The sequence below is a fragment of the Podarcis gaigeae genome (genome assembly GCF_964106915.1).
Source record: "Podarcis gaigeae genome assembly, chromosome: 14".
Lineage (NCBI taxonomy): Eukaryota > Metazoa > Chordata > Lepidosauria > Squamata > Lacertidae > Podarcis > Podarcis gaigeae.
This window is the reverse complement of record NC_139690.1, coordinates 52,052,799-52,307,407: the sequence shown is the minus strand read 5'-3', so window position 1 is coordinate 52,307,407 and position 254,609 is coordinate 52,052,799. Positions and strand designations below refer to the sequence as shown.

At 48.2% G+C, this 254,609-nt stretch overlaps 4 protein-coding genes across 9 annotated transcripts; 2 read left to right on the top strand and 2 right to left on the bottom strand.

Moving 5' to 3' along the window:
* Window positions 1–1,314: 1,314 nt before the first annotated feature.
* On the bottom strand, window positions 1,315–31,313 carry SLC29A4 (solute carrier family 29 member 4). The gene is made up of 11 exons (XM_083711610.1): window positions 31,147–31,313; window positions 21,778–21,952; window positions 18,644–18,775; window positions 17,537–17,650; window positions 15,661–15,789; window positions 13,571–13,645; window positions 8,169–8,437; window positions 7,067–7,205; window positions 6,260–6,447; window positions 4,805–5,045; window positions 1,315–3,733 (listed from the first exon to the last, which is right to left on the bottom strand). The coding sequence occupies exons 2-11, from the start codon at window positions 21,938–21,940 to the stop codon at window positions 3,591–3,593; spliced, it is 1,593 nt and encodes a 530-aa protein (XP_083567736.1). The 5' UTR covers window positions 21,941–21,952; window positions 31,147–31,313; the 3' UTR covers window positions 1,315–3,590.
* Window positions 31,314–80,517: 49,204 nt separating this feature from the next.
* WIPI2 (WD repeat domain, phosphoinositide interacting 2) lies at window positions 80,518–104,328 on the bottom strand. 2 transcript variants are annotated; one of them, XM_083711667.1, is made up of 12 exons: window positions 103,993–104,328; window positions 96,290–96,372; window positions 92,520–92,689; window positions 91,088–91,184; window positions 90,518–90,615; window positions 90,315–90,407; window positions 88,873–88,943; window positions 88,433–88,540; window positions 86,308–86,472; window positions 85,374–85,481; window positions 83,979–84,109; window positions 80,518–82,848 (listed from the first exon to the last, which is right to left on the bottom strand). In XM_083711667.1, the coding sequence occupies exons 1-12, from the start codon at window positions 104,064–104,066 to the stop codon at window positions 82,736–82,738; spliced, it is 1,311 nt and encodes a 436-aa protein (XP_083567793.1). In that variant the 5' UTR covers window positions 104,067–104,328; the 3' UTR covers window positions 80,518–82,735. The 2 variants fall into 2 exon arrangements, with proteins under 2 accessions (XP_083567793.1, XP_083567794.1); XM_083711668.1 differs by having other exon boundaries at window positions 84,012–84,109; window positions 103,993–104,314.
* Window positions 104,329–127,550: 23,222 nt separating this feature from the next.
* On the top strand, window positions 127,551–167,903 carry MMD2 (monocyte to macrophage differentiation associated 2). Of its 2 annotated transcripts, none has more exons than XM_083711830.1 (7): window positions 127,551–128,417; window positions 157,696–157,777; window positions 158,651–158,811; window positions 160,586–160,660; window positions 161,700–161,801; window positions 164,410–164,479; window positions 166,489–167,903. In XM_083711830.1, exons 1-7 carry the CDS (start codon window positions 128,371–128,373, stop codon window positions 166,690–166,692), a joined length of 741 nt encoding a protein of 246 aa, XP_083567956.1. In that variant the 5' UTR covers window positions 127,551–128,370; the 3' UTR covers window positions 166,693–167,903. The 2 variants fall into 2 exon arrangements, with proteins under 2 accessions (XP_083567956.1, XP_083567955.1); XM_083711829.1 differs by lacking the exon at window positions 127,551–128,417 and adding an exon at window positions 132,561–132,701.
* Window positions 167,904–177,251: 9,348 nt separating this feature from the next.
* RADIL (Rap associating with DIL domain) lies at window positions 177,252–253,765 on the top strand. 4 transcript variants are annotated; one of them, XM_083711334.1, is made up of 15 exons: window positions 177,252–177,454; window positions 199,668–200,226; window positions 225,468–225,802; window positions 226,829–227,512; window positions 228,704–228,741; window positions 231,417–231,577; window positions 232,562–232,674; window positions 236,725–236,962; window positions 238,285–238,457; window positions 239,851–240,001; window positions 242,530–242,720; window positions 247,392–247,806; window positions 250,369–250,508; window positions 251,509–251,648; window positions 251,812–253,765. In XM_083711334.1, exons 2-15 carry the CDS (start codon window positions 199,677–199,679, stop codon window positions 251,918–251,920), a joined length of 3,438 nt encoding a protein of 1,145 aa, XP_083567460.1. In that variant the 5' UTR covers window positions 177,252–177,454; window positions 199,668–199,676; the 3' UTR covers window positions 251,921–253,765. The 4 variants fall into 4 exon arrangements, with proteins under 4 accessions (XP_083567460.1, XP_083567463.1, XP_083567462.1 ...); XM_083711336.1 differs by lacking the exons at window positions 177,252–177,454; window positions 199,668–200,226 and adding exons at window positions 218,276–218,593; window positions 219,003–219,120; XM_083711337.1 differs by lacking the exons at window positions 177,252–177,454; window positions 199,668–200,226 and adding an exon at window positions 218,101–218,593.
* The last annotated feature ends 844 nt before the right edge of the window (window positions 253,766–254,609 follow it).

Below are 254,609 nucleotides of genomic sequence, written 5' to 3'. Positions count from 1 at the left end.
AAGGAAGAGGTGGAGCAAGGCTAGAGTCTTAAACTGGTGTGGAAGGGGAGGAGATTCAGACGGAGCTTCGCCGGTCTAGGGTTTAAGACGTAGAGCTGCACGCTGTGGCTTTGAAATGGAAACTGAACGTCAATAAAGACTTTTGTATATAACTACAGCCGGGCGTTGGTCCTCTGTGAGCTGGGACATAGGGGCGGCTCTGACAACATGTATTTTTTTGTTTCTCTGCACTGCATCCACCTGCATGCATACTTGGGGCTGCATATTCAGAGGCAGGCCAAGTGGTTCATCGGAACATAGAAAGCTTTATACAGAACCCCCGGGTCCATCGAGCTCAGCATTGCCTGCACTGCAGGATTTCAGGTACAGTATAGGTCTCTCCCAACCCTACCTGCGACCTGCTTGCAAGTAAGACCCTCTGCCGCTGAGCTGCAGGCCTTTCTGTTCGATCCCAAACTGCCGTCTCCCACAGGGACAGGGAACCTGCAGACGTCCCAATGTCGTGGGAGTCCCGCCAGGCCCCCTCAGCATGGCTGGCTGGATCTGGAAGGCCACAAGGTCCCTGCCCCCCAGCCCCTTGGCATCAACATGACCTGTCCAACATCCAGCCAACTTACAAAATCCACTTTAGGGGCCGAGTCAGGCTACTGCCCCATGGTGCTCAGAATCGCTTTTTGGTTGACGGCTCTCCGATTATCCTGCCTCGCTCCCTTAAAAACCCAACGCCTGTGCTGACAAGGGGCAGCTGTGGGCCCTTTGCTGCGCCCAGAGCAGGTGTCTTGCCCCTTGTCCCTCGCCAGAATCCTAAAAGGAGCAACTGGGACGCTTCTTTCTGGCAGAGGTCTTTGGCAGTCCCATCTGTTCTACCACTGTGCGATGACCTTTCACCACGAAAACGAAAACACCCAGATCAGACCAGAAGTCCTGTAAGCAATGCCTGGGTCCTCCTCCTTTCCGTTTATTTCTTTCAAGTGCTGCAGTGGGGCTGGTTGGGGGAATCGACAAAACACACAGGTTTCTGGTTGCAGAAAAGAAACATGGCTGGAGATTAATCTTCGGTGGTGGAGAAAATCAACAGAAGCCTTTGAAATGCACAGGGATCGTTGGTCCAGATGGGCAGGATATAAATAATAAAATAGTCATTGTTGTTTGCACAGAGAGGGGTAGTGCTTAGTGTCAGATGTGGGCGACACCAGGGTTCAAATCCCCACTTTGCACATGTTGAGGGCACCTCTGCAGGAAGAACGAAGTCTGCGCACCCCCAGTTTGATGCTCCACCAACCCTCCTTGAGACAGAAAAACAACTACAAGTGTGTTTTCTTTAGGGGGGACATACCCAACCCAACAGTTTTATTTTTCAGCAAAGACACATGCACACGCCACACGCACACAAGACTTCACAACGCCCTGCCCTCCTTGAAGAACCTGTTCCGTGGCCCGGCCCGTGGCTCTCGTGGGCGCAGGCCACAGAGGGCTGGCTGTGTTGAACAAGAGACACACATAGCTGGGTGCGAGGGGGGAGCTGGCAACGGTGTCCGGGCTGCAGCGCTTCAGTGAGGGTGTGTCACGCTAACCGGATTGGCAAAACCGGTGCCACGCCGAGTGCAGAAATGAGGCCGAGAGCGAGACTTTGGGGGCTGGGGAGGGGGAGGATTTGCACATATGGGAGAAAGAGACAAAAACAGACCTTTGGCAGAAGACACAGAGCTGTGGGAGCCAAGTGGGCGAAACGGCCGCAAAACAGCCGAGGGGAGGATACAGCTTGAGGGCGGGAGGGAAGGGGTGCTTCCCCTCCGGCACCCTTCCCCATCCGCCAGTTTCCTCTCCACATCATATCCGAGCAACCCTCCCCGTGTGCACACACACCCCTTTTTCCGTCTGCAGCTACTGGGAGAGTTTCCCCCAGATGTCCAAGACAATTGCTGAAGGCAATCTGAATATTGGACATTCTCGGTGCGAAAAGGAAGCCACTATTAGCAGCTAGCCGGCTTCAGAGAGGCTGTCCGCCATCACGACGGCGCTGCACCCAGAGATACAAGTTTGGTGCTTCTACAAAGCAAGGAGATCTGTCCCGACTTGTACAGAGATACATCTCGTGCACCTCTGCTTTCGGAAAGCTCATTTTGGAGACAGCCCTATGGAGAGGGGTCTGCAACTAGGACAGAAGAGGCCTTGGGAATGAAACTGTCCACCTGGGTGCAGGATCAGAAGGTTTTTGGGGTGTAGCTTGTTCGCTTCCTCAATAAAAAGGCATGGGGGAGATACAGACCCACTAACTTGCTTCTCCCATCCCTTAATACTTTGGAGTAAAGATTCCTAAAACTCTTAGGACCAGATAATTTATCCATGCGACCACCGAGAGATGACAGCCAATTTATACACCCGGCAGGGCAGTCTCTGCTTTAGAAACTTGCGGAGGTGGGAAATCTCCTGTTAGAATTCTCAGTATAACTGCCCTGCACTTAGAAAGGTAGCAAGTAAGGCCTTTTTTCATCCAGAACTCCCTGGAACTCAGTTCCAGCCCCTCTCGGGTTGGCACCATTGCCATTCTAAGAGAACAAGGGTGAGTTCCAGCACCTCTTTTTCTAGAAAAATTGCACTGGTAGCAAGTCAGGGAGAAGACCCAACTAGGCCCTTCAACATGCTAGCTTTCTATGTGAAGGGAGTTGTTGATTCTGAACTGAATATTTTTCAAATTAAAAAAAACACTCCCCTGCAGCCTTGCGCAGTGTGATCCAGACAAAGCCAAACTACACACTTACTTTCCTCTGCAGCGTAAAAGCAGTGCACCTATTTTAATTTCAATTGGACAAGTCTCACGACAGGACAAAATTTACCATGGCGGGACCGATCAGCTTCAGGGAGGAAAGGCTGGTGTGTGAACAAGCTGCCTCAGGGTTCCTGCCTCCACCCCGGTCAAAGCCCCCTCCAATGTCAGGGGGAGACAAAGCCATACCCCTCCCCACTTTGGGGCAAAGCCGAACCCTTTCTGAATCCCCTTCCCCACAAACTCACAGAAGCCGGGCCGCCCCCATGCCCAGCGAGCGACACCACTTGCGAGGGGTCCTACCTCGCAAGGGTGGCGGGAGAACTTGCATCGGGGTGGGAGGTGTTCCTCCTACCCCCGAGGAAAGGGGTCAGATGGGAGCAGGGATCCGGCCCCTGGGGGAATTATCCTGCACCGAACAGTAAGAGCTGATTGACACTGGAATGGAGTTCCTCAGAAGGCAGTGGACTCTGTTTCTGTGGAGGTTTTCTTTTGGATGGCTGCTTGTCAGGGGCTCTTCAGTTCCAGCTCCTGCAATGTAGGGGGTTGGGATGGATGACCCCTGAGGGTCCCCTCCCAATTCCAACAAGCCTTGCGCAGGAGAGCTTCCCTGCTGCTGGTCCTTCCCCTTCTCAGCCGGAGCGAGGAGGATGGTCGCTTGCGTTTCCCAACACAGTCCGGCAGCTGCTCCTGCAGAACGGCAGCCTCGCGGGAGACCCCTCCTCTCTCTCTCTCTCTCTCTCTCTCTCTCTCCCTCCCCATCTCGCCTGGGACCCTGCTGGTCAGAGGAAGAAGCGGAGGCGGCCCTGGGGGGAACCTCCGCTCAGTACCCTGGCGTGATGGAGCTGTTGTAGGTCTCAGTGCGGAAGCAGGTGCTGTGGGACAGGCTCGTGAGGCTGTAAGCGAAATAGGCCACGGCCGAGCCCAGAGTCAAGCCCGACATGTAGGAGACGGTCATGGTGTTACCTGGGAGGGAGGGAAAGGAGACAAGGAGGGCAAAGGGTTAAACAAGGCGGCACCCCAAGAGTCATCTAGTCCAGCCCTGGGCAATGCAGGTGCCACAGCTAAAACCTCACTGTTGGGTGGCCAGCCCAAAAAACGTTAACAATTATTATTACAGTGGTACCTTGGTTCTTGGGAGAAAAGCAATGACAAACCTAGACAGTATCTTAAAAAGCAGAGACATCACCTTGCTGACAAAGGTCCATATAGTTAAAGCCATGGTTTTCCCAGTAGTGATGTATGGAAGTGAAAGCTGGACCATAAAGAAGGCTGATCGCCAAAGAATGGATGCTTTTGAATTCTGGTGCTGGAGGAGACTCTTGAGAATCCCATGGACTGCAAGAAGATCAAACCTCTCCATTCTGAAGGAAATCAGCCCTGAGTGCTCACTGGAAGGACAGATCCTGAAGCTGAGGCTCTGATACTTTGGCCACCTCATGAGAAGAGAAGACTCCCTGGAAAAGACCCTGATGTTGGGAAAGATGGAGGGCACAAGGAGAAGGGGACGACAGAGGACGAGATGGCTGGATAGTGTTCTCGAAGCTACCAGCATGAGTCTGACCAAACTGCGGGAGGCAGTGGAAGACAGGGGGGCCTGGCATGCTCTGGTCCATGGGGTCACGAAGAGTTGGACACAACTAAATGACTAAACAACAACAACCTTGGTTCTCAAACTCCGCACACCCGGAAGCAAGTGGAAGAAGACAGGGAAACATCAAACATTAAAAACACCCCTTTACAGGGCTGCCTTCAGATGTCTTCTAAAAGCACTCGATTTCTGTAAGAACTTCCCGAGAATTGGTGTCATTCTCTAATGAAAAAATGGCTCTGGAGTGATCTGGAAGCAAATGCCGTCGAGTAACAGCCGAAATGGATGAACCCTCGCCCCATGGCGATCCCTGCCACCTACGAGCCCCCTCTCGGTGCAATGGGACCCAGGTGCGAATCTTCCCTTTGTGGATACTCTGCCAGCCCCTTCCTCCACGACGACCCCCCTGCAGGGCAGGGCAGCCGGCTCCCCACCTGCCCGCTTACCTGCCAGCTCCCGCTGCTCAGGGCTCACTTTGCCCGCCGCGAGGATCATGGGCACGCTGCCAAAGTAGCCGTTGGTGATGCCCATCAGGAGGGAGAAGATGCAAGGCCAGGCCGGGTGGCCGAAGGTGGGCTTCCCGTTGGGGTAGACGCACATGATGAAGAGCGGGATGAAGACGACCCTCAGGCAGGAATAGATGAGGAGGTGTGTGCCCCTCCAGTCGTAAGGCAAGGCAGCCAGGATCTGGAAGGGCAAAGAGGAAGGCGCTGGGTTAAGCAGTTGGTCCCTTACCTCTCTCGCCCTGATCCGGCCACAGTGATCCACACGACGGTCACCTCCAGGCTTAATTATGTTGGCTATTTGCAGATTAGTTGCGCTGCAGAAGGCGTGCTGGGGAGACCACACATTCAAGAAACGCAAAATAACTTTTGCTAGGTTTTAATAACAAAAACAAAAACTCCTTTTACACTAAATTACAATATATCAATAAACATGACCCGTCCACCAGCATACTGAGAGAGCTACATGCTGTTCTTTATATACCATACCCGACAGCTTAATTACCACAACTTAACAGCACCTGCTATACTGCTTCACAGCTGTAAAACCAGGTCATGTTATTTGCTCTGGCCTTTAAAGAAATACACATCATGTGGAACAATAATGAACCTTCAAATTTAAAGAGTTCAGAATGCTGCGGTGAGACTCCTGACGGGGTCCTTGCCGTGGCATCACATTCATCCAGTGCTTTACCAACTGCACTGGCTCCCGGTGAGGTACAGGGTCAGGTTTAAGTTGCTGGTTTTGACCTTTAAAGCCCTATGCGGCCTAGGACCCACGTACCTACGGGACCGCCTCTCCTGGTATGCCCCACTTTAGGTCCACAAATGACAACACTTTGGAGGTCCCAAGTCGCAAGGTGGTTAGATTGCTCTCAACTAGGGCCAGGGGCTTTTCAGCACTGGCTCTGACTTGGTGGAACGCTCTGTCCCAAGAGACCAGGGCCCTGTGGGACTTGACATCTTTCCACAGGGCCTGCAAGACAGCTGTTCTGCCTGGCCTTTGGTTTGGACTCAGTCTGACCCTTATGTTTCCCTCCCCTTATGGTTTTGATCTATGGGCTACTTTTAAAATGAGGCTGCATTTTAAATTGCATTTTAACCTGTATTTTAAATTGGTGTTTTTTTTCCTATTATGTTTTTACTTGGAGAAAAAGGTAGCGCGTGAATGGAGTAAATAAATCAGGCCTAGGCAAACTCCAGCCCTCCAGATGTTTGGGACTACAATTCCCATCATCCCTAGTTAAAAGGATCAGTGGTCAGGGATGATGGGAACTGTAGTCTCAAACATCTGGAGGGCCAGAGTTTGCCTATGTCTGAAATAAATTAACTCAAAATCCCTCTTCTCAGTGGGGCGCTGGGTGCCTACTTTGGATGGGGGGGGCAGCCAGTTCCTACCTTGCCCACAAAGTCCGAAAGATTGAAGATGGCCATGATGAGAATGGGAAGCCACTCCCCGAGGGTGCAGTTCCGGATTTCCGACTCCAGTCCGGGGAAGAGGCACAGCGTGATGAAGTACGTCATCGCGATGGAGAGCATGTACGCCCAGATGACTCTCGAGACGATGTATCGGTGGAGCATCATGTCTGCAAAGGAGGGGCGGCAAAGGAGGTGGGGGTCGCGGTGTAACTGGCACCGGGGAGTTTGCACCCTTTTTACAAAGGGGCAGAGAGGGGTTTCCACAGCAGGAAACAACATCACGGGGAACGGCCGGGCAGCAGCTGAACCCACAAAAGTCTTGGGCAACTTTCTCCCCAGGAGGGATCAGAGGCGTAGCAAGGTCAAGTGGTACCTGGTGCAATTTTTTTTGTCACCCCCCCACCATTGCAATTTTTGAGAACGTTGCCCAGAGTTGGTGAGCTATTTTCAGTTGAGCTTTTTTTGGGGAAGGTTGCCCAAAGGTTACCCAGCGCCGCCAGCCAAGCACGAAAATCTGACCGCCGATCGCATAAAACTGCCCGATGGGGATGCAAGCACCTCCCACTGGGGGGGGGGGGATGAATGCTGTCTGCTGGGGGGGTGCCAGACTGATCGCTGGGCGTATTTGCGCGATCAGCGGGCGTATTTTCGTGCCAAGGAGCGCACCAATTGCAAAAATCTGCGCACCAGGAGTGTGAGTGCCACCAAGCCGATCCACCCGGGGAGATTTTGACACACCCCCTCGCACCCCTTGTGATGCCCCTGGGAGGGACCCCTCGCCCTTACCTCTGAAGCTCGGCCAGCTCCTCTGGAATTTGGCCCGAGGGACGTCAAATCTGACGTAAGTGCCTCCACCGCCGGCCAACTCCCCCTCCTGCCCAAAGGCTTCTGCGGGGGAGGCGTCTTGCCCGCCCGGCCGGTTCTCCTGAGAGAGCAAAAGGGGAGGAAACAACCAGCCTCAGCACAGGTCAGGCTGCAGGGAATCTGACCCCCCTCCCTCACGGCAGTCTGCCAGTAGCGGAAAGGCAAGAATGTGATGGCCTGGGAATCCGATTCAGAGGCTGAACCAGAGGAATCCCAGCCTGCACAGGAGTCCCCGCCTCCAGGGCCGGCTGAGCTGAGCCTTGATTCTGAAGCGCTTACACCTGTGCCGGATCCTCAGGAGCAGGCACCTGGTGAATCCACTCTGGCTCCAGAGGTGGTTGAGGACTCAGTGCCTACAGGTGAGTCTCCCCCTGGGCCCAGTAACCCTTTAGCCTCTCCAGAACTGCAGAGGCGAAGGGCAGAGAGGCGAAGGGAACTGGTTTCTCCCAGGAGGAGTGCTCGCCTTAAGGCCAGGAGAGGCGGGTCTCCTGGGGGCCGGGACCACCCCTGGCTTCAGAGAAGATAAAAGCCAATCAGCCCGGTCCCAGGTTGCGGGAGCAACGTCGTTGAAGAGCTGTTTCGGCCAGCATCCAGTCCTGTTCCCCCAGAGTTCCTGTCCTTGCCCGGCTTCTTGCTGTGGACCCCGCTTCACCCGTGGAGGACTGTCTGTCGACCCTCAACTCAGGTCCCGGACCTCGGCCCACGGTAACCTCCCCCCTGGACCAGCACAAAGAAGCTCTTACCAAGGTCTTTGATTCAGTAGTCACAGAGAGAGAGACATAGAAATGACTAGGTGGAAAATAATCATACCATGGACAAAATTTCCTTATTGTGGCCGGATTATTCTGTTGCTCGATATCATATAGGCACTGTCTATTTAAATTATTTGCTCAAGACACGTCTGTTTTTAAATTAAAAACAAGAATGATCCGAATTTTCAAGTGCAATAGAGAAAAAGTGGTTCGAGCCTGACACCCCCTGCCCAACTCGTGGGCTCACTTTGCACGGGGAAGGGGTCACTTACAAATCGGATGTCTTCGGCCGTGACATCGTGGTGGACCCTGTATCCGGAGCCGTGGCCCCCGGCCCCCCTGCACTCGGGGGCCCCCCTGTCCCTAGAGCGGGCCGTGTAGTACTTCACAAAGTGTGTCCGCTTCACCAGGAGGTGGAGGATGAAGCAGAGGAGCTCGAGGGTGATGGAGATGAAGAAGAAGATGATGGTGTTCTCCTTCTCGTCCGACAGGAGGAGTTTGGTGAAGATGCGGCTCAGCGAAATGATAACCCCGGCCGTGCCTGAGGAAGCGAGAGCAGAAAAGCGGGCGGTTATGATTATTGCTGTTACTAAATTTATATACCGCCCTATACCCTCAGGTCTCACAGGATAAAATTACGATAAAGGTAAAGGTAGGTAAAGGGACCCCTGACCATTAGGTCCAGTCGTGGCCGACTCTGGGGTTGCGGCGCTCATCTCGCTTTACTGGCTGAGGGAGCCGGCGTACAGCTTCCGGGTCATGTGGCCAGCAGGACTAAGCCGCTTCTGGCGAACCAGAGCAACACACGGAAATGCCGTTTACCTTCCCACCGGAGCGGTACCTATTTATCTACTTGCACTTTGAGGTCCTTTCGAACTGTTATGTTGGCAGGAGCAGGGACTGGGCAATGGGCACTCACCCCATCGCGGGGATTTGAACCGCCAACCTTCTGATCAGCAAGCCCTAGGCTCTGTGGTTTATAAAAACACAAATACAGTGGTACCTCTGTTTGCAAATGGGATCCGTTCCGGAGGCCCGTTCGCAACCTGAAAAGAACGCAACCCATGTCTGCGTGTCTGCGCATGTGCGGGTCACAATTTGCCACTTCTGCGCATGTGCGTGATATTTTGCGCATGCGCAAGTGGCAAAACCCAGAAGTAACCCTTTCCGGTACTTCCTGGTCGCCGCAGGACACAACCTGAAAATGCGCAACCTGAAGCAAATGTAACATGAGGTACGACTGTACAGTAAACCCTCGGCTTACGTTTCACAACTTCGGGTTGCGAAAGCGGCAAACCCGGAAGTATTTTTCCGGGTTTCGCCGCTCACATGTGCGCAGAAGTGGCACCTCTGGATACAGATTTTTCAGGGTGCGCACAGACCCCCGGAACAAATTAAATTCGTATCCAGAAGGTCCACTGTACACAATGAAAATAAAAATAGAAACAACCGAACAACACCCAGACCCCAATTACTGCAAAGCAGGGGGTTGGACTAGACCCTCAGGGTACCTTCCAACTCCACAGGGTGGGACGTAATCTGCTGGTGCAGTCAAATGCAACATTCCTCATTTCCCTAGAGCGGGCACAGGCAGGGGGACATCCAGTCAGTGTAACTTCCTGGAGCATCTCCCCCGTACATGTGACCTGGGAGATGGACATGCCTCTGGTGACTCCTTAAAGAGCCAAGTCATGCAGCCAGCTTCTCAGTCTGTTTTATCTTTCTATTGTCTTGCTCTGTCTTTTGCTGCCATGCTGCTCTCCTGCAGCCATTTTGTTATTTCAACATAATTTTGCTGTCTGCTGGCTCTCAGCCAGCAGCACCTGAGCTCAGTCTCCATATGAGACAAACTCACAGTTTCTTTGTGTAACTACCAAGTAAATTCTGCCTTTCAGGGATCAAATCATGAACTGAAATGTGAGTAAACTTTTGTGACTTTACAGTGGGGCCTCCAGTTATGAACTTAATCTGTTCCAGAGGTCCATTCTTAAGCCAAAAACGGTCGTGACAGGAGGCGCGCTTTCGCTAATGGCACCTCCCGCTGCCACCACATGACTTCCGCTCGCATCCCGGGGCAAAGTTCGCAGCTGGGAGCATCTACTTCCGGGTTAGCGGAGCTCCTAACCCGCAGCGTTCGCAAGGAGGACGGTACGTAACACGAGGTTCCACCGTACTCAGAAAGACTATCATGTCCTTATTCTTTTAAGTGGGATTAAAGGGGACACCAGGAAATAATCTTAACTAAGAGATTCAAACAAATCTGCACACTAGCTTCCAGCTATATTGAGGGGAATCTGCTCTGCTACATCATTTTCTAGTGTGAGTGAAGGAAGCATAATACTTATTCAATATAGCCTTTTTTACTATCCTCAACATTCCCACACACAGCTCTATGAAGAAGGGGGAAGGAGGTAAGGAATACAGCAAGGGGACCCTGGCAAGCGAGATGCAACCCTGAGCCTCATCTGTGCTGCAGAAACCTCTGACTGTAAGACTTCAATATGGTCCCATCTTGCACAGGGGTTACATTCCAAAAACATTCTTCTTCTTCTTCTTCTTCTTCTTCTTCTTCTTCTTCTTCTTCTTCTTCTTCTTCTTCTTCTTCTGTTGTTGTTTAGTCGTGTCCGCCTCTTCGTGACCCCCTGGACCAGAGCATGTCAGGCACTCCTGTCTTCCACTGCCGCCCACAGTTTGGTCAGACTCATGTTTGTAGCTTCGAGAACACTGTCCAACCATCTCGTCCTCTGTCGTCCCCTTCTCCTTGTGCCCTCCATCTTTCCCAGCATCAGGGTCTTTTCCAGGGAGTCTTCTCATGAGGTGGCCAAAGTCTTGGAGCCTCAGCTTCACGATCTGTCCTTCCAGTGAGCACTCAGGGCTGATTTCCTTCAGAATGGAGAGGTTTGATCTTCTTGTAATCCATGCGCAAAAACACTTGTATTTGGCCTCTCGGACACGGGTGGCACTGTGAGTTAAACCATAGAGCCTAGGGCTTGCTAATCAGAAGGTTGGTGGTTTGAATCCCCACGACGGGGTGAGCTCCCGTTGCTCAGTCCCTGCTTCTGCCAACCTAGCAGTTCAAAAGCATGTCAAAGTGCAAGTAGATAAATAGGTACCGCTCCGGCAGGAAGGTAAACAGTGTTTCCGTGCGCAGCTCTGGTTCGCCAGAAGCGGATCAGTCATGCCGGCCACATGACCCGGAAGCTGTATGCCGGCTCCCTCGGCTAATAAAGCGAGATGAGCGCCGCAACCCCAGAGTCAGCCAAGACTGGACCTAATGGTCAGGCGTCCCTTTACCTTTACTAGCATCCTTTCCTTTAATAATAATAATACCGCACCTTTTTCCCTGGCAGGGACTCAAAGCAGCTCAAAGATAAGACAAAAACAGCCAAAAACATGGGGGGGACAAGACCCGCAATCATTTAAAATAATTAAACATTAATACAGTCTCTCAGTGTCTGAACTGATCTATTAAAATAGCACAGCACCAGGGCTTTCATGAAAGCAGTCAGTTCCCCAAAGCCAGTTGGAACAATATGGTCTTCACCTGCTGGCAGAAGGATGGCAAGAGCCAGGTTGGCTTCCCTAGGCAGGGAGTTCCAAAGTTGCCTGGGAGGAGCCACCATCAAGGAGGCCCTCTCCCACCACCCCACCAAGTGGCGGGTGCATGAGGGAATATAGTCCTTCTCAGGGTTTCTCAAACTTGGGTCTCCAGTTGATTTGGGACTACAACTCCCATCATCCCTGACCCCTGGTCCCGCTAGCTAGGAATGATGGGAGTTGTAGTCCAAAAACAGCTGGAGGGTCAAGTTTGGGGAACCCTGCTCTTTCTGATAGCCTGGACATAAGCAGCACAGGGCTTTATAGACCACAGCCAGCATATAGAATTGTGCCTGGAAACAGACCAGTAGCCATTTATTCTATTCCATTTACAAATTACAAAATGCCTCAAAGCCAGGAACGTCCTCTTCCCGATCTGCTTGGTTTGCCTTATTTAAGCACAGCCCCAGAATCTAGATTTCCTTGGGGCCAAAATTTGGGTCAGCTGGGCTCAGAGGTTGAGTCTTCTGCCGCAGGGCTGTGACGCTGTCAAGAACCAGCCCCGTAAGACGACCTCCCTCGTGAGACAGAGAAATGGCAGGCTTCCTAGCAGCCTGCTGCAGAAATCTAACAACCTTCCCCTCTTCTCCAGAGTTTCAGTTGATTAATCTTCCAGCTCAAGCTCATTATTAGTCAGATTAATACTGCACTACTGAGGAGCGTTTACTGCCCACGGAAATCAATGGCAGCTCCAGCAGCAGCTTCTCTGTAGGAAAGAAATCCAGGAATCTACAGTCACGAACCTACAGGAGTGCAGCGGAGGAAAATACCGATTCCTTCTCCTCTAGTCACTCATTGTTCATGGTAAGAAGAGCACTTACCATTCTAGTTCCTCCCTGGGGGAAGGCATTTGCCCCCCACAAAAAGCAGGGAAGTTTTTAGGGTGCAAAATTGTATTGTGTTTTTTATTTTTTGTTGTCGTCGTTGGGAGCCGCCCAGAGTGGCTGGGGAAACCCAGTTGAATGGGTGGCATATAAATAAAGTATTATTATTATTATTATTATTATTAGGATTGAGGGGAGCGAGGAAGAGTGATTTTGATCAGGGAAGGATTTCACCTGCACACACACACCTGGGCTGTTTTCCATGGACAAATTAGCAGCCCTCCCTGCACAATCGTTTAAGTTCTCGACCTGTGGGTCCCCAGATGTTGTTGGACTACAACTCCCGTCATCCCTGAGCTCTGGCCTTGCTAGCTAGGGGTGATGGGAGTTGGGGACATCTGGGGACCCACAGGCTGAGAACCGCTGGTTTAAGAAAAGCGTCATCAGGAGATCTTGATATCCAGACACATCTAGTCCCGGCTCATCTAGTCCAGCATCTTGATTTCACAGTGGCTGAACAGATCCCATGATCAGGGATGGTGGGCAACTGGAGGGCACTGTGCTGGCAGTTTCTCCCCTGGAGTAGCCATGTATTTACATTCACACACACTATTGAAATAAGTACTTCAAATGATTGCTTGTCATCTCCAACGGTCATCTATTCCAACCCCCTTGCGATGCAGGAATCATAGATAAACAGTCCCTGACAGATGGATTGTTGAATATTGATTCTTGCTTCTTATATACTGTATTGGCCTGGATATAAGCTGCACCGCAAATAAGCCGCACCTTTAAAATTCAAGGTGGGGGGAGACAATACCCGAATACAAGCTGCTCCCTTAAAATTGGGTTACAGGCCAAGAATCGCTGCGGTTGGTAGAATTGTAACTCCAAGTCAATTTAAGCCTTTGATCTTGCAAGCCCGCAAGAGTTGCTGTACAATCGCTAACATCGCAAATCGCTCTTCAGTTGCTACAATTCCGCAGGCACCCACACCCGCAGAGGAACAGTCTCGAGGTCGCAAAACAGCAACAAAACATTTTTCTGTTCTGTTTTACCGCACGTCTGTTTCAGCAGTGATGTCGTAAAAGCCCATTTTTGTAAGGTCGTGAATTTAAACCGCATTTTAACTTTGCACGGTCAGAATTAGGTGTGTGGGGGGGAGAACAGTGCGGCTTATAGTCGGGCCAATACGGTAAATAAGTAAAAACAATCTTAAAAAAATGGGGGCTTGGATTTTGGGCAATACTCACTCTCGCCGGTCATCACCCCCTGGGTGTAGCGCTTTGGTAACATCCCGGTGTAGCCATAAAAGCTGGATTGCTGCACTTAAGAGGAGAGAGACAGACAGACAGATAGAAGAAAGGATTAGGATATGATTACCAGATTTTTTCCCAATGAATCCGGGAACACTTTTTTTTTTTTTTTTTTTTTGAAGCTGAGTAGCAACAGGGAGTCAGTAATGCGGACTGTGAAACATAAATGCGCAGAGTTTTTTTTTTAAACTGGGCAACAGCCGGCCACCCACAACTCCTGAGCCTCCCCTAATCAGTCAAAACAAAGGGGGAAGGGGGCAAGAGATCTGTACCACCAGATGTCCCCGGTTCCCCTTCAGCAGCGGCAGTCAGCAGCCCGGAGCCAGCCTGGTAGCACAGTTGGCTCTGTCTGGCTTCAGGATCTGCTTGCTGCTCGCTGCCGTGGCAACCGCCAGTTTGCCTCCCAGAAGTCCCCATATGATGTGTCTTGTACGCAACACCTCATATGGGGACTTTCGGCAAAGAAAAATGGCGGGCTCCGTGGCAGCGGGCAGCTCCTGAAGCCAGCCGGAGCCAACTGCACTACCAGACTGGCTCCGGGCTGCTGAGGCTGCCGCTGCAACGTTTTCTGGGGACAGATTTGCAAATCTGGGGACATTCCGGGGGTGGAATTTGTCCGGGGACTGATTTGCAAATCCGGGGACTGACCCCAGGAACAGGGGCGTCTGGTAACCCCTAGATTAGGAGCATGGCTATTCTGTCAGCCTTCCCAGCCTAGTGGCTTCCAGCTGTTTTGGGCAGCAATGGCTTGGCCACCTGGGACTGATGGGAACAGAAGTCCACAAATCTGGAGGGAACTGAGTTGGAGAAAGCTGCCAGCAAGATCAAGCTTGATTCCAGACTTATTCCAGAAATGGCTTTCTGGATTTGTTTTGTGACACTTAAGTCTTGCCTTTGATCTGGGCTGTGCCTACAGGGAGCAGCGGAATTCAGGGAGGAAAATGGCAGAACTGTGGAATCGTAGATTTGGGAGAGACCCCGAGGGTCATCTAGTCCAGTGTTTCCCAACCTTAGGCCTCCAGCTGTTTTTGGACTACAACTCCCATGATCCCTAGCTAGCAAGATCAATGGTCAGGGATGATGGGAATTGTAGTCTGAAAACAGCTGGAGACCAAAGGTTGGGAAACACTGATCTAGCCCAACCCTCTGCAATGGAGGAATCTCAGCTGAAGCAATTAAAGGGGAGGGGAAACAGCCTCAGTCCAGTATACCCGAAGGTGTCAGGATTCTTGCTTCGTGTTTGCAGTCATGGGATTGTTGTCTATCACATGACGGTATAAGTTTTCATTCCACAGAGTGGGAAGTGATGCAGGGAGGATGTTTTGGTATTACTGTGTTCTGTGAAGTGGGACTATTGTCCATTTTTCTCTCTCTTTGCTGTCTGATGAGAAAGAGGAAGGAGCTGAGTCTGAATGCTCCAAGTGTATTATATGTAAATTAAGTAGATTAGCCAAAATGCTGAGCTACTGAGTTCTGTTACGCAAACTGCAAATACTCTGCAGGATCGTAAGTGTACTGATGCCTTTTGGCATCAGTCGCTGTGATGCTCAGGCTGAAGAAAGCTTTTGAAGCTCCTGAACGACTGACCAGCAGGGAGAGAACATGCTAGTCAGGCATGTGTCTCTACCAGGGTCCTACACGAGAGTAGGACGATCCTAACAGTTTCCACCCCCATCGTTCAGCCCGGACACTGAGGTCCAGCTCCAAGGGCCTTCTGGCGGTTCCCTCCCTGCGAGAAGCGAGGTTACAGGGAACTAGGCGGAAGGCCTTCTCGGTGGTGGCACTCGCCCTGTGGAACACCCTCCCATCAGATGTCAAGGAAATAAACAACTATCCAACTTTTAGAAGACATCTGAAAGCAGCCCTGTTTAGGGAAGTTTTTAATGTTCGATGTTTTATGCTGTTTTTAATCTGTTGGGAGGCACCCAGAGTGTCTGGGGAAACCCAGCCGGATGGGCAGGGCAGAAATAATAATAATTATTGTGTCCGTTGTGAGGCTGGCTGCCCCCTGCCTGCCCTCCGCCTACCTGTGCAACCAAAGGCCACCACGCCCACGGCAATGAGGTTGATGGCGTAAGCTTGCGCCTGGGTGAAGAGGTCCAGCCAGACGTCACAGATGCTGACGAAGAGGAGGGGGCCCAAGGCAAAGAGGTACCCTGGAACAGAGAAGGGGGGTGGGAATCATTTCTCAGCAGGAAGTGCCCGGAGCGTCAAGCTGCAAGCCAACCACATTCACTGATGTGGACAAACCACATTCGCTGAAACCCTACAAACTGACCCAGACACTGCGTCCATCATCTGAGGCCCTTCTTCGTTCCCTGGGTGAGGTTCGGCGGGTGGAAACATGAGAACGGGGTGGCAGCTCCCAGCTTGCGGAATATGCTCTCCCCAGAGAGGCTGGCCTGGGACCATTGTTACATTTATTTAGGTGCCGGGGGGGGGGGGGAATCCTTTTTTTGCAAGGCTTTTGGCTCTTCACTAACTGTTGCTCACTTGAGTAGGTGGCATGCTTGATTTGGTTTTAATATATGTTTGTTTCTTATAGTAAATCGCTTTGAGTTTTTGTAAGATAAGCAAAATAATGATGGTGATGGTGATGGTGAAGATGTAGAATTGGGATTATGGGATGGAAATCCCTCCCACTTAGCAGCTGCCTCGCCTCTTTCATTCTCCCCCTAAAATTTTGGCAACAGTGCGCTCTCCCAAGTCCACATTCCCAGCATGTTTGCATCCCTGTCTCAGCGACATCTACGCTTGCTTGGTCTGGTCCACAGAATGGAAGGACATCTGAACAAGAACGTCTGAAGGCAGCACTGCTGGAATAGGTTCTTCATGGGACTATCAGCAGAAAATGTTCTTTTTACTAAAAGTTGTGCTTTTAATACTGTTCTGTTGTGAGCTGCTTTGGGCATATTTATATGGAACAGCAGCATATAAATTTAAATAATAAAGGGGGCAGGATCCCCAAGGACACGCTCCATGGGGAGCTGGCTTCCGGCACCAGGCCTGTTGCCAGACCAACTCTGTGTTACAAAGTTATCTACAAACATGACATGAAGGCCGGCGACATCAACCCTGCTGTGTGGGATTCCCTTGCAGACAACCACAGCGCCTGAATACCAGACAGTCAGATTGTGCATCCACAGAAGTGACCAGGGGAGGAATGACCGCTGGGAGGAGCACAGAGAGAAGAAACACCTTGGCGCATCTGCAGCAGCACAACCGGGCACTTACATCTGCCCCTGCTGCAACAAAACATGTCTCTCCCCTATCGGTCTCTACAGCCACAGCAGGTGCTGCAACTGTCCAACAGCTTGACTTCACCCCCAAAGGCACACTCCTCCATTGTCTCCTGAGGCAGGTGGATGTCAACCAGATTATATTTTGATGGAAGCTGTTCTGAGTGGCTGGGGAAATCCAGTCAGATGGGCAGCATATAAATTTAAAAAAATTATTATTTTTTACTTATCATCATCAACATCTGCATTATCATCTAGGAGGCCGCATGCATTCTCCCTAACCTGGTGCCCCCAGATGTTCTGGACTACAAAACATCTGGTTGGGACTGATGTGATTTGTAGTACAAAACACTTGGGGTGGATCTACACACTGGGGGGAAAGCGCTATAAATGTCAGAAATTAAATCGTTATAACAACATAAAATTGCAAATAATCCTTTTTTTTTGGCCATCTGGTGTTGCATGTTTATAACACATTCAAAACGCTGCTTTTTAACTAATGTAGCTGAGTCCTCGGAGCGCTCGAGGTTGGTGAAACGTGGCCTACATCGTTCCCGAGATCTGTGCTTTTAAAGGAAGATGTTGACAAATGGAAGAAAGCTGCGCACAGAGGTTCGCTGCATTAGCGGTGAGCCTATCATGAGCTTTAAATGGCCAGACTTACCCACCGCGATCCTGGTGTGGAGGCTCAACATTTCCACCAGCGCGTTGTTGAGGATGACGGCTGCCAAGGCGACCAAGATGTAGGTAAGGCTCATATCAAACACGATAGAGGTCCCTGCAGAAGGAGAGGAAGGCAGCAAGGAGAGCAAAATAAGCTTTCAGGATACAGACCCCGGGTGCACGAGATTTGCTTTCTCTGGCCGCCAGCTCTGCCTTCAAACCAGAAGCAAGACGGGAGCAACTCCATCATAGCTGTCAATGCTCCCCTTTTTAAAAGGGAAATTCCCTTATTGCGAATAGGATTCCTTGCAAGAAAAGGGAAAAGTTGACAGCTATGAACTCCATCCATCAGCTGGACCTCCTAATGGCGCTTTGAGTGTTTTCGCACCTGGTGATTTCAGCTTCAATACATTGATACCACTGCAAGGTTTTTGGAATTTCGTTTTTAAAGAAACAATAAATATTACGATAGAAACTAATAATACTATCGATTTTCCTTGCTTACATCATCCAAACTGAAATCCTACATCCCATAAACCCTTTTGTCTCTGCCCACTAACACACAGCTCGAGGAGGGGCATATTTCCTCTGGCATATTTCTCGGGACGGTTGCTTTATTATTAGGCTGCCTATCAGTATGGTGTTTTTTTACTATGTTTCTTATTACGCTTTTATCATTGATGTTCTGTGATGTGTTTTTAATGTTGTACACTGCCCTGGGATCTTTGGATAAAGGGCGGTATATAAATTGAATAAACAAGAATAAATAATAATATTGTCGCTGCATCGTCTCCATGATACCAATAGTCAAAAGAACTCGTCTCATATACGATCTTAGCAGCTTTAGAACTTCTTTTTGTAAATGTTAACATCCCACACAAGTCTGGAACGATTCAGTTTAGTTTTTACATGTTTGTCTCATGTTTTGTTATTTGGATAGTATGGATAGAATTAAATAAAAATACTTAAGAAGGAAAGGAGGGAGGGGGGCTATATCTGAAGGAGTGTTGAATGCCTGGGGATGGAATGACTGGCTCTGGGAAAACAGCCTAAACCTGAATTTTTGGACCTTCCAGAATGTTCTTCTGAAATATTGAGGAAACAGTACCTGGGTATTTGTGATGGAGATAGTCCACGTCTGTGATAAAGCTATTGTAAGGCAAGAGGAAACCGACCCCGGCTAGCAGCATGGCAAAGTAAATCCCATGGTAGCGGTCTTGGGGCTCAGGGTCTTCGCAGACTATAGCCAGGAAAGAAGAGAGAAAATGAGAGGGACAGGATTGCGGGAGACCGAGAAAAGGTCGCTTCACCTCAAAAAGGAACTTGCAGAGTTGGAAAAAGGGGTTAAGAAAAGGGCACCCAATATTATCAAAAGGATGGAGCGATAATGAGAAAATGTTGCAACGTCTGGAGCTTTTTTTTAGTTTGGAGAAATGGTTAGGAAGAGGCTACATTTATTTATTTTGTGGCGTTTATAGTGAAGAAAACCTCAAAGCAGCTCACAAAGAGAATAGGGCAATTAAATGATTCGTAAAAACAATGCATTCAAAAATTGAAAGCCAGCAATAAACAAAAAAACACACCAGCACTCTGGATATCTGGGTGGGCTTGCCCAAGCAGCGATGTTTTTTGCAGGTGCTGAAAAGAGTATAGTGGTTTTTTGAACGTAATCCACTCTGAAAGAGCGCTCGACTTCCAAAACATTCGAAAAGTGAGGTGCAAAGGTCTGGCTGCAAGTTCAGTTGGAAAAATTGAAAAACACACAGCGGAGGCCCTTCGACTTCCGAGGCGCGTTTGAAAACAGAAGCAATTACCATATTTTTCGCTCCATAGGACGCACTTTTTCCCTCTTAAAAATGAAGGGGGAAAGTCTGTGCATCCTATGGAGCGAATGTAGGGGGGAGGCAGGCAGGAAAAGCCCCCAAGAGCCACACACAAGCTTCGCGTGGCTCTTGCGGGCTTTTCCCCAGGAGGGAGAAGGGACTGACGCGGCCACTCAGTCCCTTCTCCCTCCTCCTAGAAAAGCCCGCAGGAGCCGCATGCTCCTTAAAGGGTGCGCGGCTCCTGCGGGCTTTTGCGGCAGGTGGGGGAATTGCCATAGCCGCCCACAGCCTCTCCAGCCGGGGGAGGCTGCACAAGGCTAAAGAGGAGGCCAAGGCAGTGAGCGGGATGGATCGCACTCGCTGCTTTGGCTTCTTTAGCCACACTGGAGAGGTTTAGCTCCCGGCTGGAGAGGTTGCATGGTCTTGGCTTCTTTGCTTTTTGGGGCTGGGGGAGGGGAAACCCGGGCTTCCTCCGCAGCCCTGAGAAGCTCTGGGAGAAGCAGACAGGCTGTGCACAGCCTGTCCGCTGCTCTTTGGGGCTGGGGGGGGGGAGGAATAATATTTTTTTCATTGATTTCTGCCTCTAAAAACTAGGTGCGTCTTGTGGTCCGGTGTGTCCTATAGAGCAAAAAACACGGTACTTCCGGGTTTTTGGCATTCAGGTTCCGAAACATTCAGCTTGTGAGATGCTTGAAAACCAGGGTACCACTGTACACTGTGCAGGTGACGTCACAATAAAATATTTAATTCATTCAGCCAACTAAACATTGCAACCCTGCTGACAAATAATGCCTACTCTGCTCACTGGGCCTTCTCCTGAGTAAGCGTGTACAGGATTGGAGCTGTTATGAAGAAGGCTGGGGCATAAATCTCTGTTTGTGGGCTCCCAGAGGATAAAAACGGAAGATGTTTCAGAGCAGAAAACTCATTCCAGCTTGGAAAAGGGATTTAACCACCCCTCTCTGCTTTTAATTTTTAAGATGCTGGCATTAATGTTCGAAAGCGGCAGGCTCTTGCGGGGTATCTAGCGCCTGAGGGGATGATGCACGCTCAAGACGATAAATACCAGTCTGATTAAATTCCATTCAGCAAATTGCAACCTTTCGGCGGATACTCAGGAGGTGCTCAAATACCAGATCTTAGCTGTGCAACGTCTCCAAATCACATATCACGGAGTGTGGAAAGACCAGCGTATATGCAAAGAGATTAACAGAGTCTAACAAACAGAGGAAACGCAAAATCCGTCGGTCACGCTGTACCGGAGTTATGTGGTTTAGCATCGCCCAGAAGAAGCAAATCACAATCCCTGGCTAAGTTTTCTACAACCAAACCAAGGTTTGTGCTTCGTTTTGCTCCAAGAAACCACCATCAGTAAACCAAGAACAAATCTGGGCTGCAGGTCACAGTTTCCTGGGAGAAAACAAACCACTATCCTGCGCTTGGCTCTAAGGATGAGCTGGGGAGGGTGGTTTCCTTCATCCCGGCCTGAGAGGAGCAAAGTGGTCTTGATCCACAGCAAAACAGGACGTTTACTGTGCCAGGCAAGGGAGACCCACATCTCCTTTTGGGAAATATAGAAAGGTGGAAAATTTCTCATTACAAGTCTTGGGACAACCCTGCTATAGTGGGGGAGGAACTCTCTCAGGCACCTGTGGCGGGATGCCGAGGGGTGGGGCAAACCGCCCGGTGACGCACGCGCAACATCCGTATGGACTGCGCATGTGCGGCGACCGTATGGCCCTCCAAATGTTTTGATCGCACTACAGTGGTACCTCTGGATACAAACGGGATCCATTCCGGAGCGCCGTTCGCATCCTGAAGCGAACGCAACCCGCGTCTGTGGGTTGTGATTCGCCACTTCTGTGCATGCGCATGGCGTCATTTTAACAGTCTGCTCATGTGTGAGCTGTGAAACCCAGAAGTAACGCCGCGGAGTGCAAACCGAAAATGCTCAACCTGAAGCAACTTCAACCCGAGTTATGACTGTATTATTATTATTATTATTATTATTATTAATAATAATAATAATATTCTGTTGGGAGCCAACCAGAGTGGCTGGGGAAACCCAACCAGATGGGAGGGATATAAATTAATTTATTTGTTGTTGTTAATAATAATAATAATAATAATTATTATTATTATTATTATTATTTTATAATTTATACCCCGCCCATCTGGCTGGGCTTCCCCAGCCACTCTGGGCGGCTTCCAAAAAAATATTAAAATACTATAATACATCAAACATTAAAAGCTTCCCTAAACAGGGCTCTTGTTGTTACAGGGCCCCCCTTGTGTGGTCCAAAGCGTCTGGAGTCTGCAAAAGTGGACATTATTGAGGAAGCAAAGGCAGCTGCATAAGGTGACGAGTTTGATCACGACCCACGACACCCTGCGTGGAAACGACATCCGGGGCCCTTACCTGGCTCCATGAAGGTGAGGACTCCTTTGGCCTGGCAGCCTTTGGCCTGAAGTTCCTCCTCCTCCAGCTGGTAACTGTCGAAGCTGAAGCTCATCACCACATTCCCCTCGGGAGTCACCACGGGGCTGAGGTCCTTGAAGTGCTCGCCCCCCACGGAACCCATGGCTGGTTGGCCCTATGCGTGGGGAGAGAGAATATGAGAGCAGAAGTAGAGACAGCTAGGCGGGCAATGTGCCCCCAACACACCTTGCAAATCACTGAGCTGCTCAGTTGCACTTGGGGCAGCAATTGACAGCCCACGGACTGTCTCGCCAGAGTGGTGCATGCGCTGGTTTTCTCCCGCTTGGACTACTGCAGTGCACTCTACGTGGGGCTACCTTTGAAGGTGACCCGGAAACTACAACTAATCCAGAATGCGGCAGCTAGACTGGGGACTGGGAGTGGCTGCTGAGACCATAGAACACCAGTTCTTTAAAGACCTACATTGGCTCCCAGTACATTTCTGAGCACAATTCAAAGTGTTGGTGCTGACCTTCAAAGCCCTAAATGGCCTCAGCCCAGTAGATGCGGCCCAATTGCATTCTCAACCCAGCCTGCGGACGGTCCAGGAATCAGCATGCTTTTACATGAGTAGAATGTGTCCTTTTATTTAAAATGCATCTCTGGGTTATTTGTGGGGCACAGGAATTCGTTCATTATTATTTTTTCAAAATATAGTCCGGCCCCCACAAGGTCTGAGGGACAGTGGACCAGCCCCTGCTGAAAAAGTTTGCTGACCCGTGGTTAAGAGCATCCATACATAGTTCCTTGGCTCTCTCCAAGGCCAGCGCGAACAGGCCTGTTATGCAGACCATAGGTGCAAAAACTGCACCATTTACACAACTATAAATGCAAATAGCGTCTTGGCGTGAGATTTGCATCGCTTTCCTGCAGTCTTTTAAATATCGACGTGCGGGAGTGAGTGCAAAGTGCGTGGACCAGCGGACAGAGAAAAGCTTTCCTCCCTCGAACTTGTGGGCATGGAGCTGAATGCTGGGAGATTCAGGAGAGATAAAAGAAAGTCTAAGCGGAACTATGGAGACTGTGGAACTCCCTGCCACAGGAGCGATGGCCACCAACTTGGATGGCTTTACAAGATGACTGGGCAAATTCATGGAGGAGGAGAGGGCTATGAAAGGCTCCTTACCTCAAAGCTTTTTAAAAATCTGTATTAGGTAACAAATTTATTTCATCTATCAGGGAGCATCAGGCAAACCTCTTTCTCTACCTTATCTAGCACGCTTTGCTGGTCTCTACCAGAAAAGCAGCCTTGGTTTTTTTTTTAATAGCCTCAGCTGTCTCTAGGAAGGAGTACAGATGTTCTCTGCGCTTTTTCCTGGGTGTGCTTAATTAACCCCACGTTAACTCCCTTCAGCTGAAGAATAAAAGCACACAAACAGCCAGTATTAAGAGAGGCGGGGGGGGGGGGGGGGAGAGAGAGAGAGATTGCTGCCTGCAAATCCTCGATAGGAAAATAAAAAGAAAAGTCTCGTCCAAGATAAGGCCAGACAGGAAATGATTTCCATACACAGCAACCGCAAAAGAGGTGTGGGGCTGTTTGCTTTTTATATTGCAACCCTATTTTAAAACCTGTTATCTAACGCTCGTTGTCAATATTCAGCCGAGGTGGGATGTGTTTTAACAAACTCCCTTTGGTTATCCTCGATTCCAATCTGAGGCTGGAGCCGATTCTCCGCTGCCCAGTTTGAGATCAGACGCAGCCAGAATAATGGTTGGGAGGGTGGCAGACACACAGATATCGCAGGCATGAACCAGACGCATTTCATGGGCACAGCCCTGGAAATAGGTATGGTGGATGGGATTGTCAACCTCTGGTTGCCGTGAGAAATCTGGCATGTCTTATCACACCTGTTCTGCGCTGATATTTCAGCCAAGCTGTCCTGGGAGGACAAAATGTACCTGTCCCCAAACGTTTGAGTTTTGGAGAAAGCAAAAAGGTTCTGGTAGTCTGAAGCAGAAGCCAGCTGTCTATGCTACCTATTTGTTATTTGTTATTAAATTTATTTATTTATTAAATTTGTATCCCACCCTGGGCCCGTAGATCTCAGGAATGGTTCACACAACATCTCAGGGTGGTTCAGAACCGATTGGCTGGCTCCCCTGTCATGTCATCAAGCAGCCGCCGCCCCGTTCCTCCCCGCTGCAGTTTTGCACTTTCAAAAAGAGTCGTTTTACCAAATGGGTTTAAAAAATAATAATAATCCAGAGGGGTAGCCATGTTAATCTCTTGTGACAAGAAGACTGCAGTTCCTTGGCACATTAAAGACCAACACGTTTATGGAGGCATCAAGTCTTAAGCCTGTCCTGTTGGGCTCCAAGCCCGTCAGAGCTTATGCCAGGGGTCAGCAATCTAGGGCCCATGGGCCACAACTGGCCTACGGGGGTCGTTTAACCGGCCCACGAGCCACCCCCAAACCGAGCTGCCCGCTTGGTGAGTCCCCGCACGCTGTGCTAAACTGGAGCCACGCAGACTCACTTCCATGGCGCCGGAAATCACAACTATGCAGATGCCGGAAATTGCGTCTGTGCAGACGCAGACACCAGAAATTGCGGGCATGGGTGTGATCCAGCCCATGGAAGGATCTCCGCTGGAGTGAACCAGCCCATGCCATGACAAATGTGTTAAGTCTTTAAGGTGCCACAGGACTTTTCTGCTTATTTGTTAAGTAATAAGGTGGGCAGATGCATAAGCTATTTGTGCTTTTCAGGCACTGATTTTTTAAAATCCCCCTTCACGGGTAGTCTAGACCGGGGCATCATGCAGAAAGCATGAATGAATGCATGAATCAACTCCTTGTGAAATAGAAGGTGCAAACAATAGGATTTGTGCAATAAGCAAAAGGCATGTGAAATGGAATGAGTAAACTATTTTTTAATTTTCATGCACCTCTTTTAAAAATTCACAGAGCCGGTTTATGTGACCTTTTGCTTAGGGTGTGGCTGTTTGCTTGTGTTCTGATCTCAAAAGGCATCAGTGGAGAAATGGTTGTGCAAATGCTTCGCCCCAAACATGAGACTCAGTTTGTTCATCAGCCTCTTTCCGTCTAGTGCCATTGCAAAGCAACCCAGTGGAGCCTGGCTTGAGGCCCAAGCGTGGCCTTCAGAGTAGTTCCACCATCCCTTCATATTCATTGATGCCTTCTCTAGAATTCAGCCCATCAAAAGTGATTCCCGGGTGGAATACACAGCGACATAGATAATAAATTAGGAAGAACAATGCAGCAAAACACTCACATCAGCAACCGTAATAAAAGGCAGCAGACAAAAAAAATAATATTACAAATTGGAGACAGATTAAAATGTCTGGGTAAATAAAACATCTTAACCTGGTGTCAGAAAAGAAGTCTAGTTTCCAGATCAAGGGAAGTGATAGCACCACTCTATTCTGCCCTGGCTGGACCCCACCTGGAATACTCTGTCCAGTTCTGGGCACCCCAGTTGAAGAAGGATAATGACAAGCTGGAAGGGGTGCAGGAAGGGAACAAGGATAATAAAGGGTCTGGATAATAATAATAATAATAATAATAATAATAATAATAATACCCCACCCATCTGTCTGGGTTTCCCCAGCCACTCTGGACGGCTTCCAACAAAAGATTAAAAACACATTAAAACATCAGTCATTAAAATACATTAAAACATCAGTCATTAAAAACGTTTAGCTTCCCTAAACAGGGCTGCCTTCAGATGTCTTTTAAACATCAGATAGTTATTTATTTATTTCCTTGACATCTGATGGGAGGGTGTTCCACAGGGTGGGTGCCACCACCAAGAAGGCCCTCTGCCTGGTTCCCTGTAACTTGGCTTCTCACAGGGAGGGATCTGCCAGAAGGCCCTTGGATCTGGACCTCAGTGTCCAGGCTGAATGATGGGGGTGGAGACGCTCCTTCAGGCTGAGGCCATTTAGGGCTTTAAAGGTCAGCACCAACATTTTGATTTGTGCTTGGAAACGTACTTAGGGCAAGTCTTAGGAGGAACAGTGGAGACAGTTGGGTATGTTGAGCCTGGACAAAAGGAGACAGAGGTGGTATCAGAGCCGTCCTCAAATATCTGAAAGGCTGTTACATGGAAGATGTTGTTTTCTCCTGCTCCAGAGGGGAAGACCAATGGATTCAAGTCAGAAGAAAGGAGATTCCAGCTCAACATCAGGAAGAACTTTTAAAGCAGAGGTTGGATGGCCATCTGTCCCTGATGGTCTTGAGATGACTGTGCTGGGCCCAGGGGTAACCTGTGAAATGCGGTTCAGAACTGGTCCGGAATCTGAAGGTTCTGCTAGGAGTCAGTCCAACAGGGCCAAGGCAGGACACGAGGCAGGAAACCAGGCAAGGTCAAGTACAGGATCTCAGGCAGGATCTGGCAAACAGCAATGTTGCTCCTGCAACCTGGGGCAGGGTCCAACAGCCTTTTATCTCTGTCAGGGTAGCGGCCAGTTCTGATCCCCTGGTGACTCACCTCTCTGTCTCGCCTGAAGGTGAGCACTCCTCCTGCAAGAACTCAGGTCTCTGCTTCTCTCAGACCTGAGTCACTGCAGCTCAGGAGACTTCGGTGGGTTACTAGACCCAGAGGCCGCCTCAGCCTCCCCTGACCCAACCGGTAGTGGAGTAGCTGTAAGTGATGGCCTAGCTGAAGGCAATGAGGTGATCCCTGCATCTGGAGCCAGGGCAGGCTCAGCCCCTGACTTGGCCCAGCTGGTGTTTGTTGCAGGGGGACCTGTGCAGACTGGGGCTCTTCAGGATTAGGCCCCAGACTTGGTTCAGGTGATGCCTGAGGCAAAGGATCCGGTGCAGAATGAGACTCCTCTGGTTCCGAGTCTGAGCCGAGTCCCAGGCCACCACAATGACGCTCTGATGTTCTGCTCTTCCTCTTAGTTCTCACTGTGGGACCCAAGAGGTTTGTTGTTGCTTCCAAAATGTCACTTCTGTGATCTTAAAATACGCGTGGTTAGGAAGGGCAGTTTCCTCCACAGAAGAGCACAGCACTTAAGATCTGGCATCGATGCACATCTTGATACAGAAGGCAAAAAACACTGAAGCCACGATTCTTTACCCTGGTGCCCTCCAGGTGTTTCGGACAACAGTTCCCACTGGTCTTAGCTGACACATCTGGAGAGCATCTGGTCAGCGGATGCTGGTCCAGGGAGAGCATCCCACATACAGAAGCCACTAAGACAGCATCTCACAAACTAAAATTATCTCATGAATTAGAAGTATCAAAAGGGCAGAGCTCAAATGACCCTTTTTATATATATGACATGATTTTATTTCTTATAGAAATATTGCGGCACGTGGTATATGCAGATGTCTGGCTCATTTGAGACTATATAAAACCTTTATTCTCAAGAATGATGGAACAGCATTCTTGCATTGCAGGGGGCTGTTTCCACGTATCTTTTGTATTTGCAAAGGGGATATTCATATGAGTTAATACTTTTATTATCCATTTTGGAGCTGTGCTGAACCTTTGTACTTTTGTCCTTCTGGGTTGTGATGCTTTGTGGTTTAAATTCTTGAATGTTCATCCCTTTTGTTCTGTTTGCGCTCTCTCTCTTTTTGTTAACAAATCCATATTTATTTATTTTGAGAGTCAGCTAGGCAGGCAGTGGAATCTCTGACTGCACTGTCCACCATACAGTAGCTGGGGTTAGAGACCCATAGAGCAGACTGCTCTGTGCCCAGCACAGCCTATTGCTTGTGAACCTGTTGCTAGAGGCATATGCCTCATTCCGTCTAATGATAGGGCCGGCCGTGTTGAGGGATTGACACCAGACGCCCATTCTCCTTCAGAGCTAAGGCACCGCGCCATCCTTCCATTTTTCTGTGGGGCTATGAGACCTGCTCTATCAGGGGGGATCACTCCGCCTTTTGGGGGTCCTCCTTTTCAACTCAGAAGGGAGAGGTGGGGGAACCCAATTTCACCAAGGCCCTGAAGACATTATAGTTGCTCCAACACCCCTTGAACAGGTGAATCAGGGAGAGTGAAGGTGGGGCTCTCTAGCCTACAGTTCCTCTCATACCTGGCAGGGGATTAATGATGTTGGGAGTCCAGTGACATCTGTACGGCTGCAGACTCAACTTCCCCTTGGTGTAATGAGAGGGATTTCATTCTAAGATAGACAGTTGTGTAACAAGCCCATAGGAGGCCAATAGCTACCAGAAACCTACACAGAACCTTTGCTACATCCTATTTTGAGATTAGGCAATTCAAAGAATCGTAGAATTGTAAGGGACCCCCAAAGGTCATCCAGTCCGACCCCACTGCGATGCACCAGGAAAACCTATGGCTATACATGAGTAGATACAGGCAAGGGAGCATTCACAACCTTCCCCCCTTGCAGTGGGGAGAAGCCAAATAGGGACAAAGATGAAGCAAAGACCCTTCTATTTACTCAAAGTAAGCCTATCCTCTACACCAACCCAAGAAATCTGCAAGGCTCTCCTTGCGAATCGAGTGGAAGAGAAGCACCGCGAGGTTGCTGGGAATTTGCTATTTCTTCCTTGGCTGTATTTTGGAATTTATTAAGTATCAGTCACGCAAACATGGGAGGCAGATGGCCTAAGAACACCCCAAATAAATAAAAGGTGACGCTTCTGTTTGGGTGGTCACAAGAAAACAAAACGTTTACCCGAGACTGGAACGTGCGGGGAACAAAACCCCATACATTGTAAGGCCTCGGCACAGCCAGAAGACCCCTTGGTTTGCAAAATTGGCCATGGAGGTAATCTGTATTGGGAACCAGCAGGGCTGGATCCCGAGAAAGCGTGTGCAGGGATACCAGCTAAGCATTGTGTCATTTACTCTTTTGTCTGCACCCCTTCCTCCAAGGAGCTCACGATACTATACACCCCCCCCCCCACTTTATCCTTACGACAATCCAGAGAGGTCCATCAGGCTGAAAGGAAGCAGCTCGGCCACAGATACCCAGAGAGGATTTGCAATCAAAAGGTGCTCTCGGATGACACCCTCCATGCTGCCTAACTTTAAGCCAGCCGTCACTAACCAGCAGGCGCTTTGCACTACATTTCCCAAGGGCCTCGGCCAGCACAGCTGCACTGGAGGGGGGGCTGTAGTCCAAACCTTCTGTGGGGCACCATGTTAGCTGGAGAAGATAGCTAAGCACAAAACCAGTTGCATATATAACATGCCACAGAACGCGTGTTTCTCTCTTTTAGACTTTTCAGAGAACTGCGTAAATCGCAGGGAGGCAAGCTAACATAGCTAGAATCCATTCCCAGAGAAGTGCCCTAGGTTGCTCTGTTGCAACTAGAGAGTCCTGCGGCAACTTAAATGTTAATGCATTGGTTCCTGCACTTTGGAACTCCCTGCCTCATGATGCCTACATTCTTGTTTAGCAAAGCCTACTTAGAAAGTTAAGGACACTTTAGTCTGTTTTAGCATTTCAAACTTTTGCATGCTTTAAAGTATCATTGTACTTTTTTTAAAGAAAAAATATTTTGTTCCTTTTATCTTTCTGTAAACCACTCTGACCGTTGTTTGTATACAGCCCAGCAGTGTATAAATTTCATGGAATAAATAAATGAAAGCTGGCATTGCCAGATCAAGTTCATCCGTTTCGTGTGGAATGAACTAAACTAAATAGCTATAAGTGGATTTTTGAATAAAATTGGGGTGGTTTTGAATTTTGCTGCATTATTGTCTTCCTTGGTAGGTCCTGCAAACCACTACTCTGAGTAATGCTTTCCCTAGGGTGGGGGGGAGGCACCAGGGATGAGCTGATGAAACCAAGGGGGCAGTGCCCTCCCCCCAAAAAAGTTTGGGAATGACTGGATTAAAGCATTCATTGTGGCACAAACTTCGGTGGGTGAAATCCAAGCCACTTTACAAATGGCAACCATCTAAATAGCCACTTCCTTGTGAGTAGATGGCCTACTCACAATCAGCTTTTTTAAAGTAAGAAGGGGATCGGGTCCTCCTTCTATCTCCCCCTCTACCCACACTGAGCCTGCAAGTCCATGCGCCTGCCGCAAGCAACCAATATAAACCCACTTAAGGCAAACTGGCTAATAAAAATCTTTTTGTGCATGTGTGTGGGTTTGCAAACCTGATGTGAAGTCACCCCAAAACCCTTACGCACCTTAACTTGGGAATAGGCCCCATTGACTCCTGTGGGGGGCAGACTTCTGAGCGGCTGGTGGTGTGGCTCATCACATCCCCCCACTAATGCACCCACCGCACCCCAAGTATTTGAAAATGGATCTCCCTGCCAGTCCCCGACAGAGAGGGTGATGGGAGTGGTAGTCCAACACACCTGGAAGGCGCCAGGCCAGGTGAGATGGCTGGCTGAAATCCAAATTCAAATTCTCCTAGGACCAGTGCTTTTTTTTCTTTAAGAAAAATGTTTCGGGTACTCTCATTTTCCTACTCATATTGAAATACTGCCCCTCAATGGGGCCAAACTTAAGATTCACAAATGTTTAGGGGTATGCGTACCCCCAGAAAAAAGGCGCTAGGTAGCTGTGACGCTCCCTAGTGACCTTGGGGCCAGATTCTCTTTCTCTCTCTCTTTGACTAGCCTTCCTCACAGGGTTGGTTTGGGGGATGCAAGGGAGGCAGAATTTGCTGGACCGCTTCTCGGAGGAAGCTGAACAGCACCAAGGGCAGCACCAACAGAAGAAGAAGAAACAGGAGGCGGGGTGTCGGTTCCTGGGAACTCCATGGGACCTACTCGCGAGTAAGCAGGCTCCGGGGGCTCTTAGAGGTGTCTACTTGGAAGGAAGCCAACTCTTCGTCCACTGGGACATGGGGGGGGGTGGAGAAAGAGAGATACAATTCTCCCCTCCGCACCGTCCTGGCTCACTTTCTCCCCAAACCAAGCGCGCACGCCCTTATCCGAAAAAGCCAATTCGCTTTGCCCATTCCGAAAAACGAAGCGGGTCAAGGGGTTGGGGGGCGCAGGAGTCTGGCCAGCGCCCCCAACCTCTTTATCTCTTCGGGGGCGCCTAGGAGGGGAGGGGGGAGACGAGTCTTACAAGAGATGCTCACGGACACCCCCTCCTTTTTAAAAATGGCAAAGGATACTGCTGGCTCCCTCCTCCTTGGGGACCAGAAGGGGTCCCTCTGCTGCGCCCGCGGGGTCCCCTGGCAGGGGGGCTGCCTGCCACCCCTCCCTCCCTCCTCGAGGACTAGGGGGCGCCCCGGGGGGGGCTCATTGGGACGGAGAGAAGCAGCCGCGGCTTTCGGCGACCCCCCCCCCGGTTTGCAGCCCCCTTTGTCCGCCCCCCCTCAAAGGAAGACAAAAGAGCGGCGCCCGCTTGCCAGCCAACAGGTCCGCCGCCGCCGCCGCCGCCTCACCTCCAGCCGCCGCTGGGCTCGCCGGTCCCGCTCAGCGCCGCCAGGGCCAGTGCCGACGCCGCTGCTCCCGAGGACGCCGCTGCCCGGACCGAGCCGCCGGCCTCGCCCCGCCGCGCAGCCCCATCGCCCCGCCGACGCCGCCGACGCCGGTTCCGGGCAACCTCGGCGGATCGCGGGTCCGGGAGGGGAAGGGGAGGGCTCAGAGGAGGGGGGGAGCCTGGCCCGGAGACAGACCCCTCCCCTCCCCTCCCCTGCTCACCCCATCCCTGCCCTCCCCTTCTCACCACTCCCCTCCTCTCCCCCTTCCTTTACCCCTCCCCTCCCTCCCTTCTCCCCCCTTCCTTTACCCCTCCCCTCCCTCCCTTCTCCCCCCCTCCCTGCCCTCCCCTCCTCTCCCGTTCCTTTACCTCTCCCTTCTTCTCCCCCTCCCCTTCTCTCCCCTCCCTGCCCTCCCCTCCTTTCCCCCTCCACTTCTCTCCCCTCTTCTCACCCTCCCCTTCTCCCCTCTTCCTTTACCCTCCCCCTCCTCCCCTCTTTCCCCCCTCTCCCCTCGGAGCTGGACCTCAATGTCCGGGCAGGACGATGGGGGTGGAGACGCTCCTTTAGGGAGATTTATATGAGGACCCAGTTGGCTGAAGACCCACCTAGCTTCTGTCAAATCTTGTCCAAACCCACCCACTACCTTTGTTTGCAGCCACATAGAAGTAAAAAGAGGGGTCATAATCTGGGGCAGGAGACAGGCAGCTCCTTCCATTTGACATCCACCTTTCCATTAGAAATGTCCAAATGTGTGTACCAGGGAAACATAATCCCACCTAACCCTAATAATAATGATGATGATGATGATAATCCTCAAGCATCTTTAAGATGCTTATCTTAAGCACGATCCCACCTAACCCTACTACTACTACTACTTAGTCATTTAGTCGTGTCCGACTCTTCGTGACCCCCTGGACCAGAGCATGCCAGGCACTCCTGTCTTCCACTGCCTCCCCCAGTTTGGTCAGACTCATGCTGGTAGCTTCGCGAACACTGTCCAACCATCTTGTCCTCTGTCGTCCCCTTCTCCTTGTGCCCTCCATCTTTCCCAACATCAGGGTCTTTTCCAGGGAGTCTTCTCTTCTCATGAGGTGGTCCAAGTACTGGAGCCTCAGCTTCAGGATCTGTCCTTCCAGTGAGCACTCAGGGCTGATTTCCTTCAGAATGGAGAGGTCTGATCTTCTTGCAGTCCATGGGACTCTCAAGAGTCTCCTCCAGCACCAGAATTCAAAAGCATCTATTCTTTGGCGATCAGTCTTCTTTATGGTCCAGCTCTCACTTCACTACTACTACTACTACTACTACTACTATAGTAGTAGTACTAATCCTCAAGCATCTTTAAGATGCTCATCTTCATCACTTGAAAAATGGACTTGGTTCATCTCCAGGAAGGCTCTATCACAGACAAGGCCCCATCCTAAACTCCTCTAGATTTTACCTCATGAATTCAAGCGCCTGGAGCAAAGCTCCCCAAAAGCTTACAGAAGTGGAGAGAAAAGGCATCCCTTTGTGCATTGAGCTGGGCCTGTATTGAGGAGGTGAAGCTGGTCTTATGGAGAAAATGGCTGCCTTTGGCAGGGATCGGGCGAGGAGGGGACCCGAGGTGAAAGCAGAAGAGCAATGTGGGTGAACGACGCAAAGAACAGCCCCCCCCCCCGTCTCCTTCTTGCAAGCGCTGGCTGCAAACATGAGGGGCTGGTTTATGAATTGCAATCTTCTGGCAGTCAATAAATGCCCCCCTCCATCTATCAGCTTGCCGGTCCTGTGGGGGCGCAGTATTGCCTTTGGTGCCAAAAGAAATTAGGGAAACAGAGCACCTGCTTTCCCCTTTTGCAGAGAAACCTGGGCCGCAAGCTATTCCGCTTTATATGTCCAAGGAGACCTTTGTTTGTTTATTGGGGGGGCAAGGGGGGGAGAACGTGCAACGGGCCGCAATTTCATTGCATTACGTTAATCTTTGTTGGACCCTAAATGGAAGCGAACAAGGCTCCGTACAATACAAAACAGACTCAGAACAGAGCTTTTCTGTCTGCAAATGTAACACTATGTTTGCTTCCTTCTTCTCTAACCAGGGTAGCCAGGGAACCTACGTTGCAGAGGACAGTCCTCTATTTGATGTCTGGTCTGGATCTGGTCTAAAGCACTGAGTCTCTTGAGCTTGCTGATTGGAAGGTCGGCGGTTCAAATCCCCGCAACGGGGTGAGCTCCCATTGCTCTGTCCCAGCTCCTGCCAACCTATAAGAATAATAAATTTTATTTATACCCCGCCCTCCCCAGCCAAGGCCAGGCTCAGGGCGGCTAACACCAGGTATAAAAACAACTGATTAAAATACAACTTAAAAACAAGATTAAATACAACATTAAAATGCAGCCTCATTTCAGTAGAAACTCAAATCAAAAACTTTTTCGGGATGAAAATGTCACCAAGCCAAACTATCCAGACTGGTCCTATGTGGGCCAGAAGAAAAGCCAGGGAAGTCCCCAAATAGGAGTTCCATCACAGAAGCAGAAAGGAAAAAAGAAAGAGGGGAAGGGGATCAAGTTGATTCCAAGCCAAAGGCCAGGCGGAACAACTCTGTCTTACAGGCCCTGCGGAAAGAAATCGGATCCCGCAGGGCCCTGGTCTCAGGAGACAGAGCGTTCCACCAGGCCGGAGCCAGAGTTGAAAAGGCCCTGGCTCTGGTTGAGGCTAGTCTGACTTCCTTAGGGCCCGGGACCTCTAGGGTGTTGCTATTTCTGGACCTTAAGGTCCTCCGCGGAGCATACTGGGAGAGGCGGTCCCATAGCAGTTCAAAAGCATGCCAGTGCAAGTAGATAAATAGGTACTGCTGTGGTGAGAAGGTAAACAACGTTTCCGTGCACTCTGGCACTCGTCACTGTCCTCTGTGCACCAGAAGCGGTTTAGTCCTGCGGGCCACATGACTTGGAAAGCTGTCTGTGGACAAATGCCAGCTCCCTCAGCCTGAAAGCGAGATGAGCGCTGCAGCCCAGAGTCGCCTTTGACTGGACTTAACCGTCCAGGGGTCCGTTACCTTTACCTTTTACCTAAGCTAAAGAATCCTATAAGGGAGAAGGAGCAGGGCAGTTTTGAAATTGCCCTTAAAGTACAGCTGCCTCCTTGGACCTGGAAGGCCTTCTTAATTTTAGCCTGGCTGCAACTAAGGAGAGACAGTTCAAAACCAGCATCAATGTATTTGAATAAACATTCACAAACTTTTTATTGACAAAAATCAGTTAAACAATTTAAGGATCTATACAACTTTGTAACATGCAGAGAACAGCACTTACAGAGAAACCAAAGACTGGAACTGAGGGAAGTCGGGGGTGGGGAGGGGGTTTGTGTGGGGGGGGGGAGGAAAAATGGGGGGGATTAAGGATGGTATGTTTTTAGATAATAAGTTTTGTTTAAATTTTCAATAAAAACTATTTTTAAAAAAACCAGCATCAGTGTAAACGGCTGAACAGACACAAATTCAGCCCATCATCTCAACTAAATGCAGCTTGAAATAAATAGGTTTTGAAATCAGTGCTGAGCAGGTCAAATGAATATCTTTCAGGAAGGAATTCCACAAATATGGGGTCACCACCGAGAAGGCTCTGCTTGCCACCAGCATTTGCCAACCTCATACAGCTGCTGCTGGTGGTTATTCAAATAACCTGAGCCCAAACCTTTTCAGGGCCTTAAAATAGTAAATGCTGGCAGTGCCCACGCTACTTGTCTGCGGACTCCCCCCCCCCCCCGGATCCTGGAGCCATGCTGATTCCAGTTTGGGGGCCCATCGTAAAGTCCCCTATATCCAGAGGAATAGAGTTGGCTATATTTGCCCAGAATACATGATCTCTATTCTACTGACCGGCCACCATGACATCAATACCAGGAAAAGTCTGTCTGAAAGCACTTAGAAAGGGGTGCTGTGATAACTCACGACTCAGCATGGGTTTCTGAAAAACAAGTCTCATTTCTTCTTTGGATGGAATGACAAGCTTGGTGGATCAGGGGAATGCTGCGGACATAGTGTATCTTTATTTCAGGAAGGCTTTGACCAAGTCCCCCATGAAATCCTTGCAAAGAAGCTGGTCAAATACGGGCTGGACACGGAAACGGTTAGGTGGATTTGTAGCTGGTTGGCTGACCAAATCCCTTGGGGTCCCTTCCAACTAAAAGTCTATGATTCTATGATTTCTGGTTGGGAAAGAGCAGAGAGACCTAAAGCCAGAGCAGAGGCTGCTTAGTGACTTTTGCCAAAAGCCAGACCGCTGGAAGATTGCCCTCTCCTAAGCGATGGCCCCAGCGGGGCTCTCTCCTTCTTCCCATTAACCGCACACCCACTCACATCCACGAGAGTGAGGCAGAGAGATATGCTGCCTGCCAGGATAAAAAATTAAGCCAATTAGGGACTAGCAGGCTGCACAGGCCAACCAGCAGTTGCCCGGCTTGTGAGCAAGAGTGCCAGCCATTTATCCTACTCCTGGCTCTGCTGGCATTTCCCCTGCCCCTGTGGCACGGGGCCAGTTGGGCAACAGGCACAGCTGTGGTGTAACAAACAGAAGCTGTTGAGGCTGCAAAATAGCAGGCCGGGAAATTAATTATGGAACTGATCAGCACAGCTGCCTTCCTGTGCCAGCGAGGGTGACACAAGCTACTGCAATTTAGGGGGCAGGCAGGGGATAGCTGGCCTTTCCAATGTTGTTATTATTTTCTCACGTTTCTGTCTCACCTTTCTCCCAAGGAGCTCAAGCCGGTGCACCTAGCTCTTCCCCTCCCCACCCTATCCTCATGTTTAGGGAAGCTTTTGATGGATTGCTGTATTTTAATATTTTGTTGGAAGCTGCCCAAAGTGGCTGGGGAAGCCCAGCCAGATGGGTGGGGTATAAATAATATATTATTATTCATAGGCGCCGACTCCATGGGGCCTGAGGGGGCCCGAACCCCCTCAAAAATTCATTTGGGGGGCTCTGCCCCCCCAATAATTTAAGAAAATTATTAGTTATATTATGCTTTGTAAAATCACAAAATTATGTTGGTATTTTTTATTTTCCTGGTTTGACGATAGTTACCTTTTAAAATACATTCAGTAATGAGTTAAAACAAAGCCACTCCCGATCTAGAGAGGGGGTGGGGTTGCGGGCTCTCGACCCATCAACAATCTCGTGGGGCTGACGTCAGATTCCCCTAGCTCATTAATAAGCGGGGATTCCCCCTAGCTCATTAATATTCGCCGCCCACGGCGGCAGCCAATCGGCTGCCGCAAAGGGCGGGCCCTCACAGGTTCACTTAAGGTCGGGGCAGCCCGGGGCTCGCTCCTTTCGTTCCCCCAGCAGCAGCGGTTTGGAGGTCTTGGGCCCCCCCAATATTTTTTATAAGTCGGTATGGGCCCCCGCCCCCCCAATATTTTTTATAAGTCGGCGCCCCTGTTATTATTATTATTATTATTATTATTATTATTATTAACCCTGTGAGGTAGATTAGGCTGAGAGGCAGCGAGTGGCCCCCAAGGTCATGGCTGAGAGGCAATTCAAACCCTGGTTCCCCACAGTTGTAGTGCAATATCTTGTCTGTTAAATAATAATAATAATAATAATAATAATAATAATAATAATAATAATTTTATTTATATCCTGCCCTCCCCAGCCGAAGCTGGGCTCAGGGCGGCTAACAACAATAAAATAATACAACATTCAAAAATCATTTCATTATAAAATTAATTCAAATCAAATCAAATTGATGGCAACCATTGGGCTAGAGTTCTGTGAAGATTGCCAAAGGAAGGAGTCGGCCTGGTGGAACAGCTCTGTCTTGCAGGCCCTGCAGAAAGATGTCAAATCCCGCAGGGCCCTAGTCTCTTGGGACAGAGCGTTCCACCAGATTGGGGCCACAGCCGAAAAAGCCCTGGCTCTGGTTGAGGCCAGCCTAACCTCCCTGTGGCCCGGGACCTCCAAGATGTTTTTGTTTGCAGACCGTAAAATCACACTGAGGCCCCGTCCACACTATACACTATACCGTAGTTTGTCAAGGGTGCCAACAGTTGTTTGGAGACCCCTACTTCCCTCGCAATTCCAGTGTAGTTTAACAGCCAAGCCCTCTTCGCAGGCAACTCTGGCAATTGTAGCTCAGTGAGGGGAACAGGGGTCTCCTCCCTCAGCATGGGTTGCAAATGGAGCAACGTGACCTCCCCAAAATGTTTGCAGGTACAAGCAGCATAGAAACAGTCACTGTCCCGCCATCATAATGATGTAATAAATGAAAATCTGCCCTCATTCCCTTAATGGGGACACAAGAGTCCTTATAGAGTCCTTTATAAGTTCTCCATCGGTCGGAGAAAAGAACAGAGGCCAACCAGAGAATATTGAGAAGCAAAGCAGCTGGTAAGCCTGGTCTGTATTGAATTGTTGCAACAGGGTGCTCCCCTCACACACAGGAAAGGAGGAGGACCCCGAACCAAGGTGTGTCCGCCCTTATATAGACATTTTAAATTGCCCGCCCTGGAGTCCAAGACCACCCCCAGAAACATCATACATACATCACAGAAGGGGTGTAGCTCAAGACCACCACCCCCACATCATCACAGAAAGGGCCGTCTACAGCAGAAATCTGAGTGTCTTGTTTATTTCCTGTCATTGTTTATCTCCTGTCTGGCAGGTTACCTGTTAATGCTTACTTGATTGGATACCCTGGGGAGACTGGACGGTCTTTTGTAGTGACAAATACCCAGTTCCTGAGCCAGGCCACAGGCTCACCCCATTCATACACAGATATACCCTTAAGACAGGTTTTGTGAATGAAAAGACAATGGGGAGGCTTTTCCATTTTCCAATAATAATAATAATAATAATAATAATAATAATAATTTATTATTTGTACCCCGCCCATCTGGCTGGGTTTCCCCAGCCACTCTGGGCGGCTTCCAACAAAGATGAAAAATACACTAAAATGTCACATATTAAAAACTTCCCTGAACAGGGCTGCCTTCAGATGTCTTCTGAATGTCAGGTAGTTGTTTATTGCTTTGACATCTGATGGGAGGGCGTTCCACAGGGCGGGCGCCACTACTGAGAAGGCCCTCTGCCTGGTTCCCTGTAACTTGGCCTCTCGCAGTGAGGGAACCGCCAGAAGGCCCTCGGAGCTGGACCTCAGCGTCCGGGCAGAACGATGCGGGAGGAGACGCTCCTTCAGGTATACTGGACCGAGGCCATTTAGGGCTTTCAAGGTCAGCCCCAACACTTTGAATTGTGCTCGGAAACGTACTGGGAGCCAATGTAGGTCTTTCAAGACCGGTGTTATATGGTCTCGGCGGCCGCTCCCAGTCAGCAGTCTAGTTGCCGCATTCTGGATTAGTTGTAGTTTAGTTGTAGATTAGTTGACCTTGCAGAGAAAACATTTGCTCAGTTGGAGAGCCAAAATGGCTCCAGGGCTGCCCTCCTGCATTGCTTCAGACATGTGGCCCATACATTTATGTACGTGTTTGCTTGGTACATTTATGAACATTTATTTTATATAGAAGACCTTAATTTATTTATTTCAGTGGCACAAACAGCCAGGAATGTGCCATGAAAAGGATGTTTGCAGGGCCCATGCTGGTTCATGTTCAACTAGGGCACCTCCCATAACTCCCTACTGAAATCCTGTAACTAAATCCATCGTCAACACATCAAGAATATGTTCCCAAATATCCTGCAATAAAACTCTGGGTGCTGACTCTGTTGCGACTGCGGAACTCCCCGCCTCATGAGATTCACTTAGTGCCTTGCAAGTTGTTCTCACTATCATTTAAGTAAAACACAAGGTTTCACTGCGGGCCTCTATTGCTTAAAGTGATATCACGTCCCCCCCACTCTCTCTGCCATATTTTAGCTAATTGCTTGGAAAGTGATTGCATTTTCTATCTGGGCTGCCCTCCTTCCACGTTTCCAAGCAAGCAAGCGAACAAATAGCGTGCTATGAGTGTCTGTGCTGCATCTTTCTGGCCAAGCCAGAACTGGTTGCATCCTGAACCGCAATACACAACCTCAGATTTCTTCTTCAAATGCAAATGACGGGAGATGGTACAAAACATTCATTTCATTCCCTGGAGGATGGCACACTGTAGTTTGAGAATTCCCTTGTAAATAAGTCATGCCCGGCTCTGGCGGACTGCGCAGCCTCCCACCCCAGCGCCACTGTGCCATCTGGGCTGCTGTGTGGCGATAAAACCTTATTTATCCCTACGCTTATTAAGTTAAGATCTATTAGCCTCATTTACATCGGCCTCTGCCCAGGACAAAGACCTGCAACACACACACACACACACACACACACACACACACACACCCCTGAAAAAGCAGAGAGGAGACAGTTCGGAGGGGCAAGATGCAGTTGCCATGGTGATGCCTTCGCCACTATCCTGGCACATGTCTCCGTCAGGGACATGTGAGGAGGGCCTGGTTGCATAACCCAGATGCTTCCTGCCTTGGCGATGGCCCTTCTCCCGCACAAGGTCACGGGGACGGCAGAGACACAGATGACGCTGCCAGGTCCGAGGTGGCGAGGAGGCCTAGGCCGTTGCTAGGGGGAGCGGTTGCTAGGGGAGGCCTAGGCCACCAGCGACAGAGGGGGGTCCTTATGTGCTCCCCTCCAATGCGCTGAGGGTCTGCGCTCATTCGTTTGGTGTTCAGCAGAAATTTAGACAGACAAAAGTACTTTGGCTTACACCAAGTGCTAGCTTGGTGTAAGGCTCTCAGATTTCTTCTTCTTCTTCTTCTTCTTCTTCTTCTTCTTCTTCTTCTTCTTCTTCTTCTCCTCCTCCTCCTCCTCCTCCTCCTCCTCTTTTGGAACAAATTATATTAAGAACAGGAGAGTCAACACAACTATACAAATGAGAGAAGTTACATGAAAAAATAACACTCATTCCGCATTTAGTCCAAATTGAAACAGAGGCAGAATTCCTATAGCCTTCAAGTACAGTGGTACCTCAGGTTAAGAACTTAATTCCTTCCGGAGGTCCATTCTTAACCTGAAACTGTTCTTAACCTGAGGCGCCACTTTAGCTAATGGGGCCTCCTGCTGCCGCAGCACGATTTCTGTTCTCATCCTGAAGCAAAGTTCTTAACCCAAGGTACTATTTCTGGGTTAGCAGAGTCTGTAACCTGAAGTGTCTGTAACCTGAGGTACCACTGTACTTTTTCTTCTTCTTTTTTTAACCAATGTGAGCAAGAAAGCAGCCAGGCACAAAAAATCATAGACTTGTGGAATTGTAGAGTTGGAAAGTCTTGCCATAGATCCGGAATTTCCCAGACATATCTAGAATACTGCAGTCAGAAGCAGGGCGGAAATCTGGATGTGTCAGCAGTGTTGTTTCTTGCAATTTCCCTTAAAAATAGCTCAAAAACATTATTATTTCTGCTCCGGATTTTCACTTTTAGAAATATGGCAGCCCTAGAGTTAGAAGGGAACCCCAAGGGTCATCTAGCCCAACCCCCTGCAATGCAGGAATCTAAAGTAAAGCAGATGGCCACCCAACCCTTAAAACCTCCAGGGAAGAAGAGTGCGCCACCTTTCAAAGTCATCTGTTCCACTGTTGAACAGCCTTCACTGCTGGAAAGTTCTTCCTGATGCTTAGTCGCAATCTCCTTTCTTGTAACTTGAAGTCATGGGTTCGAGTCCTACCCTCCAGAGCAGCAGAAAACAAGCTTGCTCCCTCTTCCATGGGACAGCCCTTGAGATATTTGAAGATGGCTCTCATATCTCCTCTCAGTCTCCTCTTATGCAGGCTAAACATCCAGGCTACTCCTTCAACCATTCCTCATCAGGCTTGGTTTCCAGACCCTGGATCATATTGATATTTGAAGACGGCTCTCATATCTCCTCTCAGTCTCCTCTTCTCAGGCTAAACATCCCCAGCTCCTTCAACCATTCCTCATCAGGCTTGGTTTCCAGACCCTTCATCATCTTGGTTGCCCTCTTCTGCACACCTTCCAGCTGTTACGATATTGAAGCAATGCTGCTGCAAAGTCCTAGCTTGAAAAGTAAACATGATGGGAATGTTGGGACTGTCAGTATATGGAAACATCACCGCTTCAGACAGCCAGTTTGTTGACATCACATGATGCACTTATCTGTGGGAAAGAAGAATTTCCCAGGACGTTCACAGGCTGGATAAGTCTTTGTGAAGAGTGTAACTTGAAACCTTCTGACTGCGCATGTTCAGGAAGTTTGTTGGACTTGCTAGAAGAACTGAACTGAAAGGACGTGTTTTTCTCTAGTGCTGTAATGTCAGAAATAAACATCATGTAAATAGATTTCTGACTTGTTTTTCTTTCCCCTGCAGAAGCAGGAGGGAGGGGTTGTGCATTTTACCCACTCTTGGGAAAATGTCGCCTATCAAAATCTCCCTGGTCTGTCTGGATATCAGCCAGAGGAGGTTACCGGTAAGCAAGCTCCGAGTACAGTGAGAGGGGCCAGCCTCTATGGAGGGGGCTTGCAAACCAACAGGGACTATCCGTGGGAAACAGAGGGACAGTCAATTCACAGTGCGAAGCACCGGAATTAGCTCAGAGTGTAATATGAGCTCTTCCGTTTGTTCCTGTCCAGGAAGTACAGGAAGTGTTTGCTACTACACTGCTGGAGTTTGAAGAGAGCAGTCATGTTTTTTGTAACGCTGCAAAGACAGAAATAAAAGCATGTAAATACGTTTCTGTCTATCTCTTTCCCCTGCCGGGGGGGGGGGCAGGAAAGAGGGGGGGTGTTCTTCTCACGTTTGAGAAGAATCGCCGATCGCGACCTAGCCTGGATCTTGCTGGGGAATGCGGCCAGGGAGGTCAACAGGGAATCAAGCCGGGTGCCTGGGATTGTTGCCAGTTTCTCCTGATATGGGCTTGAATTCCCGACACCAGCTTCTCTACATCATCCTGAAATTGTGGTGCCCAGAAGTGGACACAGTATCCCAGGTGTGCTTTGACCAGGGCAGATTCGAGTAGTGCTCTGACTTCCCTTGACCTGGACACTAGACTTCTGTTGATGTCCAGTGTGGGTTCATGCACCCCCTAAGCCTGGAGGAAGAGAAATCCTGCCCCCCCTCCAGCACACTTCACAGGGACAGAAACCGAGTCCTTATCAGTCTTCTTCCATTTTCCCCTCTGCCTTTTCTTTTTTTTTTTTTTTAAGTTGGCAGCATCCTCCTTTTTGCTTTTAAATAAATTGGTCTGGCTGAAGGCACATTCCATTAACAGCCCAGCCGAGGCTGTCATTTCTAGAGCCTTGTAAATATTGATGGGGTCAACCGGGGCAAGCGCTTCAGCTGCTGGCAACACCGGGCTCATCGCTGGGAGGGTTATTCTGCAAAGGCAAAGCCTACAGGGTTAGGAGAGAGCTCTGTTTCATGATGGTCGACACCCAGGCCAGAGGCCAGGAGGCTCTGTGCAAATGTCTGAGGGCGCCATCGTTGCAGGGACCCTTGGTGGTGCTGCAGTGGGCTTCGCCTCCCACAAATGCATGTTCATCATTCTCTGTCTCAGTCTACCTCTGCATGGCAAAGTTACCCAGCTGCAGTCCAGCAACCCCTGGAGCCCCACAACTTAGCCACCTGCAGCTGCAGAGACCGATAATCTGAGTCAGCCTCAGGCTAATAATAATAATAATAATAATAATAATAATAATAATAATTTATTTATACCCCACCCATCTGTCTGGGTTTCCCCAGCTACTCTGGGCAGCTTCCAACAAAATATTCAAATACAATAGTACTTCAGATATTAAAAGCTTCCCTAAACAGGGCTGCCTTCAGATGTCTTCTAAAAGTCAGATGGTTGTTTATTTCCTTGACATACGATGGGAGGGTGTTCCACAGGGGGGGGGTGCCACCACCGAAAAGGCCCTCTGCCTGGTTCCCTGTAACTTTGCTTCTCACAGTGAGGGAACTGCCAGAAGGCCCTCAGTGCTGGACTTCAGTGTCTGGGCTGAACGATGGGGGTGGAGACTGTTAGGATCGTCCTACTCTCGTGTAGGACCCTGGCAGAGACACGTACCCAACTGGCATGTTCTCTCCCTCCTGGTCAGTCATTTGGGAGCTTCAAAAGCTTTCTTCAGCCTGAACATCACAGCAGCTGATACCAAAAGGCATCAGCACACTTACGATCCTGCAGAGTATTTGTGTAACAGAACTCAGTAGCTCAGCATTTTGGCTGATCTACTTTATTTACATATAATACACTTGGAGCATTCTGACTTAGCTCCTTCCTCTTTCTCATCAGACAGCAAAGAGAGAGAAAAATGGACAATAGTCCCACTTCACGGAACACAGTAATACCAAAACATCCTGTCTGCATCACTTCCCACTCTGTGGAATGAAAACATATACCGTCATGTGATAGACAACAATCCCATGACTGCAAACACGGAGCAAGAATCCTAACTCCTGTGGGTATACTGGACCAAGGCTGTTTAGGGCAGTGTTTCCCAACCTTGTGTCTCCAGCTGTTTTTGGACTACAATTCCCATCATCCCTTGCCACTGGTCTTGCTAGTCAGGGATGATGGGAGTTGTAGTTCAAAAACAGCTGGAGGCCCAAGGTTGGGAAACACTGGTTTAGGGCAGGCATAGGCAAACTCAGCCCTCCAGATGTTTTGGGACTACAACTCCCATCATCCCTAGGTAACAGGACCAGTGGTCAGGGATGATGGGAGTTGTAGTCCCAAAACTTCTGGAGGGCCAAGTCTGCCTGTGCCTGGTTTAGGGCTTTAAAGGTCAGCACCAACACTTTGAATTGTGCTCGGAAACATACCAATTCCTTCTTTGGTCATGTGGTGCCCAAGTTTTCAACTCCAGGCATGTGTGATGGCCTGGCCCAGCAGCCTCTTCTCACATTCTTACATTAAGAGGTGAGGGGGTCTTCACCAATCAGTAAAAACTGGACTGGACAGTTAAGTCCAGTCAAAGGTGACTATGGGGTGCAGTGCTCATCTCGCTTTCAGGTCAAGGGAGCCGTTGTTTCTTCACAGACAGCTTTGCAGGTCATGTGGCCAGCAGGACTATACCACTTCTGGCGCAACAGGACACCATGACGAAAGCCAGAGCACACGGAAACGGCATTTACCTTCCTGCCGCAGTGGTACCTATTTATCTACTCGCACTGGTGTGCTTTGGAACTGCTAGGTTGGCAGGAGCTGGGACAGAGCAACGGGAGCTCAACCTGTCACAGGGATTCGAACCACCAGCCTTCTGATCAGCATGCCCAAGAGCATGAGGAGGCAAACTAAGGCCCGGGGGCTAGATGAGGCCCAATCGCCTTCTCAATCTGGCCCGCGGATGGTCTGGGAATCAATGTGTTTTTACATGAGTAGAATGTGTGCTTTCCGCCAAGGGATGAGGGTAGGGAGAGCAAGGATTACACACCTCTGTCATTGGTGCTGTGCGATGCCAGGTCCATAGGCAACAAAACCGCCACCATGCGTGACTTTTTTGTCTCGCAGGGGATTGACCTGGCTTGCGTGACGGAGACCTGGGTACGGGAAGGCGAAGTAGTCTCCCTACATGAGATAACACCCCCAGGTTTCTCTGTCCTCCATCAATCGCGGACTGTGGGTCGGGGGGGAGGAGTAGAGTTGTTATTCCGGGAGGATTGCTCTTTCCATCACCGACGATCTCCGGCATTGAATGTGTTGGTCTCGTGTGGGGCACCAAGGAGAGCTTGGCTGTCTGGCTGGTGTACCGACCACCCAGCACACCTGCAGCCACCCTGTCAGACCTGCTGGAGGTGGTGGCGGGCTGGGCCTTGGAGTTCCCAAACCTACTGGTTTTGGGAGACTTCAATGTCCATGCCGATGCCGCTCCCTCCTCACAGGCTCTGGACCTAGTGACTTCCATGGCAACACTAGGGCTCTCCCAGGTTGTTTTGGGCCCCACTCATCAAGCAGGCCACACGCTGGATCTGATCTTTGGGGCTGGCATAGATGTGATCATGCTCCCTGCTGTGGAAGTGCCATGGTCTGATCACTACGCTCTGAAAGCCAAGATTGACTTCCCGCTCCTCCCCGGCTCGGGTGGCGAATCTATTTGGGCTCGTCCGGGAAAACTGATGGATCCTGATAGATTCCGACAAGCCTTGCGGAACCCTGCTCCTCCTGGCGACTCATTAGATGACCTTGTTGAGGACTGGAATAACCGGCTCTTGGCAGCCATTGATGAGATCGCGCCTAAGCGCCCTCTGCGACCCCGTCGAAACCGGGCCCCTTGGTTTACTGAGGAGCTCCGGAAAATGAAGCGGGATCTCAGACGGCTAGAGCGAGTATGGCGACGGACTCGTGACGGAGCCTCAAGAACATCTTATAGGACGCTTATGAAAGCCTATGAGATGGCTATGAAAGCTGCTAAGAAATCTTACTTTGCAGCTTCCATTGCATCTGCTAGCTCTCGCCCGGCACAACTTTTTAGAATAATTAGGTCAATAACGTCCTTAGGAGGACAACCAAATTTAAGCACAAATTCGACGCACAGCTGTGAGGCATTCGCGAGTTTTTGTGTGAAGAAAGTCCTGTTGCTCCGCCGTGACCTCCCTGCCAATTTAGATACAGTGACTGAACTGGAGGCCCCTCAACTGACTTCAGGTCCAGTGTTGGACCATTTCGATCGGATACTCCCTACTGATGTGGATAGATTCCTCCAAGTTGGTAGGCCCACCACCTGTCTCCTCGATCCGTGCCCGTCTTGGCTGATTAGGGAGTGTCCAGATGTTGTGCGGACCCCCCCTGGTTGAAATTATCAATTTGTCCCTTGACACGGGGACATTCCCAGGGGAACTGAAGGAAGCAGTGGTGTGTCCACTCTTAAAGAAAACTTCATTAGATCCCTTAGACCTATCCAATTACCGCCCAGTTTCAAATCTTCCATACCTGGGTAAGGTAATTGAGAGAGCGGTTGCTGAACAGCTTGGTAGGTTTCTGGAGGAAACATCGGCATTAGATCCATTTCAGTCCGGTTTCCGTCCTGGTTTTGGGACAGAGACGGCTCTGGTTGCCCTAACAGATGATCTCTGTAGACAACTGGATCGAGGCGGGTCAGGACTGCTGATCCTTTTAGATTTGTCAGCAGCCTTTGACATGGTCGATCATGATCTTCTGGACCACCGCCTTGCAGACGTGGGGATACAGGGCATAGCCCGTAACTGGTTGTGCTCTTTTATCTCTGGTCGGGGACAGAGGGTGGCACTAGGGAGGGAAATGTCGTCGCGCCACTCCTTGGTGTGTGGAGTGCCGCGGGGCGCAATTCTCTCCCCGATGCTTTTTAACATCTTTATGCGCCCCCTTGCCCAGATTATCCGGAGCTATGGGCTGGGCTGTCACCAATATGCTGATGACACTCAGCTCTATCTGCTGATGGATGGCCACACCGACTCGGCCCCGAACACACTGACCAGATGCTTGGAAGCTGTGGCTGGATGGTTTCGTGGGAGCCGATTGAAACTAAATCCTTTGAAGACAGAGGTCCTATGGCTAGGTCGGGATGGCATGGGGATGAGGGACCAAATCCCTTCTCTTGCGGGGGCCCAATTAGTGCCATTGCCTTCCGTTAAAAGTTTGGATGTAATCCTTGACGCCTCCCTTTCCATGGAGGCACAGGTTACAGCAATAGCCAAGGCGACATTTTTCCACCTTCGCTGCATCAAGCAGTTGGTCCCTTACCTTTCCCGCCCCAACTTGGCCACAGTGATCCATGCGACGGTCATCTCCAGGCTTGACTATTGTAATTCGCTCTATGCGGGGCTGCCCTTGAAGCTGTCCCAGAAACTCCAGCGGGTACAGAATGCTGCAGCGAGGCTCCTCACAGGGTCTCTGCCATGGGAGCATATTCACCCAGTACTTTTCAAGCTGCACTGGCTCCCGGTGGAGTACAGGGTCAGATTTAAGGTGCTGCTTTTGACCTTTAAAGCCCTTCACAGCCTAGGACCCTCGTACCTACGGGACCGCTTCTCCCGGTATGCCCCACGGAGAGCCTCAAGGTCCATAAATAGCAACACCCTAGTGGTCCCGGGCCCTAAGGAAGTTAGATTGGCTTCAACCAGAGCCAGGGCCTTTTCAACTCTGGCCCCGGCCTGGTGGAACGCTCTGTCTCCTGAGACCAGGGCCCTGCAGGATCTGATTTCTTTCCGCAGGGTCTGTAAGACAGAGTTGTTCCGCCTGGCCTTTGGCTTGGAGCCAATTTGATTCCCTCCCTCCCTGTCTCTCTCTCTCTCTCTTTTTTTTCTTTTCCTTCTCCTCCTGCGATGAGGTTACATTTTAATATTTTAATGTTCCATTATTTTAATGTTGTATTTTATTTTTGTTTTTAAGTTGTAATCATTCATCTTGTTTTTATTATTGTTTGTAAGCCACTCTGAGCCTTGCCTTTGCTGGGGAGGGCGGGGTATAAATAAAAAATTATTATTATTATTATTATTATTATTATTATTATTATTATTATTATTATTAAAAATGCATCTCTGGGTTATTTGTGGGGCATAGGAATTCGTTCATTCCCCCCCAAAAAAAAATAGTCCGGCCCCCCACAAGGTCTGAGGGACAGTGGACCAGCCCACTGCTGAAAAAGTTTGCTGACCCTTGCCCAAGAGGCTCAGTGGTTTAGACCACAGCGCCACCCGCGTCCCTTCACCTGTCAGTAGCCACCAGTCACTGATGCTAATTTAAACAAGCATCTTTTAATGTAGCCCATTAAGATGACCCTTTTTACAGAAGCCTAGACATCACTGTCTCTTCCCTTGGCACAACAGCACTGATGTTACCATACGTTTTTGTTCTCTCTACGCTCCATCGAGGTTTCTGGTTTAAAGTCTCATTGCTCGCTGACATGCAGCACAGACAGGTTTGTTAAAATAATCCCCGTCACTTTCTGTTCTTTCCATCTTATATCCACCGGGATCAAAAAGCTGCTTCTGAACTACGAGGAATTTGCAGCCCTGGTGATACCATGACAACTTCCTTATTATTCCGAAAGCCGTTCTTTCCACCGCCACATGCATCAGCTACGGGAGCTGTAGCAAGCACCCTCATTTGGTGCTCCTGCCTGCTTTTCTCTGTCAAGTGCACCTTTCTGAAGTCCGACCCAACTCCTCTCGGCAACATCTCAGGGAACATGGTTTTGACAGATCGGTTTGCAATCTGGAGCAACCCAATTATGGTGCGGAGGAAATTCTGAGTAGCGTGTGTCTGCGAGAGATCAGGGCGTGCACACAACCCCCACAAGCACACAATAAGCCTGTGCAAAAGAGCAACTTATTTATTGCAGCGTTCCTCAACAGACGGCTTGGGCAGTTGGGCAAGCAATAGCCCCGCGTGGCCTCTGAGAGTGGCTTAACCCAGGGATAGTCCTGCTGCTGTTGCGTCAGGTAACATGATGCGCTAGAAGTCTGGGTGAAACTCAGCTTGCAGAAGAGGAGTTTGCACGAGTCAATTTTCTCCAGTGAAAATTGTTGTTTTTGTTTAGTCGTGTCCAACTTTTTCGTGACCCCCTGGACCAGAGCACGCCAGGCACTCCTGTCACTCCCTGCCTCCCGCAGTTTGGTCAAACTCATGCTGGTAGCTTCGAGAACACTGTCCCACCATCTCATTCTCTGTCGTCCCCTTCTCCTTGTGCCCTCCATCTTTCCCAACATCAGGGTCTTTTCCAGGGAGTCTTCTTGTGAAGTCTTGGAGCCTCAGCTTCAGGATCTGTCCTTCCAGTGAGCACTCAGGGCTGATTTCCTTCAGAATGGAGAGGTTGGATCTTCTTGCAGTCCATGGGACTCTCCAGAGTCTCCTCCAGCACCAGAATTCAAAAGCATCAATTCTTCAGCGATCAGCCTTCTTTATGGTCCAGCTCTCACTTCCATACATCACTACTAGGGAAACCAGAGCTTTCCAGTGAAAATAGGGACATCCTATTAAACAGAATTAGGGGTCCCCAGATTCCCAGACTACCCCCGGTACCTCTTGAGCTGACCTCCCTAACTCTTTGGTGTCAGACCAAAGGTCCTCAGGTTGCACATTTTCCTCCTCCTCCCACTTCTCTCTTCGACCCCAAGATGAGAGGCCACCTTGGAGAGATCACCTGAGAGAGCAAAGGACCAAGTATGGCTGCCTCCTTCTTCTCCAAACTAGTTGGTTACACTAGAACTACCAACTTTTCTACCCAAGTTATGCACTTCCTACAATAAATTACTTTGTTGTTTGTCTCACACCACAAGCATCTCTTTCTCTGTGCAATTGCAACAAGTCTGCTCTCTAACCAAGATTCACCAGCCGAACCCTGCTCATTTTGCATGTGAAATGGTTTCCAATAGGTAATAGACCCAGTTGCGGTGCAAACGCAGGGCCCATCCAAACCTGCCCCCAAAATCCATATTTTCCATATTTGATTTGAGCCCTGGAGATCCATACCTGAGTGGCTTCTATTTGGATGTGATTTTAATCCAGAACTTTGCTGTCCATCCTCTACATTTCCCAGTATTTGCTGTTTCAAGCAACCTTTGCCTCTGCTCCACATTAAAAAAATAGCCACACTACCAAAGAGAGAGAGATAGAGAGAGAGAGAGGGAGAGTATCCACAGAAATCTGGTACGATCACTTTTGAAGTGGAGCAAACATCCAAGGATAGAGAAACTCTGGATTTAGCAAAGCGAAGGTCTGGGACAGCAGCTGTTTCTGTGAACACTGTACGGATGAGGGGGAGCTAAAGGAAGCACAAGGGGTGCTTATTCCACATTAAGCTGAGGTGCAGATTGGCCCCTGAGACTTCTGTCAGGAGAGATGGACAAACCTGCCAACTTTGTTTTCTATCCATTTCTATCCTCCCCCCCAGCCTTAAACTCAGTTTCCCAAATTTCCACTTTAGTTTATTTATTTATGTAGTCCTCGCAAAACTTCATTAGCACTTCAGTGTGCATTTATCCTGATAGGCTGATAATGTGCAATTTTCCCTAACAAAGCCTTCTGAATGCTATTTTCATGAATAGATGCATTTTCATCCACACTTTCCCCTCATCGACACATTTCAGTACACATTTTGTACACTCTATTTATTTTTCTATCATCTATCTATCATCTATCTATCATCTATCTATCTATCATCATCTCTGCCTATATACATAGAAATGTATATCTGTCATCACACTGGGGCTGCACCACACTCCTGGATTTGCATGAAGGAATGAGGTCGGGAGGGTGGAAAGCGAGCTTAGTGTAGTTGCATCGGGCAGGAAGGGGAAGCTCTAGGGGGGTTAATGTGTGGGGAGGAAGGCAGAGGGGTTGGTGGGCAGAGCAAACAGGAACATAGCCCATATATACCTGACTTCTTGATGGTCCTGATGCCAGCCCATTGCACTCCCCCCCACCTCCATTAGGGAAGGGCCATAGCTCAATGGTAGAGCACCTGCCTTGCAATTCCCCATGGCATCTCTAGGTAGGGCTGAGAGAGACTCGGTGCTGGAAATCTTAAGAGAGCCACTGGCAGGCAGTGCAGACAATATTGAGTCAGATGGACCAGGGGTGGAGAAAGCTGCTCTGGCACCTGGAGTGGCGGTGGTGGGGTGATCTAGTCATGGGGGCAGTGGGGCTATCCGCGTGGAGTCCGCCTGGTGGACACAAGCCACACGCTGCCGTTTCGAACAGCGTGGGACCCCGAGCCACTGTGTCACTCCCAGGAGAGATGCGTGGCTTGGCGTGCTGCAGGCCAGGCCCTCCAGTAAGTGCCTGTCATGGCTAAAAATTGGCCGCTGTTTCTTCGATGCTAAAAGAACTAAGTCAGCATGAGTCAGCTGCCTACAATGACTCATGCAACCTTTCATCAAATTGTACCTGTATATATGAGGGACGCGGGTGGTGCTGTGGGTGAAACCACAGAGCCTAGGATTTGCTGATCAGAAGGTCGGCAGTTCAAATCCCTGCAATGGAGTGAGCTCCCGTTGCTTGGTCCCTGCTCCTGCCAACCTAGCAGTTCAAAAGCACGTCAAAGAATAAGACTTTTTAAGAATAAAAACAGCAATACTCTGCAAGAATACTCTTTCTCAAAGACTCTTTTGTGCCAGCTAAGGTCTGAGGACTAGGCAAAGGAGTAAAAAGGAGGTCAGAACCTTTTCTTCTTCAAACACTGACAGTGCAGCCCCCCCCCCCCCACGGTGTGCTATTTTGTCACCCCCTTCCAGGATGACACCTGGGGCAGCCCTCACGCCCCACCCCTTCCTACCCCCCTGAGATGGACCAATGGTCCAACGTGGGATAAGTCATCTTTCTATGTTCCCAACGATCCATTCCGTTCTCTTGGCGCTTTTGGCAAACTTTCTTTTCGTGGCACCATCTGACTTTGCCCGAACATGAAATAGCAACTGTTTGGCCTCCTCCGCCTCCCTTCGCAGAAGCTGCTTCCCATTTATAGCAACATGTTCTGTTCCCCTTCAGACCAAATGTTTGTTCATTTCACAGGATCTCGGAGCTGAGATGATGTCAGCGAATGATTTTGGAGCAGAACGGGGGAGCTTCTCGCCCTGGCTGGCGATAAGCAGGGCGGGAGATATCATTGGGGGGTGGGAGGTGTGCAGGGATGTGCAACTCAAATTATGTGCCTTGGCCTTTAAGAGATTGCAGAGCAGAGCAATAAGGTTTGATTCCCCGCAAATGTCAGACTGGGGTGCAGTCATGTTAGCAATGAACCTCAAAGGTTCGTCGTTTGGATTTAATGATTAAGAGGAACAGTTATGCTGTGAGAGCCTGACGACACACACCTCGCTTTTCACCTCGATTTCTGGGTGTTAAAGATGGACTTAGCCAATTCCCTGTCCGTGTGAATGTTGCTTGTATTCATAAGTCTGCTCTGTCCCATTGCGACTTTCCTTTTTTAAAAAAGCCAACCCTCACGAACATTTGCAATTGCATATTTTAATAAAGCTTTTATTTTAATCTCAACGTATTCATTTCTAAATGTATTTCGTTCCTAAATATAAGGATTTTTGGTATGTTTTCTGAGATGAGTGTACTGCAAAATTAAGAGAGGTGCAAAATCTGGATACTTATGTTCCGATCCATACAGTACAAAAACATAATTGTGAGTTAGCTCTTGTTTTGCTTTGTTTTTATGTTACTTAAACCTAGATTATAACCTCTTTTTTTGCAATATTGATTTTATTCTGTGCTCGTTAAATTGTTGATTTTTGCCATGTTTGAATATACTAAAATTCTCTGTATTTCATGTGTTTGTTTTTGATTTTTTGAATGTTTGCTGCAAGCCTTTTTGTTCACAGGTCAGTGTGGAAAAGCGACATATAAGTGAAGTCAAACCACTCAATCAACCAATATATTAGCCTGGGAAGTTCAGATCAGGTCAATCCCCATCAGAATTAACAGACATGTCCCTGTCATCTTTAAGAGTACTTTAAGAGCCAAGAATGACACTGTGTACACACAGACACAGTCTGGAAGAGAGGTGCTGTTTTCTCACAGAGGTTTTGTACAGTGTTGTGTAGTGGTTAGAGTATTAGTCTAGGACCTGGAAGAGTCCACCCACATCCATGATGGCGCTCCCTGGCTGACCTTGGGACCAGCTGCTGCCTCTCGGTCTAAGCTACCTCACAGGGTTGTTGTGGGAAAGAATTGAGGGGTGGTGGTGAAGAACTATCTACCCCAACTATGTGCTCCGTGGGGAAAAAGGAGGGATATAAATGTCAGTTTACATTTCTTGGTGCAGAAAGTATTGATCTGATGTGTAGAGATCTTTCCTATTCTAATTAATTCAAGAGGGTTCTGGAAGCTTCTCTGTGTGAAAGAGACGAGCAGAAGGTTCCTGATGTTTGGGTTATTCCTTCCGAGAAGCTGAGCACAGTTGGCTTAAGCTGGTTCTGTTATCTCTTCTGTCAAGTCATGCTGACTATAAAAGTAAGGCCAGAAGGAGCCTGGGTTTCACTTTCTCTATATCTCTTCCTTTGGTTGTGGTGTTCTGTATATAGTGTTAAGGGTTAGATTCATTATAAGTTATTGTAAGTTTATGTTAAGTCTGCTGCAACTGGATTTCTTATGGACGGTGCCAATCCTGAAAGTATTGGATTTGTGACCATGATGCTCATTTGCCTTCAGTAGCAGTAAAGCTCTGCTGGATGAAATACAATCGCCTCTGGTCTGTATTTTGTGAACTCTGCAACGTGTTTAAGTTGTTACTCCGCTAACTATACATCGGGATCCACTCTGGATCAATATTGAGTAGAATTCCATGACAATAAATGCATTAAATAAGAAACACAAAGCACTTTGCAATTGTACACACCTTTGTGCAATAATCTTCTATAAACCAGCCACTACTGTCCGTGCTGTTTGTACACATAAGTGGGTGCATTTTACAACGAGCTCCCCTACTCCCCTGAATTCATACTTTCTCACACTCAAGCCCTGGCCATAGGCGCCGACTCCATGGGGCCTGAGGGGGCCCGAGCCTCCTCAAAAATTCGTTTGGGGGGCTCTGCCCCCCCAATAATTTAAGAAAATTATATTACTGCTGCGAAGAGGCGGGAGGGAGAGGAGGCCCCTTGGGAGGAGCGGGTAGGTGCTGGGGCGGCAGCGCCGGGCGGGGGCCGAGGGGTGGGCGTCCCCCTGCGCGGGCATCGCCTTGCCGCCGGCACGGGTTTGGCTGGGCCGCCGGCCGAGGGGAAGCGCCAAACAAGGCCAGTATCCAGGCCCGCCCCGCTCTCCTTATTTGGTGCCCGGTTCCGGCTCCCGGGTGGCCTCCTCCCACCCGCTCTCGCTACCAGTGGAAAGAGAGACGGAGGTGCAGCGGAACTCGCAGCCTTTGCAGGCGCCGCCCGGCCGGGGGAGGGGAGCGCGGAGGAGCCCCGCGGGCCTGGGCCCGGCCAGCCGAGCCCTCCCGAATTGCGCCCCGCAGCCAGGATCTTGTGGCGAGGACCCCGGTATGGGCCCCCCCAATATTTTTTATAAGTCGGCGCCCCTGGCCCTGGCAGAAGGGATGTAACAACTTGTTGCAGTTCCATAAACGCTTTCCCCCATGATTTTATTTTTCACATGTTTTTCAAAGGTCTCAGGTATCCAGAAAGAGAGGAACTGGAAACTGGTGTGTTGATGCATCTGTAAACAGGGGGTTCCCTGCTTTTCCAGCTGCACAAGCCTATATCTGGAAATCTTTAGGTTCCATTCTGCTTCCTATTGTTATAGGTTTTTTGGGAGAGGGGGTCAATTTGGATGACCCCCTGGGTCCCTTCCATGCCTGTGACCTGGTATCCAGTGATGTTTGCAATCTAGAATTTTGTTAAGGCAACAGCTTTGGCTGGCGGGTTCAGTGCTGCTATTTGCCACATCCCAACATGTTGCTCTGTCATCATATAGACAAATGGGAGTGCCTATTCCAATAGTTAAAGCCATGGTTTTCCCAGTAGTGATGTATGGAAGTGAGAGCTGGACCATAAAGAAGGCTGATCGCCGAAGAATTGATGCTTTTGAATTCTGGTGCTGGAGGAGACCCTTGAGAGTCCCATGGACTGCAAGAAGATCAAACCTCTCCATTCTGAAGGAAAGCAGCCCTGAGTGCTCACTGGAAGGACAGATCCTGAAGCTGAGGCTCCAAGATTTTGGCCACCTCATGAGAAGAGAAGACTCCCTGGAAAAGACCCTGATGTTGGGAAAGATGGCGGGCACAAGGAGAAGGGGACGGCAGAGGACGAGATGGTGGGACAGTGTTCTCGAAGCTACAAACATGAGTCTGACCAAACTGGGGGAGGCAGTGGAAGACAGGAGTGCCTGGTGTGCTCTGGTCCAGGGGGTCACGAAGAGGCGGACAACTAAACGACTAAACAACAACAATTGCAACCTCACCTGGAGAGCAAGGACAATTGGCCAAGGATGGGGGACACCATATTAAAATGTGCTATCGCTGGATATTTCTCCATTAAGCAATGCAAAACAGCAAACAAAACAAAAATCTTTCTCTTTCCTGCTTTTCTCTCTCTCTCTCTTTTTAAACTGACAGTCTGCCACGGCTGTCTCAAACGGCGGGTGGGGGGGAGGCCAGCGCTCTCCCCACGGAAAGCCTTGCCTTTGCTTCGTCTTCCACATGGGTTCACCTCCTGTAATGGGCTCCCCCAGCTACAGCCCAGCCATCCTGGCTCGGAAGATTCTGCTTCTTTAAATAAACACCCCGCGCCTTCAGACGCATCTCCAGGGGCACAGCTTCCTCCAGGGCAGCTCAGGAGAGCAAGCGAGAGCAGGAAGGCAGAAAAAAAAGGGAAAGAGGTTTTGCAACAAAGCCCCTTTTCGAGAGCGGAGCCTAAGACGGCGAAGAAGCAGCTCGTGCGCAGTGGTGCTCTGTTATTCATGAACCACCGAAGCTTGCAAGGAACACAAACGAGCCGCAGGATTTGACAAAACGCAGCTCGCTCGCTTCCAGTTCAGAAGAGTCTGAAAAACAGGTCTGACAAAGCCTCTCCTGCTCAGTGGTTTGGGCCCAACGCACATCAAAACCCACAACCAGCTCTTCCTGCCCCCCCCCCGTGCCCACTGAAATCCCTGAGGGTCGCCCGGGACCCCCTCTTAACATTGGCAGCTGTGTGCCAGGAACAAGCCACCGGCCTCCCTTGTGTGTGTCAGAACCTTCATACAGATCTGCCGCACGTGAGAATGTAACCTGCAATATCGCCTGACCCCATGCAGTGGTGTCCAACCTTTTTTCAAAGAGGGCCAGATTTGATGAAGTGAAGGGCCTTGAGGGCCAACCAAAGGGCCAACTTTTTTTTTTTTTTAGGATTGAAGTTGTTGAGGATTTTTACAAATAATAATAATAACAACATTTTATTTATATCCCACCCTCCCCAGCCAAAGCAGGGCTTTAAGATTTTAACCCAGGAAATAAACTGCCACAGGGGCTGCATTAAACTGACCAGTGGGCTGGATTAGGACCCTGAAACTGACTTTGGCCATGCCTCCAGGTACCACAGAATTGTAAGGCTGGGAGAGATCCCCAAGGGTGATCAAGTCCAATCCCTTGCAATGCAGGAATCACAACTAAGGCATCCGTATATGACTTCTCGACCACTTCGATCAGCCACACTGGTGCTGTTACAAGTGTCACATGATACCCATTTCACATTTGTGAGAAATTGATCTTTTCGTGTGGCAGCATTACACTCTGGAACTCCCTGCCTCTTGATATCAACCTTCACGGTACTGTTTTTTGGGCCTGCTAAAAACATCCTTACCTACCCAGATCTGTAGAAGTTGACGTATGTTTAAATCTGTTCAATCATTTATTGCTGATTGTATTTTTCGGATGTTTTTCCCCTCTTTGTAAACTGCATTGAGCTGTTGTCTTTTAACCATCAAGCTGTGTATCATTCTTATGAAATAAATAAACCTAAACAAATGTAATACTGACAGCTCCAAGCACGTAGCCACATTTGCCCCCAAACGGATAATAATATGGCATTATATGTCTGAGGCTCTGCTAACGCATGCAGACCCTTCACACTTCCCTTGCCACAAGCTACAATCAAACTGGGCAATCTTGAATGAAACATAGTTTCCCCGTTCCATCAAAACCAGAAAACTATGGTTCTCAGCTTTGGAACAAGGCTAAAATCTTAAACATTAAAGGCTTGAAGTTGGTCTAAGATTCTGACTTGTTCTGAAGCTGCTAACCAGAGTTTCCCAGTTTGGGAAAACTGTGGTGTATTACACCTCCCTGTTTAATTGCTGTCTGCAGAGAGGAGCTTATTAGGCGGAGATACGAGTCCAAATGCATGATTCTCTGAAGGAGCTTTTATGTTTCTCTCCTTGCTTCACTGACCACTCGGCTCATTTATAACTTTGTATTAAAAAACCCAGATATTTTTGTCCTCTTGTCTTATTGCTGGTAATTTCCATCTCTCTCTCTGACTGTGTCTTGCTCTGTTTCGCTACTCATAACCATTATGCATTCATTTAGCTTCGGGGAACAACAGGCACAGATGCTGCTGCTCCACCACACAAACCAGGTTTCCCAAACTCCCTGCCTGTATCAGATCTGCACATGGGATAGACACCGACTGATCCCAGTCTCAGATCTCTCTGGCAGAGCTGAAGCCTAACAGGAAGGCAGGATCTCCACGTTTCGTAAAACTGGGCCAAAGAAAACTGCTGCCCACAGACCAATTTAATCTCAGCAGCACGTTATAATAGTCTGCGGAGAGAGAAATTCACAAATTATTCATCCACACTGCGGATCTGAGAGTTTTGACCGTAAGGTTTCCACGCCTCCATAATTCCTGCGGCTTTTTTATATTCTGCGATGCCTGTTTTGTAATAAGTCAAAACATACAATAGGTAGGATCATAGAAATCTAGAGCTAGAAGGGACCCTGAGCATCATCTAGTCCACCCCCTGCAATGCAGGGATATTCAGCTATCCCTTATGGGGATCGAACCTGCAACCTTGGCGTTATCAGCACCACATGCTAACCAACTGAGCTATCCAGCTGATCATGAGGAAGGCCGGGTTTAGCTGTGGGACTGTGCTTCGTGAACAGACCACAAAGAGAGTGTTCTCTTTGACTGCAAGGCGCCACATGATCCCCATCCCATGTTTGTAAGCATTTGATTGTCTAGTGTGGCAACACCTACACTCCGGAACTCCCTGCCTATTGATATCAAGCACGGCCCTTCACTGTATCCCTTTTACCTGCCTAATCTATGGCTTGTTAAAGCTGGGGGATGGGACTGTTATGGCTATTTAATTTTTACTTTTGAAATAGTTTTTATTAAAGATTTCCTTGGATTACAAAAGAATGTGCAATCTCTCTTTCTCTCTAGATATTATTATGTTTTTGATATTATGCTTCATAAGGTGTGCTCTTAACGTATGCTTCATAAGGTGTGCTCTTAACCTCCCTAGGATCTTTTGATAAAGAGCGGGATATAATTGAATAAATAAAAAACAATAGTCATAAAAGCATTCTTGATTATGTAAGCTTCACCAAGGCGCTTAGAAAGCCAGTGCAAGTTTCAACCCATTTTAATATTTTAACTTTTTGTATATTTTAAAAAGTCTTGTAAGTTTTTCTCCATTTCATTGTTTTATGCTTTGGGGTTTTTTGTTTGAGGTTTTGCGATCGAGTGGTGTAGAAATCGTAGGGATGAAATAAATACCTCCATTTTGCCCAGGCCCCTCTTTGGGGCTCACCGTTTTCCCTTGGGGGGAGAGAGGGCCCTGCCTCCGAAGACATTCTTTCATGCCGTCTAGGCACACTCAGCGTGAAGCTTTTCTCCTGCCCTGACAGCTGACTGACCAACCAAGAAATCAACTTCGACAAGGCTGGCTCCAAACCCTCCATTCAAATTCCTTGATAAATCTGTAAGATTACGGTGTCGGAGAACTTTGCTGGCATTATGTCGTTATGTCAAAAAGAAAGCCGGTGACAGACAAGCTGGTAGGAGTGGAGGCAGCGGAGATTTTTGGGGAGGGAGGGCGCCCACCGATATCTCATCCTCAGGAACTCCAGCTCAACAGGATTTCTAGCAAAGGCTGTCAGGTCCAAGCCAGAGGTCTCTCTCCTTCTCCGTCTCACAAGACCGCCCTTTTCTCTGCCATTGCTAATCAGGGAAGACGTTTGTGGAAGCCTCCTTTCTGCAGCGTTCAGGACTCAGCCCTCCATGACAAACTCAGCCCCGTTAAACTGCATTACAGAGGATTTGCATAATCTCAAGTGAGGGAGGGAAGAGGCCTGGAGGAACGAAGGCCTTGACAATATAAAGAAGAAGGGGGGGGGACCCCAAATGCATTAAAAGGAGCTTAGCTGAGAAGTAGGGAGACGCAATCTGATAAAAGGAATAAACCCGGTAAGAGAATGTGTGCCTGAATGCACCAGTCTATTAAAACCCCAACTTAGGAAAAATCCTCTTAAGTCATCATCTGATCGCGTGTTCAAATTCCTAATTGAATAACACATTCATTGAGAATGTACACAGCAGTGTGGGTGTGCACACACACAAACACACAAACAAAGATTTAGGTGGAGGAGATGCAGAAGTAGCAGCTTGCGGAATATATGAGGGTCTTTAGGATCCTGGCTTCGCCGGCCTGGACCGTCACAGGGTAAACAAAAAGAGTTCAAAACTTCTCAGTCTATAATACCAGCAAAGGAAGAATGGCTGTTAAAAAACAGTGAATACCTAGAATTGGCTAAATTACAAGCTCAATAAGAAATCATTCAAAGGAGAGAATAAGGAGAGAATGGGATGTTTTTATAAAATATATGAAAAAAGGAGGTTCCCAGACCATCACTTGGCTTAGCGTAGATTAAAACCCCACTGGCAACCAGAACGTTTCTCCACAGACTTCCCAACTGAGTACAGATATTTAGGAAAAGGAATTATCAAGTAACGTTCATGGGTAGCGGGAAGGTCATCTTAGGAATCAAGGAGTCAAGCCAGAAGTTGCAAAAAGACGGCTTGTACTCTCTACGAAGATTTGCATTTGAAAATGCTTGTTTTTGAGGCTGTTTTTCATTTCTTTTTCCTTTTTTATTGCTGATATGCTTTTTCTTTCTTTTTCTTTTGTAATATTCTGATTATTTGATGTGTATGTATATGTAAAATCAAATCAAAACAAAACAAAACTTCTCAGTCTTCTCGGCATTTCTCAGTTATCTGCAGGACCAAAAAACAGTTACCTTTAAATATATAATTTTAGTCGTTCATTCATCTTAGTTTAAAACTTCTCTTCCGCCTGTATTGTTTGCAAAGGCTGCTTCCCCCCCCCCCCATATGACTGTGTCTATACTTAATGTGTAAGGCATTTTAAAAAACACACTTCCAGATATAGAATCATAGAATTGTAGAGCTGGAAGGAACCCCAAAGAATAATCTAATCTAACCCCCTGCCATGCAGGAATCACAGCTAAGGAATCCACGGCAGATGGCCATCCAATCTCTGCTTAAAAACTTCTGGTGGAGGAGAGGCTGACACCTTCCAAGAAAGTCCGTTCCACTGACAAAAAGCTCTTACCGACAAACTTCTCCCCAATGTTTATTTCGAAGCTCCTTTCTTTTCATTTGATTCCACTGAAATTCCACTGGATTTAACTGGTTCAGGGCCAACGCACTGGAGCAGAAGGAAACCAGCTTGCTCCAGCTTCAGATTGTTGTAGATAGTTCTCATCTCAGCTCTCAGGCTCCTCTTCTCCAGGCTAAACATACCTGTACAATTTTCCTCTGTATTCTGGAAGGATGCAATGAATCGCTAATAAAACCACATATCTGTTAAGCAATCCATGAAGTGAAGGACATGAGGCAGGAGTTGGTAATGCAGGTGAGCTGCGCACAGGTGAGCTGCAAGCGAGCTGCCGGCCAGCACTGTGGAGGCTCCTTTTATTGACACAATATGCAAACCCAGGCAGATACATTTTGGGCTGTGACCTTTACACATCTTCCAGTCCTGAGATCGTGGGGTGGTACAAAGCTATTTTGGCATCTGTTTCCACCACATCATTTTCCCCTTGCACAGTGTATGATGAAGGAGACAAAGGTCTCAGAGACAAAGGTCACAGACAGAACACCGCATACTACTGAGATGGCAAAAGGTTAGACAGAGGGCAATATGTTCAGACAGCGGTGGCTTTATCTGTGAGGGGGAGTGTGCTCCACACCCAGCGATCATTGCTACAAATCCACTTCCAAATGACTGAAGGAGAGAGAGAGAGAAAGAGAGGGGGGAAGGAGAGGGCGGGGAGAGGGAGAGGGAGAGAGACAAGTTTGGGGACCAACATTGCCCCATGAAGTCCAGTGGATAGCTTGGCTACAGGAATTATTTCTACATTTGCATCTATACAGTAGTGTTGTTGTTGTTTAGTTATTTAGTCATGTCCGACTCTTCGTGACCCCCTGGACCAGAGCACGCCAGGCACTCCTGTCTTCCACTGCCTCCCCAGTTTGGTCAGACTCATGTCTGTAGCTTCGAGAACACCATCCAACCATCTTGTCCTCTGTCGTCCCCTTCTCCTTGTGCCCTCCATCTTTCCCAACATCAGGGTCTTTTCCAGGGAGTCTTCTCTTCTCATGAGGTGGCCAAAGTATTGGAGTCTCAGCTACAGTGGTACCTCGGGTTAAGTACTTAATTCGTTCCGGAGGTCCGTTCTTAACCTGAAACTGTTCTTAACCTGAAGCACCACTTTAGCTAATGGAGCCTCCCACTGCCGCCGCGCCGCCAGAGCACGATTTCTGTTCTCATCCTGAAGCAAGGTTCTTAACCTGAAGCACTATTTCTGGGTTAGCGGAGTCTGTAACCTGAAGCGTCTGTAACCCGAGGTACAACTGTACATATGAATTAGCACCTGCAGATGTTGTGCAAGTTGGTGTCCTCTTCTGATCTCTCTCTCTCTCTCTCTCTCTCTCTCTCTCTCTCTCTCTCTCACACACACACACACAGCAGCAACCCTGTGCTACCCCCCAAATATGTGGAATCTATTTGCTTTGCAACAATCTGACAGTAAGTGCAACTAAACCTACTCGAGCTAAAACATTCTGTTGAATAATACAGATGTTCGCATGCTGGATTAGGGCCAGGAAGACCAAGATGAAAAATATACTCCACTCTGAAGTTTGCCGAGTGACCTTGGGACTGCCAGTCTCTCCCAGGCTAATCTACCTACCTCGCAGGGGTGTTGTGAGGGAAGAAAGATGCGGGGGAAATAACTGTGTGTTCTGCTGCTGCCGCTGCCTGGCTTTCCCTGCCGTAACTGAGCAGCTCCCGCCTTGTGCCATGAATGCAAACGAAACAGCTGCCTGCAAAAAGTACCCCCCCCCCCCATTTAGCAGAAACAAAGCACGGACTCGTCCGCTGAGTAGCAGGAGATCTGAATCAGACAGGTGCTCAAGCTTAAAAGCACAGGTGGCAACCTACAAAGGGGCAGGTGTTCCCAGGGAGAAGACTCGGCGCTGACTACTGCTGATAAGAGGCGCTGGGGAACAGAGCATCAGTCTTCTAATCTCTAGCAGCAATAAGGGCTGCCACGGCGATACATTATACCTTGAAAGCTGGGTCCCATTTGCCAGCAGACTGCTGCTAATACAGGCGAGAGGCGAGGAATTGACAAGTGTGGGGATAGGCGTGCACTCCCTTGGCTGCTCTACAGCTGGGGGGAAGCAGTGGGCCATCTTGTCACACTCCCCCCGAGTGGTACCTGGGGCGGCCCACCCCCTCCGTCCTGCCCCCTTCGTACACCCCTGCCCCTTTGATCTAAACAATCACTTCTGTGCCCCCAGTTCTCTGTACTGACAACGTATTTCATTTGCCACATTCCCCAGCACCTCTGGTCCTCTCACTGGAGTGTGTTTATTTAACGCAGGGGTCAGCAAACTTTTTCAGGAGGGGGCCGGTACACCATCTCTCAGACCTTGTGGGGGGCCGGACTATATTTTGGAAAGAAAAAAACATGAACGAATTCCTATGCCCCACAAATAACCCAGGGAAGCATTTTAAATAAAAGCACACACATTCGACTCATGTAAAAACACCAGGCAGGCCTCACGAATAACTCAGAGATGCATTTTAAATAAAAGCACACATTTGACTCATGTAAAAACACACTGATTCTCGGACCATCCGCGGGCCAGATTTAGAAGGTGATTGGGCCAGATCCAGCCCCCGGGCCTTGGTTTGCCTACGCATGATTTAACGCGTAAAGGTTTCTAAATGGTTTTCATATAAGTTTGAAAACTCCGAATCCTAGGGCAACGTGGCCTCCAGCCAGGTGAGGTGGTGACAGACCCCACTCAATTGCCTCTACATTAACGGAGACCCCTCTTTGGATATAGAAACAGAAAATCACAGAATATGTGCAGCTTGCATATAGAATAAGAAGAACATACGTTTAGAGAAGATTGGAAAACGCTTATTGAATATATGGGTAATAACTGTGTACGGCTGAAAACACTGGCAGCATTCAGATAAATTCAACAGTGTAAGTAGGTTATGATGGATGTAATAATGGAATATGGAATGATATAGTTTCTGTAAAATGTGGAAAGAGAAGAAGGGAAGTCATTGATATCTTAAGGATAAGGGGGGGGGGATTGAGAAGGTGACAATCAGCTATTTGTCCTGCTTATTCTGCTGCCCAGGTACCACCTGCTGACTTCAAGGTAACTTCAAGGCCTCCTCTGCCCACTTCCTTCCTGCAGGTTCTTTGTAATTAAATCAGACTTTGACCAAACAGCCCTGCAAGGGGAAAGTTATTATTTATCATCCTTGCTATAATTAATGACTCACCCTAAGATTCCAGGGCAGGTGACAACATCAGCCCCTGCAACTGTCCTGGAAAAAATGGGGCATCCCATTTTTTCTCACGAGAGAACAGTGGTCATTTGGGATGCTGCGATTTCGTGCTGTGATTTCCCCCCAAAAAAGGGTTTTAAGGGGGTTACGATCTCACATGGTGCCCCAAAATGTGTGCTTTTGAGTGCCGTGCTTTTTTGGGGAGAAATCACGCAAGATCTCACAGCATCCAAAACGGCCGCTGTTCTCTCGCGTGGAAGGGCACATGATGAGGGAACATGCCACCCCATCATGGCTAGTAAGGAAATTAATTAAAACAAGTGGGACAAAAACCAATCAGGCAGCCGTCCTCAGAAGCAGGGAGGCAACAAATGAACTTGACGATTCATCAAAGGGCTGAGAAAATGCTAATATTATTCACGAAGTCAAAAAGGCCCAGTGTGATTCCGCTGTGTTTGAGAGCCTTTGTAATTATTTTGCCATTTAAAACAGAGAAACTGTTTTTCCTCTCCCCGCACGCTTCCTTTTTTATCCCCAATCTCTGTCATGTACAAATGTTGCACGCAGAGAGCTCAGCAAAGAGCTACATGGAGCCACTTGGGGATTAGGTTCAGGGGAAGGCTGGCGTACTGGATGATACAGAATAACTTTGCTTCAATTTGGATGTGTTCCCTCCTCTTCCCTCCCCTTTTAGTGCACAGGTGAGGTCACTCGCAGGAGTGTCAGTGGTCTTTCCCCAAATTGGGGTGGCTCATTTGACAACAGTGAGAAACAGGGACTTTACTGTCATTGGCCAGGTCTTGCAGAACTCCCTGCCACTGGAGAGTCAGCAGGTGCCTTCTGCTTCAACTTTTGAATGCCTGCTGAAAACTTTTCTATTCTGCCAGGCCTATGCAGTTGAATACTTTCTCCTTCTTCTTCATCTTCGGTGATCCCTCGTAGCTGAGTAAGATTGTCTTTGATAAACACGGTTTTAACAATGAGTTCATAAGTGACTGTGGAGGCCAATTCTGGATCCCCACGTCCTTCCACAGTGGGGACAGAGGTTTCTGGGCAGGAGCTGATCCCGGTGAGGGTTTGCCAAGCATGCTTTCCTCTTAGCACGTTTCTCCCTTGTGCCCTGAGTTCGAGTGTCTTCAAAGCCCATGACACCTTTGGTAAAGGCTGTTCTCCAATTGGAGTGCTTGCAGGCTAGTGTTTCTCAATTGTTTGTGTTTATACCACATTTTTAAAGCAGACTCTTCTTAATCTTAACCCCAAATACTAAGCCTGAGTAGCACCCACCTTTCCAAATCGCTGGAGATTCTCTTTCACAACCTGGTAAAAAAATTATTTTAATCATTTGAGTGATTTCTGTAGGATTCAAAATCCCTAGATGGGCTATGACTTCTGGGCACAAATGACATTCCCAGTTTGTATGCAAAACAGGTGCTGTACACTTGTCCACTGGCATTAATTCAGAATTTGACCTATTAATCATACAGACTGAAACTCTAACAAATCCATTCATTAATCTGATTAATTCCAGTGTGCCCATTTCAAGGCCGCTAATAAACAGTAGCAAGCTATCTGCATACAGAGATAGCTGAAATCCCACCTTCTCAAAAGCGTAAATCTCCCTGCTCTGTCCAATACTGCAAGCTGGTGGTTCCAAACCGAAGCCTAATAAGTCTTGTCCCTCTCTTTAAACTGAATCGGAGGATAATGGAGCGTAGGGGTCCTGTTTCTGGCCCTGTCCCATGAATGGCAGGTGCAGAGGGGAAAATATGTGCAACATAAGCAAAACAGATGCAAATCTGCTCAATTTGCCTAATGCATACAGGTGGCAGGGAAGTCACACTTTCTGGGTGCAGAATTTACATTAAAAATCCCCCCAAAAAAGAGAGGATTACACACTCCACTGGCCTGTGGTCTCCATCACTGCCTGTGTGCCATCCTCCTAAGCTCATCTCTTGGCTGTAAATGCCACATCTCACCCGAAAGCGATCAGCAGACGAGCAAAGCCCTCTCCGAACAAACGCAAAGAGCTAAAAATAGCCAGGTTTTTCCTCCAAACACCCCTTCTCTGAAGATAACATGTTTGTGACGATTCGGGTGAGGTCAGACCCCTTCTTCCCTTCCTTCTCAGCCACACAGCACTGCAGGGGGACACTTATCTCCTGCCACCAGCCCCCCCCCCCATGAAAAAGCAAACCCAACCCTTTCCATGTTGGCAGCAGGGCCCTCACATTGCCTTTCCACAGTGCACAGCAGGCGCAAGGAAGCAGCTGCAGCCACGTCGGCTGATGCTTTGAGATCTGAGCCAAAATTGATCCAAAGACATTTCGGTTTTCGTTCTTCCTCCTGCCCCCAACCTAGAACAGGAAGACGACTTGGCAGACTACAAACACACGCACTCACAAGCCAACGCCTAGGGGCCGAAGTCCCTTAGCCCTCCCCCCCCCCAATATTTGAAGGGTCTGTCCGGCAAGTTGATAAATTCTTTCAGAATATAACACCGTCCTACAGATAAGTGATGAAATACCCAACCTGGAAGCTGGTGTTTAGGCAATACATACAAAATAACAATCAAATAGGCATTCCTGAATCCTCGTGGGATGAAACCCATGACTGGAATATAGGAACTGAGGGGTATATAACCTGTTCAATAGGAACAGACTCAGCAGGAATTTTATGCAATTTGTAGCAGCATTATGTGGGATGTGAAACACAGGAGCAGTCAAGTACCACATTCCTAGAGTGAACATGTTTACACATGAGGAGGAGTGTTTGTCCAGCCAGCAAGTAAACTTCCTGTTTCCTTCTGGGCTGGGACAGACTTCCTCTGCATGTGACTAGAGGTGGTCGGGGCCTCACCTGTGCAGGTAAGGACAAAAGCACAGGGCAGGGCAGCCATCTCTTTCTCTGTGACTACTTTCATCGAAAATGCAACATCTGCTTAGCCAAAGATGCTCTCCTGGCCTCCAGCCAAGAGACAACAAAGGGACTGTCTTCTTATGAGATAGTTTCCAGGTGTATGTTACTTTTCTAAGCTAAGTCTGGCTTCTGGGATCCAATTGTGAACAGAATGTGAGTGAGTAAACTCTTTTTATACTTTTATAGAAGACTGTGTCTTATCTTTTATGAGGGAATAAGGGGAAAATACCAGAACAATTATTATAGAGGCTTTAGCGAGCCTGAGCAAACGCATCCGCTGTGAGTTTAACAGGGGGGATGTTACTCTGCTAAATTGTGAACTTGTTAACACAAGTTGGAAAGGCTATAATCAAACAATATATCCTCTTCTGCATCCCTGAACATTCCCACACGTTTTAGGTAAAGTATGTGCACAGTTGTGAAGAGATTGAGGGCCTGGAGCATGGAAGGTAGATTGAGAATTTATGGGTACATTTTTATTTTAAAAAAATATCATAAAAATTGTTTCTTTGAACTGTCCAGCCAAAAGAACTGGCTTAGATGGTTCAGCAGCCTCTTCTGTTAGATCTGAAGCAGGCCCTGGAAGGGACCCACAGTATCATCTAGACGGACCCCCCCCCAAAAAAAACCCCTCATAAAAATATGCTTTGCTACTTCCTTGGAACTGCAGCCAACAGGGTGGCAGGATGTCAAAGTCCCAAGAGGGACTGCAGGGGGGGGGGGGCTGACCTCACAATATAGCATCTTTTGCACTGAGCCATCGTGAAGGGTGGCCACATGCCCAGTCACACAAGCACTTAAACACTATTTGTAAAACTGCTTTGCGAATTAGTGGGGTAGGTGGCTGTTGCTTTGGGTGCTGGCCACTAGGAGGTGGGCTACCCTAAGGCCAGTGGATGCTTATTCTTGTAGACACAAAATATGCCTCTCATTTTAATTCAGAAGAAAAACAATGCCATGCTTCATCTCGCTGCCAACAAATGAAAGACCACAGACAGTCAAATACAAATTGCATCCAAATCCAATTTATTTGCTAGCTTTTGCCGTCATGCATACACAAACGGCAGATCCAAACACATGTCGCCCGGTTCAAAATAAGATCAGAAATTACTTCATGCATATAAAATAAGATTACAAATTTGACTTTTCACTTTTGTGCAGCGTGTATTCTCTCCCAAAAATGAAAGAGAAAAGAATTCATTTAAGAGCACAAACGATGCCACTTGTTAATTTGGGAGCCAAACGGCTGAACTGAGCTCCTGGCTATGCAAACCACATATTTGCAAGTCATTTCAGGATTACTTGGAAGTCATTAGTAAATTTAAAACGTGTCAGCTGGGTCAGGAACAGAGTCTGCTGCCCTGCAGTCGAGGCAGAAAAAGCAAATTTCCCTAGCAGTGTCTCAGAGCAACAGGAATAGTTTGATAATCTGAGCTACATTGTTAAGATGAGAAATTCACTGACTGCTACATTTGGCCAGTGCCTTTTCAGTCTTGTCCCTTGTCCTGGGGTTTCAAGGAACCCCTTTGAACAAAGTTCCCCATCTCTTTCCAGATCCTCTGAGGAGTTTGTAGTCCAGTGATCTGAGTCCGGTGGCAGGATTGCCTCCCTGGGGTTCAGAGGGATAAATATAATCAATCAGTTAATTAATAAGGCTTCAGTGCCAGTGGACCCAAATCGGAAGGGCATGGAGAGTGGGTCTATCTCCTCAATTTTGGGGACCCTGCTGTAGGACTCCTGGAGGTTTATAAGCACACACACACACACACAAACACACATACATACAATTTTCTAATTTACAAAAAGGACTGGTTTTTTTTTTTGGAAAGGTACTTTTAAACATTTTTTTTCAATTCAAGAGGAGAGCGCAAAATATGGTCTGACGCTCAACATAAAAAAAACTAAGATCATGGCCACTAGTCCCATCACCTCCTGGCAAATAGAAGGGGAAGAAATGGAGGCAGTGAGAGATTTTACTTTCTTGGGCTCCATGATCACTGCAGACGGTGACAGCAGCCACGAAATTAAAAGACACCTGCTTCTTGGGAGAAAAGCAATGACAAACCTAGACAGCATCTTAAAAAGCAGAGACATCAACTTGCCAACAAAGGTCCGTGTAGTTAAAGCTATGGTTTTCCCAGTAGTGATGTATGGAAGTGAGAGCTGGACCATAAAGAAGTCTGATCGCCAAAGAATTGATGCTTTTGAATTCTGGTGCTGGAGGAGACTCTTGAGAGTCCCATGGACTGCAAGAAGATCAAACCTCTCCATTCTGAAGGAAATCAGCCCTGAGTGCTCACTGGAAGGACAGATCCTGAAGCTGAGGCTCCAATACTTTGGCCACCTCATGAGAAGAGAAGACTCCCTGGAAAAGACCCTGATGTTGGGAAAGATGGAGGGCACAAGGAGAAGGGGGCGACAGAGGAAGAGATGGTGGGACAGTGTTTTCGAAGCCACCAGCATGAGTTTGACCAAGCTGCGGGAGGCAGTGGAAGACAGAAGTGCCTGGCCTGCTCTGGTCCAGGGGGTCACGAAGAGTCGGACGTGACTAAACGACTAAACAACAACAAATATATCATTTCCCAATACAGTGGTACCTTGGGTTACAGACGCTTCAGGTTACAAACTCCGCTAACCAGGAAGTGGTTGCTCCAGGTTAAGAACTTTGCCCCAGGATAAGAACGGAAATCAAGTGCCTGCAGCGCAGCGGCAGCAGGAGGCCCCATTAGCAAAAGCACACTTTGGAGTTAAGAACCATTTCAGGTTAAGAACGGACCTCTGGAATGAATTAAGTTTTTAACCCGAGGTACCACTGTACTCTTTTACCTTTTTACAAGTCCAACACATATGATGAAACATACCCTCAACCTCATTCCATCTCCAGCACTTACCTGATTTGGACTTAAACATTTTTGCAAGTCTGCTTGGAGTTAAATACCATCTATAAATCATTTTCTCCTTCAAAGAAAAACAGGCAGTGAACTTCAAATCGCTCTTCCGAAGGGCCCCCCCCCCGAGATTCAAATCTATATTATGTCCTATATCTATTGCGACTCCTAGAGGTTCCTGACCATGACAACAAGCAGGGAGACAGCAGAGAAGACCTTTCAGGACCTCGGAGAGCTCCAAGCAAGACAACTTGCTCCACCCAGCAAAGCTCACCTAATTTGTTGTTGACAAAGGACAGCTGGACATACAAAAGGCCCCATTACCTTCAGTAGCTTAGGGCAGGCTTCCTCAACCTCGGCCCTCCAGATGTCTTGAGACCACAGGTCCCATCATCCTTGACCACTGGTCCTGCTAGCTAGGGATCATGGGAGTTGTAGGCCAAAAACATCTGGAGGGCCAAGGAAGCCTGGCTTAGGGCCTCATCAAACCTAAATCTGGCCCTGCTCTGAAGGCAGGCTTTGTCTTGCGGTTACAGTTACATTTGCACAGAAAAGAAGTCTGAGCTAGGTCTCAGACTTTCCACCCTGTAGCTTCCATCCTCTGTAAGGATGAGCCATGTGCTGCTGGCTAAGAGTCGGAAGAGAGGAATAATAATAATAATAATTTATTACTTATACCCCGCCCATCTGGCTGGGTTTCCATAGCCACTCTGGGTGGCTTCCAACAAAATATTAAAATACAGTGGTCTGTTAAACCTTAAAAGCTTCCCTAAACAGGGCTGCCTTCAGATGTCTTCTAAAAGTCAGATGGTTGTTTATTTCCTTTGACATCTGATGGGAGGGCGTTCCACAGGGCGGGAGCCACCACCAAGAAGGCCCTCTGCCTGGTTTTGTGTAACTTGGCTTCTCGCAGGGAGGGAACAGAAGGCCCTCGGAGCTGGACCTCAGTGTCTGGGCTGGACGATGGGGATGGAGACGCTCTTTCAGGTCTACTGGGCCAAGGCCATTTAGGGCTTTAAAGGTCAGCACCAACACTTTGAATTGTGCTCGGAAACGTACTGGGAGCCAATGTAGGTCTTGTAGGAATGTAGGAAGGTGGCAGAACCACCAAAAAGAGCCAAAGAGGAAGATGGCTGCGTGACTAGCCCTTTTGTAGGGTCTGCTAGGGTGACACCCATCTACCTGGTCACACACAGAGGGAGGATGCGCCAGAGCAGGTATGACAGGAAGTCCTCCCGGTCTGAGCAGCATTTCCCTGTGTGTCCACTCTAGGAAACAGGAAATATTGTATTTGACTGGTTCAGTGACAATGCATCCCACAAGATCAGCCTCAGAGGGTCTCCTTGTGGGACCACCTCCCCCCCAATATTTTTTATTATTTTTTTCCAAATATCTTAAACACAATACTGCTTAACAATATTATTCTCCTTTCAATTGTTACCGGAAAAATCTGAGGGCTCCCTTGGACAAAAAGTAAAGACACCAACCAGAGTAAATTGGAGCAAATCAGCAGCCTGTAGGCTTGGTCTTTATTGAAGAAAGACTGTCGTGACAGGGTGCTCCCCTCACTTGCAGGAGAGAGGAAAGACCCAGAAGAATAGTGTGCAAGGTCTTATAAAAACTTTTGAAATTCCCCTCCTCTAGGTCTAGCCCACCCCCAGAAACATCATGCATACATTACAGAAAGGAGGGGTTGAGGGAGGAGTTGTGGTGGTAACATCATGCATACATTACAGAAAGGAGGGGTTGAGGGAGGAGTTGGTGGTAACCTGAGTGTCTTGTCACCTGGCTGTTTCCCCCTTTCCCCCTCCCCATGAGTCACTTCCAGGAACTTCCAGGAGACAAAGGGGAGTTTGCAGTTTCCTGCCCCCTGAGGGAAGATCTGATCAGTGTCCTTTGTTTCAGTCCATGCTGAATCCACTCCCATATGCAAGTTCTTTGTGAACTTGATTGTCTTCTGTCTGGGACCATCAGGGTTGGCATAGCAACTGGGCAGGGCTCCTGTGTATGTGCTGGGATGCTGAAGGGATTATGGCTGCCCTGTATCAAACCTGCCCCATTTTGTAGTCCTTCCTTCATGGAGTAAAATAAAAGTGGAACAGTGCAAATCCAATGTATGGTTGATTTTCTATGAATTTATAACAGAAGCGTAGCGTATGTAGTGTGTGAGTGTGAGTGTGAGTGAAGTTTGTACAAACTGAATGATTGGGGTGGGGGGTTCCTGCTACACAATCTATATCTTATCTGAATTAACTTCCCTCCACCCCTCCTCTGGCTTCTCTACATTGCTCTTACTTAAGCATGATTACTATATATACATTCTATAAATGTCCATAATTCCTTAACAATTTTTTTTTATAAACTTTAGACGTACATTCCTTATTACATTACAGCATTACGTCTTGTGGTCTAAGCAAATGTTTACAATAAACATTATGAGTTTTATTTCAGTCCTGTGAGTGTCTTTTTTTTTGGGTACAGTTTTCTCTAAGTATACCATAAATTTGGACCATTATTTTTGTAATTTCTCATCATCCTGCTGTTGGATTCTTCCAGTTAGCCTTGCTATTATACTTTCTGTTGCCATTCTCCAGTTGTTGGAATATCCTGTTGTTTCCATCTCTGTGCGAGGAGCAGTCTTCCTGCTGTTGTGGCATACAGGAAGAATTTCTGATCTTCCTTTTTAATGTCCTCTCCAACCATTCCTAGGAAAAATACCTCCAGGTGTTTTTTTTTTATAAAAGGTGTACCTAAAGATCTTTTTAAAGTGTATCATTATACACACTATCCCCAAAAGTCTTCGCCTTGTCACACAACCACCACATGTGGAGAAAATTTCTGTCTTTTACACTGCATTTCCAACAGTTCTTATTTTTCATTTTGTTCATCTTTGCTAGTTTGGTGGGTGTTAAGTAGGATCAGTAGCTGACACAGGGCCTTTTCTGTGGTAGTCCCAGATTGGTGAGACTCGCTTCCCTATGGCTCCATTGGTCCTGCCTTGAAACAGCCCTTGAAACGCCATTTATTCTGAGTTGTTTTTAATGCAGATGCTGGGCTCCGTTTGTGATTTTTAAAAATGGATGCCACTAACCCTTTTCCTTTATTTTCTAATACTTCTGTGTAAGCGGGTGGCTGTCCAACGTAGCTGCTGTTCTAAATGACTGCGTTGTGGTTTGAAATAAGATACTGATGTTTGTTTCTGCAAGCTGCTTTGGAGAGTGACTTTTTTCTAAATGCAAATTGGAAAGAGGGGAAAAAACACACACTAGTGCCGTAGGATGTGACAAAAGTTTTAATTTTCCTTAAAAAGAATAAAGAATAAACCCCGAGTAATTTCCCAATTAGAAAAACAACAACATGGAACAGATAAAGAACACATGACAGGAGGTGGGGGGGGGCGATCATTTCCCTTTGCATATTTTAATGGCTTCAAAAGTTATTTTAATTTAGGCGTGTATATGAAAGCAAGCGTTCCATGTGGACCTCTTGATATGCAAATGACTGTTCAGCCGGGGCACATGAAAGAGTGCTTCTAATATGACATTTTTAAAAGTCATCTTCTCCTCTTTTATTTTAAAGAGTTTTTCCCAGAAAATAATGGGAGGCAAGAGCTCAGGGCTGCTCCCCTTTGTTGCTTGTCCAGCCCTTGCGGTCTTTGTTTGTCTGTCATGGTGGGGGGGGGGGTTGCCAAGTTTGTGTGTGCAAAGACTAGTACTATTAATAATAATAAATTTTATTTATACCCCGCCCTCCCTGGCCAGAGCCAGGCTCAGGGCAGCTAACACGAGTAAAACACAGTAAAAACATAATAGGGGAAAAACCAATTTAAAATGCAGGTTAAAATGCAATTTAAAATGCAGCCTCATTTTAAAAGTAGCCCGTAGATCAGAGCCATAAGGGCAGGGAAACATAAGGGTCAGACTGAGTCCAAACCAAAGGCCAGGCAGAACAGCTCTGTCTTGCAGGCCCTGTGGAAAGATGTCAAGTCCCGCAGGGCCCTAGTCTCTTGTGACAGTGCGTTCCACCATGTTGGGGCCAGTACTGAAAAGGCCCTGGCCCTAGTTGAGACCAATCTAACCAACTTGCGACTTGGGACCTCCAAAATGTTGTCATTTGTGGACCTTAAGGTCCTCTGTGGGGCATGCCAGGAGAGGTGGTCCCATAGGTACTTGTTATATGTACCAGGCCAGCTTCTCACCCAGGGCTCCGGGTTCCCCTTCGCAGCGTCTATCACTTGAGGCAAAACCAAAGAGTTTGGCACCTTGAGCGGCACTGCAGAGAACACCAAGGATGGATACAGAAAGGGAGATTCATAAGGACGTAAGGACAGCCTGCCAAATCAGCCCAGTGGCCTGTCTAGCCCAGCATCCTGTTCTCACAGTGGCCAGCAGGATTCGAATACAAGTTCAGCACTTTCCGGTCTTGCGGCTCCCAGGAACTGGTTTTCAGAAGCCTTGCGGCCTCCAACCGTTAAAGCAGAGCATAACCATTACAGCTAGTAGCCACTGACAGCCTTTTCCTGCAGGAATTTGTCCAATCCTCTTTTGAAGCCATCCAGATTGACAGGCATCACTTCCTCCTGGGGGAGGGAGTTCCATAGGTTAACTATTCCACAGGTGTGCAGAAAAGATTCTGAACTGACCCACAGAATTGTGAGCCAATGGCAGCATAGTGGTTACCGTTTAAGGTATTTTCCCCCTTATATTTTCTTGCACCCTGGGCTTTTATTTTTTAAGGGAAGTATATATTTTTAATACATAAATAATGCTGGGTCTGAAAGCCCCCTAGTGACTGCAATCAGCAGAATTAAGCGTGTCTTAAAGACTGCATCTTATATTTACTTCTGAGCAGGCATGTAGTAGGATCGCTCTGTAAATCTCTACCAAGATCAATGGGGCTGAAAAGTCCTCAATAGTCCTTAATAGGGTTGTGCCCTAAAATAAACAGATAGGTGCATAATGGGAATGAAATCACCAGTGCCCTTGGTTATCGCTTTTTCTTTCTTTTTTTGAGCTGTAGCTTTTAAACTTTTGTTCAGCCCCATTTGTGATTTGAATTTTAATCTTTCCCTGGCTCGAAGCTGATCTCATCCAAAGCTTACCTTAATTAGCTGGCAAGAGGGCTGGACTTCTTTTTGCAAAAGAATCTCTGCTGTTCCTGGAGCAACTTGGATCTTTCAGAGCGTGCTGGTAATTAACAGAAGCAAGATAGTGTAGGATTTGGGGGGGGCAGAGGGAGAAAGATACAGTGGTACTTCGGGTTACATACTGTCAGGGGCTCAGGAGCAGAGGCACAGGAGAGGGAGGAAATGGAGAGCGAGGGGGAGGAATCCGAGGGGAGCGTAGGCGGTGACAGTGATCAGAGGGATTCCATGAGCCTCTCCAGCGAATCGGAAGATTCACAGAAGGGAGCGCCGATGGCCAGGGGAAGGGGGGTGCCAAGGGGGAAACCCCAGAAGGAAGGGGCCAGCGGGGACTCCCAGAGCAGCAGTTGGAAATCAGGACCAGCTTCCCCACCAGAGTGCAGTGGGGGGGGGGGGGAGTCCCAGGCATCGGGACCAGTGTTCTCACCACCAGAAAGAGGAGATGAGTCAGGATTGACCACGCCTCCATCGGAGAGCGGGGAAACGGTCAAGAGGAAAGTTACCGGCTGGGCGCGCGCGCCAAGTTCAAATGTACAGGCGAGCGGCACAGCAGGTAGCCCGGATAGGGAGCCAGGTCCTAAAGCCCGCCGGAAGGAGGGGCAAGACTCAGGGGGGTCAGCGTCAGAAGAGTCCAGAAAGGAGGAAACCCCAGGGGGCAGAAGGACCCAGAGGAGGAAAGAACAACGGAAGAGGTGGAGTAAGGCTAGAGTCTTAAACTGGTGTCTAGGAGGCGGAGACTCAGATGGAGCTTCGCCGGTCTAGGTTCTAAGACGTAGAGTTGCACGCTGCAGTTTGGAAATGGAAACTAATCTTCAATAAAGACTTTTATACGTTATTACTGACTAGCGTTGGTCCTCTGTGAGCTGGGACCTGGAGGCAACTCTGACACATACGCTTCAGGTTACAGAAGAAGAAGAGTTTGGATTTGATATCCCGCCTTTCACTCCCTTTAAGGAGTCTCAAAGCGGCTCACATTTTCCTTTCCCTTCCTCCCCCACAACAAACACTCAGTGAGGTGAGTGAGGCTGAGAGACTTCAGAGAAGTGTGACTGGCCCAAAGTCACCCAGCAGCTGCAGGTGGAGGAGCGGAGACGCGAACCCGGTTCCCCAGATTACGAGACTACCGTTCTTAACCACTACACCACACTGGCTCTCAGACTCCGCTAACCCAGAAATAGTACCTCAGGTTAAGAACTTTGCTTCAGGATGAGAACAGAAATCGTGCTCCGGCGGCATGGTGGCAGCAGGTGGCCCCATTAGCTAAAATGGTACCTCAGGTTAAGAACAGTTCCAGGTTAAGAACAGACCTCCAGAACGAATTAAGTTCTTAACCCGAGGTACCACTGTATTGTTTCCTGCCACCCCAATCTCTGAACAGTGAAGAAACCCCAGGGATTGCAAGCACTCACCCCGGGTTTCACTTGTACTTGAGGGACAATTCCAAGAGATTCCACATGAAAAACGCTTTTGTCCCTGTGGAGATGGCAGTACCGAATCGGTGGCACATGTCCTTCTGGCCTGCACTCTTAATAAAGACTTGAGGAATGAGATTATCACCCCTCTTTTCATGGTCCATTCCGGGTTGTCCAGCACTGCCAACATGCCCTTTCTCTTGACAGATGAGCAGGTGACAGCAAAGTTTGCAAGGTTTTTAGCTGGGGCAATTAGAAGAAGACCCAATATCTGACTATTGATTCAAAACCCCAGAATGTTATTTTCTATAATTGACTTTTTATTTTATATTCTTTGTACATCGTATCATTGTATTATCGCTATAGCCGATGGCTGATGTAAATTAATTAATTAATTAATTAATTAATTAATTTCAGTTTACTTGGAACATCGGTCAGCGGAGCCTGCGGCGTCTTCAGGATATATGGTTTTATTTACATATCCATACAACCTGAGCAAAGGGACGTGGGTGGTGCTGTGGGTTACACCACAGAGCCTAGGACTTTCCCATCAGAAGGTCGGCGGTTCGAATCCCTGCAACGGGGTGAGCTCCCATTGCTCAGTCCCGGAGGAGCGGAGAGCCAGTGTGGTGTAGGGGTTAAGAGCGGTAGTCTCGTAATCTGGGGAACCGGGTTCGCGTCTCCGCTCCTCCACATGCAGCTGCTGGGTGACCTTGGGCCAGTCAGACTTCTCTGAAGTCTCTCAGCCCCACTCACCCCACAGAGTGTTTGTTGTGGGGGAGGAAGGGAAAGGAGAATGTGAGCCGCTTTGAGACTCCTGAAGTGGAGTGAAAGGCGGGATATCAAATCCAAACTCTTCTTCTTCTTCTCCTGCCAACCTAGCAGTTCGAAAGCACGTCAAAGTGCAAATAGATAAATAGCTACTGGCGGGAAGGTAAACGGCGTTTCCGTGCGCTGCTCTGGTTCGCTTAGTCATACTGGCCACATGACCCGGAAGCTGTAGGGCAGCTCCCTCAGCCAACAAAGTGAGATGAGCGCCGCAACCCAGAGTCGTCCGCGACTGGACCTAACGGTCAGGGATCCCTTTACCTTTACCTTACAACCTGAGCATACGATGGAGGGGCTCGCAGTATTGACACTCTGACAGATCTTGCTTCTCCATTTGTCTCAGCTTTGGATCCAGCGCAGAACAAGCAGGTCTCCGTGTCTCCAGCTTCCAGGCTGCTTTCACACCAGCTATTATTCTCTTACCTAGCAGCTAGGTGAGAGGCGGAAGGAAAGACCCACCCCATAGCCTTGAGGGTCCCATCGCTCAATTGCAGCTCTTGCAACCTGGATCATTCTTTGGGGTTGCTGGTGAGGACACAGTTAAGGTCCTACAAAGAATCTTGTTCGACATGTTCAGCAATAGGCTCTTCTATTAGATTCTAATCCTCACTGGGTACAGGAGCCCAAGAACTGGAAGGTGCTCAGGGCACCATCTAGACTACCCCCCCCCCAATAAAATACTTCACTTAATTTCCTCCAGCAATGAACCACGCTCATCAGCTAATGATCAGAGTTAAATCCTTTTGCGTTGGTGGGATGCTGGCAACCCAAGGGGTGGGGACTATGTAATCCGTCTTTGCTCCTTGCACAAAAGGAATATAAACGTAATAACTGATAATTAATGTATAAATATTGCGAGGAGCTGCAGTGGGGGGGGGGAGAAGGTGGGTGTTCAAACGCTGGCTTGAAAAAGATCCAGCCAAAGGTTTGGCCGCTGAAAACATTCTCATTTTTTTCATTAAAAGGTCATCCTGATCTCTTGGATATTTAACGCTAGCAGGAGTGACTTGAAGCTAACGGTGTTTATTTTCCGGCATGAATATTGAGTCAACAGAAATGAAGGCTGCAGATTCTTGCCTGCTTTCCCCAGCCCCGGTCTAATTTATTCCCTGCCTTCCACAAAAGCGTCATGTTCATTAACTTGTTTCAAAATCATGTCAGCTCTTACTGTAGAAAAAAAAACCAACAACCTACAATCTCGTCATCTACAAAAAGGGGCCCTTCCATTGCCTGAATCCCCATGTTAATACCTTTGATGTTCAATTACTCCTAATTAAGATTGCAAGGAGTTCAACGAGGACATCAAATGAGAACTGGGGTAATGGCGGAGGGAGGGAGAAGAGGCCCTTGCTTTTCAGCTTTCTTCCATATTTCAACTGCTTTGGGCAAGTTTTCCTTCAGACTGAACAACAGTTTTGTTTTTAAGGGGGTTGGATTCAAATGGAATTATCCTGCTCAAGATGTTCAACACAGCCAACGTCTTGAAGGCTTACGTTTAGCCATTTCCTCTGTCCAAATCCACCCCAGACATTTCAAGCAACTGTAGCTTCCCCTCCTAAATAATAATAATTTGTTATTTATACCCCCCCGCCGCCCTTCTGGCTGGGTTTCCCCAGTCGCTCTGGGTGGCTAAAGCATCCTGGGAACTGTAGTTTGCTGCGATTCCTGCATTGCAGGAGGTTGGACTAGATGCCTCTGGGGTTACTTGGACCCTACAATTCTACGATTCTACAAGTGCATAGTTAGTAGACCACTATTCCCCTTGCAGGGTGACTGTTCTTTGAATTCCCTGGGGAAAGGGACTGGCTGTTAAACCCTCCCTCCCCCCAAAATATTCCCTAGCGCTGACCCTGGGTCTGAAGGGTAGCCCCCTTTAACATGAGTAGGGAACTATTTTCATTCTGCGGGGCACATTTCCTTCTGAGCAACTCTGCAGGGCCAGAAGGGAAAGCAGGCGGAGCAATGAAAACTACCGTATATTTCGCTCTAAAAGACGCACCTGACCATAAGACGCACCTAGTTTTAGAGGAGAACAAGAAAAAAAATATTCTCTCCCTCTCTGCTCAGCGCCTCTCCAGCAAAGCGGGAGGAGAAACAGAGCCCCTTCCATTTCTCCTCCTGCTTCGCTGAAGGGGCGCTGCGCAGCTCTCCCTCTCTGCGCAGCGCCCCTTCAGTGAAACGGGAGGAGAAACGGAGCGGAAGCAACACGAGGCCTCCTGAGCACAGCGGGAGGCTCCCACTGTGCCCAGGAGGCTTCGGGCGGCTATCCCTGAAGCCAGGAGTGCAAGAGGGATCGGTGCGCAACGATCCCTCTTGCTCTCCTGGCTTCAGCGAAAGCTGCGCAGCCTGCATTCGTTCCATAAGACGCACACACAGTTCCCCTTACTTTTTAGGAGGGGGAAAGTGCGTCTTATAGAGCGAAAAATACGGTAATATTACTTTTATACTATAGGAGGCTATTCTCCTCCCCTCTGTGTATTCTCCCCCAGACAAGCAAGAGGCATCATCAGTTAGGACCATAGAACCGTAAAGCTGGAAGGGACCAGGAGAATCATCTAGTCCAACCCGTTGCAAGGCAGAAAACTTTGACCCAACGTGGGGCTCAAACCCAAGACTCTGAGATTAAGAGTCTCACACTGTATGTCTAAGGATATTTCTCAGCAGTGGGGTAGTATGGGCTTCAGGGATGGTTGCGCTGGATGCCAAATTCTTAGGGGTGCAAAATTTCAAAAGAGATAGCAATGATAAATAAAGAAGAGCACACCCTCTCCCTCACGGAAAATCTCCCAGTGTTTGTGTGGGAAGACTGCAGAGTGGATTTGGGCGACAACCGGTTGCTAGGGCGCACTCTGCACAGGCTTTTTAGAAACACACCCACTCCCAACCAATGCCACGTCCCACTCTCTGTTGTGCTTGGTGCCCATGGGTGCCCGCGCCACGCTGTGCCGGTTTAGCGTAGCGTGCAGGGAATCACTGAGTGGGCGGATCGGTTCAGGGGCAGCTTGTGGGCTGGTTAAACGGCCTCCATGGGCCGCTTCTGGCCCATGGGCCTTAGGTTGCCAACCCCTATTCCAGCCTATCAGCGAGCAGTGCCAAGGATACTTGCTTTGCCCCGGATGCTGGCAACCCACGCTTTGCCACTGCTTTCCAGGTAGACAAGACACCCGAGAAGCAAAGCCTGTGGGGCATCTGGCCTGGGAAGTGCTCCAAGGGTCACATGGAGAGGTCAGAAGAGGGAGCTTACAGCCCCCAGGCCTTGATCACACCCTGCATCTGCTGCTCACACAAGCATTGCCTTCCTCCCTGATCTTGGCAAACATCCTTCTGCAGAATAGCGCCACCGACTCGCTACCTGTCTTTCCATGGCTGCTGTATGAGCAACAAGGTTTTCCTCCCAATAATCTGTGGTGCAGTCATGACTTCGCATGATGTCTATAGCTGCATTCTGCCCCCCCCCCCAAAAAAAACCAGGAGAGGTTTACCATCTAGTGGCACAACGAGAAACTGCTAGATGCTGGGAGGTACAAAAGAACACTACTAAATGTTGCTAGATTTGAAGCATTCCCCACCCCCCATTAATCAAGCCACAATATATATATATATATTTAAAAAGGTCATTACAAAGCATTGTTTCATATTAGTTTCTGCTTAAGTATTGCTGGGTGGGATAAAGACCTGGGCAGCAAAATGCCCTGGGTGCTCTCTCGGTTTTACAAAGAGCATTCTTTCTTGCCTGAACTGAGCCTGGAATGCAGTTTGGGAGGGAAATGAGCCCCCATTGGAGGGAGAAACCCACAGGCATGTTTCCCCCCCCCCCCTTGAGGCAAACCCACTTTCCCTTCCTTGAGAGTGCCATCGTATTGGGTTTCACGATTCTTTCGTTGCCTGGAAGAGAACGCCACGAAAAAGGGAGAGTGAGTAATAATTTAATCGAAAAAGAAAAAAGAAAGCTGGCTGACAATCTAAGGAAAACAAGGTTCACACCCAAAGGGTTTGCACGCACACACCCACACACACATTGCTGCTCAATGAAAACAAACTGGAAGGTTAAGAACCAAAAAAGGCACATTACAGCTCTGTAAAAGAGGGCGGCAGTTTTGCCCAGCTTTGGTCACTTCCTCACGGGTCCCTGCAGTTCCACAAAAACCTGCCCCTCCTCCTGATGCCGAAACTGCTATTCCAGCGGCCGGGAGGTGGGAGATTACATAAAGAATTGGAGGTTGAGAGGTCTGGGATGAAGACTGAGACACAGGTGCAGGAGCTGTAGCTCAGGTGTGCAGCCACAGAGGGAGGTTTGGGGTCCTAGACTGGAATCACAACTACATGCTGGATCACAGGGCCAACCCTGGAAACAGAAAGAAGCACTCCCTTCTCCAGTGCTGCATGATAGAAGTTGCCCCGTATTTTGGAACCCCATGCTATCCATCTCCCAAGCCCCACTATGGGCTGCAGAGTGAGGCCACATTCACACCATGCATTTAGAGCGCTACAATACCACTCAGAACAGGCATGGCTTCCCTCAAAGCACTCTGGGAGCTGGGAGGAGACCACCCTCTCCCCTCGCAGACCTGTAATTCTCAGAGTGGTGCAACCATCGGAGAATTAGACCTCTGTAAGGGGGTTTCCTAACAACTCTCGGCCCCCTTAACAAACTATAGCTCCCTGGATTCTCCCTGGATTCTGTGGGGGGAAGCCCTGACTGACTGAAGTGGTACCACAGTGCAGGGTGTGAAGGCAGATGGAGAGTACCAGGAACAGGGCGGCGGATTTCGAGAGCGGCTCTGCATGTCACTTCGCCCTGGAAGAACTCGGGGAAAGCTCAAATAGTGGCCAGCTGAAGGTGGTGCGGGAGAGGGAGAAGTCATGAGAGCAGGGCTGACAGATTGTGAAGGAGGATGCAAGGCTTTGCAAGGATTGAAGCAAGATGAGCAGATGGACGTGAAGGACTGAAGGATGAAGATGCTTTCTGAGTTAACTGGCCAACACCTCTGAAACTGGAACACTCTGACCCTACTTTCGGACAAAGACAGAACAGAAGGGATAAGATTCCCCTGCTCCCAAAGAATGTCCAGCCTGCATTGGTCACTCTCTCCATTTCATGTCCCCAGAGAGAGAGAAAGAAGCGAGATCCAGAGCAGATGGTATGCCATCACCTCTGCGGAAGAGAACACAACAGTCCCACAAGCAAGGCAGCATTTAGAAGGAGTTTTTAATTAACAAAATGGTCCAGGGGAAAAGGAGGAGAGAAGGAGGTGGGGAAGAAAGGAGGGAATAAACTGTGAAGCTGGACAGGAGGGGGGAGGTTGTGTGATGGGAAGAACCCAAGAAAAGAAAAATAGAGAGAGATCGCTGCGCGTTTCTAGGAGTTGCAACCGAAAGCCCATGCGCAAGAAACTACCTGGAACCTTTGTCCGAGTAGAATAAGCCAATGTCCTTCAAATCCTTGGGCACCCAGATGTGGAGGGACTACAAGCCCCATCATCCATGACCATCGGGCCAAGCTGGCTGTGGACGATGGAAGTGGTAGTCCACCCACATCTGGGGATGGTAAGGCTGAAGAGCACTGGAAGAAGTCAAAGCACCCAGAAGCAAACTTTGCGGCTCCTCCCTTCACAGATGCCAAGTGTTATTTATGTACATGTATTTGTCTTCTAAAAAAAAAAAAAAAGAGAGAGAGAGAGAGAGAGAGAGAGAGAGAGAGAGAACCCCAGAACTCGGCAAACTTCTTCGTTATGAAGCGATCTGCTTGCTTGGCACAAGGCAGCATGCAAAGCTAGGAGGTGCCGAAGGCTGCACAGAGAGAGCAGGTTTTGGCAACAGGAACAACGACGAAAAATATATATGCATATATCCTCACAGCTAAAAGGTAAAGCAGGATTTAAAAGCCACTGAAGTGAAACCATATATTCCCCCCCCACCCTACCCCCCCCACCTCCATGGCATCAAATCAGCATTACGGCTACAATGGTTTGTGTGTGTGTTCGTTTTAAAATGACTTCAGAGTCGTCCGCCGTCCTCCCTCTTGCTCTCAGCCCGGGTCAAGGTTCATAGCAGCACAGACACAATAATCCTCCAGAGGGGTCAGGCCTGCGTCCTCGGCTTCAGGAGTGGAGTTCACAGGTCAAAGTTCAGTCCGTCCGAAGGATCATCGGGGGGTGCTCGCTGTCTTCGTCCAGCCGCAGGGTGCTGGCGTCCTCTTCCAGGCAAGCGCCACCAACCGCACCCAGGTCCTCGGTATAGGCTGGAAGATGAATGCAAAGCACAAGGTTTCAGGAGGCAGGGCACAGATACACATATGGACAGCCCACGCCAACCAGGCAGGCAGTAGGTTGGCAAAGACTACACTAGGAAATGACGCATCACATACCACAGCATTAACCCAAACACAGATACTTGAGGATCTCTTGCCATGCAGGCCTAAGCATGCTTGCAAAGAGGGAAATTCAATTTAATTCCTAGCAAATATGCTCAGGATGGCAGCCTCATGTGCTATCTCGGGAGACCCAGGTAATCAAAAAGGCTTGGCTGTCCACGGTGACACCGGGCAGTTTGGCCACAGTAGGGGTGGGTATGGCCAAGACGGAGGCTGAAGGCAGAACACAGGATGGGGCAGAGGTGGCTTCAGGGGTCAACAGCCTCTTCCCCTCCCTACCCAGAGACCCAAAGGGACTGAAGTACCCTTGGTGCAGCGCAACCCCAAGTTCCCGAAAGTGGCATTTGAACTGCTCAGCCTTTTGGGCCAAGCCACCCTGACATAGCAGCACTCTGGAATGCAGGTGGGGGAAATGAATGCTCTTTAAAATGGTCAGTTGGCTTGGGTATCCCTGTGCCCCATTTCATTTCATTTTAATACATTTATTACCATAACAATACAAGGCAGGAAGACAGGCAGGCAGGCAGGCAGGAAGGAAGCTGCCTTATACTAAGTCAGACAGTTTGTCCATCTAGCCCAGTGTAGTCCACACAGACTGGCAGCTGCTCTCCGAGGTTCCAGGCAGGGGGACCTTCTACATGCAAAGCAGCTGTCCTACCGCTAAATTACAGCCCATCCCCCAAAGACTGGATTACATAACATTCATAACATACATAACATACATTACATAACATACATAACATAACATACATAACATTCAAGCTTTGTCAACGCTTTATTCATAATAAAGGGGGATGCGATGTCTGACTTCTTGCCTCTGACAAGGAACAGAGCAACGAAAGGACCAGGCCGAGTGGCTCAAGCAGCCTTCTTGACCAGGGTGGTCTTCCTCTCCCAAGGGGCGAGTCATGCCCTATGGGGAAGGCCACGTGGAACTTGCCTCTTGTGGGCACCCCCTTTGCGGGCTCCTCACTCAGCCACCCCGGTCCCATCCTTACCGTGCCTTGTAGGCGAAGAAGGCACGTAAGTACCTTTAGTCACAGCAGTGCTGTACGTCTGTGCTACTAGCGGCCGGTCGTGCGATGCCGATTCTAGGATTTCATTGCCTGGCTCCATGCTGCCATCCAGCCTATGGGAAGAACCAGAGAGCGAACGGTGACCAATGCAATCCTTAGAAAGAAAGACTGTGTTTCTTTATGGTTTCATCTACACGTAAAATAATAAATTTTTATTTGTACCCCGCCCTCCCCATCCGGAGCTGGACTCATATAAATAATACAATATGCATAAAAACAAGTAATTGATCGATTCAAATGCAACCCAAAATTAATTCATATAAATTAAAATTAAAGTTAAAACTGGACAACTGACAATCCTCAGGTTAAATTTGAAAGCGGTTAATATTTGTCAGGTATTAACAACCTGTACAACATGAGCCTAAGGTGGAGGGGCTCACCGCACTAACGCCCCAATAGATCTGTCTCCTTCATCAGTCACGGTTTTGGATCCAGCACACAGCAAGTGGATCTCTGTGTGTCCAGCTTCCAGCCTGCTTCTGGCTCAGCTCACACACACCACTCTGGCTATGGCTCTCCTAGCAGTTGAAGGAGGGCAGGTGAAAGGCCCACCCATTTGCTCTATGGCACATTCTTTGGTTATGCAAATTATGTTTAACGGGTCAGCCAAAGCCATTGCTTAGAACAGGCATGTTCAAAGTCTGTTTTGAGGGCCTAATTCGGCCCACCGGTCAGTTTAATCTGCCCCCTGTGGCAGTCTTTTTCCTTTTAATGTTTAATAGGTTATTGTATTTTAGTGTTTTGTTGGAAGCTGCCCATAGTGGCTGGGGAAACCCAACCAGATGGGTGGGGTATACATAAAAAATTATTAAATGGTCAACAACTTTGGTTGGCCCTCACGGCCCTTCACTTCATCAAATCTGGCCCTCTTTGAAAAAAGTTTGGACACTACTGGCTTAGACAAAGGGACTGGTTTGGCAACCTTGCTCTCATGCCTTCTACCACCACAGATATAGGATCCCCTAAACTGGAAAGGATTCAGGGCATCATCCAGGCTGACCCCTCCCAACTCACGACAGTATATTTTGCTCAGCCTTGTGCTAACTTTTAAAAGTTGTTTGTAGGGCATTGGGCCTACTGTTCTGGATTATGGTTTTACATATGCTGTACACTGCCCCAACACCTTTCTTTGATGAAGGGTGGTGTACAAATATGTGACATAATTAAAACTACTATGGTAGCAAACTGTGCCTTAGAACTCACTACAGCTACCACAGCCACCTGTATGAAGGCAATGCTTCACCCTAGCTCTGAAACGGAACATCTCAAAAGAAAAAAATGGGAGCATCCCACAAGAAGGAAGGATAGGAGACTTACTTGTGCTGTTTCATCAGGGTGCATTCACCTCCCTCCTGGGGGTCCAGGTTGTACAGGTACAGGTACCCATCAGCAGCTCCTACCAGCAGCCGAGGGATCTTCTGGATTCTGCAAGTAAATCCTAGTCAAGTTTAAAAACCTTACTATGTAAGATTAAACTATGTGTGTGTGGTTTTTAAAGTTGCTGCTTTCCTCCCAGCAGCCAAGTTCACTTTACAAAGATCAGTGTAAGTCCAACTGCACAGAATGGGAGTTACTTCAGAGTAAACATGCACAGGACTTTGCTGTCAGCTGATCAATTACTGTATTTTTCGCTCCATAAGACAACTTTTTCCCTCCTAAAAAGTAAGGGGAAATGTGTGTGCGTCTTATAGAGCGAATGCAGGTGGGAGGGAGGCGGGGAAAGCCCGTCACTGACGGGCTGCCCTTCTCCCACCTCGTAGAAAAGCCAGCAAGAGCCACAACTAGCGTGTGTGTGGCTCTTGGGGGCTTTTCCCCAAGGAGGGAGAAGGGACTGATGTGGCCCGTCAGTCCCTTCTCCCTCCTTGGGGAAAAGCCCCCAAGAGCCGCAAATACGCTCCATGCAGCTCGTGAAAGGGAGTGCTGAGCAGAGTCTGGGATGCATACAGGCTCTGCTCAGCGCTCCCTTTAAATAATTTTTTTTTTTCTTGCATTCCCGTTCTTAAAACTAGGTGCGTCTTATGATCAAATGCGTCTTATGGAGCGAAAAATACAGTAAGCCTCACAGGCCTCACTATTGTGCACAAAGGAACCTGGGTTTTGTGCATTAGCCAAATACAGTATGATTGTTAAAAACAAACAAACACAGATATGTTCAGAGGTTCACGTTGCCTCCCTTTCCATCTCTACCTGTAGGGTGCTTGTGAAAGATGTGGGGAGAAGTCCCCTCCCCACCCAGCGCTCCCGTACTTACGTGGCCAATGCACAGATGTTTTTGTGCCCACAGAAAGGGAGGCGGACGGTGGCAAAGGCTCGGCCTTGGTTGAACATTTCTGTCACCTGGGCAGGCAGGTAGTTTGTGGAGACCATCAGGACTTTCCCAAAGTAACCCGTCCAAGTTGTGGGCTCTTCCTGAGGTCTGCAAGAAAGGAAGGAGAGTGGAAATTACACTTGCACCACTTAAAATATCACAAGAACAATTCTGCCATATTTGAGTATGTCTTGGCTTACAGCCACAGGCAGAAGCATAACTTCCTCTAAGCTTCAGCTGCTCTTTCAAGACATTAGCACAAGTCTTCCATTGCATTTGAGAAATAGACTGGCCTCTACAGAAAAGATGGGGCTTTCCCCGTTCTGCCTCTGGAGATGAAGATGGATCTAGCTTTACTTTATTTCCAAAGGCAGATTTATTTATTTATTTTAAAACCTTTTCTTTCATGTTCTCTCTCCACTATGTGGTTTACTAGAGCACTGCTTGCCTTGGGTTTTTGCTTCGAAACAATGTGGCCTTAAAAATTATCCTATATTTACATCAACAAGCAGCACAAATTTTAAAGAAACAGTATCATTGGTTGTTGTGTGTGCACACTGCCTTAACAGCCCAGTTCCACCCCAATTCTACGGCAAGAAAAATATTTATCAAAAGTGTTTATTATATCCTGCTTTGCTAACAAATATAGAACTTTGCTCACAACAGCTAGTAACGATTCTGAACAAGGAAGAAAAGTTCATCTATCCAGGACAATATATAAGCAAAAAGCAAGTTACCCTAGAGTCAGCATTTCAAAAGGTTGGGATTTTTTTAGCTTTAAACTGGCTCCTAAAAAGCTACCACTGTTATGACCTACTTACCACTCAGTCATGCTCAGAACAAACCCTGTGAAATCAATGAATGTGACAAAACTAAGACAACTGATTTAAATGGGTCTACAAAGCCTCAGTGACTTGCCGATCGAAAGGTCGGCGGTTCGAATCCCTGCAGCGGGGTGCGCTCCCGCTGCTCGGTCCCAGCGCCTGCCAACCTAGCAGTTCGAAAGCACCTCCGGGTGCAAGTAGATAAATAGGGACCGCTTACCAGCGGGAAGGTAAACGGCGTTTCCGTGTGCAGCTCTGGCTCGCCAGAGTAGCGATGTCACGCTGGCCACGTGACCCGGAAGTGTCTCCGGACAGCGCTGGCCCCTGGCCTCTTGAGTGAGATGGGCGCACAACCCCAGAGTCTGTCAAGACTGGCCCGTACGGGCAGGGGTACCTTTACCTTTACCTTACTCTTGGTACCCCCAACAAAAAATTAAAAATTTGGCTGTGTAATTTGGAACTAATGTGATTTGGAATTAATGTGATTTGATTGGCCTGTTAATAAAAATTATTTAAAAATAAAATAAAAAATGGGTCTACTCTTGGTATGGATTAGTTCAGGGGTGCCCAAACCTTTTTCAAAGAGGGCCAGATTTGATGAAGTGAACATGCGTGAGGACTGATGAAAGTCGATGAGCTTTTTTTTTTAGGGTTGAAGTTGTTGAGCTTCAGTCCTTGCCACGGAGGCCAGATTAAATTGACCGGTAGGCCAGTTGCGCAATTAGAGTCAGTCACGGATGACTCTGGGGTTGCAGCGCTCATCTCGCTTTACAGCTTCCGGGTCATGTGGTCAGCATGACTAAACCGCTTCTGGCGAACCAGAGCAGCACACGGAAACACCGCTTACCTTCCTGCCGGAGCAGTACCTATTTATCTACTTGCACTTTGACTTGCTTTGAACTGCTAGGTTGGCAGGAGCAGGGACCAAGCAACAGGAGCTCACCCGTCGCGGGGATTCGAACTTCTGATTGGCAAGCCCTAGGCTCAGTGGTTTAACCCATAGCACCACCCTGAAAAGGGCTTTGAACATGCCTACATTAGTTGGACACGAGCCCTATTTAACTTAGGGGCCTGATGAATAGTGGCTGAGGAGAATATTCCGAAACAAGAGAGGAACCCGGCAAATCCCCCCTTTCCAAGCCACACTGAAAGCCCTTAGCATGAGAGATAAGAGCTGGGTTGTAGCCCACCCTATGGCCACCCTGGATCTAAGTGGGCAGCTGTGGAAAGAAAGGTTTCCTTACTTCTCTTTCACAGTTTCTAATTTGAAAATGTGCACTGTCTCCGTGTTACTGGATGCGGACAGAAACATGCCGTCCATGCTGAAGGCCAAAGAGGAGATGCTCACACACCTGGAGGGAATAAGCAGAAAAGAAAACGGCCGGTCAGTTTCCACATCCCAACTGGAGGAAGAAGAGGTGGCAGCTAGACAGAGGCAACTGCTCCACATTCTACCGTGGCCTAGGTAGGGTCCCACCCATTTAACTGCTGGAGATTTCTGAGGCACCCGAAAGCTTGCTCACTGCTTCCTGCTGCAAAACAAAGGTTTTGCCCTTCTGCAAATTTTGGATTCCCTCCACCATGAAGAAACACAGCTACCTATGACACAGGTTGAACTGCTGAGGTGGGGGGAGGGACACCTCCTGCAAAGAGCAAGCTTCTGAGACTGAGCGTTTTACTTCACCTCTTCACACCCCTTCGGAATTCAAAGAGTTTCTGTCCCTCTGGAATGGAAAATACCCGGATCACCGTCCCCTGTTGGGAAAAAGGAGGTGAGAAACAAAGATTTCAATATTCAGTTTAAAATAGCTGCTGCAGAGTCCCAATATAGTTCGAGAGCAGAGGGGCTGAACCTATATAGCTCTGGCGGAGAGTTCTTTGGCTGTCTCCACCCTGTGGGCCAACTCTGATGGCAGGTCAACCTGCCTGCCTGTCAAAATTCTCTTGTGTGGGGTTCCCAAGCATGGAAATTGCAGTGGCAAGGGGTGGTAGGAGCCCTGGGCTCTGGAGGCCTCCCTAGGCTTCTCCTTTCCATCCCCAATGTTGGAGATGGAAATGGGAGAAGAGGCTGGGAAGGCTTCAAACAGCAGTTTCGATTTAATGGAAACAGTTTCCTCCTCCTTGAGCAAGGCCTGCTCCTGCCTTGTTCCAACAGAAGGAACAATCCGGAGCCCACTTCCAGCTCCTGGGTGTTCCCTTGAAGTCCCAGCCTCGCTGCTCCTGCACCATCACCTTTCACATCAGGTGCAGGGATGTGTGGCTTCTCCACAACAGCCAGTCAAGCAAAATGGGGAGGTCTGGTATGCCACCTTTGACTCACAGACCAAAGGTTCCCCACCCTGGTTATACAGGGAGGAACCAAAATGGCTGGGGTCGAAAGAGCAATTTTTAGATCCTTGGCTGTGTCCACTGGGGTTTAAAACCTTCATGCAGAACACATTCACACCATCTTTTATTTATAAGACTAAAGCTGTGCACAGCACAACGTAAGGATTGCCATAAAACCAACACCAATGGAATTAAAAACAAAACAGTAAATTAAAAGCAAACAGATTAAGAACAGACTGGTATTTATTGCCAGCAAAGACTTGGGACGACAAATGAGTTTTCAGGGGAATGATTTGTAAATCTGGGGACTGTCCCCGGGAAAGGACGTCTGGTAACCTTAATTTGAGAGGATGAGCAAGCTTGGAAAGTGTAGGACTGTCATCAACGTCACTACTGCATCGGAGAGTTTAATTCCAAGATACAGCACTGTACGTGCTGTGGGGTGGGACAGGGCAAACAGGAGGAAAGAATTCCTGCCAGGATCTGTGAGAATGCTCATCAGGAATAACATGGTGCCACTGCAGAAAAAGCCCTGACAATACAGCTATACTTTAAAAGGCGGACAGAACCCCACCTGATGAAAAGAACCAACGCACAGCTTAGCATGACAGGGTGTTCATAGCTGAAACAGCGGCTCAAGTTAGAGGGTGAGAGGTTTGTGCTGACATTCTGGATTATTCCCAAGCAGAAACACTTCAGGAAGCTTCTGGGCACTTCAACTCACTCTTTCAAAAAGCCCACACAGAAACGCTGCCTTTGTTCCCGTTCAAAACAGAAGTCAGTGTATCAGGCCCTCACCTTTTCCGACGCCGTGGCCAGTTTTGTGCCGCTCGCATCGAAAGCTAGCGCAGCCAAAGGACTGTCATGAGCAGGGATCATGTTAGCAGCTCTCTGCAGAAGAAGAAAAAAGGGGCACAAGAGCTTAGCACAGGCGCAGCCAGCACCAGACAGGGAAGATCTCCTTGGGCACAGGAGCAGGAAAGATGCTTGCGGAACCTCACCAGATTGATGGTGTCGAAGACCTGGACTTCCCCAATAGTGGCACTGCCTGGGTAGGCCAGGTAGCAGTTGTCGTTGTTTATGGACAGTGCACACAAGCCTAGGGACAGAGAGAAAAAGGGGGCATTGCCTTAGGCTACAAACACGTCAAGGAGGAACGGGAAGGGAAAGCAGCCGTCACCAAGGCTTGCAGGACAGGGTTTGGAGTTCCTGTGGGTGACAGGGAGCATTTTAAGGTGGCCTTGTGGTTGGGACTCAAGGCAGTTTGCACGGACAGCGCTGGTAAAATACAAAAAGCTAAAAACCACACAGCCTTTTCTTTTAAAAAGTCAGTTCCCCAAGGCCTGTTGGAGCAAACACTTGCCAGGAGAAGGACAACAGAGAGAGAACCAGCGCATTTATGTCTGTATTCATATGCTGCTGCCCCTTGAAGAATATGCAACCAGGAGGGTCGACTATACAAACACAAATTTAATTCTTGACTGAGCTACCCTCCTAGCAGAATTACAGCTGGGTGGTGCTTTCACTGTGTCAAAGATTATGTGTGGGAAATGGAGAATGGCCACCCTTACCTGCGGGGTTGGGGGGCGTCTCCCTGATGGTATGCAACACCTTCATGTCCCGGATGTTATGTATGTACAGAGACTCTTCTAAGCACACGATCAATCGCTGAGGAGGGAATTAAAAAAAGGAGAGGGAAGAGAATGAAGAGAAAATCCTGAAGCAGCGTAAAACCTTCGGAGTGAAGCTTCCTACAGAAGGAAGTTAGTGACTAGTGAAGGCAGTTTTAAAATCTGCCAGCCTGGATTATGTTGATTTAGAAGCGCAAGGCAAAGCCTCCTTTCCCACAACTTAGGCGAGGCAACTGTGAGCACCTGTTATTAGGAGGCCTCACCTGATCCTGACCTCAATTCAAGAATGATCCTGACTGTTCTTCGCCCTACAGGCAATGTGTGTTTGTGTTCTGGGTCAGAAGGAAGTGCAATTATCACCTTGCCCTGCACAACAAAAATATCTGTGCTCAAAATAAATAAGGGTTGATTAGAATTTCTTGCAGTCCATCAAGGGACAAAATACTAAGCAAGATTCCAAGAAAAATTCCATGATAATTATTTACTGGATTGGATCAAGTGACTGACTACTCACCAGTCACCCTGTTAAGCTAGAGCTAGTGGTGCTATGTTCTAGTCTGAGAATGGAGGCCTGGAAAACAGGCACTTGCCTGGTTGCTATCAGAAAGCAAAACCTGCCTCCAGGGAAATTTTACCAAAGTATCCCCTCTGCTTCCAATGCCTCTGATGCCACAAAAATCACTTAACGAAACGATGCATGGCCGGTGTGAGCATGTCACAGGGACAGGAGGAAATTCATCTGCATAAGTCTCTACCTGCAGCATCTGAGTCCAGAAACAGGGTCAACACCTATTTTGCTGTCTTCACTGTACATAGAAAACTAGCATATAATATTGCTCTTATAGGTTAGCTTTCTATGAGATATATAGTTTTTTGTTTGTTTGGTGCAAGGAGAAGCGTTCAAGTCACAAGAGGCCCCTGTCAGCAGCATAGGTGTGTCCAGAAAAAGAAGTTTTACTGTCCCTTCTACTGTTAGAAAGAACCAGTGCCACAAAACCCACCCACTTGTGACCACAGTTTCAAACTTATTCCTAGACACTGGACTGACCACAAATAAATAGGCCTTTTGTCCTTTATGCTTTAAATTTCTGATTCTTTGTTTTCTTTCTTTTTGTTACGGTTGCTCTTTTCTGTTGTTGCTGTGGTTTGTATCCCGCCTTTCCTCCAAGGAGTTCAAGGTGCCTGACATAGTTCTCCTCCCTATTTTATCTATACAACAACCCTGCGAGGTAGGGTAGACTGAGACCAAGGTCACCCAGTGAGCTTCTTGACCAAGTGGGGATCTGAACTCTGGTTAACCAAATCAATAAAATACTAAATATGAATGAAAAACAAAAGAAGCCTGAGATGACACAAAAGCATCACAACTCACCTGCCTGTTAAGCTTGACAGCCAGGATTGTATTGGAATAGCTGTAGTTGCAAATCTCTGTCCCCTTCTTGAAGTGGCAAACTTTCAGCTTGCGGGGGGCTTTGAGGCTCACTATGGCCACCAAGCTACTGGAAAAGAGCCTCTCCACAATGCACACATCTTCTGTGTCAGCTGCAGGGGTGGAAAGGAGAGATGTAGCAAAAAGTTGACAAAATGAAGGATGAAGGTGTGCAAAGGAGCTGTTCACACAGCAAATCAGAATTTCAAGTCACTCCTCTTGCTGCTGACCTGCCCTGTTCTCCTGCCTCATCTGCCTGCACCGCCCACCCCAGAACCAGCAAAAGCAACGACGCAACACGATTCAAAAAACAGTAATTAAGAGTCATACCCCCTTCTTAATGTGTCTGGAGACGCTGCGGTTTCAAAACTGTATTCAGGTGAACCTTAGGGTTCCCTGGAACCTTTTGAGGGTATAGAGTGGTACCTCAGGTTACATACACTTCAGGTTACAGACTCCGCTAACCCAGAAATAGTACCTCAGGTTAAGAACTTTGCTTCAGGATAAGAACAGAAATCGTGCTCTGGTGGCGCGGCGGCAGCAGGAGGCCCCATTAGCTAAAGTGGTGCTTCAGGTTAAGAACAGTTTCAGGTTAAGAAGGGAGCTCCGGAACGAATTAAGTACTTAACCCGAGGTACCACTGTAGTCATTTTTGACAAGCTTTGCTGAAAGAACTTTGCAATTTGCAGTTGCTGAGCATGTTCTGTGTCACCCTATCCATTCACAATGGAGACGCCCCGTAAGCCTGGCTGTGGCCCGACATCCTCCAGAGTCATCCCCTCCCCCTGCAAAAAAAATGTCAGGTGGCCTGTAAGGCATCTCATCCTGATGCAGAACTCCAAAGCTTGAGCATCCCCAGGATATGGCTCTCCAGGAAAGAGAAGCCTCCCCACTGCTTTAAGAAATTGGTTCCACTGTTCAACTACTCTCACCATCAAGAAGAGTCTCCTAATATTCAACCGAAATCCAGCCTCCTGTCACTTAAACCCATTAGACTCCTCTGTGGCATGGACAGTGGCTGATCAGATGGCAAGTCTATATGCAAAGGACTCCCTGAGGGAAGGGAAATCTGAAAACCATTTGCTGACAAATGGGGGCTAACCGTAAAATGCTCATATCAGATTGCTAGTGTGTACACTTACAAAGAAACTCCATGGAAATCAAATGGGACATACCGTATTTTTCGCTCTATAAGACGCACCAGACCACAAGACGCACCTAGTTTTTGGAGGAGGAAAACAAGAAAAAAAAATTCTGAATCTCAGAAGCCAGAACAGCAAAAGGGATAGCTGCGCAATGAAAGCAGCAATCCCTCTTGCTGTTCTGGCTTCTGGGATAGCTACGCAGCCTGCATTCGCTCCATAAGACGCACACACATTTCCCCTTACTTTTTAGGAGGGAAAAAGTGAGTCTTATAGAGCAAAAAATACGGTACTCTCAAGAAAGTGTGCCTAGGATCAAGGTGTTAAGATTGCTCCTAAAGGTCTCCCATCCAAAACTTTAGGCACGTCTGGTAACAATTACCTTATTTTTCTATTTAAAGAGGCACAGGGTTTGAGGGAGAGAGACTGAACTGGGTGAGAACATGCAGGTGCTTGACTAAACTACAGCTGGCTAGAGCTTCGCTCTTCCCTGAGGATCAATAGATTGACACATCCGAGGCTAGGCTGGCTGTAAATAGACCTTAATATTACAGCAGGAAGAGCAAAGCTGCTAAGTGGGGGAAGACAACAGAACGGGAGGGAGCCCAACCTTCTGCTTGCTGAAGATGAGCAAGCTGTAAATAAAGAGCCTGCTAAAAGCATGTGCCATGGAACAGATTTCAAGCAGCTACGGAGGCTTCCTGGCCAGAACCATTAGTATAAATCTTAACTGTATCAAGCGGTGCAACGGTTGACATTTGCCAACTAGGAAAACTGCCAGAAGTTAAAGCCTGAAGGGGTTCTGGTTCATCTACTGGGTCTATCAAGCAAGCGGCGCCATTTCCATTACCAAGGGCAATTCACTCCTTTCAGACTCTCTGCTCCAAAAGCTGAGCGAAAATGAAAAAAAGACGACAAACTGTACTTGTGTGATTTAGTGGGTGGATTTCCCCACACTAAGCAGAGGTGTGAGTTGGGGGGCGGCGGCTCATCAATTCCTAATCAATGCCTGCCCATCAAATGAGGCAAAACACACCCAATTTACCCAGCAGAGTGAAACACAAACAACGGCACCATGCAGGGATTTTGTCCTTTAGGACAGTACCACACTTTTGTGTGACAAGTTTGTTTTCTGCACAAAACACACGTTGCAGGGTGTGGTACAACCATGTCTCTTAGGTACATGTATATGCCCGTATGTTGTCACGGTTTGCGCTTGCTCTGGGAAAACATCTGTGTACAAACGGCAAACGTGTTTTCCCATGTAAATTACAAAGCCATCCTTGAACTTGGGTACCTTTGCACCAATGTTCAAAGAGCTGAGCGCGATTCATCTCGTATTCCTGCACAACTACATAAAATGCTTGGTAATGTGAGAAGATACCAATGCTCCAGCCAAGGCCACACCGTGCAGCCAGATGTCCTTTGTGCTGAAAATGGGTGGGGTAATGTCAAAAACACATTGGGGGAGCAAACAGCATAAGACACCCAAAAGGTGGCAAGAGGGGACAGAGGGGAACAGAAACTGTTTTTAATATTCAGTTGGAAGCCGCCCAGAGTGGCTGGAGAAACCCAGTCAGATGGGCGGGGTATAAATAAATTAATAATAATAATAATAATAATTATACTCCCCTCCACCCTCTGTTCAGAATCAAAGCTTCCAAGTCAGGAAGAACTCAAGACACACATCACAAATAACTTGAGAGTCACATTTCTTCTGGTTTGATGCAAAGCATGACGTGAGTTGTGAAAAGGCAAATGAGACCTCCCAGTTGGAGAAAGGCTGGGTCTGGTGGTTGAGCCACATGGACACAAGCTAGGAACACATTTGTGCCAGAAAAGGGGGAGTTAGGACCCAGGGATGTTGAGCTGTTCACATGGGGCTAGGGCAGCATGTAAATGGACTAATTGCAGATCATGGGAATGCAGAATGAAGAATCTGCTGAACCCATGCTGAGGCCAAGTCATTTTTATTTTTTTTAATGAAGGTGCAGAGTTGGGCAGAAGCAAGCCACCGTTGACCCCCATTAATCACAGATGCATCGTCTTCTTGGAAGTGGCAGAGCTGCCACAGGGACCCCAATATACCACTTGTGGTTTATTATCTCTCACTGAAGTCATGAACCACAACCCTGTAGGACAGGTTCGCTGCTTGCCAGAAGTGCAACAGCAGCTGCCCCCAGCAGCCGGCACCAATTGGAATTCTGCCTGCAGTCAGCAATGCAATGTTGAAGATCTTGCATGTGCTGGGGCTAGAGACTACCATTTTAGGTGGCCCAAACATCTCTCTCTCCCTCTTTTGCTTTGGAGGCTTCTGGAATAAGAGATGCAAAGAGAATACAAGCTCGGATGTTTGGGGTCAAGGAGCTGGCTGCTGTCCTTGCAGCTAGGAGGGCAAGCCCAGGGATCAAGTCAATTAGGTAAGTAAGGCTACTAGAGCAGGGGGCAGTCAATTGGAGGAGGAGATGGATTCTTCCCAGAAACTATCTGCTCAGTCCAAAATGTGACCACAACATAAAGATGGAAGAGGGCATGGGGTGGGGTAGAAGGGGAATTAAAATATACACTTACTGCATTCATAGATCTGCTCCAGTTTATCCACAGAAGAAAGGGAGAAGAATTTGTAACCTGATTTGCTGCCAACAGCTAAGGACCTGCAAAGCAAGACATGAGGTCAATGAAACATGGGAACGGAACAAACTCGCCGTTTCACACAGAAAACCAAGCAGCAACCTCCACCAACCTGATGCCCTCCCGGAAGTATTGGACTATATCAGCCCCAGTGAAAGTGGCTGTGCTCACTGGGGCCGGTGAGAGTCATGCCCAAATTATCCAGAGGGCACCAGGTTGGCAAAGATTGCAACAGAGCACCCCAAGCTCTCTCACAAGCACGTTCAACTTCACAGTTTGTCCGGGATCATCACGTGCTCACCAATTTCATCATCCAAGTACGTGGCTGCTTGCAAAACCAAAATAGCAGCCCCCTTCTTTTCTTTATTTGCCTTACTGCAGAAATAAATGCAGACCAAGGTTCAAAAAGAGCATGCTGCAAGAAGCAGTAAGAGCTGAACACAGAACTATGTGCATATTGATAATGGCTGTGTGATTTGTTTGCACCCGTAAGATAGTGCTTTCTTTGCATACTGGATTCCTGGCTTGGGGCAAATTGTTTCTCTTTGAGTGGCCTGGGGAGGGGGAGAAACTTAAGTGCTTGCTTTTTCCAAAGTTATTGCTAAGGCATGTCCTCAAGAGAGTTATGAGATTGACCAGACCAAATAACTGACACATGAACACAAATCACATGACAATTCATTTCCCCTTAAGAGACACAACTCTTTGGGGAAGCTGAAATGCTTAGTTGTAATGTGCGCCACGTAGCGAAAGCCTTTATTTTTAAGGCATTTGTTGTTCTGAGGTTTGTGCAACTTGCACTGCCCATTGTCAATTGTATCAGACGCTAAATCAAATGACCAAACCCCACAACAAGCTGTTGCGCTGATGACCTAGCAAAAAGGCCTGATTTTTGGAGAGCCAAGTGGATCAGCGATAATCCTGTCATTTAGAAGCTGGGGATAGCAAGCAGAGAAGCACTGTGTCATTTTTATTACCTGCCGGGGAAATCACTCACTTCAACTTGGCGTGCCTGTGCATTTTCTTGCACTGGAGGTCACATAAAAGAGCTGCATGTTGTTTTGACAGGCAATTCAAATAGACATAGTGTTTTCTGCAGCAAAAAAAGGGGAATGGAAGGTGGAATCCAGAAGGTGTTGTGTACACAATGTGACAAAAGCACAACTGCCTCAATCCATATATAGCCCTCTTGTTCACACAACAAAATGTGGAGGGAATTTTTTTTTTTTTGGGGGGGGAGGACAGAACCCCGGCCTTGCCCCTGTTTCCTAACAGAAGGCTGAACCTATCAGTGAAAGCTGCTTCACACTATGTCAGACCTTTGGGTCTGTCTCGCTCAGTACTGTCTCCACTGACTGGCAAGAGGACGCACGTTCAACCCAGTCTGTAGCTCACGTTGGCACGCCCTGTTCCCTGTCCTGTTAGGGATGTGAACTTCCCTCTACAAGTATGTACCTAGGGGGATCGAGGCAAACATCTTGCTATGGCCTTCTCCTAAAGCAGGCACATCCAACGTCCAAGAGACTGCGATCTACTCCCATTATAAAAAACTGGCAGTGATCTACCGTTGGATTGACCAGAGTTGTTGAGGTTCAATCGACCAGGGACACCCCATGATCGACCAGTAGATCGCGATCGACCAGTAAGACATCCCTGTCCTAAAGGACTAGGGATTCTGGTGTTCATGCTATAATTCTGCCCACTTTCCATCTCTCCCCGCCCCTCCTTAGGATCTCTGAGCTAGCAATGACATCGTGCTGCCTCTGAGAACAGCAGCTACGAAGAGAAAATGAAACAGGGGGAGGGGGGAATTGTTCATGCAACACCCAGCCCCCATTTTGAGGTCTGATTGGAAGAACTGACTTGAAAGATAAACAGCCTCTTCCTGTGCCATTATCCTTCCAAACAGCACCAAAGATCGATTACTAACATGCTGTGATATGTGGTTGTAAATAATTAAGACTACACTTGTCAGAAGACAAAACACACACTGTGGTTGTAAAACACTTCCTTTGAGCATCTTCCACAAGTCTCTCAACAGCAGGTACTCTGCGCATGAGGAGGAGGCTCAGGATCTGCTGGCAGATCTCTGGGTAATTTGTCACAGGTGGGCAAGACTCCAAATGTTTTAAACGACAGCAACTTTCCCCACCAAATTAGGCTGCTGACCTGAAGAAAGCAAACCATGAGTAGACTTATAGGTGAAAGGACTGAGTTTGGTCCAGTTCAGTTCTGGTACTAAATACAAATTCCTGGGCTCAGAAAATGCTCAGAAGTATCCTGTTCTAACTGAACATCCTTTGCACCTAGCTCTGGTTGGTAAATATTGAGGTTCTCGTTTTAAAAAACATACACTAAGCATATCTGACAAGCCTCAAATAAAGGTAAAGGTAAAGGGACCCCTGATCATTAGGTCCAGTCGTGGCCGACTCTGGGGTTGCGGCGTTCATCCCACTTTATTGGCCGAGGGAGCCGGCGTACAGCTTCCGGGTCATGTGGCCAGCATGACTAAGCCACTTCTGGAGAACCAGGGCAGCGCACGGAAACGCTGTTTACCTTCCCGACGGAGCAGTACCTATTTATCTACTTGCACTTTGACGTGCTTCCAAATTGCTAGGTTGGCAGGAGCAGGGACCGAGCAACGGGAGCTCACCCCGTTGCGGGGATTCGAACTGCCGACCTTCTGATCAGCAAGTCCTATGCTCTGTGGTTTAACCCACATCGCCACCCGTGTCCCACTAAGCCTCAAATATATTATTATTATTATTATTAATGTGATAAGTGGGACTGTGGCATTCTGCATACAAGACCAGAGTACAATGTAAGAACAAGAGACCACAACATTTCTTTCAAGATAACCCCTACATCCACCTGAAACAGAACACTGTTCTTCATATCAAAACCCTTCTTTTTATTGTTGCTCAAGATGTACTCAGTGATGGGGAATTTATCAACAATAATCACAGAAATCAATTCTTTCACTCCACACACTTTTATTTCAGTGTGAACATACAGCAAATGATATCCACAAACCTCTGTACCACAACAGGAAGGTCTCGTTTCACATTCCTGCAATGAAAGGGGGGGGGGGCAGAGCTCTGCCTAATCATAAATTCAGTGCTTTTATTTAAATAAGTCCACACCATAGTGCTAAAATTCCCAAGTTTTGTCACTTACATTTTCTGTCATTTAGTTTTATCTACAGTACTAGTGTGTTTTGTGCAGGGGTTAAGATGGTGCAACTATGCAAAAACACATATACCAGAACCCATGTGTGCAATTTATCTGCAAGATCTCAACCAGCTGGCTTTCAGTCACGCAAGGTTGAAATCACACAAGTTAATTGCGTGCAATGTGCGATCATAGTATATTTAATATCAGTGTACTGGGCCGCAGAATTTACTTCTCTCTAGGGATATGAACTCGGATCACTTTCTTTCACAGGGAGAGCGGTTTTCTATTACACACACTGACTAAAGAATTTCATACACTGGCCAGACTATGCAAGCCTATTTGTGAAAAGGTTGTGGTGGGAAGGAGTCAAGAGAGCCAAGCTTTTGAGGAAACGATCAGGCTACTAGACCTTTGGGCCCTTCGATCTCAGCGAGCCACCCAGCATCAAGGAAAGGAATTTTGTGTGGCTTCCCTTGTACACAAAGGAAGCAGTCATTCCAAAAACAGCCTAACGACACAGCTCTCCTGATCATTTCCTCTTATTCACTTCCCACGGGTGATGCTCCTCCCTGCAAAATGGCCTATTTATCACTGCCCCATCAATTGCCTCTTAAGCATTTCAAAACCCTCGCACTACATACTCAGACTTCTTTCCCATGCACTTCAGTGTGAGCCCTACTTTGAATTCAAGAGGCAAGAACTCTGCAGTGCTTCAGCTTGCTTCTGCTCCCATTATAGGAAGTCCCACACCCCCACACCAACACCAGGCCCAGAAAGCCACAAATTTGGGGACAAGGAGAAGGAAAGGGGAGACCCGGGGATACACACACACACCGTCTTTGATTTGGGGGTGGTTATGCCAAATTTATATATACAAAGAATAAGAGCTTGATTACAGCAGGGATGTGGCCCTCCAGATGTTGCTGCATTCAGACTCCCATCAGCCCTAGGTAGCATGGCCAATGGGAGCTGTGGACCAGCAACACCTGGAAAGCCACAGATGTCCCATTCCTGACTTACTCCAAAGCTAGTTGCTTAGAATTACAGGGTAAGGTTCGTTAACAAAGCAGGGCTGACTTCTGAGTAAACATTAGGGCCCTCTCTCCCCCCTGAAGGCTAACTGCATCAGGGCAGTGGGTGTCTTCCAGGAAAAACTACTGGGTGTCCACTGACTTCAATGCACCTAATGTTTGAGCACTGTCCACACAAGAGAGGTGTGATAACTCTACTGCAGTCCAAAAACATCTGGAGGGCCCCAGGTTGGCAAAGGTTGCCTTGAAATGGACAGAGCATCTCTTACACTCTTCATACCAAAGGCCTTCATACTATGTTCCAGGAAACCCTGAGGTTCTTGGGAAGCTCAATGTAAGTTTCTCAGTGAGTGGATCAGAGAGGCTGCTCTGAAACAGAAAAGGCTTGCCCCCTACGACACCCACCCCCACATCCCTTACCCGGTGCAGCAGCAGGAGTGCAGGGCATATTCTAGGCCACACACTCATGGGACTTGTGGGGAAGTCTAACAAGCCTGGGACCCCACCCCCAGGCCTTAACACAAGACTGCAAAGAGTAGACAAGTCAGGGCTAAATGGATCAAACCTCTGACTCAGTATAAAAAGCAGTTTCATATCCCCAAGAAAGGTTGCTTTGGGGATTGCAGCTGAATCCAAACTGGGATTACTCAGAACTGTACCTGAAGTGCTTGCCAAGGACTTCAAACCCCTCCTCAAAGCCTTCCCAGTGAAGTTTTCATACTGCAATTAAACTGAACCTAGGTATGCGTAAGTGCAACATGGCATATTCTGCCTACCCTTCCTCTGGGAATTATTAGTTTACGAACCAACTTTTCTCCAAGGAGCACAAGGCAGCATACACAGTTTGCCCCCCCTCCCCCTGCGCACACTTTTATCCTTACAACAATCCTGTGAGATAAGACTGAGAGGTAGTGACTGACTTGATGCCACCTGGTAAGCTCTATAGACAAGTGGGGCTTTAAACTTGGTCTCCCCAGTCCTTCCCAGCCCAAAATTTTAACCACTACACCACAGTGGCCCTTGTGTTATCCTCTATATTGTAAACTCGAGGCACAGACCCATCCTTTCATTCTTTTTGAAGTGCTAGAACCCACTGGGTTCTATGGGATCTGCTCTCATTGCAGGCATCAAGAAAGAGTTCCACTTCACCACCACCAATCCCTCATTCTCCACCTGCCCAGACCATGAGTCGTGATCTTTTCTCCACCAGCACCTTTCCAAAGCAGTCTTCAGTGAGACACACTGAAGATTTAGCAGTCTCCCTCTTATGATCCCCAGCAACTTGCTTCTAAGCAAGCGTGCCTAGAACTGCAGATATGGTGTATGCTTACTCAGCAGTAAGTCCCACTGAAATCCTGAACTGGCAAGTACACACAACTGTATGTGTGTGCGCGTGCAAACACACACACACACACACACACACCCCAACACATGGTTGGGAAAGGTAGTTAAGTGAGTTCAGAGGGAAATGAAATGAAAAAAGGACATACAGGGACAATTACAACATAGCTACAGTGACCAATTAACAAGGCAGGTTTGGCAACAGCATGAACAGCTTGGCAGTGGTTATCTCTCACCCACCTGAGATCCCTAAATAAAACAGTGGCCATCTGAATAACTTGGTAAACTCCCAGTCACTCACAGAATTGGCCAGATTCAGATTTATTTGCGTTCAGTCATCAGAATGTTACTAAGCAAAAGTTAACAAAGGGAGCAATATACTTTTATGAAAGTAGCACAGCAACATGTATAAAAAAAATAAAAAGGACAGAGTAAGAGACACAAACCTAATAACATACCTTATGAACATTAAAATTGTTAACCTCCATGGCAAACCACAACATTTATCTGTAAGGCTAGGATTAACACACATTAAAAAGGATAATCTGAATCTTTCAGGAAAGACACAGCAACCTCCTTTAAAAGAAAAGAAAGGAATTATCCAGAACTCTTCATTATGCTAGATCAACCTTCCCCTCTACCTGGTGCTCTCGAGATGTTGGCCGATGGGACTTGCAGTCCAAAACATCTGGAGAGAATCAAGTAGGGTAAGCTAGCTGGTAAATATGGCACCAGCAGCAGCCAACTTTGAAGGCAATGATTACAAAATCCAATATACCATGTGAATTCTTACTTCACTCAAAATATGAACACTGCATAGCAACACTGGTGCAATGGTTGAGCACTGGACCAGGACATGGGAGAAACTGGGGCTCGACTCCCCAGTCAAGAATCTGGCTGGGTGTGACAATGGAAGCCAGTCAACTGTCTCTCAGCCTGAACTACCTCACAGGGCTGTTGTGGGGATTAAATGGGAAGAGGCAGAACTACGAATGTTGCCACCTTGAGCTCCATGGAGAAAAAGGTGGGATATAGATTAAATGAATAAATAATAATAATAATACAGGATCAGACCAGAACCTGGGAAAGAGTGGGTTCGAATCTTCATTCAGCCATGAAGCTCACTGGGAGCGACCTTGGAAGCCAGCCAACTGTCGTCCCCCCTTTGTCTAACCTACTCACAACTAGATAGCTCAGTTGGTTAGAGCCTGGTGCTGATAACAACAAGGTCGCAGGTTCAATCCCCACAAAGCCCCTGCGAATACCTGCATTGCAGTGGGTTAAACTAGATGATCCTCAGCGTCCCTACAATTCTACTTCCCAGGGGTGTTGTGAGGATAAAAAGGAAAGGCAGTGGGAACCATAATACACCTGGCTTGATCTCCTTGGATTTGTTTAAAAAGAAAGAAAACAATAAAAATAAACTAAGAAACAAATAAATCCTGGGTGTGCATGCCTTCTCTTCCTCCCACCACGGCCTCATTTAGGGACATTTCTTCTCCAAACTCTCCCTCTTTCAAAGGAATATACACTGCACATTTAAAACAGCATAATTAACAAGATATAACATATTACCATAAGCATAGGACATATCTGCTGTCACTGCCAACCCACGTCTGTGGAATGCTCTCCCCAGGGAAGTCTGCCTGGCGCCTTCATCATGCACCTTTAGGCGCCGGGCAAAAACGTTTCTTTTTAACCAGGCCTTTGGTTGACCTGACTGACATCCTATACTTTTTAAAAATGTGGCTCTTTCTGGGGGGAGGGGGTGTTATTGGGTTATTGTTTTTCTTTTGATTTTATATACTGTATTGCCATCTTTCTTTGTGAACCGCCCAGAAACCTATAGGTATAAGGCGGTATATAAATTCAAACAACAACAACAACAATAATAATAGCAATAAAAATAATAATAATGCGTGCAGGATCTCAGGTATAGCCACTCAGGAACGCGCACGCGCAATACCGGGGCTCCAGGTGGGGGATCCTCCCCCGCCCCCGCCCCCCCCCCCGTTTTCGAACCTTCGCCTCCCCCCTCCTTCCTCTCCCCCCCCCCGCGTTCTCTCTCGGCCACGCCCCCTCCCCCTCTGGCCTTACGTGTTGTCCTGGTTGAAGTTGGCGAAGAGCAGTTGGCCGGCGCCGGCCTCGCCGCTCTGACTGGCCAAGTTCATGGCTCTCCCTGGCGGCGGCGGCGCCCCCCCCCCCGTCCCCGGCCGGCGGGAGGGCAGCGGAAAGAGGCCTGTCAGCCTCGACGGCTCGCGGCCCCGCTCGGCTCCGGCCGCCTCCTCATCCCTCTCAGCGGCGCCTTGTTTACGCTCCGGTAGTGGCCGGAGCCTTCAGCGCGCCTGCGCCAACCCGCCTACTTCCCTCCTCGCCGCGGCGAAAGCGGGCCGCCATTGGCGGCGCTTCCCGACCGGCCACCGTAGCGCCCGTGCGCCTGCGCCATTTCCCGGAGAGAGGCGGGGGACGGGACGGGACGAGGGCTCGCGCGTGCGCCGTACGGTGCGGGAGGTCTTTCTGCGCGCGCGCAGTGCAGCTTCCCGCGACTGTTGGGTTTTGGCGCGAAAGGGTTTCTCTCTCTCGAGGCGCCTGAGGGGAATTTTTAGAAACACACAAAACGAGGCAAAAAAGGCAGAAGTTTGAGAAAGAAGCCAGCTTAGGGAGCCCCACATAATCAAATAAGGACATTTCAAATCAGCAACTATTTATTACTCAGTATTTCTTTAAAAAGCACTGCTTTTTAAAAATAATAATAAAGAGACAAAAGTAATAATAATAATAATAATTTTTTATTTATACCCCTGGTTCAGAAAACCGGGCTCAGGGCAGCTAACAACAAATTTAAAACACTTAATTGATGCAACAAACAACAGCATAAAATACAATATGAAATGTGAATAACAATAAATTCAGAATTCAAAAATCAATTCAGGGGGAAATCCATCCAATAAACATTAGATTATCACCAGGGCGAGCTGGCTAAATTAATCCTATTTGGGCCAGCGAGGAATATATACGTAACCACAAACATTTCATTGAACCAACAGGGTATTCCTTTTATTTATTTCAGAAATAAATAGGCACCAGGCAATTTCATAAAATACCATATTTTTTGCCTGACGTTTGAATGTAGTAAGCAAACTGCTTAATGGATTTCCCCCCCTTAAAAGTTTGGAGCAGTATAGAAGTGCAATGGATAACAACAACAAAAAGCACAGTATTCCTTTTTTTAAATGAATCAGTAATGAGTATATAACTGTAAACATTTACTAAAACCAACACTTTTGATTTTGCTGTTTTTATATTGATACATCAGGACTGAATAGACCCCCATTAACATTTAACAAAACACTGATTTTAGAGACCCAAGGGACTCTGGGGGGTCTCCATGTACTTTTCTTTTTTATGCTTTTACAGTAAATTGGTACATCCATTTCACAATATTCTACATTATTGACTTCCCCTCGCCTCCCTCTTTTTTACTCTTATTTGTGCTGCTTATCTTTCTACACCTAATTAATTTAGCTGCTGTTCATATATCTAGTCCTGCTTGGAGATTTATGCAACTGTTATAATCCTTTAACTATTCTCCAAAGTTTTCCCATTCTTCTCTTACAGTTATGTTCGTCCTGGTTTCTTACCTTTGCAGTCAGCACCACTAACTCCACGTATTCTATTAACTTATTCTGCCAATCCTCTTTTTGGGAACCTTTTTTTTTTGTCCTTCTGAATTTGTTCATAGGCTATTCTGGCTGCAGCAGTTGCATAAAGAAAAAGATTTAATGCATTCTTAGGTATCTCACCCTCTATTATACCCAAAAGGCACATCTCTGTTTTGGGGGGAATTGTCAACCTTAGCACTCCGTGTGCTTTCCAAGGGTTTGGGTCCTTGGAGTGAATTATTATTATTATTATTATTATTATTATTATTATTATTATTATTATTACCCCATCCATCTGACTGGGTTTCCCAGTCTAGGCGGCTCCCAACAGAATTAAAAGCACAATAAAACATCAGACTTTTTTTTTTTAATGCAGACCCTGCACGTTTGGCCCGAAATTACCGTACTTTTCCTGTATAGGGTTTTTTTTTTTACTTTAAAATAAAGTCCTATACACAGATAGTGCATATGCCCATTTTCTAAATTTGGGGTCCCTAAAAGTAGGGAGCATCTTATACATGGGGGCATCTTACACACGGAAAAATACGGTATATGCAATTTGCAAACAAACACAGTCGACTCTCTGTTCACGTAGGGGCTAACCTCTGTGGAATAGTGCAAGGGCTCCTTAAGATTTGGATAGGATATAATCCATTTCTTGCTGATGCTGTACTGTTTTTAATATTCGGTTGGAAGCCACCCAGAGTGGCTGGAGAAACCCAGCCAGATGGGCGGGGTATAAATTATTTATTTATTTATTTATTATTATTATTATTATTATTATTATTATTATTATTATTATTATATTCTTTCTCACCCTTTTCCCTCAGCTTACTCTGATGCAGAAAATATACCTTCCAACAATTCTCCGTTGAAAATTGGGGCGTCCTAAGGAAAAGCGGGACATTCCGGGATCAAATCAGAAACCGGGACGGCTTCCGTAAATTCGGGAGTGTCCCTGGAAAATAGGGACGCTTGTTCAGAGAGGCTTATTCAAGAAAAGGAAAGGCAGCCACATTGGGTTGGTTCACAAAAACTCCCCAAATCCTTATTAGGGCAATGCAGAAGACTACAGCAGTGCATCTGGCACTTGGTGTTTACAACCCTCTTTTTTTAAGATGTAAATCCTCCATGGCAAAGGGGTTCCTGGACAAGAAGTGCTGTCTTTAGCATATGAACTGCCAGAGTGCAAAGATCCGTCCAGTGCCCCCAAATTTAGTTTAGCCCCCCAATTAACTTTTATTATGCTTATGTCAGGCACCACGCTTACGCCTTATCTCTTGTTTACGAAAGAAGGGAGGAAAAAGAAACAACCTTTTTTATTTGCTCATTTATTTACAATACACTTATACTTAAGTATACAGCACCATCACACTTAAACTTATAAGTATTGTTTAGGCACCTGCTTAGGAGAAACATCAGTCGTGTCAAAGGTGCCGCTGACCCCGCTGCTTCATAGCAGCTCAATACAATACGTAACATAAAATTTTGATGTAAGAGTTAATTTTGCATGCATGGCGCCATTGTGAATGACAAGCACCGTCGCTGAGTTGGCCACCATTGTGAATGACAAGTGGCACTGCTGGTCCGGTGTGTCTTTGGTAAATGAATGCACAAAGTCGAAAGTCCTTTAGTGAAACAGTAGGCATACATTTTGGTAATACCTAGGTATATGTGTACAGTGGTCCCTCGGGATGCGAACAGAATCCGTTCCGGAGCCCCATTCGCATATTGAATAGAACGTAAGATGCGACTGCACATGCGGGGGTCACGTTTTGCCACTTCTGCGCATGCGTGTGATGTCATTTTGAGCATTGCGCATGCGCAAGCGGCGAAACCCAGAAGTGCTCCGTTACTTCCGGGTAGCCATGGAGCGCAACCCGAAAGCGCTCAACCTGAAGCACATTCAACCCGAGGTATGACTGTATTTTGTTTTTCTGGCTTGATCAAAATTATTTATAATTTCACAACAGGTAGATAGTTAAAAGCTTAGGCAGCTTCGGCGGCAGGCGCCTGGCGCACCCCAGAATTTGGCGCCTGGGTGCCCCGCACCCCTTGCACTCCTGGGTAAAGACGGCCCTTTGGACAAAATTAAATGTTCATGTAACTCTCCCCAAAAACCCCCACAAAGGGTAGGAGGAAGCTGTTTTGTTCCTTGGGGCCATTTCTGACTTCATCAATTGTTGAGGCAAATTGGATTATCCAGGAGACAGAGGAGGAGAAGATGAGGCAAGGGGAAGGCGGAGTGATGGAAAACAGCCTCTCATCTCGGCCTTGGGAAGGGTGGCCTCCATGGACTTCTTCATTAGCTGCTAAGGAGAGCGGTCTGCTGGCCCGAGAGCCTCTTCCGAGGATGCCAGGATTGGTTTGCATGAAGAACAACAGATGGCAGCGGTGGGGAAGAGTGGCTATTAAAGAGCCGCAAAATTTAATTGAGAGCCTCGCTAGAGGAATAGCGTCGCTCAGGGCCTTTTAATTTCCCAAGCTCCTGGTTGGACATCAGCGGCTGGGCTTGATTTCGCTGTTCACCAAAGTTGTGTCTGAAAGCTCTGGCTCTAAACACACTCCTCCTGAGTAAGCCTCATTGAGCACCATGGGACTTGCTTCCCAGTAAATGTGCACATTAAGTATGAGCTGCACTTCTGTGCTAAAAAAAAAGAAAAAGGTAAATCAGAATATCACAAGTCAAACAGCACTGATGCTCAACTCCTGCTACAAGACCACCCTGATTACAGAGTAAGGGAGACACACGGCAGCTCAGTGGTAGAACACATGGGGAAGGTCCTGGGTTCTAATTTTGGCATCTCCAGTTAAATAGGATCAAATAGCATTGGAAAAGTCAGCTGTGTGAGACCATGGAGAGCTACTGCCAATTAAAGCAGACGGTACTGGACATCACCTTGCCAACAAAGGGCTGTATAGTAAAAGCTATGGTTTTCCCAGTAGTGATGTATAGAATGAGAGCTGGACCATAAAGAAGGCTGATCGCCGAAGAATTGATGCTTTTGAATTATGGTGCTGGAGGAGACTCTTGAGAGTCCCATGGACTGCAAGAAGATCAAACCTATCAATTCTGAAGGAAATCAGCCCTGAGTGCTCACTGGAAGGACAGATCCTGAAGCTGAGGCTCCAAGACTTTGGCCACCTCATGAGAAGAGAAGACTCCCTGGAAAAGACCCTGATGTTGGGAAAGATGGAGGGCGCAAGGAGAAGGGGACGACAGATGGTGGGACAGTGTTCTCGAAGCTACCAGCATGAGTTTGACCAAACTGCGGGAGGCAGTGGAAGACAGGAGGGCCTGGCGTGCTCTGGTCCAGGGGCTCACGAAGAGTCAGACACGACTAAACGACTAAACAACAACAACACTGGAGTACTTGGTCAAATAGGCTGAACTGATTATAAGGCAATTTCTTACTTCAAAGGTCCTCAGGTACTGAAACAGAAACCATTTAGGGGTGAGATATTTGGGGAGTAACCACACTAATGGCATGTTTGGAGGGGAGTGATAGACCTGTGACAGATCATGAGGTAACTATGTCCCTTTCTGATCAGATGAGTACAAGAGCCATGACTACTTTTTGAGAAGCCATTGGAGGACATTGGTAAAAAAAGAAAAACCTTTTAACCAGCTTCATGTTGCACAGACTCCATTCCTTTCTCTGTCTTATTTTTTTTAAATTAAATTTTCCAACAAAAGTAGCAAAAAAAACAGAAAAATAAATAAAAAAATACACAATAACAAATACAACTTGGAAAAAAATACACAAAAACAATATCAAATCCATAAAATGGGATTCTTTGAATCCCGTGACTTCCCTCCCCACCCCATTCCTTAAGTTTTCTTTTCAACTGCATATTATTTCTACTCCAAAATATTTTTAACCTCAAATTTCCTGTACTATCTCTTAAAATTACAAGTGTTCTTAAAATTCTGCCAGTGTATTAACCTGTTTGCAGTATTTTTGTAAATACATAATAAACATTTCCCATTCTTTTTAAAATTTCTTGTCATCTTGATTTCTGAGCTTTCCAGTTAGTTTCGCCATTTCAGCATAGTCCATTAACTTGGTTTGCCAGTCTTCTTTAGTCGGGACTAATAGTATTTAGCCTTTGGGCTAATAGTACATGAGCCATTCCCTTCTCGGGCAGGTGCTCTTATTTATTAAGAAACATTCTCCACTGCTTTATAATTAAAAAGATATATTCTAACTTCTAGGCTTGCTTCATGTAGTACTACCCTTGAACATAACTCAGAGCAAAGCGCAGCTGCCCACATTTTCGGCAGATGTATACAGGATGTGCTGCTATCCCTTTTGCACTGGCTGCTTCTATGCTTCCAAGCCTAATTCTAGGTCTTCTTTTGACATCTAAAGACATGACGCCCCACTAGGGCTGCCATACGTCCGGATTTTCCCGGACATTAACGGGATTTCAAAGGCAGAATAAACGCCCAGGGGGAATTTCCGAAAGGCAGCGTTTTGTCCTGGATCTTTGGGGTTTGTCTAAAAAAGAAAGCTCAACAATTAAAAAGCTCAACAACTTTTGGGGTGTCCTGGTTTTTACTTTTTGAAATATGGCAACCCTAGACCCCACAAACCTAAGAAACTGCCTCTCTCCCTATCAGGTATATGCCCATGGATGCCATGCATCATATATAACACACAATTCTTGGGTACAATTCCAGACATCTTTGCTCTTAGGCAGGTAAAGGTAAAGGGACCCCTGACCATTAGGTCCAGTCGTGGACGACTCTGGGGTTGCAGCGCTCATCTCGCTTTATTAGCCGAGGGAGCCGGTGTACAACTTCCAGGTCATGTGGCCAGCATGACTAAGCCGCTTCTGGCAAACCAGAGCAGCGCATGGAAATGCTGTTTACCTTCCCGTCGGAGCAGTACCTATTTATCTACTTGCCGGAGCAGTATCTATTTATCTATTTGCACTTTGACGTGCTTTCGAACTGCTAGGTTGGCAGGAGCAGGGACTGAGCAACGGGATTCGAATCGCCGACCTTCTGATCAGCAAGTGGTTTAACCCACAGCCCCACCCGCGTCCCTCTTAGGCAGGTACCCTCCCCATATTTGTTCATACTTGTCCTGTGTTAGGATTTTGTACTCCAATTGGCACCACTGGAGGGCACTAAAATGTAACAAAAAAATTAACAAATAAAAAGTTGCAACCAGGAGCCCCAAAGCCTATCCTTTATGGATGGACTCTTTACCTGCCTTAGGGCAGATATTCTCAGACCATAGTCTGGGGGTCAGCAACCTTTTTCAGCCATGAGCCAGTCCACTGTCCCTCAGACTATGTCGTGGGCTGGACTATATTTTGAAGAAAAAAATAATGAACGAATTCCTATGCCCCACAAATAACCCAGAGGTGCATTTTAAATAAAAGGACACATTCTACTCATGTAAAAACACGCTGATTCCCAGACCGTCTGTGGGCTGGATTTAGAAGGCGAATGGGCCGGATCCAGCCCCCGAGCCTTAGGTTGCTTACCCCTACTGTAGTCCATGGCCACTGGTGGACTGCAAGTGCCATTCAGGTAGTTTCACAGCTCTGAAAACGCAGTGAGTGCACAGCCAACGGGAGTGTGAACACAGCTCAACTGACCTAGGGGCCTGCTCAGTCTGCTGTCCTGGTACTTACTGTGGACGGCCACTTCCAAGGCAGCTCTCCTGAGAGTTCCTTATCTTTAAAAGGGACTTAGACTAGATATACCAGATGCTTTGCAGGACACCTTTGGGAGAAGAAAAGCCTCAGGAGGTAATCCTTCACAAATCTGCAGTGGAGTCCCTAAGACGTTGGGATGGGTTCTGGTACACCTCCGTCCTGCAACTCCTGCAGCCATGCTGGTGCGAAACATATCACTCGGCTTTCTTTTGGACCACATCAGCAAAACTAAGAGTGGGGTCTTGTCATCTGGGCAGCTCGGGACCTCCAGAAGCACTGCCCAGGCTTGCACCCCGCAAAGGGCACGTCAGTGTGCTGTTAACACAGCAAAAACAAAGCGGGAGTTACAAATTGCCAATCTCTGCAGCCGCAGCAGGCGCTGTGATTCTCCAACAGTTTGGCGTCATCCCCGGAGATGCATTCCATTGTCTCTTGAGACAGAAGGATGCCAGCAGACTGGAGAATGCTTCAAATAGACTACTGTCATTGGCAAAGTACAAGGGTACCCTAAAATATGGAAGTAAGTGAGTGGGAAGTTAGGAAACAGTCCCTGGTGCAAGAATAAGAATTGTTGCATGTTCCCCAATCTCTGAGCAGCAAGAGACTCCAGGGATGCCTGTGCTTTCCAAGGGCCAGGTTTCCTTCGAATGAAGGCTGACGGAGACTGTGATACCTTTAGGATGTCTTCTTCTTCTTTCTTCCTTGGTGATCACTCGTAGCTGAGTAAGATTGTCTTCCATAAACACGGTTTTAGCAAAGCGTCCGTAAGTGACTGTAGAGGCCAATTCTGGATCCACATGTCCTTCCACAGTGGGGACATGGGTTTCTGTGTGGGAGTTGATAATGGTGAGGGCCAAGTGTGCCTTCCTCTTAGCATGTTTCTCCACTTGCATCCTGAGTTCGAGTGTCTTCAAAGCCCATGACACCTTTGGCAAAGGCTGTTCTCCAACTGGAGTGCTCGCAGGCCAGTGTTTCCCAATTGTTGGTGTTTATACTACATTTTTTTAGATTTGCCTTGAGACAGTCTTTAAACCTCTTTTGTTGACCACCAGCATTACACTTTCCATTTTTAAGTTTGGAATAGAGTAGTTGCTTTGGAAGACGATAATCAGGCATCCGTACAACATGACCAGTCCAGTGAAGTTGATGTTGAAGAATCACTGTTTCAACACAGGTGATCTTTGCTTCTTCCAGTACTCTGGTATTACTGGTAGTTCGCCTGTCTTCCCAAGTGATGTGTAAAAATTTTTTGGAGACACCGTTGATGGAATCTTTCAAGGAGTTGGAGAAGGCATTTACAAGTGGTCCATGTTTCACAAGCATACAGTAAGGTTGGTAGTACAATAGCTTTGTAAACAAGCATTTTGGTTTCCCTGCAAATGTCCCGGTCCTCAAACACTCCGCACTTCAATCGGGAGAAAGCCGCACGTGCAGAGCTCGGGCAATGCTGGATTTCAGCATAAGTGTTGGCCCTTGTGGAAAGATAACTGCCCAGGTAGGAGAAGTGATTGACATTTTCCAACGTTACAGCATCACTCATGATGCACAGAGTTCCTTTAAAGCCACAAAGACCATCTATGGGCCAATAAACCATGGCATATGCCTCCTATGCTCAGCAGACGGTACCACACTTCTAAAAGATAAAGAAGCTATTGCACTGCGCTGGAAAGAGCATTACCAACATCTCCTTAACCGCAACTCCCCTGTAGCCTTTAGGATATATGGTTTTATTTACATATATATTCAATCTGAGCATAGGGTGGAGGGGCTTACAGCATTAATACTCCCATAGAGCTTCTGTCCCCTTTAGGTTTCCATGAAAGCCCCAAAACACAGCTTTGGGCCCAGCACAGAGCAGAGATGTCTCCCAGGTTCCAGCAACAGTCCAACTTGCACATGCAACTCTCACATGCTCAGCCCCACATCATCATGATAATAATAATAATATTTATTTATTTATTTATTTATATCCCGCCCTCCCCAGTCGAAGCTGGGCTCAGAGTGGCTAACAACAGTAAAATAATACAGCATTCTAAAATCAATTCATTATAAAATCAGTTCAAATCAAATTGATGGCAACCATTGGGCTAGAGTTCTGTGAAGAAATTACCAAAGGAGGGGGTCAGGCTGTGCCTTGGCCAAAGGCCTGGTGGAACAGCTCCGTCTTGCAGGCCCTGCGGAAAGATGTCAAGTCCCACAGGGCCCTAGTCTCTTGGCACAGAGCGTTCCACCAGATTGGGGCCACAGCCGAAAAAGCCCTGGCTCTGGTTGAGGCCAGCCTAACCTCTCTGTGGCCTGGGACCTCCAAGATGTTTTTGTTTGCAGACTGTAAGGTCCTCCATGGGACATACCAGGAGAGGCGGTCCCGTAGGTACGTGGGTCCTAGACTGCATAGGACTTTAAAACCAGCACCTTAAACCTGATCCTGTGCTCCGCCAGGAGCCAGTGCAGCTGGTATAGCACTGGGTGAATGTGATCCCGCAGCGAGGACCCCGTAAGGAGTCTCGCTGCGGCATTCTGCACCCGCATTCTGCACGTAGCCTGTTGTTTCCAGTCAGTTGAGTTGGGAAAGGTCCCATCAATCTGCCTCTATGGCAGCCTTATTTGTGCTTGTAAATAGCAGTACTCAGCTGCCCAGCTAAGGCCAAAGGAACTCTTTGACTAGTTGACTAGGTTCCCTTTTACACGTTCTACCTTGACAGATATAGGATTGCAGGTTTGGAAGGGGCCCGGGATTATCATCCAGACTGACCTTACCCCCCCCCCAAAAAAAACCCTATAGCAGAATATTAAAAGCACAGGAATTCCACATTTCACCCATAAAATTGCCTTTGTGAATGGCTGGAAGAAGCTGGGCTCAAAATATAGCGAAAGTCTGTGTGGGTCGGCAACTTAAGATTCTCCATCAATTGCCTGAGAATATTTCTCCCAAGAGACAGTCCGTGACTCAGTAGGATTGCTCTGTTGGAAGCCTGTGAGATCCTCGCCGTTCTGTGGTTGTTCTGCTGCCTGCTTCAACAGACACTCGTTTCCATAACAACCACATCCAGGCTTTAAAAATAGTAACTTATTTTTCATTCAGCTCGTCTCCTGCCCTTAGGACCAGGTCTATTTTTGTCCTGGTGGTTTATTTCAGGTGTCCCTCTCTCTTCTCTCTCATCCCAAGTGAACTCTGTGGGCCCCCCACCTCATGCTGGGTTCACAAAGGGACAGAGTGTGTGTATTTCCTTCGTCTAGGGTTTCCACCCAGCCAGAATGATTGCACATCTCGGTGTATATTAGCACCAAAGAAAGTCCTATGGGATCCAACGGGACTCAGAATAAATCTGCTTATGATGTAGCCCTTTATGACCCTTTGTGCTGCTCTGAACTCTGCACATGCTTAGAGTTGCTCAGCAGAATCTTCCCCCCCCCAAAATTATTGATTTTAACAGATAAAACATACAAAAGAAAGAACATTACAATACTAAAAAAAAGAAAAAAGAAAAAGAAAAACACATGTTCATTTTAAATTCTATTATTAACTGACTTCCTCAAATCCCTCCTAACTGAATTTCATTGTATCACCTTGTAACAGTTTTCCAAAATCATCTTTCTACTACAATTTACTCCTTCAATTTACTATCCTCATCTCTTTTCTTATTGACTTAAATCCATATTACTATACAACATTCTTATTCTAATCCTAGGCCTATTTGATACTTTCAAGTACCTTCTAATTATCTTATATTGCAATATTTAGCTAGATAATCTTTAAATTTCTTCCAATCTTCTTGTTGCTCCTCTTCTTTCTGATTGCGGATTCTTCCAGTCAGGTCAGCCAACTCCAAAATCTCCAACATCTTCATCTGCCATTCTTCTACCGTTGGTATTTCTTGAGATTTCCAATTTTTAGCTAATAGCAGTCTTGCTGCTGTAGTGGCATACAAAAATATCTTTATTTTGGGGGGCTATTCCAATCCTATTATTCAGCAGAATCTTTCAACATGAAGATGGCAGACACACTCTTCTTCCCAGTTTTCCCTCCAATGCCTTTTCTGCCTGTTTCTTCAGTGTCATCTGCCAAGGTTTGCGTGGGGGTTCCCACAATGGGAATAGCTGGAACCCCAATGTTTTACTGCTCTGACCAGTTGTCAGACTTTGAGTTATTGTAAGTTACCATGTATATGTAGGTCATTGTTTCAATAATTCAGTTGCAGATTTTGAAGCATTTCTGTATCCTTCTGCTGTGCTGAAGAAGAATTCCATGAAACAGTGGGCATATCCAGAATCATTGTTCACTACGTCTATTTGCAGACCACTTCGGCAGCGTTGGACGTCATAAAACAAAGCTTTACGGCTTGTTTTCTCCAGAAAAGAATCTGACCCATTGCTTCTTTCAGAGACTTGCATTGCCCACAAAGACTTTCAGAGACCTATAAGACTTATGTTTATTTGGTTCTATGTTTTCAAGAGTGCATATTCTGTGACTTTCAGAGATTTAGGAGATTTCTGTTTATTTGGTTTTGCATAGAGTGCATATTTCATATATTTCATATTGTTCAATGTTCTGTATAGATTATATAAAGATTATATTGACATCGCATTGTTGGACTTGGTCATCGTGTTGCCTTTTGATATTACTGATATTTGTTTGCAACACAGGGGTTAATTGTTTGGTTACTTATTGCTGACCAGTTTTCAGATTGTCTGCTGCTTGATAACCAGTACTTAGATCTGAAAAACCACTAAACTCCAGATGGCTCCAGGTTTCACTCCTTCCTGAGTGGACAGATCCTGCTCTGACTCTACCCCTGCTTGCTGGCTTCCTGTATGCCTCCTTTCCTTCCTTCACAGGTTCTGTCCTCCTCCTTCTATGTTTTGCAAGCTTTTACCCTAGCTCCGTCCAGGAACTGCAGGTATTCAATACAATATTGTCTCTTGACTTCACAGCACATGATATGACTCCTAGTTCCTGACCCAGCTCCACCTGCACCTTGCTGGTTTCTGACCAGATTCTGTTCCTGACTTTCCCGCTTCTGATCTGACCAAGATGATCAAGGGTCTGGAAACCAAGCCATATGAGGAATGGCTGAGGGAGTTGGGTGTGTTTAGCCCAGAAAAGAGGCGACCGAGAGAAGATGCGCTGGTCATTTCAAATATCTAAGAAGTGGTCACATGGAATACGGAGCAAGATTGTTCTCTACTGCTCCAGAGGGGAGGACCAGAACCAATGAATTCAAGTTACAAGAAAGGAGATTCCAATGAAACATTAGGAAGAACTTTCTGGTGGCAAGAGCTTTTTGGCAGTGGAACAGAGTCCCTTGGAAGGTTGTGGACTCTCCTTCCTTGGGGGTTTTAAAGCAGAGGTTGGAAATGTAAAGAAAAGGAGGGGACTTTTATCATAGAATCATAGAATTGGAAGAGACCACAAGGGCCATCAAGTCCAACCCCCTGCCAAGCAGGAAACACCATCAGAGCACTCCTGACATATGGTTGTCAAGCCTCTGCTTAAAGACTTCCAAAGAAGGAGACTCCACCACACTCCTTGCAGCAAATTCCACTGTCGAACAGCTCTTACTGTCAGGAAGTTCTTCCTAATGTTTAGGTGGAATCTTCTTTCTTGTAGTTTGGATCCATTGCTCCGTGTCCGCTTCTCTGGAGCAGCAGAAAGCAGCCTTTCTCCCTCTCTATGTGACATCCTTTTATATATTTGAACATGGCTATCATATCACCCCTTAACCTCCTCTTCTCCAGGCTAAACATGCCCAGCTCCCTTAGCTGTTCCTCATAAGGCATTGTTTCCAGGCCTTTGACCATTTTGGTTGCCCTCCTCTGGACACATTCCAGTTTGTCAGTGTCCTTCTTGAACTGTGGTGCCCAGAACTGGACACAATACTCCAGGTGAGGTCTGACCAGAGCAGAATTCAGTGGCACTATTACTTCCCTTGATCTAGATGCTATACTCCTATTGATGCAGCCCAGAATTGCATTGGCTTTTTAAGCTGCCGCGTCACACTGTTGGCTCATGTCAAGTTTGTGGTCAACCAAGACTCCTAGATCCTTTTCACATGTACTGCTCTCAAGCCAGGTGTCATCCATCTTGTATTTGTGCCTCTCATTTTTTTTTGCCCAAGTGCAATACTTTACATATGTGGTGGGAATGTAGAGGAATTTAAAAAAAGGGAAATGATATATAATGAATTGAAGAAAATGTTTAAAATGGCATTTGTAAAAAAAACCAGAAGCATTTTTGTTAGGGATTGTAGGACAAGACCTGCCAAGGAAAATGAAGAATTTATTTATGTATTCAACAGCAGCGGCAAGAGTCTTGATAGTACAAGGATGGAAGAATGAGGAAATCCCGACGAAAGAACAATCCCAACAAAAGAACAAACGAGAAATTGATGAACTATGCAGAACTGGCGAAACTGACATACAAACTGAGAGATAAGGACAACTGTGACTTTAAAGAAGAACGGGAATTTTTTACATATTACTTAAAAAGACAACAAAATGAACTGGACTCCTTGGCAGGTTTTGAATAAACGCACACAAATTTATTGATTGTTAATATAGTAGATAGATAATATAAGGATTTATACAATTTTACAGTAGGCAAAGAACAATATGAGTTGAGAAATCAGAGAAGGAGCCGAGGGAAGTCTGGGGAGGAGGGAGGGAGGAAGGGTTTGATGGGGAGGTGGGGGAGAAAAAATAGGGGGGAAATGATGGATATGAGATGTTTTGATATGTTATGTTGAAATTGTTAATTAAAAGTTTATTTAAAAAATAAATAAATAAAGCAGAGGTTGGATGGCCACCTGCCAGGGGTGGCCAGTTGTGATTCCTGCACAGCAGACGGTTGGACTAGAAGATCCACAATTCTGTGATGCTCCTGATCTAGTTGATCCAGCTCTACCTTGGACTACTCAGCTTCTGATCTGACTCAGTCCCTGACTTCGCAGCTTCTGAGGCAGGTCCACCTTTGCCTTCCTGGCTTTCCCCCTGCTTGCTCCCATTCCAGCTCCGTTGGCCAGGCAGATCCTGTTCCTATTCTCCTTGCTATGGCTTTTCCCGTAGCCCAACCTTAGCCCTATAAATGAATGAATGAATTAATTTATTACGGTCATAGACCAGAAAAAACAACAGCGATAGTTTACAAGGGGAGTAATGGTGTCAATTAAAAGTTGTAAAATTATACATAAAAGCAATACACATATGCACACACACACACACACACGCACACACGCACACACGCACTACAATGTATGTATAGACTTAAAAAATGAGGGGGCTTGTCCAGGGGTCAAGTCTTTTACTTTTTTACAGCTAATGCCCTCCGCTTGATCGCAGCCGCAGAAAATTTGGCCACTTTCAGTGTTACTTCTGGGTTTTTATCTCCTAGTAGGATTTTCAGCCGCTGAGATTCAGATCGACCTGGAAATTTCTGAACGATAGGGGAAATAAACAGTGACCTGATATCCCCATAGAGGTCGCAGTGTAGCAACACATGTGAAGCCGTTTCCACCTCTTTCAGACCACATGGGCAGACTCGTTCAGCATAGGGTTTGCCCACGTATCTGCCCTTTAGTAAGGCGGATTAGCCCTATAAATGTATGCACATACGCACACACAACCATGCACAAGCAACTGTTCTGTTCTGCAGCCCAACTGTGGAGGTCTATAGATATATATATAGAGAGAGAACTATTATATGTACAGACATACATACGCTATCATATACAAACAATCATTTGGATAATCAATTTTTTTTTAATCTGCAAGCTATGCAAGGACCAAAGGTGTTGTTCAGCTACCCAAATGGGGTGTTGCTCAGCTACCCAGGAGCGGTTTTAGCAGGATGCAAGAGGTATTTCTGGGTTTAGCACTACAGACTCACAGCCTTATTTCTGGTTCCTAGGCAGATTAGTGCCACATACCTCAGCAAAAGTGATTAAGAACACAATAATCAGAACAGCCTAATCAGCACCGCCTCTAAATGGGGTGGTTGCAGAGCTGTTGTTCTCCATTCTTATTAATTAGCAAAACACTTGTCATTAGGAAAATTAGGGAGGGGGCAGGTGTGGAAGAGAGGGCTTCTTCTAGTATGGTGGTCTCTTTGGGGTGCTGTTAGCTTGTCCATAAAAAAAAAATAATGTTTCATATCTGTGACGTCCATGCTTCAAAAAGATCCATATTGAGAATTCTCCAGTACTGGGCTATAAAAAGTTTTGTTAGACAACACTGGAGCTCCTGGCAAAATGTAGGAAAGTAAAGCCATTCCAGGATCTGGTGAGACGGATTGTTTGGTGATCTGACTTATCAGCTGGAAGATTTGATCGAGAAGGGGAGACTCAGCTGGCACAGTTCAGGGTTAGGAGGAAACTGATTTCAACTCATAGTCCGCTATGATTTCCTTAGCTGAGAAACGGATTGTCATGGCTCATGGTCTGCATGGTGAGGGACTCTGAAAGAGCAGAAGGTCCAGGCTGCTTCCTTGGGTGGAGAATAATCAGCATCTTTCTAAGGATCCTCTCAGCTGGAGGACACAGCCCTGCCACCATCCACTGACTAAGGTGGCAGTACCAATAGCAGCACCTCTGTCCCCTCAGTACTGTGAATGTCTGCAGAATAAGGTGAGGGCCCTTTAACCAGCCAACCAGCTTCTCCAGGGAGGTGGTAACTACCAGGCTCCAGGTCTTGTCTGCTATATTATGCTGTGGCTGCCTCTATGTCACAGTCTGGTTCATGGGCAATCAAAGTCCTGGCTGGGAGCAGGAACAGGAACTGGGGTGGGAGCAGGAACAGGAGTCCAGAAGCAGGGAGTCAGAAAGCCAAGAGTCCGAGGGTCAGAGAGCCGGGAGTCAAGAAGCCAAGGGTCCGAGGATCAAGAAGCAAGGAGTCACGAAGCCAAGGGTCCAAGGATCAAGAAGCAAGGAGTCAAGAAGTCAGGGGTCCGAGGATCAAGAAGCAAGGAGTCACAAAGTCAGGGGTCTGAGGATCAAGAAGCAAGGAGTCACAAAGTCAGGGGTCCAAGGATCAAGAAGCAAGGAGTCATGAAATCAAGGGTCCGAGGGTCAGGAAGCAAGGAGCCACAAAGTCAGAGGTCCGAGGATCAAGAAGCAAGGAGCCACAAAGTCAGGGGTCCGAGGATCAAGAAGCAAGGAGTCACAAAGTCAGGGGTCCGAGGGTCAGGAAGCAAGGAGTCAAGAAGTCAGGGGTCCGAGGATCAAGAAGCAAGGTGTCAAGGAGCCAAATGCAGCAAGGCAGGGAACGTGTTGCTGTGGCCAAGAGCTGAAGGGAAAATGCTGACCTTATATCCCTTCCTGGCTCTTGCCACCAGGTGCTGTGAGTTACCAATCGGCCTCACCTGTGAGGCCGCTCCTTGCCTCTTCAGAACTTAGGAAGGCCCCAGTCCTGTAAAGTCCTATTGGTCACAGGGCCTGGCTCCTGCAAGCAACTCCTGACACTTTAGCTCCTTGCTGAGACAGCATCTCTCTACAGCTTTCTTAGAAGGAGAAGTCCTCAGCTTTCTGCCGATGCTTGTCGCTGTCCAAGGTGCTGTTCTTCTCCCTGACTTACAGTGTCAAAGAACTGTAGAGTTGCAAGGGACCCAAAGGGTCATTTGGTCATTTAGTCCAACCCCCTGCAATGGAGGAATTACAACTAATCACAGCTTTCACTAGACTTTCCCTGTGAACCTCAAGTGCCCACATAACTGGGCACAGTGTCCCACCGCACGTGTTTGTCCAGGCCAGAAGCACTTTTATTTATTCCATCGTAAATACATAAGAAGGGATGCGGGTGGCGCTGTGGGTTAAACCACAGAGCCTAGGACTTGCCGATCAGAAGGTCGGTGGTTCAAATCCCTGCGACGGGGTGAGCTCCCGTTGCTCGGTCCCTGCTCCTGCCCACCTAGCAGTTCAAAAGCACCTCAAAGTGCAAGTAGATCACTTTGTAGATCCTCTGGCGGGAAGGTAACCGGCATTTCCATGTGCTGCTCTGGTTTGCCAGAAGCGGCTTAGTCATGCTGGCCACATGACCCGGAAGCTGTACGCCGGCTCCCTTGGCCAATAAAGTGAAATGAGCACCGCAACCCCAGAGTCGGTCACGACTGGACCTGATGGTCAGGGGTCCCTTTCCCTTGTTAAATACATAAGAAGAACCTGCTGGATCAAGCCAGTGGCCCATTCTCTTCTCACAGTGGTCACTAATGTGCCCCAGTGGGAAAAGCATGAGAGCCCTCTCCTCTCCTGCAATTCCCAGCAACTGGCAGAAGAAGAGGAGTTTGGATTTGATATCCCGCTTTATCACTACCCGGAGGAGTCTCAAAGCGGCTAACATTCTCCTTTCCCTTCCTCCCCCACAACAAACACTCTGTGAGGTGAGTGGGGCTGAGAGACTTCAGAGAAGTGTGACTAGCCCAAGGTCACGCAGCAGCTGCAGGTGGAGGAGTGAGGAATCGAACCTGGTTCACCAGATTACGAGTCTACCGCTTTTAACCACAACACCACACTGGCATTCAGAAGCATTGCTGACCCTGACCATGGAGATAGAGCATAGCCACTGTGGCTAGGAGCCAGCGATAGCCAGATGGGTGGGGTGAAAATAAATTATTATTATTATTATTATTATTATTATACTCTGTGAATTTGTCCAATCCTCTTTTAAAGCCATCCAAGTCGGTGGCCACCGCCGCCTCCTGTGGCAGCGAGTTCCATGGCTTAATTCTAAGGGCTGGGGTTGCCATAGCAGGAGTACCTGGGAGAGATTATTTTCTGCTTGCTCTGAAGCTCATAAAGGAGTTCCCCACCTGCCCTGCTGCCCCGGGTTGCTGCAGCAGCTGAATAATACTGATTCCTAAAGACACGTCCGGAAACCAAGGAGACTGTATTTAAGGTATCTCAGGGAACAGGAACCTGAAGAGTCCTCACCCCACCTGCCCCAGCTACACGGAGCTGCAGCCAAGATTTCTGCTGTGGTGTTGATCAAAACAGAGAGGCATTTGGCACTGGAAATTCCTGCTCGAAGGAGCAAGTCAAGTCATGCTAGCAGGCCAGGGGAATCCGGGGCTTAAATCCTGCCGACGCCAAGAGTGAAATTAATTTGGAAGTCTTAACAGTGTGCTTAACACTCAGCGCAGAACTGCACCGCAAAAACCAACATTAGATTTAGTGTCATTAAGGAACTCGGCAGGGAGGAAGGAGGTCATGTTGGTAGAAGACTAGCCAAAGGAGCAGGGTTTTGTGTATATTTTTAATAATAACCAGCACAACATTAAGAAAGCTGCTGTTTCTGCTCAGGGCGTCTTATCAGAAAACTGCTGGCTGCCTTGCACTGAGACTTGGGCTGTTGCTGCTTTGAACTCTATATTGATACCTCGGGTTAATTCATTCCAGAGGTCCGTACTTAACCTGAAACTGTTCTTAACCTGAAGCACCACTTTAGCTAATGGGGCCTCCTGCTGCCGCCGCGCCGCTGGAGCACTATTTCTGTTCTCATCCTGAAGCAAAGTTCTTAACCTGAAGCACTATTTCTGGGTTAGCAGAGTCTGTAACCTGAAGCGTATGTAACCTGAAGCGTATGTAACCTGAGGTACCACTGTACTGACAAGAAGCACCTCTCCAAGGTTGACCATGTGCATACGCAATAGACAATCTTTATAAAATCCCTTCAAACCATAACAAGTACAAAATGAAATCTTTAGTCTCAAAGTCTCTGAAATTCTTTAAATGAAGTGAGACTTACATGAGCACTGTTCCACAACATTTAATATTTTCATTTACATACATTCATTCGATATAAGATGGGTTTATGAAGCAATTCTATATCCTCCCACCAAGCTGATGAAGAATTCTACGAAATGGTAGTCAATATCCGGAATCTCTGTTCAGTGTTGGACATCGTATTTGCTGAATACACAAAGCTTCACAGCTTGTCTTTCATTGTACAAAGTTTGGTACCTCGCTTCACTTAAAGATTTTCAGAGACTGGGAGACTCCGAGACCAGAGAGAAGAGACAGTGGAAGAAGATTGGAAGAAGTTTAAGGAATATTTGGAAAAAAAATGTTAATATTTAATCTTAGAATAGCTTTGGAAGTGGATATAGGCTGTAGGGTTAGAAGTAGAAGATAAGGTATTTTAAAATAGTATTATTTGTAAGTGATAAAATGTGAAGATTTTTATGGTAAAAGTAAGCGTGATTAAAAAAAAAATGGTTAGAAATTATGATATATGTAAACTGCCAAAGATGAGGTAAAATGAAAATCAGATAAGTGGGGAAGCCCGCTTAACAATGTTTAGAAAAATAAGGATATGACAAGAATTTGTTTGTATTGTTTGTCTTTTCTGTTTGTGTTTTTTATTTGTGTTATAAAATGAATACAAAATTGGGGGGGGGGGAGGGAAATGTAGGGACACAGCCCACAGGATGATTTGCAAGGGATCAAAAACGAGGGACTGTCTGCGCTAAAGAGCAACTATTGGAGCCTCTGTGATCCGCAACCCTGTTTTCCTGTGAGAACAGAAGCCCTTGCCTGGGAAAGTGGTTGCTGCCGAATGTGCCAAGAGAAAGCTGACCTGTTTTTTTGTTTTTGTTTTGCTGAATGAATGGAAGCGGCTTTCTCCTCTCCTCTCACCACTATGTTCTCAGCCATTCTGTATTGTGCTGTTTTTCCCCGCGATGGCTCATGCACTGCTGAGCAGCCTGGAAGGAGGCTGAGAGAGCCAGGCCGTATTGCTCCCAGAAGTGATGGATCAAAAAAAAAAAAAAAAGAGGGGGGAGAGAGGGGAGGGAGCTTTCTGAGCTTCGTACCCTGAATGCTTTGCTTCACAGCGCCCCCCCCCCCCGGAAGGGTACTGGAGCAAAAGGAGAGAGCAATCTGGAGTGCAAAACCTCCAGTGGATTCAATTGGGATGCATCCACCACTGTGTAAGGGCAGAATATAAGCTGGTGGGGAAAGGCAGGAGAGAGGAAATGTGGCTTCAGTGCAGAACTATGAGCATTCTGCACTCTGGTGCTCAGGCCAGAGGGGTGGCTTTTTGAAAGTAGGCAGGGAAACTGGGTCCAAATGCCCTCATTAGGCTAGGGTTACCAGATTTTTTTCAAAGAATCCGGGGTCACTTTTTTAAAAAAAGAGTTTTTGTTTTTAAAAAAAGTTATTAAAATTTTTTTAAAGAAGCAATATCTTCTCTTCTGTGATCTCCTCTGTCACACGGCCTTCCTCTGGGCCCCGGCTTTCTCTCTTGGAGCGCTAGTCACCATGGAGTAAGTTTGGGTCGGCCACGTGTCCTTGCCCTCCGGGTGCTCTCCTACCTCTCCTCAGTGCCAGTGGAGCAGCAAGGTCGGGGCTCCCCTCTTTTTTCTCCTTCCGCTCTCTCTCTCTTCCTTCTCCTCCTCTCCTCCTTCTCCCTGCGTTGGCTCCGGGGTTTTCATGGCTCTGGAGCACTGCTGGGCAGTCGGCCAGGTGGCCGGGTGCTCTCGCTCCCAGCTTGATTTGGGTTGTGGGGGGGGTCATCGATTCCCTCAGTTGATGCGCCGGGCATCCCCGGTCATCCCCCCCGGCAGTGGCGCCCCCCATTCTGCCTCACCAGAAGTTCCCATATGATGTGTCTTGTGCCGTTGAACCAATCACACAACTTTCATTCCCTACTAATAAATCTACTACACTTAAAATATAAATCCGGGGACATTAAATGAAATCCGGGGACATTCCGGGGACGGATTTTGTCCGGGGACAGATTTGTGAATCTGGGGGCTGTCCCCGGGAAACGGGGACACCTGGTAACCATACACTAGGCCCCATGTCCCCTTGGAGAAAAGGCAGGATATACCGTATTTTTTGCTCTATAAGACGCACTTTTCCCCTCCTAAAAAGTAAGGAGAAATGTGTGTGCATCTTATGGAGCAAATGCAGGCTGTGCAGCTATCCCAGAAGCCAGAACAGTGAGAGGGATTGCTGCTTTCGCTGCGCAGTGATCCCTCTGGCTGTTCTGGCTTCTGAGATTCAGAATATTATTTTTATTGTTTTCCTCCTCCAAAAACTAGGTGCAAAAAATACGGTAACTGTACTACGACTAGTAGTAGTAATAGCAGTAATAATTTTTTTATTTATACCCCATCAACCTGGCTGGATTGCCCAGCCGCTCTAATACTAAGAACATTTAAATGATGCATGTTTGTCGAAGGTAAATAAACAATCAATGCATACTGCACAAGCCTTTTAAGGCTTTCTGATGCATTGTCCACATCGCTGTAAGCCATGCCAAATCCAGAACAGCCAGAATTTCAGAGAGTTGCAAAGAGACCTTGCAACTCCTCCACCCCCAAGAGACAGCTATACAGCTTCTGCTTCCATATTTCCATTGCTGCCTCCCAAAGGAGTCTGTGCAGTGGTGTAGCGTGGGGGGTGCAGGGGGGCCCGGCCACACCGGGAGCAACATCTGGGGGTTAGGGTTGGGGGCGCAAATCCACGGGTTAGGGGGCGCAAATCCACGGGTTAGAGGGTGCAAATTAGTTGCCTTGCCCCGGGTGCTGACAACCCATGCTACACCACTGAGTCTGTGGTCCACCGTTGGACAGCCGAGATCATTAGGCCAAAATGATTCACTCCGTAAGAACACGAGAAGGTCCTGCTGGATCAGGCCCATGGCCCATCTAGTCCACCATCCTGCTTTCACAGTGGCTGAACAGTTGCTTGTGGGCAGCGGCAAGCGTCTTGATTGCACAAGGATGGAAGAATGAGGAAACCCCGACTAAAGAACAGTGGCAAGAGAAATTGATGAACTATGCAGAACTGGCTAAACTGACATGCAAATTGCAAGACAAGGATAACTGTGACTTGAAAGAAGACCGGGAGCCTTTTACAAATTATTTTAAAAGACCACAAAATGAACTGGACTCCTTGGCAGGTTTTGAATAAACATACACAAATTTGTCGAGGGTTAACATAGTAGACAGATAATATAAGGATGTGTACAATTTTACAATATGCAGAAATTAATATAGGTTGAGAAATCAGGGAGAGGAGCTGAAGGAAGTCTTAGAGGGGGGAGGGAGAGAGGGTTTGTGGAGGAGGTGGAAGGGGGGAATAATGGGGGGAAATAATGAAGATGATTTGCTTTGATAATTTGTTACATTTAAATTGTGTGTGTGTGTGTGTATATATATATATATATATATATATATATATATATATATAAACAGTTGCTTGTGGGAAACCAGCATTCAAGATTCGAGCATGAGAGCAACTCTTGCCTGCTGTGGCTTCCAGCCACTGGCGTTCAGAAAGCGGGGTGCCACCTCTCGTGGGGGACACATCATGCTCCTCCTGGGGTAGTCTGTCCGCCTTTGGTCCCCAACTTGCGCTCAGCTCTCACCTGTGGTTCCTAGAAGTTGTCAGCATGTGACAGCTGCCACACCCAGATAAACAATTTGGGTTGGTTTTGACAGGTGAGGGTAGCTGATGCATCTCAAACCCCCAGTGAGTTAGGGACTGTAGGTTGCTTCCACAGAACTACAACTCCCAACATCACCAACAAGCCACAGTTTCCAAGATTATTATTTTTTTTGGGGGGGGGGGGAACCGTGTGCTTTAAAAGCAGACACTCACTCTACTTTTAAGGCACACCAAAGCAGAGACATCACCTTGCCAAAGGCCCGTATAGTTCAAGCTATGGTTTTCCCAGTAGTGATGTATGGAAGTGAGAGCTGGACCATAAAGAAAGCTGATCGCCAAAGAATTGATGCTTTTGAATTATGGTGCTGGAGGAGACTCTGGAGAGTCCCATGGACTGCAAGAAGATCAAATGTATCCATTCTGAAGGAAATCAGCCCTGAGTGCTTGCTGGAAGGACAGATCCTGAAGCTGAGGCTCCAATACTTTGGCCACCTCATGAGAAGAGAAGACTCCCTGGAAAAGACCCTGATGTTGGGAAAGATGGAGGGCACAAGGAGAAGGGGACGACGGAGGACGAGATAGTGGGACAGTGTTCTTGAAGCTGCGAACATGAGTTTGACCAAACTGGGGAGGCAGTGGAAGACAGGAGTGCCTGGCATGCTCTGGTCCAGGGGGTCACGAAAAGTTGGACACGACTAAACGACTAAACAACAACAACAACAACACAGCTTCTCTCGAGAGAATCCTGGGTAGTGCAGTTTGTTGGAGATGCTGGGAGTTGTAGTTCTGGGGGGAGGAACTGTGGCTTGTTAAGGATATTGGGAGTAAGGACCCCCCAACTAGAACTTCCAACACCCTTAACAAACCATGGTTCCCAGGATTCTTGGCGAGGCGGGGCAAAGCCCTGCGCTTTCAGCTGTACCGTCGGACGAGCTGCCAGCGCGCGCAGTTCGGCTCTGCCCTTATTAATCCAAATCCGCTGCTATTTGATCCGCGGGCGCGCACTATATCACCGGGGCTGCCTTTATTTATAGCTCCCTTGCTCATGCCGATTGGGATCCAACAGGCGGCTTGGGGACCGGTTGCTCCGGCCACTTGGAGCCCCGGCGGGGGTCCCTCCTTCCTTCCCTCCTTCCCTCCCTGCCCTCCATCCATCCATCTATCTATCCTTCCTCCCTCTCTCCTCCTCCTCCCTCTCTTCCCTCCTCCAGAGCGCTAATCATCTTGTTATTTCGCGATCACGACTCAGCGCGCGGCTCCTTCGCTCGCCTCCTCCTCGCTCCAACCCTGCCTCTTGGATGCGCTCTTTAGCTTCTGAGCCTCTCCAGACCGGGTGCCTGCCGGCTGCTTCTCCCCCCTGCGCAACAGGGCTGCCGGAGAGAGGGACCCAGAATGGCCAGGATTTCTGCCCCCCTTCCTCCTCTTTTTTTAATTATAAAAAATTAAACCCCCTCTGAAAATCAAGATCGCCTGCCTGCCTTTGGGAGACGCGAAGAAGTGAGATTTCATTTGCGGGGGGCATTCATTTTTGGCTCCCGACCAGCTCAGGCAGAGGAGCGGATGAAGTTCCTTGGGCTGCCTGCTCCGGAGGGAGGCTGCCTCTTCGTGGCTGGGACCACCTGGGACCCCCTCGCGGGACACCGAAGATCCGAGGACGGGGGTCTCTCCCTATCGCCTCCTCCACCACTCCTGCCCTGGGCCGCCCTCCTCCTCCTCTTCTTCCAACATCGCCCAAGCTGGATTCTGATGGAATTAAAAAGATGTTTGTGTCCAGCCTCCTGGATTTCCAGAAGACCAGATACGCCAGGTAAACGTCTCCTCGGGAGTAAGCCCTGCTAGGTGCAAGGCGCTGGCTCCCCTGTAAAGGGAGAAATGCGGTCTTAGCTTTGACTTCTCGGTGAGGTCTCTCTTTCTTGCAATCCCAAGACTCTTTGCTCAGAAATAAGTCACCCTCTCCTCAATTTCTTACGTTTTATTATTAATAATAATAAAATTTATATACCGCTATTTATTTATTTTTAAACCCCAAAACAACCACAGCAGTTTACAATCAAACAATGCTTCCTGGTAGATGCTCTTAGGACGGCTGCCTTAGAGAGCATTAGAGGAACGTCGGGTTATACTGATGGAGTTGTTTTCTTCAGAACAGCCTTGCAAGGTAGGCTAGCATATGTCCTTGATGACACAGGTGAGCTGAGAGAAGGGCTTGGATGGAGCTGCCTGGTAGGGGGACTAGATGATGCTAAGTCAGGGGTGAAACCAGGCTTTATTTCAACCGGGTCAAAGACCCAGTTTGACATACCCTCCACCTGTACTGTATTCACATACATACACACACAGGCTGGGAGCCTCAGCAGTGCCCCTCTAGAGGCTTCACTGGGGCAAAAAACCCAGCTAGCCTCGCCCGCCCCCGCAGCTCTGGTTAAGTGTGTGTGTTTGGGGGTTGCAGCGCTTCTGCAACTTTTAATAGTTCTGTAACGGGGAGTGTTGCTAGGCACGGCATCCAATATCTCCTTAAAAGCTGCCAGCAAAGGAGAGTTGATCGCCTCCCAAGGCAAGGCCTTTCCACCATCAAACAGTAGTAGTAGTAATAATAATAATAATAATAATAATAATAATAATAATAATAATAATAATATTTATACCCCGCCCATCTGGCTGGGTTTCCCCAGCCATTCTGGGCGGCTCCAAACAGAATATTAATATTAATACAGTTGGTACCTCTGGTTAAAAGCTTAATTCATTCTGGAGGTCCGTTGTTAACCTGAAACTGTTCTTAACCTGAGGTACCACTTTAGCTAATGGGGCCTCCCACTGCCGCCGCACGATTTTTGTTCTCATCCTGAAGCAAAGTTCTTAACCCGAGGTACTATTTCTGGGTTAGCGGAGTCTGTAACCTGAAGCGTCTGTAACCCAAGGTACCACTGTAATAATAATAATAATAATAATAATAAAGTGATAAAACATGAAACTTTAAAAACTTCCCTAAACAGGGCTTCCCTAAACAGTACTTGCCATTCGCAAGTGCCTCTCCCCCCCCCCCCCGGTGTTTAGCTAAAATCTGCTTCCCATCGATTTCTGCCTCTCGGCTCTAGGCCTGTCCTCTGGAGCGACAGAGAAAAAACCTGCTTCATCCTCCATGTACATCTGTAGAGGTGAGTCAGATGTGGCATAATGAAAGTTTATTTTAAAAAAAATTGCCTAACATGGAGAAAATGGATAAAGCCGCCCCCCCATATAACACTGGAACTCGTAGGCATTCAATGAAGCCGAAAGTTGGAAGGACAGATTAAAAAGGAAGCCCCTTTTCATGCAGAACAGTGTTAAACTTTGGAACTCCTTGCTGCAGGAAGCAGTGATGAACTAGGATGGATTTAAAAGAGAGTTAGACATGGAGGAGGGTAAAGCTATCAATGACTGCTAGCTATGGCTATGCCCTGGAAGCAGCAATGTTTTCAAATACCAGCTGGTGGAAACCACAGGCGGGGAGAAGGCTGTTGCTCTCAGGTCCTGCTTGTGGGTTTCTCACTGGGCCATCTGATTGGCCACAGGTTCATAAAATTGTAGAGCTGGAAGGGATCCCGCGAGTCATCTAGTCCACCCCCCGCCATGCAGGAATCTCAACTAAAGCATCCAAGACCATCCAACCTCTCCATAGAAACCTCCAGGGATGCTGCAGTAGATGGGCCGTTGGCCAGATCCTGCAGGTGCTGTTTGCATGTTCGTTGGGGGAAACACTTGGGCTCATAGTAGCCATCATTCGCATGACTGGTGAGGCTGAATGCTATAATAATAATAATAATAATAATAATAATAATAATAATAATAATATTTATACCCCGCCCATCTGGCTGGGTTTCCCCAGCCATTCTGGGCGGCTCCAAACAGAATATTAATATTAATACAGTTGGTACCTCTGGTTAAAAGCTTAATTCATTCTGGAGGTCCGTTGTTAACCTGAAACTGTTCTTAACCTGAGGTACCACTTTAGCTAATGGGGCCTCCCACTGCCGCCGCACGATTTTTGTTCTCATCCTGAAGCAAAGTTCTTAACCCGAGGTACTATTTCTGGGTTAGCGGAGTCTGTAACCTGAAGCGTCTGTAACCCAAGGTACCACTGTAATAATAATAATAATAATAATAATAAAGTGATAAAACATGAAACTTTAAAAACTTCCCTAAACAGGGCTTCCCTAAACAGTACTTGCCATTCGCAAGTGCCTCTCCCCCCCCCCCCCGGTGTTTAGCTAAAATCTGCTTCCCATCGATTTCTGCCTCTCGGCTCTAGGCCTGTCCTCTGGAGCGACAGAGAAAAAACCTGCTTCATCCTCCATGTACATCTGTAGAGGTGAGTCAGATGTGGCATAATGAAAGTTTATTTTAAAAAAAATTGCCTAACATGGAGAAAATGGATAAAGCCGCCCCCCCATATAACACTGGAACTCGTAGGCATTCAATGAAGCCGAAAGTTGGAAGGACAGATTAAAAAGGAAGCCCCTTTTCATGCAGAACAGTGTTAAACTTTGGAACTCCTTGCTGCAGGAAGCAGTGATGAACTAGGATGGATTTAAAAGAGAGTTAGACATGGAGGAGGGTAAAGCTATCAATGACTGCTAGCTATGGCTATGCCCTGGAAGCAGCAATGTTTTCAAATACCAGCTGGTGGAAACCACAGGCGGGGAGAAGGCTGTTGCTCTCAGGTCCTGCTTGTGGGTTTCTCACTGGGCCATCTGATTGGCCACAGGTTCATAAAATTGTAGAGCTGGAAGGGATCCCGCGAGTCATCTAGTCCACCCCCCGCCATGCAGGAATCTCAACTAAAGCATCCAAGACCATCCAACCTCTCCATAGAAACCTCCAGGGATGCTGCAGTAGATGGGCCGTTGGCCAGATCCTGCAGGTGCTGTTTGCATGTTCGTTGGGGGAAACACTTGGGCTCATAGTAGCCATCATTCGCATGACTGGTGAGGCTGAATGCTATAATAATAATAATAATAATAATAATAATAATAATAATAATATTTATACCCAGCCCATCTGGCTGGGTTTCCCCAGCCATTCTGGGCGGCTCCAAACAGAATATTAATATTAATACAGTTGGTACCTCTGGTTAAAAGCTTAATTCATTCTGGAGGTCCGTTGTTAACCTGAAACTGTTCTTAACCTGAGGTACCACTTTAGCTAATGGGGCCTCCCACTGCCGCCGCACGATTTTTGTTCTCATCCTGAAGCAAAGTTCTTAACCCGAGGTACTATTTCTGGGTTAGCGGAGTCTGTAACCTGAAGCGTCTGTAACCCAAGGTACCACTGTAATAATAATAATAATAATAATAATAAAGTGATAAAACATGAAACTTTAAAAACTTCCCTAAACAGGGCTTCCCTAAACAGTACTTGCCATTCGCAAGTGCCTCTCCCCCCCCCCCCCCGGTGTTTAGCTAAAATCTGCTTCCCATCGATTTCTGCCTCTCGGCTCTAGGCCTGTCCTCTGGAGCGACAGAGAAAAAACCTGCTTCATCCTCCATGTACATCTGTAGAGGTGAGTCAGATGTGGCATAATGAAAGTTTATTTTAAAAAAAATTGCCTAACATGGAGAAAATGGATAAAGCCGCCCCCCCATATAACACTGGAACTCGTAGGCATTCAATGAAGCCGAAAGTTGGAAGGACAGATTAAAAAGGAAGCCCCTTTTCATGCAGAACAGTGTTAAACTTTGGAACTCCTTGCTGCAGGAAGCAGTGATGAACTAGGATGGATTTAAAAGAGAGTTAGACATGGAGGAGGGTAAAGCTATCAATGACTGCTAGCTATGGCTATGCCCTGGAAGCAGCAATGTTTTCAAATACCAGCTGGTGGAAACCACAGGCGGGGAGAAGGCTGTTGCTCTCAGGTCCTGCTTGTGGGTTTCTCACTGGGCCATCTGATTGGCCACAGGTTCATAAAATTGTAGAGCTGGAAGGGATCCCGCGAGTCATCTAGTCCACCCCCCGCCATGCAGGAATCTCAACTAAAGCATCCAAGACCATCCAACCTCTCCATAGAAACCTCCAGGGATGCTGCAGTAGATGGGCCGTTGGCCAGATCCTGCAGGTGCTGTTTGCATGTTCGTTGGGGGAAACACTTGGGCTCATAGTAGCCATCATTCGCATGACTGGTGAGGCTGAATGCTATAATAATAATAATAATAATAATAATAATAATAATAATAATAATAATTTATTTATACCCCGCCCATCTGGCTGGGTTTCCCCAGCCACTCTGGGTGGCTTCCAACTGAATATTAAAAACAAAACAGCATCAGACATTAAAAACTTCCCTAAACAGGGTCGCCTTCAGTTGTCTTTTAAAAGTAAAATAGTTGTTTATTGCCTTTACATCTGCTGGGAGGGCATTCCACAGGGCAGGCACCACTACCGAGAAGGCCCTCTGCCTGGTTCCCTGTAACCTCACTTCTCGCAGGGAGGGAACCGCCAGAAGGCCCTCGGAGCTGGACCTCAGTGTCCAGACTGGATGATGGGGGTGGAGACGCTCCTTCAGGTATACTGGACCGAGGCTGTTTACGGCTTTGAAGGTCAGCACCAACACTTTGAATTGTTCTCGGAAACATACTGGGAGCCAATGAAGATCTTTCAGGACCAGTGTTATATAGTCTTGGCGGCCGCTCCCAGTCACCAGTCTAGCTGCCACATTCTGGATTAATTGCAGTTTCCAAGTTACCTTCAAAGGTAGCCCCACATAGAGCGCATTGCAGTAGTCCAAGCGGGAGATAACTAGAGCATGCATCACTCTGGGAAGACAGCCCGCAGGGAGGGTCTCATCCTGCATACCAGATGGAGCTGGTAGACAGCTGCCCTGGACACAGAATTGACCTGCGCCTCCATAGACAGCTGCGTGTCCAAAATGTCTCCCAGGCTGCGCACCTGGTCCTTCAGGGGCACAGTGGGCTATGTCTGTCAGATTGTTCTGCTGGGGATTTGGGTGTGCAGATGTGACACAATCTCTGTGGCTAGCAGAGATGTCTCGTGTGGCTTAGAAACCGTGGACAGAAGCTGGGAGGGTGGCCACAAGCCCCACTCGGCAAACTGCCCTCTCCACCCCTGAAGAGAAGAGATGCTCTGCTGATCCCACCCTGCCTTGGGAAACAGAAGGGTCCTTTGGGCTGATCCAGCAGGTTTTGGTCTCACGTAGGATAAAAGAGAATTTCGGTTAAGTAAGTGTAGCTTTCATGGAGCAGGAAGTTGTTGCACTTCCTGGACTCCTGCACCACAGTTGAACAGAAAGTGATTTGAGGCAGCCGAGATAGACCCACGCAGATTTCTGACTCAGTTTTCAAACAATGACATACCCACCCTCCCTTGCAAGTATATGGCTGAAAGGAAGAAACCTGCAGGGCAGGGCTTCACCAGGTGTGATCTTACATGTGAAAGGACTCTGAGCTCTGTTTGGTCCTGGTATTCATTGCAACAAATTCCTGGGCTCAGAATTACATAATTTTAAGTCTGGCACTCCGGTTGCTGGATGTCAAGACTTCTGGTGAACTAGATCCCAGAAGCCCAGATCCCAGAAATCTTGCACCCACCCCACAAAAGATCCAGGATTCTTCGTTTCCACTTGTTCAGCTCAATCCCCAAATCTCCCTCTTCTGAGCACAGGCTGCCTCCAGGGAGAACCTCATGGCACTAAATTGCATTTTCTCTACGGTGCTTTGCAGCTGGCAAACTGTGATTCAATAGCCAGAAATGTGATTGATTATCCAGGCAGCCCCCTGATGGTTCCCTGTGGGGTGGGGTGTCTTCCACACACCCCTTGGAAGTTGTTTCATCATACGACTGCGGCAAGTAACTTTGCATGAATCTACAGAATCGTTAAGAGTTCATGCGATATTTGAAAGATTACTGTAAGCAATTAACATCACTAGCAGGGTTGTCTGAAGACTTGTAATGAGAAATTTTCTATCTTTCTATATTTATTTAAATTTCGAGCCATTCTGTAATGAGCGTAATTAGAATTGGAAAACGTATAACTTGCAATGATATAAAGGTTAATTTCAAAAGCTATGAGGCGGGAGGGAAGGAAGTCGATAGGCTCTAAAGAGTCAGGGCGGTAAAGTGAAGAATGATGATGTGAATGCATAATATTAAATGGAAAACAAATAAAAATTGTGTGTGTGTGTGTGTGTGAGAGAGAGAGAGAGAGAGAGAGAGAGAATGTGCGTGTGTGTGAATGTGTGTGAATATGTGTGTATGAATGTGTGAGTGAGTGTGTGTGTGTGTGTGTGTGTGTGTGTGTGAGAGAGAGAGAGAGAGAGAGAGAGAGAGAGAGAGAGAGAGAGTATGAGTTGGAAGGGACCCCAAGGGCTATCTAGTCCAACCCTCTGCAATGCAGGAATATGTTTTTTAAAAAATATCATTATGAGGCAACTGCCAGCTAACCACCCTGCCCTAGTTCTCAGTTGCTGGTCATCCTAGTGCCTGCTCCAGAGCTGAGGCAAAGTGGTCCCCATCCTCCATCTTTGCCATGGTCAGCAGTGCCCATTTCCTTACTCCTTCCTGGTCAGTTGCCCAGTTTTGTCGGAGTCCCGTTGTTGAGAGCGGTGTTCAGAGCTTGGTGGAGTGTGAGGCCAACAAGCAGAAGATGACAGTCTCTGAGACAGGCTTGGCAGAGTTCGTATCCAAAGTCAAGTCTGCTCTGAGGGTCAGACAAACAGCAATCTACGTAGTCAGGCGGTCAGGGAATCCGATGACCACGAAGCCAAAGGTCCAAATGGAGAACAGGAAACAGCAAGGTGGGACCAGGAACCACAGACGTTGTTTCCAGCATCTGACTGATGCTGAGAGCTCTGTTTCAGAAGACTGAAGCCAGTTGGTTCTCATTTCCTCCCTGTCATTGAAGGCTGGTGAGCTGCAGGTGGAGTCACTCTCTCTTCCTCTTCAGGCCAGGTTGACTCTTGGCCCATGACAAGTTTGCTCCCAGCAGGAGTGGGAAAACGTCACGGCTCCTTTTCCAGCCTCTTGCAGCCAGGGCTGCCAGTTCGGGAGCATCCCAGACTCTGAGACTTCAGGGCCCAAACCTGAGACCTAGGGGCAGACTCTGGTGATCTGGAAGTTAATTGGGAGCAGGGCAGGTACCCCCACCCTGAGCGCCTATGCTATAATTTGCAGCCAGATCCTGCTGGACTGGAGTTTGCAAGCTGCATGCACAGTCTTCTTAATTATTTGATGATGATGGAAGGCATTCTTGCCCACCCGGAGATTCGAGCCCTCCCTGTAAGGGGTCAGGCAAACTTGGAGACTTTGGGTCAGGTCCAAAGGTCTGGCAACCATCCTTGCCGCTCCTCTGTTGCTTGAAGAGGGCAGCTGAACAGGTGCTGAAATATGAACCTTGGCAGCTGCCCTGGTTTCTGGGTAATCCCCTTTCAGGAGTGGAAGAAATATTTAGCTGGTTCCTCCCAGCCTTGAAGTGCAGTTTCCGAGTTGCAAGTAGTCACATTCCCATTTTACGCTGCACTTTTCCCGGCCTGGAAAAGACTCCATATTCAAGTGATTGCTGGGGGAGGAAATACATGTATGTATTATGGGGGAGCCAGTGAAGTAGTTTGCAATCAGAAATTTGCCTCTCTCTCTCTCTCTCTCTCTCTCTCTCTCTCTCTCTCTCACACACACACACACACACACACACACACACAGAATGCTTCTGAATGCCAGTGTGGTGTAGTGGTTAAGAGCAGTGGACTCGTAATCTGGTGAACCGGGTTCGTGTCTCCGCTCCTCCACATGCAGCTGCTGGGTGACCTTGGTCTAGTCACATTTCTTTGAAGTCTCTTAGCCTCACTCACCTCACAAAGTGTTTGTTGTCGAAGTGGAAGGGAAAGGAGAATGTTAGCTGCTTTGAGACTTCTTAGGGTAGTGGTGCGGGTGGCGCTGTGGTCCAAACTCTTCTTCTCCTCTTCTTCTTCAGTTGTCTTGCCTGACAATAATAATAATAATAATAATAATAATAATAATAATAATAATAATAATTTATTATTTATACCCCGCCCATCTGGCTGAGTTTCCCCAGCCACTCTGGGCGGCTCCCAATCAGTGTTAAAAACCGTACAGCATTACATATTAAAAACTTCCCTGAACAGGGCTGCCTTAAGATGTCTTCTGAACGTCAGGTAATTCTTTATCTCTTTGACATCTGATGGGAGGGCGTTCCACAGGGCGGGCGCCGCTACCGAGAAGGCCCTCTGTCTGGTTCCCTGTAGCCTCACTTCTCGCAATGAGGGAACCGCCAGAAGGCCCTTGGCGCTGGATCTCAGTGTCCGGGCTGAACGATGGGGGTGGAGACACTCCTTCAGGTATACAGGACCGAGGCCGTTTAGGGCTTTAAAGGTCAGCACCAACACTTTGAATCGTGCTCGGAAACGTACTGGGAGCCAATGCAGATCTCTCAGAACTGGTGTTATGTGGTCCCGGCGGCCACTCCCAGTCACCAGTCTAGCTGCCGCATTCTGGATTAATTGCAGTTTCCGGGTCACCTTCAAAGGTAGCCCCATGTAGAGCGCGTTGCAGTAGTCCAAGCGTGAGATAACTAGAGCATGCACCACTCTGGCGAGACAGTCCGCGGGGAGGTAGGGTCTTAGCCTGCGTACCAGGTGGAGCTGGTAGACAGCTGCCCTGGACACAGAGTTAACCTGCGCCTCCATAGACAGCTGTGAGTCCAAAATGACTCCCAGGCTGCGCACCTGGTCCTTCAGGGGCACAGTTACCCCATTCAGGACCAGGGAATCCTCCACACCTGCCTGCCTCCTGTCCCCCAAAAACAGTACTTCTGTCAATGGACTGGATGGGAGCCAACAAACTGTAGCTCAGTCCAGATAAGACTGAGACACTCTAGTGGGCGGTTCCCTAAATCAGATGGACGGGAAGTTGCCTGCTCTTGAGGAGGGTCTTCTTTGGCGACCCCTCGTAGCCGAGTAAGATTGTCTTCCATAAACACGGTTTTAACAATGAGCCCATAAGTGACTGTGGAGGCCAATTCTGGATCCACACGTCCTTCCACAGTGGGGACATTGGTTTCCAGGCAGGAGTTGATCACTGTGTGGATTTGCCAAGCGTGCCATCCTCTTAGCACATTTCTCCCTTGTGTCCTGAGTTTGAGTGTCTTCAAAGTCCAGGACACCTTTGGGAAAGGCTGTTCTCCAACTGGAGCGCTCGCAGGCAAGTGTTTCCCAATTGTTGGTGTTTATACTACATTTTAAAAGATTTGCCTTGAGACAGTCTTTAAGGCTCTTTTGTTGACCACCAGCATTGCGCTTTCCATTTTTAAGTTCAGAATAGAGTAGTTGCTTTGGAAGACGATAATCAGGCATCTGCACAACATGACCAGTCCAACGAAGTTGATGTTGAACAATCATTGCTTCAACACTGGTGATCTTTGCTTCTTCCAGTACACTGATATTAGTTCACCAAGTGATGTGTAAAAATTTTTTGAGACACCATTGATGGAATCTTCCAAGGAATTGGAGATGGCATTCATAAGTGGTCTATGTTTCACAAGCATACAGTAAGGTTGGTAGAACAATAGCTTTGTAAACAAGCATTTTGCTTCCCCTGCAAATGTCCTGGTCCTCAAACACTCTGCACTTCAAACTGGAGAAAGCCGCACTCGCAGAGCTCAGGTGATTACCTCTGGAGGAGAGGGTACCTCTATGATGCCGCCTGAGGCACAGTGCCTTCCATCAGCTTGGGCTGGTGGCCCAGCTGCACCCCTCTCTGGAAAGAGATACGGTCAATAGTTTTACTTCTGTCGTCTATGTCCTGGTAACCTCTAGGTTAGATTACTGCAACACCTGTGGGGCTGCTTCTGAAGATGGTTCAGCTGGTGCAGAATTCGGCAGCCAGGTTGCTCACTGAGGCAAGATGGTTTGAGCATATTACATCCATCCTGGCCCAACCGCACTGGCTGCCAATCAGTTTCTGGGCCCAGTTCAAAGCCTTAAATGGCTCAGGGCCACACACCTCAAGGGCTGTCTCTCCCCATATGCTGACTCTGTGATACCATCTGAGGCCCTTCTTCGTGTGTGTCCTCCGCAGGAGGTCCGGAGAGTGGCAACACGAGAACAGGGCCTGTTCTGCAGTGGCTCCCCATTTGTGGAACACTCTCTCTAGGGAGGTTCTTCAACCAGGCCTTGGGCTGGTTAACATTCTATTCAATATTAATCTATATATAGATACAATATATTAGCAGCTGTTCAGGATATACCTCAGCAACCAGTTGCTGGAGACTGAGGGAGATGAGACAGTGCTCTTGAACTCGAGTCCTGCTTGTTCATTTCCCACTAGGGCATCTGTTTGGCCATAAGAGGGTGCTGGATTAGATGGACTGTTGGCTTAATCCAGCAGGCTCTTTTTATGATTTGTTTTCACTTCTTGAGTCTGTTCCCCTTCATCTACCTCCTTCTCAAAATCCACTGTCCGGAACTGGACCCACAAGAGCTGATTAGGGCAGCATAAAATGGAATTGCGACTACTTGCAACTTGGAAAGTGCAGCTCTGCTTTGCAGGGAGAGGGAGCCGAAAATGCGTCTGTCTGTCCCTGGGAAATGGGGGCAGTTGGGGAACAAGTAAAAGCGTCTGTTTGTCCAGATCATGTAACTTGGTGGCCTCTGACGAAGCTTATCTCCTGATTAAGGCAGAGGGAGCTTTGGGGTTAAACGGGGTCAGGTTATTCTTGGCTGGCATTGGTATGAGTGACCTGAAAACTTGACCCGACCAGGTTTCCTGTGAGCCTCTGGACTCAATTCTCTAGACTCGTTCTATGCCTACCGTGAAGGTGCAGCCAAGTGGATTATAACGAGGTCACCAGGCGAATGCCGCTAGAGTGAGAAAGCTGAAGTGGTGCCAGGCTGTGTACGGGCCTCCCAGGACTAAAATGATGGCGCCACGGTGTGTGATTGGAGCACCACATCTCCGGGTAGCAGCAGTCAAGCTTAGGGGGGTGTAGGGCTTCCTCACCGATCTTCCGTACACACCTCGCGCTTTTGCAGCAAAAGGCATGAAGGCCTGCCAAAATTTGCAATATTCTCATAGGTGATAATAAAGAACGAGTGTCAAATGTAACTGCCTCTATTTTGACATTCAGTTTGGCTGTGTGCGACTTTCAAACAAACTGCAGAACAAAATACTGTAGAGATCTTACTATACAATAATAATGTAAGGATGTCATCACACTGCAATTCACATTGCCGCCAACAGGTGCTGCTGCAAACCACAGCAAGAACAGCAGCAGTGCAGGGTGATGAGGAGGGAGATGGGGCAGAAGGCAGGCAGGGCAGGGGCCCCAGAAGAGCAGGTGAGCAGGTGGGTGACCCAGGCAGGCAGCCAGGCAAGTGAACAAACAAGTGGGCAGCCTAGGTGAGCAGTCTAGGGGGAGGGCAGCCCAGGTGAGCTGCGGAGAAACAGCCAGGACAGGACAGGCCAGCTCACCAGCATCTATCCTGCCCTACTGCTGCTCCATCCCTTCTCCCTCACCCTCTGCAGCTGAGGCCGAAATGTTTGCATTGATGAGACACAGGTGATATGCGGAGGGGAGCAGGGGGCGTGATTTGGGTGAGCTGTAAGGTGAGGTCCGATGGAAGGCAGGGATGGGCCAGGAAATTTTGCTGCTTGAGGGAAAACAGTTAATGATGCCCCCTTTGCCGCCGCTGCTTCTGCAACACTTCCTTCACCACCGATGGAGGTGACTGGAGGCAGCCCAGAGGAGCACTGAAGGCAGCGAGGGGGAAAGAGGCCAGGGAGGAGGAAGAGGAGGAGTGCAACAAGCAAAGGAGGCCACCCCTTTCAGCTGTCCCCAGACTGCCACCTGAGGCAACTGCCTCACTACGTCTCATGGGCAGGGCCAGATTTAGGTTTGATGAGGCCTTAAGCTACTGAAGGTAATGGGGCCCTTTCTATGTCCAGCTGTCCTTTGCCAACAACAAACTGTCGCTGTTTTTTGTGTTGAATATATGCTATTTGGTAATTTATGGACCTAATAGGTATCTAAAGCCATTTGCACATGTGGCCATGCAACAAGTCCATGCAGAATGTAGGCACCCTATATATAGAAAGGAGCAAACCAGTGATGTTAATAATAATAATAAAATTTTATTTATATCCCACCCTCTCCAGCCAAAGCTGGGCTCAGAGCGGCTAACAACAGTAAAAGTAACACAGTTTACATAAAATCACAATCAATTAATTCAAATACATTCTAAAATCAATTCATTCTAAAATCAATTCAGAGTCAAATAAATGGCAACCATTGGGCTAGAGTTCTATGAGTATTACAGAAGGAGAGAGGGGGTCAGACTGTGCCCTAGCCAAACGCCTGGCGGAACAGCTCTGTCTTGCAGGCCCTGCGGAAAGATGTCAAGTCCCGCAGGGCCCTAGTCTCTTGTGACAGAGCGTTCCACCAGATCGGGGCCACGGCTGAAAAGGCCCTGGCTCTGGATGAGGCCAGCCTGACCTCCCTGTGGCCCAGGACCTCCAAGATGTTTTTGTTTGAAGACCGTAAGGTCCTCCGTGGGACATACCAGGAGAGGCGGTCCCGTTTGAGGGAGCAGGCTAGCAGACGGGGCCCATGACTTACATCATAGGAGCCTGCACAACACAAAACACTGTTGCTGTACGTAGGTTTTATTTTATTTGTATTTTTATCTTATATTTTGGAAATGTACATCCAGCTTTTTTTCCCCTTTTAATTTTTTTGGGGCCCCCAAGAGCGTGGGGCCCTAAGCTAGAGCTTGTTTAGCTTATACGTAAACCAGGCACTGCTCATGGGTGGACTGGCCCCAATAGCAGGGGGTTGACTAGGGGGTGGAAGTGGTAAGGGGGGGGTTGGTGACAAAGCCAGCAAGAATGCAGCCCCCCCAACATGCACTTAAGAGGCCAACAGCCTCAGCTCAGCTGCCTTGAAGCTCCCACGTTTGTAACCATGACGTTTGCCACATTCCTCTCTGACAGGGGATTATGGATTTACCTCCTGGACCGTGGCCCCAAATTCAGCTGTGACATAAATGGCAGGCAGTGTCAGTTATACGACCGGCATGAAGTGATCAGGTTCCCGTCCGGGGATTATCTTACCAGCCGTTTTTCCGCTTCTTTCCTCCTCCTGGTCTTTGCCACCTTGGAGGTATGGGTTACATTTGTTTTGCGTGACCCAAGAATGCCCAGCCGAGTATGAATTACACATCTTTGCCACTTTAACACTTGTTGAGTGTAAGTGAGTCACGGGAGGGTGGACTCGTCGGCGCAGCTCTGCTCAGATCTCCCTTGCAGCAGAATTGGGGTTTACGGTGGTACCTCGGGTTAAGTACTTAATTCATTCTGGAGGTCTGTTCTTAACCTGAAACTGTTCTTAACCTGAAGCACCACTTTAGCTAATGGGGCCTCCTGCTGCTGCCGTGCCGCCGGAGCATGATTTTTGTTCTCATCCTGAAGCAAAGTTCTCAACCTGAAGCACTATTTCTGGGTTAGCAGAGTCTGTAACCTGAAGCGTATGTAACCCGAGGTACCACTGTATTGTTATTATTATTTGATGCACTTTTTCCTTGCTTTCAGGATTTTGGAACTAGAAACCGACTTTGAACTTTAAGCTGACTCCTATTAACCAATTAAGCAGGATTGCTTCCTCTACCTCTTCTTTTTTAAAGGAAAGGGACCTGCACAAAACAAAATTTGTGGGGTTTGTGTTGTAGTCTGTTACTTTGGCCTCGAGGCGGCTTCTAAACGGGTGTTTCACTGGAGAGCAAAGGTGTGTTCTTTGAGGGGTGCACGAACTGTGCCATGACAGGAGCTTATAAAATTAGGCAACTTCACTAGCATCTCCTGGTATTGTGAACAACACCAAACTTACCTTTTGTTGGTATCTTCATGACGATAAAGAAAACAAAACACTGAATTAAGCATTTGAAACATCTATTGAAACCAGACATTATAAGTTCATCTTAGACTGGGTAGTTCACAAGTTTATGTGGCTTTGCACAAGGTTTTGTATTTTTCTCAGAAGATTGATAAAGAATGGATAATTATTTTAGTAATTATTGTGTGCATATTAGTCGCCAATGTGTTGCGTGTCGTACTACTATAAAATTAGACATGGCATGGAGAAAGGTTATCGTGGATATCCAATGAAGTTGAATGTTGTAAGATTCAGGATATGGAAAAGAAAGCCCATCGTCCACATAGCTGAACTTTGGAACTCCCTGCTGCAGGAGACCAGAGATGACCACCAACTTGGATGGCTTGAAAAGAGGATTGGACAAATTCATGGAGGAGGAGAGAGCTATTGAGGGCTGCTAGCCAGAATGGCTCTGCTCGGCTTCCACAGTCAGAGGCAGCGATTTTTCTGAATCCCAGTTGCTGGAAACCTCAGGAGAGGAGAGTTACTCTTGTGTCGAATCCTGCTTGCTGGTTTCCCGCTGGGGCATTTGGTCGGCCACAGTGAGAACAGGATGCTGGACAAGACGGGCGAATGCCCTGATCCAGGAGGCTCCTCTTGCATTCTTATCCTTCCTGGTTAAAGAGGACATGCAGCGATGGTGCCCGGTGAGCCTCTCCGAGGAGAGCATTCCACAAACGGGGAGCCACCACTAAAAAGGCCCTGTTCTCTTTGACCGAAAGAAGCAGAGAGATTCAATTATATATGTGGGAATGTTCAGGGAGGCAGGAGAGGATATACTGTTTATTAATATCCTTCCTAACTTGCACTAGCAAGCTCTATAACTTAGCAGAGTTTTAACATCCCCCTTTGAACGCAGAGCGGGTAGCTGGTTGCAGGCTTGTTTAAGCTTCTCAATATAGATTCCTGGTAAAATCCTTTCTTTCCCTCTTAAAAGAATAAACACGCCACAATCTTGTGTAAAGTAGATAAAAGTAGTTTACTCACATCATCAGTTCACAGTTGGATCCCAGAAGGCAGACTTAGTTACAAAGTATATACATGTGGATCTACCCCATATGGGAGGTTAATTGGAGTGACTGCAGACTGGCAGTCACTGCAGTTCACACGACGAAAGGAAGATGGAGAAGGAGGGAGGAGGGCTGTGTGCCTTGTGCTTTTGTTACCTGCGCATGTAAGGTCATGCCTACCTCTGGTCACATGCAAGAGGAAGGATGCTCCAGTCCAGGAGGAAACAGGAAGCTTTCGACTGAGTGGACCAAACATCCCCTTGCATGTCCACTCTAGGAAAACAAGGAATGTTGTCAAAACAAAAAAAATTCCTTCCAGTAGCACCTTAAAGACCAACTAAGTCAGTTCTTGGTATGAGCTTTTGTGTGCATGCACACTAGGTATCTGAAGAAGTGTGCATGCACACGAAAGCTCATACCAAGAACTGACTTAGTTGGTCTTTAAGGTGCTACTGGAAGGAATTTTTTTTGTTTTGACTATGGCAGACCAACACGGCTACCTATCTGTAAAAGGAATGTTGTGTTTGTCTGCTACGTATGTATCACATCCCACAAGCCCAGCCCCTCCTGGGGAGTAGGGATAAAACCTAGCCATACCACGTGCCTCTTCTACCTGAGCTCCCCTTTTCAGGAATCGTAAAGGCCTTGTGGGCCATATGAACTGGCAACCACAGTCTGGCGAAGATGGAACGAACCTTCCTCCAGTTGTCTGTCCTGCGAGTGAACCTCCCTTTAGCAGAGGCGACTGTGTTGTTGTTCTTTATTTTAAAGATTGTGTTTCTTCCGGAGGGGCGAGGGAGGCAGGGAGTCCCATGCAAGCCAGAATCTGTGCGGAGCTGCCCTTTCAACACCTGGTGCTCCATATGGGTGCGTAGGAGATGCATTCGGTTGCTCAAAAACAGGGGACAGGACATGCGCGCTTGAGCACATGTGTAGGTGTTTTGGCAGAGACAGGATTATTTCCACCCATCTCTCTTCCTCCTCGGTGCTGCAAATCATTTCCGTTTTGTCGATTGTTGGGGTGCGTTCAACCTGGAAAAGAGGAGGCAGAGAGGTGATATGAGAGCCCTCTTCGGATATCTGAAGGGCTCCTACGGGGAAGATGGAGCAGATTTGTTTTCTCCTGCTCTGGAGGGTAGGACTCGAACCCAGGGCTTCACATGGCAAGAAAGGAGATTCCTACTAAATGTTAGGAAGAATGTTTCGATGTAAGAGCTGCCTGACATTGCAACAGACCTCCTCGGGAGGCGGTGAACTCTCCTTCCTTGCAGGTTGTTAAGCGGAGGTTGGATGGCCACTTGTCGTGGATGCTTTAGCTGTGATTCCTGCATTGTAGGGGGTTGGACTAGATGACCCTGGGGGTCCCTTCCAACTCTACAATTCTGTGATTCTATTATTTCTCTACTGCATTGATTTATGTTGGTTAATAATAATAATGATAGTAAATTTTAATTTATACCCCGCACTTCCCGGTTCAAAAATCAGGCTCAGGGCGGCTAACAACAAATTAAAAACACTTAATTGTAAAAGCAGCATAAAATACAGTATAAAAACATGAACTACAATAAAATTCAAAATTCAGAAATCAATTTAGGGGAAATAAGCATTAGATAATCCCCAGGGCTAGCTGGCTGAACTGGTCCTACTTGGGCCAGCGAGGAGGCCAGGGGAGAATTAGCTGTGGGATCCCAGAGCGGGTGATCTTCATAAAAGGGGAGGGCGAGGGAAGAGAAGGGGAATAAAAGATCAGGCTAAGTTCAAATTGAAAGCCAGGCGGAATAGCTCTGTCTTACAGGCCCTGCGGAAGGAGGTTAAATCCTGCAGGGCCCTGGTCTCATGGGACAGAGCATTCCACGAGGTCGGAGCCATCACTAAGAAGGCCCTGGCCCTGGTGGAGGATAGTCTGACTTCCTTAGGACCCGGGACCTCTAAACTATGGTTATTCATGGACCTTAAGGTCCTCTTAATATGAAAGCACCCGTATTTGGGGATTCTCCCCTCCCTCTTTGGATCTGCAGTTTCCTTTTTTACTGTTTTACAAAACAAAAAGGTTAAAATATAAAATAGAGGCTGTGCCACATTCTCCTGGCGAAGCCCTCCATGCTGCCACAAATGGGGCAGATCTTTTCCATGCTCATTTACAGCCCTCTGAGGTGGGTGTGGCATGCATTTTCTGCTGGTTTAGAATGTAATTCACTACCCAGAAGTGGCCTGTTTATAAGCGCAAGAGGGAAGGGAGACAGAAAATCCTATTTTCAAAGCTTGTAGCGAGAGCATTATCAGATTACAGATCGAAAGGATAAAGAGACCCAGAGTCCAGCCGAGGGGAATTAGCAAAAGGCTGGCTGCTGGCTGCAAGCAGATGAACAAAAGTACGAGGAGGTCTTTGCTGAAATCAAGGTTTCATTACCTGGAGCACAACACTTCTTAGCCAGTTGTGCAAATGTAACTGGCAGCTTCAGATTTTAAGCAAGCAAGTGCTATTGTGACTATTATTATTAACAGCTGTGGTATCTAGCACTTACAAAGCATGCCAGATTTTCTGAGCACTGTTAAAAGTCTCTGCCTGCATGCTTGATATCTAAAAGACATGATACAAAAGGAAAAAGGTTTGCGGAGGGATGAGGAAAGCAAACACTGGGGCAGCTGCTCCTTCAGTGGCTGAGGGATGGGGACAGGATGCTCTCTGTCTCACCACGACGATCTTCCTTCCTGTCTTGATGCCCTGATAATTTAAAATATTTTAAAAGAGGGCGTAAAAGTTCCTCTAAGCTCCCTAAACACCACTGGAGTTTGTTAAAACGCATGCAGGAGGGGAAAGGGTTCCTGTGTTCGAATCCTGCTTGCAGGTTTCCTTTCCTTTCCTTTTCTTAAGAAACAAATTTTATTGGATTTCTACAATTTAATATTCAACCAAATAACACAATTTGCCATATAAACAAAAAAGAAAAGAAAAAAAACCCTCCCCATCACTTCCCTCAACTTCCCCTTCTGGTTCTTCAAACATTTATTACTTCTGCTTAATTTTTGTCTTGTTTTATGATCTTATACCTCAATACACTTAAATTCTTGCCATTTTTATACCAAATTTTCTTTCGTAATTACACCTTGCACTCAATTACATTCCATATTATTATTTCTTGACCTGTCAACTTATTTTCTTACTTGCAAGTGTTTAATCAAACCCCTGCTTGTAGGTTTCCCATGGGGGCATCTGGTCAAGATGGCAGACGAGACTTGGTCTTATCCAGCAGGCTCTTTTCATATTTTAAAAAACACATTAGAGAAAATTTATATATAAAATGTTGTTTCCTCTATTGGTTTCTACAGCCACAGCTGGCGCTGTGACTCTCCAACCGTTTGACTCCATCCTCCTCCATCGTCTCCCGAGACAGACGGAAGCCAATGGAGATTACAAAGAGAACAGGACAGGATGAAAGCTATCCCTGGTCTCTGGTCCCCAGTGACTCAGCAGTGAAGGGAAGGTTCTCTGCACACCCTCAGAGGCACCCTTGCCTTTGCTCACCACGACGAACACACGTCGCAGCAGGGATGAACCTCGGCATTTGGAAAGGAGCTCAGGGGACGGATTTATACTGAGTCCCCCGGTCCGTCCAGCTGTCAGTTGTCTTCACTGACAGGGTCTCAGAGAGAGGACATTGCCAGTCAGAGATGGAAGGAGGGACCTTCCGCATGGATACCTACCACTGAGCATTGACGCTGGAAAGTAGGCTCCAAAGCAGGGGTCAGCAAACTTACCGTGTCTCGGGCCGGTGTCTCCAGCGCTGACCAAGCAGCGGGCCGGAGAGTGCGTGCTCATACACACACTATTTCCGGTGCACTTCCAGGTCGGAGGAGCACCAGAAATAGCTTGTGTGCATGTGCACTGGCCTCCTCCGACCCGGATGTGCACCGGAAATAACGCTTGCGCATGTGCACAACACTTGTGCATGCACACAAGCTATTTCCAGTGTGAAATAGAGCCAGTGTGGTGTAGTGGTTAAGAGCGGTAGACTCGTAATCTGGTGAACAGGGTTCGCTTCCCCGCTCCTCCACATGCAGCTGCTGGGTGACCTTGGGCCAGTCACACTTCTCTGAAGTCTCTCAGCCCCATTCACCTCACAGAGTGTTTGTTGTGGGGGAGGAAGGGGAAGGAGAATGTTAGCCGCTTTGAGACTCCTTCGGGTAGTGATAAAGCGGGATATCAAATCCAAACTCTTCTCTTTCTGGTGCTCCTCTGATCCGGAAGTGGACAGCCGTGCCGCACAGTGCCGCACAGCGCAATGCCGGTAAGAGCAGGTAGCAGGTGGCAGAGTGCGCCGTGGGCCGGATAAACGAGTCCCTCCGGCCTTTTCCAGCCCCCGGACCTTAGTTTGGGGACCCCTGCTCCAAAGGTTGCTCTCTTAGTGGTAGTGCAGGCCTGGTACTGAACATCTTTCAATTTGTTGTGCCTCCCAGTTTCCTTCTGCGGCACAGCCTTCCTCGTTTTAGCTTCCTCGGTCCTCGGTTTCCCTGACAACTCCTTCCACCGACAGATGCTCAGAGCCTCTCCATGCTGTTGTTTCCCTTCCTTCTGGCATTACCCCCACCCTGATTTTCCTAGCTGTTTTTTTCTTCTTGCTGGCATTCCTTTCATCCCAAAGGCATGAAAATCACATCCCAAATTGGCATACTGCTTCTTAAAATCTTAAAATCAGGATTCTGCTCTGTTCTGAGTCGTGTCCGCCTCTTTGTGACCCCAGGACCAGAGCATGCCAGGCACTCCTGTCTCTCACTGCCTCCCTCATGCTGATAGCTTCTAGAACACTGTCCAACCATCTTGTCCTCTGTCGTCCCCTTCTCCTTGCGCCCTCCATCTTTCCCAACATCAGGGTCTTTTCCAGGGGGCCTTCTCTTCTCATGAGGTGGCCAAAGTCTTGGAGCCTCAGCTTCAGGATCTGTCCTTCCAGTGAGCACTCAGGGCTGATTTCCTTCAGAATGGAGAGGTTTGATCTTCTTGCAGTCCATGGGACTCTCAAGAGTCTCCTCCAGCACCAGAATTCAAAAGCATCCATTCTTCAGCGATCAGCCTTCTTTATGGTCCAGCTCTCACTTCCATACATCACTACTGGGAAAACCATAGTTTTAACTATACGGACCTTTGTTGGCAAGGTGATGTCTCTGCTTTTTAAGATGCTGGGAGCATGTGGTCCAGCAGTTTTGGGTACCAGAGGTTCCCCAACTCTGCTCTCTGGGGTCTCAGGAGACAGGTCCCGAGGCCAGATCCTTTCTCTAAGTGGAGATGGCATTGGGGATGGAAGCTGGGGCCTTCTGCATGCAGAGCAGGTGTCCCGCTCCTAAGCAATGGAGTCTTGCCAGGGGACCATTCATCCCCCCTTGAATGCAACAGCTAGAAAAGGGGAGGAAATACCCCCATCCACTGGCTGTCTGGCATTCGGCACAATATATTTCCTCCCAAATCCTTGCGAGCAAACACACACACAAAGGAAGGGAATGCGGGAGGCTGGTGTTTTTCAACTTCTCTTTGATTTTGAGGGACAAACAGCCCTTTGTTTCTGAGCCCAAAAAGCTGGGAACTCGAGGTAATTCTTTTTAAATCTCTCTCTCTCTCCCTCTCTTTCGGGGGAGCAGGAGAAGAGAAGGGGGCGAACAGGGTTGTGAGAAGCCTTCAGCCGCCTCAACAAGCCTCCCATGTTAATCTCAGATGTTTGCCCGTCTCTCAGCAATCTTTGACGTCGGGGAGGGTTGCCAACTGTCCAGCTGCTTGCTGCTAGTGCAGCTTTGAAATCAGCTCAATTAGCAGAGGGCCTTGGTTTCTCTCCACACTCTGAACGGGTTTCATTTTTCTTCTTCTTGTAATAATAATAATCAGATAATGCTTGAAAGCACAAGAGCTGGTGAAGCAGTGTGCTGTCTACAGGGCTGAATCAATGAGAAGATTTTAGTGGCACTCGTATGTACAGGGGTAAGGGATGCGGTTTGTAATTCAAAGCCAAATTATATACATAGTAATAATTTGGTTTTGAATTACAGTGGTACCTTGGTTCTCAAACTTAATCCGTTCCAGAACTAAGGCACGCTTTCTCATAGAAAGTAATGCATAATGGACCGATCCATTCTGGACTTTTAAAAACAACCCCTAAAACAACAATTTAGCATGGATTTTGCTATCTAACGAGACCATTGATCCATAAAATTAAAGCAATAAACAATGTACTGCAGTCACGCAATCAAAGAAAAAGAAAAACGGAAAATAAACAGCAAAAACAGACAGACCTCAGCGTAACACTCAAATTGGAAGTGTGGCACTCAAAACAGAGCACATTCGGCTTCCGAAAAAAGTTTGCAAACCGGAACACTTACTTCCGGGTTTGCAGTGTTCGGATTCCAGGTTGTTCGGGTACCAAGGCATTTGAGAACCAAGGTACCCTTGTACGTATAAAGGTAAAGGGACCCCTGACCATTAGGTCCAGTCGCGGACGACTCTGGGGTTGTGGTGCTCATCTCGCTTTATTGGCCGAGGGAGCCGGCGTACAGCTTCCGGGTCATGTGGCCAGCAGGACTAAGCCGTTTCTGGCGAACCAGAGCAGCGCACGGAAACGCTGTTTACCTTTCCGCCACAGCGGTACCTATTTATCTACTTGCACTTTAACATGCTTCTGAACTGCTAGGTAGGCAGGAGCAGGGACCGAGCAATGGGAGCTCAGCCCGTCGCGGGGATTCGAACCACCAACCTTCTGATCGGCAAGTCCTAGGCTCTGTGGTTTAATCCACAGCACCACCCGCATCCCTGTACAAGTTGTACAAGTGACAATAAAGTATTTCAATTTAATTCATTCAGGTGGCAGGATCCCCCTCTCCGTGTGTTCTTCTGAAATGCAACAGGTTTGTCCCCTCCGAGGCACCAGAGTTGCCTAATTCTTTGCCTCACTACATTCAGCTGGCCTCTCACTATGTCCCTTTCATTACCAGGTAGAGATATTTCCACCAGATTGCTTATACGGAAAGAAATGAAGGGAACGAAAACAGGCCCCTTTGACCTCCACGACTGAGAGTTGCTGTGTGTGTGTGTGTGTGTGTGGACCCTCTTGCCCCTGGTCTCGTGTGCTTTTCTCGCTCTCCCTGCCAAACCACGTTGAATTTTGCTGATGGGGTTTTTATGCGCCACCCCAAAGACCACATTAATTTCTTTTTCTAAGCGTGGGTTTGAAACGATTGATCGGTAAACCGCCTTGAGGGTCTGTCTGCATCAAGGAATCCATTAATAAACTCGGGGGCTGGCTTCCCCAGGCTTGGGGAAACGGATTGACACTGAAGGAACTCAAAGCCTCTTTATGTATCCACGCCCCGCATCTCCCTCAGATCCAGGTTCCCGGTTCACAAAGAGACCTCCAGGCTGCCTCCCCTCAAAGCATTTCTCCTCCACGCAGTGCAGCAAATAGCTCTGAGACAACAGCGCATTATTCTCCTGTTGCCGTTGCCCGGCAACCTTGGGCGCCTCACTGGAACCCCCCATTTGGGTGATGTGGGGGAAATGAAATCCTTTCTGTGTCTCCTGGGCACCCAGGGCTTCAGAGTGATGTCACAGTTTCCACAGAAACATACAGGAGGTTTTTTTTATTATTAAAAAAAAGCCCTAAACACTGTTCTTTTATTTATATGCATTTAAGCTCCCCTTCTTGGGAGAAAAGCAATGACAAGCCTAGACAGCATCTTAAAAAGCAGAGACATCACCTTGCCAACAAAGGTCCATATAGTTCAAGCTGTGGTTTTCCCAGTTGTGATGTATGGAAGTGAGAGCTGGACCATAAAGAAGGCTGATCGCCGAAGAATTGGTGCTTTTGAATTCTGGTGCTGGAGGAGACTCTTGAGAGTCCCATGGACTGCAAGAAGATCAAACCTCTCCATTCTGAAGGAAATCAGCCCTGAGTGCTCACTGGAAGGACAGATCCTGAAGCTGAGGCTCCATTACTTTGGCCACCTCATGAGAAGAGAAGACTCCCTGGAAAAGACCCTGATGTTGGGAAAGATGGAGGGCACAAGGAGAAGGGGACGACAGAGGACAAGATGGTTGGACAGTGTTCTTGAAGCTATCAGCATGAGGGAGGCAGTGAGTGACAGGAGGGCCTGGCATGCTCTGGTCCAGGGGGTCACAAAGTCGGACACGACTAAATGACTCAACAACAACAACTAGCTCCCCTTTTTCCAAGAAGTCCTAGGGTGGGATAAGCACAGCTAATCGATGCAATGAATGAAGCTATGGGGGAAGATCTTGCCCAGGTAAACAGGTAAACAGCCTAACAACCTCCAAGGAAGGAGAGTCCACAACTTCCCAAGGGAGACGGTTCCATTGTTGAGTGGCTCTTGCTGGCAAAATGTCCCCCCCCCCTGTATGTTTTGTTGGAATCTCCTTGCTCGTAACTTGAAGCCATGGGTTTGGGTCCTGTCCTCCAGAGCAGGAGAAAAGAAGCTGGCTCCATCTTCCATGTAGGAGCCCTTGAGATATTTGAAGATGGCTATCCTATCTCCTCTCAATCTCCTCCAGGCTAAACATCCAGGCTACTCCTTCAACCGCTCCTCATCAGGCTTGGCTTCCAGAACCTTGATAATCTTGGTCTCCCTCCTCTGCACACCTTCTAGCTTGTCAACTTAAATTGTGGTGCCCAGCTGTGAAGCTTTGTGTATTCAGCAAATATGATGTCCAACACTGAACAGTGATTCCAGATATTGACTACTGTTTCGTAGAATTCTTCGTCAGCGTGGTGGGAGGATATTTCGAATGAATGTATGTAAATGAAAATATCAAATGCTGTGGAACAGTGCTCATGTAATAGTGTAGCCACCACGCTGATGAAGAATTCTACAAAACAGTACTCAATTTCCGGAATACACAGCTTGTCTTTCATCGTACTAAGTCTGGTACCTCGCTTCATTTAAAGATTTTCAGAGACTTTGAGACTAAATATTTTACTTGTTATGTACTTGTTATGGTTTGAAGGAATTCTATAAAGATCTATTTAGATTGTCTATTCCGTATGTACATGGTCATTGTGTTGCATGGACATTGCCACTACTGAGAAGGCCCTCTGCCTGGTTCCCTGTAACTTGGCTTCTCGCAGTGAGAGACATTGCTGATGTACTCTTTGCAACACAGGGGTTTGTTTGGTTAATTTTGCCATTTCGGCATGGTCCATCATCTTGATTTTCCATTCTTCTCTGGTTGGGACTTTGTCTTCCTTCCATCTCTGGGCAAAAAGCATCCTTGCAGTTGTCGTCACATACATAAATAGTCTTTTAAAATCCTTTGGTATTTCATCACCTATAATTCCTAATAGAAAAGCTTCTGGTTTTTCCACAAAGGTTATCTTGAACATTTTTTTCAACTCATTATATATCATTTCCCAGAAAGCTTTCGTTATTTTGCATGTCCACCACATGTGGTAGAAAGTGCCTTCTCTTTCTTTACATTTCCAACCTATACTGGTAGCAGTTCGATACATTTTTGCTAACCTTGTAGGTGTTAAGTGCCAACGGTACATCGACTCATTGTTAAAACCGTGTTTATGGAAGACAATCTTACTCGGCTATGAGTGATCGGCAAATAATTTTTGTATAGTTTTCTTTCAACGTACAGCACGCTGTAAACTTTAAGTCTTTCCTCCATAACTTTTCCCAAGATGAAAATTGTCTATTACGGTATACCCAATGTCCTTTGTCCATATTTATTAAATCTATCAGTTGCTCTCTCCTCACCACAGCAGTGCAAAGCAACTTACAATATTTTAAGCAAAGAAACCAAACACATACATAAATAAACATTATAAATTTTTATGTATGTGTTTGGTTTCTTTGCTTAAAATATTGCAAGTTAATTAATGCAAAATGATTACAGACAACTAAAGATATGATATCATATAAACTGTATAGTGGTCGAAGGAAGTCAACAACTTCTATTTTCCTTTTGACTTTTTTTTTAAAAAAAATCTCTTTTTTCTTTATTTCGTTTTCTTTTCAATATGTATCATTTTCTTATTTTTTGTATTTTTTTCCTTATTAGTAGCTTTTTGGTATTCGGTAAAGCCACTACCGAGAGTCAGGAGGGGGTGGGGTTGCGGGCTCCCGTCCCCGCCCACACTCCCGCGAGGCTGGAGTCAGCCTCGGGCCCTAAAATTTAGAACTGGCGTCAAGGGGGTGGGTCACTACCTGGATGATTTTATTTTGGTAGCAAGTAATGCGGCTGATCGCTGTGGGTTAAAGCCTCAGCGCCTAGGACTTGCCGATCGAAAGGTCGGCGGTTCGAATCCCTGCGGTGGGGTGCGCTTCCGCTGCTCGGTCCCAGCGCCTGCCAACCTAGCAGTTCGAAAGCACCTCCGGGTGCAAGTAGATAAATAGGGACCGCTTACCAGCGGGAAGGTAAACGGCGTTTCCGTGTGCGGCTCTGGCTCGCCAGAGCAGCGATGTCACGCTGGCCACGTGACCCGGAAGTGTCTCCGGACAGCGCTGGCCCCTGGCCTCTTGAGTGAGATGGGCGCACAACCCCAGAGTCTGTCAAGACTGGCCCGTACGGGCAGGGGTACCTTTACCTTTACCTTTAATGCGGCTGATTGCGGGACCCTGCTCCAGGCTTTCGAGTCCTTAGCCAGAGAGCTGGGGGTACCTCTGGCGAGCGAGAAGACCGAGGGTCCGGTCACGACCATGACTTATCTGGGTATCGAACTTGATACTCTCGCCCAAACGTCACGCTTACCAGCTGAGAAGTTAGTCGCCCTAAGGGAGCTTATTGGCCAAATGCTGCCTTTAAAGAAAGTTACCTTGAGACAAATTCAATCCCTCCTGGGGCACCTTAACTTTGCCTGCCGTGTGATATCCCCCGGCCGTCCTTTTTGCAGCTGACTAGCCAAGCTGTCCGCGGGGCTTCGGTCCCCACATCATAGGGTGCGCCTTTCTAAGGCTGTAAAAGCTGACCTTCAAGTTTGGTTGCAGTTCTTGGATGGCTTTAACGGGATATCATTGTGGCAGGATACCTTAGCCCTGCAGTCAGATTTCCAGGTACATTCAGATGCAGCTGGATCCCTGGGCTTCGGTGTTTATTTCAGGGGCCAGTGGTGCGCTCAGCGATGGCCCCCCTCTTGGCAAGGAAAACCAATACTACGTGATTTGACATTTTTGGAATTCTTCCCCATTGTAGTTGCAATCCACATATGGGAGAAGCAGTTCAAAAACCATAGGGTCTGTTTCTGGACAGACAACCAGGCGGTTGTCTCGGTTTTGAATAAACAATCTTCACATTCACCTAGAGTAGCCTCGCTCCTGCGGTTTTTTGTCCTGTCTTGCCTGCGGTTGAACCTTCACACTTCTGCCAGATTTGTCCCCGGCATAGATAATAACATCGCGGATGCTCTATCTCGTTTCCAGATGGAGCGCTTTCGCTCATTGGCGCCGGATGCGCAGCAGCTGCCGCAACCGTTTCCGGAGCACCTCTGGAGTATTGGCAACGAGAAGCAATAAAGGGAGTATTGTCTGCACTGGCTCCTTCTACCCTTAAATCCTATAATAAGGCTTGGCTAGACTTTACATCCTTCCGCAGGAAGAAGGAGCATTTTAAGCCCGGCAGGCCGCCATCTAAGTCAGAAGTCATAGAGTATATGGTTCATCTCGAGATCTAGGCCGGGCCCCCAAAACCCTCAATATACATTCGGCAGCAATATCCTTCTTCTTTAAAGCCTTATTCTCCGTTGATCCCTGTTCACATTTCGTTGTGCGGAAAATGCTGGAAGGCTGGCGCAGGTCCAGACCTCAGGGTCAAGACAGTAGAAGGCCCATAACGCTAGACATACTCACTCAAATTCGCAGGAAGCTTAGGGTCATTTGTTGGTCAAGGTATGAAGCCAGATTATTCTCGGCAGCATTTTCCTTCGCGTTTTTTGGGGCCTTGCGCATAAGTGAGGTGGTCTGCGAAGACCGTGCAGCCAATAGGGGTCTTCTTCTGGAGGATGTCACGGTAGCCAGCTCGCAGGTGATTTTAAAAATCCGTAGTTCCAAGACAGATCAGCTCGGCAGAGGGGCCCTCGTTTGCCTACAGGCAACGCAGAAGGCTGGCCCCTGCCCGGTAAAGGACGCCAAGAAATACCTGTGTGTAAGGCCGAAATCAAATGGCCCCTTTTTCATGCATTCTGATGGATCCCTCCTCTCTAAACATCAGTTCACGAGGGTCATGCGCAAAGCGATCGCGGCTATTGGTCTTCCTCAAGAGGAGTACGCCGCGCACTCCTTTCGCATTGGGGCGGCTACCACCGCGGTCCATATGGGTTTACCGGCTGAAAGAATCATGGACATGGGACAATGGAGATCCAACGCATATAAGGGTTACATCAGGAAACCCTTGTAGTCTTCCCTCGGTTTTCTCTCCTACCCACCGCGCATTCCTCCTGACCCGGCTTTCTTATTCTATCCTTCCAGGTGCAGTTATGGTGCGTCTGTGGATTATCGGCCACAGTATCGTTCACTGGGCAAAACGTCGCGCAGAGCTCAGACGAGGCGATGCTGACCTACTACTACCTAATAATGTCATAGTGTCATGGATTACCAGGCGTGGTATGCGTTGGGAAGAATTCTTCCCAGCCATATCCAGAAGAATTTCGAATGAGGGCTCGCCCGACGCCTTGGTCATACAACTGGGAGAGAATGACCTGGCTTATAGGAAAGGGGTGGACTTGATGTGGAACATTATCAACGACTTGGAGGCGTTGAGGGCATCCCACCCAAACATTACAATAATTTGGTCATCCTTACTGGAAAGGCGATTTTGGCGGGACGCTGAAAAACCCGCGGCGGTGGATAAAGCCAGGAGGATTGTGGAGCGTTCTGTTGCGCGTAGGGTTGCCGCACCGGGCGGACGGGTCATCAAGCACCCTGAGATTCAATATAACAGGGATACGCTCTATCGCTGGGATGGCGTGCATCTATCTGATGCTGGCAATGATATCTGGTTGGCGAATGTTTTTCAGGGTATTAGGGATTGGTTACAGGTTTGAGGATATTGGCGGCGAGCCGGTTTAATGCGGCTCGGGTGGCGATAGGCATTGGCCGGGGTATTGTCCTGCAAATGAGATCGGGGGGGAGGAGCGCCATCACCTCCCCCAATGCTTAAAGGGTAGTTCGTTAAAGGACTCCGAGGGGCGACGCCTCGTCCGAAACCTACGGAGGCTAGGGCCTAAAGCGCGCCCCTGAGCGGTAACCCCTCGGGGAGCGCCTAGGGATATGCATCTCGGGTAGCTCCCCCTGTTGGTGTTTAACCCTTCCCGGTTAGACCGGATAGTCGGTTAGAGGCCAATGCCTAAAGCCAATACCTCTCTTACCTGTAATCAATAAAGTTGTGGCCATTTTCGCCCATTAACCTAAATACTTGTGTCTGGCGTCTTTATTCACTCTACCTGTGTGGGGGGGGGGAGGGAATAGCCACGCAACCTGTATTATTTGTATAACTGTACTCTTTTTTTCGCATGTATGTAATATTTATATAGAAAATAAAAATTTAGAGAAGCTTTCAAAAAACAACAACACATACATTACAACCAGCAAATTTAGCAATAAATAATATTAATTATAAGAACTAACTTAAATATAATTGGTATTTTATTACTATTACTATTATTAGTGATTGTTTCTCATGAGGGTGGGCAAAGAATCCATTCTAGGGGGGGGGGGTTGTAAAAAAAAATCATTTATACTTTTCAGATATATTCATTTCACTGACTTTACACTCATTTTGACATTTCAAAACTTGACTTCTTTTCCCCTCTTTCTGTGGTTCCTTAAATTTATTTTTAATATCTTCTGCATATCCAAATTCAGTTAACTTACTCATTTATTTACCTCCTTTAAATATATACTCTTATGTAACTGCAAGTTATTACAATAATCCTGCCAGCGTTTTTTATCTGTTTACAATTTGTCTGTACATATTCAATAAACCATTTACACTCTTTTATAAAAAAAAGTTTATCTTGATTTCTTATTCTTCTTGTAGGTTTTGCCATTTCTGCATAGTTTTTGTATCCATCATTCTAGTGAGATTCAGGCTGTGAATTGCAGACCAACCTGTTCGCTGAACTTCTGCCTCTCTTCTCCATCTCTCCTCCTTCAAGGTTTATGAACCACAGAGTGCCGCCTAACCGGAGGTACCAGCCCACAGAATATGAACATGCAGCCAATTGCGCCACACATGCTGTGAGTTGTTTTATTTTTATTATTATTATTATTATTATTATTATTATTATTATTATTATTATATTTGTTTACCGCTCTTCATCCATAGATCTCAGGGTGGTTCAAAGCATAAAATTACAATATAAGTGTTATGTACTGAAGTTCTCACCCTGGGCCAGCAGGGGGATACTGTAGATAATTATACAAATGAAGGATCGAAAGTGACGTTCAGTGATTGGATAGTTTTTATGCAAATGAAGGATCAAAAGTGACGTTCAGTGATTGGATGGTTTTTATGCAAATGAAGGATCGAAAGTGACGTTCAGTGATTGGATAGTTTTAGAAAGTTGCTACAGTAACGTTGTACTGGAGCTCTATATAAGCAGGGTGACTGAGCCCCTCAGTTCAGTTCTGTTCTGGCCTCTGAATAAAGAAGAGCTGTTTGAAGAATCGCTGTGTCATCTGATATGTTCACCCACAACTGAACAATAAGCGTAAAGAAAAAGAAGGCACGATTTTTCACATGTGATGGAATTGTAAAATAATCAAAAGGTTTTAGGAAATGATTCACAATGAAATGAAAAAAATATTGAATATAACATTTGTTAAAAGGCCAGAAGCTTTCTAGCTAGGCATTACAGGCCAAGACTTGCCAAAAGAGCAAAAGAAGTTATTCATGTGTGCGACAGTGGCTAGACTATTACTAGCCCAAAAATGGAAAGACAACAAAATACCAACAAAAAAAATACTGTAATTGAATATTTGGATTGATAAATTGTTATGTTGAAATTGTTTAATAAAAATATTTTTTTAAAAAGAGAGAGAGAAATCTGCTAGTTGTGGCCAGATCAAGGGGGAAATAAAGACCTTTCCTTCCCTTCCCTTCCTTCTCAGTTCTGGATCATTCCCAGCATTCTGGGCAGCTCCATCCTTCACGTCCTGTCGGACAACCCCTGGGAGACCATCTCCGCCTGGATCTATGGCTTTGGGCTGTCTGGCTTGTTCATCGTCTCCACCATCTTCCACACCATCTCCTGGAAGAAAAGCCACTTGCGGTAACTCTGACGTCTGCGGTGCAAGGGCGGGCAATGGCGGCGATGGAGCTCGCTTGCCCTTTGAGCAAGGCAGGCCTCTTGCCTCTCCAGCTTCTTTTCAATATGTATCATTTTCTTATTTTTTGTATTTTTTTCCTTATTAGTAGCTTTAGTAACCCACCTTGGCCCCTTGATCTCCATCCTAGGATGGCGTAGCAGCCGGCCAGGTTGTGGAAATGTTCAGGGAGGCAGGAGAGGATATATTGTTTATTAATATCCTTCCTAACTTGTCCTAGCAAGTTCTATAACTTAGAGTTTTACATTCCCCATTTAAACGGACAGCAGATAGCAGATTGCAGGCTTGTTTAAGCCTCTCAATATTAGGTTCCTGGTAAGTCCCCTTATGGGACGCGGATGGCGCTGTGGGTTAAACCACAGAGCCTAGGACTTGCCAATCAGAAGGTCAGCAGTTCAAATCCTCGCAATAGGGTGAGCTCCCATTGTTCAGTCCCAGCTCCTGCGAACCTAGGAGTTCGAAAGCACATCAAAGTGCAAGTAGATAAATAGGTACCACTCCGGCGGGAAGGTAAACGGCGTTTCCGTGCACTGCTCTGGTTTGCCAGAAGCGGCTTAGTCATGCTGGCCACATGACCCAGAAGCTGTACGCCAGCTCCCTCAGCCAGTAAAGTGAGATGAGCGCCGCAACCCCAGAGTCGTCCACAACTGGACCTAATGGTCAGGGGTCCCTTTGCCTTTAAGTCCCCTTATATCCCTCTTAAAAGAATGAACACGCCACAATCTTGTGTAAAGTATATAAGAAGTTTACTCACATCATCAGTTCACAGTTGGATCCCAGAAGGCAGACTTAGTTACAAAGTATATACATGTGGATCTATCCTATATGGGGACAATCCCAGTGTCCTCTGGAAGCCAACAGAGTACCTCTAGCTAAAAAGCTGCTCCAACGATGGAGGAAATCAAAAGAGAGAGAATGTACTGCATGCCTTGTCCTTTTGTTACCTGGGCAGGTAAGGTCATGCCCACCTCTAGTCACATGCAAGAGGAAGGATGCTCCAGGCTGTTGGAAAATTCCATTCCACCCTTCGTTGCAGACATGGAACTGTTGCATGTCACATGTCTGTTTACATACCAGCACAGCTTGCTGGGAACTTCCATTGCTTGTATAGCTTTTGTTTTTCTCTGTCTCTCTGAGAAGACAAAGAGAGATGACATGTTTCTTTGTCCTGGTTTATGATTAATAAATCCGTAGATGTAGTATGCTTCCACAAGCCTCACGCCTAATCTGTGTGCCCAGTTCGCTCTGCTGCTATAGTGTGCCCTGGCTTTGAAGCCTGGGTCACTGTTTTACGTTGGAGCAGAGGCTGATGGGTCTTTGCAGCGGGACGGCTGGAAGGAGACGACCCAGCTGGGGCTAGCCAGCTGGCCTTGCGACCCTCTGCATGCCAACACAGGCCAGGAGGAAACAGGAAGTTTTCGACTGGCTGGACCAAACCTTCCCCCGCATGTCCACTCTAGGAAAACAAGGAATGCTGTACTTGACTGTTACTTATGTATCACATCCCACGCAGGTGAGGTGGGGAAAGGCCAGCCCATTTGTCTCCATGGCAACTCATTTGGACATGGAAATAGTGGCGCTTGTCTGGCTGGTTTTCCTGTTAATGTAGCCTCACCTGCACAGGATCAGAGGTTTGGAAGGGACCCCTAGGTATCATCCAGACTGACCCTACCACACCTGTATGAAGCAGCGTTCTTTCTCTCTCTTTCTCTTCTGCAGGACTGTGGAACATTGTTTGCACATGTTTGACAGAATGGTCATCTACTTCTTCATAGCTGCCTCCTACGCCCCTTGGTGAGTTCTCGCAAGCTGTCTAACCAGCCTTTCAGAAACTTGAAGAGGGGCAGTGTGGTGTAGTGGTTAGAGTACTGGACTACGAGACCAAGGTTCAAGCCTAGGGCAAGTCACTGCCTTCACAGCCTATCCTACCTCGCAGGATTGTTGTGGGGGTTAAATGGAGAGGGAGGAGAACCATGTAGCGCCACCTTGAGCTCCTTGGGGGATAAATGGCCTATACGCGTGTAATAATAATAGATATAATATTTGTTATTATTTCATGAAGCCACCCACATGATCCCCATCTTAAGCCTCTGAAGACGGTTTGGAAACTTCAGCTAGTGCAGAATTCAGCAGCCAGGTCGCTCACCAGAGCAATACGGTTTGAGCATCTTACACCGATCCCAGTCTAACTGCACTGGCTACTAATCAGTTTTCGGGCTCAATTCAAAGTGCTGGGTTTGACCCATAAAGCCTTAAGCGACTCAGGACCACAATACCTCAAGGATCGCCTCTTCCCATATGAACCTACCCGGACCCTGAGATCATCTTTTGAGGCCCTTCTTCATGTGCCTCCTCCACAAGAGGTCCAGAGGGTGGCAACACGAGAACGGGGCCTTCTCTGCAGTGGCTCCCCGTCTGTGGAATGCTCTCCCCAGGGAAGGTGTATAACAAAGGCGCCAGGCAAAAATGTCCCTTTTCAACTAGGCCCTTGGCTGACCTGTATGACACTGTGTGTGTGTGTGCGTGTGTTATTGAGTTGTTGTTTTTATTTTGATTATTTATTTTTTGGTTTTATATATTGATTTTATTCTGTGAACTGCCCTGAGACCTCTGGGAATAGGGCAGTATATTATTATTATTATTATTATTATTATTATTATTATTAATAATAATAATAATAATATATGTCCATAAGTAAGCATTGCAGTCCCACCTCCCTCCTCCTTCGCTGTTCTGGAATTGTGTGTTTCCCTGTCTGTGTTTGTCTCTTTCTCTTCCCCTTTCCAGGCTCCTGTTTCTCGCAAGCACTCAATGGTCTCTCTTCTTCTCCCAGGCTGAATCTGCGGGAGTTGGGACCCTGGGCTTCCCACATGCGCTGGATCATTTGGATCATGGCCTCCATCGGGACCATCTACGTTTTCTTTTTCCATGAACGGTGAGTCGAAACCTCGATATGCCCCCCAGGGCGCTGAGTGCCGACAAGAAGGGTGGAGGCACAGTGACAGGGTAGAAATCCTTTGCACGCAGAAGGTCCCAGGTTTCTTTGCGCAGCATGGAGTTAGTCTGCGGAACTCCTTCCCACATGAGGCAATGATGGCCACCATTTTAGATGGCTTTAAAAGAAGATTCATGGATTAGGCTATTGATGGCTACCAACAAGGCAGCAGTGCTTCTGAATAATAATAATAATAATAATAATAATAATAATAATAATAATAATTAATAATAATTTATATCCCACCCTCCCCGGCCAGAACTGGGCTCAGGGTGGCTAACATCAAAATATATAATATATTAAGACACAAAATTCAACGATCGACTAAAATACTGCTTAAAATCGGATTGAAAGCAAAATACCTTTTTATATATTCATTTAATGTTGTGACAATGGAGATGAATGAAATACAAATAGGAAAAAAGTATAAATGCTATGACGCAGAATGGAATTATGGTAACCCTGAAGCAGGAGGGAGGGAAGTCGATTAGCTCATAGGAGCAAAGACCCATGAGTTAAAATAAGGTTGTGCTTTAACTATGTAAAATGGAAACCTAATAAAAAATATTACAAAAAAAGGAAAAGGAAAACCTCCAGATGTTGTTAGACTACAGTTCTCCATGCTCTATGCCCCTGGCCCCTTGGCTACTTGAAGTAGTAGGGCCAACTCGGCCTCAGGCGCTCCTACTCGGGAGTGTTAACGGAGAAATCTGAGGGCTCCCTTGGACAAAAAAGCAAGGACGCCAGCCAGGAGTACCAGAGCAAAAGAGCAGCCAGGAGGCTTGGTCTTTATTGAAGACTGTGGCGACAGGACTCCCACCTGCCACCAGCTGGAACAAGATGGAAGCCCCCAACAAAAGAGAACCCAAACTTTTATTAGCTGCTAATAGTCTGAAGCTCAACATCAAAAAAGCGAAGATCATGGCCACTGATCCCATCACCTCCCGGCAAATAGAAGGGGAAGAAATGCAGGCAGTGAGAGATTTTACTTTCTTGGGCTCCATGATCACTGCAGATGGTGACAGCAGCCACGAAATTTAAAGATGCCTGCTTCTTGGGAGAAGGGCAATGACAGGCCTAGACAGCATCTTGAGAAGTAGAGACATCACCTTGCCAACAAAGGTTCATATAGTTAAAGCTATGGTTTTCCCAGTAGTGATATATGGAAGTGAGAGCTGGACCATCAAGAAGGCTGATCGCCGAAGAATCGATGCTTTTGAATTATGGTGCTGGAGGAGACTCTTGAGAGTCCCATGGACTGCAAGAAGATCAAACCTCTCCATTCTGAAGGAAATCAGCCCTGAGTGCTCACTGGAAGGACAGATCCTGAAGCTGAGGCTCCAATACTTTGGCCACCTCATGAGAAGAGAAGACTCCCTGGAGAAGACCCTGATGTTGGGAAAGATGGAGGGCACAAGGAGAAGGGGACGACAGAGGACGAGATGGTGGGACAGTGTTCTCAAAGCTACCAGCATGAGTTTGACCAAACTGCGGGAGGCAGTGGAAGACAGGAGTGCCTGGTGTTCTCTGGTCCCGGGTGTCACGAAGAGTCGGACACGACTAAACGACTAAACAACAACAACAATCCCCATGTTACACCCCCCAAACTACATCACTCATACATCACGGTTACGTCATGAAAGGGGAGGTCTGGTGGCAGTAATCTGAGCATCCTGGACCCTGCCCCATGGTTCCCCTTGCCCTCCACCAAACACCCATCAAGTGGAACAAAAGAGATATTCGCATTTCCCTGTTTCCCAGCCAAGTTAATCACACCCTTTTGTCTTCATCTGGGTTTGTGATTTCTGGAATGGCTACCTGTCTGGCACTCAGGTATCAGGATGCCAGGGATTATCACTCAGGCAGAGGGGCTGCTGAGTAGTTGAGCTCACATGTCTATATGAATTTCTAAAGTTTTCCCAGTGAACCAGTACATAGATACATTTATCAGTGAATTCTTACATTTGGTATCGTGCAGCAAAGGCCCTTTGATTAGATAGGAAGAAACTGAGATGAAATGTTTTGTGGGGATAAATCACAAAAGTCACAAAAGTGACTGTGCTGATGTTGGTAGTGGGCTGCATGTGCATGAGATCTGCTGGAGGGGCAACCCGCCCCCCACCACCTATACATAAATTCCTGCAACTGTTGCATACCCTCCAACATTTCTCTGGTGAAAAAAGGGATGTCCTAAACAAAAGCGGGACATTCCAGAATCAAATCAGAAACCAGGACGGCTTCTGTAAATCTGGGCCCGTCCCTGGAAAATAGGGACACTTGGTGGGCCTGTTATTATATAAGTAAATAATAAGAATAAATTGTGAAACAGCAAACATGTGTTTTGGAATACTTTTCACATGACTAGCTGAAAAGCAAAGTTTAGCTCTGGGTAAATCGATGTGTTGATCTACAGCTGGCGCAAAGTTGGCTTACAGCACCCCCTCGTGGAACAAAATGCTTTTTGCAAGCCCAGATTTTTGTCCCTTATGTATGCCTCCTGTTTTTAATTGTGGGGGAAATGATGGAAAGTTGCTTTCCTTTTTTCCAGATACAAGTTGGTGGAGCTGGTGTGCTACGTCATCATGGGGTTCCTTCCTGCAGTGGTCATTCTCTCCATGGTACGTTACCTGGGATAGAGTGCAGTGCACTGATTTTGCACTTATGGTCCTGTCCTTGCATTTCAAGCTGGGGCGGGGGGATAATAATAATAATAATAAAATTTTATTTATTTATTTATTTATTTATTTATTTATAAAGTGATATTTTATTAAATTTTATCAAAGAAAAAGTTACATAAGAAAACACTAAATGTAAAAACATACAAGAAACATCGAAATACAAAAATGCAAACAATCAACATATGAAGAAAAAGAAAAAGAAAAAGAATAAGAAATTAAAACGAGGGATTTTTATTTTTAACTTTTTGAATAATAAAATTATATTTATACCACGCCCACCTGGCTGGGTTTCCCCAGCCACTCTGGGCGGCTTCTAACAAAAGATTAAAAATACATTAAAACATCAGTCATTAAAAACTTCCCTAAACAGGGCTGCTTTCAGGTGTCTTCTAAACATAAGATAGTTGTTTATTTCTTTCTCCACTACTGTCTCCACTACTGGCCAAAATTCAATTCAGCGCTCTTACATAGAGAGGAAATAGATAAAGCAAATGATTCAGCATTGTGCAGAAAAAAATGGATGCCTGAGATAGCAATTGCAGTTGAGAATAGATTAAAAAAAACTTCCATAAGCAGGGCTGACTTCAGGTGTCTTCTAAACATCAGATAGTTGTTTATCTCCTTGATATCTGATGGGAGGGTGTTCCACAGGGAGGGCGCCACCACCAAGAAGGCCCTCTGCCTGTTTTCCTGTAACTTGGCTTCTCACAGGGAGGGAACCACCAGAAGGCCCTTGGAGCTGGACCTCAGTGTCTGGGCAGAACGATGGGGGTGGAGACGCTCCTTCAGGTCTACTGGGCTGAGACCGTTTAGGGCTTTCAAGGTCAGCACCAACACTTTGAATTGTGCTCGGAAACGTAGAGAGAATGGCGGAATATTAATGCATTAAACAAATAAGATTCACGTTACGTGAGGCTGAGAGTCCTGCGTTTTTCCTCGTAATGTCTAGCACCCAGCGAAGGTGCTCAGAGGTGCCCGTGCCCAGGGATGGCCTGTTCTGTTTCACCACCTGAGGCAAAATGTGAAAGTGCCAGCCCATGACAAGATCTCATAAGAGTTCCCCAAAATTTCATGGGGTTCTCGCAGGATCTTGCCTAAACCCGGAAGCAGCTGCCACTTCTCATTTCTCCATACTCTCCAACATGTATCTGATGAAAATAGGGACGTCCTATTCAACAACAATAATAATAATAATAATAATAATAATAATAATAATATTTATATCCTGCCCATTTGACTGGGTTGTCCCAGTGAGTCTGGGAGGCTGCCAATATACAGTCATACCTTGGAAGTCGAATGGAATCCGTTCCAGAAGTCCGTTTGACTTCCAAAACATTCAGAAAGCAGAGCACGGCTTCTGATTGGCTGCAGGAACCTCCTGCAGCCAATCAGAAGCCGCAGAAGCCCTGTCGGATGTTCAGCTTCCGAAAACAGTTCACGAACTGGAACAGTCACTTCCGGGTTTGCGGCGTCCGGGAGCCAAAACCTTTGAGAACTAAGCAGTTTGAAAACCAAGGTACGACTGTATTTAAAACATAATAAAACATGAAGCATTTAAAAAACCTTCCCTATACAGGGCTGCCTTCAGATATCTTCTAAAGGCCATGACTTACGATATTTCCTTGGCTTGCGGGGGTCACATAACGCCATCCCCTCCGATGAAAATAGGGACGTCCTAAGGAAAAGTGGGACATTCTGGGATCAAATCAGAAACCGAGACGGCTTCTGTAAGGGACGCTTAATAATAATAATAATAATAATAATAATAATAATAATAATAATAATTTATTATTTATACCCCGCCCATCTGGCTGGGTTTCCCCAGCCACTCTGGGCGGCTTCCAAATAATAATAATTATTATTATTTAGGAGGAGCTCACGGCTGTGCTCCCTGGATTCTGCCACCTGATCACTGACCGCTGGCCTCTCTTTCCGCTTGCCTGTTGCAGCCCAACACGGACGGCCTTTCAGAGCTGGTGACTGGCGGCTTTTTCTACTGCTTGGGCACTGTCTTCTTCAAGAGCGACGGGCGCATCCCCTTCGCCCATGCCATCTGGCACCTCTTCGTGGCGCTGGGAGCTGGCACCCACTATTACGCCATCTGGAGGTACCTCTATCAGCCGGGCGATGTCGAGGCAGAAACCTCCAGGTAGACAGGTGCCTTAAGGAGGAGGATTTGGAGGCACCAGGGATTTTGGGGAGCCTTCCAACAGACTCTCGTCCTTCGGTTCGCCCTTGGGAGACGTGAACCCTGTGCTGATTCCTCCTTCTCCTGATGGGAAATGGTGGTCTTGAGTATTATTTCCTTGGCCAAACTTGCCCAAGCCCCAAGGGTTGTTTTTTTCTATTCTTATTTTTATAAATCAGTGTTTTTAGGCAAGGGTTTTGTAATGAAGCGAACAATTAATGGATATTCTTGAAGAGGCAAGGGGGGAGGGAGATAAACAGTTCTCTGGAGGCACTTGGAAGTGTCTGCCCTTGTGGTCCTAAGTGTTCGTTGACACAAAACTGGTAGCAAGGAAACCGAATAGGAAGCTGACAGGAGATTTACATGAATACCAGTCTGCAAAGGGTCCATCATAACTGACTAGTTGCATTCTCATTTCCTACAAACACACAAAAATCTGCCCCTCCCTTTCTGGCTGCAATTGGCTTAGCTGCTGTGATGTCACAGCAGGGACAATCAAGGGCCACACAGTCAAATGCTTAGGCTAGTTTTTTGGAGGCCACAGAAATCTGAATCGCCAACTTTTGTCTGGATGTTGCAGACTTTGAAATGACATCTTCAGCTGAGCCGTTTCCACATCTTTCGATGGAAACAGGAATGTTTGCCTTGGCGACTCCTGAATGTGACGAATGACCACAGGAAAAGGTGTGAAAGGGCTAAGAATCTGTTGCCCGTCTGTTGCGGGATGCAGTCATAAATACATTGCCTATTGGTTCCTGCAATGTCCTAAAATGCTAAGCTTGCTTCTAATAGGCAGGAGATTAAATGATATGCCCTTTTGGATTGCATGAACTCAGGCGACAGGACCATTTGAAAAAGCCGTCTGTACATAGAAAACGAGTTTGTCAGGAGAAAAAGTGCTGTGCCTGGCTTTCTCCTTGACAGATTTTGTTTCTATGTGCAGGGATATGGAAGAACATTCCATCACTGGAAGCAGCAGAGCCCTGACCTGCTTCCCACCACTATGAAAACTAAGTCTTAGAGTTAACATTTTACAAACATGAAGAAGTCATCATTCTATATAGCCTTCGTGGTCGAAGAGGTCAGGGTCTTTAGCCTAGTGGCAAGAGCACCTGAATTCGGGTCCAGAGGGTCCCTGGCTCAGTTCTCTGGTTCAATCTCCAGTTAGAAAAAGGATACCAGCTGATGGGAAGGACAGCCAGACTGGGCAATACTGGGGCAGATGAGCTGAGAGTCCGATGAGATAGAAAGAGTGATTTCTACAAAAGGCTGTCTGGGATAGAAGCAGAACTTCCCGGGACTTTAATCCTGCAAAGATTGAAACTGAGAAATTGAGGTTCAGGTAGGTAGCTGTGTTGGTCTGACGTAGTCGAAATAAAAAATAAAAAAAAAACATTGTCCAGTAGCACCTTAGAGACCAACTAAGTTTGTTCTGGGTGTAAGCTTTCGTGTGCATGCACACTTCTTCAGAAATTGAGGGTTTGGCTTGGCAGCTGTTAAAAGGACCAGCACTGTGCCGTTAGTTCCACCAGCCAAAGTTACACTGGGATCTTGAAGCCATCAAATCTTAGACGCTCTTGCCATTCCTTTCGTTCCACAGTTCCTTGTGGAAGAGCTAACAGAATATCTGGCAGGCAAAGAAAGAAAGAAAGAAAGAAAAAGACCTAACGCATTTCAGAGCACTTTTGTGCTGCTCACTTTAAGGTACTTTGAATCAAGCCATGTAAACTGCAGAGCAATGTGTTAAAAGCTTCTGGGGTTCAGAAGGGATCTTTCTTCCTTGAGATCCTGTCTCATAGTCGTCTCAGCCCATTTTCATTGACCTGTATCTAATCCCCATCCGCACTATTCTTTTAAAGCAGTATTATCCCACTTTAAGCAGTCACGGCTTCTCCCAGAAAATCCTGGGAACTCTAGTTTGTTAAGGGTGCTGAGAAATGTTGGGCAAGCCCTGCTCCCCTCCGAGAACTACAATTCCCAGAGTTCCCTCGGAAAAGGGATAGATTGTTAAACCAAATCTGGGAATTGCAGCTCCAGGAGGAGACCAGGGGTCGCCCAACAACTCTCAGCACCCTTAACAAACTACAACTCCCAGGATATTTTGGGGTGAAGCCACGGGCTGCTTAAAAAGCGTCATGTTTGGTGCAGAGGGGGCCTTCATCAGATGGTGCTGATATGCCACAGGAAATTCAGCAAAACAGCAAATTTCGATGTTCTTTGAAATTCAGGTCTTTTCTAATTCTGCTTCCCAAATATTAGAGGAATACCTTTTAAAAAACACACACCAATAACTTATATTTTTAACTCTTACGGACTAAATGGAAGGCAATAATGTTAAAGTGTAAACAGACTAAATATCTAGCCCTACCCTGAAGCACACACACACACACACACACACACACACACACCCATCCAACATAATTGAGACACGTGGAGAGGCTGGAGAATCAAATTTGCTTTTTAAATTGTTGCTCAGGTGGTTGCAGAATTGCTCGCCTCTCTATTTCAAAGGACCAAATGCTGAGTCCAGATAGCTGCTCCTTCTCCATAAAGGATCCCAGGATCTGCTGCAACTTTCAAAGGCACATGGAGGGCATAAGAAGTGCCTGGTGGATCAGGCCCATGGTCCACCTGGTTTACCATCTTGTTCTGCCAGGGGACAGCCAGATGACCCAGTGGGAAACCCAGGATTCGAACCCAAGAGCCCTTTCTGGCTCTCCCTCTCCCGTGGCTTCTGGCAACTGGCATTGCTGCCTCCGTTGCTGTGTGCGGGAACGTTCAGGGTAGTAGTAGAGGGAATATTGTTAATTAATATCCTTCCTAACTTGTGCTAGCAAGTTCCTTTATGTAGCAGAGTTACATTCCCCTTTTTATATGCACAGCAGATAGCTGGTTGCGATCAAAAGTTAATATCAATTAATATTAATATCAATAACAGCAAAAACTCTCAACAAAATCCCCCCCCCCCAAATTCTGGATGCAACCCCTAGACGGCATGACCTCAGCTTATTTATTTATTCAATAAATAAAATAAACCTAGGCTCGGATCGAGTCCATGCAGGGATGGACCAGGAACGTGCAGGATCACATTGCCTTACACACGACAGAAACTTGAATCTAACCCAGGGCTCCCCAGAGTGAGTACACAAGGAAAGCCTCTTCTCTCTATCCTACTCTTCCGTAGACAACTCTGTACATTCCTTGGTGCGCAGTTGTGACCTTCACTCTTCCTTTCTACACACCGCCATCCCAGCTGGAGTCGTGGAAGGGGTTCCCTTCCTTCGTCCGAAGAGTTGGCCTCTCCTTTGTCCAGCAAAGGAGAAAGCGCAGATCTTTCCCCCAGTTAGGAATCAGGACCGAGTCAAATGGGATGTGGGTGGTGCTGTGGTCCAGACCAATGAACCTCTTGGGCTTGCTGATCAGAAGGTCGGCGGTTCGAATCCCCGTGATGGGGTGAGCTCCCGTTGCTCTGTCCCAGCTCCTGCCAACCTAGCAAATGGGTAGGCAAACTAAGCCCAGGGGCCGGATCCGGCCCAATCGCCTTCTAAATCCAGCCCGCGGACGGTTCGGGAATCAGTGTATTTTTACATGAGTCAAATGTGTCCTTTTTAAAAAAAATGCATTTCTGGGTTATTTGTGGGGCCTGCCTGGTGTTTTTACATGAGTCGAATATGTGCTTTTATTTAAAATGCATCTCTGGGTTATTTGTGGGGCATAGGAATCCGTTCATTCCCCTCCCCCCAAAAAAAATAGTTTGGCCCCCCACAAGGTCTGAGGGACAGTGGACCGGCCCCCTGCTGAAAAAGTTTGCTGACCCCTGACCTAGCAGTTCAAAAGCACGCCCAAAAGTGCAAGTAGATAAATAGGTACTGCTCCGGCAGGAAAGTAAACGGCGTTTCCGTGCGCTGCTCTGGTTCGCCAGAAGCGGCTTAGTCATGCTGGCCACATGACCCGGAAGCTGTATGCCGGCTCCCTCGGCCAGTAAAGCGAGATGAGCGCCGCAACCCCAGAGTCGGCCACGACTGGACCTAATGGTCAGGGGTCCCTTTACCTTTACCAAGGCTTTGGACCACCCAAGGCAGCTGCATGGCAGGGCCAGCCCACCTATGAGGTGAGGTTGCGGCAGAAAGCTGGGAGATCCAGCCTCCATGGTAAGGGGTGTCATCCAGCTCTGAATTGTAGAACGCTACAGCTGATTTATACTGTGGCAATCAATGGACTCAGAAAATAAGGGTGTTGGATTGGGGCCATTTTGATCCATTCCTAGAAAAAGAAAAACTCCATTTGCTCAAAAGCAAATCCTGCTGAGCTTACTTCTTGACCAATCTATCTTCCCACTCGTGATGATAATTGAAAACTTTGGGACAGGGCTATAGCTTAAACAGGACTTCTTCAGCCATCCCCAATTTCAAAGGTCTGGGAGAATGGGAGTTGTAGTCCAAAATTATCTGGAGGGCGCCAGGTTGGGACAGGCACCTGATCTATGGTTGCCCCACTTCTACAAATCTTCTCCTTACGCAAATCTAGACACCCTTGGATTTCCCAAGTCTCCGATTTTTCTGGTTATTTTTATGCTTTGTAAGATCTTCCTGCCGTATAATCAGCGGTGGGGCAGCTGTTACTATCGTCCTAAATGTTTTCTACTAACTTTTCATACAAATTTGTAGCTTCAGAGAAGAATGTCTGCGAACGAAACTGCGGATGAGATATAGACCCCCAGGGAAACGGGGGGAAGGAAACCCAATTGTTTTAAAACCACTTGTCTCTTGTTAAAATCAGTATTTTGTATTTAACACAGTGTTATTTAATATGGATTGTACTAAAGATCATGTTAGGGCAGACTGTTTCTTGTGGAATAAGATTTGGAAATAATAATAATAAAAGTTGCCTTGTTTGCAGTTGTCTCTTCGTCCTTCCATTTTGGGAAAGGGGTTTGGGCTTCCTTGGGCCATTTTAGGGATGGGAAGGGCAAGTCACTGGAACAAAACCTGTGATTAAAATTCTGGCAGCAACTGTAGCATACATAAAGACTCTCCTGGACTTTTTTTGAATTTTAATCGCAAAAGGTTGGGAGGGAGAGGATATCATCATCACTTTTAATTTGTATACTGCCTTTCTATCTTACAATACTCAAGGCGGTTTGCAAGCTGAAGAAACAAAGAATGTACACCTTAGAACAATCAAATGCAATACAAAAATAAAACAGCCTTAAAATAAGCAATCTACGTCAAATAAAGTAACATTCAACAATCATTAGAATAGTATAGAATAATATCAGCATATAAAAATTAAACAGAAACCCACTCTTAACAATGACAATAAATAATTTCGAAACTACAATCAATAAAAGAACGGCTAGCCACACTGCATAAAATAATACAATACAAATTGAGAAGCAGAGACTGGAGGGTGGGGCAAGGCAGGTGGAAGGAGGCCTTGCCTGAGGCTAAACCAGACTGGCAAAATAAATTAAGAGAGTATGCAGAATTGGTGAGACTGTCAGCAAGGTTACGTGACGTTACAGACGAAAAATTTATCAGAGAGTGGGATATATACGGAGTCTATGTAAAAGAACATTGTCAAAATATCAGTCCTTTGGCAGGTTTCAATTGAGTTTCTGCGTGTGAATTGGATAATCTTATAAAATTTAAAGTAAGTTGAACAACATGGAGAAAATAAAGTTAGGTGCGCATTCAAGGAATCCATCACAGGAACATAATGGGAAGACTAGAGGTCACGTTAAATTCAACTATAAAACAGTGTACAAAACAAGTATCAGTTAAGGAAAGAATGATGGTTTCCTTTTATTTTGTCTTTAACATCTTTTGATTATTTATGTTATACATTTTCCAAACTAATAAAGCATTAAAAAAAAGAAAGGAACAAAGCTTGTGACCAGTGAAAGACAATTTCCCCAACCTTCCAGATGTTTTGAACCCCAGCTTCCATCAACCACAGCGACCACCACAGCTGGACTGAATAAATCCCCATTTTAGGGAAGGGGGTTTGGCTAGATGACCCCTGGGGTCCCTTCAAACTTGGCAATTCTGTGATTCTAGAGAGGGTGAAATCCTGGAGGCGGCAAAACTGGGTGAAGCCTCTGTGAGTTCAGTCCAGCAAGGCAGAGGGAGGCAGCAGCCTCAGGTGGCTGGTTTTGGGAGCCAAGAAAGAGAAGCAATTGATTTATTTTTCAAAAGTTTTTTATTTGCCTCAGGTATCCAAATACCTCGGCTGGCCTCAGGGACTACGAACCCTGAATTGGTGTGCTGTTTGCTTCTCGGCCTCAGGCAGCAAAACACCCTGGAATGGCTCTATGGGGGGGGGGGGTTGTGTGTCATGTTTTAAAACGATTCACCTGTGTAAAAATAAAATAAAAAAATCTGTATCCTCTCATCCAATTGAAATAAAAAAATTAAGGTCTTTTATATATAATAAATGTTCATGGATTTGCCAGGCAAACACATGCATAAATGTATGGGCCACATGTCTGAGGCAGCACAGGAGGGCAGCCCTGGAGCCATTTTGGCTCCCAAACTGATCAAATGTTTTCTCTGCAAGGTCAAAGGGAAATGGAAACGCCTCCCCATTGTCTTTTCGTTCACAAAACCTGTCTTAAGGGTATACCTGTGTATGAATAGGGTGAGCCTGTGACCTGGCTCAGGAACTAAGTATTTGTCACTACAAAAGACTGGCCAGGCTCCCCAGGGTATCCAATCAAGCAAGCATTAACAGGTAACCTGCCAGACAGGAGGTAAACATCCTTCCTAACTTGCACTAGCAAGTTCCTTTACTTAGCAGAATTTCACATTCCCCTTTTAAACGCACAGCGGATAACTGGTTGCAGGCTTGTGTAAGCCTCTCACTATCAGGTTCCTGGTAAGTTCCCTTATTTCCCTCTTAAAAGAAGAAACACACCACAATCTTGTGTACAGTACAGTCATACCTCGGGATAAATATGCTTCAGGATAGGTATTTTCAGGTTGCGCTCTGCAGCGGCCCGGAAGTAACGGAGTCCGTTACTTCCGGGTTTTGCCACTCGCACGTGTGCAGACAGTCAAAAGGACGTCACACACATGCACAGAAGCAGTGAAATGCGATCCATGCATGCGCAGACATGCAGTCACATCTTACGTTCTGTTCAGGATGCGAACGGGGCTCCGGAACGGATCCCGTTTGCAGCCTGAGGTACCACTGTATATAAAAGAAGTTTACTCACATCATCAGTTCACAGTTGGATCCCTGAAGGCAGACTTAGTTACAAAGTATGTATATACATGTGGATCTATCCCATCTCAGTGTCCTCTCTTGGCTGGAATCCAAGAGAGCAATTCTAGCTAAAAGCTGCTCCAACGACGGAGAAGTGAAAAAGAGTGTGTGTGCTGCGTGACTTATCCTTTTGTTACCTGGACAGGTAAGGTCACGCCCACCTCTGGTCACATGCAAAGGAAGGATGCTCCAGCCCAGGAGGAAACAGGAAATTTCGACTGGCTGCACTATACATCCCCTTGCATGTCCACTCTAGGAAAACAAGGAATGTTGTACTTGACTGCTCCCTGTGGATTACATCCCACACCATCCAAGTTGGCGACTATCCCTGCCTCCTGTGGAAGGGAGTTCCACAGTTTATCTCTGCACTGCATGAAGAAGGGCTGTCTCTTATCCGCCCTGAATCTTCCAGTGCTGAGCTTCATTGGATGCCCGCAAAATGAGCACTTGGGCCTAGGCACCATTTACATTTTATCAAAGTAATTGTTGAAGTGAAATACAATTAAGAAGAAGTATATTAATATTGAAATAGAAATGAGCAAACCAGTGATATTTTAGGGAGCAGGCTAGTACGCAGAGCCATGACTTACATCATAGGAGCCTACACAACACAAAACACTGTTGCTGTGTGTAGGTTTTATTTTATTTGTTTTTTATCTTATATTTTGGAAATGTACATCCAGTTTTTTGTTCCTTTAATATTTTGGGGGGGGGGGCAAGAGAGTGGGGCTCTAAGCTATAGCTTGTTTAGCTCATACGCAAATCCAGCACTGGGTTGGATAGTTACAATGGAATCATAGAATCATAGAGTTGGAAGAGACCACAAGGGCCATCGAGTCCAACCCCCTGCCAAGCAGGAAACACCATCAGAGCACTCCTGACATATGGTTGTCAAGCCTCTGCTTAAAGACCTCCAAAGAAGGAGACTCCACCACACTCCTTGGCAGCAAATTCCACTGTCAAACAGCTCTTACTGTCAGGACGTTCTTCCTAATGTTTAGGTGGAATCTTTTTTCTTGTAGTTTGGATTCATTGCTCCGTGTCTGCTTCTCTGGAGCAGCAGAAAACAACCTTTCTCCCTCCTCTCTGTGACATCCTTTTATATATTTGAACATGGCTATCATATCACCCCTTAACCTCCTCTTCTCCAAGCTAAACATGCCCAGCTCTCTTAGCCGTTCCTCATAAGGCATCGTTTCCAGGCCTTTGACCATTTTGGTTGCCCTCCTCTGGACACGTTCCAGTTTGTCAGTGTCCTTCTTGAACTGTGGTGCCCAGAACTGGACACAGTACTCCAGGTGAGGTCTGACCAGAGCAGAATACAGTGGCACTATTACTTCCCTTGATCTAGATGCTATACTCCTATTGATGCAGCCCAGAATTGCATTGGCTTTTTTAGCTGCCGCGTCACACTGTTGGCTCATGTCAAGTTTGTGGTCAACCAAGACTCCTAGATCCTTTTCACATGTACTGCTCTCAAGCCAGGTGTCACCCATCTTGTATTTGTGCCTCTCATTTTTTTTGCCCAAGTGCAATACTTTACATTTCTCCCTGTTAAAATTCATCTTGTTTGTTTTGGCCCAGTTCTCTAATCTGTCAAGGTCGTTTTGAAGTGTGATCCTGTCCTCTGGGGTGTTAGCCACCCCTCCCAGTTTGGTGTCATCTGCAAATTTGATCAGGATGCCCTTGAGTCCATCATCCAAGTCGTTGATAAAGATGTTGAATAAGACCGGGCCCAAGACAGAACCCTGTGGCACCCCACTAGTCACTCTTCTCCAGGATGAAGAGGAACCATTGATGAACACCCTTTGGGTTCGGTCAGACAGCCAGTTACAAATCCACTGAGTGGCAGCATAGTCAATGGTCTCGGTGGTGGGGTGCACATTTTTATTCTTAACAAAATAAAAATTTCCTTCCAGTAGGACCTTAGAGACCAACTAAGTTTGTTATTGGGATGAGCTTTTGTGTGCATGCATGAAGTCTGAGGAAGTGTGCATGCACACGAAAAGCTCATATCAATAACAAACTTAGTTGGTCTCTAAGGTGCTATTGGAAGGAATTTTTTTGTTTGTTTGTTTCGACTACGGCAGACCAACACGGCCTACCTGTAACTAGAACTATTTTTATTCTTGTTTTTGTATTATTATTAAAAAAGGTAAAGGGACCCCTGACCATTAGGTCCACTTGTGGCCGACTCTGGGGTTGTGGCGCTCATCTCTCTTTATTGGCGGAGGGAGCCGGCGTACAACTTCCGGGTCATGTGGCCAGCATGACTAAGCTGCCTCTGGCGAAACTTTGACGTGCTTTCGAACTGCTAGGTTGGCAGGAGTGTATGATTATTACATTGCCAAAATAAAATTAAAGAAAATAAAAATAAAAATAAAAGTGCTGGTACTCACTATGAAGTTGTTTCAGTGAATGAATGAATTTTATTATTTCCATCACAGACCAGTTCCAGCCCACATACAATATCAAGGAAGTCATAAAACAGGATAGAGATACATTTGAATTTGCAATTAGGTATAACAGGGACACTGTGGCGGGGTGCGCTCCCGCTGCTCGGTCCCAGCGCCTGCCAACCTAGCAGTTCGAAAGCACCTCTGGGTGCAAGTAGATAAATAGGGACCGCTTACCAGCGGGAAGGTAAACGGCGTTTCCGTGTGCGGCTCTGGCTCGCCAGATGCAGCTTTGTCACGCTGGCCACGTGACCCGGAAGTGTCTCCGGACAGCGCTGGCCCCTGGCCTCTTAAGTGAGATGGGTGCACAACCCCAGAGTCTGTCAAGACTGGCCCGTTCGGGCAGGGGTACCTTTACCTTTACCTTTATAACAGGGACAATACAGATAGGTAGCCGTGTTGGTCTGCCATAGTCAAAACAAAATAAAAAAATTCTTTCCAGTAGCACCTTAAAGACCAACTAAGTTAGTTCTTGGTATGAGCTTTCGTGTGCATGCACACTTCTTCAGATTCAGGTATCTGAAGAAGTGTGCATGCACACGAAAGCTCATACCAAGAACTACCGGTAACTTAGTTGGTCTTTAAGGTGCTACTGGAAGGAATTTTTTTTTTTTTTGTAGGGACAATACAGATATAGCAACAGTTAAAAATATATATAAATTAAAACTTAGAGTTGTTTCAGTAAGTGCCATATTTTAAACACGGGGCGGGTACTGCGTACCTGAGAGTACCTCCAAAAAACAACAACATCCCAGCTGTTCCTAATCCTGGCTTCTCCGCCTGGCTCTTCCGCCCATCCGCCACGTGGCGGCGCCGCGACCCGCTCGGCTGCCGCCTCCGCTCGGGGCTCATCTCCGCCCCGGCGGCCGGGACGTGCGCTAGGAGCGGGAGGGCGAAGGAGCCTCGGCCGGACTCGCCTCCTCCGGAGCCTTCCAGCAGCCGGCTGCCAGGGCGCCCGACGCCCACGATGCCCCGGGCGCCGCACGGAGGAGGACGCCGCGGGAGGTGAGTGGCTGGATCGGGGCACTTCGGGATGCGCCCTGGAAGGTGGCACCGGAGTGGCGCCGCGAAGCGCAAGGGCGAAGCGGGGGATGGAGGTGCTTGTTGCTGCCTGAGCGCAATTTAGGGAGGAAAGGAGAGGGGCGGGGTGGGGATGCCAAGGAGGGGCTCCCCTCCTCGCCCCCCAAAAGAGAGAAAAACTGTTCCGAGCAGTGGGTGCAAAGGAATTCGGGCTTCGCGGACGTGCCAAGCGGCGGAGCCAGAAAGTGGGACAGGTTGACATAGAGACGGAGTTCGCGGCGCCCGCAAACACACCAGCGCACCGCGCGCACGGTCGGGTTGCAGTGCAAGCGCGGATCCCGAGATCCCAGCCAGGGACTGGGAAGGGAAGGGGTCAGGATCAGGATCAGTGCCGGATTTAGAAGAAGCTAAACAAGCTATAACTTAGGGCCCCACTCTCTTGCCCTCCCAAAAAAAAAAAAATTAAAGGGGGAAAAACGATGTACATTTCCAAAATATAAGATAAAAAACAAATAAAATAAAACCTACCTACAGCAAGGTAGGGTCCTGTGATCTAAGTAAGGAGCCCCGCCTGCTAGCCTGCTCCCTAAAAGATCACTGCTTTGCTCATTTCTATATATAGGGTTCCTACAAAAAAAAATCAGGAGTCCCTTTACCTTTACCTTCACATAAAATATGTATTTTATGATAAAATAGATGTTTTGTTTTGTTATGTGCATGAGATACCTATTAGGTCCATAAATTGCCATATAGCATATAGTCAACACAAAAAACAGTGGCAATTTGTTGTTGGCAAAGGACAGCTGGACATTTAATGGGCCCCATTACCTTCAGGAGTTTAGGGCCTCATCAAACCTAAATCCGGCCCTGGTCAGGATCCGTGCCCCGGACCCTTGAGATCGTTGAACGCGGGTTTTTAAAAAAAGATAGTGCACTTTCATAGCCCTGATGTACAGGAAGGAACAAGGACATAAGAAAATAATAGTAATAGTAATAGTAATAGTAATAGTAATACTACTAATAATAATATTTAATATTTATACCCCGCCCATCTGGCTGGCTGTACTTCCCGAGCCACTCTGGGCAGCTTCCAACAAAATATTAAAATACAGTAATGCACCAAACATTAAAAGCTTCCCTAAACAGGGCTGCCTTCAGAGGCTGGCTGCAAAAGGCTGGCTGCAGGATCAGGCCAGTGGCCAAATACTCCCAATGATGCAGGAATGTGGATAGACTGCCTCTGGAGCTGGAGGCTCTGTAAAAAGAGGCTGGCCACCGCATCAGGTCAGTGGCCCAAGTAGTCCAGGGAAACCTGCAGTAAGCAGGATCTGGGCACATGTGCCCTCTTCTCCCAACCTGAATCTTCCAGGAACTGGGGTTCAGGAGCATTTCTGCCTCTGACTGTGGAGGCAGAGGAGAGCTGTCCTGACTATGTGGCCACCGAGAGCCCTCTTCTCCTCCTCTTCCTCCATGGCAAGTGGTGCTAGGAGAGATGTTTCCCTCCACCCACGAAAAGCGACAGGTTTGTGAGGCTGGGACCCAAAGTCGTTCATTACCACGGATTAATTAAGCGGCTAATAGAAGCATTTCAGACAGAGTGGCTCCAAAGGGGAGCTTGCAAGCACAGCTGACTTGCGAAAGGTCTGGACTCCGTAACAGACGCACAGCTGAGAGTTGAGTTTGGCCCATAGGTTTGGACACTCAAAGTTTATGTCTTTAGGACCCACCTTATTTTTACAGTTGGAAGTTTGTGTGTGCTGGGCCCGGGGGTAACCTGAGCAACGCGGTCCAGGTCCGGTCCCGAATCCAAGGGTTCCATGAAGAGTCAGTCCAACAGGGCCAAGGCAGGAAACTGGGCTAGGTCAGGCACAGGATGACCGGCAGGTTCTGGCAAACAGCAACATTGCTCCAGCAACCTGGGGCGGGGTCTGACAGCCTTTTATCTCTGTTGGGGTAACAGCCGGTCCTGATCCCCCAGCGACTCACCTCCCTGTCTCACCCAAAGGCAAGCACTCCTCCTGTGAGTACTCAGGTCTCTCCTTCTCTCAGACCTCAGTCTCTGCAGCTCAGGAGACTTCGGTGGGTTACTAGACCCAGGGGCCGCCTCAGCCTCCCCTGACCCAATTGGTAGTGGAGCAGCTGCATGTGAACGAGGTAGTCCCCGCATCTGGAGCCAGGGCAGGCTCAGGCCCCGGACTCGGCCCAGCTGGTGTTTGTTGCAGGGAAACCTGTGCAGACTGGGGCTCTTCAGAATCAGGCCCCAGACTCGGTTCAGATGCCGCCTGAGGCAAAGGATCTGGTGCAGACTGAGACTCCTCTGGCTCCAAGTCCGAGCCTGAGTCCCAGGCCATCACATTGTGGAATCATGTAATCGTCAAATCGTCAAGTTGGAATGGACCCTGGAGGTCCTCTATTCCAACCCCCTGCAAGGCCCGGGACCACAGCTGACGGGTGTCCATCTAACCTCTGCTTGAAAACCTCTGGCGAAGGAGCAGAGGCTTAGAGTCCACCGCTGAGTTGTTCTAAGGTGTTTTAATGCTGCCACCTGCCATGGAACTTTAGGGTGAAGGCTGGGGCATCGGTAATAATAATACGGTACTAATAGCAACATGGGTGCCCGGGATGGGAACACAGGTCCCAGGGGACAGGGGTGGACTTTGGTAATATGGCGCCCTGAGTGAGGACAAAATTTGACACCCTAAAAATTTATTGGGGGCCCTCTCAGTTTCTGTTCTGCGCTGGCTCTCAAGTGCTCTATGTTCTAGCTGCAGTAACTCAATCGCCCGTCTGACCGGGGCCTAACTCTGATTAGGAACCCATATAAATATAGGTGGTGTTGTTGTTGTTGTTGTTACAGTAATACCTCGGGTTACAGATGCTTCAGGTAGCGTTTTTTCAGGTTATGGACGCGCCAAAACCCAGAAGTACCAGAACGGGTTACTTCCAGGTTTCGGCAGTTTTTCAGGTTATGGACGCGCCAAAACCCAGAAGTACCGGAACGGGTTACTTCCAGGTTTCGGCAGTTTTTCAGGTTATGGACGCGCCAAAACCCAGAAGTACCGGAACGGGTTACTTCCAGGTTTCGGCAGTTTTTCAGGTTATGGACGCGCCAAAACCCAGAAGTACCGGAACGGGTTACTTCCAGGTTTCGGCAGTTTTTCAGGTTATGGACGCGCCAAAACCCAGAAGTACCGGAACGGGTTACTTCCAGGTTTCGGCAGTCGTGCATGCGCAGAAGTGCTAAATCGCGCTTTGCGCATGCACAGAAGTGCTAAATCGCAACTCGAGCGTGCGCAGAGGCGGCAATGTGGGTTGCGAATGCTGCGGGTTGCGAATGTGCCTCCCACACAGATTGTGTTCGCAACCCGAGCGTCCACTGTATTATTATTATTATTATTAATATTATTATTATTATTATTATTATTATTATTATTATTATTTTGTGCTCCCTTGACTCGGCACCTTGTGTGGAGGAGGAGATGATTCTTAAACCGCACTGGGAACTGTAGCACTGGGAGGGGATGGTGCTTTCCCAGCTACAATCCTCAATAGACATCCCAGGACTCTTGGGGACTGTTTAAAGCGGGGCTGTTTTGGTTCTAATGCATCGTGCCAACGTGGCCACAGATACCTACCTAAAAGCCATGCTAATAGAGCAGGCGCACACAGGCAGAACCGGCTGTTGTGTGGGGTATCAGAAGTGGGGCCTGCAAGTCCAGGAGTGATGTTTGCAGCTAGATTAGTGGGGGGTTAGTGGGAGATATTTGGGGAAAGGCCCATGCAGAATATTCCTGGTCCAGTCCCTGCTGACATCTCTGAGAGAGGATTCTCTCTCAAACTCTAGAGAGCTGCTGCCGGCCTGTGTGGACAGCACTGAGCCTGATGGAGCAATGTTCTGACTCTGCAGAAAGCAGCCTCTCCGATGGCTGCGCAAGACCTGCAGCACAGGCTGACCTTGAGATGTCCGTTGAGGCAGACGGACCGGAAAGGTGAGCTGGCAACCTGGACGCAGAGACGCTGAAATGGAGACGGGCAGAGAGGTGTGGGAATCAGGGGACGCGCCAGTGCGCAAAAGGAGCTCCTTGGCAGTGGAGCAGAAATGGACACGCAGGGGACGAGAAGGAAGGGAGGACGCATCCTTGCGAGGCGCAGGAGGGAGGAAAACCACACACAAAGTGGCGTGCGGTTTCACAAACGCATTTTCTCTCCCAGAGAATCCTGGGAACTGGACTTTCTTAATGGATGCCTGCTGTGGATGCTTCAGCTGAGATTCCTGCATTGTAGGGGGATGGGATTGATGACCCCTGGGGTGTCCTCCAGCTCTACGATTATTCTGTGGTTTTATAAGGGTTGTGGGGAATGGTAGCTCTGCGAGGTGTGAACTGTTAGAATTCCTGCTCCGTGTCTGCAGTCATGGGATTGTTGTCGATCACATGCCAGTGTATGTTTTGACTCCACAGAGTGGGAAGTGACAGAGACAGGATGTTTGTGTTACTGTGTTCCGTGAAGTGGGACTGTTGTCCTTTGCTCTTTTTCTCTTTGCTGTCTGATGCTAGAGAGAGAGGGAGCCATGTTGCAGTGCTCTGCGTGTGTTTAGATGTAAATAAAGTAGATTAGCCAAAATGCTGAGTTGCTGAGGTCTGTTACACAAGCTGCAAAGACTCTGCGGATCCCTAAGTGTGCCGATGTCTGTTGGCATCGGTCGCTGTGATGTTCAGGGAGAAGAAAGCTTATGAAGCTCCCGAATGAAAGTCCAGGAGGGAGAGAACATGCCAGTCGGGCATGTGTCTCTGCCAGGGTCCTACTCGAGTGTAGGCTGGGGAATGGTAGCTCTGCGAGGTGTGAACTACAGCCCCCAGAATTCTTTGAGGGAAAGGATGTGCTTTGATGAGGCTGAGAACGGGAAGATTTGGGACAGATACAAGAAATAGAATAGAATTAGAATAGAATTTATTATTTATACCCCGCCCATCTGGCTGGGTTTCCCCAGCCACTCTGGGCGGCTTCCAATAAAGTATTAAAATACAGTAGTCTGTTAAACATTAAAAGCTTCCCTAAGCAGGGCTGCCTTCAGATGTCTTCTAAAAGTCTGGTAGTTGTTCTTCTCTTTGATGTCTGGTGGGAGGGCATTCCACAGGGCGGGTGCCATTACCAAGAAGGCCCTCTGCCTGGTTCCCTGTAACTTGGCTTCTTGCAGTGAGGGAACCACCAGAAGGCCCTCAGCGCTGGACCTCAGTGTCCGGGTAGAATGATGGGGGTGGAGATGCTCCTTCAGGTATACTGGACTGAGGCCGTTTCGGGCTTTCAAAGTCAGTACCAACACTTTGAATTTTGCTTGGAAACGTAATGGGAGCCATTGTACCTCTTTCAGGACTGGTGTTATACGGTCTCTGCAGCTGCTCCCAGTCCCCAGTCCAGCTGCCGCATTCTGGATTAGTTGTAGTTTCTAGGTCACCATCAAAGATGGCCCCACACAGAGCGCATTGCAGTAGTCCAAGCGGGAGATAACCAGAGCATGCACCACTCTGGCGAGACAGTCTGCAGGCAGAGAGGGTCTCATCCTGCGTACCAGATTGAGCTGGTAAACAGCCGCCCTGGACACAGAATTGACCTGCACCTCCATGGACAGCTGTGAGTCCAGAATGACTCCCAGGCTGCACACCTGGTCCTTCAGGGGCACAGTTACCCCATTCAGGACCAGAGAGTCCCCGACACCTGCCTGCCTCCTGTCCCCCCAAAAGAGTACTTCTGTCTTGTCAGGATTCAACCTCAATCTGTTATCCGCCATCCAACCTCCAACTGCCTCCAGACACTCACACAGGACCTTCACCGCCTTCTCTGGTTCTGATTTAAGAGAGAGGTAAAGCTGGGTGCCATCCGCATATTGAGGAACACCCAGCCCAAACCCCTGATGATCTCTCCCAGTGGTTGCACGTAGAGGAAATGTAAACTGTGGAACCCCCTGCTGCAGGAGGCAGGGACGGCCACCACCTCGGATGGCTTTAAAAGAGGGCAAATTTATTGAGGAGAGGGCTCTGCACTGCCTCCGCTGTCCTTCACACAACCCTGCTTCCAGGCTTCCCATGAGGGGCAACCGGTTGGCCCTTGCGAGAACGGGATGCTGGCCCAGATGGGCCACTGGCCTGATCCTGCCGGCTCTCCTTAGGTTCTTCTGTTTAAAGGGTTGCTGTGCACAGAGGCGACCAGCTCAGCAGCTGACACGAAGAGCCTGCCTCGTGTTTTCCATTCCCTCAGAAAGTGCAGCCAGGAAAAAAATAGCTGGACGGTGAGTCGAGGCCCATCTGGTTGCTGTTGGTGACCAAGCCGGGCCTGGTGGCAGAAGCCAGGCCAGCTCCCAAGTGGACGGGGCCACGAACGAGGCTCTTTTGCCATTTGCGGGATCTAAAACCATGCCCTAGGACAGCAGTGGTCAACTGGACTCATGTGGGCTAGATTCCCCCACCCTATATATTTCTATTTACACCCCCCAAAGGGTCTTCTATCAAAATGGTGAGGAAGGATGGTGCGTAAGAGTTAAGGTCCGTGCAGCTCCCACTGTACGCAAAAGGAAGGATTTTTTAAAAAGTTTGGTGTTACAACAAGGCGGATATTCAATAGGTGAAGCTTTTTCACCTGCTGAATTTCTGCCTGACTCAGGCACAGGAAGCCTCCAGCAACCTCAGTGGTTTCCCCCACACATTCTTTGTCTTTCTGTTTTCGAGGGCTTCCAGAAGACTGAGGGAGGCATGGATGGGGGGGGGGGATATGGGACCCTCTGCTCCCAATATGTTGTTTCAACCCCTTTAGCATTCTTGCCCTGTTGAGGCTGCCTGGGTTTCCCTGAGAAATGTTTGCAATACGTTCTGCGGCCATAGGGAGAAAACCCGGAGAAGCGTCAGGTAACTGAGCTGCTTGGGGAGTTTCTCTTTCCAGAGCTCTGTGTGATCAGCTAATTACGACAAAGTCATTATTGCTGTAATAAAACCGTCATTAGGCATCCCATTGAGACCTCTGCGTTAGCGCCAGGAACACTAGCAAATGCCACAGAGTCTATTTCTGTTGGATTAAGAGCAAAAACCTGCATCGCTGCTTCTGTCCCCCCAACCCCCTTCCTGGGCTGGGGAAGCATTTGCAATTCCTATGCACTGCGTGATTTTTTAAGGAGCCAATGTTACATTTCAGACATCAGCCCTGAGTTGAGCGGAAAAGGAAGGAAAATATTTTCAGGTTGCTATGTGCCCATATCAGGATTGAAGGCTTGCAGGCGACTGGAAATTCATTTATTTATTGCATGAGGTTTCAATGCCGCTGGACTGTGTAAAAAAGAAACCTCGCGGTGGTTTACAGTAAGAAAAAAGCAAGTGTCACTGTTGTTGTTGGCATCTGTCTGACAATGGAGTGCACCTCCGGAGGTGAAGTCAAACCGCTGCATTAGAAACTGACCTCCCCGGGGTGCAGGCCTGGGCAGTGTGCATGGAAGTCCTGGGATGCCCAGCTGACGAGACACACACACACACACACACACCCGGCCTCGCCAATGTGCTCCAAAAGAAAGCGATGCAAGACATTTGGCATAAGCGTGGTTGCAGCCGTTGCTGGAAGGAGGCGTGAAAGGCGCCATCCAACTGTCTTAGGGACTCCACTCTCGATTTATGAGGGACGTGGGTGGCACTGTGGTCTAAACGACAGAGCCTAGGGCTTGCCTATCAGAAGGTTGGCGGTTCGAATCCCCGTGATGGTGTGAGCTCCAGTTGCTGTGTCCCTGCTCCTGCCAACCTAGCAGTTCGAAAGCACCTCAAAGTGCAAGTAGATAAATAGGTACCACTCCGGCGGGAAGGTAAACGGCGTTTCCGTGCGCTGCTCTGGTTCACCAGAAGCGGCTTTGTCCTGCTGGCCACATGACCCGGAAGCTGTACGCCGGCTCCCTCGGCCAATAAAGTGAGATGAGCGCCGCAACCCCAGACTGGACCTAATGGTCAGGGGTCCCTTTACCTTTACCTTTCCTCCTGAGCCTTTTCTTCTCCTGATGGTATCCCACAAGGTAGCGGAGGTTTAGGGTCAGAGTTTTCCTTCTCCCAGGTCGGCTCTCTTCCCAGGCCGACGAGCCCATCTGCCCCTCACTTCCTTCCACAGCAGGGGCAGAAACTGCTTTCTTGACAGTTGGACCCAGGGCCGGATTTAGGTTGGATGAGGCCCTAAGCTACTGAAGGTAACGGGGCCCTTGATATGTCCAGCTGTCCTTTGCCAACAACAAATTGTCGCTGTTTTTTGCGTTGAATATATGCTATATGGTAATATATGGACCTCATAGGTATCTCAAGCCATTTGCGCATGTTGCCCTGCAACCAGTCCATGCAGAATGTAGGCTCCCTATATATAGAAAGGAGCAAAGCAGGGATATTTGAGGGAGCAGGCTAGCAGGCGGGACCCATGACTTACATTATAGGAGCCTACACAACACAACACACTCTTGCTGTATGTAGGTTTTATTTTGTTTGTTTTTTATCTTATATTTTGGAAATGTACATCCAGTTTTCATTCCTTTAATTTTTTTGGGGGGGGCACAGGCTAGAAATAGATGTACTGATGGACTTTGGTTTAGGGACCATAACCGGGAAAGGGAGGGGGGGATTTGGGAATCCAAAGGGTGTTAAAATATAATTTGTTTAGATCTTGTTCATATGTTTATTTTTTGTAACTTTTATGGAAGGTGGGAAAATCGCGGAAGGGAGATTTAGGTCGACTTTAGGAAAAAGGTTTAAAATTAACTTAAAATTGGTTTTTTTAGATTAAATAGATATAAGATTTTAAATAAGTACTTGTTGAGTGGACAAAAATGAAATTATAACACAGAAGGGGGAGGTGCGAGGAGGTCGGGGAAATAAGGTTTAAGAAAGAAAGGGATTGGAATTATACCTGTTTGTTTGTTTGTTTGTGTATGTTTTTATGTTGGTTTGTGTTTGTGTGTTTATAATTGGAAACCTCAATAAATATTATATTAAAAAAAAAATAATAATAATTTGGGGGGGCCCTCAAGAGAGTGGGGCCCTAAGCTATCGCTTGTTTAGCTTATACGTGAATCCGTCAGTGGTTGGACCTGTCATTGCTCTTTTCTGCTCAGTCTGCTGGAGCCTGTCTTTAATTGATCAGGCTGCAAATTAAACTGGGAAACCTGCCCCTAGCTGGAATTTCCTGGGCCTCTCGGAGGCTATCCGCCATCCGCTCTCTTGATGTTTTTGCATCACCGAACCAACTGCTCTCTTGAGGCCTTCGTCGCCTGGCGCTCAGCTGGCCGTTTAAGGGGAGCCATTTGCCGAAAGAGGCCCGAGAAATTTCCGCTACCGAGAGACCTCATTGCAAAACCAGCCGGGGAACAAACGCTCCCTGGCACCTCGCTCCACTTTCCATGTGTACCACCCTTGGCTCGGAATCGCACCAGCCTGCAGGAAGCTAACCGTGTCGCTTGCTTGCAGCCGAGATGTTTTCGGTTCTGCAGTTTGCCACGTGTCCCCCGAGCTTCGCTGCCAGGGAGGCGATGCACCGAAGAAGATCCCCAGAAGCAGGCAGTGCAGAGAGCCTGGCACCAAGTGCTTTTGCTGGGTGCTGCAGTGCAATGCCCACCTTGGGGAGGGAGGGCACCTAAACTTAGCTGCTGAAAGGGAAGCTTTGCTTTGCACCCTCTCTCTGCCCCACCTCCCTGCACATTTTCTTTGCAGTTTTGGCACCCTCCTCTCTCCCACATTATGGGTGCTGGAAGGCTCTACTTCACCCCTCTCTGAGCTCTCCGCTGAAGGCCTCTGAGGGGGCCAAAGTTTAATTGTCCTGATCCCTATCCTTTTGCCCCCACCGCCCAGGGCAATAGGTACCACTGTATAGTCATACCTCGGGTTGAAATAGCTTTGGGTCGAGCACTTTCAGGTTGCACTCCGCGGCGACCCGGAAGTAATGGAACACATTACTTCCGGGTTTCGCCGCTCGTGCATGCACAGACGGTCAAAATGACGTCAAGCGCATGCGCAGAAGCGGTCAACCGCGACCCACAGATGCGCAGACGTGGGTTGTGTTTACTTCAGGATGCGAATGGGGCTCCGGAATGGATCCTTTTCGTATCCAGAGGTACCACTATATCTCCTTGGCTCGGGGGTTGCATATCTCCATCAGGCATAGGCAAACTCGGCCCTCTAGATGTTTTGGGACTGCAATTCCCATCATCCCTGACCACTGGTCCTGTTAGCTAGGGATGGTGGGAGTTGTAGTCCCAAAACATCTGGAGGGTCGAGTTTGCCTATGCCTGCTCCATACCCTCCAATGTTTCTCCATGAAAATAGGGATGTCGTAAGGAAAAGCGGGACATTCCGGGTTTCTGTAAATCCGGGGCTGTCCCTGGAAAATAGGGGTGCTTGGAGGGTCTGGGACTAGCAATCGGAGCAGGATCATAGCTCAGAGGCAGGCTGGGCAAGCGACGGTATCTCCTAGTAGAATCGGGAGAGACTCCCTTGTCCGAAATCCTGGAGAGCTGCTGCCAGCCAGTGTTGACAGTATGGAGCAGTGGCCTGGCTGTGTAGAGATGGCAGCTCCCTATGTTTGCAGGCATGTCAGAAGAACGAGGGGACTTTGAGCCGTGCTGGTTGAAGGACGGGTGGATTTCCAGCCCTGCTTGCAGGTCTGCCCAGACAGCCCCTCTGCTGAGTAAAAAGCAAAATGGATACAGCTGCTCTTCTTAAGAGAGAGCCAGACCATTGGCTCCACCTAGCTCATATCGCCTGCACTGACTGCCAGCAGTTCTCCTGGGTTTCACACAGGGAGCCCTACCTGGAGAACCTAGGACCTTCCACATGTAGCTCTGCCGTTGAGCTGCAGCCCTTCTGCACCGGGCTAGCACCCTGTGCTACAACTCCCGGGACGGCAAGGCACGCTGGCTGGGGGCTGAAATCCGGCAGCATCCGGGTGGCGGCTGCCCTTTGAAGATTTCTTGGGGTGACAAGGGAAGGAGGGAAAGAGGTCGCTGCAGGGCTGAGGGCCCCGGAGAGACTGGTGTACGCAAAGTGGGACGGGAGCCAGCGAAGCCACGGCGAATGACGTCCCATCGCAGCTCTTAGAATAGAAAGCATTACTGGGTTAGAAGGTGACCTTGCCTCTTAGTCGCACAGGGAAGGCTGCCTTTGGAGCTTTTCCAGGGCTAAAGTAGTAAAGCTGTTTCTGATAGCATGACAGGAGAAGGAGGGGGTCCTTGGCTCAGGTGACGGAGGAGGCAAGGAGCCTTTTAAGCCACAGGAGGGAGAGGGGACCCGGTAGATCCCCGCCAGGCATCTGGGCTGACCCAGCCGCTAAAGTCAGGTTACCAGACATCCCCGTTTCCCGGGGACAGTCCCCAGATTTACAAATCAGTCCCCTGACAAGATCCATCCATTCCGACTTTCCTGGATTCCTTGAAAAAAAAATCTGGTAACCTTAAGCTAAAGGCGTTTCCTCGAATGGGGTTGTTCTGGGTTCTTGCCCAGCCCAGCTGCCTGCAGTGCCAAAAAGAGGGCTCAGATTTGCACTGAATTGGCCCGTGATGCTCTAAATCAGCCTTTCTCAACCTGTGGGTCCCCAGATGTTGTTGAACTACAACTCCCATCACCCCTAGCTAGCAAGGCCAGAGCTCAGGGATGATGGGAGTTGTAGTCCAACAACATCTGGGGACCCACAGGTTGAAAACTGCTGCTCTAGAGATATATATCAAGGCATGAAGGAAACTTCTTCAGCTTGAGGGCCTCATTTCTTTCTGGCAAGTCATCTCCTCTCAGTCTCCTCTTTCCCTGGCTAAACGTACCCAATTCCCTCGACCATTCCTCATCAGGCTTGGTTTCCCGACCCTCGATCATCTTGGTCTCCCCTCCTCCAAACACCTTCCGGTTTGTCGAAATCCATCTTAAATTGTGGCGCCCAGAACAGGACACAGGACTCCAGGTGTGGTCTGACCGAGGCAGAACAGAGCGGATGATGGACTACGCCGTAATGGCAAAACTAACTCGGAAGCTCAGGAATCGAGAAGAGATCTGGGGGGAAAAAGAATGGGAAAAGTTTATAATGTATATACAAGATTATTGTAAGCAGGTTAAAACACTGGCAGGATTTTAAACACACTTGCAACGTAACAGTATGTATAGATAATTCAGAAAGAGGAAAATTGTAGTGATATGCCAGGCATGTCCAAAGTCCATTTTGGGGGCCTAATCCGGCCCCCTGGCCGGTTTAATCCGCCCCTGTCGTAGTTTATTTCTTGGGGTCAAATCCTAAAAAAAGCTCAACAGCAACTTCAATCCTAAAAAAAGCTCAGTAACTTTGGTCGGACCTCATGCATGTTCACTTCATTAAATCTGGGCACCCCTGTGATATGCAGTTGAAAACAGGATTAATAGGGCCCATGGAAGGGATGATTCAGAATATTCTTGACATTTGGACTCAGAATGGTTTTTGTGGTATGTTTATATTTTTGAAAATTAAAACAAAAACTTAAAAAAAAAGTCAGAACAGAGCAGGACTATATGCTACTGAGCCATACGTTGATTGGATTTAAGTTCAAACCTTTTTGCGCAAACAGCCTTAAGCAAGCCACACACCTCCATTCACAGCTTCTAGCTTCTGCAATGGGCGGATAACAGGGCTGGCCTGCTTTCCAAGATTGTTGTAAGGGCTGGTGAGATGTTGTGAAGCGATCCTTCCCCTTACTCCCCAGCACGCCTTGTCTTTAGCTGTAGGGCTGCCCCAGGGATAAGGAGGGGCTCAAATATCCCTTCATCCCTGACCGTTGGCCGAGCTAGCCAGAACTAGACTCCAACAGCATCTGAAGGGCTTCAGGTTCCCCTGGGCAGTGTGAATTGGTTCCCCTGTCCCCGTGCAGGATTTACATATAAGCTAAACAAGCTCTAGCTTAGGGCCACACTCTCTTGGGGGCCCCCAAAAAAATTACAGGGAAAAAAACCTGGATGTACATTTCCAAAATATAAGATAAAAATACAAATAAAATAAAACCTACGTACAGCAACAGTGTTTTGTGTTGTGCAGGCTCCTATGATGTAAGTCATGGGCCCCGCCTGCTAGCCTGCTCCCTAAAATATCACTGGTTTGCTCCTTCCTATATATAGGGTGCCTACATTTTGCATGGACTGGTTGCACGGCACCATGCGCAAATGTCTTTAGATACCTATTAGGTCCATAAATTACCAAATACCATATACAGTGGACCCTCCAGATACGAGCTTAATTCGTTCCAGGGGTCCATACCTATCCTGAATAGTCCGTATCTAGAGGCACTGCTTCTGTGCACATGTGCGGTGCAATAGAGCGCTTCTGAGCATGCGCAAAGTGTGCAGAGTGCTTTTGTGCATGTGCGCACAGCGAACCTGGAACTATGCACTTCTGGGTTAGCCGAATTCGCAACCCGAGGTACCACTGTATTCAACACAAAAAACAGTGGCAATTTGTTGTTGACAAAGGACAGCTGGACATATAAAGGGCCCCATTACCTTCAGTAGCTTAGGGCCTCATCAAACCTAAATCTAAATCACACCGATTCTTCTTTGTTAGATATGCCACAGAACGTGTATCCAGCGTTAATACGTGAAGGAGAGAAAGGAAGAGCCTCTAAGATGGGATGCTCAAAAAATTGTCTCTTTCTTTCCCAGCCACCCAACTAGAGAGACTCTGCTCAGCTGGGCCAAGCATTCCTGACGGGAGGAAATAATTTCATAGGAGTCCCAGATGGGTTGCATACTGTACACTGATTCATCGACCCGTCCAGAAATGCAGACTCCACCCCTCTGCTCTTGGCTCCCAAAGAGTTGCAGGAGATGCTGCTCACTCGCTTGAACGGATGCCGAGTCCATCTGGCACGCAGAAGTGGCTCTTCTGAGGTTACATTGAGAATATGAGTTTCAAGGCTGGCCTAAGAAAGTCGCGACCCCTCCCAAAACAGAAAGACAACTTCCAAAACCAATGGGGAAGTGTGATAGCTCTGCTGCAGACGGAGGAATCAGAATGGAGCTTGGTTTGCATGTTCAAGATAATAATAATAATAATAATAATAATAATAATAATAATAATAATAATAATAATAGTATATTTATACCTGCCCATCCGGCTGGGTTTCCCCAACCACTCTGGACAACTCCCAACAGAGTACTGAAAACAGAATAAACAGAATAAAACATTAAACTTTAAAAACTTCCCTTCAGATGTCTTATAAAAGTCAGATAGTTGTTTATTCCTTAACATTTGATGTCATTATTCCTCTGAGTATTTGCAACCCTCATTTTGATTGCTGTTCAAGTAAATTAATAATAATAATAATAATAATAATAATAATAATAATAATTCCCCAGCCACTTTGGGCGGCTTCCAGCAAAATATTAAAATACAATAATTCACCAAATATTAAAAGCTTCCCTAAACAGGGCTGCCTTCAGATGTCTTCTAAAAAAGTCAGATAGTTGTTTATTTCCTTGACATCTGGTGGGAGGGCGTTCCACAGGGTGGGCGCCACCACCAAGAAGGCCCTCTGCCTGGTTCCCTGTAACTTGGCTTCTTGCAGGGAGGGAACCGCCAGAAGGCCCTTGGAGCTGGATCTCAGTGTCCGTGCAGAACAATGGGGGTAGAGATGCTCCTTCAGGTATACTGGGTCTTTGAGGCTGTTTATGGCTTTCAAGGTCAACACCAACACTTTGAATTGTGCCCCGAAACATACTGGGATTAGTACCGTAATAATAGGGTTATCTGAAGACTTGTAATGAGAATTTTTCTACCTTTCTATATTTAGTTAAATTTTGAGGTATTTTGTGACGAGTTTCATTAGAACTGGAAAATATATAAAATGCTGTGATATAAAGGTTAATTTTGAAAGCCAAGAGGTGGGAGGGAAAGAAGTCGATAGGCTCCAAAGAGCCAAAGTGGTGAAGTGGATAATAATGATGTTGTCAGGGGTTCAGAAGGAGAGACACAGGAGGGGGAGCAAATGGAGAGTGAGGAGGAGGAGTACGAGGGAGGCGCAGGCAGTGACAGTGGCCAGAGTTATTCCACAAGCCTCTCTAGCGAATCGGAGGACTCACAGAAGGGAGCGCCGGTGGCCAGAGCGAAGGCGGCTCCAGGGGGGAAGCCCCAGGAGGAAGGGGCTAGCGGGGAGTCCCTGAGCAGCAGTTGGAAATCAGGACCAGCTTCTCCACCAGAGCGCAGTGGGGAGGGGGAGTCCCAGGAGTCGGGACCAGTGTCCTCACCACCAGAGGGAGGAGAGGAGTCAGGTTTGGCAACGCCCACATCAGGAAGCGGGGAAACGGTCAGAAGGAAAGTCACCGGCTGGGCGCGCGCGACAAGTTCAAATGTACAGGAGCGCGGCACAGCAGGGAGCCCGGAAAGGGAGCCAGGTCCTAAAGCCCGCCGGAGGGAGGGGCAAGACTCAGGAGGCTCAGCGTCAGAGGAGTCCAGGAAGGAGGGAACCCCAGAGGGCAGAAAGACCCAGCGAAGGAAAGAGCAGCGTAGGAGGTGGAGCCGGGCTAGAATCTTAAACTGGTGTGGGTGGAGCAGTGAGTCAGAGGGGACTTAGCCGGTCTAGCGTCGAGACGTGGGTCTGCGCGCCCAGACCTTGGAAATGGAAACTAAACTTTAATAAAGACTTTTGTATATAACGATACTGGGCGTTGGTCCTCTGTGAGCTGGGACCTAGCGGCAGTCCTGACAGTAAGTCCCCTCTCACCGTTTTCCACCAATTTTAAAACCTCGTGGAGTGTGGGAAAGCAGCGAGGGGTGAAGATTGGTGCTTTGCGAGCTCACGAAAACCAGGGAAATGACTACCGAAGAGAAGATAGCGAGTCTGCAAAACGCAGTGACGCAGCTGACTGCAGAAATTGCGGCGTCCAGAAAGAAGGAGCAGGAAGCAGCTGTTACCTGCCAGGATCTGCGAACCAGGTTAGAAGTGCTAACTACACAGAGGCTACCGGCCACCAGACCAGAAGGGATTGGGCTGGGGAACAGAGGAGGGAGCCTTGTGTCTCACCTCAATGGGGACCTGCAGGAGTATCCTAACTTTAGAGCAGATGTACTATATGCACTGCAGCTGCTTGACAAGGACTTTAAAAATGAGGAAGAAAGAGTGGGATTTATTGTTTCGCATTTACGGGGAGAGGCGAAAACGTGGCTGCGCAATCTCTGGAGAGATAAGGATCCAGCCCTCCAAGATGCGGGTGCCTTCCTTAAAGTGATGGATGCGTGTTTTTTGTCTGAGATTGATGTGGATATCGCTAGGAAACAGATTCACGGACTAAGACAAGGTAGAGCCACTGTAAGGCAATATCACTCATGCTTTCTTGCATTGGTGAACGCACTGGGGTGGGAGAGAGATTCGCCTGCCGTCAGAGATCTGTTCTGGGAGGGGCTGAACGGAGCTGTGAAAGACGAAATTGCAAGGGGGGAGAGACCCCAAACCACCAAGGACATTGTGGAGAGGGCACTCACCATTGGGGTTAGGCTGGAAGGACGCTCTTGGGACAAAGAGGAAGGGCATTGGGGCCGCACGCCAACGAAAGCACCACCCCCCTTTCCCAAGGAAGCGGCGCGCGCTCGATCCATGCCTCCGCTGGGAGGAGGAGAGGAGCCGATGGAGATAGGTGGTGCTAAGGCTCAGTCCACAGCCAGAGCCTTAACGCCGGGAGCAGTCAAAATGAAGCCTCCTAGAGGGACCAGGAAGTGCTACATCTGCGACAGTGCTCAGCACATGGCGAAAGAGTGTCCCCAGCGGTTTCACAAGCACACTGCAGCCGCAGCGACAGTAACAGAAGCAGTTCAGCAGAGTGAATCACAGCAGGAAAACTCCACTGTCTGGCTGGAAATGGAGTCACTGGGGGCCAGCCAGACAAGTCAGTGAAGCAATCCCCAGTAATGTTACAGCCCACAGACCCCCTCCCACCCAAACCAGTAGTGCAGCTCACCGCATCCCTTCAACTTCCCAATGGGCTCGCTGTGGAAATCCCCATTACGATTGACTCTGGGAGCAATGCAGATTTTATAGGCATGGACTTCATCCAGCAACATGGCATAGCCCTTCTGCCAGCGACGGTACCTCTGAACGTCGTCACGGTGGACGGCAGGGAGCTACTGGGAGGGCAAGTGCTGCAGCAGACGCCGCCAATGGTGATGCGCATTGGTAATCACCGCGAAGTCATCAGCTTCAACGTCACCCGCCTGTCAGACACGCCCATTGTGTTGGGCATGAGTTGGCTGGATAGGCACAGCCCGGCATTAGCTTGGTACCAGCGGCAACTGACCTTCGGCTCCTCCTACTGCGCAGAACACTGCATCCTGGCTGACTTGGACGATGAGGGGCACGAGGATGGACCACAGCTGAACTTGGGCATGTTGCAAGCGGTACCTAACAAGTACAAAGAGTTTTTGGAGGTCTTCTGTGAGAAAGAAGCGGACAAGCTGCCTCCCCACAGACCCTACGACTGCAAGATTGACCTCCTGCCGGGGGCGACGCTCCCGACGGGGAAGCTGTATTCCATGTCTGAGGATGAATTGCAGGAGCTCAGGGAGTTCATAGATCACAACTTGAAGCGGGGATTCATCCGAGAGTCCAAGGCGGTGGGGGGCAGCCCTATATTCTTTGTAAAGAAGCGGGACACGCCCCAAAAGAGGCTTGTAGTTGATTACCGCGTCTTAAATGCGAAAACCAAGCCCTCAGCCTTCCCCATGCCCAAGATCGATGACCTGCTGGCGACGGTGCGGAAGGGGCGCATCTTTACCAAGTTGGATCTACGCGGAGCGTACAATCTCATACGCGTGAGGGAGGGTGACGAGTGGAAGACGGCCATGTTTACGCCGCTGGGCACCTATGAATATAGAGTTATGCCTTTTGGATTACAAAATGGCTCCCACTGTTTTCAAGCATTCATGCATCATGTCTTGGCGGATCTTCTCTACAAGAAGTGCGTCTGCTTCCTGGACGACATCCTCATCTTCTCGGAGTCGCCGGAGGCTCACGAGAGAGATGTCAGGGAAGTACTGCAGCGGCTGCGGGAGCACCGGCTTTACACCAAGCTGGAGAAGTGCCAGTTCGACAAGACGGAGGTGGACTTCCTGGGCTACAAACTGTCCGACAAGGGACTCGCCATGGACAGTACCAAGGTACGGGCAGTGCTGGACTGGAAGAGCCCACGCAATCGAAAGGAAGTCCAGAGGTTTGTCGGCTTTGCCAACTTTTATCGCAAGTTCATCAAAGGTTTCGCCATGCAGACAGCGGCCATCACTGACACCCTCAGTTCCAAGAAGAAGTTCATCTGGACGGAGCAGGCAGAGCAGTCCTTTCGGAAGCTCAAGCACCTCTTCGCGTCCGAGGAACACCTGCTACACGTGAACCCCAGCAGGCCCATGAGAGTGGAGACGGACGCGTCAGACAGGGCCGTGGGGGCCGTCCTGTTGCAGCAAGACCACCAGGGGACTGGAGGCCGTGCGCTTTCTACTCCAGGAAACTCAGCAAGTCAGAGCAGAACTACACCATCTGGGACAGGGAGTTACTGGCCATACATGCAGCCTTCAAGGCGTGGCGGCATTTCCTCGTCGGGGCCAAACACACGGTGCAGGTCCGTACGGACCATAAGAACTTGGAGTACTGGCGCACGGCGAGGTTCCTGAACCAGAGACACATCCGCTGGGCGGAGTTCTTTGCAGATTTCGACTTCAGAATAGAATACATCCCTGGAAACAACAACATCATGGCGGACGCGCTGTCCAGGAAACCGCAGTATCTCGAAGAAGAGGCGCCGGTGGCGGCCAAGCATATTTTCGCACCAAAGGCGTGGGCATGCGCGTCAGCCACGGTGGACCTGGACGCGGTGCGTCGCGCGCTGCAGACGGACTCCTTCGCGCGAGCCAAGATGGAGGAGGTGCGTAGCGGCACGGCGAGGGACGACGACTTCCAAATACGCGACGGCCTGCTCATCCGCAAAGGAGCCCTCTACGTGCCGGGAGACAACCTCCGCGCGAGGGTCCTGCAACAGTTGCACGACGCGCCCAGCGCGGGACACTTCGGCAAGGAGAAGACAGTGGACCTAGTAGCCAGAGACTTTTGGTGGCCCAAGATGAGGGGGGATGTCGCGGAATACGTCAAGAGGTGCGACACCTGCCAAAGGGCCAAACCAGTACACCAGCCACCGGCGGGCCTGTTGGAACCGCTACAGACACCGTTCGAACCGTGGGAGAGGGTGGCCCTGGACTTTGTCACGGATCTGCCCAGCTCGAGAGGCAAGACGGCAGTACTCGTGGTAGTAGACTTGTTCACCAAGATGGCCCACTTCATTCCTTGCGCGAAGGTGGCCACAGCCGAGCAGACCGCCAAGCTGTTTCTAGACCACGTGTTCAAGGTGCACGGCCTACCACGGTCCATCCTGTCCGACAGGGGGCGCCAGTTCATATCCAACTTCTGGCAAAAGCTGATGGGTTTCCTGAACGTCAAGGTCAGCCTGGCGTCGGCGCGACACCCGCAGACTAACGGACAGGCGGAGAGAGTCAACACCATCATGCAGCAGTACCTGAGATGCTACGCGAACCAGCAGCCCTCGACCTGGGTGGACTACCTACCGCTAGCCGAGTTTGCCTACAACAACACGAAACACGTGTCCACGGGGGTGACACCGTTTTTCGCCAACAATGGGCGGCATCCCAGAACCTTCCCGGGTTTAGAGAAAGTGAGGGAGGGGGAGCCGCAGGGAGCAGAGGCCGTGGCAGCGGAGTTGCAGGAGATCCACGAGCAGCTCAGGAGGCAGTTAGAGATGGCGAAACAGGCTTACAAAGTGCAGGCAGACCGACACAGGAGGGTTGGGGAAGACATCCGGGTAGGAGACTGGGTCTGGTTAGCAGCCCAGGCAGTTCCGGCCAGATCGTTGGCCAAGAAGAAGCTCGGGCACAAGCAGCTAGGGCCTTACCAAGTAGAGGCGCAGATCAACCCAGTGGCCTTCCGGTTAACACTCCCGGAGGGGTCCAGAATGCACCCGGTCTTTCATAGATCAGTGCTCACACCCTACAAAGAGCCCCACAGGTTTCAGGCACCAGGGACAGCGCCAGACCCGCTCAGGGAAGCGCCCAAAAAGGGGGGGTCGCCGAGAAGGGGGCCACTCAACGAAGCCACAGAGATTTTGGACTCAAGGTGGGGGGAGGACGGGATTGAATATCTTCTCGCCACAGAGGACACCCCGGCCAGCGCCAACAGGTGGGTGCCGGATTACGCATTGGAGGAGCAGTTGCTCAAGGAAGAATTCCATACACTTTTCCCGCACAAGCCTATGCCGGCGGGCTTTTTCGATGATTGTCTGTTCACACCCACACTCTCGGCCAGCACTTTCCGGGGTTTCTCGTCAGCGGAGGACTCGGCTCCGGGAGGCAGCTCCCCAGAGGGCTCGCTCTCAGGTTTTGGCACGGGGGGATCTTATTGGTGGGAGGACCAACCCGAAGTGGGAAGGCGCAGAGACATGCCGGAGGGACCCTGGGAAGTGGCGTCACCTCAGGCGACAGGGGGAGAAGAGGTCGTGAGTGATGTGGGGGCGGCCTCAGATTTCGAACACACCGCCCAGGAGAAGGAAGCGGAGGGATTCGCAGTCGACGAGCCCATGGAGGACTTTCCGGACTTATCACGATGGCTGCATGCCTCGGGGGACGAACTGTATCCTGAACTCACCCCGACAACTCTAGAGCGCCCGGAACCCGCACCTGAAGAGGGGGAGGGGGGAAGGGGGGCTTCGAGGGGGGGATGGATGTCAGGGGTTCAGAAGGAGAGACACAGGAGGGGGAGCAAATGGAGACTGAGGAGGAGGAGTACGAGGGAGGCGCAGGCAGTGACAGTGGCCAGAGTTATTCCACAAGCCTCTCTAGCGAATCGGAGGACTCACAGAAGGGAGCGCCGGTGGCCAGAGCGAAGGCGGCTCCAGGGGGGAAGCCCCAGGAGGAAGGGGCTAGCGGGGAGTCCCTGAGCAGCAGTTGGAAATCAGGACCAGCTTCTCCACCAGAGCGCAGTGGGGAGGGGGAGTCCCAGGAGTCGGGACCAGTGTCCTCACCACCAGAGGGAGGAGAGGAGTCAGGTTTGGCAACGCCCACATCAGGAAGCGGGGAAACGGTCAGAAGGAAAGTCACCGGCTGGGCGCGCGCGACAAGTTCAAATGTACAGGAGCGCGGCACAGCAGGGAGCCCGGAAAGGGAGCCAGGTCCTAAAGCCCGCCGGAGGGAGGGGCAAGACTCAGGAGGCTCAGCGTCAGAGGAGTCCAGGAAGGAGGGAACCCCAGAGGGCAGAAAGACCCAGCGAAGGAAAGAGCAGCGTAGGAGGTGGAGCCGGGCTAGAATCTTAAACTGGTGTGGGTGGAGCAGTGAGTCAGAGGGGACTTAGCCGGTCTAGCGTCGAGACGTGGGTCTGCACGCCCAGACCTTGGAAATGGAAACTAAACTTTAATAAAGACTTTTGTATATAACGATACTGGGCGTTGGTCCTCTGTGAGCTGGGACCTAGCGGCAGTCCTGACAGATGTGATTAAAGGTAAAGGTAAAGGGACCCCTGACCATTAGGTCCAGTCACAGACGACTCTGGGGTTGCAGCGTTCATCTCGCTTTACTGGCCAAGGGAGCCGACATTTGTCGGCAGACAGTTTTTCCGGGTCATGTGGCCAGCATGACTAAGCCACTTCTGGCGAACCAGAGCAGCGCACGGAAACGCTGTTTACCTTCCCGCCAGAGCGGTACCTATTTATCTACTTGCACTTTGACGTGCTTTTGAACTGGTAGGTTGGCAGGAGCAGGGACCGAGCAACGGGAGCTCACCCCGTCGCGGGGATTCGAACCGCCAACCTTCTGATCGGCAAGTCCTAGGCTCTGTGGTTTAACCCACAGCGCCACCCGCCAGTGGCATAGCATGGGGGTGCAGGGGGGGGGCCGGCCGCACTGGGCGCAACATCTGGGGGTTAGGGTTAGGGGGCACAAATCCACGGGTTAGGGGGCGCAAATTACTTGCCTTGCCCCGGGTGCTGACAACCCACGCTACGCCACTGCCACCCGCGTCCCAATGATGTGATTATATATGCTTAAATTGAAAATGAATAAAAATTATTTGGGGGGGGATAATTTTCTCTTTTGGAGTTTCTGCCTTTCTTCCAAGCCTGCTGACCCTCTCTTTCTCCCCCCTCCGCAGTCTTGACCCATGACCGCCTCCGCCACGATGTTCTACCGCTCTCCCTCGGCCATGTCGCCGCCGCCCAAAGGCAAGTTCAAGCGGCAGAGCCGGATCTTCTCCCAGGTCTTGCACCGGACTCTGAGCTACAAGGACCGCCTCTCTGTGGCCGCTGGCCCGGCGGAGGGCGGCGAGGACCCCTCCGAGCTCTCCACCCAGGCCTCGGCCCCCGGGGTGCTCAAGATCTTCGGGGGCGCCGTCTGCACAGGGGCCCACTACAAGAGCGTCCTGGCCACGGCCAGCTCCAGCGCCCGGGAGCTGGCCAAGGAGGCCCTTGAGCGCTACGGGCTGAGCCAGGTCAGCGCGGGGCGCTACGTCCTCTGCGACGTTGTCGGGCGGTTCGGGGGCCCTGAGAGGCAGTGGCAGATGGAGGGGCTGAGGGTCCTGCAGGACCACGAGAAGCCGCTGCTGATCCAGGAGCTGTGGAAGCCGCGCGAAGGATGCTCCCGGAGGCTGGAGCTCCGTAAGCGGGCGGAGGTGGAAGAGCTGGCCTCCCGGGACAAAGACACCGTCACGGCAGGTGAGAAAGAAGACCCTAGGTCATTTGGGTTAGTAGTAGTAGTAGTAGTAGTGGTAGGCTTCTGGGGGTCCAGGATGGAAGAAGAGAAGAAGAAGAATTTGGATTTGCTATCCCGCTTTATCACTACCCAAAGGAGTCTCAAAGCGGCTCACATTCTCCTTTCCCTTCCTCTACCACAACAAACACTCTGTGAGGTGAGTGGGGCTGAGAGACTTCAGAGAAGTCTGACTGGCCCAAGGTCACCCAGCAGCTGCATGTGGAGGAGCAGAGACGCGAACCCGGTTCACCAGATTACGAGTCTACCACTCTTAACCACTGCACCACACTGGAAAATATGCCCAGGAAGGCCACCACTTTCCCAAGACACCAGGGCGTCTCTCTGGTGCTCACTCTCTGGCTGTAAATCTTCCTCAGTCCAGAGAGACCGGTGATAAGCGACCCCTCTCTCCTGAGAGGAGCACGGTCATCTTCTGGCATCTCATTGCAGAAGAAAGAGTCAATCAGTAGCTCTAAAACTACTTTATTAACAGTCTATTTACAAAGAATCCATCAGCATGTTTGTGCTCTCTCAGCACCAGTACAGAACAGCATCACATACAGAAGTGAAACTAAACTCTTCAGCAATATTCCAACAGTCCTGAGACTTCCTGTCTCATGCTCTCAGACACTCACAACAACATAGTGCTACTTGCTGAGGTAGATAAAAATCCTAACAGGAGGTAGGTCAATTCTGTGTCCAGGGCGGCTGCCCTACCAAGCTCCATCTGGTATACTGGCTGAGACCATACCCTCCAATATTTCTCTGATGAAAATAGGGACATCCTATCCAATAATAATAATAATAATAATAATAATAATAATAATAATACAGTGGTACCTCTGGTTGCGAACGGGATCCATTCTGGAGCCCCGTTCGCAACATGAGCAGAATGCAACGTGCGTGGGTCGCGATTCACTGCTTCTGTGCATGTGTGTGACGTCATTTTGAGCGCCTGCACATGCGCAAGCGGCGAAACCCGGAAGTAACCCTTTCCAGTACTTCCGGGTCGCCGCGGGATGCAACCTGAAAAGACATAACCTGATCCAAATGTAACAAGAGGTATGACTGTAATAATAGTTGTTGTTGTTTTATTACAGTGGTACCTTGGTTCTCAAACACCTTGGTACTCAAACAATTTGGAAGCTGCTTGTGAACTTTCTTTGGAAGCCGAACGTGCTCCGTTTTGAGTGCCACGCTTCCATTTTGAGTGTTACTCTGAGGTCTGTCTGTTTTTGCTATTTATTTTGCATTTTTGTTTTTGCGGCTCTTTTTGTTTTTGTGACTGTGTGGAACCCAGTCCAGATACTGATTGATTGATTGATTGATTGATTGATTGTGTGACTGCAATACATTGATTGTTGCTTTTGTTTTATGGATCAATGGTCTTGTTAGGTAAAATTCATGTTAAATTGCTGTTTTAGGGGTTGCTTTTAAAAGTCTGGAACACAACATTTCCAGGGAAGCCACAAGTCACATATTTGGGTGCAGCACAGAGCAGCCGTTGTTCTGTGTCTCCAGCTCCCAGCATCAGCCAGAAAGCCACATAGTCCACTCTCTTATACACAACCCACCTTGGTCTACTCTTCTCCATCTATGCAGTGACATTTCTATGGGAAAAAATCCACATGCATGGGAAGATGGGCTGGGGAATCGGTTTGGGTCGCAAACACCAGGGAGAACCACCGCTGGTCTCTCGCCTGCTTCACATGCCTTCAGTCTGCTTTGTTTTCACATTACTCTGCAATTATTTCTGTCTGTCTGTCCAGAAATGCAAACTTTGGGGGAAAACTGCATTGTGCAATATGTATTTAAATATGTATTACTAAACCTGTTTTCGCACAAAGATGTGTTTTCCGAATGCACTTTGAGGCCTGATTTGAGCAGAGGAGTACAGTATCCAAGGCATAATATTTGGCTGGTGGTTGCAATGTTTTCCGATCTGTGAATTAACCCTGGTTTATGCGAATCAGGCCAATTCACAAATCTAATCCCTTCACCCCTGGACTGGGCTCTCCTCCTTTGCACGTTCCACTTTCCCAGGCATTTCCCTCCCACAACCAGCGATGGCAAAGAGACCCCGGCCGCTTTCTGTACCTTCTGTGAAAACGCCACCTGTTCCTTTTTTCCCTGCTAAGATAATGAGTTTTCCTGTGGCCTGCCTGGCCCTTTTAGGTCACGAAGACCATCAACATGTTTTCAGGAAACGAATCTGAGCAAACTCCCCGCCTGTTTTTATTGCTTTAGCAGGCAAGTGTAGCTCTGGGGCCAAGTTCTCTGTTGGCAACCGGAATTACGTTTCTGCAGCAGCAGTGGGAACGTGGCCTCTGATGGATCCGGCTTCAGAATCGAATGTACGCTGCACAAAAATAAGTGCATTTGCTTTACCTTACATGAACGTTAGACGTCACCCCTCAAAGATAACCAATCTGTGGAACCTGAGCTTCTCCAAGGAGTTGGGGGGCAGCCTCTGTGCGTGTGCAGAATGCAGACATTTGTAATGCCAATGAGTATTTGGGCAAACCTGATTGGAGCAAAAACGAGTCAGTGCTTCTGGCTTGCACAGTTTTTAAAGATTTGAGAAGTGGGGTTCTTTTGTTGTTGTTTAGTTGTTTAGTCGTGTCCGACTTTTGTGACCCCTGGACCAGAGCACGCCAGGCACTCCTGTCTTCCACTGCGTCCCGCAGTTTGGTCAAACTCATGCTGGCAGCCTCAAGAACACTGTCCCACCATCTCGTCCTCTGTCGTCCCCTTCTCCTTGTGCCCTCCATCTTTCCCAACATCAGGGTCTTTTCCAGGAAGTCTTCTTGTGAAGTCTTGGAGCCTCAGCTTCAGGATCTGTCCTTGCAGTGAGCACTCAGGGCTGATTTCCTTCAGAATGGAGAGGTTTGATCTTCTTGCAGTCCATGGGACTCTCAAGAGTCTCCTCCAGCGCCATAATTCAAAAGCATCAATTCTTCGGCGATCAGCCTTCTCGATGGTCCAGCTCTCACTTCCATACATCACTACTGGGAAAACCATAGGTTTAACTATACGGACCTCCATGAACAAAGACAACAGGAATATAAAAGTGGGGTTATTACTCCTCTATTATTGTCCACGCCGGGTCGCTCAACCATTGCTACCATGTCCTTTCTTTTAGCAGATCAAGATGACCAGGTGACAGCAAAAACTGCAAGGTTTTTAGTGGGGAAAATTAGAATAACATCTGTTACTTGGTAATTGATGTAAACCCCCATAATGTTTTTCCCCCCTATAGTTAATTCCCCCCTTTATCTTCAGTCCATTTCTTTTTTATTTTATTGCTATGGCTAGTGGCTGGTGCATATTCTGTTCTGTTCTAAGTAGCAGCATACAAAATTGTTCTGTGCATAGTTCAACTGTGGAACTCCCTGTTGCAGGAGACCAGTGATGGCCACCAACTTGGAGGGCTTTAAAAGAGGTTTGGACAAGTTCATGGAGAAGGGAGAACTATCGATGGCTCCTAGCAAGGATGATCAATGCTTCCGAATATTAGTTGCTGGAAACCACAGGAGGAGAGAGGGTTCTCGCACTAGGGTCCTGCTTGCTGGTTTCCCGCTGGGGCATTTGGTCGGCCACAGTGAGAACAGGATACTGGACTAGATGGGCCAGTGGCCTGATCCAGTTTTCTTATATTCTTACAACTAGCAGCAGCTCTTGAGGGCTAAAGGCAGGGGACCCTGCCAGTCCTACTTCGCGGGGATTGTACATTTCCGCGCACAATTCAAAGTGTTGTTGCTGACCTTCAAAGCCCCTAAACGGCCTCAGTCCTGTATCCCTGAAGAAGCGTCTCCACCCCCATCGTTCAGCCCGGACACTGAGATCCAGTGTCGAGGGCCTTCTGGCGGTTCCCTCACTGCAAGATGTGAGATTACAGAGGGCCTTCTTGGTAGTGGCACCCACCCTGTGGAATGCCCTCCCACCAGATGTCAAGGAAATAAACAACTATCTGACTTTTAGAAGACATCTGAAGGCAGCCCTGTTCAGGGAAGTTTTTAATGACTGGTGTTTTAATGTATTTTTAATCTTTTTCAGAAGCCGTCCAGAGTGGCTGGGGAAACCCATGCAGGTGGGCAGGGTATAAATAATAAAATTATTATTATTATTATTATTATTATTATTATTATTATCAATGACAAATTACAGTGGACGCTTGGGTTGCAAACAGAATCTGTGCTGGAAGCACGATCGCAACCCGCAGCGCCCGCAACCCGCAGCGCCGCATCCGTGCAGGTCACAATTTGGCGCTTCCCCGCATGCACAAAGCATGATTTAGCACTTCTGCACATGCGCAAGTGCCAAAACCCAGAAGTAACCCGTTCCGGTACTTCTGGGTTCAGCGCGGTTCACAACCCGAAATCGCACAACCTGAAGCATCTGTAACCCGAGGTATGACTGTACAGTGGTACCTCGGGTTAAGTACTTAATTCGTTCCGGAGGTCCATACTTAACCTGAAACTGTTCTTAACCTGAAGCACTACTTTAGCTAATGGGGCCTCCTGCTGCCGCTGCGCCGCAGTTCCTAAACTGAAGCACTATTTCTGGCCTAGCGGAGTCTGTAACCTGAAGCGTATGTAACCTGAAGCATATGTAACTGTCAGAGAACTGCCATCGGAGCTCAGGGGGGTGGAGAGGCTCCCGGATGCTGGGGAGGGAACCAGCAGGGAAAGAGGGAGAGCTTCCGCTGAGGAAGGAGGGAAGGAGGAGGAGTCAGAGAGAAGGCTCAGGGACGCTTCCAGCGAGACCAGTGGAGAGAGCTCAGGACCTCCCCTTGGGACGCCCACTCTGCGCAGAAAGCTGTTGCGCAGGGAATCCAGGCGGAGACTCTCTGTCAAGGAGCTTTTATGTTGGAAGAAATTCAGGAAACGCCCACTGACGGATTCTGCCAGTGATTAAGACAGCCACGAAGTAAGGGCTGTCCGGTTAGGGAAAGTTTTAGCCAACTACTCAACTTGGAGCGGTTTGGCGCTTACACACAAGCAACCCCTTATCCCATTACAGTAACCCAAGGTACCACTGTATTAGTATTAAACCTGGGACCTCTCCCCCTTCTTCCATCCTGTACCTCCAAGCTATGGCACGGTGGTAGAGGCATAAGAGCCGTTATTGCTTGGGCAACGACACTCCTCTGCTTTTCCTATCACCCTCTGGGATCAACGTTGCAGCTGCTGGATATAAGGAGCAGTTTTGTCAACGGGGCTTCAGTGGGGAGGGAGGATAAGACCTTGCGCACGCGAAGGGGATTCCACTCTGGGAAGCTGATCCGTCAACTGAAGGGTGAGAGACTTAAGCTCATCTTTTCTCCTGGCTGTGGCAGCAGGTGGGTGGAGGACGGCAGAAACGGGCTGGGGGGGAGAGCTGATCAGCCGATTAGGATCACGGGTGACTTAGCAGGCAGGACTCCGAAGGCATTTTGCTGGAAGGTTGCAGATAGGGAGCGAGCCCTGATGGGATGGACCTGGAAGGTGGACCTTCGCCTTCCAGAGACAGCCTAGGAATCATTCTTCAGCCTTAGGGAGGTGACAGCTAACCCAAAGATTGCAGCTTGCCGGAAGCAAATCCCATCCCCAGAATTCTTTGTTTATTTATTTCTAATTTAATGTGCTTATAGCCCACCTTTCTCTCCCAGGCAGCTCGCAACGCTTAAAAACAGCATTGTGGAATACAGAGCAACAAAACAATCTAGTTCAAAACAATACAGTGGTACCTTGGTTCCCGAACGGCTTGGCTCCAGAACGCCTCACACCCGGAAGTAAATGTTCTGGTTTGCGAGCGTTTTTGGGGAAGCCGAACATCCGTTTGGGCTGTCAACATTGTTTCCGAGGCCAATCAGCCCACCAGAAGCTGCTCCTCTGTTTGCGAATGTTTTGGAGGTCGAACGGACTTCCGGAACGGATTGGGTTCAGGAAGCAAAGTACCACTGTAATTAAAACACATCTGAAGACATTTAGAGCCAGCCATTAAAGCACAGTTTCCTCTGAGAAGCAGCCCAGTAGGTCAGCCTCATTTGCACCTTGCTTTTCAGAAGAAGGTCTTGGCCTGCTTGTGAAAGGATGACAGAGAGGGAGCCGGCCTGACCTCTCTTGGAGGAAATCCCACAATATGGGGGCAGCCACAGAAAAGTCCCTGTCTCATTTCACGCCCGACCACGCCTCTGATGATGGTGGGACCAAGGGAAGGAGTCCAGCAGAGGATCTTAGCATCCAACCAGCAGTCTGGAAGGTGCTATCCTGCAACATCTGAAGGTCCACAGCCCCCTCATCCCTCTCCCGCAGACTGCATGCTCTGGTTATCTCTCGCTTAGAGATGTGAGGTTAGAGGGAACCAGGCAGAGGGCCTTTTCGGTGGTGGCACCCACCCTGTGGAACACCCTCCCACCAGATGTCAAAGAGAAAAACAACTACCAGACTTTTAGAAGACACCTGAAGGCAGCCCTGTTTAGGGAAGCTTTTAATGTTTAATAGGTTATTGTTTTTTATTATTCTGTTGGAAACCCAGCCAGATGGGTGGGGTATAAATAAATTATTACTATTATTATTATTATTATTATTATTATTATTATTATTTCTTCACTTTGGCAGCCCAATTTAGGACAGGGCGGAGAGTGGAGGCCTGGGGGTTGCTCCTACGTTGTAGAACACTTTGAGAATCAGGGCCCTTTCCAAATCAACCAGAGATTTTCCCGTCTCCATCGCTGACTCCGAACACTGGTGCATGTGTGTTTCGGGATTCAAGGACGTCTGTTTTCCGAGAGTCCTTTGCTGGTCTGTTTCCTTTCTGCCCCGGAGGGAGAAGCGCCCAGCAGATGTTCCCTGTCTCCTATCGTTGACGCATCGCACAAGCTGATAACTGGGGGCAGGACACTTATCCAAGCAAGAAGCAGATGTCAGGCAGGCGGGCAGGATTGCACCGCTTTTGTGACAAGCGCACAAAGGCAGCCACCGGCTCAGAAGGACATCCTGGCTGAAATCGGTTCGGCCACAGTCCTTGCATTTGTGCTGCCACCATCATCCTTGCTTGTTAACTCCACCCCCAGTTTTTAAAAAATAATGTTTATTAAGTCCTCCATTTTTACAATATTACATCATAACAAATAACATAATTCACAATTCCAAAATTCCCCCCGGACTTCCCTTAACCTCCTTCTCTGGTTTATTTCAGAATAATATCATTTCCTGCATATTTCCTTTTTTATATTTTAATTTATAAATTATATAATTTTTGCTAATTCTCCCTAGTTTGGACTGGGTGCCATGGAATGTTTTATCACCTTTGAAATAAAGAAAATTCCGCACCGACGTAACCCCGATCTGCAGTCAGAATGGCAGAATCTCAGAAAGCCAGCGAATGTAGCAAAACTCACTCTCTTCCCTTTGCCTGATGTTTGCAACGTTTTTATATGTTTTCGGAATGATCTGCACCAAGGGATTTTGCTGAGTTTGGCATGGAGTATTATAGTTAACTATATGGACCTTTGCCAACAAAGGTCCATATAGTTAAAGTTTTCCCAGTAGTGATGTATGGAAGTGAGAGCTGGACGATCAAGAAGGCTGATCGCCGAAGAACGGATGCTTTTGAATTATGGTGCTGGAGGAGACTCTTGAGAGTCCCATGGACTGCAAGAAGATCAAACCTCTCCATTCTGAAGGAAATCAGCCCTGAGTGCTCACTGGAAGGACAGATCCTGAAGCTGAGGCTCCAAGACTTTGCCCACCTCATGAGAAGAGAAGACTCCCTGGAAAAGACCCTGATGTTGGGAAAGATGGAGGGCACAAGGAGAAGGGGATGACAAAGATGGTTGGACAGTGTTCTCGAAGCTACCAGCATGAGTCTGACCAAACTTCGGGAGGCAGTGGAAGACAGGAGTGCCTGGCGTGCTCTGGTCCAGGGGGTCACAAAGAGTCGGACACGACTAAACGACTAAACAACATTATAGTTAGGGTTGCCATATGTCCAAATTTTCCTGGGCATATGCCGAATACAGCAGTTGGCAGCAGTGTCTGAACAGAAATTGGGGGAAAAATTGGATTTTCACTCTATAAAATATGGCAACCCTATCTTGCTATGAAATTAGGCACACCCTGTTTCTTGCATGAAAACCATCTCCAAGGAGGCTCAACAGCTTAAAATCCCAAAACTGCCACTGCTGCTGCCACTGCTTTCATTATAATTCTTAGGAATACACAAAGCTGTCTAGAACTGGGTGAGACCATGAGCCTATTTAGTTCAATATTGTCTGTGCTGACTGGTAGCATGTCTCCAGGATTTTAGTCTGAGATCTCTCCCAAACTTACCATCAGGGATGGAACCTGGGGCATTCTGATTGCAAAGCAGCCATCCCACTGCTGACCTATGGCCCTTTCCCCGTTCCATATTCCTGCAAGGAAATTCAGATCAGGAGAACCCCCCCCCCCCGCTGCACATTTGCGAGTCCTGGAATAGAGCAAAGTTCTCAGCCTGGTTCAGATGAGAAGGAGGCGGTTTCTGAAGAAGGGGCAAGGAGCAAAATGGCAAAGCAAGCATAAACTAATATTGTTAAGTTGTGGGTGAACATAACAGACGACACAGCGATTCTTCAAACAGTTCTTGTTTATTCACAGGCCCAGAACATAACTGGGCTGAAGGGTTCAGCCAACCTGCTTATATAGAGCTCAACTACAAAGCAACAGTAACCACTTTCTGTAACTATCCAATCACTGAACGTCACTTTCAATTCCTTATTTGCATATGTGGACCTGAGTGAAAACTATCTACAGTATCCTCCTGCTGGCCCAGGGTGAGAACTTCAGTACATAACAAATATCTCATTTGGAAGGTTTGGAGAAGACATCCTGGCCTACCACAGTCTTTGTTTGCTGCTTAAGGGTGGCGGTGGAGCAATGACTGGAGGGCACCAGGTTGGGGAAGCTGACTGCAGGGACAGCAGCAAACTGAACATCCCTCCGATGACCAGGCAAGTGTCATCTCCCCAGGATCTCAGAAAGAGGCTTTCTCAGATAGAGAAGGAGATTGACAAGCTGGAAAGTGTGCAGAGGAATCTACTATGAAACGAATGAAGCTTAAGCTTCAGGGACCCAATCCCAGAGGGAATTTAGTCCACATTACTTAAATTTTTGGGGTCTAGTAGACCCAATTTTGTCCATGGAGGCAGTGGAAGACAGAAGTGCCTGGCGTGCTCTGGTCCATGGGGTCACAAAGAGTCAGACACGACTAAAAACAACAACAACAAGACCCAATTTAAGTCTTGGGTCCATCAACAGAAGCATAGTGTTCAGGTCAAGGGAAGGAATAGTCCCACTCTGTTCTGCCCTGGTCAGACCACACCTGGAATACTGTGTCCAATTTTGGGCACCACAATTTAAGAAGGATGTTGGCAAGAGGGAAGGTGTGCAGAGGAGGGCGACCAAGATGATCCAGGGTCTGGAAACCAAGCCATATGAGGAGCGGTTGAAGGAGCTGGGGATGTTTAGCCAGGAGAAGAGGAGACTGAGAGGAGATGTGATAGCCATCTTCAAATATCTCAAGGGCTTCTGCATAGAAGATGGAGCCAGCTTGTTTCTCCTGCTCTGGAGGGTAGGACCCGAACCCATGGCTTCAAGTTACAAGAAAAGAGATTCTGATTCAACATCAGAAAGATCTTTCTGACAATAAGCCATTGACCAGTGGAACGGACTCCCGTGGGAGATACAGATTCTCCTTCCTTTGAGGTTTTTAAGCAGAGCTTGGATGGCCATCTGTCAAGGATGATCTAGTTGAGATTCCTGCGTTGCAAGGGGTTGTACTACATGATCCTTGGAGTCCATTCCAACACTACAATTCTATATCCTATGGGCACCAGCGACCTAAAGGTAAAGGGACCCCTGACCATTAGGTCCTGTCATGGATGACTCTGGGGTTGCGGCGCTCATCTCGCTTTATTGGCCGAGGGAGCCGGCGTACAGCTTCCGGGTCATGTGACCAGCATGACTAAGCCGCTTCTGGCGAACCAGAGCAGCGCACGGAAATGCCATTTACCTTCCCGCCGGAGCAGTACCTATTAATCTACTGCACTTTGACTTGCTTTCGAACTGCTAGGTTGGCAGGAGCAGGGATCGAGCAACGGGAGCTCACCCCATCGTGGGGATTCAAACTGCTGACCTTCTGATTGGCAAGCCCTAGGCTCAGTGGTTTAGCCCATAGTGCCACTCATGTCCCAACCAGTGACCTACATGCCCTGAAATACGAACCCGGGGATTGAGCCTTCTGTCTCGACTAAAGTGGTTTTCTTGCCTTGGGAAGAATGACTGAAAGAGGATTGCAGCCGTCGAGTTATTTTTATCCCATTCTGGTTATTTTGTAAGGCCCCTCCCTTGCCCCCCGCCCCCATTCCAATTGCCTGTTTTTTCAGGCAAGGAACGTGAAATGTCAAGCACTCTGCTGAAATGTGTGAATGGCGCTTGTGGGCGGGAACAGTGTGCCTGTGGCGCTTGTTCTGTTCTGACACAGACCCCTGCAGGAAGTAGGAGAGCTTTTGCCAGGCCTGGTGAATGGCAGCGTGGCATCGCTTGGGGGAGGGCGGGACACTACAACAAGGACAAAAAGCTGTGCAGCTGGTCTTTGCCAGGAGAAGACCGGAGCCCAAAGGGCCTCTCGTCCCCTGCAGGAGATTCTGCACTGGGAACAAAAAGCACCCGGGAAGGCTGCAGCACCAGCAGGATTTGTGGAATGAAAGAAAGGGCACTCACAAAGAACAACACCCCCAGGCACATTGAGAAATATATAATTTTTTTTGAAATAATTTTTACTTGATTTTACAAGTCTTGAATTGTAACAACATCAAATATAGTCATACCTCATGTTACGTCCGCTTCATGTTACATTCTTTCAGGTTATGTTCCGTGGCAACTCGGAAGTACTGGAAAGGGTTACTTCCATGTTTCGCCGCTTGCGCATGTGCAGATGTGCAAAATGATGTCACATGCATGCACAGAAGCGGCGAATTGCGACCTGCGCGTGTGCAGACGCGCCGCTGCGGGTTGCGCTCTTTTCATGTTGTGAACGGGCCTCCGGAATGGATCCTGTTCGCAACCAGAGGTACCACTGTACACATCCATATTTAGAGATATCTCTGAACCTCCAGACTTCTCATCCTCCCCTCCATGGGTCCTGTTATTAACCTTTTCAACTGCATATTATTTCATAATCCATTTTTTTTACATCTCTCCATATTGTCCATGATATTTGCTACGTTACAAGTGTTATTAAAATCCTGATCATGTTTTCATCTGCTTACTGTGGTCTCCTAGGTGAATTATAAATTTTCCCCATTCTTTCTTGAAGTTTTGGTCTTCTCGGTTCTTGAGCTTTCCGGTCAGTTTTGCCATTTCAGCTAGTGGCATCCGTGTGACTGTTGTCACATACATAAAAAGTCTTTTCAGCCACATTGAATAGGAGCACGGCAAAAACCCTGCAATTCACCTGTGAGAACTTCCCCAGAATTTGTCTTTCTCCATTTTCGAGCGCAGTTTCTCTTCTGATTAATTGATGGAGAAAGGGGGAAAGAAGCGTCCGAGTAAAGTTTGGCAAACAATCACTTCATTCAGCCCCTCAGATCAGGCCTTGGCAAGGAGGAGTTTGTTGTGTTTGGTCCCTCTCAGGTTCTCATTTTTCCAACTTTAATTTCAGTTTGTGACCCCACCCCCACCCCAACATCACCACCACCCAAAAACTCACAAAAATCCATCAGCGTTTTTGTGCAAATTTATCCTGATAGACATTTTTTTGTATGTGTTTTTTCCCCCAAGTAGTCACATTTTCTGCAAGCAATTTCCTCTAATGCAATGCATTTCTGCATGTTATTTCCACTAACATTTATATGCATGCTTTATCCAAGAATGTGCATTTTTGTACACACTGCCTGGCAGAATTGCAAAATTCAGAGAAGTGTGAATTTTGCAGGATGGCTGCATTTCGGTTACTGTATTCATTCATTCATTCATTTATTGCATTTATACCCCATCATTTTCTCCAAGGAGCTCCAGGGGGCATGATTCAGGATTCTTCTTATATCATTCCCCACAACAACCCTGTGAGGTAGACCAGGCTGAGAGAGACACTAGCTAGTCCACAAATTCATCCAGTGATCTTCATGGCCGAGTGGTAGATTTGAACCCAGTCTCTCCCAGGTCCTCGTTCGACACTCTAACCACAACACCAGCGCTGGCTCGAATATTTCAGAAAGTGCAAATTCAGTTACGTCACCTTTAATTGCAAAATATCTAACAACAGGTTACAAGCATAAATATCCTCTGCATCGCAGGCAGGGCCGTCTTAATCAAAGATCCCTCCAGTGCCCCCCCCCCATTTCCCAGAGTTGTCAACCTTTTCCCAAGCCTCTGCAGGGATTGCTCGCCTCCTGCGGAGGCTTGGGAAGGAAGCTGCCCTCCCGCCAGCCATGTGCTGGGCCAGGGTTAACCCGAGCAACATGGTCCAGGTCCGGTCCCGAATCCAAGGGTTCCACTAGGAGTCAGTCCGACAGGGCCAAGGCAGGACACCAGGCAAGGACAGTTATAGGATCTCAGACAGGATCTGACATACAGCAATGTTGCTCCCGCAACCTGCGGCAGGGTCTGACAGCCTTTTATCTTTGTCGGAGTGACTCACCTCCCTGTTTCGCCCGAAGGCGAGCCCTCCTCCTGCGAGCACTCAGGTCTCTCCTTCTCTCAGACCTCAGTCTCTGCAGCTCGGGAGACGTCGGTGGGTGACTAGACCCAGAGGCCGCCTCAGCCTCCCCTGACCCAACCAGTAGTGGAGCAGCTGTAAGTGATGGCCCAGCTGGAGGCAACGAGGTCATCCCTGCATCTGGAGCCAGGGCAGGCTCAGGCCCCTGACTCGGCCCAGCTGGTGCTTGTTGCAGGGGAACCTGTGCAGACTGGGACTCTTCAGAATCAGGTCTCAGACTAGGTTCAGATTGGCAAAGGATCTGGTGCGGACTGAGACTCCTCTGGTTCCGAGCCTGAGTCCCGGGCCGTCACAAGCCATATAGTTGGAGGGGCACAGCTTCCATCATAAGCCTCTGCGGGGATCGCTCTGCTCCCGAGGAGGCTTGGGAGGCAAGCTGCATGCCCGCCAGCCGTATGGTTGACAGGGCGCAGCTGGTGGGCGTGTAGGGAAAAGGGAAGCCACGCAGCTGCCCCACTCGCTGGGGCGTCCCTGAGAGGCTGGCGCCCTGGCACGACGCACCACTAAGCTCTATGGGAAAGACGGCTCTGATCTCAGGGGGTTAGACTAGATGTCCCTTGGGAGTCCCTTCCAACTTTACAGTTCTATGATTCTATGATATCCCTGTTTGCAAAATGCGGGCAGCTATACCACACCAGCGATCGACAGGAGGGTGGAAGGGGAGCTGCTAGCTAGGGACTTTGACGCAAAAAAAAGAGGTATAGAGGGACTTTGTTATGCTCAGGAAAAGCCCCGTGTTTGTCTTTCCAGTGTGGCATGGAGAGTTTGAACGGTGTTTGAAACCAGAGCTCTCTCCAGCATAAGAAAACGCCGCGATTTCCCACCCCACCGAAGCAAAACACACACAAAAAGCCCTGGTTTTTGCTATGCAAAGTAAATACAGAAGCTTCCTTTCCTACAGATAAGGAAGCTGAAAGCTGCTTTCTCTAGCGAGAGAGCGTGAGAGTGAACTCCGAAACAAGCGTATAGTTCCAACAGAGCATTTCCCCTTCAGCCGCCTGTCATTGCGTCTGATTTCACTGGAGAGGCAGGGCCAGCTTTCAAGATTTGGGAGGGAGGGGGCCAAGGGATGGGCTGCAGATCATTGCAAGGCCCTTTCGCCACAAAGAGGCAGTGAGTGCACAAGGTTAGGGTCCACAGATTGTCTGATCCATTCATTTATTCAATTGATATACAGTGGTACCTCGGGTTGCAGACGATTCAGGTTACAGACGCTTCAGGTAACAGACTCCGCTAACCCAGAAATAGTGCTTCAGATTAAGAACTTTGCTTCAGGATAAGAAAAGAAATCGTGCTCTGGTGGCGCGGCAGCAGCGGGAGGCCCCATTAGCTAAAGTGGTGCTTCAGGTTAAGAACAGTTTCAGGTTAAGAACAGATCTCCGGAATGAATTAAGTACTTAACCCGAGGTACCACTGTACAGTGATACCTTGGTTCTCACACTTAATCCGTTCCGGAAGTCCGTTCCAAAACTAAGGCACGCTTTCCCATAGAAAGTAATGCAAAACGGATTACAGTGGTACCTCAGGTTACAGACGCTTCAGGTTACAGACGCTTCAGGTTACAGACTCCGCTAACCCAAAAATAGTACCTCGGGTTAAGAACTTTGCTTCAGGATGAGAACAGAAATCGTGCTCTGGCGGCACAATGGCAGGCCCTATTAGCTAAAGTAGTACCTCAGGTTTCAGGTTAAGAACGGACCTCCGGAACGAATTAAGTTCTTAACCCGAGGTACCACTGTAATCTGTTCCAGGCATTTTAAAACAACCCCTAAATCAGCAATTGAATGTAAATTTTACTATCTAATGAGACCGTTGATCCATAAAATGAAAGCAACAATCAATGTACTGCACTATAAAATAAATAAGACAATATTGTAGATGATGAAAATTAAAATTATTATTATTGTTTTACTTCCTCTGATGATAGTCATTGTTTGGAGGGGGGGGCTTTTATCAATTTCCGCAATCCATCCATCACCTGAACTGGGTTCCACACAGTCACAAAAACAAATTAACCGAAAAAGCCTCAAAAACAAAACCCCAAAGTAAATAGCAAAACCAAAAGCGCCAAATACAGTGGTACCTTTGTTCTCAAACTTGATCTGTTCCGGAAGTCTGTTTGACTTCCAAAATGTTCGAAAACCGAGGCTTGGCTTCTGATTGGTGCAGGCGCCCTGGAAACAATAGCCGACAGCTGCATTGGTTGTCCGGCTTCTGAAAAAAATTGAAAACCAGATCGCTTACTGGTACTTCATTTTCGGGTTTGTCCCTCCCTTCGTCAAAAGACCACAGGGCTGTTTGCAACACAGAACACAAATACCAATACTGATGTGTAATACATAGATAGCTGTGCAGGATAAAAACCAAAACAGTTGTACGGATACAATTACTGTAAAGAAAAAATACGGATTCTTACAACCACAGAGAAAATCGGAAACAGGAAAAATGCGGAAAACAGTGCATGGGTATACAGAATCTTCCTTCTGCCCAAAGGTAGCTTTTATTTATGTCTTTATTTCAAAACATTTGTACACTGATTGATTGTCAAAAGAGAAACCTAAGAGTGGTTTACAGAAAGATAAAACCATAAAAAAAAATTGGGGGGAGGGGTGGAATCAGTGCATTAAAACATGCAATAAGTTAAAATATTAGAACAGGTAAAAATTCACATCAGCTTTCTAAGCTTTCTGGGATAGCCTTGTCTAAACCAGAATTGTCTTTAGCAGTTTTTATATTGACCTGTGCAAAAGGGTTTATATCTGTGTAATAAATGAATAAAAATAATGTAATAATAAATGAATAATATATCATGACCTGTATATCACTCATAATGGGGTCGGCCTTTTTCGTTTTATGGTGTTTCCTTTGCAATCTGCCTGTGCAATGGCTCTGGTGGAAACCGGGAAGAGAGCTGGACTTGTAGAGGGAGGGAGGGAGGGAGGGAGGGGTACAAAAAGCAAAGCCAGGGCTCTCTGCTGCGTCTGATTCCTGCACCGTCGCCCCCAAAGCCTGCAATTTCGTGGCACATTCCTCCTCCTCCTCCTCTGAGGCCTCATTCCTGCCGCTTGCCAGGAATATCTTGGCACCAGGGCTTTCCATTCATGGAGGAGCTGACTGCCGCCCTTGCTCTGCTCAGCACTTTCTTCTGCAATAGCCATTCCGCATTGGTAGGAAAAAAACAAACTTTCAGCATCTGCACTTTGGAACTCCCTGCCAATGGACACCAGGCAGGAAACTTCGCTGCACTGTTTGCAGCGGCTGCTAAAAACATCTCTGTCTGGCCATGCCTGCTCAGATGCGCAGAATGCTGGTGTGTGTTTTCACCTGCTTCTTAGCCTATCTCAAACGCCTTGGTACTCAAACAACTTGGAACCTGAACACTGCAAACCTGGAAGTAAGTGTTCCGGTTTGCGAACTTTTTCCGGAAGCTGAATTGCTCCGTTTTGAGTGCCACACTTCCGTTTGGAGTTTTACGCTGAGGTCTGTCTGTTTTTGCTATATGTTTTGCATTCTTGTGGCTTTTTTGTTTTGTTTTTGTGATTGTGTGCAGGGGCGTACGAAGGGAGGCAGGGGGCGGTCTGCCCCGGGTACCACCCGGGGGGAGTGTGACAAGATGTCCCGCTGTCTCCCCCCAGCTGTAGAGCGGCCAAAGGCACATGTGCAGTCCTTACGGGCTGCCGTGCATGCACAGTCCGTACAGACGTCGCACATGTGCCGCCAGGCAATTCGCTCCGCCCCTCGGCTTGGCGCCCTGGGTGCTGGAGAGGGTTCCTCCACCACTGATTGTGTGGAACCCAATTCAGCTACTGGTTGATTGATTGTGTGACTCCAGTACGTTGTTTATTGCTTTCATTTTATGGGTCAATGGTCTCGTAAGATAGTAAAATTCATGTTAAATTGCTGTTTCAGAGGTTGTTTTTAAAAGTCTGGAATGGATTAATCCATTTTGAATTACTTTCTATTGGAAAGCACGCCTTGGTTTTCGAACGCTTTGGTTTTGGAACGGACCTCCAGAACGGATTAAGTTTGAGAACCAAGGTACCATTGTATTTAATTTTTTCTTGGCTCTGCACGTACATCTGGTCACGCCTGTATTTAGTTTGCTTTTATTTCACAAATTTGTACACAGCTTGGCTGTAGAAAGACCACACAAGACAGGCCAAAAGATAAAACAAGGAAATCCAGAAATAAAACCACAGCCATGCGGTCAAAGCATACAAAAAGTTCAAATACCCAAAGAGATTGAAACTCACACCAGCTTTCTAAACTTGCCTAAGCAAGAATGCTTTTAGAAGGCAACAAAAAGAGAACAGCGTAAGAGCCTGCTGGGTATATCAAGAGGCAGGGAGTTCCAAGGTGCCACACTGAATGACATGAGTTCTTACAAATGCAGAACGGGGATCTGGTGGCACCTGTAGCAATGCCAGTTTGGCTGATTGAAGCAGCAAAGTGGGCACCTGTGGGATAAGTGCTCCTGTTGCACCCCCCCCCCCCAGTTGAAGACCAGCAGATGGAGGACTGCCCCACCCTGTCTGACATTTGAGAGACGAAGCTGTGGTCCTCCAGAGGTTCTTGGGCACCTTAAATCCCAGCCCCCTTGGCCATTGGCAATGCAGTCTCGGGGTGGTGGTGAGTCAGAGCCCCTTTAAATATAAATTTAATAAATAATAATAATAATAATAATAATGCCGCAAGGGCTCAGGTTCCTCCTCTTTCTTGAAAAGAGCCCGGCTTTGGCCCATTCATCTTATCTCTCTCTCTCTTTTTGCACGGAAACCTGGCACAGCCCTGCAGTTGGCATCACTCAGGTGCCATCGCAGGACTCTGAAACGAGCCTTGGTGCGAGTTCACGCGCGTGCAATTCCTTGGCAAAGGGGCGTCCAAATTTCGCCTTGTCTTCTGGCTGCGTGCCACGAATGCAACTCCTGTGTGTCATGTGTGGACTTGTGACTGCCTTCCTTTGGCTGAGTGGCTGGCGTTGTGTGGGGCAGGTTTGTGGCCACGCAGGGCTCTGGTTTTGCCTAAAACGGCTGCAGGCCGCAGCGCCAGAACACTGTGCTCTCTCTGTCCACCTCTTCTAATCCCCAAGGCATGTAAACAGCATGGGCAGCCCTCCCCTCTCTCTCCCTTTCCCTGGTCACCTCTTTAATTTTCCCAGCAAAGGAAGGATGGATTTTAAAACAACAACAACAACAAAAATGAATTTTGGAACCCAGGGAGAGTTCCTCACCAAATAAGGCACTAGCTTGGATGTTGGGATCAACATGGGACACACAGCTGGCTGGCTTAGACTTAGAGGGTTTCGCCTGCTCTGTAAAAGAGTCTTGCTCTCTCGTGAACAAGGTGGGGGTGCCTTTCCCAGCCCCCTCCCCAACTTCTGCACGGTTCTTCTCTGTTTCCAGAAGAGTCTGTCTTCTGCGTGTGTCCAGGCGGTCATTTTTAGCAGAGAAGAACCCAAAGAAAATGCTTTGGGGGCTTTTCGCTTTCGGATTATTATTTTTTAAAGCACAGGAATGGGAAATGGTGGCATTCACCAAGTAGAGGCTCCTGCTGGATTTACATCATAGACAAGATAGCAGTGGATGCAAGGTATGAAAGTCGCCCGGCTCTGCCATTGGGCAGGGGGGGCAAGCAGATTTGTGTGCACCATGCTCATCATTTCGCCGCTCATTACATTGCTGCGTTTGGGGTTTGCGGCCTCCGGCACACAACTGCCTCGGGTCTTCTTTTCTCTGCCTGCTGAGAAGCTCCCTAACTTTGCTCCAACTTTACACCCTGCAGCACAGAAGAGCGAGGATGGATTGCAGAGGACCGTTCCACTTTGGGGAGGGGGAGGAGACTCTACCACTTGGGTCCGGAGCAGGGACGCCGTTTGGGCTTTTGCATTTGGGTGCTCGCAAACCGCCCAGAGTCCCACATTTGTCTTCCTATCAGCCTTCGTCTTCTTTTTTTCCTGAAGAGACGGTGTAGAGAAGTTAATTATTTCTTGCCTCTGCAGCAAAGCTAGCAGGAGGCTCACTGCAGTCTGCAGGTCCTGCCAGCCTTGACTGCAGAAGGCAGGTGCCCATAGCCTATGCCAGAGAAGGTCTGGGACACAGCACACCCCCTGCTCCATGGTAAGCCATTGACTCCCCCCCCCAATCCATCCCTCTCGGCTGGCGGGGGCAGGGGGTATATCGCCTTCTGCGGCCCAGCTTTTGCTTTTAAATTTCTTGTTTGGTTTTTTTGGGAAAATGCCCTCTCTGCTCACTACATCACCAGCCAGCTGTGGAGGGATGCTGTCAAGCCCCCAGATGGGTTTCTTTGATGGGGTTGTGGGGGGAGGTTGGGTTTCTAAGAAAAAGGAGAGTGAGAGAATTTGGGAGGGGGAAAGGGAAGCTGGAGAGAAAGCTGTCAGGGAAAGATCGGACTAATGTCGTTGTTTTTACAGCTGAGCCAAGCAGACAGTTAGAAATGGTTTTGTCTCTCTCTTTCCTCCCCTTTTCGCATCCTCAGTGTGTTGTCTTGGAATGAATTTTGCAATCTGGATTATATCGCTGCATGTTTCGGAGACGAGAGCCAAATGGGGGCCAGGAGGGTGGGGCATGATGGCTTTTTTTAATGCATTATGATGGAAATCTGTTATGCTTCCTGCCCTCCCTCCATTCCTGAACTTTTCTTGTTAGTTTAAAAACAAGCATACCTTGAGATCCTGCACACCTATGGTGGGGATTTCCATCAATGACTTTGGTCTTGGACACACAAGCCCTGTGCTCAAATCCTGCGACTGCCCTGATAGAAACCAGTGTGGCTTTGCTGCCCGGTAAATGTGCTTTGGGAGGGCAGCCTAAAAACTGCGGGGGACATAGAGGAAGAGCTGAGTGCAGGAGCTGTGAGCCAAGAAGTCCCTGGCCAAAGTCTCCTTCCACCCAGACGTCTGCCGAATAGCATTTGCCCATCCGCAAGCATTAAGTAATAACCCCATATATTCAGGAGACGTCTGCAACTGAAGACAGTACGTTCAAACAACTCTCTGACTTTTAGAAGACATCTGAAGGAAGCCCTCTTTAGGGAAGTTTTTAATGTTTGATGTTTTATTGCATTTTTTAATATTTTGTTGGCAGCCGCCCAGAGTGGCTGGAGAAACCCAACCAGATGGGTGGGGTATAAATAAATTGTTATTATTATTAGTAGTAGTAGTATTCAGATCTATCTCAATCTCACATGCATCGTCCCAGTGCAGGCCTGAAGTGGCAGAGAGAGAAAGAGGGGCGGATATTGGCCATCAGAAGAGCTGGTTGTGTCGATCTTGTAAATAAGCCCATAGAAATTACTAGCCTGCAGATTTTTTTACTACCCAGCTGGCAGAGGAGCGACAGAGAGTGCCCTTCCCCCTATGGCATCTGTCCTGCATTTCTTGGTTGGTTGCAGAAGAGCTGGGCGTGGGCTTTCTTCCTATGACTGCCAGTGACATGCGCTCAGTGGACTAAGGGGACTAGGCTAGTTCCCTAAATGTTCCTGGTAAATTAGAGTACAGTCATACCTCGGGTTGAAGTAGCATCGGGTCGAGCATTTTTGGGTTGTGCTCCGCGGCGACCCAGAAGTAACGGAGTGCGTTACTTCCGGGTTTTGCCGCTTGCGCATGCGCAGCCGCTCAAAATGATGTCACGCGCATGCACGGAAGCGGCGAATCACGCCCCACACAGGTGCGCAGATGCGGGTTGCGTTCACTTCAGGATGCGAATGGGGCTCCGGAACGGATCCCGTTCGCATCCAGAGGTACCACTGTATTAAAGTGTTGTAAACAAAATCTGCCCTTTCCCCCTTATGGCGTATCCTGGAGCCCATATAGAGTCCTTAAGTGGGTTCCCTAACGGTAGGAGAAAATAACAGAGGCCAACCAGAGAACATTGAGTAGCAAAGCCTGATCTTTATTGAACTTCTGCAACAGGGTCCTCACTCACACCATGCAGGAGGCAGGAGGGACCCCGAACAATGGTGCGCACAGCCTTTTTAAATTGCCCACCCTGCAGCCTAAGACACCCCCCCATCCATCACACATACATCACAGAAGAGGCATCTACAACAGAATCCTGTCTGGCAAGAAACCTGTTGATGGGTTTACCTGGCTGTTAATGGGTTTACCTGGAGAGCCGGGGCATCCTTTTGTGATGATAAATACTTAATTCCTGAGTCCAGGTCACAGGCTCCACCATATTCATGTGCCCTTAAGGCAGGATTTGTGAGCAAAGAGACAATGGGAGGTTTTTTCCATTTCCTCTCTCTTTGCAGAGAAAAAAAATTGAGGTCAATTTGGGAGAGTTAAAATGGTTCCAGGGCTATTTTCCTGTACTGCTTCAGTGGTTTATATATTTATGTATGTGTTTGCCTTGTAAATTTATGAACATTTAATTTATATATTTGAGACCTTAAATTCTTATAACAAAAGTACAGTGGTACCTCGGGTTACAGATGCTTCAGGTTACAGACTCCGCTGACCCAGAAATAGTACCTCAGGTTAAGAACTTTGCTGCAGGATGAGAACAGAAATCGTGCTCCAGCGTCACGGCGGCAGCGGGAGGCCCCATTAGCTAAAGTGGTACCTCAGGTTAAGAACAGTTTCAGGTTAAGAACGGACCTCCAGAACGAATTAAGTTCTTAACCCAAGGTAAAGGTAAAGGTAAAGGTAAAGGAACAAGAAGTGAGCAAGCTGGCTGAGGGGCAGTGGGTGTTTTCCTCCTCCCCAGCCTCTGCTTTGACATCTTCCCCTGGCTTTTAACTGGAGTACAGTGGTACCTTGGTTCTCAAATGCCTTGGTACTCAAACAACTTGGAACCCAAACACTGCAAACCCAGAAATAAGTGTTCCGGTTTGCGAACCTTCTTTGGAAGCCGAAAGTGCTCTATTTTTAGTGTTAAGCTTCCGTATTGAGTGCCACACTTCTGTTTTGAGTGTTACGCTGAGGTCTGTCGGTTTTTGCTATTCATCTTTCATTTTTGTTTTTGCAGCTCTTTTCATCTTGTTTCTGTGACTGTGTGGAACTCAGTTCAGCTACTGATTGATTGATTGATTGATTGATTGATTGTGTAACTGCAGTACATTGTTTATTACTTTCATTTTATGGATCAATGGTCCCGTTAGATAGTAAAATTCATGTTAAATTGCTGTTTTAGGGGTTGTTTTTAAAAGTCTGGAATGGATTAATCTATTTTGAATTACTTTCTGTGGGAAAGCACGCCTCGGTTTTGGAACGCTTTGGTTTTGGAACGGACTTCTGGAATTTGAGAACCAAGATACCACTGTATGAGAAACCTGGGAGGCAAACTACTAATCCCCTGAGATGGAGGCCAGGCCGGTCTTTTTTCAATGGCATGTCCTTCCTTTTTCCTTTAATATATATATATCTCTACTGATTTCTTTGTAAGTAAAAAGGCACATTATAAAACCACACAGTAGTCCAGGGTTCCCCAAACTTGAGTCTACAATTCCCATCATTCCCAGTGAAATCCCAAGATTTACCCACACTGGAAGAATGGCAGATGCAACTGATAGACTATATGGAACTGGCCGAGTTGACTGGCAGAATCCGAGACCTGGGAGAGGAGATGGTAGAAGAAGATTGGAAGAAATTCAAGATCTCTCTACAAAAATATTGTAAATTGTATGAATGTTAAGAAGGATGCTAGATTATAAATAACTTGGCACCATTAAACTAGATGAAGTGAAGTATGAAGATAAGCTAAACTTAAGAAAAGACAAATTTTGGATAACTATCAGGCTAAATTTAAATTTTTAAGATTGAACAAACGATATCTAAAATTAGAGACACAACATTGGAAAATTAGATAACAAGATTGGAACTAAGGAGATAAATTGCTGGTTAAATTTTTATAAACTAGGAACGCAGAAGCGGGAGATGTGAGGAAGTCCAAAGAAGTTAAGAAAATATGTTTTATGATATGTGTTACTTTGTTTCTTTATTTGTAAAAAAAAGAAAAAAAACCTTCAATAAAAATTTATTAAAAAAAAAAATACAATTCCCATCATTCCTAGCTAGCAGTGGCCAGAGATTACAGAGCTGTTGTCCAAAACCAGCTGAAGACTCAAGTTTGGAAACCCTGCTGTAGGCAGTGAGTTTTTAACCATGAGTAGAGCCTCCAGTAGATCACTCCCAGTAGTGATGTATGGAAGTGAGAGCTGGACCATAAAGAAGTCTGATCACCGTAGAATTGATGCTTTTGAATTCTGGTGCTGGAGGAGGCTCTTGAGAGTCCCATGGACTGCAAGAAGATCAAACCTCTCTATTCTGAAGGAAATCAGCCCTGAGTGCTCCCTGGAAGGACAGATCCTGAAGCTGAGGCTCCAAGACTTTGGCCACCTCATGAGAAGAGAAGACTCCCTGGAAAAGACCCTGATGTTGGGAAAGATGGAGGGCACAAGGAGAATGGGACGACAGAGGACAAGATGGTTGGACAGTGTTCTCGAAGCTATCAGCATGAGGGAGGCAGTGAGTGACAGGAGGGCCTGGCATGCTCTGGTCCAGGGGGTCACAAAGTCGGACACGACTAAACGACTAAACAACAAAGAGCCTCCTGAGTTTCTGAGGCAGTCTCCCTTCCCAACTTTTGAGGAGCAATAGTGGAGAAAAGCATCACCCCCTGCCCTTGTGGGATTCCTGGCCGCCCAAGGAAACAAGGATCTCGGGCTGGCTGGAATCCCTTTGGCCTGATCCAGTGAGGCTTCTTCATGTTCTTCATTAACGGCTTTGTTCACAGGCACACTTGGTGGGGTGGTGGGAGAGGGCCTCCTCGGTGGTGGCAACTTTGGAACTCCCTGCCTAGGGAAGCCAGATTGGCTCCCTCCTTGCTGTTGTCTCACCAAGTGAAGACCTTCCTGTTCCAACAGGCTTTGGGGAACTGACTGCTTTTAAGGAAAGAGCTGGTCCTGTTTTTTATTTTAATTATTGGTCGTTTCCCCCATGTCATTATTATTATCTTCATTGCAAAACACAGACAAAAATAATACCACAATGACAACTAAACATTAATTGGCTATACACCATCTAACATCACACATACTTCTGACTTCCAAAACACCTCATTGTGCTTCTAAATATTCTTATTTACGCACTTCTTATTATATCTTACATATCAGGAACAATTTTTACGCTTATAATTCTCTTTAATATTCAACATTCAATCTACACCTGTCCGGAGATTTGCATTCTCACAGTATTGTTTTAAATATTCTTTAAATATTGTCCATTCTTTGCTCACTTTCTGATTTGAGTTTTCTCTTATTCTCCCAGTCATTTTCGCAAGTTCCAGGTATTCTATCATCTTCACTTGCCAGTCAAGCCTTGTAGGAATTAAGTCACCTTTCCCATTTTTTGCTACCAGAATTCTGGCCACCGTGGTTGCATGCTTAAAGATAGCTCTAAAGTTTTTTTGGATTTCAGTGGACATAATGCCTAACTGAAAGGTTTCTGTCTGTCTGTTTGTTTTTTGAAAGGATACAATAAAAAGGAAAGAATCCTTTTTATTGTAATCATTGGCACTATTTAGTGGGAAGAAACTCCCATAAAAATCCTCGTTATTGCACCTTTTACACGGCTGTTTATTTGTATATATTTTAAAATTTTGTATATGGATGTTTTATGATGTCCTATACTTATAATGCTTAATAAAGGTTTGGCGAAGTAAGTATCGTTTTAATAGATTTTCCTTTTTTTTCTTTTTTATACATTTTTATTAGTTTTTTAACATATCATTTCCAACATTCATTTAACATAACTTCTTATCTTATACAATATTTTAGACTTCCGTCAACAACCTCTGAAGATTTTTCGTTCTTTATCACTTGTTCTGCATTTCTTAATTTCTCTATGACTTTTAATTGTCATTAACTAATCATTCTCTTCATGGTTTTAATAGATTTTTCACATATGTATGCTTAATTTTTTTAATGATTCCCCACCTGTAAGCCACCTTGAATCTCTGCCAGGCAAAAAGGTAGGGCAATAATAATAATAATAATGTGTGTGTTGTTTTGATGCCTGGCATAAAATCCCCTCTTCTTTTTTTTCCTAAATGATATTTATTCAAAATTTCAAAAAGAAAAAAAATACAAGAAAAAACAAAAATACAACAGCAAAACTACAAAAAACAAAAAAAGAATAACAAAAAAAAATACAAATACAAATTACATCCTTTCATTTACTTATTTCTTGGACCTCCTCACACCTCCCTTTTTGTATTCTATCTTAATTCATTATTTCAGCAAATTCTTCCCATACTTCACAATTTTTATTTAAATAATTTGTCTTAACAATCTGTCTCTCTTTTTTTTCTTCTTTTCCGTTAACTCAACATATCCTTTCCAACTTTTACTATATTCTATTATTCAATTTACGGTTGATTTCTTTATCCTTGTCTTACCTTAAGAACCATAAAATCCCCTCTTGTTTCCCCCCCCCCCCCCCCAGGGATCAATGCTCAGGCCCGGAAGCTCCAGCGCAACCGCACCAAGGGCGCCATGACGCTTCTGACGGGGTGCAAGAGCCACGCCACACAGACCTCCCTCCGCCGCACCGTCAGCGAGACCAGCCTCAGCCAGGCGGGCAGCGCCAGCGCCGAAGCGGGGCAGCAGGAGGAGCAGCTGAGGAGGCACTACTCCACGCTGCCCGAGACCCTCCAGTGCCTGGAGAGCGGAAGGGATGCGCAGCCGGCGCCCGCCGGGGACCAAAGTGGCAACAGCCTGCGCTACTCGCTGTACCAGTCCCCACACCTGCTTCTCCTGCAGGGCTACAGCCAGCAACACGTAAGCAGGCGAGATGCGCCTTTGCTAGGCTCTGCGGCATTTAGGTCTACCGCTTTATATACCTCTGGGTACAAATTTAATTTGTTCCAGGGGTTCGTGTGCACACTGAAAAATCCGTATCCAGATGCGCTGTTTCTGCGCATGTGCGCGGCATGATAGAGTGCTTCTGCACATGCGCGAGCGCAAAACCCAGAAAAATACTTCCAGGTTTGCCACTTTTCCAACCCGAAGTTTACGTTACTCAAGAGTAATGTAACCCGAGGGTCTACTGTATGTCTGTGTGTGTGTGTGTGTGTGTAGATATAGATATATATTCATCTCCGCCAAGCTAAGCAGTTGGCTCCTTACCTCTCTCGCCCTGACTTAGTCACTGTGATCCACGCGACGGTCACTTCCAGACTTGATTGTAACTCGCTCTACATGGGGCTGCCCTTGAAGCTGACCCAGAAACTCCAGCGCGTGCAGAAAGCCGCGGTGAGACTCCTTACAGGGTCCTCACTGTGGAATCACATTCACCCGGTGTTATACCAGCTGCACTGGCTCCCGGTGGGGTACAGGATCAGGTTTAAGGTGCTGGTTTTAACCTTTAAAACCCCATGTGGCCTAGGACCCTTGTACCTACCGGACCGCCTCTCCTGGTATGTCCCATGGAGGACCTTACGGTCTTCAAACAAAAACATCTTGGAGGTCCCGGGCCACAGGGAGGTTAGGCTGGCCTCATCCAGAGCCAGGGCTTTTCCGGCTGTGGCCCCGATCTGGTGGAAAGGTCCACAAATGACAACACTTTGGAGGTCCCAAGTTGCAAGGTGGTTAGATTAGTGTCAACCAGCCCCAGGGCCTTTTCAGTACTGGCCCTGACTTGGTGGAACGCTCTGTCACAAGAGACTAGGGCCCTGCGGGACTTGATATCTTTCTGCAGGGCCTGCAAGACAGAGCCATCTAGTCCAACCCCACTTAGTGCAGGAAGGAAGGAAAATATTGAATAAACGTCTTTCTCTGTGTATCTTTGTGGTTTTCTCTGTGCAGGACAGCTTGGTCTATTTGCTGAATCGCGACCAGCACACCGTTGGCCAGAGGACTCAAGCCAGCAAGCCCAGCATCAGCCTCTCGGCTCCGGACATCCTCCCCCTCCATTGCACCATCCGGAAGGTCAAGGCGTCCGGCCGCTCGAGCCACCGCGCCAAGGAGAAGCTGGTCCTGGAGCCCATCCCCGGGGCAGCCATCTCCATCAACTTCTCTGAGGTGGGCAGGACGGCGACTCTCCACCACGGCGACCTCATCTCCCTCGGCCTCTACTACCTGCTGCTCTACAAGGACCCCGTGAAGACACAGCCGCTGCCCGCACAGACCCTCATGAGGCTGAAGGCCGCGCGCCGAGCCTCCGAGCCCGAGCTGCCGTCCACCTGCAAGGTCTGCGGCAGCCAAGCGAGGGACAAGGGCTCGTCGGCCAAGAAGGCGCCCGTGCCGTCGCAGGGACCCTCTGGGCGGAGGGGAGGCCGCCGGAAGCTGCAGCTGGAATTTGACAAGCCCAGCGAGGACCTGCTGCTGCGGAGGATCGTCACGCTCATCGAGCCCACCAGCGACGACCACAAGCTGGCGCCCGCCTTCCTCCTCTGCCTCTGCGTCCAGCACTCAGCCGGCCACTTCAGGCCCGGGGAGTTTGGCCATCTCCTCCTCAAGTTGTCCAAGATGATACAGAGGACCGTGTGGGTTAGTATATATTGGATATACAGTCATACATCGGGATAAATATGCTTCAGGATAAGTATTTTTGGGTTGCACTCCGCGGCGACCCAGAAGCAATGGAGCGCGTTACTTCCGGGTTTCGCCGCTCGCGCAAGCGCAGAAGGTCAAAATGATGTCACGCGCATGCGCAGAAGCGGCGAAATGCGACCTGCGCAGACGCAGTCTTACGTTCTATTCAGGGTGCAAACGGGGCTCTGGAATGGATCCCGTTCACATCCCGAGGTACCACTGTATTGTGGGATGTGATACATAAGTAGCAGTCAAGTACAACATTCCTCGTTTTCCTAGAGTGGACACGCAAGGGGATGTTTGGTCCAGCCAGTTGAAAACTTCCTGTTTCCTCCTGGACTGGGGCAACCTTCCTCTGGCATGTGACAAGAGGTGGGCGTGGCCTTACCTGTCCAGGTAACAAAAGCGCAAGGCACGCAGCCCTCTTCCCTTCTTCTCTATCTTCCTTTTGTCGTGTGAACTGCAGTGACTGCCAGTCTACAGTCACTGGGATTAACCTCCCAGATGGGGTAGACCCACATGTATATATCTTTGTAACTAAGTCTGACTTCAGGGATCCAACTGTGAACTGATGATGTGTGCAAACTACTTTTATATACTTTACACAAGATTGTGTAAGAGAGGATCTTACCAGAAATCTATATTGATAAGCTTAAACAAGCCTGCAACCAGCTACCCGCGGTGCATTCAAAGGGGAATGTTAAAACTCTGCTAAGTTATAAAACTTGCTAGCGCAAGTTAGGAAGGATATTAATAAACAGTATCTCCTCTCCTGCCTCCCTGAACATTCCCACACATATAATTGAATCTCTCTGCTTCTTTCGGTCAAAGAGAACAGGGCCTTCTTAATGGTGGCTCCCCGTTTGTGGAATACTCTCCTTGGAGAGGCTCACCTGGCACCATCATTGCATGTCCTCTTTAACCAGGCCTGAAGATTGGTTGTCCTTCTGCAAATCTCTGGGTTTGCCTGCTGTGAATGAACACTAACTACTGGGGCGGGGGGAGGGATGGGGAGTTTATTGTGAGAAAGCGTGGCTAGCAAGCAACATTGGGACTGGCTGTGCAGATTTGGGAATTTTCTCATCTTCACAGTATCGGTGATATTTCATTCCCTTTCCCTTTTTTTGTTGCCTTCCTTGATTCCAGGAGAAAACAAACGAACTAGCCGAGAAACAGTCGCAACAGTAAGTCTTCTGCATCCAGGATTTCAGCTTCTTTCTGTGAAATGTTGCTTCCAAATAAATGTGCATGTAGGTTTTGGTTTGCATGCCACCCAAACCAAGCTCTGTGTCATTCTGGGGGTGAGGAGGATGCCTTCAAAATACAGCATGCAAATGCATCAAATAACAAGCAGTTTTTATCTTAAAGGCAGTCTTCTAACAAATGCAAAGCCTATTCAATTGAAAAGCAAATGATAAAAGGACCTGCTTCTCACAGTACAGCAAGCCATGGTTTATTCGTGCTTTGTGTGAATGCCTGAACCTAGCCAGCAGACTAGCCTTGTTTTGTTTTCTGGCAAGAAATTGCAGCACAATGTCATCGTTCGTGGCTGTTCTTGCTGCTTTTGCTAATTATGCACAGCCTGGAGAAAATGGAGAGAGATTTTTTTCGTTTTCCTACCACTAGAACTATTGGACATGTAGTGAAGCTAGACTGGAAGATTCTGGGTGGATAAAATAAAGTTTCCTTTTATCTATCCCAAATCTTCTGACATTCAGTTCCAGTTCCCAAGAGACAGACTTTAATAGGAACATTTCTTAATTAAATTTGCTTCTGCAATTGCATAACCATTCTCGACAGAAATACAGCCTTGGTTTTCGAGCGTCTCGGAAGCAGAATGATTCAGAAGCCAAAAACTGGGAAGTAATTGCTTCCGTTTTCGAATGTGCCTCGGAAATCGAATGGCTTCTGCTGCATGTTTTTCCATTTTTTCAATGGATTTTGCCAACCACCCATTGATCCTTGGTTTTCGAACGTTTTAGAAGTCAAAGGGTCTTCCGGAATGGATTACGTTAAAAAACCGAGGTTCCACTGTACTTCCTGCAAGAGAGGGAACAGAAAAGGGTCAAAGTGGAGTAAACTGGCTTGTGTCCAGATCTGCTTCCTGACATGTGTATTCTGCAATTCTTCTCAAGTGCAGAAAGGCCTCGGAGACCCCAGAGGGATTTGGGATTTAGCATCCACTTAAACCCCTAGGAGAACCTTCAAATGTCACCCAAAGGCATCATTCTGCCTGCTGGTCGCAGGAACCAATATCACAAACCTGTGTCCCCTTCCCTCCAATGCCTGCCCACACACAACATACAAGGCCACCACCTGTGATTCCTAATTCAAACCCTGGAGTCCCTGATACTTGTCTATCTGTTTGTTTATTGCATTTATTTATTGCATTTGGCACTGTTGGTTAAACCACAGAGCCTAGGACTTGCCGATCAGAAGGTCGGCGGTTCGAATCCCCACAACAGGGTGAGCTCCCATTGCTCGGTCCCTGCTCCTGCCAACCTAGCAGTTTGAAAGCACGTCAAAGTGCAAGTGGATAAATAGGGAAGGTAAATGGCATTTCCGTGCCATCCCCACAACAGCCCTGTGAGGTGGGCTAGACTGAGAGGCAGGTAACCAGCAAGCAAGCTTCACTGCTGAGCATGAATTTGAACCCTGGCCTCTCCCAGATCCTAGTCTGATGCTCTAACTGCTACACCACGCTGCCTCTCACACTCCAAATTTTCCTTCAGTTGCATAATCCACATGGGTTGAGGAATGCTGCTTGCCTTGGCACAGAATTAGGGTTGACCGCCTTACAGAAGCCTGATCACTTCTTGCGGTTGTTGTTTAGCTCGATGGTGACAAACGGAGTGTGGAAAGGACAAATGTCTCTGTGCGCCAAGTCCGGCCTTTTTCAGTCTCCTTTTCTTTGTGTTTATTGTCGCCTTATCTTGTTTGCACAGCAACTCAGCCAGGCTCTCCTAGTGTCCTTTATTTGCTCGGTTGCATTCCTCCTCCGATTCCTTAACAACTCAGGAAGGCATCTGATGAGAGAAGGAGGGGACTTGATTAAGACAATCCATTCAGACAGGGTTGAATTATTATTGCGGCAATCTATATATGAAGCAGAAACAAAAAGCAGCGCTTTGGTGCAAGGGGAAGAATGAAACCAGATCCAGATTTCCTTGTCCTCTTTACATAATTGGAACAGTCTTAATATAAGGGAGCAGAGCTGGTGTGTGCAGTCGCTCTCTGGAGCCTATCATTTTGGTGAAATGATCCCATATGATTTTATTTATTCTTTTGGAATAAACAACCAATCTTGGCGCCTGGAGAGACTGTAAGGAAATGCTGGTGGGAAGAGGAGGGGCATATCCTTCTGAAAAAGAAGGCTGTTTCTCAGGAAGCTGGGGTTAAGCAGAGCCATGCGGTGCAGTGGTTAGTGCAGCCTACGCCAACATCTGGCACTCTCCAGAAGTTTTGGACTATAGTTCCCAAGTGCCCCAGATTTTCCACAGGAACCTCAGGCGGAATAGCCATCCCTGCACCGGTCAAAACCTTTCCACCTTGTGCCACATCTGACTTGCGCGATTTCAACTTTATGTGCTTGGCTGAACTCGCCCAAATTAAATGCACGGAAGGCGGAGAGCTTAAAAGCTCTTTTGGGGCAAGCTCTCCGCCTTGCATTCCGGGCTCTGGGAGGCTCTTGCGGAAACTCAAGGTGGTTGTGTGAGATCTTGCGAGGGTCTCTCAGAGCCTGGTGAGCAAAGCGGAGGTTCAAAGATCCGTTTGGAAAGAGGTGGTGTTGTGTTTGTGTGGGAACTGTGTCCCTGTAGCTCTGCCGGGATGCCTCTCAACTCTGCGCTTGTCTCGTCAGCCAGGATCCTGCGTCTCTCTCCCGCTTCACCATCAAAGACCTGCTGCCCGACTTGCAGCACGTCCTTTTCTGGATGTCGAACTCCATCGAAATCCTCTACTTTGTCCAGCAGAAATCCCCCGTTTACATCCAGAACATGGAGGAGGAGCTGGACATGAAAGGTGTTTTATTATGCTTTTAGATTGGTTGGAGTGGGTGGGGTCAGGGCCGGATTTAGGTTTGATGAGGCCCTAAGCTACTGAAGGTAATGGGGCCCTTTATATGTCCAGCTGTCCTTTGTCAACAACAAATTGTCTACTGTTTTTTGTGTTGAATATATGCTAGTATATGGTAATTTGTGGACCTAATAGGTATCTCAAGCCATTTGTACATGTTACTCCCCATCTAGTTTTCTGTGGGGTGGTGGGGTTGGTATGGAGGACCTCTAAGCCACCGAAGTCCCAACTGGAAGCCTGATGTGGCTCAGCTCTGACATGGGTGGGCAAGAATCAGGCTTCTTGATTCGCTCCCTCTGAAGATGAGCAGGGAGGGCGTCCAATGGCAGCCGAGTCAGATGAGTTTTACAGGTGCAGAGTGACACCCATGGGAGCCTTTTATCAGGGTGGGGGCCAGAAGTTGGACAGGGCCGTTGCCTTCCTGCCTGGTTGGAAAGAAGGGGTGCTTTTGGCTGGCTGGACAGGCTTTCCTCTCCATTTCTGCATCTCTTGTTACCCAAAGGAGACCATAAACCCGGTCAGTTTAAAAGGTCAGCAAACTTCACTGAGTTATTTCACACATGCAGAGTTGTGGGAGTCTCTCCGTCTTAACATTTGTGGAGTTGGCTGTGTGGCTCTTTCCATGCCGACTTGGAACCCCTTCACATTCTCTGTCTTTTCCTGGCGCATTATCTTAATGCGATTTTTAAAAACGACGCTTAAATTAATTGCTTTAAGGGATTATTAAGTGTGTTCACCTCTCTGGGTTCCTGCAGCACAAGGGGCGGTTTGCAAACGTGAACAATAAATAAACACATGAAGGTTTTGGCCTCCGAATGCGAGGCTTTTTGGGTAGAGCTGCAGAGGTGCCTTTTCTCGAGAAGCAAATGCTCAGCCCGAAATGTTGGGCTCAGCCCTCCTCCTCCTTTCTTTTTCCTGTCTCCCTCTTAGGATCCAAGGAATCTCTCATTTCCCTGACCATCACTGCCAGCGAAGAAGCCATGACAGTCCTTGAGGAAGTCATTATGTATACCTTCCAGCAGTGTGTGTATTACATCTCCAAGGTAATACATGTCCCTGTCACTTCCAGGGAGCTGTGGGGCTGAGGGTTGCTTTTCCTGACCAAGGTCCAAAGACTGGGGGGAAAACCCCATATTTATTTTATTTATTTGATGAAATGTGTGTGCCACTCGAGCGTAGAAATCCTCAAGGCTGTCTATGGAAAGAATAGAACAGTGAGGTTATCAGTCAGACCAGCTAAAACATTTGAACTTTAAAAACCAGCAATAAGCTAAAACACACACCAGCATTCTATTCTTCTTCTTCTTATTGTTGTTGTTATTATTATTATTTATTATTATTATTATTATTATTATTATTATTATTATTATTATTAAATTTGTATTCCGTCCTATACCAATAGATCTCAGGGTGGTTCACAACACAAAATTACGATATAAAAAATACATAACACATGCTGGGTAAAGGTAAAGGGACCCCTGACCATTAGGTCCAGTCGTGACCGACTCTGGGGTTGCGGCGCTCATCTCGCTTTACTGGCCGAGGGAGCCGGCGTACAGCTTCTGGGTCATGTGGCCAGCATGGCTAAGCTGCTTCTGGCGAACCAGAGCAGCGCACCGAAACGCTGTTTACCTTCCCGCCAGAGCGGTACCTATTTATCTACTTGCACTTTGACGTGCTTTCAAACTGCCAGGTGGGCAGGAGCAGGGACCGAGCAACGGGAGCTCACCCTGTCACGGGGATTCGAACCGCCGACCTTCTGATCTGCAAGCCCAAGGCTCTGTGAAAAGGTTTCTTTAGCAGGTGGCGGAGAAAAGACAGCAAAGGCTGCCACTGCTTGGTGTCCATCAGCGGGGAGTTCCAAAGTGCGTAGGTCCCCCAGTCTAAAAGATCAGGCTCCTTACGTCTGAGGAAGGGGTATTATGTGGGTCAGTTCCTCAGATCAAAGCGGTCAAGAGGGTATGCATGGGGCAAGGCGATCTTGCAGAGAGACTGGCTTGTGGTAGACGGAAGGGTGGGCATTTCTGAATGCAAGGCAACCCCCCCTTGCAAGCAGAAATCGAGCCTGTCAGGGAGAAGGTCAATGTTGATCTTTGCCTGTTGTGTGAAAGTGACCCTTTTAGCTGCCAAACCAACCTTTCTGAGGATGAAGAAAATGAGGTCCACGAATCACGGTCTTTACCCAATGTTACAGTGGAGGGGGGGTCCTCGTTCTAGACCTCCCCAGGAGCACCCAAGATTGCTTATTTAGCTCGAATCATTTCCCAGTTGCAGTCAGAGGCACAGACTCTCTCAACCATTGCAGAGCTCATTCTGCCCCCCCCCCATGCAGAGAGATGGCTGTATCTCCAGGCCTGACCCTCGGCTGCACACATGGCTGGCATCGCGCAAAGAGAAAGCGTCTCCTTGCAGATGCAGCCCTGCGCATCCTGCACTGCACCACAGGCGCAGCCAGCCGTGCATGGCAGTGACAACCGTCGCTGGCTGTGGTGATGTCACGGGAAGAAGGCGAGAGGGAGGGAGATCAGATCGGAGGGGGGCAACTTCCAGCAACCTGGAGACATGATACATTACAAACGGTTTGGGGTAGACATCGAGAATTCAGCAAAACAGAGGGCTTGTCTTTTGAATCTCCTATTGGCAAACTATAGGGACACGGGTGGCACTGTGGTCTAAACCACAGAGCCTAGGACTTGCCGATCAGAAGGTTGGTGGTTCGAATCCCCGTGAAAGAGTGGGCTCCCGTTGCTCGGTCCCAGCTCCTGCCAACCTAGCAGTTCAAATGCACACCAAAAGCGCAAGTACAGTGGTACCTTGGGTTAAGTACTTAATTCGTTCCGGAGGTCCGTTCTTAACCTGAAACTGTTCTTAACCTAAAGCACCATTTTAGCTAATGGGGCCTCCTGCTTCTGCTGTGGCGCTGCAGCACGATTTCTGTTCTCATCCTGAAGCAAAGTTCTTAACCCAAGGTACTATTTCTGGGTTAGCGGAGTCTGTAACCAGAAGCGTATGTAACCCGAGGTACCACTGTAGATTACTGTAATAAGGTACCGTTCCAGCGGGAAGGTGTAAAATTTGAAGTGTAAGCTCCTCGAAGGCAGGGGACTCCTCGCTCTCCCCACCTCCCTGCTTGCTCCTTCGCAAAGCTCAGAGTACCCGGGTTGCGAAGCTCTTGTCTTGAGCGCCAGGCATCTGGCCGAGAGGAACCTCTCGCGAAATGAGTCAGGTCTTGCAGTTTGCAAGGCCAGAGAAATGAGCACTTTTACCGGAAGGGTGGGAAAACACTTTCTGAGACGCTATATTTGGAGGAGTGAGTCTGCCTTTTGCCAGTTCTGACAGACATTCGGCAAGCCTCCGGGTTGAAAAGCTGCCTGTTCTTTCCCTTCTCAGCTTTTCCTGGTGTCCTTCCCACTCTCATCTTAATTTTTATTATTATTATTATTATGAAGAAAGCAAGAAAAGCGACTCAAGGGGAAAATGCCACGCAGGGTTAACAAAACCCTCAATAGTATACTCCATGCTGGTGCAATAAAAATAGAAGGATATGACTATTGATTTCAAGCCCAGAATAAAACGAAAACCCACGACTGTTGTGGGCTGAGATGAATCTTAAAGAGGAATAATATGTTATAGTATTGAATTAACCAGAATCCATTGATTAGCAGAGGGAGGGGACAAACTGTTTTCCTCTTTATTGACATGTGTTAACACAATCAAGCCAGACAGCTGCAAACTGCGCGTTCTTTCCATCTTGGAGATTGGTCCAATATTCCAACCGTCTCCGTATCTGCCTGCCCTGCCCTCTCTCACTGCCGACTTCATTAATGCCAGACCACTGGCACGTATAAAAAAATGCATTTCTGAAAATTAAAAATGTATGAAATATATGGCACAGCAATAAAACTGCTAGCATATTTGCTAAGCTAAGCAGGGTCCAGTATGGTTTCGATTTGGAAGGGGATCCACATTTCGAGATTCCTGTATTGCAGAGTCCCTTCCAGCGCTACAATTATATGATTCCAGTCCTGATTTATTGCCTTCTCTGCAATACTCTTCTATTTGTGAGGCCTTTCATAGAATCATGGAATTGTGAAGTTGGAAGGGACCTCGAGGGTCATCTAGCCCAACCCCTGGCAACCTGAGCGCATCTTAGTTTAATTTGTGTGCCACCCAATTACTTTTTTTTTTTAATTTCGGAAATGCAGCTTTCCCAAAATGCCAGATTTGCACAAAAGAGCTGTCAAAAGCAACATTTGAAAAAGGTGTGTGTTTGTTGCTCCAAGTCAGGAATCCAGAGGCCTGTTGTGGGTTCAGATATAACAACAACAACAACAACAACAACAACAACAACAACAACAACAACAACAACAACAACAATTTATTTATACCCCGCCCACTCTGGACGGCTTCCAACAAAATATTAAAATACAGTAATTCATCAAACATTAAAAGCTTCCCTAAAGAGGCTGCCTCCATATGTCTTCTAAAAGTCTGGCAGTTGTTGTTCTCTTTGACATCTGATGGGAGGGCGTTCCATCTAGATAAATAGATGTTGTTGTTGTTTAGTCGTTTAGTCGTGTCCGACTCTTTGTGACCCCCTGGACCAGAGCACGCCAGGCACTCCTGTCTTCCACTGCCTCCCGCAGTTTGGTCAAACTTGTGTTGGTAGCTTCGAGATCACTGTCCCACCATCTTGTCCTCTGTCATCCCCTTCTCCTTGTGCCCTCCATCTTTCCCAACATCAGGGTCTTTTCCAGGGAGTCTTCTCTTCTCATGAGGTGGCCAAAGTCTTGGAGCCTCAGCTTCAGGATCTGTCCTTCCAGTGAGCACTCAGGGCTGATTTCCTTCAGAATGGAGAGGTTTGATCTTCTTGCCGTCCATGGGACTCTCAAGAGTCTCCTCCAGCATCATAATTCAAAAAGATAAATAGATACACACACACACAATTATCTAGATAAATAGATACACACACACATACAAGCTGCAACGCTTCCCCAGCGCTACGTGGGATCAAAGTGGGTCACTCGCCCCTCCTCAGAACATTTGGTATGAGAAGTTCAGAGCTGAGCCGCCCTTTCTCTCTCCCTGTCCAGTCTCTGTACGTGTCTTTGCCGCCCTTGTTGGACTGCAACCCCTTCCAGAGCGAAGGGCGAGAGGGCTGGCTCTCTTCCCCGCCTCTTCCTGAGGAGATACGCAAAGTGGTGTCGACCTACCAGGCCAGCTTGGACCTCCTCCGCCAATATGAGGTGCACCTTGAAATCAGCTCCCAGATGTTTGCCTACCTGTTCTTCTTCTCCAACACCCTCCTCTTCAACCAGCTGATGGAAAAAGGTGAGTGGTGGGAGGAGCTTCCAGGTGGGAGGTGTGGGGTGTGAAACACAGAGCAGTCAAATACAACATTCCTAGAGTGGACATGTTTAGACATGAAGAGGGATGTTTGTCCAGCCAGTAGATAAACCACCTGTTCCCTCCTGGGCTGGGACAAACTTCCTCTACAGGTGAGCAGAGGTGGGTGTGACCTTACCTGTGCAGGTAACAAACAGGGCAAGCAGCCATCTCTCTCTCTCTCTGACTCCATTCCTCAAAGAAGCAACATCTCCTTAGCCTGAGATTCTCTCTTGGTTTCCAGCCAAGAGAGGACAAAGGAACTATCTCCTTATGGGATAGATTCCAGGTGTGTATACAGTGGACGCTCGGGTCGCAAACGTGTTCCGTGCGGGATGCACGTTCACAACACAGAGCGTTCGTAACCCACAGTGGCGCGTCTGTGCACGCGCGGGTTGTGATTTGGCGCTTCTGCGCCTGTGCAAAGAATGATTTAGCACTTCTGCGCATGCGCGACCGCCGAAACCCGGAAGTAACCAGTTCCGGTACTTCTGGGTTTCGCCAGTCCATAACCTGAAGAAACACAACCTGAAGCACCTGTAACCCGAGGTATGACTGTATTTTGTAACTTAAATCTGGGATCCATTTGTGAACAGAACGTGTGAGTAAAGTCTTTTATACTTTTGTACAAGACTGTGCTGTGTCTATTCTTTTTAGGAGGGAATAAAAGGGGAATTACCAGGAAACTTATTTTAGAGGCTTATGCAAGCCTGGCAAACCTATCTGCTGTGCAAGTTTAAAAGGGGGTGGGGGTGTTACTCTGCTAAATCATAGAACTTGTTAACACAAGTTGGGAAGGATATAATTAAACAATATATCCTCTCCTGCCTCCCTGAACATTCCCACAGGAGGACCAAGGTTGCTGGCAAGAGATCATCATCATTGTCATTTTATTTGTACGCCGCCTTTCCATAGTTAAAACAATGCTCAAGGCGGCTTGATCTGGAGACGGGGATCTGGAGCGAGATTTAATTCTGTCAAGGTTTAATTGTTTCGTAATTATCATTCCCCACACCCTCTGTTTTTAGCTGTCAGGGGGAAAGGAGGGGTACAAATCAATCAATCAATCAATCAATCAATAATTTAATAAGTAAATGAAATAAAATCTAAGAAGCGCTTGTAAATTATTTGAAATGGAAACACCTGGCAGAAATGAGGATCTCAAGAGCATCATGGGGTCAGCTGGGCAATCTGACAATGCACATCTGAAGCTGGTGATCCTTCCATGACCTTCCTCTTCTCCTCCTCCTCTTCCTCCTCCTCCCCAGGCTCCTCCTTGGGCTGCTTCCATTGGTCGAAAGGCGTGAGAGTCCGTGCCACCCTTCGGCTGCTCCTGGAATGGGCACAGCGTGTGGGCTTTGGGCAGCTGGCGGACGAGTTCTTTGGCAAGCTCTCCAGCGTGGCCAGCCTCTTGGCCATGCCAAACTCCCAGCTGGTGCAGGTGAGGAGCCCTTGGCCTCTAAGGGGCACGTCCAGTTGGGCAGTCCAGCAGGGGGGAGTTTTATGTGCCCACAGCCACCGTCTCGTGAGTAGGGTTGCCAGGTCTCCGGGGGCTGACCCAAAGTCTCCAGGCTTGTCTGCTAACCCCTTGCAGGTGGCAGGACGGACGGAGGGGGCTTGACTCTCCAGCTGGGTGAGGGCACCTTTTTTTTAAAAAAAATTAATCGAGGAGGCTGCCTGCAGCTTGAAAGCTTCAGCCCAGCAGGAGCTGGATGCAGATTATTGCATGGCCTCAAATGGGGCTGGAGTGTCCTGCCCTCCTCCCCTCTCCCAAGTAACTTCCATCTCTTATTGTATAGTCTTTCTGGGGGTAATGCTCTCCTCCCCTCCCTCTTCCCCTCTCCCAATTAACCTCCATCTCTGGAAATTTTTGCATAACCTTTCTGGGGGGTGATGCTCTCCCCCCCCCCAATTAACCTCTATCTCTGCAAATGATTGCATAGTCTTTCTGGGGGGTGATGCTCTCCTCCCCCCCCCAATTAACCTCTATCTCTGGAAATTATTGCATAACCTTTCTGGGGGGTGATGCTCTCCCCCCCCCAATTAACCTCTATCTCTGGAAATTATTGCATAGTCTTTTGGGGTGGTGATGCTCTCCTCCTCCCCTCTCTCCCCCCCCCCCCAATTAACCTCTATCTCTGCAAATTATTGCATAACCTTTCTGGGAGGTAATGCTCTCCTCCCCTCCCTCTTCCCTTCTTCCAATTAACATCTATCTCTGGAAATTTTTGAATAACCTTTCTGGGGGGTGCTGCTCTCCTCCCCTCCCCCTTCCCCTCAGTGAAGCAGGGGTGGTGGGGCAGGAGGAGGAGGTGTGGAAGGCCTTGACCAGGCATAGGCAAACTCTGCCCTCCAGATGTTTTGAGACTACAATTCCCATCATCCCTGACCACTGGTCCTGTTAGCTAGGGGTGATGGGAGTTGTAGTCCCAAAACATCTGGAGGGCCGAGTTTGCCTATGCCTGGCCTTGACTCTCCACCATCTCAACCCATCTCTCCCTCCTCTGGCACCTGCTCTTTGCTCTCCAATCTTGCAGCTTCTCCTGCCTCTGACCCTCATCTTCCAGGCTCTCCCAGATCACTGATGCCTTCCTCCAAGTCAGTCTCCAACCCCACCTCTCCCAGTGCCCGCTCAGCAGTCTCCGGCCACCACCTTTCAGTGTCCAGCCGGTCCCCTAGGTCTCAGGTTTGGTCTCTGAAATCTCAGCATCTAAGATCCTCACAATCCCGTGATGTTGGCAGCGCACGTCTGAGGGTGGTGCCAGCCACCCAGTGATGGCCGTGGGGATCATCCCTCTGCAACCCATCACCCGTCCCTCTCTTGCTTTGCTCAGATGACCTGGCCTATGCTGAGAGCCGAATTCCCTGCCCTCAATCCTGCCCAGCTGCACCACATCCTCACCCAGTACCAGGCCTCGTCCGACATGGGCTGTGTACCAGCCTGGCAGCCCAGCAAGGAGGATAGCCTGGCAGCCTTCAGGACAGGTAAGATCAGCCACGGCCGGGTTGCCCAGCGAGGGATTCTGTTGAGAATCGTGGGGGAATCGTAGAAGGGGAGAGTCAGAAGGGGCAATGGGGGAAATGCTTAAAGAAACAAATGTGTATGCCATGGGTAGGCAACCTAAGGCCCGGGAGCCGGATGCGGCCCAATCGCCTACTAAATCCGGCCCACAGATGGTCGGGGAATCAGCATGTTTTTACATGTGTAGAATGCGTCCTTTTATTTAAAATGCATCTCTGGGTTATTTGTGGTGCCTGCCTGGTGTTTTTACATGAATAGAATGTGTGCTTTTATTTAAAATTCTTCTCTGGGTTATTTGTGGGGCTTAGGAATTTCTTTATCCCCCCCCCATATAGTCCAGCCCCCCACAAGGTCTAAGGTACAGTGCACCGGCCCCCTGCTGAAAATGTTTGCTGACCCCGGTATATGCAGTTCAAATGTCCCCATTTCTCTGCCACTGAAAATGAAATGGGACGGACTTCAGTGCTGATTGGATGCCCACCCCTCGTCACCAATTACATTCCTGCCTTGATGGGGGTTGGACTAGATGACCCTCCGTGTCCCTATGATTCTATGAATCCCTGACACCCCCAAGCAGGGCTGGGGAAGTCCCCTTTCTGAAACCCTCTGCCAGTCTTTCAAAAATACGAAAACACTCCAGAAAAGAAAATCTCAAGTAGAATGAGGACCCAATGCAGCCCTAACAGTGCTTGTGTGGGGGGGGGGGGCACAGATTACTGGCTGATTCTTGTGGGAACGGGGGACGGAACGAAGCGCTCTGGGAAAGGTCGTTGTAGCCAAGACCTTGAACGGGAGCACTTACTGCAACATTTTGCTGTGGGTCCCAGGCGTAGCTTCATATTTCATAGGTGAAAGTCATTTTGCAGGGCTGACCAATCCGCTTGGCTCGTTCCCCTGCTCCCCCCCCCAGCGCACGTTTTGATTAATGGGAGACGTTTGAGGGGCACATTGCTCAGAGAGAGGCGAGTGCCGCATGCGGTCTTCACACCGTTTGAGCACAAGGGAAACGGCACCAGCCACAGCCTTTGCATGTGCTCTTGTCTCGGAGCACGGATGCCCATCGTTCCCCACAGAGCTTTTAGGGCGAAAACAGGAGGCTGCTGAAATATGGTGGAAACAAGCGTTCCCCTGCCAGGAAAGGCAACCTTTTAAATCAACATTTGGGGAATGATTTTGTGTCAAGTACCCAAAGCGATCGGCAGAGAAGCCTCATCCGTGCCTAAGCAATTAGACTGAAAGATGGAGACAGGGCGGCCGATTTCTGCTTCCTTGGCTGGTTTAGGCGGGGTCGGAAAGCGGTTCTCCTGTCCCATGCCAACGGGGAGTATGTGGTAGCACCCCTCCAAACAGCACAGAGGATTCTGGGGCACATAATAATAATAAAATTGTATTTATATCCCGCCCTCCCCAGCCAAAGCCAGGCTCAGAGCGGCTAACAACAATAAAAGTAACACAGGATTCTAAAATCAATTCATTCTAAAATCAATTCAGAATCAAATTAATGGCAACCATTGGGCTAGAGTTCTATGAGGATTACAGAAAGAGGGGGTCACACTGTGCCTTGGCCAAAGGCCTGGTGGAGCAGCTCTGTCTTGCAGGCCCTGCGGAAAGATGTCAAGTCCTGCAGGGCCCTAGTCTCTTGTGACAGAGCATTCCACCAAGTCGGGGCCAGTACTGAAAAGGCCCTGGCCCTAGTTGAGACCAATCTAACCACCTTGCGGCTTGGGACCTCCAACGTGTTGTCATTTGTGGACCTTAAGGTCCTCCGTGGGGCACACCAGGAGAGGCGGTCCCGTAGGTACCAAGGTCCTAGGCCGTATAGGGCTTTAAAGGGTAAAGGTAAAGGGACCCCTGACCATTAGGTCCAGTCGTGGCCGACTCTGGGGTTGCGGCGCTCATCTCGCTTTACTGGCCGAGGGAGCCGGCATACAGCTTCCGGGTCATGTGGCCAGCATGACTAAACCGCTTCTGGCGAACCAGAGCAGCGCACAGAAACACCGTTTACCTTTCCGCCGGAGCGGTACCTATTTATCTACTTGCACTTTGACATGTTTTCGAACTGCTAGGTGGGCAGGAGCAGGGACTGAGCAACAGGAGCTTACTCCGTCATGGGGATTCGAACCGCCGACCTTCTGATCGGCAAGCCCTAGGTTTTGTGGTTTAATCCACAGTGCCATCCGCGTCCCTTAAAGGTTAAAAACAGCACCTTAAACCTGACCCTGTACTCCACTGGGAGCCAGTGCAGCTGGTATAGCACTGGATGAATGTGATGCCGCAGCGAGGACCCCGTAAGTATCGCCATGGGATTCTGCACCCGCTGGAGTTTCTGGGTCAGTCTCAAGGGCAGCCCCACGTAGAGCAAATTACAATAATCAAGTCTGGAGGTGACCGTTGCATGGATCACAGTGGGACGGGGGGGGGGGCTGTTCTTTCTGGTTGCATCACAAAAACCCAAAACTCACACATTTGCTTCCTCCACAACGGGCTTTAGATGACATCCTGGAGTCCTTTGACAGCCACCCGCCAATCATGCTGCCCAGTGGAGGGTTCAAGGTAGACCTGGAGGCTGAACACCTGGACGACAATATTTACCAACACTTCCTCTACATCCGCCACTTCCTGTGGAGCTTGCGCAGCAAAAGCCCCCACCGCAGCAACTCGCCCGAAGCGGAGACCCCCAAGGTAAAACTCTTTTGCCTTTCCAGAATCTTGAGGGTTTGGTCTCACATCTTTAAGATGTAAGAAGGGCCGTCGCAGGGAGGGAACCACCAGAGCTGGACCTCAGTGTCCAGGCTGAACAATGGGGGTGGAGACGCTCCTTCAGGTATACTGGGCCGAGGCCGTTTAGGGCTTTGAAGGTCAGCACCAACAACACTTTTGAATTGTGCCCCAAAACACACTGGGAGACAATGTAGGTCTTTCAGGACTGGTGTTATATGGTCTCGACAGCCACTCCTAGTCACCAGTCTAGCTGCCGCATTCTGGATTAGTTGTAGTTTCCAGGTCACCTTCAAAGGTAGCCCCACGTAGAGCGCATTGCAGTAGTCCAAGCGAGAGATAACCAGAGCATGCACCACTCTGGTGAGAGGAGGAGTTTGGATTTGATATCCCGCCTTTCACTCCCCTTCAGGAGTCTCAAAGCGGCTAACATTCTCCTTTCCCTTCCTCGCCCACAACAAACACTCTGTGAGGTGAGTGGGGCTGAGAGACTTCAGAGAAGTGTGACCAGCCCAAGGTCGCCCAGCAGCTGCATGTGGAAGAGCGGAGACACGAACCCAGTTCCCCAGATTACGAGTCCGCCGCTCTTAACCACTACACCACACTGGCTGGTATTTCATGCTAGCTCATCCTGAACTTGGAGGAGAAGCAGAAAGGAAGTAAAGCCCAAAAGGAAGTAGTCTAATTTACCAACAAGGAGCTTCTAAGAAAGGAAGAATCAGTGAGGAGAAAGGACAGGTTGCCTTTTCTGTCTGTCGCTCCTCTACCGGTTCAGCTAAATCATTTCATGTGGTGTGGCTTAGTTTACACACCCAATCCTTGCTATGCCTGAGGGCTGTCTGGGCAAGATCCAAAATGATCTTCCCACACAGGGCCACTGAGATCTCCCCTCCACCCCCCTCTGCCCCACGTTTTGCAGAATATGTTGAGAGATGTTGAGATGGGGGGGAATGCATTGGATTGTTTGCAAACCTGTGGATGTGAGATATATCACACACACACACACACAGACACACATTTTTCTTGATTTTTTAACATATTTTTTAACATATCAGTTCCAACAGTCATACAACATATCTCACATCTTATACAATATTTTTTACTTCCGTCAACACCTCTGATGATTTTCCATTCTTTATCACTTATTCTGCCTTTTTAAAATTTCCTATTACACTTAATTATCCTTAACTAAACATTCTTTTTGTAGTCTTTCTTGCAATATTTCAAATAACCCACCTTAATCCTTAATCCACCTTCTTGCAGTCCTGTTCATCCCAATTACTTTTCAAATAGTTCATATATTTACTCCAGTCTTCTAAGAATCTCTGGTCCCGCAGCTTTTGAATCCTTCCTGTTAATTTATCTAATTCTGCAGTCTCGGACATGAGATTTTCAGTGGGGTTCACCCCACTGGTAGAGAGTTGAGCAAAAGGGCAAGTCTTTTCTCCTCCCCCCCCCCATCTGAAATATTGTGGCTCCTTCCGTCGCCCCAGGGCTCACACCCAACCAGCAAACCAGCTGCCGCTGCTGCTGCAAGTCCAACATGAAACCCAGCAGCGATTCTGAATAATTGAAAACCAGTCGAGGGCTCAAATTCCAAGGTGTCTGCATGTTAAACCCCCACCAGACTTGTGCCTGCACCTGCTCATCGCCTTTCCTTCAACACCACCTGCCTGTTTCTGCTGAGTGTCTGCAAAGAAATCTTCCTATAACCTGAATTGAGAAGGACAACAATATTGTCCACCTTCTCCTTGGGGTTGCGAGTTCACCTGGTTGTGAAATCAGCACCCACACATTTTCAGGTCAAGGCAACAAATGCAGCTTGCAGTTCTCCAGATCAGGGTGTCAGCTGGCCGGCCAGTCCCTCTTGCAAGAGATTCCATTCCGCTCTCGATAATACGATCATCTTTATTGTCATTGTCCCATATAGAATAACGAAATTGAAAAAATCGACATCAGACATTCAAAAAACCACAAGCCTGCTATCCCAGCCTGGTTAGCCCCCTAAAAACTCTGATACCCCATAATTAAATACAACATACTCCCGTAGAGACTACCTTACACTGCGTTTAAAACCCAAATCGCATTTGGATAGAAACTGTTTCTCAGGTGGCTAGTCCTAGTCTTTATAACCCTGGACCTTCTTCCAGAAGGCAGAAGCTGAAAGAGATCATTTCCGGGGTGCGCACTATCCTGCGCTATCTCTGCCGCTTTCTTATGACACCTGGAAGCACAGATTTGATCCAAGGTGGGAAGAGTGCGCCCAATTATTCTCTCTGCAGTCTTTACAACCCTGGACAGCATTGTTTTTTCCCAGACCGTGCAGCTCCCAAACCACACACACAGACCATAACTTCCTAACTTCCTGACAGTAAGAGCTGTTTGACAGTGGAATTTGCTGCCAAGGAGTGTGGTGGAGTCTCCTTCTTTGGAGGTCTTTAAGCAGAGGCTTGACAACCATATGTCAGGAGTGCTCTGCTGGTGTTTCCTGCTTGGCAGGGGGTTGGACTCGATGGCCCTTGTGGTCTCTTCCAACTCTATGATTCTATGATTCTAGTCTATGATTCTATAAGTTAATACATTCTCAACAGTACAGTGGTACCTCGGGTTACATACACTTCAGGTTACAGACTCCGCTAACCCAGAAATAGTATCTCGGGTTAAGAACTTTGCTTCAGGATGAGAACAGAAATCGTGCTCCGGCGGCGCAGCAGCAGCAGGAGGCCCCATTAGCTAAAGTGGTGCTTCAGGGTTAAGAACAGTTTCAGGTTAAGAACCGACCTCCGGAACGAATTAAGTACATAACAAGAGGTACCACTGTACAATGGTAAAATGCCATCAACAGGTCCTTGGAGAGATTGTTTTTCCGGAGGATTCTCAGAGGATTCTCTGTTGCTGCAACTCGGTTCATAGTAGCGGAAGCTGCGGGAGTTTTGCAAAGCGAGACAAGGGGCGCCACGGCGCTCTGTTTACGCAGGTTGTCGAAATTAGCTTTTCTTCCTGCTGAGTTTTAGTTATTTCAGGTGGAATTGTAATTGCTTTTCTGAGCAGCCCTTAAAGGGCTGTGTCTGACAGGCACCAAGGGGAAAGGGGCTCCCTCTGAGCCTGGCAAATCTCTTCCTATCGATGACCCCATGATGGCACCTACTGGGAGCCACCTGCTGGCGCTGGAGACCAACTCCTCCTCGCTTTGCCTGATCTCCAATTGCAGCCCTTCCTGGCCTTTATTGAAAGCCTCCCTGGGCTGATGCTTCAGAGAGACAGAAGCCAATGCGTGGGATTAGTGCTAATTCCCTAACCTGAAAGCGAGGGGATGGAAAGACGGCGGAAAGCTCCTTAGCAGGGCTAAGACGGGGAGAGTTAGCCCTCGAACTCGTGGGCATCCAGTGAAGGAAGCTGAATGCTGGAAGATTTGGGATGGAGGAAAGCAAGTTCTTCTTCTCACATCTCAGAGATGAACTGTGGAACTCCCTCCCACCAGAGGTCGATTTCCCTTTCCATGGGTTGTAGAGAGATTAGAACAGGTTAGATGGTGCCTTGCATGTCCTGCATTTTGGGTCCAGACCTTTCCCTCTACTTCCCATCGAGGAGGATGAGGGTGCTTTGAAGGCTCCACTCTTCTGTAGCATCTGGGCTGGCTGCCCCTCTGCTACGGAGCCAGGTTCACGGTCCTTGTATTAATTGACAAAGCCCTGAACAACTTAGGGCCTGGATGCCTCAAAGACTACCTGAATCCTTCTATCCCACCCTGGCAGGTTCGTCCGAGTACAACATGAAATGGAGCCATTAGTGTCACCAGCCCAGTCCTGTGGAACTCTCTGCCACAGGAGATTCAGCAGGCACCTTCTGTTCCAAATTTTCAATGCCTCCTGAAAACGTTTCTGTTCTGCTAAGTTTACGCGAGCAATTAAGAACAACCAGAATTCAGCGGCCAGGTTGCTCACCAGGGCAAGGCGATTTGAGCGTATTGCACCGATCCTGGCCCGACTGTGCTAACTGCCAGTTTCTGGGCCCAAATCAAAGTGCTGTATTTGACCTATAAAGCCTTAAATGGCTCAGAACCACAACACTTCAAGGACTGCCTCTCCCCATAGCAACTGACCCAGAACCTGAAATTGTCCTGTGGTTGTTCTTCACAAGAGGTCCAGAGGGTGGCAACACGAGAACGGGGCCTTTTCTGCAGTGGCTCCCCGCTTGTGGAGTACTCTCCCCAGGAGGCTCACTTGTAGCCTTCATTATACACCATTATGTGTCAGACAAAAATGTTCCTCTTCTCCCAGGTCTTGGGCTAACTATGCAACCTACGGCCTTTTAAATGTGTTTTCTGGGGGGTTGTATTTTTTTCTTTTCCTATTATTATAGCACGTATTTTGTGTTTTATGCCATTAACCTCCCTGTGGTCTCTTGATGAAGGCTGGTATACACATTTAGTAAGTGGCAATAATAACCTCTGCACAATAGTTGGCTGATTTCTGATTTTAATATTCTTTTTTTAATATGGTTTTCATGGTTCTCCTGTATGGCTGTAGTGAACTGCTGTGACAGCTTTTCCCCCATGAATTTCAGGATATAGACATTTCATATAAGTAAAAGAGAGACTGACGCCTCCTCTTTCCCTGTATCTCCCTGTTAAAGACAGATGCCATCGGCTGCCAAACCACCCCCCAGGCGGACTCGGAGGCAGAGGTGACGGGGCGTTCCTATGCCCGGGCAAACTGGCAGCGCCGCAGACCCGTGAGCTGCGTGGAGCCCAGGGCAATCGGGGGTCCCTCTCCTGTCCCGCCGGGCGCCAACGGTTCCGCCGGGGATAACGAGGCTTGTGAGCTGCGGCTCCAGGAGAGCCTCCACCAACTCCACCTGCAGGCCTCTCAGGGGAAGGGCAGCATCCCAACAGCGCCGGCAGACGCCTCCTGCCTGCTGACCCCGCCCAACACACCTCTGACCTTTGACCCAGCGGGCCTCGAACTCACCCCAGAGGCCACCCCCGGAAAGGCCACGGCGGACCCTCGGAGGAACGGCCTCAGCGGCACCAAAACCATGACACTTGAAGGTAGGAAAGGAAGAGCCGCTTTCTGAGGCGAGTTGAACTTTGCAGGAAGTTATAATAATTGGGAGTGCATTTCTGCTGAATTATTTTGCTGAGAGTTATTGCAAACTGTTACATTTGAACAGATTATCAAATATAGTGGAACCTCGGTTTTCAAACTTGATCTGTTCCGGAAGACTGTTCGACTTCTGAAAAGTTTGAAAACCGAGGATCAATGGGCTGGCTGCAAAGTCAAGGGAGAAAAATGAAAAACGCTGCTCAGAAGCTGTTTTGCTCCGAAAATTGTTCAAAAATAGAAGCATTCACTTCCGGGTTGTCGGCGTTTGGGTTCCAAATTGTTTGGCTTCCGAAGCGTTCAATAACTGAACTTCGTTATATTTATTAGATCTGTAAATAACAAAATAACGCATCACACTGCAGTAATCTAGTATTGAAGCAGCCAGAACATGAACTACTTGTGGCCAGTTCATGGCTGTAGCTCTCAGACCAGGGACATAGCTGGCTGCAGAAGCAGCCCCACAACTGCAAACTTGCTCCTTCAGGGGGAGGGCAACCCCACCCAGGGCAGCCGACGGACCACTTTCTTGGGCACAAGAGTGACGCAGTGCCTCTGTCTTGCTAGGATTCAAGCTCCGCTTGTTTTTCTTCACCCATTTCGCCCCTGAATCCACACGGTGATGCCCCAGTGTCTGTGTGGCCTTGCCTGGTCTGGACGCTGTGGTGTGCATGGTTTTGGTCTCCCCGCCCCACCGGCATAGCAAGGGATGCTGGTCCCCGTGGCTTAAGCACAAACGCTTCCCAGAACTGTCCAGCAATAAAACAGGAGGGAGGGAGGTTCTAGCATTAGCCTAGGGGTGGGACGCAGGTCCGCGCTCTGGGTTAAACCACAGAGCCTAGGACTTGCTGATCAGAAGGTCGGCGGTTCGAATCCTTGCGATGGGGTGAGCTCCCGTTGTTCAGTCCCAGCTCCTGCCAACCTAGCAGTTCGAAAGCGCAAAGTGCAAGTAGATAAATAGGTACCGCTCCAGCGGGAAGGTAAACGGCATTTCCGTGTGCTGCTCTGGTTCGCCAGAAGCGGCTTAGTCATGCTGGCCACATGACCCGGAAGATGTCTGTGGACAAACGCCGGCTCCCTCGGCCAATAAAGCAAGATGAGCGCCGCAACCCCAGAGTCGGTCACGACTGGTCCTAATGGTCAGGGGTCCTTTAGTTTTCTACATGTGGGGAGGTTTTTTTCTCTCCCCCCAAAATGGGACCTGCCACCCTGCAGGCTGAAGTGATGCCAACCTCTCAGGAGGCGCTGGTGCACGAGGGTAGATGGAGTGCTGCCTCACCAACCTGCCTGCCCTCGTACTTCAGTAATATCCAAAGGCAACACGGCGACAAAGTACAACGATGTGATGTCAATATAAACTCCTTATGTAATCTCTACAGAACATTAAACAATATGAAATATGAACTCTCTGCAAAACCAAATAAACAGAAATCTTCTAAATCTCTGAAAGTCACAAATTATGCACCCTTGATGGATTCTCTTGAAAACATAGAAGCAAATAAACACAAGTCTTATAGGTCTCTGAAAGTCGTTGTGGGCTATGCAAGTCTCTGAGAGAAGCAATGGGTCAGATTCTTATCTGGTGAAAACAAGCTGTAAATATTACTATTAATATTACTTTTAATGGAATGTATAGGCCTCCCTTCTCCTGAGGATCCGTCTTGGTGATTCCCTTGTAAAATTCACCAGGGAGGAGGAGGAAGATGGGGGGGGGGGCAGACTAGAACTCGTTGGCTTTGCTTGTCGTTGGCTCTGGCACCCCCTGGTGGTGGGCTCCCTTCCTCCCGCCCTACCAGTTGGCTTCTAGGACTCTTGCCTAGGCTTGCCTTGCAAGAGCTGTGGCTCACGAGGCAAGCCCATCGGTGGGCAGAGCCCGTCCACGTTGGAATTGCAGCTCCTGGGAGGGAACTGGAGGTAGACGGGAGCCCATTTCAGTTGCCAAATCCTCTCCCAGCCTTCGGCAGCAAAATGCAGAGTGTTACCACCTTGTGCTCCCGCCTGAGTCACTGGGTGGAAGCAGCTGGGAGCAGCCCTTGCCAAGTCCATTGGCAGCTCCAGCCTTGGGTTGGGCTTGGTGGCTTCTGACGCTTGGCCTCTGAGATCCCATTTATTTCACAAAAACAGCCGCACTTTGAGGGCTCTCTGCAGCCTGCGCAAGCTCCCAGCGCTGGTTGTGTGCACTTGGTCAGAAGATCCTTGCAGTTTAAATGTGATTTACAGCCGCTTTACCATACTGCTGACAGCAGCGAAAGAGCGTATTGCTTACAGAAATGGGAAAATAAAGACCATTGGCCACTGGGTCAGGAAAACCTGGCCAACAATAAAACTTACATATGAGAGAAACGCTTGCCGGTTCCTCACAGGCGTTTGGTTGGCCACTTTGAGAACACAACGCTGGACAAGATGGGCCCTGGCCCTGATCCAGCAGCCTCTCCTTAAGTTCCCGTATTTAGAAGGTGTTGCTTGCGAGGAACAGACAGGCTCACAAACCGCCTTCCTTCTGACCCCAGGCTCTTCGCCAACACCCTACGACTTTCCAACGCCAGCCTCTTCGAGCCGCAGCTCGGCCGCGGACGATTTTTGCTACGTCTTCATCGTGGAGCTGGAAAAGGGGCCCATCGGCTTGGGAATGGGGCTGATCGACGGCCTGGTGAGTTTCTCGCTCTCCCAGCTTCAGTCGCTTTCGGTCTGCTCCCAAAGAAGGGCTGGTAGGGAAAGCTGCACAGATGAAGAGGTACACAGCTCCCGTCATCACCACCCCGCCATTGTCCATGCTGGCTGCTGGGACCAAGGGGAATTTGGAGCCCAACAAAATCTGGAGGGCACCCCCACGTGAGCCAGCCCTGGTCCATGCACAGACTAGTATCAGGTCTCCAGGGTTTCAGCCTTGCTTGGAGACACCAGGGATTGACCCTCTGGCATGCAAAGTACACCCCCTGCCCCTCAGCTACATCGAGCTTCTTCCATGTGCTAAAATGGTCCCTGGCCAACTTCTTAGGAAGGTGTCTAGTTGTGTTGCTGCAGATGCACCAGGGAGTTTATTCTCTCTGCGCTCCTTCCAGTGGCCATTCCTCTGTGGGTCACAGCTACGGATGCACAACCCGACTGATTTTCACCAGGCACTGCAGTCGTCTGCAAGGGACAGGGTTGATGTGGTCATGTTCGCAGTAAAATAAATAAGGCGGGTCTTTGGGTGGCGTCAAAAGCCAGGGCAAAGAGGAAGCTGTAGAGTGAAGGCACCTGGTGCACCTCTCTAGGGAGGGAGACTCCCATAGTGGGGCCGCTGCAGAGAAGGCCCTCTCCTAAGTCACCACCCCCTTCTGAGCCTCGTGACAGCAGAGGAAGAGCCAGGAGGGGGTCCTACACCGTAGCACCCGAGGGAGTCTGGAGGGGAGAGGTGACCTTTCAGGTCTTTGAATCCCGAGTTGTTCGGGGCGTTAAACACCAACACGAGCCCCTTGAATCGAGCCTGGAAACAAACTGCCAACCAGTTGCAAGAAGAGATGGCAAGATGGCAGCCCAGGAGTTTCCCAGTGTGACCGTCCAACAGTGGGCTCCTGCAAATGCCTTCATCCATCGGCGAGAGAGCTGGCGTTGACCTCTCTGCTGACTCCCGCTTTGCCTTCTCTCCCCCCCACCATCCTCTTCAGCACACGCCCCTGAACTCCCCCGGGATCTACATCCGGACCCTGATCCACGACAGCCCTGCAGCAGCTGACGGCAGGCTCTCCATTGGGGACCGGATCCTGGCTGTCAACGGCACGAGCCTCATTGGCTCTGATTACCAGAGGTAGGGAAAGAGGAGGGAGGCTTAGTGGGGTGGGGGGAAGGAGAGGGGCTGCAAGGTGGACCCCCGATTATGTGGCTCAGCGGAAGGCCGCATCCTGCCTTCTCGCTCTCACCCACTCCTTCTGATGGGCTTTCCCCTCCCCCTGCTCCCCTTCTTCTTTCAGTGCCGTCGACCTCATCCGATCGGGGGGCCAAAAGCTGCGCTTCCTGGTGGCCAAATCGGACCTGGAGGCTGCCAAGAAAATCAGCTTCAGCTCCTCACCTTCCCCTTAAAATAGTAGAGGGGCCTCCGAAACAGCTCTCCTGGGTTCTCCAACAGCGCAAGCTGCATCAGGCACAAGGGATCGGGGCCGTGGGCATAGCCTAGGGAGACTTCTTGCAATGGGGCACCCCGGCCGCAGGCTCCCAGCAGCCCCTCGGAAGTGCCTGCAGGCGGCAACACCAGACTACGCCTGGCCTCAAAAGCAAACTCTGCTCTCCCAGCTCTGGAACCGTCAAGATAGTTTGAATTGCTGCGGTTTCAGAGCCAAAGGCTGGGCTTTGCTCTTGCAGACATCAGGTGCCAACAGCTAGCGACTTAAAGAGAGGTGGCGCTGCCCCATTGTGGCCGCCTGCTCTCACTGCAACTGGAGAATTTCGAGACCAGCTGTTTGTGCACCCAGCATGGATGGGACCTTAGCCTTGCAGCAACATCCCAAGCCCTCGACTGCTGCCTCCCTGTCTCTGCTGCAAAAACACCTGGGAGAAAATGAGCTTGTTATCGCTTAATTACCTGCTAATGCACAGGCCCAGGGGGAAGAAACTGTCATGGGCAAGCTATGATGAGGGTGCAAAGTAAGGCAGGGTGGGGAGCCCACACAGCATGACTGGTTTCTCTGCACTGGGTGCCACAACTACGACACAGTACATGTGCAGGATGAGAGGTGGGAAGCACTGCCCCAGAGCCTGACTCTCACTTGCTGCTGCTGAACTACAGTTCCCATCATCCTGGCAGGGGCTGATGGGAGTCGGAGTCCGCAGGATGCCCAAGGCCTGGAGAAAGGGAGAAAAGCTAAACCCACAAAGTCCCAGAGAAGGGAAACGGATGTCAGGCAACAGAGAGAGATGGGAGGCTGGGGACATGTTCCAGATGGGCAGGGTATTAATAAAATTATTATTAAAGGGGCCTCACAGTCAGCCCCTCCCCTCCCCATTTATGGCTATTGGCCACCCCAAATGCACACCTCTATCAAACCTAAGACCTAGTGATGGACAGACACGGGGACTTTAGCGGATGGCCCTAAATCTGGCAGGATTCCTCCAAATTTGCTGGGCTGGCTCACACCTGCTTAAGCAGCACATGAGAGAGCCATGCCAGCTGCAACAGACCTAGTCTAAGTCTCCAAGCCCAGGAGCCTCTCTCTGAGTCACGGCTGGGCAAGATGCCTTCTTCAGGGAGCTCGCAAGGACGACCGTGAAGGCAGCCACTCTCCCTGCAGCCGGCATTCAGCAGCTCAACTGCCTCTGAGCACGGAAGTTCAACAGGGCTGAACTAATAGCCAATCCATCTTCCTCGAATAGCCTTGGCCCTTTTCAAATGGACAGGCTCTTGCCACGTCACACGGCAGTTCAACTTAGTACGGCCGCAAGAGCTACGCTGCCCATCGTCCTTTGTGTGCCGGGTGGCAGATCAGGAAAAGAAGCCAAAATACGCCAATGATTCAAGCAAAGTTTCATCAGTCGTCCCATTCACGCAGGGAGACTTTATCTCATTTACACAGGACCTCCTCCAATACCCCGATGAACAGGAGAAGCTTCCGTTTTCTAGGCGAACAGTATTAAAGCAGCATTTATCTCAAGCCGAAAGACAAACATTTTCAATCCCTTCTGCCGGGATGAACGTCCTCGGTTCACTGGGCTGAAAGACAGCTGTTTTTCACCCTGGATTGAGGAATGGCGACAACCTTTGTTTGTTAATACTGTGCATCTTTTTTAAAAATAATAATAATGTATATATAGTTACAGTATTGCAGGCGATGTGATAAAGAACAAGGCCAGGGACAAAGGGCCGGTATGTCCAAGGTCCTTTCCTCTGGGTTAAATAACTGGATACAGTAAAACTAGCAACCGTCGTAACAAGGCTTGGCAGCCGCGTCTCATTCTGGGCTCTGTGTTCATTTTTGCAAAGGGGAAGGCAAAGGAGTGCCGGGAAGGGGGAAACCATTCACACAGACTCAAGAGGAGCACAGTTGCAGAGCAGGCTGGCAACTTACGGGGAGGTTACATTCACAGAGGTTCGTGCACAAAGGCAGAATTGCGCCCAGTCCGGAAAATGCCCTGTGCGACTATCCCTACCATATAGCGCCCTGGAAATGTCAGCAAGGACTCTGGAAGGCTGTGAGGGACTCCAGAGACCTTGCACGCCCTTCCCAGAGCCTGGTGTCAGCAAGGCAGGGGGCCTGAAAATGCCTCCCGCCAGAGGAAAACTCAGTGCGGAAAGAGATGCTGGGCCAGATGGGCCACTGGCCTGATACCGGCAGCTATTATTAGGTTGCACTATATCAGAGGTGGGTGGCGCTGCGGTCTAAACCACAGAGCCTAGGGCTTGCTGATCGGAAGGTCAGCCGTTTGAATCCCCACAACGGGGTGAGCTCCCGTGTTTCAGTCCCTGCTCCTGCCAACCTAGCAGTTCAAAAGCACATCAACGTGCAAGTAGATAAATAGGTACCACTCCGGCAGGAAGGTAAACAGCGTTTCCGTGTGCTGCTCTGGTTCACCAGAAGCGGCTTAGTCATGATGGCCGCTTGAACCGGAAGCTGTACGCCAGCTCCCTCGGCCGATAAAGCGAGATGAGCGCTGCAACCCCGGAGTTGGCCACGACTGGACCTAACGGTCAGGGGTCCCTTTACCTTTACATCACAGGTAAAAGGTTGGACACGGGTGGCGCTGTGGTCTGAACCACTGAGCCATTTGGGCTTGCTGA

Coding starts and splice junctions, on each gene's coding strand:
- MMD2 (XM_083711829.1), top strand. CDS start 132,604: ATGCAGGAATCTCAACTAAAGCATCCAAGACCATCCAACCTCTCCATA. Junction 132,702..157,695: donor CCGTTGGCCAGATCCTGCAG/GTGCTGTTTGCA, acceptor TCCTCCTTCAAG/GTTTATGAACCACAGAGTGC. Junction 164,480..166,488: donor CAGTGGTCATTCTCTCCATG/GTACGTTACCTG, acceptor TGCCTGTTGCAG/CCCAACACGGACGGCCTTTC.
- SLC29A4 (XM_083711610.1), bottom strand. CDS start 21,940: ATGGGTTCCGTGGGGGGCGAGCACTTCAAGGACCTCAGCCCCGTGGTG. Junction 15,790..17,536: donor CCACACCAGGATCGCGGTGG/GTAAGTCTGGCC, acceptor TCTCTGTTCCAG/GGTACCTCTTTGCCTTGGGC. Junction 3,734..4,804: donor TGAGCAGCGGGAGCTGGCAG/GTAAGCGGGCAG, acceptor CCTCCCTCCCAG/GTAACACCATGACCGTCTCC.
- WIPI2 (XM_083711667.1), bottom strand. CDS start 104,066: ATGAACTTGGCCAGTCAGAGCGGCGAGGCCGGCGCCGGCCAACTGCTC. Junction 90,408..90,517: donor TCTTCGACACCATCAATCTG/GTGAGGTTCCGC, acceptor CTTCTTCTGCAG/AGAGCTGCTAACATGATCCC. Junction 88,541..88,872: donor TTCCGAAGGGGTGTGAAGAG/GTGAAGTAAAAC, acceptor TATTCCCTCCAG/GTGTGTGAGCATCTCCTCTT.
- RADIL (XM_083711334.1), top strand. CDS start 199,677: ATGACCGCCTCCGCCACGATGTTCTACCGCTCTCCCTCGGCCATGTCG. Junction 227,513..228,703: donor TGATACAGAGGACCGTGTGG/GTTAGTATATAT, acceptor CCTTGATTCCAG/GAGAAAACAAACGAACTAGC. Junction 232,675..236,724: donor GTGTGTATTACATCTCCAAG/GTAATACATGTC, acceptor CTCCCTGTCCAG/TCTCTGTACGTGTCTTTGCC.